The 287,099-nt window shown below is 49.7% G+C and overlaps 1 protein-coding gene, 1 long non-coding RNA gene and 1 other non-coding gene across 3 annotated transcripts; 2 read left to right on the top strand and 1 right to left on the bottom strand.

The window, feature by feature from the left end:
• Positions 1-67,123: 67,123 nt before the first annotated feature.
• LRFN2 (leucine rich repeat and fibronectin type III domain containing 2) lies at positions 67,124-239,676 on the top strand. The gene is made up of 3 exons (XM_046005772.1): positions 67,124-67,558; positions 201,271-202,695; positions 237,953-239,676. The coding sequence occupies exons 1-3, from the start codon at positions 67,197-67,199 to the stop codon at positions 238,929-238,931; spliced, it is 2,766 nt and encodes a 921-aa protein (XP_045861728.1). The 5' UTR covers positions 67,124-67,196; the 3' UTR covers positions 238,932-239,676.
• A 10,073-nt stretch (positions 239,677-249,749) lies between these two features.
• LOC123942477 lies at positions 249,750-251,243 on the bottom strand. The gene is made up of 2 exons (XR_006818428.1): positions 251,095-251,243; positions 249,750-250,421 (listed from the first exon to the last, which is right to left on the bottom strand). It is a non-coding gene; the product is annotated as an uncharacterized LOC123942477 (long non-coding RNA).
• A 6,708-nt stretch (positions 251,244-257,951) lies between these two features.
• Positions 257,952-258,055, top strand: LOC123942853. The gene has a single exon (XR_006818490.1). It is a non-coding gene; the product is annotated as a U6 spliceosomal RNA (small nuclear RNA).
• Positions 258,056-287,099: the final 29,044 nt, after the last annotated feature.

The following is a 287,099-nucleotide window of genomic DNA, read 5'->3' as shown; positions in this document are numbered from 1 at the left end:
GCGATTCAGGTAAAAAAAAAATCAGGATCTCTTAACTGAATCATGAGAGATATGGAAGCAGCTACTAGAAGAAAGGGTGGCATTTCTTTTCTTGTGGTGATGAGGCTCTGAGAGTGACCCAGCTGGAATTAAGTCTGGCATCCATTTGGCAAACATGTACTGTGCACTGACCATGTGCTGCTTACCAGTCTCAGCACAGAGCGCAGGGTGTGGAGGAAATACCAAAAGGAAAAAGACAATGAGCATATCCTTGGGGTCTCACCAAGATAACTGGAACTGGAATGAAAGAAAAAGACTCTCAAAACTACTCTGGCTGGGTATCAATCATCACCATAAAGAATCCTCATCATTCCTTACATCGTTACCACCATTATCATCACCATCACCACCATCATCATCCTTACCATTATCAACACTATCATCACTATCATCATCATTACCATCGCTATCATTACCATTATCATCATTGTCATCACCATCACCCTCGTCATCACCATCATCACCATCACCACCATCATCAGCATCACCATCGCTATCATCATCATCATCATCACCATCATCATCACCATCACCATCATCACCATCATCAGCAGCATCACCATCGCTATCATCGTCATCATCATCCTCACCATCACAATCACCATTACCTTTATTACATCACCATCACCATCATGACCATCATTATCACCATCATCATCACCATCACCATCATCACCATCAGCAGCAGCATCACCATCGCTATCATCATCATCATTATCACCATCATCATCACCATCACCATCGCTATCATCATCATCACCATCATCATCACCATCACCATCGCTATCATCATCATCATCCTCACCATCACAATCACCATTACCTTTATTACATCACCATCACCATCATGACCATCATTATCACCATCATCATCACCATCACCACCATCATCAGCATCACCATCGCTATCATCATCATCATCATCACCATCATCATTACCATCATCATCACTATCATCATCAGCCCCACTATCAACACCATCATCACCAGCAGCAGCAGGATTGCTATGGAAACTAACCTTCCTCACTGCTGAAACCACTCCTTATGTCATGACTATTGTCATCACTATTACCCCCCAAAATTGCATATGTAGTTTTGAAAGGGGTTAGAGTAACCAACCTCTACCTATGGAAATGGGACAATTTGTCATATAATATAATCATATAATTATTAGATGATAACATGTAACATTTGTCAGGCATTTTCCACATGCCAGGAACCATTCTAACCACCCATATAATTAGCTCCTTTAACCCTCGAGCAATCCATAATGTAGCTACAGTTATTATCTTCATTTTACAAATGAGGAAACTGAGGCCCAGAGAGAACAGCATGGAATGAATGAGCATAGGGAAGACAAGTCAATTCTGAGACCACAGCATGTCCCTGGTGAGTATAATACTTTGTTTTCTGGTTGGGTGGATGGGAGGCAAAGGAGCAAGGACAGGTCTTCACTAACTGCTCTGGGTGACTTGGAGAGCTTTGCTGTTCTGACTCATCCTTAGGGCCCAGACTCTGCATGGAGGACCAAAGGACAGCCTCTTCTGTATAACGAGGAGTCCAACTCCACAGGTTTCCCAGCCCAGCATCCCTCTCAATCCCCACAGAGGAGGAGCTGGTCTTGTCCTTGGTCTTAGCAGATACAGGGGAGCACCTGATACTTCCTCAGGTCAGTGAGCCGAATTTTCCAGTTCCTCTTATCAGCGCCTCCTGGACCCATCTCTGAGTTCTTCTTCCAGGACACTTTGATTTCCTCTTCTGTATACTGAGAATATGAATGCTTCACTTGAAGGATCCTTAGGAAAGTTGTGACTTGAAAGCACATCTGTAAACTTGGTGGCACTCCTCTGTTCAGTCTCACTTTCTCCCCTTGACTGTGGACTGACCTCCATAAACTGCTTCTAGTGAAATGAAATGAATGTGGCAGGAGTATTGCCGACTTCCAAGGAGGAGGTCATAAAAAGCAATGCACCTTCCACTTGACTCTCTCTCTCTCTCTCTCTCTGCTTTCCCATCACTTGCTCATGGAACCTAAACACCATGCATGCTGTGGGGAAGCCAAAGCACATGAAAAGGCTATATATGGGTGTCCCCTCTGCAGCCTCAGTTCAGGTCTGATGACAGTGAACATTGAATTCCAGATGTGTGAGTGAGAAACCTCTGGGAGGACTCCTTTGGCTTTATCACTCACTGTGGACAAAACCCTGAGTAAGATCTTACTCCCCAGTTGATCCCCATCAAACCCCAGATTCATGAGAAAGGCAAATAACTGTAATGTTTCAGGTCACTGCTTCAGGGTGGTTTGTAGATATGGGAACAGTGTTAAATGAAGGTGCTTTATACCTGATGCCTCACAGAATGCCTGGCACAGTGTCAGTTTGCCATAAAGCATAGCTCTCCTGGTGCTTTATCTTATGCCCCGGGGTCAGGGCTGTGCACAGCAGGCTGGGGAGCACACCCTCGTGGGAACCCCTGACTGACGTCTGGTGTCTTGAAGATGCTGTGGGAGAAGATAGAGCGGAATCAAGATGGCTGGAGAATGAATCTGGGGGAAGCATCAAAGAAAACCCACATAGGAGCTAGCTTTGGCTGACAAGGCACAGGCATGGTGCTAGCCATTCTACAGCCCCATCCTCATAGCCAGGTTCTAAGCTGGGCTTTGCCCCATCCTGCAGATGAGAAACCCAAAGCTGGGAGATGTGCTTTGGGGTCCAGTCCAGGATCCCGGAGTCTATCAGCATAGGCGCCGGAGGGTGTGCCGGCTGCCTGTGCCCTCTCCTGCCCCCTTTCCTTTACATCCACCTCCTGGATGGATGCTTTCCTCTTACTCTCAGCCAATCAATAAACAAGTAATTACCTTGGCCCCCAAGGTGCTTATCAGCACTGTGGTGCCAGGAAGTGCTTCCCTGTGTCTCGCATCCGTCTGTACTGCTGAAACTTCCTTAGTTTGGAGACCAGCAATATGGGCTTGGTTTCCTGTCTTTAATAAATCTCTGGGAACCTCATAATTCTTACTAATTTCCATGCTGCTCCCCACTTGCACCCAGCTCCCATACCCCAACTCCTCCAATGGAAGAGCAGGCCCTCTGGCCTCCCCTGGGCGGGCTGGGGGCTTTCTCTCCTGGGACCCATCGATCAGATCAAGAATGCTTTGATGGAGCAATATTGTCCTCAGAGGAGCACAAACTGACTCTTCAGGGGCAGGGGGAGGAATCATCTCAGCTGTCACGATGCTGTGTGGCCCCCACAGATACAGGGTAAATCTGCAATGTTGATTAGAGATTTTCTGCCATATTGCTCCAGGACAATAATGAAGAAAAAGTTTGCAGAACAGTGATCTAGATCCCTCATCCCAGAAGCTCCCAGTGCTGTTGGTTCTTTCTTGAGTAAGGATGGCAGGAGTTGGGGTCTCCCTGCATGGGAGCGAAGGTCCCATGGCTCCTCTAATTGCCTGGTCCCACAGTGGTGTCGGGGGAAGAGGGGACCAAGCAGGGACCAGCTCAGAGGCAGGGGCTCACACATTTCCTTTTTCTGGAGTCCAGTTCCTAGCACTTGCTCCTTGTGTCAAAGTGCACAAAGAAGTGTTTTCTTTATAAAATCAATAATGATCGACTATTTATTCTGCTGGAAATAAATAGATCTGCCACCAGGGTCAGAGATTAACTGAGGCTGTGGGCTGCAGCTGGGAATTCAAGCATCTGTGTTTTAGATTCCTCCGTCTCTCAGGTTTCCACCCCACCTCTGGCGCCGGGGCCAGCACAAGTCAGGGGATGACAGAGCTTTCTCGACCAGAGGGACGGCCACCGCCCCACAGCTGCAGTCCACAAACTTCATGCAACAGGCAGAGATGACAGAAGGGTGCATCTCCCGGTCTCTGCGTGTGGAATGAGTGGGCCTAGTATGTGCTGTGAGCTCGCCTTCCATGTGCTAGGCGTGTGTTTGTTATCCGTGTGTGTGGTGTGCGCTGTGTCTGCTGGTACATGCGTATCTTGGTGTGCATTTTCTTATGGGTGTTGTGTGGCTGTGTGTCTGTCTGTGGAGCTCCTTCTTTTAGTTGTTACACCAATCTGACCGCAGTGAAATGCCAAGAAGGGCAATTTGCATGCCAAGCACGGGCTACGCTATTACCTGAGGAGAGAGGGTTGGTTTTTACGGGAGAAAATTAACTCTTTTTTAAAGGTGTTTAAAACACCTCAACTCTTTCAGATTCTCTAAATATTTAGGGCAGTGTGAAGCACAGGGCTGGGGGTTTAGGGTAAGGCAGCCTGTGAGGTTTGCAGGCTTGTTCCAGCACAGTGGGGGGACTTGAGGCAGTGGGACAGGGGCGGGCTGGAGGCTGAGGGCTTGAGGTTGAGGCATCAATAAGCACAGGCAGATAAAACGGAGAAGGGGTAGGTGGGACCAGGGAGAGAGACAAAGGATTGAGAGGAAGGCATGGTTGGGGTTGGAATCCCAGCTTTGCAGGTGACATCGGTCCTGGAGTGGGGGAGTCATAGCTGTTTTCAGTGCCTGGAAGAGCACAGGAGAGGACACTAGATAGTGGTCAAGACAGTGGCTGGACCATGGGAGGACCTCCAGGGAGATGGTGCTAGATTGATAAATGGTCGAGCCTCCAGGTCTCAAAAGCAGACACTGCCTTGGGTCTAAGATCAGGTATTTGTCCTTCCTGAGCCCTGGTTATGAGAGATGCCCGGACCCCTACCTGTGTGAAGGCCCGTGTAGCCAACATACCCAGCCCTTCAGTGCCACTACGGCAGTGACAATCCAACCACAGCTGGCTATACACTTGAGCTCAAGTGTGCTGCTGTTCCAGGAGCACTTCTCTGGAAAATGGGTCGAGCCAGGGACCCTGCCTGCATGATGTGTAGACAGCTCTTAGCACAATTCATGGCCTATTCTGGGCATTAAGCCAATACTTATGACCATCATTCCTGTTCTACAGATGACCAAATCAGGGAACAGAAGAACCAGCAAGTTGTCCAAGGGCACACAGGGCAGTACAGAGCAGCCCCAGGATCTGGCCCTGGACCTCTGGCTCTCTTGCCTGCATCCTTCCTTCTATCAGCATTTGCCTTGCTCTTGCTAGGATCTGGCCAATGACCAGAAACCTACTCTTTTACTCCTGCCGGTGGGCTGAGCTTTATCCTTGCCGGTATGGCTGTCAGGCCCCCTGATACCGATTGTCAGCTCACCTGGTCACCAAGATTCCCAGGTCATATATGTACCCTGGTCCCCCCGTCGCCACTCTCTTCCCACCTACCGACCTCGTCATCCTTCCTGGAGGAATTCCTGCCTGATTGCCTTATTCCTACCATGGGGACGCCAACCCAGAAACCCCTGAGATTATTACCTCTACTTCAGTTGTCCCCCAGATTGCTGTGACCTGAGAAAGCAAGGGCTAAGAGCTAAAGTTAAGGGCAACAAACTGCCAGGGGTCTGAGGGCCCCTCTTGTCAGGCACTGGTTACCAAGGCTTGACTGCTGGGCAACATTGGTCAGTGCCTGTGTTTCTGTCTTGTCTGATTCATTGTTTAATTTCCTTTCGTTTCTCTTTGTTCATTCTTTGGCTTCAAGTTTGCTGGTTCTTTAAACTTGCTGAGGAGGAAGTTTGCTATTGTGGGGAAGATGACCAAATGCCATCCTCTGAGTTTTCTTTTGGCTTTGTCCTCTTGCCTAAATACCAATTATCGTCTTAGATCCTTTCCCAGAAGTGCAGACAGTGTGCACGCTCTGTTTCATGTTTCAGACCCTTTGTCTTTTCTTCGTGATTCAGTGATCTGTTGTTCCATTTTCACTGAGGGGCCGTGGGTGCAGGAAGTATCCCTTCTCCAGCCACAAGTACCAGCTCTCATGCCCTCCCTGACTGGGGAGGTACACTGTGCATAGATGATATGCTCGGCTGCACATAGATATATTCGTGCATGGTATATTTTCACCAACAAATGTTTACTGATTGAACATTGAGGTCAGGCACTATTGTAGGTGTTGGGGAGCATTGGCCAAAAAGACAGACGAGGACATTGCTCCTTTGAATCTCTCTCTCTCTCTCTCTGTCTCTCTCTCTCACACATACACACACACACACACACACACATCACACAGACACAGATGCACACATACAGCCATGTATACTCCTACCCTCCCCCGCCCCACACACCACCCTTTTTGTCTACTCTTTCCCCGGGATAGCGCTTTTGGATGCCTTGACCACAGTCTGACCTTGTTAATGTGGATGCCACTGCCCCTGGACAAAGTGTCTCCCCAGCCATGTAGACCTTGGAAGTTCTCCACTCTGCCTTGCAGAAATGACTGGATACATATTTACCCAACCAGTCCCCTCCTGCCTATGTCCCTGAGCTCTGTCTCCTGAGCTCGGAGGCTCACTGCAGCTCTGTCTGCAACAGGAACGACTGGAGAAGACCCAACTGTCCAGCTACATAACCGGAGAAAATGATAGAACAAGAACTGCATGGATCAGCACGAATAAATCTCAAGCACGTAATGTTTCATAAAGAAAAGCAAGTCTTAGAAGGATCCTGTTATTATGCCGTTTGTATAAATCATGAGAACGTATAAGTCAGTGCTATGTGTTGTTTATGGATACGTGACTGAGGAGCACAGAATCCCACACAAGGGGAGTGGGCATGAGAGACGCCAGATTCAGCAGTGTGGTGGCCCTGAGCCAGGCTCAAGGGTCAAGTCTGGGTCAAGTTCATGAGGGCTTCCACTAAAGCTATAATGTTTAACTTCATAAATCAGTTGCTGGCTTCCTGATGTTCACTGTGCTATTATAAGTTTTATGTCCAAACTATTTCATTTGACAAGATAGGAGATCAGAAGAGAGCCTAAAGTGTGTGCTTATCCAGGATTCCTCTGCAGTCAGAGTTAGAATCCTACTGGAGGCTTTATTTCTTCACTTGATTTGTCTTCAAGTTGCAGGTAAGTTTTTTTCTTTTCTTTTCTTTTCTTTCTTTCTTTCTTTCTTTTTTTTTTTCAGATAAGAATCTTCCATTTAGAGAAAATGACTGGAGTTTCTTGCGAGAGATGGTCATGATTGTCTGTGAGGCGTCTAGAGCCTTTCACTCCTGTTTGGTTTTCGGTTCGCTTTTCGGCTAACCGGCGCGAGCACTACCAGTACGGATCTCCCTGCCCAGCCGACGTGTGTGGATGCATGGAGTAGGGGGCGTGTGGTGTGGGAGAAACCTGTCCCTGTGGCTTCTTGGCTGGCAAGGAAGGTGGGGCCAATCCTCTTCAAAACCGAGCCTGTAAAGTTCTTCCATGTCTGGGAGCCTCACTCCATCACACAGAGTGTGAAAGCCTGCAACCTGACCTGCCCCAGGGGCACCACTCCATGTGCCTCCCTCCTCAGAGCTCACTGGTCCAGTGTCGCAGCCCATCAGTGTCCTGCTATCTGTCAAGCCACCTGGTGGACAGACCCTACTTAAGGATCTTTGGGAGGACAGCTTCTGAAAGTGTGGCCTTGAAGGGACCATAACAGACTGTGGTGTGGGCATCGTCTTGCCTCCTCCGCCAGGGTGGCCCCCAAGTTGAGGGCTGCATTTACCCTGTCGGCTGGGGTGACAGACAGGTTGGGTGTGAGCAGGGAGGGGGTGGTGGGGCGAGGCACATTGAGAGGGGCCTTGGTTACTAGGGAGCCCTTTCTGTTGCCCCCAGGCCTGGTGCTCACCCACCCCTTCTCGCCTGGCTACCAGTAGTGGTAATCCATCTTCTGCGGCCCCTTGTGTTTTTGTTATCAGGGAGAATCAAATCTGGCAAAATAACAGGGAAAGTGCTTGCATGGGGCTTTTCGGCAAAACTCAATTAAAGTGGGAATTGGACTTGAAAATGAGCCACTTTGCTCACTCCCCTACTCAGAACATTTCCTTCCTTCCCACGTGTGCTGGGCACTTGCACAGGGTCACCCAGGCCTGGGATGCAAACAGCAGTCAGTGAAAGACGCTTTGGCAACTGCACCCAGTCCCACACCCTCCTGTGATGGAGGGGCTGTGGGTTCCAGCTTTCTTCTTTTATTATTGTTTTCTCTGAGTTCCATCTTTCAGTGGGGAAACTGTGGCATTTCCCCACTAAGTACATTGCCCAAGGCAGCTCAGCTGGTCAAGGGCAGAGTAGACATAAAAATCTTAATATCTTTGGCTTCCCGGCACAACCTGCCATGCCGTGCTGCCTTGAGACATTTCCGTCCTAATCTTCTGGGATCCCAAGCCCACAGAAAGCTTAACTTCCTCTTGCCATCTGAGCAAGACAGGGGTAGGCTCAGCTGCACTCCAGTCTGCCCCCCACAAGAACAGAGGGGTTCTCTCAGTGGGCAGTGCCATTTAGAACTGCCAGTGCTCAGCTGGAATGCCTCCGTGGACAGAGCCACCCCCTCCTTTCAAGCTGTCCCAGGCGGCCGCTGTCTCCCTGCTGGGGAGTTCTGCTGCAGGAGCTCACCTTCCCTGAAGCCTGGACAGTACCAAGCACTAGCAGTAGCTGCGACTTCCCTATCTTCTTCTCCAAGCTTCCACGTCACAGCAAATCCAGGTGGTATCACTGTTCCCATTTTACCGTTGAATGTGCTGAAGCGGGAGGCCACACAGCGAATGCCAATCAGGAATTCAGAACCCATGCTGTCGGTCTGGGAAGCCCTTAAGAGCGCTCCACTCTGTTCTGTCAGGCCTTTGCAGACTGCCCCCTTCCCAGGGAGGAATTAGCTTTTATTCTATGCAGCTTCTCTTGTCCTTGTCAAGGCAGCCTCCTGGGTATAAAATTCTGTCCCTTCTACACATCCCAACACCTCCCAGGGCCCTACAGACCAAGTTTCTTAAAGTTCCATCTGTTATCATCCCCACTTAAAACTAGAGAAAAGAAAGCAAGTGTCAACCTGTCTATGGGGGAGTTTTCTATAGGATATTATTAGAATTTTGTCTCCCTGGAAAAGGAGAAGTCATGTGATTATATTTAGGGTTAAATAGTGAATATACTTTGATTTGAAATGAGTCATAGTTAATTGTGTGTTGGTCATTGAGACCTGGCCCAAAGAATGCTTTTAATCCTTGGGTATTACCAAAGTGGTCTTCCTCAGTGTGAGAACATGTTTACTTCAGTGACGATTGGATCTCCTGCCTTACTGGGTCTTAGGAAGAAATAGGCAGTGAGAACTGATTTTGGTGAATTCTTTAGACAGCAAGTAATAAAATATCTGAATAAAGTGGTTTCACTTATAGGGGTTTATTCAAGTCACATAACCAAATGTCCACATGAGATTTGGGGCAGCTCAATGATATTATCAAAGCCCAGGCTTTTCCTGTCTGTCCACCTGCTGGCCCTTAATATGGCAAGATGGCTGCCCAGCTCCAGCAGCCAGAGGGGGAGGAGTATGCCTCCTTAGGAGGAAAACATTTCCCAGTGCTCCACCCCTGGCAGACTTCTTCATGGTCTCATTGGCCAGAGCAGGACTATATGCCCAGTCCTAAGCCAATCACTGGCAAGAGGGGGTGGGATTATCACAATTGAGTTAGACCAAAGAGATTTCATCCCCTGGGGCTTGACACAGTCCCATCCAAAATGGAAGGGAGGAGAAGGCAACAGCTGCTGGGTAGCTGTGAACAGCAGGGTGTACCTCAAGAAGTCAGCATGCTTCTGAGGTAGCCTGCAGAGATGGTCTTGAAATGATAGACGGGCAGCTGCGAGTGGGGCTGGAGACCAGGGGGTGGGGGTAGAAAGGAGTCTGATGCCTTTGACATGTTATAGCCACCTTTCCAAATGATGCTTTGGGCTCCAACCCTATTCCTGAATCTCCGCAAGATAGGAGACATGGGGACCCTCACAGAGGAGCCAGATTCCAGGCAGGTACAATGTCACATGTCACACACATGTGGTGTGCTGTTGTGTTGAAGGGCATGGGCTGTGGAGCCATGTGGATTGGATTTGAGTGGGCTGTGTAATCCTGGGCAGGGGACTTAATTTCTCGATGTTTCAGTTTTTCTCATCTGGAAGTGGGAAAAAGAGAATCTACCTTTTGCAGACCTGGGAGGACAGCACCCTGGTTTAAAAGTTCTGCGTCTCATTGCAGAGCCTGTGGCATTTGGTGTCACTTTGCAGAACCCCTCAGCAAACAGATTTCCCAGAGTGAGTCATCTCTTCTCAGAGTGCTGTAAGATGAGTTCATGCAACCTTCCTCTTGCATGAAGCCTTCCTGGATTGCTTCAGGTGGTGGGCCTGATACACCCTGATGATCTAGACGTGGTCCCCATAGCTCACTTCCCTTTCTTCCCCAACTCTGAGTGCTGTCTCTGTCATTGATCCCTGAGAAAAGCTCATGTTTGCAGAGTCATGCACAGTTTTCGTAAATGTGTTCATGTGTATTATTATGTTGAATCCCCAAAACAGCTTTATGACATAGGAATATGTTTATGCAAGAAACCGAAGTCTCAAGAAACTAAGCACCTGGTTCAAGGGGTGGACATGGAATCAGGTGGAAATCAAACCCAAGCCATGTAAAAATAATAAATCACACTTAACATACTATTCCTATATGCCAAGCACTGTTCTGGTATCTCGTTACATCTTCACCCCTAATCTAAGAGGTAGATTGCTATTATTAGTCCCATTTTACAGCTAAGAAAACTGAGGCACAGAGAGGTTAAGTGAGCTCCCCAGGTTATCACAGCTTGTTGGTTCTGGAGCCAGGATTCAAACCCAAGCCATATGATGCCAAAGATCATGGGCAGGACCACCACACTACACTCCAAGCCTTGTGTACCCACCATTCCAGCGTATGGGGGACTCTGTTTCTCTATTATCCACTCTATTAATCTCTAATGCCAGGAACAAAGTTGTCCCTCCCCTAGGCTGCTGTGTGTTGTGAGTTATTCACCGGTCAGATCACATTCTAGGCCTCTCGGGACTTATCTCTCAACCTCTAGTCCACTTCTGTTTGGATCTTTGATGCATTCAGTGATACATTCTTGTACAAAAGACATGGACAAGAATGTAATAGATCTGACCCAGATGTCAGCATGCCATGCTACTGAGAAACCCATTCCTGAAGTTCAGCATTACCCCAACTCAGATTGGGGACAGTCAGAGCATCACCATCATTAGAAACACTTAGGAGCTCCCTACCACACTTGACTTGGTCCAGGGGCAAGCCCATGGCCTCATCCTTGACGTCAGCTGCAGGAGCCTCCAGATAGCTTCAGCCCTGCCACAATGGCTTTGACCAATGATCTCTTCTGCTTACCCAGGCCTAGGAGTGGGGTGTATTGAGGCTGTGCCCAGTCTTCCTAGCAGGGCAGGGACACCCCTGCCTACCCACCTGGAGAACCGGCGTGACAGAGACCTTAAAGAAGATCTGGTCACAGCAGGGGTTGATGTCTTTGGTATGTTATTGCCACCCCGTTCAGATAATGCTCTGAGGTCCAACTGTTCTTCCCCAGATTGGAGAGGTGGGAACACTTGCAGAGGACATCCAGGGAGGGGAGGCAGTTGTGAGGCCAGCTAACACCTCCCTCTGCCTTTGCCTAGACCTGGACCTGCTCCAGATCACCTCTCCTGGAGCACGTTTTCCCTTTCTACCTGCTCTCAGAGCTGGACACATACAGGAAATCCGAGCCAGTGTCCATTCTTCAAGGTCAGCCTGAAAGGCAAGTTGAGCTGGAGGAGGATGACGGGGTCTCTCCCAGCATCCCTCCCCCTTCAACTTCTTCCTGAGCTGCCTGGTTTGGGCTGGCACCTTCCCTCACCGGCCTTTCAGCTTGTTGAGAAGAATGAGCCGCTTGAAGGACACTTTACAACTCCATAAATAATCAGGATGTTGAGCACATAGGATGGGAGTCACACCCTCGGAGTGGGTGGAGGGAGCTGGGCACTGGCTGGGGTTCTCATCCCAGGGCCCATTGTCCCAGCACCATTTCCTCCAAGGAGCTGCCTGTTAGCTCACTGGGGGTGTCTGCCCCTCCTCCCATCCCTGGCTGATCTTCCTCCTGGAGGGGTGGAAGCCAGTGAGCAGCAGAGCCCTTGCTGCCCAATGAGAGCCAGAGGTCCAGACTGAGTGGGGAAGCAGCCACTTCACAGAGTTTTTCTGCAGACGCAGAGATGGATGCCCAGGAATCGATCCCTTCTGAAGATGAATCACATAGAGATGCACAAAGAAAACCCCTTTGGTCTGAACAGGCAGATAATGTTCCTGACAGGGCCTCCACTCTGTGTCAATTTGTTGTGATTGGTGGGAGGCAACAGGGGAGGAGGAGAGGGAGCTCCAGAGAGCTGGACTGCGATAGGGCTGCGGGCTCCCAAAGATATATGCGGATGGAGAGATGTTGAAGCAGTGATGCTGAGACAGGGAGAGGAGAAACAGAAACACAGAGAAAATGCAAGAGCTATGAGGAGATTCAGAATGGAGGGCAGAGGTGTTTTCTTAGATTTTTGGTGGTAGGAGGGAGTATGTTGGGGGCTGGGAGACTCTCAGTCATTAACCAGGTGTTCAGGTCATATTAGGCTTGTGCTCATTGCTAATGATTAATTAAAATGATCGGTCAGCTCTCAATTACCAGTGAATTGTTCCAGCATGTAGCTTCTCCGTGGGTCCATGGGGGTCTCCCTTCTATTACAGATGTTTATGTGGGTGGGGGAGAGGCAGGTATAGACAGAGAAAGAGACTCATGTTGCGTGTGAGGGCCAGCCAGATTCAGTTTGATTCATTTTTTTCCTTTGGAATTAGCAATGCTTGCCCAAACTGTTCAGGTAATTAAGAGGTAACTGTGGGGGAATTCATAGCATGCTCTGCCTATCCTTGATGCACGACAAGATCAGGCTTTTTCTAATTATAATCTTAGAGCTGGAGAATCTCAGAATGTGGTTCATCAGAGATGGGCAGAAACCCAAGATGTCTTCCCGTTTAGCCCCTTCTGTGGCATAGGTGGAAGGGCAGAGGCGCGGAGAGCCACAGGGGCCCTCTGCTTCTACCTGCACAGGTGAGAGATGGAAGTGTCCATGTCCTTCCAGAGGGCAGAGGCAGAGCGCCCGCATGGCAAGCCTTTTTCAGTTCAGAATCCTCCCCTCTGCACTGCCTCTCGAGGAACCAGTGCTAGAGCCTTTTATTTCTAGCCCTGACCAGACTCTGCAGGGTGTCTGAGAGGAGTGGACCCCAGAGACAGATGAAGAAAAACGCCCATCTTTGATGTTTATACAAATTGTCTCCTGCTTGGTGCTTTTGGAAGTATATCCTTAGACCCAGGGAAAGGGTGGAGGATATGCATTCAGGCCATCTTGTTGGGCAGGTCCTCAGGAGACCCAGGACTGTAGAGTGGCTATTTCTGTAAACTCATTTCAGGAAGTGAACGGCTCCTATAGCAGCGTTTCTCAACCATGGGCAATTTTGGTGACGCTTGGAGACATTTCTTGTTGTCACACTGGGGAGTTCTATGGGTGTCTGGTGGGGAGGAGCAGGTGATGCTGTTGAATACCCCACAATGCAGGAGCAACCCCCACAACAAAGATTTTTTTCTACCCTAAATATCCTCTCCATCCCACTCTCCTCATCGGACAGGGTGACCTTTCCAAAAAGAGGAGACTCATTTTTATTTTTTTATTTTTTTCCTTTTTTTTTTCATTTTATTTATTTTTTCAGCGTAACAGTATTCATTCTTTTTGCACAACACCCAGTGCTCCATGCAAAACGTGCCCTCCCCATTACCCACCACCTGTTCCCCCAACCTCCCACCCCTGACCCTTCAAAACCCTCAGGGGGAGGGGAGGCGAACCATAAGAGACTATGGAGGAGACTCATTTTTCAGTGGCACTCCAGAAGTTGACTTGCCTGCTAGAACCCCAGACTAGTTCTCCAGGGTTGTCTGTAGGAGACATGTTCACCAACTGGGGTGGCTCTCAGTGAGGACTGCCCTTTTCTATCTGAGATCAGGAGGGAAGTAGACAGAGGTCAGCCTAGACACTCTTTCCTTCTTTTCTCTTCATTCTTCCCATTTCCAGTCTTTACTCTCAACTTCTTTCTTATCCATGTACTTCTATACCAGCTCCTTCTTGTCTACGTCCTTGCCAAGTGTCATCTGATTTTCTTGATGCTTTTCTCCTGCCCAAAGCTGAATATTGTAGACAAGAAAGCAAAGGTTTTCCTCCTTTCTCCTTAGAACTTAGACCCCACATAGACAATTGCCACCAACCCCACTCCCTACAGTCTGATGTATTGTGTCAAGGTGTTGAGATCGTACAGAAATTGGCTAACAGTGAGGCCTCTAGCACATCCCTCACACTCCAGAGCATAGCCCCAGGGTGACTCCAGGGTGCTGACCTTTCCCCTGACCACTCCACCTGTTGACAAGAAAGGGACTCAAAGAACTGCTTAAGGATGATAATAGAACAGAGGCCATAAACATGAGATATGTGGATCGAAGGTTGTACTATTTACTGGCGTGAGTGACTGGGGTGGCAAGAACATGAGCATTTGTCACATGGAGTGGCAAAGGGCTGGCTAGATGGGAACATGTTTTTCTCCATCTTTGTGACTACAAAGCCGTCTTCCACCGAAGGTGAGCTTGGGTAGAGAAACTGAAAGAATTGGGATTCGCAGAGCTTAGACCCAGACACTCATTCTTGCTCTTTTTTTTTTTTTTTCTGGTCAGGGTTATAGGATTCTAGAGAGGTGGCATGCAGAAGTGAAAAGTGCACCAAGAGGAGGTAAGTGGGGAGGAGGCACTTCCCAGGAGCCTTTTCATACAACCAGACAATAATGAGTATCTTCCAACTAATAATGGATATTCAGGTGAGAAAACCCACAGACAGCATCAGAGAACCTCCCAGCCTTTCCTTCCCCTCTCTCTTCCAACCACCCTTCCTTCATCCCTGTGGGGTACACCACCCTTTCCTATCACCTATCTTCGTCCAAGTCCCACTTTGGAGCCTCAACTCAGTGTATGCACGTGAGTGTGCGTGTGCATGAATGTGTGTGTACAAAAGCAGGGGCCCCCCTGGGAGATAAATGAACTTTCTCTCCAAGACATGCCTGTGTGTGCAAACCTTACCATTTCCACAAGGGCTTTGAGGGGATAATAAAATTAAATTAAATAGAGCACAATGTAGCTACATTAAATCATGCAAATGTCATATCAGCTTACACATTGCTTTCACATTTAATCACCAGAACATCCTGTGAAGTAGCCTTGTTAGCTCTGAATTACAAATGAGGAAACTGAGGTTCCCATAAGATAAGCCAATTGCCTAAAGATTCACCACCAGCAAATGAGAGAGGTTGGCCTGGAGGCCACTTCTTGGGACTGCCAAGAAGCTCTTTCTACCACACCAAGAGTTGGCAAGAGCAGAGGATTAGGTGTGTCCAAACATCCAGGACAAGAGAACCTCTGTGAGTGAACCAGGAATAAGCTTCCATTCAGAGAGTCCAGGCCAATGGCTAGAGAAGGGAGGGAGAGGGCAGGAGAGTTTCTGAGGGTAGATGGGTAGGGGTAGTTGTGGGGAGCAAGCATGAGGAGCATAGGGGCTTCAGGGACAGAAGGGTGCAGGCCCAAGGGGGCTGTGGGATAGAGCATCCTGTAGGGGTGATGAGGGACAGAGAGATACCTCCATCAGCTCCCTCTGAGGTCCTGTTTCCTTCTGTCCCTGCCCCCTTTACTTGGCATTTGTCCCTTCCAGAGCTTGTCCTTGGCACTTCCCAACCCCCATGCACATAATCTAGAGGATTTCTGGGGGTGCTGGGAAGATCACAGGAGGCCTGAAAACACCTGGTCCAAGACTCTGGCTCAGAGCTTAGTCTCTTCCATCGCTCATTCCTGCTTCTTTACTCTCCCTGCCCTTGGACACCAGCCTCCCATGGTGTGGCCACAGGGACCCTCATCTGCAAGGACTGCAGAATGATATGTGTCATCTGGTCAACCCTCAGGACGCAGCAGAGGAAACAGAGAGAGGGGGTGGGGCTTGCCTGAGGACACATACTGATGAAAAGGTGGGAGAAGGGGACATGCTGGCATACTGGTCTCCTGAGCCAAGCCAGATTCTTCCCCCATTGCAAAGGCAGGAGCTGGGGATGGCCCTGAGGCACTCCCAATGGCACTGGCACCCCCGAAGCAGCAGGACCACAGCCTGAAGCGCAGCATCTCCCAGAACTGGTCCCAGCCACTCCATCTTCCCTTGTTTACTGTTTAATGTTTCTAAAGCACATGTCAGTTCAGTGCTTTTGCTACAGTAAATATCTAATAATCGTTTCAGACTGTATTACTTGACTCACAAAATAGTGCCTGGAAATGGTGCTTATTTAATTTTGTGCTGAGAGAGAAAGACTCAGAAAAGGCCTGCAAAACACCTGTCTCATCTCAAGTGAGGCTGCCTATTTGTGGTCCAGAGAGGAGGGGTGGCCCTCAGACCAGCACCTGGGGCTGATGCTCTTAAGGATATCTGTGCTTTTATTAACCAGATAAAGCCAGCCTTGCCTTTCAGAGAAGCTGCTGAGATAATGTGTGAGAGAAAGAGACAGAGACAGACAGAGGCACAGACAAAGAAGAACTTAACATTCACAATTACAGCAAATCTCTGAGTATAAATATAAAAGTGTATATGCCACAAGTTACTTTGTTGGTATGTGTATGTGTGCATATACATATGTATGCATATACAAAATTGTGTCCATGTTTTTCCTTTTCACAACCAGCTGGTAGTCCCAAAAATGGTTCCTGCAAAGGAGAGCACAGCTGGAATGAGTGGTCATATCCATCACAGTTGACTTTACAATTTGCTCTCATATTCTCTGTCTCTGTTCATCCAACATGGATATTTTCATGCCCATTTTACAGATGAGTATCCTGGGGCTCAGAGAGCTCGGAGCATAGACTGAAGTTCCAAACACTGCTAAGTATCAGAACTTGAGTTCCTGACTTTGTGGGACATATGGGACACCAGATTCAGAAATATTAGCAGTGGTGTAAGATTTGAATCCTTCAGGACATGGGGGGAGACAACAATCTTTCCTGATTCACGATTTTCTCATCTGCCAAATGGAGATTGTAGCATCATCTGCCTATGTTTTGGCGGTTGTGAAGGATGAATGGTCGGTGCGAGAATTATGCAAGGTGACAGGTGTAAATGCTCTCCATTGTGCCACCCCGCTGCAGACACCTGGGCATGTTTGCCTTTATTTTTACCAGTGGATCAAGTTTCCATCCCCTGTCTGCAATCCCGTGGGGCTCACGTTATCAGCAGTCCCAAAACCCTTTGATCGCTCCCCTTTGCCCTGTTGCATGCTATTGAGGACTCCAAAGAGCTCTGATTTTTGTGTTACTTCTATTTTTATCGACTGAGAAATATAGCAAATACCTGTTATTTTTAAATAGCATTAACAAGCCCATCACTAGTTACTATAAATCGTATTTTATGAAAGATAACTGTATCCTACAAAATAAATTTGTAAAAAAAAGTGACTGACTTTTACATTTTTTGGAAATCTCTTTAATGTCTGACTTATTTTGAAGACAGCTGGATTCTCCTGTTTCTGCATGCAGTGTGTTGTGAGATCTCATGTCATGCAACCTTTGGAACACACTGCTGCACATTCATGAGAGAATGAGAGTGGAAAAGGCAAATCACATCTTAGTTTGATTATAAAAATAATTTGGACCTCATGGTTGCCCCAGAGGTCCCAGAGCACGCTTTGAGAACCCCTGTACGAGCTGAATGTTGAGCTCCCTCCCTGCTCAGTCAGGCTGTGCTTCTCTACATTTCTGTGATGAGCCCTAAACAATTAAGATTGACTAAGACAAAAGCAAGCAGTTGCTTCCTCAGTTTTCTTTCCAGCAACAAATCATGGCCCAAAATTGATAGCTAAGGTCTGGTGACTTCTAAGCTGAGCCACCAATTGTTGCCAACTTCTCTGATGGGAACCACCATTGGCCTCAGACTGAGGTTGTTGACTGATTGATTGATAGGATACACTGTGTCTTGGACAACACACTTCAGTGTAAGGAAGAGAATACCAAGCTCAATGTGATTGCAATCATAAGTGAATTGATTATCTCACATAGTAAGAAGCCCCAACGTTAGGAAGTTGTAAGGCTGCTTATTTCAGAGGTTTTATCTTATTCACCAATGCCCCGGCTCCATTCCATCCTCTTTCACCGTAGGCTGATTATATCAGCCTCATGTCTCATGTTCACAAGAGGGCTGCAGCACTCCCCACCTTCACAGGCAGACACAGCAAGATCATCACCAGAAAAATCATTCATGGGGTGCCTGGGTGGCTCAGTTGGTTAAGTCTCTGCTTTTGGTTCAGCTCATGATTGAACTGAACCGATGTGGGGACTGTACCCCCTCTGCACATCCCTGCTCAGCAGGGCACCTGTTTCTCCTTCTCCCTCTATTGCTCCCCTGCTTGTGATAACTCTCTCTCTCTCTCTCTCTGCCAAGTAAATAAATAAAATCTTTAAAAAAAAATCATTCGTTCCTTTGGGATTCTTTCTATCAGTGGGAAACTTTTCCCACAGCCAACTTTCCCTTTAATGTTATTGGCCTAAATGGGATCCGATGCTGTGTCAGTTTCTTAGGGCTGCTGTACCAAACTACCACAATCTCCAGGGCTTAGAAATGTATTGCCTCACAGTTCTGGAGGCCAGAAGTCCAAAATCAAGGTTCCAGCAAAGCCACACTCCCTCTGAATCCTGGAGGGGAAAGATCCTACCTTACTTTCCCAGCTTCTGTGGCCCTAGTCCTTCCTGTGCTTGTGTAGCATCCCTCCAATCTTCACGTGGCCCTCTCCCTGTCACACACATTGTCTTCCCTCTCTGCATGCTGTGTCTGTTTCCAAATTTCCCCCTTTTTATAAAGACACATCATGTTGGACCAGGACCCACATTAATGACCTCAACTTCATCATTTGCAAAGACACTATTTCCAGATAAAGTCACCTTCACAAGTACAGGGTGTTGGGATTTCAACATAGCTTTTGGGGGAGGTGTAATTCAACCCCAAACACCTGCCTTTTCTTAAATCACGGTAAGGAGAACGAAGTCATTGCCGTTGGTTGCCAGCAACCGTCAACCAAGAAGTAACAGCTTCATTCCGGGTGTTTGGACATGTGGGAGTGTTTTGAGAAGTCCTAACACTGGGGCCCCTCTGAACACACAGTCCCTGGCGGCAGAAACACAGCTCATTCTGTAACTGGATGCCAATAGTGCTCCACTGAGCTACACCGGGGTCTAATCCAGCGCATGGGGCCTCTGCCCTGTGCACAGGCCCCTGGGAGTCTGACAAAAATGGGACCAAAAAGCTCTGCAAGAGACACATAGAGGGGAATAGATTTGGGAAGGTCATTAACAAGGCCTGCTGACTGTTGCACGGACTTCATGGTGTGTCCTTCCAAAGACCTCTGACCCTGACCAGAGCATGCAGTAAAGCAACAGTTATCTTCCTCTCTTCCTCTTGATGAGGGTGAGGGAATAGGGTGGGAATGATTTTCTTATTTCTTTGAAATACCACTCTCTCCTTTCCCATCACGACCACACCCATCCTGTATCTTCAATGTTAGTAATGTGACTGATTTTAGCAGGGTTTGGGCGGGGGGGGGGGGGGGGGGGGGGTGGGGGCGGATAGAAAAAAAGAAAAAAAAGTCACACATAGCTTCAAAACACAGTCGTTATTACTTTTTTGTTTTATTTTATTTATTAGATGTTTCGCCATGTGTGTCTTGCTTACTAAAAATTGGAATCCTGCTTGTACTGAAAATCAGGCCCACTACCTTTAGGAGAACAGTGCCTATTGTTCTAATGATAAAACTGAAGGGATGCAGAGAAATATAAATCACAATTAGCCAGGCTTAATTCCCCAATGACAGCCTCTGTTATCCTGCTGGATCTGTTCTAGTCTTATTTTTCCTCCCCATGCATTCTAAAATAAAATATTTGAGATTATACTACTATATACGTAGATTTTTTTTTAAACCCTGGTTAATCAGTACATTTAGAAGTTCTACAAAGAGACAGTATAAAGAGTGGCTTGGTGGCATAAAAGATATGTCACTAGACTCTCAGTTTAAAAAGTATAATGATTCAGAACATTAGTGCTCAGGTTGCCGGAAGCGAAGGGGCCTCTTCTCCCAGGCAGCGTGGGCTGGATGAGAACACCATGGTCTGCTTGGCATCCTGTGCCCTCATGGGATTGTGGGGAAAGCCCCAAGCCCAGGTGGAGGCAGGTGCTTCCATCTCTGGGGTCTACTCTGACTACTGTTATAGGCCCCTCTAGTCCCCTCCTAGGAGGCCTCCGGGACAGAAGTGACGGATCTGGAGGGGGGTGTCCACCATGCCCTCACAAAGCACACTCTCATCCTGTCTCCTTGTGCCTCCACTTGCTTGAGCCCCTAACAGGGATAGAATGCTGCTGGTGCTGGGTGGGTGACTGACCTGGGAGTGCACCTTCCTGGCACTAGGTCATCTCCTCCAGTGGAGAAGGATGGAGGGACAGACCCCCTCTTTCATTTCACAGGTCCTCCACAGCTCTATCATCCCCGATCTCCTCCTATCTGCCCCCAGCTGAAGGCAGAGGGACCCCTGGCACCATCCCAGCTGATGGCGAGTGAGCACAGCAGAACCAGGCTTTAGGGCCTCCAGATGGGCTCTTGGACTGCGGATGGTCTAAGTACCCACCTACCCAGCCCTCTGGGAGATAGAGGGCCATGCCAAGCCCCAAGGAGATCACCAAGGGCCCTGCTAGCCCTGGGATCACATTCTGGTCACACCAGCTCCCTTGCCTTGCAAATATTTGCCCCTGTTCTGCAAAGCCTGCTCTCCAGACTCCCTCCACACCCACTGTGCTTACTCCTGCTGCCTCTGCTTCCCCCAAGACCTCCTTGCCCTCCCTGCCTGGCCCCTCCTCCTCCATCCTAGCCTGCACCCCCTTCCTTCCTGTGTGAAGGGAAAGGTTAAGTGGAGACACGCTCACCCTGTCGGTTGCGATAGAGACGCAGCAACTTTCTCCCCTAATCAATCTGTCAGGCACGATTAGGCTGCTGTGAGTCTCTGGCCACTCAGTGCAGCCAGCCCAGCTGGCTGATCGCTTCTGGCACACCTGCACACATTTTTGTGTGCATTTACACACACTTGCACACACAGACATGCGTACACACATGTGTACACACACTTGTGCACGCACTGAATCTGAGACCTCACTTTGTGACCAGGGAAACCTATTTAAGCAGAGAAGCCCACCCCTCGGGTGACAACCCACCACACAATTCACCCACCACACAATTCACCCCATAAGCATGCATGGAGTGGCTCCCACGTGACAGGTCTTCCTCCAGGAGCTGGGAAGTTGTCTGCCCTCAGGGAGCCTGCAGGCTAGTAGGGAACGCAGACAACCACCAGAAAACTTAAGAAACATGTGAAGATTGTGGCGTGGCCAAAGATGCTCAGGGCTTGGAGGAAGGAAAGGTGATAGCGGTCGGGCAGGGAAGGTGACAGCAGTCAGGGGAGGGAAGGTGACAACCGTCAGGAGAGGAAAGGGGCTGGCAGGTGACTGGGGGACTCTAAATCCCCTGTTACGACCAATAACAGACGGCCTGGGGGCAAGTTTCCTCGGTCACTGACCGTAGTGTGATCTTGGGCCAGTCACTTCATTTCCCTGCTCCTCAGCTTCAGCGTCTGTAAAATGGGGTTATGACCACGATAAGGTGGTTCTGAGTTAATATTTGTGAACTGCTCAGGACAGGGCCTGGTGGAGGGTTAAGTGCTCACTGGGCTTCCCTGGGATTGAGCCAATCAAGGAATTGTGCTCACCAGCAGGTGGTCATCTGGAGGACTCAGCATGAGCTCAGCACTAAGAAGAGGTAGCACAGACTGACAGAACAGGGCGCTGAGGTTGGGGGACACAGAGCGTGGAGAAGAGGCAGGTCATACTCTGCAGTGGAGAGCCTAGAGAGGTAAGGCCTGTAGCCAAATCATGTCTTACCCACTTCTGATTTGGGCCAGGCTAGGCCTTCAGGCAGAATTGAATTTTATCCTCCCAAAATATATCCTATACCCAAACCTTCTTTATAAAAACATCATGTGAAGTGGCACAGTTTGGCCCATATAGCTCTTGTGGGAGCCCGGGAACTGGTGGGTCCAGGGCACATTTCTCTTAGCTTCTGTCCCGGAGAACCCCCTTTCCTTCTCTGCCCCACCCCTCTTACTCCCCGCCCCCGCCCCTGCCCCCACAGAGATCCCTAGATGCGGCAGAACCATTGCCAGTAACTCACTCTGTATGGATACCTATAAATAAGTCAAGTGGAAAGTTACACAAACAGAATTAGGACATCCTCAGTTAACACTTAGACTCTCTGCTCCCCATCAGCCCGGGTCAAGATCCCAAACTCTCAACTCCCCAGTTCCCAGAGCTGCTCAGATTTCCTGGATCTGACATGGGATTGCCCAACCTAAAGGTTTCTGCTTCAGCTGCCCATGCTCAGGACTCATATTGGGACTGCTGGGAGGGGGAGACACAGCCCTGTCCTCAGAGAGCCCCAGTTTGAGGGGGAGATTTTATTTTATTAATTTTTTTTAAAGATTTTTTATTTATTTATTTGACAGACAGAGATCACAAGTAGGCAGAGAGGCAGGCAGAGAGAGAGAGGAGGAAGCAGGCTCCCCACGGAGCAGAGAGCCCGATGTGGGGCTCGATCCCAGAACTCTGGGCTCATGACCTGAGCCAAAAGCAGAGGCTTTAACCCACTGAGCCACCCAGGTGCCCCTTTATTTTATTAATTTTTAAAAAAATTTATTTAGGGGCACCTGTGTGGCTCAGTCATTAAGCATCTATCTTTGGCTCAGGTCGTGTTCCTAGGGTCCTGGTATTGAGCCCCTCTTTGGGCTCCCTGCTCAGCGGGAAGCCTGCTTCTCCCTCTCCCATTGCCCCTGCTTGTGTTCACTCTCTCACTTTTCTCTCTCTCTCTCAAATAAATAAACAAAATCTTAAAGAAATACTTCAAAATTATTTACTTATCTATTTATTTGAGATAGAGAGAGAGAGCACAACGGCAGAGAGGGGCAGAGTGGGAGGGAGAGAGAGTCTGAAGCAGACTCTCTGCTGAGCTCAGAGCCTGACCTGGGGCTGGATCCCAGGACCCTGAGAAAATGACCTGAGCAGAAATCAAAGGTGGGACACTTAACCAACTGAGCCACCCAGGAGTCCACATAGGTGGGGGGAGATTTTAAACAAACAAATAAATAAACAGAAGACTAGGACATTAGAGAAGAGATGGAGCACTTCTGGAGAAGAACTTCCCAGGGCTGTTCACTCCAAAGTTGTTCCGGGAATGGGCAGCAGCAGGACCGGGGATCTCATGCCTCCTAGATGGAATCCCCATCCTGAGGGCTGGGAGCAGCTGCCTGGAGATCCGCACATTCTTCACCCTTCCTTTTCACACTGAGCTTCATTCTCCCCAAAGGCTTTTCATGCCCTCTGTGTTGTTGGAGCTCTATAACTCCTTTACAATAGTTCTACGGGGTCTCTGAGGAAGGCAGACAGAGGGCATCATCCCATGGTTAAGGGAGGGGAAACTGAGGCTCTAGCCTGATATCGTGAGCAGCCTGGTCCAAAGTTGGGCCTGGATTCCTGGATCTTGGCCAGAGGTCTTCTGTGCCCATTTCCCCTATAGTGACTCTAATGCCTCCTCCTCGTGGTGGAAGTAGTTGCAATCCTTAGCCATTGTAGAGACTGATGCATAATGAAAGTCAAGCGATTCAAGAGGGGCCTGGCGCATGCGGAGCTCTCACGGTGCTGGGACTGCTACTACTGGTTATTTTGTTTATTCAGTGCTCTCCCCAAAGCAGACTTTGGGACAAGGATTTGGATGCCCTTAGTTTATTCAGGAGGCAAGCCCCAGAAACTACAGCAGCGGAAGTGGGGAACTGGAGACAGAGGTGGGGAGGGAGCCAGTTTTGGGTGTCAGTGAGCAGCTACCACGGCGGAGAAGTGGTTCTCCCTTCCACTGAGGACCTCTTGGCTCTCTGTGTAGGAAAGGCCACCATCGTGCCCCGTGCCTAGCACATTGCTCAGCGCAAACCAGGAGCTCAAGAAATATCTTTTGGAATATGAAGATGCCCATGATAACATTGTATGGCACATCTTCACTTTTGCCCACGCCTCTCCATGCCACGTGCACACCCCTCTAGGGCAGGCCCAGGACTGTGTGCCCTTGAACCTGGCGTGGTGCCAGGTACATGGCCGGTAGGTAAGACTCAGGTGTTGACTGAACAGAGGGGATTCCTGGAATCCAGGGCATAATAGAGCTCCATCTTGGGTGAGGAATAGAAACCCAAGTCCAGACCACTTCTGCGCCCAGGCTGGAGTGGGAGGCAGGCAAGCCGCGAGGAGAGCTATCGGAGAAAGCTGATGGATGAAAGATTACAAGCGTCAGAGCCACCTGGAGAAAAAGCAGGAGCTAATGTGCCCTTGCCTCACCAAATTGGCTGGCCTGTGGGACTTCCAGCGGAGCTGGCCTCTGGCTTGGGAAGGCAGGTGTGGAGCCCATGTCATACAAAGAGAGAAAAAATAGGAATTTTTAAGAAAGGAAGGTCTGCAGAGGAGGCTTTGTGAGCAACAAATGAGGAGGCCCTACCAGAGAGTGTGCAGCTTTGGCAGCAAGAAGGAGTCTGAAAATAGCAGATCGGGAGAAGGGCTGCCGCAGCAGGAAGGCGGGTGGATCCTGAGGGGCAGCGGGGCTTCTGTGGACATCTTCGGTCTAGTGGGTGATTGAGAGGGGAAAGACCATGGGAGGTGGGGAAGGCAGCGACCACGGGAGCAGGGAGGCCTCTTCGAATCGCCTTTCTGCAGTTCCCTTTCCTCCAGCCGAGGTCAGCCTTGCAACAATGGCTGACTCCCCGCAGGATACAGTTTGAAAGGACTATCAGTAGGTCATTGTCACATGATGCTGTACGAAAAGACCACCTTGAAATTCACTTGTGTAAAACAATATGTATTTGCTTCCTTATTTATTTATTTATTTATTTTTGCTTCTCAAATTTGTGCACACTGGTCCCCCCAAGATGTGGGGTCTGTGTCTTCTCCCCTTGAATCTGAGCTCAGCTCAGGGACTGCCCGTAGTCACCTCAGAAATGGCCTATCTCTAATTTTTGTTATGCAAATAATAAATGTTGGTTTAACTAGATATTCCCGCTGAAAGCACCTTAACAGATGCCAAGGTATTTCAAGTCACATCCAAAACCAGGGAGAGAATTTTAGCCTGGGGGTCTTTCCCCCAGGGCCCCCAGAGACTAGCCTCCATTGGCCAAGCTGTAGATCCAGGAGAAATAGCTCTTCTCTCTTATTATCTGTCCTTAAGTGGCTCTGCCCCACTCCATCTACTCTATCTCCATCTCCAACCATCTACTCTACCTCTGTCTCCAACTAGAAGAGTCTCATGTTCTCTCTCACCATGGCTCCCATGTCTAGCCCCACACTTAGGACCCGTAGTTCCACCAGTGTCCCCTCTCCCAATCCCAGCAGTGTTGTCTGATTCAGGGATTTAGGGAAGATCATCGTTCTGCACTCCAGCCCCAGGGAACCAACCACCGACCAGTTGGCCCTACTGTTCTGATCTCCCTCCCCCATGTGGGCTTGGAGCCATGTGCCTCAGCTCTTACAGTAAGAAGCTTCAGCCCCAGTCAAGTGGGTTTACATGCAAAATTCACGGGGATTTGGAGAATTACTCATCACATCCCAGCATAGCTTCCAGGACAGGGGTCTGAGCAAGGAAGAAGGGAAGCACAAGGCTCTGGACCAGTGGGTTCTGCAAAGGATGCAGCCAGGGGACCCGAGTGCTGGAGAAGAAGAAACCCAAACAGGTGTCATCTGTTTCCCTGTGGGGTTAATGACCCTGCTGTCCTTCCCTGTGCATTTATAACTTACTCTGTGGGAACAGGATGCTGTTGCTCCCTCTCTGCTTCAAGGTGCCTTCTTTCTTTGTCTCCACTTCTTATTAGGCGTGTGTGTGTGTGTGTGTGTGTGTGTGTGAGTCATTGTCACCTGTGTGTTGTTCTTTCTGTACCTGGTCCCTATTAGCCTCTTTTCCAGCCAGGTATTTCCTGACTTTCTGGGAGTCCATGTTTGTCTCTACTGGGTCTTCATAAAGGCCTTCAGTTTTGGGGGTGTCTGAGTGGCTCAGCAGTGAAGCATCTGCCTTTGGCTCAGGTCATGGTCCCAGAATCCTGGGATGAAGTCCCACATGGGATTCCTGGCTCTGGGAGTCTGCTTCTCCCTCTCCCTCTGCCTCTCCTCCCTGCTTGTGCTCTATCTCTCTCAGTAATATAAATAAAAATCTTTAATTTAAAAAAAAAGGCCTTCAGTTTTTAAACTTGGAAACTGCTTAGGTCTAGAGGTGATACACAACAGCACATGGCATTGAAAGGCGGATGACATTTTCTTCTCACAGCTGCTAAGTCCTTCTGATCTTCCGTCCATGGTGGGACACAGGTTCCCTTCTCTCTCATAGCCATGCTTTTCAGCTGAAATTGTGCAATGCGATTTTCCTTAACTTTGACAAATGGAATATATTTGCTTGTGGGCTGCATGAAGACTCGAGGAAAATTACGTATTGCAGGTCACTAAAGGGAACAACCAGACGTTGACCCCAGATTCTCCCCAGTGCCAGGGGCCAGGCCTAGGGCAGTTTTAAGGTCTCTAGCCACCATCCATGCTTCCTCCAGAGAAGGTAAATGAGGAAGGGCTCACCTCATCAGACATCTGCTCTATTGGCTGATTGGCAGTCATCCCCCACAACCGTTTGCCCCCACTCCCCTATCTGGGAGCCGAGCTGTCATATTCTTAACCATTCTGATGACTAATGTTGGAACAAAATCCTCAGCGAACTCAGAGGGGGCAGGAAACTTTTGAGCTTGGCCCCCTGCCCCATTCCGTGCTAGGGGGGTGGCATTTTCTCCAGGCAGAATAACTCTGCAACATCTGCATCCTGGCTTTCCTTGGCAACCTTCCTGCTTGCTTAATGGAGCTAGAATGTTCCAGTTAAACCTGTGGGGTTCCAGGCTCTCTACCTGGGTACAGTCCCTGACACCTGGACGTGGGTGGGGAACTGAAGAAGGCATGTGTCCCCTTGCTGGCAGAGCAAATCCAGAACTGGAGGAGGTCTTTGGGGTTTGGCTTGGGGTGCTAAGAAGTTAGGAATGTCAAGGGCTGAGAGAAAGATCCCTGGGCACAAGGGATAGCTGGCACACCATGCACCCCCCCTTGTTCTTTACCCCACCCCTTTTCCCATGAGGGAGGACTGGAAAAGGACTGGTGAGGAAGCCTGGCTTATAAAATCGATGTGTGCTCCCTTCTCCTACTTGACCTTCAGCAGAGGCACCGTTTGACTCCATGGAGCCCAGAGATTTCCAGGTCTCAGGGACCTCTCTGGGGTCATCCGCCGAAATGACTATGTCTTGACATACAGTACTCCTGGACACGGGGTGGGGATGGGGGATGAAGCTGTGGCTGTAACAGGTTCTAGAGCTCCAAATTGGTGCCTGCTGAATGTCAGAGCAAGAAAGGGCATTGGCTCTTTTGTCTGACTCGCTCATGTTACCCTGGGGGAAACAGAGGCCTAAAGAAAAAAGCAGCAACACCACCACAGATCCAGACAGACTCCATAACTCACACAAGCATGTTTATGGAGGAATGAGTCTTCTGAGCTGACTGCCTCTGACTCCAAACCCCCACCCTCAAAATCCAGGATTCTCTGGCCTGGCTGCGTGTTCAAACTTCAAAACACCCATGCCAGGGCTGAAGCCCAGACTAACTGAATCAGAATCTCTGAAGGCAGAGTCAGGGTATTGGTACTTTTTTTACAGATTCTACTTGTTTATTTGGTGGTGGGGTGGAGAGCATGGGTGGGGGAAGGGGCAGAGGGAGAAGCAGACTCCCCGCTGAGGGCAGAGCCCAACGAAGGGGGCCAATCCCAGAGCCCCGAATCATGACCGGAGCCGAAGTCAGACCCTTAACTGACTGAACCACTCGGGCACTCCTAGTGATTTTTTTTAAAAGTCTATTTATTGAATAACATCCTTCTAGAAAAGTCTATAGATCCTAAATTACACATTTAATGAACATTCACAAACTGAAGACATTCATGCAACTGGCACCCGACTTAAGAAACAGAACATCACCCACCACTAGGAACCCTTTGTGCCCCCTCTCGGTCTCCCCCTAAGGTTGACCAATATGCCCACTTCTGACGTCCGAGATCGGTTTTGCCCTTTTGCGAATGTCACACAAATGGAATAAAAAAATACGTATTTTCTTGCACGTGTGGCCTCATTCATGAGCATTTTGTTTGTGGGAGGCATCCCAGCGATTGCCTGTCATTATATTTGTTCATCCCATTGTGCTCCAGAATCTCATTGTGTGAACGAGCCACCTCTGTCGGTTCTCTGACTGATGAGCTCATGAATCATTTCTGGGTGGCTCACTGTGACCAAGGGTGCTATGAACACTTTTGTGTGTGTGTTTGGAGGGTATGTGCCTGCCTTTCTGTGGGTACACACCTAGGAAGTGCTGGGTCAGGAGGCACATGGACGTTTAGTTGCGATAGTGCCAAGTAGTTTTCTGGTGTGACTGTACCATTTATACTCCCACCAGCAGTGTCTGGGAATTCTGGTGTCTCTACACCCAGCTGGGACTTGGTATCATCGGTTCTTTTTCACTTTCGGCAGCCTGTGGGGTGTGCAGGGGAATCCCGCTGTGGTTTATTCTGCATCTCCCTGATGGCTAGTGAAGCTGAGTACCTGGACGTGTTTATTGTCCACTTAGGTAACCTTCTTTTATAAAGTGCTTGGTAAAAGTTTTTCTCCAGACATCTGTATTTTTTTAAAGCTCCCCTGGTGATACTAATACATAACTGGGGTTGAGAATTTCTGTGTCTTAGCCACTAGGCTAGGAAGTTTTGGCTTTGGGAGACAGAATTGGTGAACTGTGTGTGTGTGCGTGTGTGTGTGTGTGTGTGTGTGTGTGTGTGTGTAGGTGTAAAAAAGGTACCTATAAGGAGCCATAACTCTGGAGGCTGGGATGCCCTCTGGGAGCAGCTCAGCTGGACCCTTCCGGAAGGCACACTTGCCAAGAGAAGGTAAGAAACTCCCGCCCAAAGGAGAAGCAAAGACCACGTCACAAGCACAGAAACACGCTGTGACAGTGGCTGGAGCAGCAGGTGACCAGAGCCCCACAAAGCTGACCCCAGGAGCTGCTGGCTGTCCCAGATGGCTCCCACTGATTTAACACCCTCTGAATTAAAGGGCTTGCAGCAGGCTTGGCCCCGTTGGAGCCGTCTTTATTAGGAACAAAATAAAGGAAGGTCACCGAGCCACATAAACCAGAAAAAGTGACATCAGATATCGACTGTAAGAGAGGGGGATTAATGATGGTTTGTTGACAGGAAGGCAGGAACCGGCCCCAGCTGCCCCCCGCCCGCCAAGTAGGGACCTGGAGGCAAACATTTCATTTTGACGTCTGCCAGCATAGCCCAGATAATCAGATTTCTCTGGGAGGACAAGGCAAAAGCATCAATAAAAAAGGGCAGATTTATCCTCCCAGCCTCCCAAGCTTAGTAGGTATGGGCTGGGCTGGTTGTCCAATCAGAGCAGGACACTGTCACTGTCACCTTCACTGTTCCCGGTGTCCCCTCGGGTTGTTCAGCACAGTGGGTGGGGTGATATCTCATAGACCCCTGCCCTCCTTGGCTCCTATGGGAGCCTGATGATCCCACCCCAGCCAACAGCTCCTTGAGGCCATCTGTCTATGCCCTGGGCTCTCCATGGTCCATCACACCTGGACCTACTTGGGCTAGATTATCTAATGAGCTGTAACAAATATGCTCCACAGAGTGAGGACCCATCAAGCGACAAATTCCAGCCTAGGCAGCTGACAACTGACAGTTGTCAGTTCAAAATGAATCCCAGGACCCAATGTTGGAGGCATCTAAGGGCTCCCTGGCCCAGGACATCTCTCCTTAGACTTCCTAAATGATCTTCCCCGCTAGTTTTACTCTGTAACCAACCTGCAGAGAAATTCTGACATTCGTTTGACCATGTTGAAAGCAGTGGTTGGTTGTTTTTCTAGCTGGAAATGTTTCTAGAAGGATTATCTAGTCCTTCCCTCTCCCTGTACATCATCATCATGACGATCCTTTTTATGGAGAACTTGCTATGTGCCAGGCACCGCCCTAAGTGTGCTCCACACTTGAGTGTATTTTATCTCACAGCAATCCTATGACACAGGTGCTCTTGCCATGGCCCTTCTACAGATTAAAAAACCTGAAGCATAGAGAGGTGAGGTAATTTATCCATGGCCACACAGCCGCAGTATATAAAGAGATAAAGACTTAGAAAAGGACAATAATATTGCCCTCATAATTTACTGAGTGCATATGTTAATGTCAGAGGCTTTATGTATTTTATTTTTAAGTCTTATAAAACCTCTTTAGGTTGGTGTATTAATTTGCTAGGGCTGTCACAAGAAAGTATCAAAAACTGAGTGGCTTGAACAAGAGAAAGGTCTTGTGGTTCTTGGCGTCCAGATGTCCAAGACGAAGGTGTCAGCAGGGCCACACTTCCTCTGAAGGCACTAGGGAAGGGTTTGGTCTGGGACCCTCTCCCAGCTTCTGGTAGCTCCTGGGCTCATGGCAGCAAAACACAAATCTTCATATGACATTCTTTCTATGAATCACTGTGTTCAAATTCCCCCTTTTATAAGGACACTAGTTATATTGGATTAGAGATCCATCCTAATGACTTCATGTTAACTTGATTGCATCTTTAAAGACTTCAGTTCTAAATATGGTCAGATTCATAGTACCAGGGGCTAGGACTTCAACATTTTTCTGGAGCACCTCCATGCAATCATAGCAGGTGGGCATTCTCCTTTGTTGCCAACGAGGAAAAGAAGACTGAGAAGAGAAGTGGCTGGGTCCAGGTAGCAGAGCTGGTCTGGGGAGATGCCTACACCCACACCCACACCCAAGGCTTCGCATAAGGCTCACCTGGAAAGTTTTCAAAAGCACTGCTCCCTGCTCCACTTGAAGAGATTTGTTGATCCCCAGGCGAGTCTATGTGTGGCCAAGGTTGAGGTCATCAGAGTTCAAGCCTGGGCAGCCTACACCACTGGTGTTGCCTGTGTCTTGGGTTGAAGGGGGTCAGAGCTCCCCACATGGCAGCCTGCTGGCTCCACCACCACTGCCCTCCCCTGAGTGCCTTTCTGCATAATTCTTCCATTAGCCAGCTCCCTGGGGATACCTTTAGCTCATGTCCACCATCCTTAACTTCCCTTTGCTTTCCAGGTGGGTGCTTGATTCTGCGTTTTAAATGGAAACTCAGCACCTTTCCTGCTTTTTCCGGGAGCTGAGGCATTGCTTCCTTACTCATTTCAATGATTTCTTAAGACTTATCAGGATATAAGGACAGAAACACAGGATTAGTGTAGAGAGACAGTTGTGTAGCAAAGATGCCAAGTAGGCAGCATCACACCAACAAGGGGATGCCCATTGCTGGCAGAATGGTGGCTTCCATCTCACAAGAATGCAGGGAGTTATTTGCCCTCCTGAAGATTGTCATTAAGGAGGCAACAAGTTTAGAGTCCAGACCTGTCTGGACCATAGCACAAACTAGAGCTGTAAAGAGCTTTACCTGTGCAGAGCCCTCCAACATTCATCCCTTTGTATGGAAGATCTATAAAGCAAATCTTGCAAACCTTTCTCTTTAGATAGATGGTTTAGAGATTTTACATGACTTACTTTTATCAGAGGTGGTATTTGTGGAGAAAGGGCAAGACCTGGGATTCCTTCTCCAGTGTTCTTTCTGGTTATCTCTCATGCAAAATACCAGGTTTCAAAAATATGTGTATGTATATAGACATACCTAGACCTACACACACACACACACACACACACATATATATATATGCCACCTTGTTCCATAAGAGAATCTGGAAGGCCTTACAAAAACACATATACTATAAGAGGATAAAATACATTAGGAAGCACAAATAAGAGGAAAAAGGGGTAAAGGAGGCAAAACCAGGGAGGAAGGTTTTGGCTTAAAGATATCTTCTCAGGCCTGGCTCCCCATGGAGCAGAGTCTGAGGATGTTAACATCAAGAAGTTAATTAGCGGTACCCTTGGGACCTACACTTGTGGCAGGGAAGGACAAGCGGCAGGACTGGGCGGGAGTAGAAGCTGGGCCATGATTCGATCACTATAACAGGAAGTGGAATGAAAATGAAAATGGAATTGGGGCCAAGCCAAGCCATTCCACTCCCACCTGGATCAGTCTTTGGATGTGGGCTACTAAGGGGAGTGGTGTGACCTTGGGTAAGGTAGCTCTCTTCAGCCAAGGGCAGAATTGTCAAAATTGAGCAAATAAATATAGGAGATGCCCAGTGAAATTCACATTTCAGATTACCAATAAATCCTGTTTAGTGTAAGTATGTCCCAAATATCACATGGAATATACTTATACTTTTTTTTTTTCTTTGAAAGGATATGTTGTTCATCTGAAATTCTAATTTAACCGAGTGTCCTAAATTTTCTTTAGACACCCTAGGGAAGAATTCATTTGTGAGCAGCCAGTCAGCAACACTAAGCAGCTGGAGGAATGGGTACCTGAGTCCTGAGGGAGGGATCTATTCAGCACAACATTGCATTTACTATGGGTGCTATACATTTACAATGATAGAGTCCAAGGTCAAGTCTCAGTTTCCCGACAGCCAAAGAACAATACATTTTAACTTTAGCAGTGGCCTAACATTTTCTAAATCTTGGAAAATTTTGCTTAAGAGAAATGCAGATTGCTTTGGTCATGAAACTTCAAGAAATTTCTCCTTGGGCTTTGTCAGAGTGGGAATAAGGTGATGTACTGGACGGTTATTCTTACTCCAAGAGGTGGTGGTCTGGCTAATGTCCCATCTTGTGAAGGACAAGGCTTTATTTATGCACATATTTGTTCAGTACATATTTATGAAGCCCCTGCTGAGACCCAGCACTGAGCTGGAGGCCAGATATTTGGTGGTGAACAAGGCAAATATTACTCCTGGCCTCACAGAGATGACAGTCTATCCACCTGGGATCTAACGCCTCAATCAGGATGGCAACTAGGTCTCAGCTGAAATACTAATTTTTTGGTAGAGGCTGTCTGTACCTCTGAGTTGGGAAAGTTTCACTATCAGTCAGAATTCAGGTTAGAACACTATAACAAAGAGGCCCTAAAATATAGTGGCTTAAATAAGACAGAAAGTATATTTTACAGTGGGTCATCTGGGGCAGGTGAGACGGCATTGTGTCCCTCATTCCCAAGGCTGCCAAGGATTCAAACTTCTATGTCAGTGCTCCAAGATGATAGTGCACCAATACCCTGTCTGCATTCCAGCCAGAGGAGGGCAAGGGGGGGGACCTCTATGCCTCTTCACCATAGAAGCATAACAAGAAAGTTGCACACATCCTTTTTCTTCCCTTTCATTGGGCTGATGTTAGTTACACAGCCCCACCTTCCTGTGGAAGAGGTTGGGAATCGATGTCCTTGTCTCAGAAGCCATCTGTCCAGCTAAAGAGTAGGAAATCTATTTTAATAACATATTAGTAAAAGGAGGAGGAGAGAGTGGCTACTGGGGACCACTAGCAGTCTTGCCCACAGATTCTGAGAGGAAGGGAGTGCTGGGACCACATGATGTCTGTCATGGATACAGGATATGGAATTAAGGCACTTGTGGCACCTGCAACTCACAGTGCTGAGGCTTTCTGGCTCCAGATTCTTGACAAATCCTCTGATATTCTACCCAAGTACTTTCTAAGACAGCCTGAAGATAAGTGAGGAGCATAGGTCAGATTCTGATGACTGAGGTGAGGAAGAAAGGGTCAGAAAGAGTGTACCTCCATTTTTGGAGCTCTGACTATTCATTAGATTCACTTTGGCTGGTCATCAGACCTCAAGATGAGGCTGGCATAGGGGACAGAGGCCACACAAGAGAAAGGGAACTGGCATTTAAAAAAAGATTGCATGTACCAAGCAAGTGCTTTTTATACTTTTACATAGTTACATAATATTCACAGCAGCTCAAATTTTGTTTTTGTTTTCAATCCCACGGTCTAGGCAAGGAAACCAGGAGTAAAAATCAGAGTCAAATTTGAAATAGCAACTACCTTGACTTAATTGATATTAATAGAATACTACCTCCAACAACTGTAGAATGCACATTCTTTTCGAGGGTACCTGGTATGCTGCATGGGATGGAAATGTTCTGGTCCATAAAACAAGTCTCAATAAATTTAAAAGGATGGGACATATAAAGGGTATGCTTTCTGGCCACTATAAAACCAAATTAGGAATCAATAACAATGAAATATACACATAACTACAAAGATTTAGAAATTGAGCATTTTTCTAAAGGATCATAAATTAAAGAAGAAATCACAGAGGAATTACAAAATACTTCTAAATGAGTGATAATAAAAAATATACCACATTAAAATCTGTGGGAGATAGCTAAAGCAGTGCTTAGAGAGTAATTTATGGCTTTAAACATCTACATTATAAAAAAAGACATGTCTGAAATCAATTATTTAAGGTTCCACCTAAGAAGCTAGAAAACAGGGGCACTTGGGTGATGCAGTTGGTTGAATGTCTGACCTTGGTTTCAGCTCAGGTCTGACCTCAGGGTGGTAAGATTGAGCCCAGCATCATCTCCAAGCTCAGTGCAGAGTCTGCTTGGGTTTTCTCTCTCCCTCTTCCTCTGTTCCTCCCTTCCTCTCTCTCTAAAATAAATAAAATCATTTTAAAAAGAAGCTGGAAAACAGAGCAAAGCAAACCGGGGTAAATAGAAAGAAAAGAATAAAGATAAAAGCAGAAGTCAGTGAGGTAAAAAACAGATGACAACAACAAAAAAATCATCTGCCAAAAGCTACAACAAAACTTCTGGCTAGATTCATTAAGAAAAAAAAGAAAATGAAAAAATAAAAAAAATAACTAATCTCAGGAATGAAGTGAGAACATCACTGTAGATCTTAAAATATTAAAAAGATAATAAGGAAATATGAGTAACTTTGTCCCAAGAAACGTACTAATTTAAATTAAGTGGAACAATTTCATAAAAGAATCAAATTGCACAACTGATTCAAGAACAAATAGAAAAATGTTAATTGTTCTATATCTAAGAAATCTAAAGAAATTGAATTTGTAATTAAAACTTTCACAAAAAGAAAATTTCAGACTCAGGTGATTTCACTGGTAAATTCTATCAGGCATTTAAGAATGAAGTAATACCAATTCTACTCAAACTCTTCATATTTAATTAATTAATTTATTTTTTTCAGCGTAACAGTATGCATTGTTTTTGCACAACACCCAGTGCTCCCTGCAATACGTGCCCTCCCTATTACCCACCACCTGGTTCCCCCAACCTCCCACACCGCCCCTTCAAAACCCTCAGGTTGTTTTTCAGAGTCCATAGTCTCTTGTGGTTAGCCTCCCCTTCCAATTTCCCTCAACTTCCTTCTCCTCTCCCTCTCCCAATGTCCTCCATGTCATTTGTTATGCTCCACAAATAAGTGAAACCATATGATATTTGACTCTCTCTGCTTACTCAAACTCTTCAAAGGACTGTATTGTACCCCCCCACGCCCCCCCTTCCCCTGATCCATATGTCGAAACCCTAATCTCTAATACTGGTATTTGGTATTTGGGGTGGGACCTTTGGAGGTAATTAGATTTAGATGAGGTCATGAGGGTGGAGTCCCATGATGGGATTAGTGTCCTTATAATAAGAGAAATAGATCCTCCCTCTCTCTTTCTTTCTCTCTCCCTTTCTCTCTCTCTCTTTTTCTCTCTCTGCCATAGGAAGACACAGGGGAGAGGTAACCATCTACAAGCCAGGAAGAAAGTTCGTATCAGAACCTGACCATGCTGGCACCTTGATTTTGGACTTCCAGTCTTCAGAAGTGTGAGAAAATGAATTTCTGTTATTTGAGTCACCCAGTCTATGATGTTTTGTTATAGTAGACTGAGCTGATTAATATAAACTTTTCCATAAAGCAAAGAAGGTAAGAAAACTTTCTAACGCATTTTATGAGGTCACCATTACCTAATACCAAAACCAGAAAAAGGCAATATGAAAAAAAAAGTGTAATGGACCAATATCCCTCATGAATCTAGATTTCTTACCCCCCAACCAAAAAAAAGTCTTTAACAAAATATTACAAAATAGTAAAGCAATGCATACATATTTATGTGACATCATGACTAAGTAAGGTTTATTCCAGTAATGCCAGATTGGTTTAACATTCAAAAATCAATCAATGTAATTCTCTATATAAGCAGAATAAAGGAGAAAAAAAAAATGACCACATCAGCAGATGCAGACAAAGCATTTGACATAAATGCAACACCCAATTACATTAAAAACTCTTAGCAAATTGAAAATAGAGGAGAACTTCCTCAATTTGATTAAAAATGTCTACAAAAATCTTGTAGCAAACATTATACTTAATAGTTAAAGATTTAATGCTTTCTCTCTTGTCAAGAAATATGAAGAATCTGAATTTTACTCTACTTGCAAGCTAACAAGTTAGCCTAACACAGTCTTATGGATATTGTATTAGTTGGCTGTGGCTGCCATTAACTAAATACCACCAGATGTGGCTTAAACAGCAGAAATTTTATTTTTTCCCAGTTCTGGTGGCTAAAATTCCAAGGTCAGGTTTCAATCAACGCTAGCTTCCAGGTGAAAGCTCCCTTACGGGCTTCTGACCATACTTGGACCTCAAGTATGTGGCATAGAGAGAGTGTGGCAGAGAGAGAGAGAATGAGAAAGAGAGAGAGAGAATGAGATGGGGGAAGGGAGAGAGGAAGGGAGAATGAGAGAAAGAATGAGAGAGGGTTGGGGGGAGAGAGAGAAACAAGCTCTCTGGTGTCTCTTCTTATGAAGACACTAATCTTAGAGGGTCAAGGCCCCATCCTTATGATCTCACTTAACCCTAGTCATCTCTTTATAGGTCCTATTTCTAAATGTATTGGGGTTAGTTGCATTGAGGCTTAGGGCTTCAACATATGAATTTGGGGGGATTCCATTCAATCCACAGCAGACGCTGACAGCTGACATGAGACTTCTGGGTCAGAAACAAAGAGCTTAATTGCTCACTGCACAGCAGGTAGCATAAGTCTCATGTTCTTAACATTGTCCTCCCAGGTTCTATTGGGCCTAAATGAATACTTTGCACAAACTAGTTTGTGTCACAGATGAGGGATGCTAAGCTTAGGGAACTCTGATCTTTTGTAAGGGGTTGCATGCAAACCCTCCCAGCCTTTGCCCTGGAAGGATTATCCTAGACAGCTAACAAATCATTCTTCTTTTTGCAGAGAGAGACACTATCTCTGTATTCCTAGGTTGTTCACTTACAAATACTCCTGAAAAAATAGACTAGAGGGGTGCCTGGGTGGCTCAATGGGTTAAAGCCTCTGCCTTCAGCTCAGGTCATGATCTCAGGGTCCTGGGATCGAGCCCCGAATCGAATCGGGCTCTCTGCTCAGCGGGAAGCTGCTTCCTCCCCTCTCTCTGCCTGCCTCTCTGCCTACTTGTGCTGTCTGTCAAATAAATAAATAAAATCTTAAAAAATAATTAACAAAAAAGAAAAAAATAGACTAAAATAAAAAATAGTCCAGACACTCATGTCTCTTCTTTTTTTTTTTTTAAAGATTTTATTTATTTATTTGACAGACAGAGATCACAAGTAGGGAGAGAGGCAGGCAGAGAGAGAGAGAGAGAGAGAGGAGGAAGCAGGCTCCCTGCCAAGCAGAGAGCCCGACGCGGGACTCGATCCCAGGACCCTGAGATCACGACCCGAGCCGAAGGCAGCAGCCTAAACCACTGAGCCACCCAGGCGCCCCACAGAAGAGAAATCTCTTGCACAAATGCGTGCGATCCATGGAGAATTATTGCCCAACAATCCTAACATAGCGAACACAGGAAAGACAACCATCTTGCCACTTTAATTCAATGACATACTAGACATGATGGCCAGTGAGGATTCTAAGAAAGGCATAGAGATTGAAAAGAAAGAAAAAAAACTGTATTTGTAGATGATCTGGCTGTTTACACAGAAAATGCTCAAGATTTAGGATTTATACTACAAAACAACTACTAGAATTATTAAGTCACTTTAGAAAGATCACAAGATACAAGGTCAAATACTAAAGACAATTAGATTTCTATACACCAATAAAAAATTCTTAAACTCCTACTTAAATAGCAAATGAATCATAAAGCATTTAGGAACACATTTGAGAAAATAAATGCAAAGCTGAAAGAAACGAAACACACTGAGAAGAAGTAAAGAAGATCTAAATAACTAGAATGATATTCCATGTTCATGAATTGGAAGACTTAAAATTGGTGTAATGTCAAGTCTCCCCAAATTAGATTTTCCCCCTTAGATTCAATGCAATCCCAATCATAATCCCAACAGATTTTTTTTTAAAAGGTATGGACACGCTAATTTTAAATTTTATATTGAAATGCAAAGGATTTAGAATATATAAGGCAATCCTTTTAAAAAGAACAAAGTTGGAGGGCTTATGCTGTTTGTCTGCAAGACTTATTACAAAAGCTACATTAATCCAAACAGTATAGATTGACATAAAGATCAGCTAATAGGTCGATGGGATAACATAGAGGGCCTCAAAATGGACCCATATACATATAAATATTTGATTTTCACCAAAGGCACCAAATCAATGTAGAAAAGGAAAAAAAGGAGAAAAGGAAAGTCTTTTTGACAAATAGCCCTGAAAGAACTGGATATTAACATGGAAAAAATTAATCTCAGCCCTTGCTTTACACACCACAAAAATTAATTTGATATGGATCATAAACTATAAAGCTGCCAGAAGAAACTAGGAAAATATCTTTGTGACTTAGGGATAGATAGCCAGGGTTTCCTAGATAGGATTAAGAAAGACAATAACCATAAAAGAATATGTTGTCAAGTCAGACTTCATAAAAATTAAAAACTTCTGCTCATCAAAAAACACTATTGAGGAAGAACCAAGAAAGCCACAGATCAGGGGAAATGTTTGCAAAACATATATCTAACAAAGAACTAGTGTCCGAAATGTATACATCATTCCAGTAATTTAATAATAAAAAGACAAACAACCCAAAAGAAATAGGCAAAGATTTGAACAGACACTTCACAAAGAAAGATAAATGAATGGCCAATAATCACATAAAAATGCTCAATATCGTTAGTCATCAGGAAAGTGTAAATTAAAACTACACTAATATACTGCTGCATACCCATTTGAATGCCCTTAGTTAAAATGACTGACAGCACCATTGTTGGTAAGATGTGGAAAGGAACTGGAGTTCACATATATTGCTGATGGGAGTGTAAAATGGTACAATTACTGTGGAGCATTTTGGCAGGTGTTTTGCTTTAATAAAACTAAACATACGTCTAACCTGTGACCCAGTTAATTTCATTCCTAGATATTTACCCTTATGAAATGGGATCATATGTCCACAGGAAGTGTTGTTCATATCAGCTTTATTCATAATTGCTCAGAACTGAAAGCAGCCTAGGTGTCCATCAGCAGGAGAATGGGTAATCAAACTGTGATATATTCATTCAATGAGCTACTACTCAGCCATCAAAAGGAATGATTTACTGATTCACCCAGCATGGAGAATGCTCAGAAGCTAAGTGAAAGCGCCCTTATGCAGAAGAGTATGTACTATATGCTTATGCTTCCATTTACATAAAATCTGGCAAACGATGCTATGGTGAAAAAAATCAGAACAGTGCCTGTGTTGCAGAATTGACTGGAAGAGATGGGAGGGGACTTTCTGGAGCTTTGGCAGGGTTCTACGGCTTTGGGTCACACAAGCACGTGTATTTGTCCAAACTCATCAAATGATATATTTAAGGCTGATTAATTCACTGTATGTAAATTTCACCTAAAAAAGAAACTGTAAAACAAGCATCAAACTCTAGTTAATGACATGTATACTGAAGTATTTAAAGATGAATTACCCTAATGTCTGTAATATGTTTTGAAATGCATCAAAAATAAGAATTATTAATGGATAGATAATAGATGACAAAGCAAATGTTCAAAAATGTTGATTATAGAATATAAGTGATAAATATATGGTGTTCATTGAAAAATTCTTTTCCCTTCTCAGTATATTTGATGCTTTTCATTAAAAAAATGTGGGGAGGGGGTGCCTGGGTGACTCAGTTGGTCAAGCATCTGCCTTCAGCTCAGGTCATGATCCCCAGGTCCTGGGATCGAGCCCTACACCATCACGGGCTCAGGGGGGAGTCTGCTTCTTCTTCTCCCTCTGCCCCTCCCCCCTGCTTGTGCGTTCACACACACACTCTCTCTTTCTGTCTGAAATAAACTAAAAATTGGGAGGAATATGAACAAAATATTATTGAAAAGCATTTGCATACACCCCCAAATTTATGGGGATTAAAATTTTTTCTTATAATGATATACGCTAGGATGCTTAGCTTTTAAGCAACAGATTTGCAGCAAAAGGCTGCCCCAAAGAACAGAGATGACATGCATTAATTAAGGAACTTTCATATAAACGTATGACCTCAAGGCTAATCTTTTCGGTTTTTAGTATGGTATTCTGCCTTCATCAAAGTCATTAGCGGGAATGAGAATGTGATTATGTCTCCACACATCTGTTTGCATTTCACAGCTGCTAGTGAGGCTCAGTCAACACTCTCACGTGCTAATAATTGTAATCAACCCATTTGTTCATTTAAGACAAACAGACGATTACTCTGTGAGGAAGAAATACCTTGAGTCCTAATTTGTTAATTATTAGTTCTTATGAACATTATCTGGTTATACTGTTTCTCTCCCCAAACATATAGAACCTTGAAGCTACTATTTTTTTTCCTTCCTTGAGGATTGATCTGGGGAGTTTTTTCTACTCCCCATCTAGTTTGTAAATACCCAATTAAAAGAAATATGCAGTTCCTCTCTCCCTGCCTGCCTCTCTGCCTACTTGTGATCTCTCTCTCTCTGTCAAATAAATAAATAAAATCTTTAAAAAAAAAAAAAGGGGGCACCTGGGTGGCTCAGTGGATTAAGCCGCTGTCTTCGGCTCAGGTCATGATCTCGGGGTCCCCGGATCGAGCCCCGCATCGGGCTCTCTGCTCTGCAGGGAGCCTGCTTCCTCCTCTCTCTCTGCCTGCCTCCTCCTCTCTCTCTGCTTGCCTTTCTGCCTACTTGTGATCTCTCTCTCTCTGTCAAATAAATAAATAAAATCTTTAAAAAAAAAGAAATATGCAGTGATTATTCTACACACATGTGCATACACACACATACATGATAATGGAAGAGGTGGAGGAATTTCATTTTGGTATAAATATTATATTTATATTATAATAAAAGTCACAATATGCGTGCTAGAGCCATGCCAGGTGGTGAAAAGGATGCTCAATCACATTTGAAGACTGATGCACCCATTCTGCTGTTTATAGGCCCTGTCTGCAGGAGCTCTGTTCATCTGTGTGAAAGGTCCTGTTTAGGAGATACATATCCTTCCCAACTTGGAAACTGGAATGGGACCCCTTATTCAAAGATGTACATGCGTCTCACCTGAAAGTGAAATAAAGACTAATGGAAGCTCATTGAAACTCCTCCTTTTGGCAGACTTCATGGAAGAGGAGGTGAAATAAAGACTAATGGAAACTCATTGAAGCTCCTCCTTTTGGTAGACTTCATGGAAGAGGAGAGCTCCAAGATCAGCTGAGAATGACAAGAAAACATAAAAACCAACAAAGAGAGGAAGAGGTTACTCCGGGAGGCTATGTGTGAATAAGAGTGCAAGTAAAGGACATACAGAGACTGACTGCCATGCACATGGGGAGAGATGGCTCACCTTCCCACACACCAGCTCACTGAAAACTCCCAATCCCATGACATCCTTCATCATAGTTGGGTCCCCACTTTGAGGTCCTCTGGGATGAACAGTGGGCAACCTTCATAAAGCTGTAAGTCATTGTCACAGGTTCCAGCCTCCTGGTCAGAGCACCTCCTTCCCTAGAAGATAGTCAACCTCCTCTTGTTTCCAACACACCTCTCATGGGTGCTGTACAAGCCATCATTGCTTGGTTTCAGCCTTTGTAGACTGTGGCCATGGGGACGTTATCTACTCATTGATTTCTCTAGCATGCCCCCTTTAACCTCTATGCTAAGACAATGCTAAAGAGGAAACTTCTCCTCCAGAGGATGCTTAAAGAATAAGAAGGAGGAGTGTCTGTTCATATCTTCTGCCCATTTTTTGATATGATTATCTATTTTGTGTGTGTTGAGTTTGAGAAGTTCTTTATAGATCCTGGATATCAACCTTTTGTCTGTACTGTCATTTGCAAATATCTTCTCCCATTCCGTGACTCTGAAAAACAACCAGAGGGTTATGAAGGGGCGGCAGGGGGGTGGGGGGGTGGGAGGTTGAGGAACCAGGTGGTGGGTAATAGGGAGGGCACATACTGCATGGAGCACTGGGTGTGATGCCAAAACAATGAACACTGTTATGCTGTAAATAAACAAATAAAAATAAAAAAAAATTGTCAAAAAAAAAAAAAGAATAAGAAGGAGGATGGGAACCAGGAGACAGGGGCCCATAACAGGTGAGACAAGGCTATTCTCCACAGTAACTGACTCATCCTATTTTTATCTGGGACTTTGCCAGTTTTAGCCCTGGAAATCCCACATCCAGGGAACCTCCCTCCCCAACCTTTGTCCTGGGCAAAATGGGATAGTTGGTCACCCATAGGTCTCCTGTGCCCTCCAGAAGCTAGGTGGGACGTTACTGATCTCCTACCAACCTGGGAGATCCCAGAGAAAGCAGGGGTGGTAGAGCTGAAGTTTTACCCAGGAGAACCAGAGCCCTGTCTCTAGCTTAGGTCTTACTTCTTCCCCTTCCCTCTGTCTGTTCTCACCCCAAGTCTGTTCTGGAGACTGAGGAAGGGATGGTAATAAGCATTGCCTTCTCTCTGCCAACCCTGCAGTGGAGGGATCTGAGAAGTCACAGAGCCACCTGAGTTTGGGTCATTCTGCATTCTGGGCAATTGTTCAGAGAAGGGGATCTTCCATTCTGGCCATCCTCAAAGATCAGCCCTAACTGCTTCACAGCCAGTCTCACAGCTCCTCAGGGTCCCTGGCAGGAGTGTGACAGTCATGTTAGCCTCGCGTCAGGCCTGCCTCTCTGGCTTCTACTCTGACCACTGCAGCAGTCTGGATAAGTGCTGCAAGGCACCATGGATCTGGCAGCGGGCATGCAGGAGCAGGGCATGACACTCGTTGAGATGCCCCCTGCCCTTTATTTCATGGCTTCTATAACTTCTTCCACCCACCTCCAGACACTCAGCATCTTTCCTGGTATGAGGCAGTGGGTGACATTGACCCAGTGTCCCAGGTTTTCCCTGTGCCAGAAACACCATCTGGAAAATGGATTGTAACCTAATAATAGTGGGCTCAAGAAATGAGCTCACTGATAGGAAATTTGGGCTGTAGGAGTTGGGATGTTAAGCTGTGTAAGTGGCCCAGAGCCACTGTCTTTGCTGATCGTTACGGGCAGGTTTACAAATCACATTTTATTACAGGTGTTCATCCAACTGACCTCCCAGTAATGGGGCACCCAAAATGTGCAACCAATCTGAGCCAAGCAAGAGAATCACAGAGAAGTAGAATTTGTCTTTGGCAACCAAAAGTTCCTGGAAAGGAGAGTGGATTTAAACCCAAGAAGCAGAGATTGAGGTTTGGTTAAGGAACTGGTACAGTACATGCATGGCATGAAGCAGGGCCTCTGTAAGAAGGCACAATTATTGTTGCTCTAGAGAGAGTCCGAGAGGCAGAGACTGACAGGAGAGTCATGGAGGGGGGTGGAAAAAGGAAAGGGGAAAATGGTTACGAGAGGCATACATTCCAGAGTCCTTCCAAAGGCATGCTCGAAGGAGTGACAGTCAAAGCCTTCCATGGTGCCTCCCTGGGCTGCAGATTGCTAGGAAAAGCCCCAGTTCATAGATGAATATGCCGACTGAGACTCGAGTTGGGATTTATAGGCAGGACCCTTAGCTCCAAAGACCGTTCGCCTTCGCTCTCGGTTGTGTAACCCCGCAGTGTGCTTCAAGAACTGGGTGAGGGAGTGGCTCACCCGGCAACACCTTGATGGGAGAGGTTGTGTTGGTTCCATCAGACTAGAAGCTCTTTGAGAGTGTGAATGGTAAAGACTGGCTCCCCAGTCAAACTGGGGAACCCCTGAGGTCACAATCTGAGTCTTCCTCTCACATTGGAAATTCTGAGCTCATGGCAGCTTGTTGCAAGAGGATGTAGAAGGCAGGGCTGGTCTGGCCTGGCCATGAAAGCCACCCCTGAGCTGGGCTCAGGAGATTTGAATCCTCTTTGTGCAGGGATGATGGAGACTGTCCTAGGTCCTGGGCAAGTGGTGGGACTCAGTCACACCCCAAAAGGAGGGGACAAGTGTGACAGGGAACAAAGTATTAGGCCACAGCTCTGTCACAGCCTGCTGCTTCCACGCCCCTCAGGGCTATTTTCTGAGTCTTTTACCTCATGCTCAGTGCTCTGAGAGCAGGCCCTGCATGTGGGAGGAGTTGGCCCCACAGAGCTCCAAGAGGACTACAAATAAGCGTGTTGTACTCCCTGCTAATGCCTGAGTTATTGCTTTCCCTTCTTCTCAAATGAAGGAAGCATTTTATTGGCTTGGGTTTAGAAACAAAGCATAAAAATGGCTTGTTTTTCTTTTTTTAATTTTTTAATTTTTAATTTTTTATTTATTTAATTGACAGAGAGAGATCATAAGTAGGCAGAGAGGCAGACAGAGAGAGAGGAAGGGAAGCAGGCTCCCTGCTGAGCAGAGAGCCCGATGCGGGACTTGATCCCAGGACCCTGAGATCATGACCTGAGCTGAAGGCAGTGGCCTAACCCACTGAGCCACCCAGGCGCCCCAAAATGGCTTGTTTTTCTTCTCTGACATCATGAAGCTCAGGCTGGAGAGAGAGGTGTTAGGGAAGAATGAGGAAAGTTGAAGGAGAGAAGTGGGAAGGAAAGCAGGGAAAGATGGGAAAGGACCAGGAAGAAGAGGAGGAAATGATGGGGTGGAGGGCAGGAGAATTCTGCCGGGGTGTGACTTGCTGTAGAGAAGGAGGAGAGAGGAGGAAGGAACGCTGCACTGTGGGACATGCATCCATCTCCCTTTCCAGTGGGAAGGCACTAAGAGCCAAAAGTAACAGAGTCAGTTTCAGTTGAAAAGGCTTACACTCCTGGAGACACTGTCCAGCTCAGGCACGAGGGTTGCAGAGAATGGCTTGGACGCCAAGGGAGGGAAAAGGGTTTTCTAGGCTTCTTCTGGTCCCAGGCCACCACCCACAGGGTTTTGCACGTTTGCTTGTGTTTGTTTCTGTTTTTGATCCCTGAACTGGAATTTAAGGTCTCCCAGGGATAGGGCTGGATGCTTCTCTTATTTTGTGTAGTAGGAATGAGAGTTTCCTAATTTGGGGTGCCTTAAACCAGCTCTTCTCCCTTGGTGTGCTAATAGTGCTACATAACTCGAATGGAGATGGTGTGCTGCAGAGGTGGAGTGGGGGCAAGACTCCCCCTGCACCCACTGTTGCTTCCCAATCCAGTGTGCTCTCTCAATTCCCCCTGTCGTTCCCACAGTGCTCCTCTTGCCGAATGCCATCTCATGCCTCAGTGCCCTGTCACTTGATGGTCATCCTTTATATTTTGACTCAAACTTTATTTCCTTTCTCGAGTTTTTCATGCCACCCCAGGATATGTTCCTACTTTGCCCTCTGTTTATCTTTGTCATTGTGTCATGCTGTATGTATTTTGGTTATCAGTAATGTTTTCAGTTAAGCATTACCTGGGAGGTCTTTGAGAGCAAGAACTGAATCTTATTTACTTTTGTCTGCTTAGCGCAGGGTCAGAAACATGGTAAGCATTTGACTCATATTCAAGGAAAGAGGGAAGGCAGGAGCTGCAAGAAGGCTACAATGTCACTGGTGATACGTAAACTTTGGGTTGAGACAGTCATAGATGAATATCTTTCCTCTGTAACTTATAAGCTATGTGGCCTTGAGAGATTATTTTTCAAGGTTGCCCTGAAGACTAGAAGTAATACATTCTTAAGACACAACCTGGCACATAGTAGGTGCTCAGTAAATAGTAGGGACTGTACGCCAATCCTCTCAAGTGCTAGAGTCCATCCTTAGATGCATCTCTACACCCCCCTTATCCTACCATCTGATGGGATCCTTCCACAGAATCTCTGGACCATTTTTTCCAGGAGGCAGACATGGATTTTTTTTTTCCCATGGGAAGAAATAGTCTTCCTGCATCTTTGCCAGCGTTGACAGCGTGTCTGCCATAGGACTGTTGATAGGAGGTGCAAATGTATTTCCTAATTTGAGATGGTGGTGTTTGGAATGCCTGGAACTGGGCTTTATTTAGCTCTGAATTCCCCAAATAGCAACATGGAGGAAAGAGCCTCCCATCCAAACATCCCATCCAGCTGGAAAATACAATAATCATATGATTATTTTTATTATTGCTATTATTTATTGACTAAATGAATTAATGGGACTTGGATATCCACTGGCATCAAGAATAATGGGGTTTTATTTTTAATTTTTATTCTTTTAAGGTTATTTATTTATTTAGTAATCTCTATACCCAACATGGGGCTTGAACTCCTAGCCCCAAGATCAAGAGTCACTTTCTCCCCCAACTGAGCCAAACCCACTAGAATAATGGGGTTTTTAAATACTGATTTGTATTTCAGAAGTCTCAAAAGATCTCAAATTCCATATAATCAAATACAGATGCTCTACAAATAAAGAAGTTGAGGCTGAAAGAGATCATGTGATTTGTACACGCAGCATCAGAGCCCAGACTAGACCAAAGTCCAGATATTTAGACTCAATTTAATAGTCTTTGTTCTTATGTTTTAAGGCACTAAAACATAAGAAAGGGCATTGAGCTGGCTTTGACCAAGAAATTAGTCATTCTCTGGTACATCCCTATGTCTGCCTCTGCCTTTAAAGGCTTTCTCTCAGCGCGATAAAGGCCACATGGAACACTGGACAGGGAGTCAAAAGACTTAATTTTTAGTCTCAAATCTGCCCAGAACTAATTGTGTGACCTTGGGTAGGTTATTGAACTTCTCAGGGTTTCTGCTTCTTTATTCACTGCCCATTGTCTTTCCATCCATCCACCATCCATCCATCCAACAAGTGTGCATAGAAAACCCATTAGCTCAACTAGAGATGCTTGGGATCCAAGGAAGGTACTAGCATGATCCCTGCCTTCCAAACCTACATATAGTCCACCAGTAGGTGGTAGATAACTACCTGACATGCTCACAAAGGAGAGTAATGAAGAGCTGGCCACATTAAGGAAGGGCAAAAGAGGCATGGAGAACCCAAGGTAATAAACATCTTACAGACCCTTTCTTTCTGGTATTGAAAGGAATTGAGAGAGGGCCAGTGGACTCCTACTTGCCCAGTGTGCTTGCGTCAACATACACACGCATACACACATTCCTGCCTGTCCATAGCTGCCCTCAATGAACTCCCCAGAAATGGACTTGGGAAGTTAGGAATGGAAGGGCCAGAGTTGCAACTAACCTAGGGGAGGCATGCTGCTGGTCACAGAAAATCAAGTCTGCTGGGAGGGGTGTGCTCATTTTCATTCAGAGGTGCACAGGGACTATATATCTCAACACTCCTCCAACACTCTAAGGACATCAGGCATGGGGCACATCAATATGCATCAATGATTTATTGAATACTATTAGGTGACCTTGCAAACGCCTATTTCCTTCTTGGGCCTCAAGTTCTATGTCAGGAAAATGAAGAAGGGGTTTTAGACCAGATGCCACTTGAGTTCATTCCCAACTTTAAGAATCTGCAGTTTCATGAATGAATAACCTTAAAAAAAACCCTTCCCCTTTGACTCTTAAACTGATTTTTTAAAAATATTTTATCCTGAGGTTCCAAAATTTGATGTCCCAATCCTCTGACCCTTCATCCCTGCTCCTCCATCATCCCTCCATTATTGTCTCTCTCCCAATCCCCTAACCCCTTAATTCTGCTAACTCTAGTCCCCATCTAATCTCCTGGAAGATGTTAGTCAAACTAGAACTCTTTAGCTATGGTTGGTGTGGTGCAGTGTCCGTTCTCTCTCTGCTATGTGCACACATACACCTAAACCATCTGTGAAATGCAATGAGCAAGGGTCCCAAGAGGAATTCCAGCCCTTGTCTGAGTTAATAGGAGAGGGGATGAGAAGAGAGGGACTGAATTTCAATCACAATGTGATTATTGGCCTTTTTGAAGTTTTTCTGAGTTTTTTTTTCACCTGGATGGCTCGATATCACTAACCAAATGCTTGTCTCACAAATCGGCTTTGGACGCAGTTCAAATTTAATTACATTCCAGCTAAGTAAATGCAAGAAAGCAAGAGAGAGAGAGAGAAGTGGGGGGGGGGTGGCTTATGTGTATAGACCAGACAACTCTATCCTAAATCTTCAAATCTTCCCAAGTGCAACAGTCAATGTGAGCCAGACACAGATGGGTCAGCTCTGAGATAGATGTGAAACAATAACAAGCTTCTTGTAATTTGAAGCTAGTGAAATTACAATGCCAAGGCTGAGAGAAAATTGAGAAATTGGCAGAGTTTGGTTCAAGTGTGCCAGCTGCCTGGTTCTGTCGCTAGGACTGCCTCTTTGTTCTCTATTTAGCCACTACTGTCTAAGGCACTCAGGCTTTTACCCTGTGTCCCTTATCAAATTCTCCTGTCAGTAAACTTATTCACACTAAAGTGTAAATGACTGAAGATAAATTGCTTTTTCTCTGCCTAAAATTGTGTTTTACTAAGAATAAAACAAGGACAGATAGACTAACACACATGCCAGCACCTAAGAATCAAATTAACAACAAATAAATATGGGCGTGTTGAGTGGCCATGAGAGTAGATACTGAGTGACTACAGACATATACCCTATGGAGTATTAGTAAATGTAGGCATGAGAAAGGGTGACTCAAGTTCTTTGCTATAGAAAATAAGAGAAGAAAGCCACTTGTGGGGGGAAAGGTGATGATTTCTGTGGAGGACAGGGTGAATTTGAGGTGCTTATGGGCATCCAGTGGGGGTGTTCATAGGCCTTTGTATATTCTTGTTTGGTTTAGAGGAGAGGGCTGCACTGAGTCATGTGTTTGGGAGCAATTAACTCAGGAGAGAATCCCAGAGCATAAGTAGGTTTACCCAAGGAGAATTCATAGAGTGAGAAGGGAGGGTAATCAAAGGCAGGAAGGATTTGGGGACCATTAAAAATTTTAAGGAGTGCTCAAGAGATTAAGAAGGTGTGATCCAAAAAAAAAAAAAAAAAAAAAAAAGAAGGTGTGATCCAAGAGGCAGGGAAATAACCATTGTGGTCACAAATAATCGAGGAAAAGAATGATTTTTAAAGTACTCAAAAATGTGAAGCATTGAAAAGAAACTAAGTAAGAAAATGTTTGTGGAGAATGGGCCACACAGAACAGTGTAATTATGAGGTCCTTGGTGTCCTAAACAAAGGTGGTTTTGGTGGAATGATTTGGCTGTAGGCCACATGTTGTGGGTTGAGGGATGAATGGGGTGAGTGGAGGTGTGCATATGGAACATAGGTTACTCTTTAAGAAAATGTGGCTTTTAAAGAAGGTAAGAAGGGAGATGAAAAGCTAGAAGTAGTCTTAATAAAATGGAAGAAATTTTGACCTGCTTCTGCAGTGAAAGAAAAGTCAGTAGGAAGGAGAGTTTGATGAGGAGAAGGTGAATTACTGATGGGACAGGGTCCTTACAAAGATAGAAGGAGAATGGCTCTACATCATGGATGGAAGGGTTTCCCTTGGGCAGAGGAAGGAACACTTGCTCCTTCATGAGAGAAGGAAAGAAGGGATGTATAATTGTGAGAGCAGATGGATTTTTAATGGCATTGAGGGAATCCATCTCTGGTGGTCTGATTCTTCATTGTTAACAGGGATGCCCTATCACTTACTGAGAGGAAGTTTGGGAAGTTTAAAGGTATTCAGAAAAGTTGAGGAAGGTTAGCACAGCTGTTGCAGAGAATCAGAAAAGGAGATTACTCAAGCCCAAGTTTCAAGGAGGAATAAGGGACCAGATTGAGGCATGAGATCCAAACTCTGGTCCCAGTTCAGTATGCACATTTTCTCCCAGGGCTCAGCAGCAGAGGTATAGGGAAAGATGGTTAAATGGACCAAATTTGAAGGATTTAAGAATGCATTTGTCAGACTGACAAGGAGATGATGATGGTGGAGATTCTGGAAAAATGTGGCAAATATAATGTTTTTTTTTGGACCTAGATATTAAAACCTTGCTGTGTGTGTGTGTGTGTGTGTGTGTGTGTGTGTGTGTGTGTGTGAGAATGTGTGCATGCACACACATGTATGTATATATGTTGGGCAATATTGTGAAGATTGGTGAAAAAATACATTTGTATTAGTGGAATACTGTAGTTTACCCCCATATAGACTTTCTACAGGGCATCCTTAATCTTAGGCTAGCTACCTCCTGACTTTTCTCCATAGCTTCTCCATCTTTCTCTCTTGCTTTATTTAAGCAGGGCTCAACATGATTACAAAGGTACACCTGCAACCCCTTCCCTTCCTTTAAAATGCCTTCTAATTCAGTGTGCACTCAAAATAGAAATTATTTTTGTATTATGTACTATTTGGAATTCTATGAGTTTCCCCTTTCCTTCCATTGACACAGGCAATCAAAGCCAGGTTACATTTGATCTTCTTAAATAGCAGGTATAATCATGCCAATGGAACACTCCCATGGCCCCTCTGGGTCTCACATCTCCCACCTGCACTATAAGATAACTGAAATAGTGACTCCAAAGTTCCTGTCCATCTCAAATGGTATTCTGAGCCTCTAACCCCTAGCAGCCTATACTAGCACAACCCAGTCCAGCCCACTTAGCTAGATCAGCCCGAGTTTCAGCATGAGGACCAGTGCTCAGTAGCATCAGTGGCTGCTTGAAAATGGCATACAGCAGCCAGGACATAGATGCAAAGCTTCTTTTAACCTTTCTGGCCCCAAAGTCTCAGGGGAACTGTGTAATCAACCGGGGTCAGGGCTGCAGATATGCAAAACGATGAGAAATTGTTGACAGACAATTTATAGGAGTGAATCATAAAGAGATTGATGGGTTTGTCTATTTATATTTATATTTATTTTTATTTTTTTGCACTCATTCACTTGACCCTTTCCATCCTAACTCCACTCCCTAACCAGTTCCACCAGTTCCTGGTGGTGCATTCCCAGTGATATGTGGCTGCCAGGGTCACAGGATCCCAAGATAGAATGGGAACTGGACTAAGAGTTGGAGACATCTGTGACTCCACCCCAGCTCTGCCAAGTATGACCCTGGACAGGTCACCTCCCTCTCTGGGACTTAATTTAGTCATGAGATGGTTGAGCCAGATGTCTTTTAAGATTCCAAGCAGATTGTCTTAGTCTAGCTTTCCTCAGAAGCAGACACAGAGTCTAGGATTCAAGTGCAAGCAGTTTATTTGGGACATGAGCCCAGGAAGCACCAGTAGCAGAATAAGGAAGTAAGACAGGGAAATAAGCCAACCCAAGTCTGTAAATGAGCAGTTTATCACTGTGGACAACTGAGGTTCAATCTCAATGGGAACTTTTGGGAGGTGGTGTAGGACACAAGTTTGAGAGTTCTCCCTCATGAGAGGTGACGAGGTAATTAATCACCAAATTCCTACTTGTCATTCATTGGGTGCTTCTCTCAGGGTGCTAAGTCTCTAGCATTTACAGCCTTTTCTGGGGTGAGGGAGGGGGAAGCATGATCTCACTGCTAGAGAAAGCCCTCAGGCAGGGAGATGCAGGTGCTTGCAATAAGAGACTCTCAGCAGGCACAGAACTAGTGAGTGCTAAGGGGATATGAGTAGGACACTGACAGCATTTGCCATGAATGTTTAATGCCCTCAGAATTCTATGACTTCCTTTGACCAAACAAAGAGTGAGAAGAACCATCCATCTTGAAAGGACTAGTCGGCAAATGGTTCTTTTTCTTTGAATGTCTGACCCTCCCTTCTTCTAAAGCTTAAAACTCACATATTCTGAGAATCTTTCCTACATTAAGAAGGCTAATAGCCTGTGTGATAGTCTCAAACCTACTAGTTTCTATGGGAAAATTAGTCAACCTCTGTGAGTTTCAACGTCTATACCTGTGAAGAAGGAACACTAATCCTTACCTTGAAGAACTGTCATTATAATTAAACATAATAAGTAAGTGGGCAAAAGAGGAGCAGGGTTAGGCTGGGGCTGGGGTAACTGAGGAGAATACATCTATTTTTTCCCAGTAGAATGTCCAATGGTCCATGTTACAACATAGTAAGAGGACTGGGGAACAGGAGCTGGATCTGAACTAGCTTCTATATCCAAGGAGGCAATCAGTGTAATGGTGGGACACAACAGTGGGACTTAGAGATAAAAGAATTACACTAAGTTCTGTGAGACATATATTTTTGGCTCTAGATAAGACTTCTTCTTTGAAGCATCAGACATAAAACCAGATGAGCTGGTAAGGGAAACAGAGCTTAGACACAGGGAGAAGGAATCAACAAAGTTAGGAAAGATGTTCCAGGGCAGTCCCAGAAGAAAAATAAAATATGACTCATGATATGGGGCAAAACTGGGGGAACCCTGATGTTCGTTTGTAGGGCTTACATCAGAAATTTCACTTAGAACTTCCACAGAAATATTCATTCTAGAACTTACTTAATGGAGGCAAAAGATGTATCACAAAAAAACATGGCCATCATTGGTGAAAATTGACCACTCAGGAATCAGGTTTATGTAGAGGAGTAACACAATCATTTTGTTTGATTAAAAAGTTGTAAGAGTAGGGATAAGGGATTCTTGAGCCTTCTAACACATACATGGACTTGTATGGACCCTGAAGAATTGGTAGCTTGTATGGAAGGACCTAGAAAAGGCTGTTCAACAGAATGACCTACTGGATAAAAGGGAAGTGTTTGGGTATTCAGAAGTGTACAAAATGAGGATGGATGTCAAAAGCATCAGATTCATGAAAACAGAAAAAAAAGAGCAATAATGGGATACCAACTGATGGATGGACAAAGAAGAGAAGGCAAGACAAATAGGGGTGGAGGAGGGAAAGATTCAGTATTCACCAAGGAATGAAGGAGTCTTGTGTGTAGACCTCTGGGCAAGAGAGAACTATGACCAGTGCTGAGCCAGTTTGGTTGCAGTTGCTGTTAGGGACTTTGATTTTTACCTGAGACCTGCTTTGCCAATCCTACCACCTCAGCACCAAGCTAGCCCAAGTGTCACTGTGCTGAAGTCAAATGTCATCCCATCTTCACCATGTGTTGCGATACTCCATCTCTTCCAGGAGCTCCCTCACTTGCTGCAGCTATAAACCACCCTCAGCCTAAATGACATCTGGCAGCTAGGGACAAGAAATGGAGTTAGGAGGGAAAGAGACTCTCTGTTGGGGGTGGAGAGTCACAAAAGTGGAGACAAGTGGCTAGGGAGGGAGAGAGAAAGAGCTCTGGAAAGGGAAGAAGGTAAAGAGGAGAAGGGGATAAACAGAACCATTTTGGTGCAGAGGACTAGGTGGAGGGAGCTCTTTCAGCAAGTAAGGGGTCCCCTGAGAGTCCATGATGAATGAGCAGAGCAATTACCACTCTACTTGGTGGCATGCTAGGTACCACACAGATGGAGAGCTGTCCATGATACCGAGGTAACTGTGCATGAAAAACCCTCGTGCAGCAGGCCCATGAGAGTGACACCCTGCCCAAGAGTGACAGCCATCTGCCCCATTGTATGAGCACACAGCATGAGCCTACACATCTGTGTTTTGGCAGCGCTCAGCCACATACACTTACTGGGGCCCTTATCGCTCTGTATTACAGTTAGCTGTCTGCCTGTCTGTGAGAGTAAGACCTCTCTGAGAGCAACTGCCTTCTCTTATAGATTGCTTATCTTGGAGAAAACGAAGGTCTCCCTGGAATGTAATGAATGCTTTGAAAATTGGGGGAATAAATAAGTCATTTGTGCACAGGGATGCTGGTGGCTGGTGTATGTGTCTGTGTGCGTGTGTTGCCCAGATATGAGGGCAGAGCATGTGAGGGCAAATAAAAAAATCAGAGAGGGGTTCCACTACAATATTTCTCAAACTCCTCTGACTAGTTGGGGAGAGTCGACCAGGATGCATACTAAGAATACACACTCCTCTAGTGCTGTCCCTGAATAGAACTCCACAGTTGGGCCTGAGAATATGCATCGTCTCTCCCTCCACAGGTGGTACTGACGGCCAGCCAGGCCCGAGAACTGCTGCTCTACAGGCATTTATCTATTGCATTTAGGAGCAACTGATTCCTAGGAGACGAGTAACTGAGGGTCTTTTGACGGCATCCGGAACAAATCCACACCTTACAAATGAAAAAAAGTTGAGGCCCCGTGAGTAGATTGGCCTTACCCAACTCCACGCTGCCACCTGGTACTTCTGCTGGGGAAATGTCACACAGATTTCCCCCTTCGCCCCCGCCGCCATCTACGCGGTCCAGGTGGGCAGGTGGGGCGATTCCTCAGAGACATCCGAACGCGGTCTGCAGCACGCAGCACGCTGTCCAGCACCGCGTGCTCCTGAAGCACGCCGGCCTGCAGCTGGGCGAACTCTCGCGTCTGGCAGGGCGGTGAGTTACACGACTGGTGGGAGGCCCTGCAGTGCGGACTGCAGCAGTGCCAGCCCGCAGTGCCCCCCTGCCCCGCCCCCTGCCCCCCCCCCCCCCCCCCCCCCCCCCCCCCCCCCCCCCCCGGCAGCGCGCGGAGCCCGCCACAGCCGCAGCGCAGAGCTCCTCTCGCCAAGCGTTTTCCAAATTCAGGACGGTTATAAATGGCTACAGCGTGGAGATGGTGACCCGGGCCCTGGCACATAAGCTAGCTACTGGTTGATCGATTCCCCTGTTAAGGGACCGCACAAGCAGAGGAAGTAGATTAAAATATAATGTATTGCATTGAAATTTAACACAACGCTATACATAATATTCAGCCTGATTTGCATATTCACGTTTTCCCCCCCCAATTTCTCCTGGAGAGTCCCATTGGCCCTTTCTTGTTAAGCTTCTGTCACTGCTGGACAAAGAAATTTAATGACTTGAGGGGCTAGAAGGGCCTTCAAAATGTCATCTACCCAGCTCTCTGTGTCTGGCCCAGGAATATTGAAATCCTGAACTCTGCCCTTAAACTTGGTGAAGACAGAAGAAGGAAGGCTGAAATGGACCCGTAGGGTGGTTTCCATTTCACCTTTGACCCACTCCATTGTGTCTCCTTCTGTCTGGGCCTTTCATCCTCAAACCTTTTCTTTTGAATTAGGAGAAACCAGCTGGACTTTCTTTGCTGTCCTCTAACACCCCCCCCCCCCCATTTCCTGGCCTCAGGAACAAGCCCACCCTTCTATTTTCATTAGCATCCTTCTCACTTGATTGGGAGCTCAGTTTATAGGGAATAATGTTAGATAAATGCCGAGTCTCCAGAGGCTTCAAATGGTGGTAGGACAAGTACCTGAGAAAAGAACTCAGTGTGTTGAAAAGAATGACAGCCAAAGAATCCCATTTAATTTGATGGCGCGATGAATATTTAAAGTTTTATAAAGAAATACAGGAAAGCAATCAGGCTTATTCAGGCGTGTGCTCCGGGGAACAGCATACCGCTCCCCATGTGTTGGCAATATGGGGATGGGAGATGAGGATAAGGGTGGGGGTGGGGGACATACACATAAATAGTCCATATTCTCCCCATTCTTTGTATTGAGGTGAAAAAAGAGCTTACCAGTGCAGTTCAAGAACAAGCGGGGGGGGGGGGGTAGGAAATCCTCCCAGATAATTATCATAACGTGCTGACACCCTAAACAGTTCCTTTTTAAAATTGAATTTCTAATATCACCGCTTTGGAGATTATAATATTGAGACATGAATCCCTTGGCAAATGATTCAGGAACCATACACGCTGTGATAAAGGCACCTGCCACAAGAACAGGAGGGGACATAAATCTCCTACCATGTGTGTGGAATGCCTAATGGTGGCATCCTTTTTACAGGGAGGGGGGTCATCAGAAACCTCCAAAGTGCCTTTCCAAGGGCAGTTAATTCATTATAAATGTGTACCAGATATTTTCATTTTGTATCAGCCATTACATCAAATCTGGTTATCAGGGTATTAGCATGTGGTATAATTCCTGCCTTCAGAAAGCTCCCAGTCTTCTTGGAGAGACAGGTTTTTGTGTACAGGACACTGCAAAGCTAGTTCAGCACAGAGCAAAGAGGACAAGCTAAGGGCTGATGAGACAGAGAGTGGGCAATCTGTCAATGCTGATTGTGGGGATAGGGGAAGGTTTCCTATTACTCACTGTGTCAGTCACCATCACTGCCCTGCTCCTATCACTTGAACATTCACCTTTACACAACTAAGTTGCTACTATGAACATCTGAGACTTTATGTCTGAAGGTTTTTTTTCTGGCCAAGGGAGTTAGTTGTACTGGAGACTTAATGTCCCTGAAAGCCCTCGGCCAATGATAAATGGCAAGCAGGTGGCTAAATACTCCACTTCCTCAGCCCTGGAAGGGACAATTCAGAGTGTGCTTCCTATGGTAGCCCACAGATTCCCAGGAGAATGAGTTCCAACTGAAAATACTTGCTTGATGATGCACCCTTTATTGGGTTCTTTTCCCTTTCTTCACTCTTGACTCGCCTACTGACATTTTCTGGGTCACCTCCCAAATCAAATACTTGTCCTCAAACCCCTATCTAAAAGTCTGTTTCTGGAGGAACCCAAACCAGTACAATACCAACAGCTACCTTGCATGAAAATTCAACCCTAGCAGGCACTGTGCTGGCTTTTACAGGGTTTCTAATCCTTACAATAATCCAGAAAGGCAGAAATTATTTTTTCCATTTTACAGATGAAAAACCAAGGCCCAGAGAGTACAAGTGACTTTTTTCAAGGTCACGAAAAATGTTAGCAACCTTAAACCAATGAAGTTCCTAAGACTCATGGGTGACTGTTATTTCCCTCTCGCTAGGACCACACCCAAGGTGAAGGGAACAAGGATACTTTTGAAAGTGTGATAGACAAAATAGCCTCTCTCAAGGCAAAAATGACCATGCGCATCTACATGTGAAATTGGCTATCCAGTTTCAGGTGGGTCCTAGTTCTCCTTAGAATCACCCATGGTCTTCAGATTTAAAAAAATACTCCTAAGAAGGAACAAAACTGTCAAAAAACCTGGGGGCAAAATACATTCCTGGGAATTTGTGTAGGTGGGGAAACTAGGAAGGGAACCTAGTTTGGGAGGGAGAGTGGATGACAAACATATCACAGTTTGATGCATTGGTGGACCCCATGGGAATACAGAGGAGGAAAGTAACTTGGGGAGCTGGGTGGAAAGAGAGTGCTCTTCGGTTGAGAGAAAGCTGGGAAGGCATGTTGGAGGAATCTCCTAATATCCCAATAAAATCCAGAGCCTGGAGGAAGGTGTGAGAGTTCCTCCCTAGCCTCAATTACAGATTCTTATTCTGAGCCTTAACTTCCCTGACATCTAAGTTATTTGACCTCTGTACTCCCCATCTCAAGGCCTTCATCTCCTTCATCTCTTCACTTCATTCATCCACAAGTCATATTACAACCTGGGCTTTCTAGCAGGTAAAACCATGTCATCTGGAAAACAGAAATCATCCTAGGTATTTCAAACAGAGGGGGGTTTGATACAGGGCGTGTGTAGCAAAGGTGTTGGTTGGATTTTAAAAAGAAAAAAAAAATATTGATAGCTTCGAGAAGCCATTACTGCTCACAGAGCTGAAAGAATAAAAAGGGGAAAGTGTCATGCTCCAGATGCCAGGGTCCTGCATTCTCTGACATGGCGGTGACATAGCAGAACCACAACTAACACTGGGCAGAATCCCTGAGCCCACGTCCCTGACAGTGCTGCCACGAGAAGCAGAAATAGCTTCCACCTTCTTCGTGTCTTCTAAGCTCACTGAAGTGCATCCCATCAGTAGACCCTATGCAGAATCCAGCTAGAAAGGGAGTCTTGGGAATGAGTTTTGTGTGTCCAGACCCCTGTGGTACAAGGGGGAGTAGGAAAGAGCGGGTATGGTTACTTGCCAACAGGCAGCATTCAGCACAATCTTAAAAACCTGGAAGTCCGTATTCTCCTTTGCTCTGGCCCCAGGCAGTTATTCTTTTATCTGTCCCTCCAAGTCTGTTGAACCCCAGTTTCCTCTTCAAAGCAAACCTACCCCACGCCCCACCCTGTCCTCACTAGTCTGCTTACCCAGGACCCCACAATCCACCTTTCACAAGGACTCCAAGTGTACTGCATTGTCAATACATCTCCCTCCTGACTATCCCAAATCCTAGAGCACATATGTGCTGGTTCTTTCCGTTGTTTCTAGGCTAATAAATTGCAGAGCAAAGTCCCATGCCCTCCTTGAGTTTCTCACCATAGCAAAGTAAAAACAATGGGCTTCACTTCTGCCTGAAATACCCATATTCATCCTCTGGCAGACTGCCAGTTTCATCCCCAAGGGGCTGCTCCAACCACCTTCTCCCCTTAAGTCCCACTTCCTCTCTCTGTACCATGCAACTTAACAAGATCAAGACCACATATCACTTCTCTCCACCTCAAAATCTCCTCCTTTTCCTTTGTTTATCTCCTCTGGTCTCTGCAGAAGGACCCCTTTCTCTTTCTAGGGTTCATGCCTGAACCCTTCCTGCCCCTCCCTTCCCCCAGGAAGATCTCTTCTTGCTTTCTCTCTACACCGGCTGTTTCACTCTGGCTTGCACCCAAGTGTTTCCCACCCCCAAGAAAGTCTTTCCTCCATTCTGATTTCTCCTGAGCTTCCATCCCACCTTCCACCCTCCTTTCACAGCTAAACTTCTCGAAAAAGTATTATATGCTCACCGCCTCTACTTCCTCACCTCCCACTCAGTCCCAACCACTAGCAATCTGGTTTCCATACCCATAACACTGTAGAAATTGCTCTCTTAAAGGCCACCAATGACCCCTGAATCGCCAAATATGAGCTCTTCTTTACTAGTTACCATCTTCGTAGACCTAATCCTTTGCCAGGTCAAATACACCATGTAACCAAATTCTGAGCCAGTGGTCCTAGCTGGTGCGTCATAGCACATGGGTGTGCTGGATATTGGTCACAGTCAGGCCTGCGATGCACCATTCAACCAGATGGGTGATTAAAATATGGAAATAGTTCTGAGCCACTGCCAGAGTCCCCTTTCCCCTACCTAGCTGCCAAAGCCCCTAGTCTAGGATCCCAGGACAGACCTCACCATTATGTAACAATGAGGCAGAACTATATCTGGTATGGCTGGGGGCTTCTGCTCTTCTTCGTTGGTACTTGTATGCACCAGTTGTTAGAAATTTTCAGTATCACCATGCTTTCTGCTGTACTGAGCTATTGATTACTACGGTACTGTGAATAGACACATGCAGGACCAGGTGGGGATCGGAGGGCAAAACACTGCCCCCACCTCTGCCCCAAAGAATGGCTTCTCTGTTTACCCTCCATGTGGCATACAAATATCATTTTCTATGTGAGCCTTGGCATGGTGACATTCAGAAGCAAAACTCTCAGTCCCTCCCCCTCCTTGATTCCCATGATAGTAATATGTTCTTCTATCCCTTTGTGAGCTGCTTTTCTATTTCTTTGCCTGGCTTCTCTAACAGGGTGATCTTGGACAAGCTACTTAATCTAGTTGAGTTTCAGACTCCTCATCCATAAAATGGGACTAACACTTCTTTGCAAAGAGGATCATGGGTAATATGTGTAAAATGGGTAGTGCAGGACGTCACACGGAGTAAAGCTGAGTAAGTGTATGTTCCTAACCCCCACCTCCCTCTCACTCTATACTTTCTTCCCTGGGGATTTGCTCCACTCCCCATGACCTTCAATTCTATTCTACCTTTGACTATTTCTTCCAAACCCATTTATCAAATTTATCCCAGGCAAGAGGCCCTAGGTTCCCCAAGATCCCAAACACCAAACATCCAGTATGGAACCCATCATTCCCCACCTCCCACTTTCTCCCATCTTCCTAGTATCTCTCAAGGACACCAACCACTCTCCCGGTTGAGTAGGCTTCATAACATGAAGCGGGCTTTAACTGCGATCCTCCTTCCCCTCAGACCCCACAATTTGTCCCTTCTGGGGTCTGGTCCATTCTACTTCTCACATTCAACCTCTTTTATTGTCATTTAAGATATCCTTCGATGTGACTCTTTTCCCTCCTCCTGGACTATTTTGATACATGCATAAATGCGTTTCTATTGTTCAGATCCTTCCCCCTTCAGTTCAACCACCAAACATTTACATGGATCTGTTCAAAACACTACAGTGTCCAGTTGTCTGCATAAAGGAACCCAGACCCATTACCTTCATGTTCAAGCACTGGTAGCCCAGTCTGCTCCTCCTCCTGCTATCCTTTTATAAAATAATTATGGTAATAACAACAACCAACACTTCTTAAAATTTTTGTATGTGCTGTTCTAATATTCCAAAGTCATTTATGTCATTTAATCCTCTCATCCAGCTTATGACATTGTCATTGTTAATTAATCTCACTTTACTGTTGAAGAAATGGAACCACAGAGAAGCTCAGCAACTAGGCTAAAGTAACTTCCCCTACAGGTTGGGGATTTGAATTTAAATCAAGAGTCTATATCCAGAATCCACATTTCTTACCACCTTGCCTTCTTCTGCCGTCGCTTTGGACACACCAGAAAACTCCCCATACTCACTTTACTGCCCTTCCACCCTGCCTTCACCTTTACTGTTACCCCCCGCCTAGACTGCCAGTTTCTCTCATCTCTTTAACCCACCAAAAAAATGCCATCCATCCTTCAAGTGTTATTCAAATGTCAATGTCTCCTTGAAGTCTTATCTGATTTCCTTGCTTGTAAGTGATCTCTTTATTCTGGCAATTGAGAATTTTCCCAAACTTTTTACTTTTACCTCATTCTTTTATAGCCGTTTGAAGACAGAGATGGTCGGCTCTATCATAATGTAGGATGGGACCACAGCTGTTCTTTCCCTTCATCGTTTCATGTACTTTTCACATGAAACCTACAAAGGCAGTGTTATTAGAGGAAGTTGAGTTGTTGTCCTGCTTGGGACCAGGAATGGGTCGGTTTCTGCTCCACTTTCCAAGTCCCTTTGAAAGAAAATCCAAGGTCTTGATTAAGGAATGGAAAGAATTTTGTAGTCAGTCAATTCCTGCTGCGATAAGATAAATCTCTTGGGTGAAGGATGCTAAGTCAGGGACATAAATGACAATAGCTATGCTTCTACAGTTGAATGGATTATAAAAAGAACCTCATACTTATGAGCATATGCTCCAAACAATACAAAAGAAAGCAGGGAGAGGGACTAACCTCTGGTGTGAAAGCAGGAGGTCTGCCCTGTCCATTGGGAAGCTTGGGATGGCAATTTTTCCTTACCCTGATTCTTTTGAAACAAGTTTTTACCTTATAACCAGTCACTTCTAGCATAAGCTCTGGAGTCCCAGTGTCACAGTTAGGATGCTGGCACCCCCCACACCATCCCCCACCAACTCTCTGACCTAGAAAGTTACTCAGCCTCTCTGTGCCATGGTTTCCCTATCTGTACAACGGGGATAATAACAGTACATGCCCCATGGGATTTTGTGAGACTTATATAAAATAACCACTGTCCAGGGCAAAGAGGAGTGCCTGGCACATAAAGTGCCATACGTGCCGCCTGCTGTCCTGATGGCAAGAGAGGAGATGGGGCTGGGAATGCAAGGTGGTCTGCGGAAGGCTGGGGCAAGTGCCTAGGTGGAGCTAAGAGTCCTGATCCTTCCCAGGTCCCCTTGGGCACTTGCCACAGCCCACAGTTTCTGCTTCAATACCACCCTTAGGATTTGGGGGTTGCTGGCAGGAGGCAAAACCAGGGAAGTCAATAGCATCGGTCTATTGTCAACTGTCCATTGAGTCAAGGCACCTCAAGTTCCACTCTGGATGACTATTTAATTTTTTGTTCTTCACTGGATCCTAGAGATCATTTAGCCCCAACTCTCCCATTTTAGAGATGGAGAAGCTGAGACCCAGAGAAAGGAAGAGCTGAACAAGATCGCACTAAAGAACCAGAATCCAGTTCCACTCTCTTCCCACTGGTGCTCTTTCTCCCACTCTGTCCCACAAGCCCAGGGTCTCTTAACTCTGCATTTGCCAGGGTGGTTCTCCCTGGCTGCAGAATCCACACTGAGCTGGTCCTGGTTGCCTTAGCCTTCCTTCCTTTTGCTGCACATTGGGCTGTACCAGAAAACATGCCACTCTGGAGTAGCACCCAGGCCAGTCTCAGAGAGGCCACTCTGTATACAGGAAAGTGTCAGGGACGTGGAAGCAGATGATTTGGTCTGAAATCCAGGGTCATCCATTCAGAGCTTCAAATTCTTGGAGCCATCATGTTATCTATATTGGACTTAGTGTCTTTGTTGGTAAAATGGGGATGATGATGTATTTCATGCGATTGTTGTGAGGAACAAGTGAGGTAGCATTTGGGAACACTCTTTATAGACTGCGAGGCACCCTGCCAGGGTTGGTTTGTGTCCTTTCTCTCCGGGAAGAGACTGCCTTCTCCTTCCCTCCCTTCTCCCTACATACAGTATTTAGGGGAGGGTTGGGTGGTGCATAGAGATCCTCAGAGAGACATTTCTGTCTCTGTTGATTGAATACAGTGTCTCAGGATCCTCTGACCTGTTGATGCATCAGGCACCCAGCCCCAGATCTGCTGTTGGGGCAAGAGGGTGAGGCTGTGAAGGGAGCTCATGGGACCTGGGGAAGGGGAGGAGTAAACAGAGGGCTTGCTGATGAAAAGTAAACTGGATTTAGAAAACATACTCTAGCTAATGGCTGTAGGTGGTGTTAGTCATGCTGTTAAGGAATTTGGGAATACATATGCATACTAATAGGGATTTATTTGGGCTGCTTCTTACTCCAGCACTTGGGAAAGGAGGAGGGGTAGAGGGTACTGCAGGATTAAAAGACACTGGACCTTCCTCTCCAGAAAGTACACTCCTGGGTAGGGATTGGGCCTCAGGTTCTGAAGATGCGTTTGTCCTAGTTCCACAAGGGCAGTGGGATAAGCTGGGGTCAGGCTGGCTGTTGGTCCTGGGGGAGGCAGAGTGAATAGGGTGGTAAGAATTTAGGAGTGGTTCCCCACGTCCAGCCCTTATAGTAGACTCAGTGAAGGGAGATCCCAAGGCTTTATGAGTCTGTGCCCCAGTATCTGTCTTATTTTCCTGGGCCACAAAGTCACTCTTTAGGCCACAACATGCCATGGGAGACTCTGAGAAGCATCTGGTGCATTCTTGGGATTACAGACCACACCTCTTTTATAGAGCAAGCTCCACAGTCCCTCCCTGTGACTCCCTAGGCTCAGGCAACTGCCTCTGTCCTACCATCTAATCTGAATCCCTCACTGCTACTTATACCTGTTTCTTTTCTTTTTCACACTTGGTGGATAGAGAAAAGATAGGCTCCCTATAGTTCTTTGCACAGGAGTCCTTCCATGGGTTAGGGAGGGCCAGGCCAACTTGGTCTTCTCTTCCTCATACTGGAGGTCTCCCCACCCCAGACCCTCCTGAGACATCTTCTGAGTGGAAGCTGTGATCCTACCCAGCTAGGGGGTATTGGGAGCCACCCATGTGCCTAGAAAGGTGCTGGGGGTGTGTGTGTGGGATTGGTGCCTAAAGTCCAACTAGAAAGCCAAGGGATGCAGACAATAAGGGGAGGCTGGGCACAAGTGCCCAGGAGAGCAAGGGAAGATGAGTCATGGCTGGGGGCAGGGGGACCGTGGGTTAAATTCAGGTTGGAGTATCAAAGCTATATCCAAGGGTGCAGCATGGCCCGGGTATATGGTGTGAGGCTCAAGGCACAGTCACCCTCTGCTACATAGAGACATGGAGAAAGGGTGTGTGAAAATATCCTTAAGTACCTGCTGAGTGCTCTCTGAGAAATCATTTGTCTGCCCTGCACTTTGGGGCCTCAACTCCCAAACTGAAATAAAGAAGTATGGACCAGGAGCCTGAGATATACATGTCCTTTGGCACAGTAGTTCTACTTCCAGGAATCTAGTGCAAGCAGAGACACAAGAATGTGGGTGGTGAGTTAAGCTCAAAGATGTCCATTACAGGGTTATTTAGAAGGGTGAAAATGTGACATTTCGAAGTATCCAAATGCCCACCATTAGAATGGCTTGTGTAGCAGCTTGCTCTCCTCCTTGTTCCTTCACCCCTACCCAGGCCATATGCACCCCTTTGGGAAGCACAGGCTCTCCTCTGTGGTCAGCAGTTCATAAAAGCACCCAGTAGTTGGCACAGCAGTACCCCTCTGCAGCCCTAGTGGGTTTGCTTAAGCAATCAAAAAATCCACCATCATTCAGCTTTCCATTATTGAATTTCGGGTTATCTTCTGGGGGTTTTCCACTGTGAATGGTGATGGTAGATTGGCTTTCTCATGGCATCCCAAGGTACATCTTGGTCCCCACCCTGATTCAAATGCCAAGATCACTGGGGGTGGAGGTTCCTAGAGCTGGGCGGGCCCTCAGAGAGAACACAGTCCAACCCCTCCAGCGGGAAGGGATTGTAACATTGCTTCTTAGTACAAAGCCATCCTGAGCATCTAGGCCACTTGACTCCTAGCCCCATGCTCAGTGGCTAGGTGAGGATTCGAAAAATAAGCCAGTTGTCCTCAGAATTACCCAAAGTGCAAGAAATGAACCGTTCATTTAAATAAATCTCATGCATATGCATTTTTTTTTTAAAAAGAAAAGAAATGATCCAGGTCCTGGCTCTTCATGGTATATCCATTTCCCTCTCTGAGCTGGGAAAACTTTTTGATGAGGCATTGGGCTCACTTTGGAGCAGGGATTGGGGCATCCATCCCCCATCCCTGGGTGCCTGGCCCCTCCACGTCATCCTAATGCTTTTTTGGTTTCCCAGAGCAGCTCCATCTTGCTCTGGTGCCGGCTTGGTCCTATCCCTGCCACTAGATTTTGTTCTCTCATGGGTGACTGTAGGGTAAGGAGATAACCTAGTCTTCTGCCCCTTCTCTTGGGGGGAATTCAGAGCCTTGAGCCTGAGGTATAGTTCCTCCTTCCACTCCTAACCCCCTCCCCAGAAACTCCCACCTATGGTATGCAAAACCACAGGTAAGCAAGGAAAACAAACACTGGCCATGCTGATCTCACCCTTTCCCAGCCTCCTCGCTTCACTTCTCCTTTCTATCCCCTACCTCCTTCTAAGTACCTCCTCCTTCAGCTCCTTCTCCTTTCTTTTGTCCTCCTGTATCTCCACCCCCAGTTCCTGACTTTCTTGTTTTTAAGCCAGCACACTCTGATATACCTTGACTTTGATCCTGGTCATGCACCCCTCCTCCCTCCCCCCAAGCTTTCCAGAATCCCGGGCGGGAAGGGCCTGTTTTTTAGGATTTGCAGTAGGCTGACCTGGCAGTTTCCCTGGATGCCCGTGGAGAGGGTGCCCAGAACATGGGGTCTAGATGCCTGGGCTTCTGTCAGTATGCACTCACCTGTGAGCATAGACAGGTAGGAGGCAGGGTCTTCTATTATAAATTTATCCAGCTGAGCCAATCCTGGACTGCAGAGACACATCCGCAGGCCACATGTGCCTCCCCGTGGGTATTTGGGACGGTGCTGGGGAGGTGCTAACCATTAGGAAATAAGAGATAGATTGAGACATTTCCCCTGCCTCTGGATTTACCAGCTAGAGTACCAGCAGGAATCTCAAATTTTCATTTCCTTCAGTGGGACAGGTAGAAGTCCCTCTTGGGAAGCCCAGTAAAGGAGAGCCCAGTCCAGCCTTCCCAGGAACTGGTTGCTGATTCTAGTGCGCAAAGAGGAAAGCCAAAGGAAGATGACACCCTGGCCAGACCCAGACCTTCTGATGCTAAGCCCACGGTCGGCTTCGAGTAGGGACTACCTGCCACGTGCCTTGGACAAGTCGCTTTACTCTTCCGGCCCTCAGTTCCCTCCTGTGTCTGATGAGGGTTGCTGGGAGGATCAGGCAAGGAAAGAGTTGCAAAGGTGCTGTGCGAACAGCCGGCGCCACTGCACACCTCACGGATCCCCGTGATACTCACGGAAAGTCTAAGTCTGTGTGTGCGTGTTCCTGGCGCTCATTTTTCATGGGTCCCTCGCCAGGATGCGGGACTCGGGGCTGGGCCCTGGGTTGGGTGGGCGCGATCCTCCCAGCCCCCACCCACCAGCGCGGGGTCGGCGCGGCGGGTTTTCGTCCTGCAGGCGGCGGGCTGAAGGCTGCACGGCGCGCTCCGCACGTGAGGCGGCAGCACCCGCCCCGGCCGCAGCGGCGCAGCTCCGGCGGCCCGGCTCGTCTTGCGCAGGGGCTGCCCGCGCGGCTGGGTCGCCGAGCCCGCCCTCCTGGCTTCCGCGGCTCGAGGCCCGCCCGCCGCCCCTCCGGCCCTCTGCGCGGGGCCCGCTGGCCGGCTCTTGCCGTCTCCGCGCCACCCCCGAGGGGACCGCGAATCCCTCCGGTTTCGGCGGCGGTGTAGGTCGGCGCTGAAGGGGGTGCGCTGGGCGGCGGACCCGGCTCCTGCAGCTCCGCCGGCCGCCACTGGGGGCTGCCGCGCCGGCGAGCTCGGCTGGGACCGTGCGCACTGCCCGGGGTTCCCGGGCGCCTCCGGCCGCTGGGCTTTCTCCACCGCCGGCCGCGCGCTGCCTCCGCAGCCAGCCCGGCTCCCTCCCGGATCTGTGCGTGTGATCGTTGTGCTTGTGTGTGTCCGGGTGCGCGCGTGTGCGCGCGCGCGGGGGGCGGTGTGCACGCGGGGAGTGCGGGGGAGTGTGTTTGTGTGTGTGCGTGTGGGTGTGAGTGCCTGGCTCGCTCTCGCTGAGACACACACACACTCACACACGCACAACCCGGCTGGCTCGTCTGAACTTGAAGACACCCCACATTCCAAGATGCCCGAGGTCCCTGGGAATGCCCAGGGTTCTTCAATCTGGAGAATCCTACCTACGTCTTCCTAGGGGGGATTATCGTTTTTGTTTTTGTTTTTTTTGTTGTTGTTGTTTTTTGTTTTTTAATCTGGAAGAGAAGAGAACAAGTTGTGCTTTTTCCTCCCTTCTTTTCGCTAAATGCCATGGATATAATAGAATAAGCCGCTCAGGGCTCTACAGCGTGGACGTCCGAAGCCACCATCTGCCTGTGTTCGCCGGAGCCGGAGAGCTTAGCTCGAGCCTGTCTCGGGCGGGGAAGGATGCGTGGCCGAGCCGGGGAGCCCGGGCGCCCCGCGGAGCCGGCCTCGGAGCCTCCCAGCCGGGGATAGATGCTGCCTCGCCCAGGTGAGTGGTCGCCGCCGCCGCGTCTCTGTGATCTGTGTGTTTGCGGGAGCTTAGCGCGGGGCTGAACGCGCCGGGGGGGAACAGGGAACTTTGCATCCCTTTCTTTTTCACTGGAGCACTCCCTCACCCGGGCACTCGTGCGAGCACCTTCTTTTCCCCCCATCCTTATCGCGGGAGGTTTCCTTTCCTTTCTTTTTTCCCCTGGAGTGGGGGTGAAACTCTGGCGAGGAACGAGAAGAGTGGGTCCGTGTGAGGCCGGCAAACAGGAGGGAGAGACGGGAGCCTCAGGTGTACCGCAACGTTGAAAGCAGCAGGAGAACTTTGCCGCCAGACCACTCTGTTGCATCTCCCCACATGCAAGGCCTGGCTTGAGCTATTGCTGGGGGCCAGGGCTCCCTGCGCTCTGTGGGCTGGGTGGGGTGGGGTAGTGCAGGGTGCGGAGGGGTTGATTCAGCGCTGATGGAGGGAAGGCAGGCATCATTGCAGTTTGGGGAGGCAGGTAGGGCAGGCTCAGGGCCCTGTCCTGGCCTCAGGCAGAAGGCAGGGAGATCAGGGGGATTGTGTGTGTGCAGCTTGGGGCATCCGAATGGCATGATGAAGCAATATGGAAACTGGCATTAGCCATGCCTGGTTGGTAAGTCTGTCTCCCACCTAGCCCTGCCCTGCTTCCAAAAGGTTGGTCTGGGCAGGGAGGATGAAGAGGGATGGACTGATCTGAGGTCCGGGATGTTGTGCTCTGCACAGACCCCGAGGCAATGACAGGGAGGTGTCCTGATCCTCTTCTTGTCACCCCAGTACAAAGGACATAGGCAGCAAGTTCGAGGGAGACCAAGCCCCTGAAAGCCAGAGCCTGAGAAAGAATGAGGAGTGAGCCTGAGCAGAGACTGCAGAGGGACTGAACCAGGCCGACTCAAAGTGCACGCTGAGAATCACAGACACCACAGTCAGATAGACAGACAGACAGACAGACACTTGGTGGGGGGAGGGAGCTGGAGTCCTAGGCATGGCTATAGATGCTGACCCCCTGGCTTGCCACAATGGGGTGTGTGTGTGTGTGTGTGTGTGTGTGTGTATGGGGGGGCGCTGTGGCTGCAATGGGCTGATTGGTCTTGGGCTGGGGGAGGGCGCTGGCTGCTTCAGGAAACCGACCCCCACGGATGGGGAGGAGCAAGGCTAGGGAGGATACTGCCAGGCTCTGAGCTGTGAAGTTGCAGGGACCAGGGCGGAAGGTTCTGGGTGGGCTGCTGTCTGTGCAGTGGGGGTGCAGTTTGGAACTAGTGATGGGGAGGCCGATGTGGGGGACTCGAGGTGGGGGAGACTGGGAATGTGGGTCCCTAGTCCTGGGGTTGCGCCCTTGGCTTCATACAGCCACACACAGGGGAGCCCAGCCAGCGTGGGACTTGGTGTGGGGGTACTTTGGAGGCTGAAGGGTGTCAGGATCGCTCAGGGAAGACTCGGAAGGAAGCTCTCATGAGGGCCTCCTCTTGGAGCTGTCAGCCTCCGCGGACCACACCAGCTGCCCTGGCCCCTTCTGCTGACGCTGGGATGTCGTCTTTCTCTTCTGACTCTGGCTGGGATGCAGAGTTCTGTCCGTCCCTCTCCTCCCATTCCTCACATGTATCTACTCAGGCCCCCTGCCCAGCCCTCAATTTAGAGCTTCTGGTCTAATTCCTGTTCAGGAATATTGTTACTTATCTTCCTGCCCTTGCCCTGGGGAATACAAACAGCCAACTTGGCATTTCAATCTCAGCCTCTGGCGTGGCTCCTCCGGGAGGTCGGCTCCCTCTGCAGCTCCTGGTCGCCTGGACAGGGTGCCCGCGGGGCGGCTGCTGGGGCTCAGGCTCCCTGCTTCTCTGCTGTGCCACTTCCTTGCCCAGGCCCTGGTCTGAGAAGCTGGGGAGTGCGGCCTCAGAGAAAGTGAGCACGGAGCTTCCCGGGAGGCTAGACTGAGGAGGAGATGGGGTGGGAAATGCAGATGAGGTAGGTGGCGCCACTGGGGAAACTTGACAGGTTTTTGGCCACCCAAGCTCTGGTATGACTAGAGTGTTAATCCGCTTTCTTGTCTCAGTGGCGCAACCAAGGATCCAGGGTTTCCCGCCCCCAAGTGTCAGAGTCCTGGAGTCTCTCCAGCCAGGTGGGTGAGGAGGGCCTCTCCTCCTTTCAGAAAGTTCCCTGGCCAGGGTGGAGAGAAGTGCCGTCATTGGCATCTGGGGCATTCCCATTCTGATGGGGAGGCCTCCAGACTGAAAGCAGAGATGATAGCAGAGTACCCATCAGAGACAGCCAAGCAGAAATGGACTCTCCAACTAAAGCAACAATTTGGGTGCTTTGTGATTTTTCTTAACACCATTGGTGTTTTAGGGTCCAGCTTATTTGAAGGGTTAGAGTCAGCATATTCTGGAATGGGACCTATACTTGGAGGGCCTGGGTTCAAATTCTGACTCTGCCACATTTTTGTTGGTTGACCCCTGGAGCCTCTGTGTTCTCCTTGGACGAAAGGAAATAATAGCACATGCCGCACAGATGTTTTATAATCTCCTATTTGTCTCATTGCTCCCCAAATCCCTGCTCAGATCTGGAGGAGTGTTTTGTTGGGGGGGGGGGGAGGCCCCTCAGAGACAGGAGGGTAACACCTCTAGCTTTCCCCACCCACTTAGCTCTCAGGAGGGTTTGATGCCCTCACGGGTAAACTGATCATTGAAAGCCTTCAGGAAACCCTCCAGAAAACTTTGGGAATTGATATTCGGAAAGCAAATTTCACCTCTGGAGTTGTGGCACCTGCCTCCCTCCCTTTCTTGTTTGCTGCAGACTTTTACAGCCATGCACATTTGCTCAGGAAGCACAGCCTCTGTGGTTTACAAGTGTCATCCGTCACCCTTCCCAGTCTGAGGCTTGAGTGTGAAATTTCTCCCAGAACCTGGCCATTGCCTTCTCTTCTCTGCCTCTGCCTCTTGCTGCCCAAGAGTGGCCTCAACAGGATGGTATAGGGTCCAGACCCATTGAATGGGCATGACTCCTGCTGGGGTCTGTGCAGGACCCAAGATTGGACCTGGGTCCCATCTGTGGAGTTAGGGGGCACACCGAGCTGGGGAGAGAGGTTCAGACCTAGTATGTATTTAGCAGGGTCTGACTAATGAACCAATTGGAATAGGAGTGGAGGAGGAGCTCTCACCATAATGTCTAAGAAGAGATATTTTCAGGGAGCAAGCCTTCAGATATGAAGATGCGGACCAGGGAAAGTAGTCATGTCCAGCCTGCTCAGAGTGAGGGCAATCAGGAGGGCTCCTTGGAGGGGGTAAGGATTTCAGGAAGAGCAAAAGCCCATAGAAGTCCATAGAAGACGCATTTTGTTTTCTCTTAAATTCTTAGAGGTTACTGGGGATTTGGGAGGTTTCAAGGGTGGGGTACTAAACAAGCAGAATGGATATTCTGAGAAATTCCTGAGGCTGGTCAGGCCCAGCTCCCTGGAACAATTTCTTGGTTGCTTATTATATGCCAGGCATATTGCTAAGCCCTTCACATTATGATCTCATTGAATTCTCCCAGTTCTATGAATTTGCCCTTATTGCTACCCTACCTTCCAGATGAGAACACTGGGATTCAGGGAAGTTGGGACCCACCGGGTCCCTAATACAGGACAGAACAGTCACTCGATTCTCATGTCTGTGTGATTTCAAAGCTAAATCACACACTTAAGTCCTCTGGGATGCCTTGTCCTGCAGATGAGGAACAGGGGGCCCCATGGGCCCATGCCCCTCCAAATTCTGCCAGCCTCCTGGGGAGGCTGACTTCAGAGCCCCATTGCAGACCCTGGGAGCCCAGCCTTGCCTGTGCACATGTCTGTCCGCCCTGCCCGCTCACTCCCACCAGTTTATAATCTCCCTTCAACTAGGCAACACCATCCTTCTGGGTAGGACAAAAGATGGGACAGTGGAGTGAGCACCAGACAGAGGGTCTGGGAACCCAGGTCTGCTGTGTGTATGACTTGAATGAGGAGCAAATCTCTACTCCCTGGGGCCTCATTTTCTTACTGATGAGTCAGGAAGCTAATGCTTACGGCACGTTTGAAAGCACTTTATACAGCGAATAATACGGTTAGTGCTCAGGGTTATGTTTGTGACCCCTTCCTTATTGAAACCAAGTAAATAAAATGTTAAATGTACCACTTCTTAGGGATGAGGGTGTGGAAGGTAGCCCCTAAAGTATCAGTTTCATGTGGGACTAGGGTTAACCAATAAGGCCACAGGCCAGCCAGGTGGGGGCTATGCCTTTTGGGAAAAGGGAGGATTCAGAACCTGCAGAAGAAGGCCATGTGGGCCAGACGTTTGGGTGGTATTGGTGGCAAGCAGCTAGGAAGGGACACTGTGACATAGACATTATTTACTTTTGTAATCAGGCAGGCATCAGTGAAGGTTGGCACTGAAGTAGGAAGGAGGCATTTTCCTTAGGCCGATGTTTCTAGACCTTCTTTTCACTGCGACTCTCTCCAAGGAGACTTCTTAGACAGTATCTGCACCTAATTGCACCCCAGGATGGATTTTAATACCATAGGTATAGTGCATATCTGTTTATGTACTGAAGGTGTCTCTGCCTCATACACCAAAAGTAAGATTTTTTTTTCACCCCTCCCAAGAACAAACTTTTGCCCCCTTGGGGGCGCTGTTGTCCCCAATGAGAATGCATGCTTCAGGGCTAACAGACCAGAATTAGAAAAAAAAAAGTGGATTATAACGAAGCTGGGAGAATCCAGGAGATGGTGAGGAGGACAGATTCAATGTGACGGGTCACTTCCCCATGGGTGGTCCATGGGCCAGCAGCATCAGCATCTCTGGGGAGCAGGCTAGCAACGTAAACCCCATCCCATTCTGGACCTCCTGAATAGGCATCTTCATTTTATCAAGAAGGGAAGTGGAGGCAGGGTTGGATGCACTGCCCCCAAACCCAGAGGGCTGAAGGATAAGAGGTAAGAAGGCAAAGAGCAGAGACAGCCATGTGCTGGGTCACTGGTTTGTTAAACCATTGAGTTCAAATGCAGCAAGCAATTTTAAGGAGTGACATTGCCTCTACTTGTCCTCATCTATCAGTCTTTACTTTTTTCCAAGTGATTTCCTTGTATTGTCGTTGCAGGATGTTTAGAGGGTTGGCGGTCCTGCAGAGGAGATATGACACTATATATAGCCTGGTTTCTGAGCAACTCAGGGCCAGGCCACCCTGGGTGTGAACAGACCTGGGACTTCTTTCTTGAATACCCCTAAGGGTGAGGCTAATGGGGACCAGACCAGCCTGAGGGACAGACTGAGACCGGAGAGACGAGACAGGTTTTAAACCGTGTCAAGCCGGATTAAGTAACTAAACTGAGCTCTTGTAATTTATCAACCTACATGGGATTGTCTGCCATAGACGCTGGAATTCTTGAAGCAGTCCTGTGTTAACAGGGCAGCGCTGGAACACGAGAGACTGCAAAATCCCAAAGTTGGGCTCTTTAGAGTTCAATGCATTTATTATGGGCATGTCCAGTATTTGTCCCCCCACTGGCAGGAACTGAGTACCAGTCAGTCTGCTCAGCCACAATCACGGTGAGAAGCAGGACACCGAGTCTCTCTTAAGCCCCCTTCCTCTGGGTCAGATGCCCAACCCATCCCTTCACCTGCCCCACTTGGACCTAGGCCAGCACTGAGTGGTCTTCCTTCTTGTCCAAACTCAGGGCCCTAATATCAGTTTGGTCCTCCCATCTTCCCTTCCTGAAAACTCACTTCCTATTCCCTTCCCCAAAGCTAGCGGGATCCTTCACACCTGCGATTCCTCATCTGGTTCGCTATTAAGGCAGCTTGAGTCAAATAAAACCGGGGTAGGGGATTCACTTGGGTCCCCAGCTGAGGAGGCTCTTACTTTTGACAATAGACCCTTGAACAATATGGACTTGAACGGTATAGGTCCACTTGCATGTGGATTTTTTTTTTGGAATACGGTATAGTACTGAAAACGTATTTTCTCTTATGATTTTCTTAGTTACATTTTCCTTTCTTTAGCTTTAATGCAAGAATACAGTATATAATGCAGATAACACACAAATACATGTTCACCGGCCATGATATCAGTAAGGCTCTGGTCAACAGCAGGCTATTTGTAATTGCGTTTTTGAGGCAGTCAGAAGCTATACATTGATTTCCAACTGGGTGGAGCTTCGGGGCCGTTAGTTCCAGGGCCAACTGTAGCTGTAAACTAGGTCTCTTGCTATTAGATTTAACCCTTCCTGGTCCCCCAAATGTGTGACATATGGTCACTCAGCCTGTAGGACTTGGAGGAGCTTGGGGAGTGAGCTCAGCTCAGGCTCCAGCTTGGGTCTCAGAGTCCGACAAGAGAGAGATGTGGGAGCCCCCGGAATGATGGCAATGAGGGTAAAGGCATGTTTGGCTCTCTGAGCTCCTGGAAACCCCTGGAAATTCCTAACAAGGGCTGTGAGATGAGGTTCTGCCATTCTAAAAAGGTATTGAAGATTTTGGGGTGGGCAAAGTTGCTACCTTGATTCAGTGCCCCCCCCCCTTAATGAAACCATTGTTACATCCACATAGGTCCTGCTGGGGCAGAAAAGCAGGAGGGTGGCAGGTGACCTGGGGTCATGAGGTTAAAGATTAGAGGTCCTCTTACAGTACAAGGCCCCAGGGCTGGTAGTGGCAGACTCCCTGCTGTGCAGGGGAGCCTCGAATGAGTTTTCTCCATTCAGCTCTTCCATGATCTCGCTCAGTGACTTGGGTAGCCCATCTCCCTTTCTGTCCTCGCCTGTGCAGTGGGGCCAAAGGCTCCTCAAGTCCCTTCAGTTCAGGTGTTTGATCCTTTGATTTATAAGTCCCTGAATCTACCTGAGGAAAGGTACCTTGGCTGAGCCCCCCAGACCCCAGAAGTGACTTGTCCTTCAGCGTCCTTCTCATTCTGCCCCCCCCCCCAGGCAGTGCTGACCCGATGTTTCCTTCAGCTTGATGACCTCTAACTGCTGCAAACCTGCCCCAAATCCCGTTACTAGGTTATTGAGTTCAGTTTTGAATAACCAGGATCCCAGGGCTACAATGTGAATGCCAGTGTCTCCTTCCTCCCTCACTCCAGCCCGTGCACGCATCTGTGCGTGCACACACACCCTCCTGCATACTCACATGTGCAGTTACACACGTGCACACACACCCACAAGCAGACTTGCATATAGGCACACTCTCACATACTCACACATCTGCACACCCTCACATTCACACACATACACACACTCCCCCCACACACATGTGTAAACACGTGCACGCACACATACACACTCTCATACTTACATCGTCATACACATGGGCACATACCACACCCCTGCACAGGCACACATTCATACAGGCTCACATACATTCACATACTCTTACCCATGTATACACACACACACACACACACACACACTAGCACATGCTCCCTTTGCTGCTGTCAGTTCTCCTTCAAAGACATGGACGCATGCCATCCAGCCCTTGCAGAGCACTGGCCACCTGACAAAGAACATTTTTGTGCCTGGTCTCCTGTAGTTCTTATGCGACTCTGAGCTGGGCATCGCCTGTTTTGCCCTCCTCTGCATTTGGACGAGGAACTACACTCAGATGAGGAAGACCACAGCTGTATGAGAAGCCAGACTTCAGATAACATGCAAAAGTTCACAATCACAACAGAACTGCGATGGTGGGCTCCCACAGGTCGCTGGGCGTGCTGTAGAACATCCCTGGGAAACAGGAGGCTCTCTCTGTCCCTGAGGGAACCATGGGAAACTGGGTTCCAGGAAATGCATGCACGGGGTGATGGAACTGGCACTGGGACGAGTATGCACCCACATGGCTGTTTTGTGATCCTTCCTTCCTGCCTATCGGTCACTCTTAGAAGCTTTCGTTCAGCAATGGAATATGCTGCCCTCAATCAGCCCCATGGGCTCCCCAACCCCAATCCACCTCCTTTCCATGGAGATGGATAGAGCACAGGAGACGACTGGGAGTGGTCATCACCAGGTCCCCAATTTGCTTTCATTTTTGTGCTCCTGAGGCTGCAGGTTCTGGAATTTGTGGCCTGCCCTGGGAGCAAGGCTTCCTTTTGCTTGTTCCAGCATGCCCCCTCTAACCCCTGCGAGCCCTCAGGTCAGGAGAGCCTGGTAGTTTAACATCTGGTGAATCAGCCCTTGCTCCATCACCCAGCCCTGTCGTGGCTGGCTGGTTGGCAGGCCTCGCAGATTTCAGTGCAGTTCTGCAAGCAGCTACTGAACGCCTACTGTGTGCCGCCCGGCAGGCCAGGTGCTGCAGAGATGAGTCACATCTCCAGCCCGCATGCACACGCAGCCCCCTCACGTCCACCACCTGTACATTTTCCAGCTCTGCCTGTGACCTCCAGGACTTGGTAGAGGCGGGGGAGCGGGGGCCCAATCTGGCTTCTTTCTCGTGCCTTCCCTCACCTGCATTCCCATGCCTGCCTTCCCACACCTGCATTCCCAACACCTATGTGTGCGTGTGTCTTGATGCAGGACTTGGCTGAAGGTCACACGTGATCTACACACCTGCAGACCATGGCGGTGGTAATGATGGTGGTGGGGATGAAGACCACTTAAGAAATGTTCTCACACTGAAAAAAAGAAAAGAAAAGATAAAACAGGTTGTCTCATGCTGCTTTCCCAGATCCCTCCTCCGCCCCATTACTAAGCTGACATCTTACCGTCTCACCCAAATGCAAACTGACTGGATGAGGAGATTTAGGGGTTGTGGTCCCCACTTAGGGGCAGCTGTCCCTGGAGGAACCAAGTAATCTTCCTCCTGGCCTGGTTATCTGCATCACCGGGGCTGAGCTGGCGAGAAGGGGAAGTGAGGAGAGACCTTAGAATAGACATAAATCCCAGGCCCTCTGTCCAATCATGGCTTCTAAGCACATGACAGGTGCGGACCATTACACTGCGGGGAGGATGGTGGCCCAGCCTTCGAAGGGCAAGAACCTGGGCGTTGCCTGCTGGCAGGGAGGAGCACGCGGGGGTTCCAAGTAAGCTGGGCAGGTTCCTGACCCTTGAGAAGCCTTCTCTAATGGGGAAAGGCCTGCTACTTGTCCTGGGGCAGCTTTCGTCAAAGAGGAAGATGCGGCAGGTAAGCATGGCGCATTATGTGGGGACACTCAGACACTAAGCCATGGGGACGCAGCAGTCTTCTTATGTAGGGACTATGTGTGCGCTTGGGCCCCCCATTCCTAGGGTTTACGCTCTGTCCTGTTTTCCTCATTGTGTGAACTCAAGTTGGTTCTTCTCTCTGTCCCTCGGTTTCCTCATCTGCAAAATAGGGATAATAATAGTACCCATCACATGGGGTTGTTAGGAAAATGTAATGGATTACTATATGTAGAGTGCTTGGAGCAGTGCCCAGCACACAGTGAACACTGTGTAAGCATGAGATGTGGTTATTCATAGTGGGTATAATAATGGCATTTTCCTAGGTGCAGAGAAGAACACTGTAGATCAACTTAATTGATACTGTTTTCAAATAAGCACCCCTTAAATTCTGTGGCAACTTGGGGAATTTCATAATACTCTCACATATTTCATTGGACCCTCCTGACAATCCTACCAGGCAGGCAAGACTGATGTTATGATTATACCCATATTACATGAGGGGAAACTGAGGCACAGAGGTTACCAGAGTGGTTGCTGGTCCAGCTGGGGTTTCCATTCTACTTCACAGCCACACTGTATTCAGCTGAGCAGTTAGGGGAATTTGGTTTGGAGGGTTTGGGTAAAGATGACAGATGGGCTCAGAACTGGACCTCCTGCCTGGTCCCTTTGGTTCTGGGATCAGATTGTTGGGAAGGGAGGCACAATGTGTGTGGGGGGGGGGCGGGGGGCTAGTTTCTGTTGTGTTCCAGGTCTCCGTGCCCAGACTGGGTCTACACAGCATGGCACAGGGGAAGGCGGGTTGCATCTATACAACACAGTACATCAGGGGATGGGAGTTAGTGGCAGGGTCACGGGGTGTACTTCTTTGGACCTTTTTGAAACTGTTATGAATGCCCTGGGATGGGGATGGAGGTGGACTGTGCTTGGGGTTCTAAGAGGGCTGTGGAACCGGGACAGGGGGAATGTCTGTCAAGAAGGAGACCCTTCATTCAGCCTGGTCTGTATGCGAGTAGAAGGCCAGAAAGAGTCATCTCCCTGGGCCACGATTGCTGCCCCCCAGCCTCCAACACCCATGTCCTAGGGCCCATCCCAGTAGTGGGAAGAGGGACCTCCTGGATCCTTTGGTTTGATGGAGCTGGGAAAGCATCTGGGGCAGGAAAATGAGCCTTGAGCCAGGACACAGAAGAGGGAATGAAGACTTCCAGTGGGGAGAAACCAGGCCCAGAGGAATGCTTATGAGCTGGGGTTTCGGGAGCGCTGGGAGAGTTGGGGTACGGGAATAGATGATGGGATCAGTGTCTAGTGTGGGACATGGGATGGCGGTTGAGAGTAGGCGTGTGGTCATGAGGAGGGGACAAGAATCAGGGAGGCAGTGAAGGCCAAAAGAGGCTAAGAGCCCCGGGGGGCGGGGGAGAGCAGGAGTTGGAGGCCATCTGTGGCCCGGGCCTCAGTTGGCTTCTCCTGCCACAAAACCTGGCTGCCTGGAACCAAAGCTCCACCCCAGACCCCCTCTTTCCAGCGGACAAGCCCAGGCCCCAGCCTCATTTCCAGGTCTGTGGGATCCGCTGGGGCCATAAATCTTGTGCCATGTAAATATGGCTCATAATTGGGAGGCAGGAACTGACAGCTCCAGGATAAAATCTGAGCAGGGAGGGAGTGGCGGATCCTGAGTTACAGGGGAGGCTGGCGGGAGCTGGTGACTGGCCCAGCTTGGGGTGTGAGTAATCTCAGGCCGGCCACCCTGCCACGCAGCTGCTCCGTGGTGCTGGGCTGCTATTTACTGTATATTGGTTTTTAAATTACAGTACAACATTGATTCCCTGCTCTTCAAGCTCAGGCTTCACTCACCATCCCTGTCTCGCTCGGGCTCTCTCTGCCTCTCCTCCTCTTCCTCCATCTGTCTTGTCTCTCTCTCTCTACTCGGTTTTTAATGCAGAGTATTATCTTACATTGTATCATAACCTGCTAGTATTATGTTTATATTACCTGATATTTCTGAGAGTATATATTCTGTTCATCCCTTCCCCATAGACAACAGCCCTTGATAGTTGTTCAAGCTCGGCTTGCAGCCATGTTTATCTACTTTGGACCCCAGGACGGTGAGGAAGTAGGGGAAGCAGAACTATCAGCACCTAATGGTGGGGAGATTGGGCTCAGAGAGGCTAATGGAATGACCAGGTCACGTTGGATCGAATGATATGATATCATACCATCAGGATAAGGGCTTCTGGGTACTGAATGCTTATGGTGGGCCTAACATTATTCTAATGTAAGCTTTGTGGACCTGTTTTATCCCCACGTTAATTCTTTGGGGTGGGCACTGCTCTATGTTCATTTTAGAGGTGAGGAAACAGGCCCAGAGAAGTCAAATATCTTGGCCAAGGTCATGCAGGTAAGAAGTAGGCAGAACTTAGATTTGAGACCCAGTGGCACGACTCTTGAGCCCACACTCTTGTCTGCGATTCGGGCTGTCACATGCTGTGATCCCTGGGCTGGAGTGGGCTGAGAGGGTGGGGGGGATGGGGGGAGGGGGGTGAGCTGTCTTCCCCATGTTGCTAGAGACATTCTTGGCCTCACATACCTCCAATCTCTGTATTCGTTTCACTGCACCTAAGGGAAAGACAAGGTCCATTGTGCCAGCTGGAAATGCCCCCAGAGTGGGGGCCATGGACCAGACTGGGCCCCCAATATCTGTAATTTGGGCTGTGAGGCCAGGGCAAGAGGGCGGGCACAGGGGAGGAGTGGTGGACATCCCAGCTGGGTGGCTCGCTGGCCGTCTGCCTCCTTCTTTCCTGTGTCCCTGCAAGCATGTTGCTGTCCTGATCTCCATGAGGTCCGATGGACTGTCTTCGTGCACTTACCCTCTTTGGGTTTCTGCACCAATTACTGGCAAAGCTGCTTGGGGTCCAGGCCCATCTCCAAGCCGGACCTGGCTCCCAGGGACACAGCAGGCCAGTGGGCATCAGGGGAGTTGCTGAGAGTGCCTGGATGTTCGGCAGCATCCAGCCGCGTCCCTGACTGGGGGGCTCCTCCTGGACATTGCCCTCTGTGGCCTGAGACTCCTGTCTGAGCAGAAGTTTAGAAGGCATCCCAGCTTTACTCTGGACTACAGCCACGGGCCCTTCCTTTCCAGACTCCTCCCAGTCCCTGCCTCCTGCCTCCATCCTGAGCAGATGCTGCCATTGCTTGAGTCTGGGTCATGTAACACAGCTCATCTCACTGTCCCCACTCTCTTTCCCACGGGGGAGAGGAGGCAGGCCTTTTGGGACAAGCAGGAATCCCCTGCTCCATCTGCCTCTGCACGGCCCCTACTAGGGGCTGGGAGGAGAGTGAGTAGCGGGGCCTGAGCCTGAGGATGTTGCTGTCGCCTGACTTCCTGGAAGTAAGCTCTCCCGGGGTGGGGGGGGGGGGTGGTGCAGCCTGTATATCTGGGCTCCCACGGACCTGCTGCAAAGTGGGGCTTCAGGTGCCCGGGCTCCCTTGCCAGGCTCCGTACCATCTGCCCAGGTGAGGGGTTCTCAACCAAGGAAAATGTCAAGTATACGGTAAAGAGACCCTTCACTTCCCTCCCATGAGTTCAAAATCATTAACTCCCACCCCTTGCAGAACCCAAGCTGGGAATGTCATTTAGGGGGGTGATGCATTTTTTATTTTTCTTATTAATTGGTACTATTCAGGGGCGCCTGGGTGGCTCAGTGGGTTAAAGCCTCTGCCTTTGGCTCGGTCATGATCCCAGGGTGCTGGGATCGAGCCCCACATCGGGCTCTCTGCTCAGCAGGGAGCCTGCTTCCTCCTCTCTCTCTCTCTCTCTGCCTGCCTCTCTGCCTACTTGTGATCTCTATCTGTCAAATAAATAAATCTTAAAAAAAATTTAATTGGTACTATTCAATAAACAGTACTTTGTTATATACTTTGTTATGCCCTTGTTATGTGAGAGGAAGTCCAGCATGGTGAGACCCAGGAACCAGACAGCCTGGGTTCAAATCTTTTATTGCACCTATGAGCTATGAGGCCTCGGGCATGCCACTCCCCTCTGAGCCCAATTTCCACCACCGTAGAATGGGACTCACAGCAGCACCCAATCCCCAGGGTTGTGGTGAGTATGAAATGAGTGAATGTCTACAAAGCACTCCAGTGTCTGGCCCTGGGTGTGTATTGTCTGCTGGAGCTGTGATCAACACATTTTCTCTCAATTAGTTCCCTCTCTGCCTTTGCAAATAGGTATTACTACTCTCTGCGTAGATGTGGAAATTGAGGCTCAGAAGAACAAAGGGGTTGTTTGCTTGGGACTGAGGGGGTTCCTGGGATGCAGGACTTTCAGTTTTAAAACCAGGGAAGTTCCAGGCCACTGGGATGAATCCCAGGTCCCACAGAAACTGCATGGTCGAGCCAGGATTTAAACCCAATTGTTTCTGATTTCCACTGCCCTTAACCACCACGCTAGCCTCCCTTGGGGCCAGCCTCTCTTAGCTGCTCACATTTGCTAAGCTCCGGCAGGCAGTCTTCTATTTCATCCTCACAAAACCCTGTGAATTAGATAATCTTATCCAAAGCGTACTCAAGAGACAACTGAGACAGGCTCAGAGATGTAAAGTAACTTGCTCAGGGTCACTCAGCCAGGAAGTGGCTGAGCTGGGATTTGAGCCCAAGCTCTCTGGAACCCATGCCCTACGCTCCTGCTCACTCTGCTACACCTCCCTTTGTATCTTTTCCTTGTTGCCTCCATGGTACATGGTCTCATTTCTTTATCCCAGTGGCCTGTGGAATAGACAGTAGCTCTGTTTACAGCTCTGAACACAGAAGTTCAGAGAGGTTAAGTAACTTAGCTAACGTCACAAAGCTTGTAAGGGACAGAAGCAGGATGAGGTTTTATCAGAGGTTCTCGGTTGGCACTTCTTGTTGTGGTTTCCTTGTTCGATAAGTGGGAGGAGGCCCCCAGCTGAGCCCAGTCCCGTTCAGGTTCCTAGAAGGCAGGAGGTCTCAGTCATCACTGGGTCCCATGTGCAGAGGGCTGGTTCCCATGTTCGGGCTCTGGGGTGTCATCGGATCCCCCTGACAGGTGGAGGAGGCAGCCTGTTGCAGAGTGGACAGGCTGCCAGCCCCACAGCACCTCCCTCCCCCCAGGCTTCCACTGGCTGGGGACTGACAATAGCATGGGCTGTGTTTTCCTGGAAGGGCAGCAAAAGCGCTATTAACCCCAGGCTTGCTTCTGAAGCAACTAAATAAAAGAATTGAGAAAGACAGTGACAAGAGTCTATAAATTCTGAGTGATGTTCAGGAAAGTGGCCTGGGCCTTAGCGCCTATAAAAGCCAGGCAGCCTGCTGTTGGGGGTGATTTATGGAGCCCTTCTTCTGCCTGGGGGTCACCTGGCCATCAAGCTTCCCACTTGTGAGGTATATATTTTTTAATTCTAAGCTCTTTTCATAGTTGTTGAAATTTTGTGGTTGTCTTCGAGCCGCTCATATGGACAAATTACTTCCCTCTTTAACAGATGGAGAAACTGAGGCATGGATGGATTGGCGAATAGCCTAGGCACATATAGTGACCGAGGTCCCTTGACTCTGTCCTAGGAAATTCTTACTAACACTTATACTGATTAGTCCTTACTACCTGCCACGAATGTTCTAAGGACTCTATGCTTATTAACTCTTAACCCCCTTCAACCACCCTAGAACATAGGACTATTGTCACTGGGGTTTCTAGAGGGGGAACTGAGGCAGAGTTTAAATGACTAGCCAAGGACCACACAGCGGGAACATTGGAGAGCCAGGATTTGGATCCACACCCTTGACCATCGTGCTGTTAGCAAAGAGACAGAATGGCCTGTGGGGGTTAGGAGGGGGTCCCTACCATTTCTGCAGGACCTGGCTTCCTCTGCCCAGGAGACAGTACTGTGTGCCCTGGGCAGCTTCAGCACTGCTGCATAAGGACATTCCTGAAGAGGCAATGAGGGCAGGCAGGTGGGAAATTGCCATGGACCAAACCCTGAGCCGGGAGTCTGGGAGCCTGGATGCCTGGCCTCAGCTCTGCCACCTGCTGGCCATGGCACCTGGGAGACCCATTTGAGCCTTCCCGTCCCTTTGCTTCTGCCCTGCTCTGATCTGGACAGAGGTGGGGCATCACATGGTTTTTTGGGGGGCTCCCCTGGCAGTGGTGATAGCAGCAGAAGGAGGAACACAGAAGGTCCAAGGCCAGACCTGGCCCTACTATCACTGTGGAAACTCAGAGCAGCAGTTGGTGCCCAAACTGCAGCTAGATACCTGGGCTATTTAAAGTGTCTGGCACCGCCTGGAACTTGGAGGTTCTGCTGTTTTAGGAGGGGTCTGAACTGGGGCTGCCTCCTTCCCCATCGCCCTGCCTAATGGGAATTTGATCAAGTTCACAGGGAAGGATCAGGCTTGGCCAGCCTTGCCCGTTACTTAGGATGCTAACACTGCTTCCCCATCAGGTGTTCATCCATGAGGGTGGGGAGAGAGGCTATGCTGGGAGCAGTGGGAGAGCAGCATCCTCTCTTCTGGCCAAGGTCTGAGAAACCCCAGATCTATGGAGGAGAAAGTGGCACAGGGACCTCCTCTGGTGCCTTCTCTTCTTTGACATTCTTTGGCACACTGTCAGCCTGGCATGCCTCCATTCATCTCACTTGCCGATGACAGGTGTCTCCGAACATCTAGCATTGGCCAGCTGCTGGGTTACACAGGTCAGCCAGACCTGGTCCCTGCCCTCAGCGTGCTCCCCATCCGGCAGGGAGGCTGAGAGGTAAACAGGCAGTTATAATGCACTCTCATAGATCTCGACTGGAAGCGAGGAACAGGGAGAGCTTCTAGGAGAAGTTTCTTCTCTCTGGCTCCACTCTGGTCACCTTTCTCTAAATGGCTGCTATGGCCTCCTGAGGACCCTGCCTCCCCAGGACCCTGCCTCCCCAGGCTCCCCTAGCCCACCCTCAGACAGTGTACATGCCTTGCTGAAGACTCATTGTCCTCAGGATAAAATCCTAATTCATTAGATGGCCGGCGAAGCACTGGTCCCATCAGCTTCTTTCCCCTGGGTGTGCCCATCCCCGCCCCCCTACTGGACCTCCCCAGTTCCCAGACTGCTTCATGCTCTTTCCCACCTCTGGGCCTTCCGGTTCACTGGGTCCTCTGCCTGGAACACCGGTTCCCCACATCCAGCTTGGCTGGATCCTTCTCCTTCAGGTGTCTGCTGAAGTGTTCCCAGGGGATGGCCTGACATCCCCCCACCCCCAGGCTAAAGTTGGTCCCTTGCTGCTTTCATTCAGGACGGCTTTTGTTTTTTTCCCATATCCTTTTCCCTACTTGGTATTTGTTTGTTTATTTGTTGCTTCTCTTTTGCAGCTTGTGAACAACGCGAGAGCCACAGCCCGGTGATTAAACTGGTCCTGCAGCAGGTGCTCACTGGCTGTGTGACCCTGGGGAAGTCACTTTCCCTCTCTGTGTCCCCATTTCCCTGTGTGTAGACGGGGAAAATAATAGGACCTACGCCACAGAGGCATTGTGCTGGTTTCATGAGTTAATATATGTAAAGCTCTTAGAGCAGTGTCTGGCACGTGGCAAGCACTCAATAAATATTAGCTATCATCATTATTTTTATAGCCAGTACTTAGAATAGTGCCCAGCTCACTGAATATTTAATGATTAGATGAGACACCTGGGCAGAATCTTCAAGGGAGTAGGTCGGGTTTGGTTAAAGAGAGAACAGTGGATGTCAGCCCTGGCTGTGCACTGAAGTCACCTGGGGGCCTTGACCACACTCCCAAGAGAGTTTGATTTCATTGTTCTGGGTGTGGCCTGGCCACTGGAGTTTTCAAGCTCTCCTGTGACTCAGATTCCAGGGTTGCGAACATTGGAGATGGGGAGGGGCAGGCATTCAGGGCAACAAGAGCATCCTGTAGCCAGGGACACCTTGCAGGGAGCAGACCTTGAAGAGGGGTATAGAGAGAGACCAGGGGCAGGGAGTTGACTGTAGCCCAGGAAGGCTGGACAAGTCCGGGACAGCCCCGCATGCCATACTCAGGAGCTCAGGTTAGGCTTTGTGGGGAAGCCAGTAAGGAGCCTGGGAGGCTTTTCAGCTGGGAATGATATGGTCTGATTTGCCTGTAAGGAAATTGGCCTGAGTGGATGTGTGGAGGATGGATTACCGGGAGTGACATTGAAGGCACGCAGATCAGAGCGCTGAAGGCCTTCTGCTACTGTAAGAGCGGTTCGGGGCCTGGCTTGTACAGGGAAGGCGGACATGCTTGTCCCTCTTTAATGACTTAGTCCTCCTTGGTGTGTCTGCACAGTGAAATCCCATCAGCGCAGGACTCCTGCCTGCCCCTTTGCCCCAGGTACAGCCACAAGCCACGTGGATGTAACCTAGGCTGGTGTCCATAAACCCCATCTCCTCCTGACCACCGAGCAGCTCTTCTGTCTGGGTTCTAAGGCAGACTCCCAGGTTGTGGTGAAAAGTCTCTATTCCATAGCCCCGGGGCACCCAAGCTGGTTGTTCTCACTGGGAAGCCCCTCCCAAGCCCACCTCCTGGTCCATGATACCCTCCCAGTCTGCGATCTGAATGGACCTGTTTCTGCTCAGGTTCCAGGCTGGTTCCTCGCCCCCAGTCCCCACCCCCACCCCAAGCACCAGACTCCCATCCTCCCATCCTTCCCTGCTTTGTAGGCAGAGGTCCCGCTTCCTGACTGCTAGCTCCCTGGCCACCAAGCTGTTCCCATCTACTTCTTCAGCTGTTCTCCTGCACATGGATGTGGGTCCCAGGGCTGCCTTTGGATGGTAGGGCTCTCTATAAAGTGACCCACCTCCCACCCAGAGTACCACGCTGCGTCCCACATACTGTCACTGGGTACTCCAATCTGGCTCTGCCCCCAGGCTCTGTGATCTTGGGCAAGTCATTTGGCCTCCCTGTGCCTCAGTTTCCTTCTCTATAAAATGGGGTGAGAACTCACAAACATTTAGTTAGTTCAGGGCCACCGGGCATGATCATGGGTTCAGACCGGCCATCCAGTTCAGAGGACATAGGCTGTACTTACCACCATATTTCTTAGTATTAGGGAAGGATTCGGGACAGGACGGGCTATAAGGCGTCTTCATTTTCACCTTGTGGGAGGCCCTACCGCTGCCCGTGTGAACAACTTTTTTAACCCCACACCTACATGGGGCATGTCAGCTGCTGTGGCTAATGGCTGAGATGCATGTGAGTCTCCTTGCGACAGAGAACCTGCTGCCTCAGTTTCTCCCCATCTCTATACTATCTTAGAGATCCCAGGCCCAGCTGCCGGCTTACTGTTCCCAGGGCTGGTGGATTGGGGGTTTGGCAGTACATGGACAAACATCGCAGCCCGGGTGCACCTTTCCTGTGCTGTGGAAGGACAGCCCGGGCCATTTTCCCAGGGAGGTGTAGGCCAGGCCAGGCTGCCGGCAAGCCTCTATCTGCACCTACCATTTCTCATAGGACGGGGCAGCCGGGAGACTGCTGTCAACTATAAAAGCAAGAACTGGATTGATAAGAGAGAGAGAGGAGAGAGGGGAGAAACTGCAGACCACCTGGGAAGAGTGAATCTTGTTTTCACATTGAGGGGGTAGACTGATCAGCGGGTGTTTGGCAGAATGGTTAGTCTCGGCATTTCTGTTCCCCAGCGGCTGTCTAGGGGCGTCAAAGAACACGGTGGCGATTGTTAGGGATTTTCCAGAAGAACCCCAGAACTTCACCTGGGGAGGCAGGGTCTCTGGGGAATGCCTGCCAGGGCCCCCTCACCAGCACCTCCATCTTAGCAGGCCAGTTTGCACTGTCCCCGCTGTAGGCCACCGTGGGGTTAAGTGGGTCAAGGCACACAAAGTCCTCAAAGCAGTAAGCAATCAGTGTTCACGTGGAAATGAATGCACGATCCATGTTTAGTAAGTTCTACCTACTATCCTTCTTTCTCTCCCTGGCTCCCATCTCTTTAGCCTCTCCAGCTGCTGTTGCCTGATGTCGCATATCTATTCTGGAACTGAGATTGGAAGGGGAGAGGAGGAAGATGGGGACCCAGTGAGGAAGCCAAGAACTCAGACAGCTTTGGAATAGTTGGTTTTAAGCAATAAAGTAGTCAGGTTCCTCCCCTGGGAGCCCTTTAGGGCCTTGAGTTGAGGAGAATTTCTTTAGTCTCCTTTTGGCCAAGGCAGCCTCAACCAGAGTCTCCCCCCATCTCCCATGATTTCATGCCATTGGCCAATGCAGGCCGTGTCCATCATTTTGTTTTTCCTCTCAACATGGAGGATAGCTAGAAGCCCAGAACCCAGAGAAAGAGTGTCCTGCTCTCTTCTAGGTGGGACATGGGGATGAGGACGGTGGTAGCAGGAGGCTGTTCTCTTCCTGAGTGTCTTCCCTCTGTGCTTCTTTTTCTCTAGGAAGCCCGGTGGGCTAAGGGATGGGAGTCTCAGAGACTGTGGAGCCTGGCTATCCTAGGGACTTGCAGTATGACCGTGATCACGAGGGTCTCCTCATGACCCTCTTCTGTTTCCTTATCCTTAAAGCTGGGACATGGAAGAGCCATGCACATCATAAGAACTCAAAGGAAATGGGCCTACCTCTTTCTACTTTAAGTGTACTCTTCATGTTTTTCTTTAGGGCCACTCTCAAAGGTCATTATCCCAAGGTTTGGCTGGAATGTAAGTGTTAGGGAGTCCCATAGTGATTTGTCTTAGGGTCCAAATCCCCTCTCAGATGGTCCTGACTGTTACACACCCTGCCTTGGTTCAGGAAGAGCAGTCCTCCCTTTGACTACACATTGGGAGCTTTTCTTAGAGATGTGGGAAGGCTAGAAACTCCAGATCCTTCTTAAGCATTGTACTTGAACAGAGAGGTGCAATGATGATGCATTTCTGAGTCCATGTCTCAAATGTTTAGAGCTTTGACGGCGGGGCTATCTGTTTCCGTCACTGCACCCAGCACCTGGTGTGGCCACACACGTGGAGGGGCTGCTTTACCAAGACTTATGCTTCTGTGATGGCGAGGATTGCAGTGACGGCAGAGGGAGGGGGACGGTAGTGGAGGACACTGGGATGATCGTGGGATGGACGTTATGATCACAAGGATGGTGGAGATGGTTGTTGTGGTCAAGGCATAGGGAAAGACTGGGAAGATAAGTAGGGCATCAGAGGCAGTTAAGAAGTATTTTTGCTAGGAGCAATGGAAAAGAGCATTGAAGGCTTATAATTGAAGGGAAGGGGGACCAAAGTTATATTTTGGTGAAAAGCTCACTGTAATTGCTTGGTGGAAAGCTGCTCGGAGGATGGTGGGATGGGTGCATGTAGACCAGTGAGGAGGCCATTAGGATAGTCCAGGAGAGGGAGAATGGTGGCTTGGACTGGGGGGTTGAGGTGGCATGCAAGGAAGTCGGCAGATTGGAACTGCTTACGTGGTGAAATCAACAGGGTGTGGTGACGGTCACACAATACCTTGATCAGACTGGGCATGCTATGCATGGGAGGGACACATCAGAGATGCACCTTAGATCTGTGGCTTGGGCAACTGGATAGGTCATAGATTAATAAGCTCCAAGGGTCCAGGAACTTTGTTCCTGTCTACCTGTATCCCCAGGTCCTCAGGCAGCAGCTCACTTAAGGTAGGACCTCAGTAAATGTTGGCTGGGTAACTATTGCTGTTGACCCTAGGTCATGACCATGATTGAAAGTGTCTATTGTAATTTTTGGTTCCAGTGTTCTCCACTGGACACCAGACACTTTTGGAGCTGGCTCATGGATGGTTAACAGACATCAGCCTGGACCTCAGAATCACATACATCTGGGTTTGAATCCTAAGAACTTCCTTTACTGGCTGTGTGATTTGGGGAAAGTTACTTAACTTCCCTGGGCCTCCATAAATTCACCTAACACATGGCGATACAAGGAGGTCTTACCTCACAGAGTTACACTGATGGGCACAGAGTGTGGGGTGATGGGGAGGAAGTGACTGAGGGCGGGGGGAGCCATTGAACTTCGGGGACAGAGCTGGACATACCACAGGAGACTGGTGCTGCTTCTGCAGGCTTCTTGCTTCCACCCTGATTTCTATTCCTGTTTCTCGGCTGTCCAAGAGATGAGACTGTTTGTGACACGGCCTCCGGGGCTCATGGCAGGCCCTCCGTGCCGATGGGAAGGCAGACTGTCTGGGGACTCAGTTGCTTCCATATCTACCTCTGCCTCGGCTTAATCCCAGCTTAGTCACAAAGAAATTTGTTTTAAAAATAGCTACAGGTGCTGTTCATACAGATGGAACCCCGCTAAAAACTACTGCTCCCTAATGGTCTTTGCACCATGATAAATGAGTGTGGATTGACAGGGAGCCCCTGGCAGCTGCGGCTCCCTGCGCTCTTCTTCCCTTTGATGAAGAAGCCAGGAGTCTGCAAGTCTGAGGACCCTTGAGAACCCCCCAAAGGAGGAGGCAGTAGGAGTTCACTGGCCCCGGGGCTGGCCCTGCTGCTCTCTTCCTTATGTATCTGGGCTAGAGGGGGAGGGAGATAGGATTACAGACACTGAGCAATAGACCGGACGCAGAGAGGTAGATATTGCAAGAGCAGGACCAAGAGAGACCCCATCCGCACCCGAGTCATCTGTGGGTACCATGCAGGTGTACAGGGAGGGATCTCTACAGAGTCAGCCCTCAGGAAGAGACAGGTGGGGCCAAGAGCCCGCTGGTGGGTCAACAGCACTTGGTCAAAATCTAGACATAGGCTGTAGGACTATGATCCACACTCCTACACACAGAGACCCGCATACCAACCCTCACACCCTCCATGGCCAGTCCCTCCAGGACTTGCTTGCAGTCCCTTGGTGGATGCAGCCAGGGGCAAGCTCTATATTGGGCCTAATGGGGGGTGTGTATGTGTGTGTGTGTGCGCGTGTGCTGCATGTGTGCCGGTGCCTTTGCACGTACAATGGAGGCTCAATAGGCAATTTCTGGAAAAGTCTTCAGCTCCAAGAGGTGACAGAAATAGACTGGGCTTTTTCTCAGAGCTTTCTCTGGCTAATGAAGAGCTGTGTGTCAGTAGGACTGGGAAGCCTCTCCCCTCTGCTTGTCCAGTGGCTGAGAACCTTCAAGTCTCAGGGGCAGTAGAGGGAGACTCTATTGAACTCTGCCTCTGGCTGGAATACCAGGGTTCTGGCAGAACCACACCCTCTCCAAGTGGTCCCTGTTTCCCTGGGGGGCCGTGAAATTGGAAGATGTGCATCTTCTCCTTTTCCTCCCCACCATACCCTCCCTGATGGCCTAGCGCAGTTCCTAGTTACCACTCTCCCAGCACCCTTCATGTCTCTGTATTTCCCTAATCCGTGCACTGTGCTGTGGCGCCTCCTTCTGCCCTTCCCCTAACCTCCACCTCTGGGAAGTCTTCTTTGATTACTCCAGTCCAGCCTTGCCTTCAGCTCCAAGCTCATTCTTCATCTATGTCCTTTAGCAGTCTCTCATCATATGTTCACTTTTAAGTGATTTTCCTCTTTTTCTCTGCCGTCATGCCCAAGCTGGACTGTCATCTATCTTGAGTCTCTGCTCTGTTCATTTATTCACTCACTCACTCTTCAGATACATCTTGAACTTCCTTTCTGATAGGAGTCAGACACTGGGCTGGGCCCTGGGGCTACAGAGGTGAGCAAGACTTTTTTCCTGCCTAGGGGCTCCTGGACTCCAGCTCAGCAGGTGGAGGGGAGATGCCCTGGGCTCCCTGCAGCCTGAAGTTAGAGAAGGGGATAGAGAGGGGAGGCCTACTGGGGAGAAGGGTACACCTGGAGCCTCAGAAAAGCGAGCAGCTGGGGTGGGCCCTCCAGGCCTGCTGCAACCCTCCCTTCCTTCCTCCAACCCCTCAGCCCAGCCCCGCTTGTCCTCATTGGCATTTCCTCTCCATCCTGACTCTCCTGCTAGGGCTCAATGCGGGGAAAGCCAGGGCTCTTGTTTATCTTGTGTCTGAAAGAGCTGTGCTTCCCTTTCCCTCATTTCAGCCCTTCCATACTGAGCAACCTCCTCCAAACCTTCTAGCTCTGTGGCTTCCCCCAGAAAGTGCGAGAAGAGAAGAACCCATGAATCCAGCGGCTCCCTAGACCCACTGAGCTGGCAGGGACTTCGGTAGCCAGCTCAGACCCCCAGCAGGGAGAGGGTGCTGCCATATGGCCCGTCTGTTGTCCAGTGTGCCAGCCCCTCAGGTCTGGGCAGCAGTGGGAGCAGGGCTCGTGGGGAGGTGTTAGGAGAGATGGCTGCCTCTCCCAGGTCAGTCCCCAAGCCAGCCATTGGGCCCCCCTCTGTGGGGCTTCAGGTTCCCCATCTACAAAAGGAGGGTTGCTATAGGAGCTGCCTGGGAGTCCTTTCCAGCCCCAAGGCCGCGAGGGATGGCCAGCTTTCCTGCAGCCAACACAATGCCCCGCTTTCCTTCCCGTTCCCTGGAAAGCAGAGGAGGAGTTCCCATGGCCAACTGTAGAGGGCATCAGAGGGGCTCGGGGCTCCTCCCAGCTGCCCTCTGCCTGGGGCCTGAGCTCCTGGCACCACTTCCTGGCCCTGAGGGCTGAATGTCCTGAGGCCCCCTTGAATGTGCCTGCCTGCTGAACAGTCTGCTGATGACACTGGGGTGGGGGACCGCTCCAACAGCTCAGATGCTCCACGCAGTTGCCCAATGACACTTCAGAAAGGGAGCCCACGTCTGTTAGGGTCGGGTAGATCTGGGGGTCCTCCGGATCATCTATGCTAGTGGCTTTCAAACTTTATCAACTGGAATGCACAGTAAGAAATGTCTTTTTATTTTATTTCTTTTTTTAAAAAGATTTTATTTATTTATTTGACAGAGAGAGATACAGTGAGAGAGGGAACACAAGCAGGGGGAGTGGGAGAGGGAGAAGCCCGCTTCCCACCAAGCAGGGAGCCTAATGATGGGCTTGATTCCAGGACGCTGGGATCATGACCTGAGCCGAAGGCAGAAGCTTAACGACTGAGCCACCTCGTGTCACAAACCTTGTATTTACATTTGATGCATACAAATACTTAAGTGTATAATGGACACAAAGTATAAAACAGCATTCTTACTAAGTACCTGCCCTATTCTATCCACCCCCCCCCCCTTCTTATCTGTTAGGCCTGCTGGGTATGCACTACTGCATCGATCACGTGACCCACCAACGGCCCACAGACTACAATTTGATAAACACTGATCAGAGTGAGCGGGCAGATCTGGCGTGATGGGAGCTGGGTGCGTCTGTCTGTTCCAAGGTGTGTTAGTGAGAGCAGTTTGGCTCCTGGGGCATCCTCAGGCTGGCTGATCCAGACGGAGCACATCACACTTAGCAGAGTGCCCCTACCTGAGATCCTTTGCCCACAGGAGTCAGGCACCCCTCCTCCTGCCTTCTCTGCCCCTAGAACTTCCTGATGCTCCCAGGTAGCTCTGTACCGGTGACGGTCCCTGGACTTACAGGGGCTACCCCCCCAGGGATGGTGTGTCTCACGTCTTGCAGCATCCTGGTCTGGTCCCAGGGAGAGCCTGTAGGCCTAAAGCACATGGCCTTTGAAAGGGTGGGGGTTGGGGGCCCCTGTTGCCGGCTGGAGTGTTGTCTCAGTCGGAGAGGGCCTCCCAGACTGGACTTCTTTCAGCCCACAAACACTGATTTAGCTCCTCCCCTGTTTCCCACACTACGGTACATTCAGGCTGCAAGAAGGAATAGTTCTCATCACCCAATGTGGACTGAGCTTACTCTGAGCGCTGGGCCCAGGGCTAAGGGGGACAACCCAGAGATGGACATCCCATCCTGTTCTCTGAGAGCTGGCGATCTGGGGCTGGAGGGGTGGGGGCTTGTGCGCACAGATGGCGAAACTGTCCTTGGCGTGGGGAGGGCCACTTGTCAGTCCCTGACAAGTCAGGACTGTGTCTGGGAAATGGAAGAGGGAAGGAGTCTGGCCTTTGTGCCCCAGATGCTCTCACGTGGGTGGGACTGGGAAGAATGGCAGAGAGGGAGAAACGAGGATTCCTGAGGCTTTCTGAACAGGACTCAGGGAGCCTGCCCAAGATGGGGAGGTGGGGGTCTGGGGGGTCGGAGGGGCAGAATCAATGCTGTTCAGTTTGGGGAGGTGCTGGGGGCAAGGACAGGACAGACCTGGGGTGAGGGGCAGTCTTGAGTCCCAGCCCACCTAGCCCCTCTGGGATCTCTGCCTCTCCACCCCCTGCCTTGGATCTCAGAGGCTGATACTTCTCAGGGTCAAAATTCTGGGCATTATAGGAGGGGCTAAGTACCACCTGCGCCCCCTGCACTTCTTCCCTCCCCCTCCTTCGACTCCACTCCAGGCCTGGCCAGGCTGGGACAGGCTGTCAGAGCTCTAGCCCGAGATGGTCCCAGCCAGGCCAAGAATTCCCAGGGTGAGGGGTTCTTGCATGCACAGCCCCTGTCTGCTGTAGTCGGGATTTACAGTGGCGAGAGTCATAAACTAAATTCGAGTAACGGCTCGAACAGAGGCATCGGGCAATAGACTGAGCACTGGAGGCACGGTAATGGGTTTACTTAGGAGCCCTGATTTACAGTGTCATCAGGAAGCCTCCCAGCCCTGCTCTCTGCAGGAGCGTTTAGAGGCTGATCCCTCCCTTGCTGCCAGCTCCCATTCTACACTTGACAAATGCAAGAGACACAGAGGAGCCCTCCCTCACCCCCACCCACCTGCCATCCACCCCACCCCCACCATAATCAGTGGCTTCATCTCTCACCATCTTGACATGCTTTCCTGCTTGGATCTGCACCCCAACATATGCTCCTTTCCTTGTCCCCATTAATCCTTATTGTCTTCCAAAGTCACTCCCACGGGCCGCCTTCCCAGCCAGCCTCCCGCCATCCTTCACCCTAATGCTGGTACCCATGGTGGGGCGGGTGTGTGTGTGTGTGTGTGTGTGTGTGTGTGTGTGTGTGTGTTGCTGGTGTGCTCTGTTTTCCTGCGCCGTGCAGGGTCATGGTGCACAGTGCCGGGTTACTGTATAGCCTGGCTGGTGGACCCTGAGTGTCCCTGACTGCTGCAGACTTTGGGCAGGTTACGTAACTTCTCCATGCCTGGTTCTCATCTGCAAAATCAAGGTGCTAATGGCATTCCCCACCTCACAGTGGGTTTTATGGGGATTGAAAGACAGGATGCAAGTGTTTAGAATAACAGAGTAGGAGCTCTGTAGTAATAGGAATAGGAGCCATTACTAATAATACTAATAAATTTAATGATTCTAATATCAGCATAGTTCTTGCCTTCCTCTGCTAGACCCCAAACTCTACAAAATCAGGGACCCTCTTCCCCATCAGACTCTCTCCACCTCACCCTCCTGTGACCTGCTTGCCTCCTAAGCTCAGCTCACTGACCACCTGAACTCCACATGAGCCAAGCAGCCACACCCACGGCCCACCCTATTGCAGACCCTCTTGTAGCCCCTGGCCAGGGTCGGACTGGAGAAGGGAGGGGCAGAGCCTTAGCAGAGGACAGTGACCCAGGCCTTCAACAGCCCAGCAGAAGGAAGTCCAGGCTGTTCCTCCACTGGCCGTGAACTGGCCAGACCAGAAAAGAATCAGTGCACTGTCCATTTGGGAGGGCTGAAGGTGTGAACTAATTTCCTCTAGTTCCCAGGGCTCGGCCCAGCTGCTCCTGTAAGGATCCCTAGGGGCTGAAGGAGGTGTGCTATTGGAGGGTCCCTCGGGGTGATCAGAACAGCTTTCCTGGGGAACCTCAGCTTACTCAGGCCCGGAAACCCTAGAAATCCCCATCTGCTGGAAGGCACCTCTTCTCCACTTCTTCATGTGGGGTGTCAGGAGGCACGTGGCACGTCATCAGGGGTCTCCACTACTCACCGCAGGAATCTGTTACTGCTTTCAGGTAAATGGGCAAATGGATCTTTGCCCAAAATATAGAAAAGCCTTCTGTGCAATGAACCAGCATTGTTGTCTTTGATATCAATGATAGTCATCTCTCACATCGCCTTGACTGTGTGCCAAGCGCTCTTGTAAATTCTTTGTAAATATTAACTCACCAAAACCTCACAAGGATCTTATGAAGTAGGTGCTGTTTTCATTCTCCTTTTATGGATAAGGCCCAGGAAGACTAAGTCACTTGTCCAGGGTCACCCAGCAGAGCCAGGATCTGCAGACTCCATCATGGTGTGTGAGAGCATCCCTGATGTGATGGCTTGGGTCCCAGCCATCTCACCTCGGCTGCTCCAGTTTCGTTCACTGGGCACGCCACACCCTCATCTTTGTTTATAGAGGTCCAACTGGGCCCTCGAGGCCAAGGCCTGTCCCTGAACCCAAGGCCTCCTCGGAACCTTGCCTGTGGATCTTATCTCTTTGTGGCTCTCCTGGGGTAAACGTCCATAGAGGCAGCCATCATCCTTGGCCTGTCTCTGAACCCCCACACCTCTGCTTCTTTCCCTTTTCCGCTTTGTCTCTGTCACTTCTTTGAGAGAGCCAAGATATCACTTCTTCTTTGAGGGCAGGCTTGTGCCCTCTGCTTCTCAGAGCCCTCCAAAGATCAGCCGTGTGCTGGACCCTTGAGGGCCTCGCCCCAGAGGGAAGGAAGCTCTGATGAATGGTATGATGCCCTCAGTCACGAGCTTCCAGCCGTCCTACCCCAGACTACCGGCGTGCAGGCTGGGCTCCAGCATGGAGGGCAACGGGCTGTGAGACACAGGGATGGAGGGTGGGGCGCCCGGGGAGGCACCTGACCACTGCGCACTGACTGGGATCCTACTGATTATTACGTCTGTTGTGTAAGGAGCTCTCAGTTTGGGGTGACATAGGTTAGACACATGGAAACCTACCTTGGGCAAGATCTGGACTGGAATTATATCTTCAGAATAAAGCCTTGATGGCTGTGGCCTCAGGATTTCTGGGCATGGGCCAGATTTGGGGTCACTCGGGAGGACACGAATCCCAAGAAATCACCCATTCAGAAGAAGTCCCTGCACATGAGTAGGGGTGTGTGTGTATGTATGTGTAAGAGAGAGACTGGGTTCTAGTTCCCTCTCTGCTGCCAACCAGCTGTGTGACCTGGTGCCCACCACCTGCTCTCCCTTCTGGAAACACCTGGCATCCTAAGGACAAGAGTGTGGCCTCTCAATGACTGTAATGGTGTGAAGTCCTGCACAATCGGGGCATGGGTGACAGCGTCCTGTGAGAATGGTCACCCCGTCCCCCTGCTCCCACCCTTTCAGGAGAGCACATGGGCTTCATATCCTCTCCTCGCTGCTCTGCATCTTTGGCATAACCTCACAGGGGCCCATCAGAGAGTCAGGGCCCAGACAAGGGCCTGAATTCATACAGGACTGGGTCTCATCTGTCACAGAAGTGCTGGACAGGAAAACTGGCCATGTAGCCTGGGCCCACATTGAGGAGGGCCCTCCTTCTGGTGCCCATGGCTCCTCCCGTGCTCCCCGACTCCCAAGTTGGGCCAATACTAGACCCTCCAGCTGGTGGGACCCTTTCCAGGTGGTTCGGGTGGGCAGGGTGGGTGGAGCTCTAGGACGGCGTGTCCGATGACAGAGTCAGGTACCCAGGACATGCCACAGAGGCTGGAACAGTCCATTCTCAGTGTATTATTATTGTTAGGGTTATCCCGACTTTGAGTACGCCTCTTGTCCTTAGGGAGCTCTCAGGTGAGATGACATGGAAGTCAGCAGGGAAGAAAGATGTACAGATGTAGCACAGGAAAGCAGTCCAGGCCAGGTGAGAAGCTATGTGGACGGAACACATGTCAGAGATATGTGTCGTTGGGGTGGGTGCTCGGTGGCAGGGATCCAAGGCACCGTAGAGTGGGCTGGAGCAGAATCACTGCTGACTGCCCTCTATTCAGGGCAAGGAGCCTTCCTGTCAGGAAGGAGGTTTCTGAGGCCCTCAGGAAGATGGGAGAGAAATGGGCTGGGGGTGTGGATAGGGGACCGAGAATACGGGATTGCTCTCACGATGCCCGTTGCCCTTCCTTGCCCCCTTTGGAGGGGTAGCCTGTGAGGAGGGGGCTCTGAGTGGTGACTGCAGCTGGCTCTTACCTCCCGGAAGGGGTCCAGACAGCCCATCAGTGGCTGCCACCCATCCCTCTGTAATCAATACTCTGAGAAAGGTTTCCTGCATCCTGCCAGCTCATTTTCATGTGTGTGGGGGAGAGAAGGAGTAGGGGCCCCTGACCTCCTTACCGGTGGGTGAGCTCATCTCCGGCCCAGCCTCCCCACCCAACCCCCAATGAGGAGGAGCTAGCAGGAGAGCACCCTCCACCCCCCACCCACTCCCACCGCCACCCTGCAGACTGCATTTACTGTTCTGGCCTTTCTGAAGTTGGCAAAGACAATGCCTTAACTTCCCAGGGAGAAGAGAATGGGGGGAATTATTTAATCAACTGTAAAGAAGGATGGAGTTCTGTTAGATGTCAAGAAGAACTTTCCACCAGCATGCAAGGCAAAAGCCTTTTTTATACATTTATAATTAATTATACATTATTGAAAGTGGGTTTGTTAGAAACAGAATGTCGGCCTCACCTCCCGCTTTTGCTGCGGAAACCACTGTGCTCGTAGGCTGACTTACTGTGGGGTGACTTTTAACCAAGAAGCTGGCTGGGGCAGAGATAAAAGATAGCTGAAAGATATGTAGGTGAAAGTCAGGACAAGAGGGGTTTTTCAGGGAGAAGAAGGGGGGTGGAGTGAGGGAGGCAGAGACAGAGAAACAGAGATTAAAAAACAAAAGCTTAAAAAAAACCCAGCATTTGAGACTTCGGGCCTATCAGCTTGGGCCTCAGTTTGCTCATCTGTAAAAGGGCGCCTCATTTTAGCTAAAGCAGCCAGTGGTTTATAAAGCTGTGATTATGATTGGACAACCCGATTACAAAGCGATGGTCTGGAAGGTTGAGCAATTGTTAGGTCCTCTTTACTTTGAATTAATGGTTGTTCTTGGGAAACAGGCAAAGAAAGGAGTAAAAATAGTCAACTGTTTCCTTGGGGCCTTTCTGCTTCCTGTCAGTGTGTCCTTTCAGGCTGGTTCCTATCATCGTTTTCTAACTGCCTATGCATTTATGTATCTCCATCCATTCACACTGCCCCCCACTCCATTCATCGCCCGCTCACTCATCTATCCATGCGTCCCTCTGTCCGTGCACTCATCCCTCCATGCACCTTGGACTCTAGCTTATTCCTGGGTGGCACCGAGGTAGGGAACCCGTGGCTCTGAAAGGCCCAAGGAGGGAAGAGCCTTGGGAGGGTATGAGGTTGGCCCATTGGACAGAAACCTCCAGAACTGAGGTGATCTCATCTCTGGTACCCTGGGTCCACTTACATCCTCCTACCCAGATCTCTGGACCTCTTGTCCTTTGACACACTCCCTTTTGCTTTTGCATACCCCACAGACCTCTTGGGAGGGGAGTAGGCAAAAGGGGCAGAGGCTTATGCTCAGTAAGAAAGCCCTGATTCCCAGAGGTGGGAATGGAGGGCCCACAGGAGTTAGGTGGGTTGGGGAGAGAGGGCTGTGGAGGGTAACTTACGTTTTTGAAGACTGTGAAAAGTCAGCCAAGACAGGAGAGGCCTGTCTGAAGCCACGGGAGAGGCAAAGGCTTCTGCGGGTCCCTGAGCAACAGTATCCAGGCCAGAGCGATGTCTATGACCAGAGTGATATCTGCCCAGATGACCTGAGAGGGAGAAGCACAGCCCAGGTCATCGTCTGCCTCTGCCCACCACTGCCTGACAGAAAGAAGCACTGCCGGGTCCTATCCTATGGTTCACCGAGCACCCACACTCCCCACCTGAGGCCACTTATGGAGCTCACATACAAGTAACCAGCTTGTCTTCATCACTTGATGGCACACAGTTCTCTCCTGGCCACTCCGATGTCCACTCACATATTCCGTGTGCTCACCTCTCCACTCTCGCAGGCTCCTGGTCCAGGACACTATTGGGAAAGTGCTTTCCTGGTTAGGGACAGAGAGTCTCCAGGTCTTGAACTTACCCATTCTTCCGCTCTCCCAGATGTCTCGTGTGTGTGTGTGTGTGTGTGTGTGTGTGTGTGTGTGTGTGTGTGTGTTTTGCCTCCCTGACTTGGACCACATCAGGTTTTCCTTCCATGTCACTCTGTTTCCAGTGCTGCTTGAAGACCAATCAACGAATGTAATCATATATTGGGTTTATTGCCCTCTGTGTAGATTTTGCTGATTATAAAAAAAATTATAATAATAGGTTGTCTTGAACTCCTAATTGCTTTGTTTATTCGATCTACATTGGTTGATGTTTACTTTAGCCCGTATCCCTGCAGTCAGGTGGCAGAGATGGGTTTCTTTCTCAAAGGTGAGTCAGGAACTAGAAGTGGTGGAGGAACTGAAGAGGCAGAGGCAGGTGAATGAGAAGGGAGGTGGACGGTTGCTAGAAGAAAAGACAGAGCTGAGGGCACACGCCTGCCCTGAGAACCAGGAAAACATCAGTGCAAATTTAAGATAGTGTAGCTCTAGCTAACTGTTGACCGGCTGAGTATGTTAATGAAGTGATTCAGTGCGGGTTTTTACTGATTAAGATTAAATGGGGCTAGAATTAGAGCACTCCCATACAAAATTGTTCTAGTCGAGAATATCCCGGAGTACACGATAGGACCTGCTTTTAGTTATTATTATTATTATTATTTTAAGGATACTTATGAGCCTAGATTGGGAGGATTATGCAAATATAAAAAAAATAGTTGCTGAGCCAGGGTGATTGGAGTATGAGTGTTTTTCTTCCTTTCCTTTTCTGAAAATCTTTTAATGATATTTTATAATGAAAAAAATTTTTTTTCAGCGAGAAAGAGAAGTAAAGTTTGAGACCTAGGTTTTATTTCTGCATGAGCTAATGATTTAGCTATAAATATACCTCCTTTTTCATGGTGTGGTGTTTTTCTGGGACTTTACTTTTTCGAGCCCCATAAGATTGTGTCTGCTCAGCTCCCTGTGTGAGAAGTTGCAGTGTCCGCAGGTGTGTGGGGAGCAGAGGAATGGTGATGTTTTAGTCTACAGTTCATTGCCCTTTGAACAGTGGGCTGGGGCCAGCAGCCTTGGCATTGCCTGGGAACTAGTTAGAAATGAAGATTCTTGGGCCCTACCCCAGACCTATGAAATTTGAATTGGCAGTTTAACAAGAGCCCCTGGAAACTTGTGGGCACATTAAGATTTGAACACCACCGTTCTAGAAGTGTGGTTCTTCGGGTTGAGAATTCATCAGGATCACCTGGAGGGCTAAGTGAAACAGGGATTGCTGGGCCCACTTTGGTTTCTGATCTCCTCAAGAGAATTTGCATTTCTAACAGGTTCCCCAGTGAGGCTGAGTGGCAGGTTAGAGACCACACTTTGGGAAGCATTGTTCTTAAAGAAGGAACAAAGAGCCTGGGCCCCCAGTGTGGGAACAGTGTGGGAATGGTGCACCTCTCACTCTTCTGAATGGACTTGGGGATCTTGTCTTTTGTCTTTAGTTTCCCATCAGTCAAGTGCGTGGCTTGGATTTGATGAACTAGATCCTTCTCCTTCCATGTCTGATCTTTGCTTAATTGATTCTGTCATATTTGCATGTGAGAGCTAATCAGAGAAACTTTTATAAAACATTCCACGGTTCTTCCTGAGAATGCTGTGTTAATTCCGCCACCACCCTCCATTGCTAGCCTTATGACACGTGTCTAGTCTTAGCGTGGTGTCCTCTCCAGCTCTGTGATGGAATCAGTCCTCAGCAGCCATGTCTGCTCACATGTTTTGTGGTTGTCTAGACTTGTTTATTCATCCAACACACATTACCAGTCACAGTCTATGCTCCTCATGGTGGGTTAGGTGCTATGATGGGACCCAAAGAAATGGCCTGAGCTTGAGATTTCTGCACAGCATATCTTTTTTTTTTTTAAAGACACTCTTTTTTTTTTTTTAAAGATTTTATTTATTTATTTGACAGACAGAGATCACAAGCAAGTAGGCAGAGGGGCAGGCAGAGAGAGAGGAGGAAACAGGCTCCCCGCTGACCAGGGAGCCCGATGCGGGGCTCGATCCTGGGATCATGACCTGAGCCGAAGGCAGAGGCTTTAACCCACTGAGCCACCCAGGTGCCCCCACAGCATATCTTTTAAATACAAAGAATGGAAAACTAAGTAAAACAATGGAGGGTGCTTATCGGTTCACATGTTTGGAAACCTGGGCAGTAATGTGGACTTCAGGAGCAGCTCAAACAAGCCTCAGTCTCCATTTCTCATGAGCTCTTGGTGTCCTGTCCTCTGTGTGCTGGCATTGTCCTCCTCTACTGACTTCCTCCTTGGCCTCACCTCTGCATACTGGGCTTTCTTGAAGAATGTGGATTTTTGGAGGCAAGAACCATGTCTCTTTCATTTTCTACAGGACCCACAATTGCCTAGAACTATGTGCCTGGCACAGAGTTGAACTCTGTAATTATCTCTTACTGGGGCCTTTGTCCCCAGGAATCACTTTTAATAGACTGACTTGGATCACAAGTTCCTTGAGAACTGGTCTTTGTGACTTGGGTCATGAACCATCACTAACTTGCCAGGTGTCACACACAGGGAGCTGGAGATGGGATCAGCTTCTTTAGCCCCACAGGAGATCCTACACAGACATTGGGAGTGTTTATCATGGACTCTGGAAGGTCATGCTAATGTCCACCACAGTCCCACCTCTTTGGCTGCCAACAATGCCTTGTTTCAAAAACACCCCCACACAAACAGGGTGCTCACTTCCCACCTAGATGTAGCTTACGGCCCCCTATCTAGCATCTCTAGTGCTGCATGCCCTCTTCATCCCATCCAGATAAGACTCCTGATGTTTCAGGCTCTGATCTGTTAAATGGGAAGCTATCTACACCTCAACACACCCAATATGCATCAGTGGAAAGAGACTATGAGAATTGCAAAAATTAAAAAAAAAAATGCAAACAAAAACATACCCCTTCTGATTGGAAAGAGAAAAATGGAAAGCTATGTTGTGGTCACTGGTCTGTGGTCTACAGCATACACTTCTGGCAGTGTGTGCCTTCCTTGGTTGGCCAGTGGAGGGTGGGGTGGAAGGCTTCCTTGTCCATTCCCCTCTCCGGACCCCTGTGAGATGGTCACTATGGAACACTTCTTCTCTCTACCTGGTTTAGCAGTTGCTTCCTGTTAGATAAGGCTGAGAATTTGGGCACTGCCTTAAGGTTTGAGCAATCAAAAGCCATTACGAGCCAGACTTGACAATGTTACTCTCTCTCTGAAGACCTTAGATTTCCAGCCTGTTTACTTCTCAGTCAATACCATGTGCCAATAACAGCAACCAAAAGATATTGCTGAGTCAGTCTTAAGACTGAGAATTGTCTCCTATTGACCTCCTTGCTCTGCTCAGTCCCTGGCCCTTAATGTCCTAGCTTCTGCCTCTATGCTATGCCTCCCAGGGGCCTCCTTCTCAGGATAGGGACACACCACCCATCTGCCCTTTGCTCACTGGATACTCCTCAGCTACACTCTTACAACAAAAAAGGGCTGTCTTCATGCCAAGAAGGGCTGTTGGTGTGTGGTCAGGTAGTTCAGACTTCCTAGTGATACCAATTTTATGTTCCATTATACTTCGCTACTACTTACCTTTGCTCCCCCCGCCGACAGCATCATTTTTTTCCCCCTGCCAAGCTCCAGATTACCATCATCTCAGGAAATCTGGATTACAAACCAAAGGTGGAAGCCTCTCTTAGCAAAGCCATATATATTTTTTGCTCTCTGTTCTCAGTGGGCCACCTTGAACCGAAGGTTGTCTTTGTATTGTAGAACCTTATGTTTTATTGACGGCACAAGAAGTAGTCAGTGTGGTCCAACATCCTACATTCATCTTACCTGCCAGAGCTCATCAGGCACCAGGACTGCAACCTGAGGAGAGGGGCACCGTTTAACCCTATCCTTGCTGTCGGGTCTGCCACGTTCCCTGTCGGCCACATGGGGAGTGACAACCCCGCTGCTGGCACAGTTGACATCTTTGTGCCAGTTAGAAAGAGCCTCTCGCTTCTCAAGTCACGTGACTGTCATTTTGCTGGAAAGTTGACTTGTAAAGATACAAATCTGTACTAGCCGTGAATGTCAGTGGTGCCCCCGGGGGTGTGTGCAAGCCGCAGACCATGGTGGCCTTCCCCGGGTGGCCACTCTTGATTGTTTTCCAGCATGTCTCTTTGGCCTGATGCGTACGCCCTGCCTGACATTGTCGGGTAAGTTACATCAGCATCCCACTCCAGATGCAAAGTCTCAATCCCTTGAATGCAATTGATTGCAAGTAGACAAAAACCTAATTTGATCTGACTTTTAAAAAAATGAACGTTATTAGCTTGAGTCACAAGAAAGTGGGGTGGACTCCAGGCATGTATTCACCAGAGTTTGGCTTTCCCTTTAGGCTGGGCTTCCTCATGGTAGCAAGATGGCTGTTTGTCCACAGACCAGGCCATCCAGAAGGAGAGAGAACACATTCACCCAACACTCTTGGAAGGAGTTCTGAGTCATACTCTGATCAGACCTCCTTGGGTCTTGTGTTTCTGTGGTAAAATCACTGGGGCCTTTAGAATTAAATACACCCTTTGGAATGGTGTGGGTTGGGGTGAGGGGATGGAGTCAGCTTTCTAGAAATTCATGGCTTCCCCCAAACTAAAGTCAGAGGCTTTGGGGAAGATAGCCATACATGCTCCTGATACAAATATAATGCTAATAATGCTGATGGCTATCATTTATGGGATCCTGCTATGTATATTGGATCAAAATAACCTGTAAGGTAGGGGCTATTTTTACCCCTAATTTTACTCCCATGTAAAAATAGATGAGAAAATGGAAGTTCTTACCTAAGTCACACGACTGGTAAATATTAGAATGAGATTTGACTCAAAGTCTGCCAGACTTCAGTGCAAATGGTGCTTTCTGGCTTTCTAGTGGAAGTTGTCTATTGGTCAGGGTACCATCAGGCAACAGAAGGCACATTCAAATGGGTTATTTAAAAATGAACTATTGGGGGCACCTGGGTGGCGCAGTGGATTTAGCCTCTGCCTCCGGCTCAGGTCATGATCTCAGGGTCCTGGGATCGAGCCCCACATCGGGCTCTCTGCTCAGAGGGGAGCCCGCCTCCTCCTCTCTCTCTGCCTGCCTCTCTGCCTACTTGTGATCTCTCTCTGTCTGTCAAATAAATAAATAAAATCTTAAAAAAAATGAACTATTGGGAAAGTTGGGCATGTGACATGGGGACGCTGTAGGGATCCTGCAGGAGTACCATGGGACTAGTGACAGTGGGCAGCTATTGCTGTCCTTAAGCTTGAAGGGGTGAAGGGACGGAGTAACCCTGAGACCCAGAGAGCGTGTGAGTTCCAGAAGGTTGCCCGACAGGAGATGTCACCTCTGCTTAAAAGTCACAACCGGAGTCACAGGGAAGGAGCTGTGTGTGTTGGGGGTGGGAGAGGGTGATAAGTAATCTGAACACACTCTCCCACCTCCTTCTCACCTCCTTCTGGCCTTTGCTGCTGACCTGGCAGTAAGGGAACCAGAAGGCAGTCAGCATGGTGGCCACTGATGGGGGGCACAGGGGCCAGTCTCCTGGGTGGTGGGTCTGGAGGGGAAACGAAAGTGACAAAGACATAATAAGCTAAATAGCACAATAGATAGAGAAAGTGTTATAAGGCAGGAACATCATCATGGTTTGGGGCCCCTTACTAGGGTTAATCACGACTTGCTTTATTGCCATTTTTACCATAGACATACACTCTTCAGTCCGTAACATAGAGTAGATGCAGTTTATGGAATTCCCACTGCACCAAGCACTTAGCATATGTTATTTCAAATGCTCAGTAACTCTCGGAAGAAGAAACTATTATGAACCTCATTTGAGAAAGGGGGAACCCAAGGCTCAGGGAGGTCAATTAAACCAGTGATGGAGCAGGGTGCCTGGCTGGCTCAGCCAGTAGAGCCTCTGACTCTTGACCTTGGGGTTGTGAGTTCGAGCCCCCCATTGGGTGTAGTGATCACTTTAAGAAAATGTATATGAGTAAGTGATGTAGAAGTTAAGAGCCAGGGATGCACGGGCCGACTGCCCGAGTTCAAAGTACCAAAGTACCACTTACTCTTGACTCTTTCCCTGTTGGCATCACCTCCCTGTGCCTCAGTTTCCTTCTTTGAAAAGTGGGATAACAGTGGTGCCTGCCAATTGGGTAGTGAACCTAGATACAAAACACTTGGAACAGTCCCTGAAGGAGAGCAAACAATAACTGACACCAGTTCTTACTATGCACCGGGTGGCTTGGGTGGTGTGATTTAGGAGCTGCAGAAGTGGGGTTTGAATCCGGCTTCAAAGCTGGTGGGCGCCACCCTCTCGTCTGGTCTGTATGATAAGAATTGGCCAAGTCAATGGAGGCATGTCTTCAGGGGTTCCGCTGAGCTCCGCACTAGTATTGGCCAGGAGATGGCTTATGAATTTGGGCCTGGCTACTCACCTGGCTCCTTAATGAACTGGAGTCTAGCTGTCAGGGGTAGGGAGATGTGCAGACGCTGCGGGAAGGCTTGGGGTCAGTATCAGCAGGTCATTGGGGTTAATAGCTCTGCTGTCTTTCCCAGGAAGGATGAGTTATGATGTACCTGGTTTGGCACAAACCCTCTGAAATGTGCCATACCCTTAGGACCCAGTAGACACATCAAGAGCCACACCCTCAGCTAAGGTCTTGGCCCTGCTTCTGTGCTGCCCTCCCTTGCTGCCTGCCAGCACAACCACCCATCCCCTATGGACTCTGGACTGTTTTGTTGAAATCTCTCTACCTCCCTTCTTTCAGCCCTTCTCTCCTTCAGCAGCCAAGCTATGATCCTCAAACTCAGTCATTAAGATTCCCTGGAGTTTCCCCACATTGCCCCCAAGTGCAGGGCACAGCCCACAGGAGCCGTCAGGCTATAACGTGCTAGTGATTCTCTGCAGGGAAATATTCTCATTCAACAGGTAGTTACTGAATGGGCTCCTGGGCAGGTGCAATTCTAGGACCTGAAGATACAAAGCCGAAAGAGAAGAAAAGGAAAAAGAAACAGTAACGCAGAGTCCCTGCCTTCTCAGTGGTTACATTTTAAAATAGCTCTCACTTGCAGGCAGGAGGATGTTTGCAGAACTTTTGAATGATGCCTAGAATTAGAATATCAACTCAAGAACCAGGTTTTGGGTCACACTTCCTCCCCGCTGGCCCCCTGCTCCTCCCTGACCATCCTCTTACTTTCTCCTATTTTACTTCTCTCTCTTCTCTCCCACCTTCCTTCCTTCCACCTCCCCCCACCTCGCCCCCCCGGAACTCTCCTACATGTCTCCTTCTCTCCTTTCCCTTCTGTCCCCACAGCCTCCCTGCCATGGAGATAACCCACTTAGCATGCTCTGCGGGTTGCCCCATTGCTACGGTTTGGAAGATGGGGGAATACAAATAATTCAGTCAATTTGTTCTCAATAAAGGTGCTCTCCCCTTTGCCCAGAACACATTGTTGCAGGGCAGTGAGGGTGGGGTCGCTGGGCTCTGGATTACCCAGGGGCCAGCTGTCTTGCAGGTTGCTACAGTCCCTGAGTGTCCTGCCCTGTCCAGGCACCCCATCTTCATGGTGCTCCCCAAGCCCCCCACTGCTTAGTTCTTTAGAATTAAAGGACTAGGCTCCTTACTATCTGGTCAATTTCCAATAGAATAAAAAATAATACCATTCATTCAGTCCTCATTCCGTGACAGGCACTGAGCCAAGCTCTGTTCATGAATTAGTTCATTTGGGGCCACAACCATCGCACAAAGGGGGTGCTTTGCTTGCCCCCAGTTTATATACTGAAGCTCTGGCTTGGAGATGAAAACTGACTTACCCTGGACCATCTGCTAGTAAATGGGGAAGCAGGATCTGAATTCAGGACCCGGTGCTTCTCCCCACCCCCCCGCCATTACCTGCCCTTGGTGACAGCTCTTGTCCAGTTAACATATCTGAACTCCTCACAGCTGCAAAGACCCTGTCACCTATTTGCTCTCTCCGCTCATAAAGATTCAGGTTTGGGGTCCAAAGAGGGAAGGTGGCTTGCTTGAGGTCACCTTGGAGCTAGCACAGAGCTGAGATGTCCTCTCTGGCCAGTCCCTCCTTCTCTGCTATGAAAATGCAGCTTACCCTCAGTTCTGCTGGAAAGGGGGAGATGGGCCATCCCTTTAAGCCAGCTGGCTGCTTTTTGAAGGAAGATAGGGGGCAGGCAAGAGCTTGGACCAGTTTTCTTTCTCCTACTCTGTCACCAGCGAGATGACTTCCTAGTTCTCTCCCGCTCCAAGGTCTGAAGCTGGGACTTGGGAGGGGGAGATGTGGGCCCAGAGACCTTTGGGGGCAAGAGTGCATGGTCCTCTGGGGAAACACAGGATTATACGTGGCTGTTTACTCAAATCCAAACTGAAATGCTCAGCCACAGGAATGCCAGGCCTGGGGCTTTCATTCCCGTCCCAAGTTGACTCAGACTCTTGTTTTAAATAATAAAACAAGAACAGGTCTCAACGAGTCAGCCTCGGGTGGGACTTTGAGATCTGGCCTTAGAGAGGATGAATGAGACGCTCTGTAGACTTCCCTGGGTCAGGCAGGTCTGACTAGGGAAGGAGGGCATGAGCTCTGACTGAGGAAGGTTCTAGTTTCTCTCCCCTTCCCTTTCTCTCTTCTTTCTCAAAGCTTGCCTGATTGGATAGGTGCTTCCAGGCTTTGGTGGCACTGGCTGGTTGCACCCTCCAGCAAGAGACAGTGGATGGCCCCCGCAATTCAGGGTGGGAGTGGTCAGGGGTGGAGGTTGTCCTTGCCAGCCCCTGGAAGGAAGGTGGGGGCCAGCAGGGTACTTCTCCTGGATGAGGCTGCCCATCCCAGGTCTCTCTGGGCCTGAGCTGAGCATTGACAACCTGGCTGCAGGCATTTGCCACACCATGGACAAGGACAGGAGAGCCTCAGTAGAGTGAGGGGGAGGGGGAGGAGGGGAAGATGGAGGGGAAGACAGGGAGCACCAAAAGAGGCAAAAACCCGGGTCGAGTCCCTTTTCATCATGCTTCTTGGATGCCTGGCTCTTTGCCGATACAAAAGACGCCCAAGCAGGGGAAGCCCCCAACGCCTGCAGCTGCTTTCCACTCAGGGCTTGACCCATAATTATAACCCCCTTCCTTTGATTTTCTCTGCGAAAACAGCAACATTCCAGCCAGCCTTTGAGCTGGGAAAAAAGCACTGTGCAGAGCTTAAGAGATCATAAACACGATGAAAAATCACAGTCTTGTTTTCCCACAGCTTGTTTCCCTAGGTGAGTAGAGGGAGGAGGAGAGAGAGGACAGAGGAGCTAGGATGGGGGGAGTCAGGAATAGGGGTGGGGAGGATACAGATGTGCAAGACACCTGGGTGTGCATGGACCAGAAGCTGAATGGAAGCCAAGAATATGACTCAGCTGCCAAAAACCTAGCTAATCATTTCTGGCGGCAATGAGAGAGGTACGTACACATAGATGTGTATGCATAATACGCAGGTGCCCCGTGCTTCATCCAGAAAGGATTTATGGGACTAGTATAAGCAGGGAAACCAGAAGAGGAGGGATGGTGGTCTCTGTGGAGTCTCTGCTGACTGGCGGGGACTGAATAAGCCAGGGAGATGTCCATGCATCAGAGAGGGAACAGATGTGTGGTCTTTTCAATGTGCCTGATAATGTCTGAAAATGCGCCATTCAAAATTAATCCAGAATATCCCAGCTTTTAAAGCTGATAGGGGCTCTAGAAGTCATCAGACCCCCTCACTTGTTTGCAAAGTGTTTGCTGCCCATTTTGCAGTGGGTCACCTAAGTGGCAGGATGAGGAGAATGAGGATTAGCACCCTGATCCCTAGAAATCACTCACTTTGCAACTCTGCCTTCATCTAGAAGGTGCTTTGGCATTAGACGCCCTTTGGGGAAATGTGGATATGCTGGCTCTGGGGAGTATAGCACCTCTGCCCCCCAGGCAGAGAGAGTAGCTGCGCTCAAGCTAGATGTCTGAGGGACCTGCTTTCTGGGTGGAACTGTGAAGGGGTGTCAGGGACAGCTTCACCTGTTGAAAGAGGCAAGGCATGGTCAGATTTGGGGACAGGGCTGGCTGCAAGGAGGGTGAGTAGGACTTTTTAGCATATTCTGCCCAGCTCAGAGGTCACGTCGTGCAGGGTATCTGCCGTGGCCTGGATGGTAGTCACTCTCCTGGGAGGGGAGTGATTAAGGAAGGCCCCACCCAGAGCCCTGAGAAAGCAGTGGCAGCAGGGGGTCCTTAAGCATGCAGCCCAGGTAGTGCAGGCCAAGGAGGAGGAAAGGCCCGGGATCTGGGTTCTGCAGATGGTACAGAGCCAGCTGAGTGTCTGTGTTTCGCTGCAGTGCCTCCTGCCCACCCACCCATGTGCTGCCCCCCAGTCCTTTCCTCCTCCTTGGCCTGCACTACCTGGGCTGCATGCTTAAGGACCCCCTGCTGCCACTGCTTTCTCAGGGCTCTGGGTTCCTAAGTGGGAAATTCACAGGCTGCATCTCTTGGAAAGGTGACCGGGGGCATAGGAGGCTCCCTGCAGAGTGTAGAGCTTCCTCCTGACATGGTCCTCTTTCTTCACCTGTTAAAGTGGACAGGAGTGTGCTGACAGCAAGCATCCGTGCCAAAGCAGCAGCCTGCCTGGAAATGGGGCGCATGTGTGTGGGCATGTGTGCGTGCTTCCTTGTGACTGAATGGCCAGTCTCTGGACTCGGGTCTGCATGAGTGCAGGTCTGTGTGATGGAGTCCCTGTCAGGACCTGCTAGGGCGGAGATGCCTGCTGGGCGTGGCAGCATGTACTTGCACGTGGCAAGGCCCCGTGTGTTCGCGTGGGGGGAGCATTCTCAGCTGCATGTTTGTGTGTCCAGAAGGATCTGTATGCCTCTCTGGGGTGAGTCTGGGTGCCTTTCTGATGCTGCACATTGCTGCGGTGTCTGGAGGGTGCGTGGGTTTGCGTGACATGGTAAGAACCTCTGGGGACAGGCGGCCGAATATTGGGCATGTTTCTATGGGGGTGGGTGCCGCAGGACCTGGAGCAGGGGGATGTGGCTGCCCCTGCTGAGGCCCGTGTTTCAGCAGAGCCATGTTTCCCAGCATCCTCTGCAGGTGAGACCATCCCCACTGGTGGCAGCCAAGACCTGTCGTCTGCACCTGTGGTTGGCATGTCTGGGATCTGGCCAGTGAGCTTTGTGTCTCCCTGGGCTTTGCCTCATATTTGAGACTTCTCTCCACCATCTTCACTCTCCAGGGGAACAGAGAAGGTTCCCTGGGTTCCCCTGTGTCATCAGCTCCCCTGTGTCTAGCTGTCCTCCCCCCAACCCCACCACATTCTGTCTGGGGTCTCAGGAATACTGCCCCCCACAGGGACCCTATCACTTCTTGACACCTCAGTGGAACTGGGACCCCAAAGAGTTCTCAGTTGTCTCCAGGGGACACACTTTGCTGGGCTCAGCTATTGGCTTGTGGGGGCAGGGTGTGGCATATTTAATTCCTCTTGGAAACACAAGGCAAGTGAATGAATGGACAGATGTGCCCCACAGCCTCATGGATGCTCAGGGAGGTGTCACCCCGCACAGGAGGTGGGGGAGGGATGTATTTGGGGGGTCAGTCTGTGCAGCAGCATTACTGCTGGGCAGAACCATCACGGGCTGAAGTGGGTATTCATTGCAGGGAGGCTGGCTTTTGCTGCTGGCTGGCTTGGGAAGAGGGCCCAGATGTGCTGGTTCTACCAGCAATGCAGGACATTGGTGACAGAGTTAGAGCATATCTTTGTCTGTGCCAGTCCTGGGCATGTAAGTTCTAGCTGCTAGAGAACCAGGGAAAGGGTGGGCAACCAGGGCATAGTGTAGACCCAGGACTCACTGTACCCTTCCTCCTTTCCTGGGGAGAATCCTCATTTCCTCCTGATCCCAGTGGCTTCCTGTCCCCTCAGACAGCTCCCTTCTGGCCCGAAGAGGTTGCTGGGGAAGGACTTTAATTTGCAGTGCCCTGTTCCATCACTGAGAGGTTGGACCAACCTCTGCAGACCCCCGCTATGCTCCTGAGGCCCCCGGGGCAGTGGTATAGGTGTGTCCCCAGGACAGCATGCTCCCTCCACCACTGGGGTGAGCTGCCCTCCCTCCAGGAGGGAAGGGAGCACAGTGCTCTGCAGAAGGCACTGCCTCGCTCTGCATTTCCCTTTGCATAATGAAAATGCCATTATGTTTTCTGCTCTCAATAATACCACAGCAGAGGCAGCTGGCAGCCCCTTGAGGCGACATCCTCTTTTCCCACACTGCCAATCACAGCAGATCCACAGAGAAAACCACATCATCTCTAACCTCTCTGGTTGTCTCCTCCTCCCCAGCCAGGGCACCTGGAATATAAGGATGTTCCAGGCCTCTGTGCTGAGGGGGAGGGATTGGGCAGATCCTGAGAGTCTGGTGCTGGGGGCCAAAGGGAAGAGGCCCCGGAACTTTACAAAAGCTCGGGATCCGAAAGGGAACTTAGGTTCAAACTGCTCCCTATACAGATGGAACCCCAGAACCCTAGAGGAGGAATGGACTCACCTAGGGTCACTGGCAAACTCATAATCATCAGTTTATGAAGAGCCCTGGGCTGTTCTGAATCTTTTATTTATAGTAACATTTTCAGGTATGGAGTAGCATTTTCTCTGCACACCCAATGAGGAAACTGAGGTACAGATTATTTTAAGCTAGGCAGTGGTAGAGCTGGTATTGTGACCACAGTCAAAGTCAGCATCTGTTCTTCCAATTGCTGTACTCCAAAGTCGGTGGCTATGCCAGGAACATGACCCTGACTCGGCCTGGTGCTCTTTATACATTGAGGGAGGTTTGCCAAATTTCAAGCATCCCAGCATCTGTCCTCTCCTGGTAGCTCACCGCTTCCCAGAGAAGTGATGGAGAAGGGAGGGGAGGAGGGAGGATTATCCTTTCCTGGTCCCAGTGGGGAAACTGAGTCAGAAACCGCTGCACCCACAGTGAACAGGTCAAGGTCTACAGTCAAACTAAGACCCTGGCTTCCCACACCCATCTAAAACCTCTCTACCGTACACAGAAGTTTAGATCTCTACTTAGTCTCTGCTCCAGACACAAAGACATGCCAGGCAATCATCCTGAGCTCCCCAGTGCCAAGGGCCCTGAATCATGTGCTAAGGAGCTATTGAGAGAGGTGGGGTCGGGGGGTGGGGAAGGAAATCTGTGCTGCGGGACTGTGCCTCCCCATCCGAACCCTGAGGGCAGGGATTCTGCTTGGTTCCCCTCCATGTCCCCAGCTCCTAGAAAAACACCAGGCATATCGTGGGTGCTCAAGAGGTCTTCACTGAATAAATGCATGAAATGAAACTGGAAGCTTCCCAAGGCTGTTGAGAGTGGCTGTTTCCTCCATCACTGAGAACTCTCTGTCTTTATTTATTCCTCGTTCTCCACACAGTTAGTATTGGCTCACACTGAACCCCTGTCAGAGGCTGTCAGGGAAGAAACATCAAGATGATTAAAGTTGGGAAAATAGTACCTCTGGGGCGGTGTTGACAGGATGGGGGTCAGTGACCCCCGAAAAGAGAAGACAACCTCAGAGCTCTGTTTAAGAAGGCTTGAGATATCTGTGGCTAACAGCTGTTCATCAGCCTCTGTCCCCTGAAGCCTGGCCTGGGCAGGTGGGGCAGGTGGGCAGTGGGCAGGTGGGGTAGGGGAGAGAGGAGGAGCTCACTCTACAGGAGGAGTGGGTCATGTGGGGCTGGGACTGGTAGGGGGTGGAGAGAGGATCTGGCTGTCACCGGATCAGGCTGTGTCCTTAAAGAGGGAGGAGTCTGGAGGGAGTCCCAGACCCCCAATTGCAGGGAGGGTGTTCAGGGCAAGAGGAGGATGAGGTGTCTATTTTGGGTGCAAATTTTGAGGGGGTGCTACAGGTAATTGAAACAAATAATCTGGGCGGCCGGAATAGCTCAGTTGGGAGAGCGTCAGACTGAAACAAATAATCTTTTAAGGCAATATTTCTAAAAAAAATTAATGCAAAAATTTGTGCTGAACAAGAAAAGACAAGATCTAATACTTAAGCTTGCATGGCTTACCTCGCGCCCTCTTGCTGGCCTAGTCCTGGGTCTGACACAGAAGGGAGTCAGAGGATGGGGGTCCCACGGGGGGCAGGCAGGGTTGTCGAGAGAAGAACTCTGAGTTTGAGGGGGTTGCAGGTGGGGATGAGTGGGAGGTGTGATTGGGGGAGGAGAGGACTGGGGTCTGTGGTGAGTGGGATGTAAGACTGCGAGGCATGAACAGTGGGAGGATAGAGAGGCCTAGAGAGATGAGGGCCTCTCTTCCCCAGCCAGGCAGTCTCTCCACCCAATTAGAGAGCACGCATTGTGCCTATGATCATTCACACTGGGGTGCAGGAATCCTGAGCCCGGGAGGGGGCGCTCTCTCCTCTGGACAGAGCAGTCCTAGGGAAGGTGTTGGGTGGCTGGGAGCCATGCGGGACTCCAGTGGAGTGCAGGGTACAGGGCCTGGGAGAAAGGGAGCCTGTTCCCAGGGGCTTGCCATCACTGCCACCAGCACCAACCCCGTTTCGTCTGTCAGCCCCAGAATTGTAACCCCTCACCTCCTGCCCCTCCCCAGATCACTGAATGCTCAGACTTGAATACTTGTTTCTGTAGTTTCACCTTCTCAGAATAGCTAAGAAAGAACTGGAAGAGGCAGCCCCTCCCCTTGGCACCCAGGCTCAGAGTAGAAAGGGTATGTGTGGGGGGGCGGGTTCGGGTCCCAGGGGGTTTCTTCCATCCATAGTCCTCAGGCCTGAGCAGGGTGACCCTGGAGCCACAGGGAAGACGATAGAGCACAGGAAAGTGGCTCCATGGGCCTGCATGCCCCCATCAATCTCTGGGGGTCCTAGGGTCTCATATTTGCAGCTGGAGGGTGGAAGGATTTGGTGAGGGTAGTGTGCCTCCGTCTCCCCTCTCCCATGACTTCTGATGTCCCTCCACCTTCAACACTGAGGAAGTATCCCTTGTTCCTAATGCTATGCCACGACTTTGAGAGCTGAGCAGCAGCATGGAGCTGGGTCTCTGTCCCGCACTGGGCCTGTGGTCAAGTGGAGAGGTGGACCAGCCCCGGAAACAGGAACCATCCCCATCAGGTGTGGCTCAGGAGCAGGAGAGAGGTGAAGACAGTGGGAATCTAATGGGGGTTAGAGGGGTCAGGGATGCTTCCTGGGGGAGGGGGCTCTCAACTCTGATAGTAGCCCCCTTAGTTCCCATGGCACTTTCTCCTTGAGAATTAGTAATTGCCTTGTTTGAGTTTCTAAGCTTGAGGTTCTTTCAAACCACATTTGGTTGTGACAGGTGCCTAGATCCCGCTGGCGATGTTTTGGCTGTGGCCAACGATTGAGGGGATGTGTATCTAGGAAATGATCCTACCACATGAACATTCATTCCACAGGATTCCTAAAGACCTTTGTGCCAAACACTGTTCTCTGTGTTCTGGTCACTACCTTCATGGACCCTGATTATCCAGGGTGATATGCCCCCTACTACCTGCTTCAGATGATGCTAGAAGGTACTTTGGCAAAAGCAGTCTCTTAAGGTAGTGAGCTCCTAGACCTTGGAAGCAATTAAACAAAGACTAGCTCACTACCACATCAGATCTTGTGGGTCTAAATTCCAGCTTGGTATGTACTAACGTTCTACTCTTTGACAATTTTTTAAACTCTCTGTGCGTTAGATTCCTCCTCTAGCTAATAGGAATAGTAATAATACCTTCCTCATCTCATTGTTGTGAGGTTTTAGTTTATACACAAAATGTCATGAACCAGTGCCTGGTACAGAGTAGGTAGTCAATAAATGATGCCTGAATACTAACAGTAGTACGTGTCTGATTATCCCCCGGAGTTTCTGTTGGCCTAGGGCTAAGGTGGGGTTCTTAGCCTCCCTCTGTCTGGCCGGGTTTTTCCTGGGATGCCTCCCTCTGCTTCTGGCTCCTCAGTGGGAGCTGCAGCAGGACAGAGCCTCTCCAGACCAAGGAGGGCCTCTCCTGCCACCTGGGACAGGTCTCGAGTTTCCCAGCTATTACCTACGTCTCAGGGGTTCCCAGCTAAGAACAAGCCCTTCCCATCCTCCCATTCCTCCCTGTTTCCACTACAGACCCAGCTCTCTGTCTCCTCACTTGGGGCCTGTCCTTTCATTTACATAACTCAGTGGAGCTGGGGAAAAATCCATCCACTCCTTAGTTCTCATTCTGTTTAGTTCTGAACACATAGAAGGTCACACACTGACCTTGGGTCATACAGACCCAAGGGACATACAGAGTGAGCCTGTATGTAATATGAGTCCTGGGTTTCTCTTTGGGGAAGGCAGTGACTTTGACTCCTCTCTCTGACTGTAGGCTCCATGAAAGTAGAGGCTATTTCTCCCCACTCAGACTGGGGTTCCCCGAGGGCAGGGCTGTGTCTCAAGTTCTTCAAGAACCTGACTTTGTAGACTTTTACCCAGGTTCCTCCCCTCCTCCTGGTGAGCCTTCCCAGGTCTCTTGTCTGCTTTGCTTCTGCCTGAAGAGAAGCCTCCCGTGACTGGTCACATGCAGCTGGCTCCTGACCTCAGACTCCTTTATTTCTCTCTCCTCACCTGACTCCTCCATCCTGAGCCCACACAGTGTACTGCTAACCTCCCTGATTGGGCCAGACCCATCTGCTTCCACATCGCTGAGCCAGCTGCAAAACCAGGTCACCCTCCTCCTTGTCTTTCTTGTCCTCTTTCCCTAATCGAATTATTTTTCCTCTGCATTGTGCATGAAGTTTCGACAGACGTGGGTTCTCTGCCCTCGCTGGGAACACGAGTCTAGCAATGAGTGGGGCATAAGAGTCTCGCTGCCGAGTCAGCACCCTCCCCTGCTCGCTCCCCCTTGCTGGCCTGCGCATCTAGCCTCCGGGCTGTGGGGCCCAGCACTCAGGAGCAGAGCTCAGAGTGGGTCTGGAAGAGCGCAGGAGGGCACCATGCTCCCACTCCTGACACCGGCTGGGGGGGTGCAGTGGGGGAGGACAGGTCCAGGTGATTCCTGGAGCCATGTATATCAGAGCCCAGGTCTGACGGGCCGCGGTGGGGTGTTTCCTGACCTTGGGCCATTCCTGTCCATCCTGGGACTCCAGGGCAGTGGCTGGGATGGCCGAGTCCCTGTTTCTCTCTCCTCTTGGGAACTTCAGGTCCAGGTTGGTTTTCAGGCTGCCCTCTCATCTGGTCCCAAGCAGTCAGGATACATCTGCCCGCCTGTTACTCTGGGTGGACAGTCATAAAATTCATGACAATGGTAATGATATTGATCATGCAGCCTCGTTGTAAATGCTCCAAAGGCTTCCCAAAGGGCATTCCCTTCCATCATCTCACTGGACAGGCAGGCAGGGGGGCCAAGACTCAGAGACCTCAAGAGGTTTGTTTATGACTGCAGAGCAAGGCAGGAACACCGAGGCCTCCCTTCCTTCGGCCCCCTCTTGCTTTCTGGGGAGACTCTGAGCCCCAAGTCCTGACCCGGGGCTCCCTGAGGGACTAGAGTGGTAATGAGAAACCTGGGCTTTGGAGTCAGACAGACCTTGGTCCAAACCCCAGCCTGGCTGTTCTCTGTCGTGGGTCTTTGGCAATTTACTTCATTGGCCTGAGCCTCAGGATCCCCGTCCATGAAATGAATGATAGGACCTCTAACCCAGGGCGTTTAGAAGGTGTGTGCAAGACACTTGACTCTTAGTATTCAGTGAGTGTCACCTGTCTTGTTCCTGCCTGAGAGTAGAATTGCCCCTTCCTTTTCCTCCTCCTCAGGCTGACCCAGCAAGGTGGCCCTACCCTGTGCCCAGCGCCCCCAGGGGAGTAACCACATTGTGGGGTCCGGACAACAGTAATTCCCAATGTGTATTATTAGGCTCTTACTCAGGGCAGGCACTGTCCTAAGCTCTTTACATGTACTTTTGCAGTAAATTCTCATAAAATCTTTATGAAGTACCCACAATTATGAAACTCGCTTTCCAGGAAGGGAAACTGAGGCACGGGGAAGTTATACAGTTGGCTTCAGAGCACGCCCATCTCCCCAGGACTTACCCAGGGCCCACAGGAACAGGCGACAGAGCTAACACGGCCTCGGGGCTGCCAGCACCCTCGAGGGCTCTGCAGTTCAGACTCCTTGGCCCACAGTTTACCAACTGTATAATCATGGGCAAGGTCCTTAGGCCCTCTGTGCCCCCATTTTCTTATCTGGAAAATGGGGATAATAGTTGTAAGAAGACTTCTGACATGAGGATTCAATGAGCTAGTCCGTATGAAGAACGTAAGACCACGCCTGATAAATTCCAAGTGCCCGGTAAATGTGGGTATCTGTCGTATTCATGGATGATCTTAGTATAGTTATGCCCTGCAGCTCCCTTCCTCTTCTTCCTAATCCAGGCCTTGCTGAGGGCCACACCCCAGCTTCCAATAACCCCATTCCTCCTTATGATTCAGCAACCCACTTTTTTTTTGCAGGTGCAGTAAGCTTGTTCACCAAGTCTCCTCTCTCGGGATAGCAGATCCCCACATCTAGGGGCCTTGTCTGCCCTTGATATTTTTTTGTCCAAAGAAGGGATGTTCTGTGAAGTGCTCCTCGGCCTTTGGTGTGGGCTGGCTGACCAGCCAGAGGCCAGGAAGTCATGCCCAGCTCTGCTGGGGGTGAGGGATGGGAGCTAAACGGGTGAGTATCAGAAAAATTATTTGAGGATCCTTGAAGGAAAAGGAAATCTGATCTCCCTCCCTCTGCGTGTGTGTGTGTGTGTGTGTGTGTTTCAAGCAAGAGAGCAGTAAAGTAGAAAACATCCCACTCATATACTTTTTAGAGCAGGGAACAGATAAAAAAAATTCAGTTGGTACAACAAGTAATAGAAAATGTATTTTGGTTCTGGATTTTGTATTTTGTCCAGTTAAAGGGACGAGTTAAAAAGGATAAGGAGATGGAGAAAAGGCAAGAAAGAGAAGGAGCAGAGGGTTGGGAGGGGCGGAGAGGAGACAGAACAAAACTAAACAGATAGTCACAGGATGAGCCTAGCCGATGGTCTCTAGGACATCTCCAGAAGGCCCAGGAACATCCTCAGCCAGAGGCAGTTTAGGACTCTGGCCCTGAAGACCTTTAAACATTCTGTTGCATTTTTACAACCACAGGCAGCCTGTCCTCTTGTTGTCCCTGACCTGCAGGCCAGGTGAAGTAAGCCAAGATCTGGATGAAGCCTACAGACAGGAGGCCTTCATCACTCTTGCTGTTGCTATTCCTGTGTTGTGCTCAACACCCACCTGCCTGGGGCTCAAGGTACAGAATTGACAGGGTTCCGCCCTTAATGAGCTCCCAGCCCAGTTGGAGAGGCAGACATGTAAATAATGATTATAATAAAAGTCAGGCTGCTATAATTACTAGAATAAAAGTTCAGATGAAGTGCACGGAGGAGAAATTAATTAATTCTGACTGGGAAATCCGGAACTGCTTTGTAGGGAATAATGAGGCATCTTGGAGGAGGTGCAGGATTTCCGTAGGCAGAGCGGGTGGAGGCAGTGGGGGTAGGATAGGTTTTTCATCAGACAACTTCGATTTCATCTCTGACTGTGCCACTTCCCAGCTGTGTGCCTTTGGGCAGGTGACTTACCCTCTCTGAGTGTGTTCTTCATCTATGAAATCAGAAGAACCATCCCTCTCTTATAGGGTTATCACATTAAACCATAAAACCTGTGCTGCTGGCATGTAAGACATAGACTGCCAACAGATGTAAAGAGATAGCATTGGAGTCCATGGCTTCCATAGGGGGACTCTGACCACCAGAGCCATCACCATAATGCAAGGATACAAGCCTGACAGCTCCATGGAGCTGAACGCTTGGCAGCAAAGCTGAAGACCAGCTTTTCTGGGCCTCGAGCAGACAGGAGCCTATGAGTCCATCTGAACAGAGTGAGGATTCTCCGTGGAAAAGCCATCACTGACCCCTCAGGGGTAGACGGGGCTCTTTATGTACCTGTGGCCACTTGGATGTTTTGGGAGGTGTGGGTCAGCTTCCATCATGCGGCATCTGGACACAAACTAAAAGTCTGTCATCTCAGGGTGAATGTGCCTTACTCCGGCAGTGGTCCTGTCCATCCCTCCCAACCACTTGGGAGTGAATACAAGGCCATCTTATTGCATTCTTGAGTGAATGCGGTGAGCTGCCAGGAACTGGGGATCCATTCCTGCTATCTCTGGGATCTGGGGGCCCCACGTAGTATTAGACCACCCCCTGTCTAAAACTGTCCCGCAGTGGGGAAAGAATTGCAGGCAGAGGAGAAGGCAGCTCCCAGATGCCTGGTACACACTAATGTTTGAGCAACTCCACAGATGCACCCTGGGTTGCTGTCCACCAGCCTGGGTTCCTGAGGGAAGCTTCAGGTGATGGGATCAGAAAGGTAGGTGGGGCCAGAATGAGAACTGGATCATCGCCGATGTATTAGAACGGGCTACGTGCCAGGAGCCTTGTGGGTGCTGTTCAGAGAGATAGGTTCCTGCCCACAGTGTGTTCACAGATCCATGCTTGGTGACTTTGCTTTAGGTCCTGAGGCCTGGGAGTGGGGGTCTGGAGCAGGAAGTGGCCCTGATGGGTGTGTGTGAGACATCAGTGGGGAGGGGTTGGAGGGATCAAGACCTGGTCCAGAAGAAGCCTATAATAGGTGATGCCTCCGGAGAGGACAAGGGGCACACAGGAGTGAGGCCAAGGCAGTGTGGCTGAAGGGGGAGGAGGGATTAAAAACCTATTGCACGGGTAGAAGCAGCAGGACCAGAAATGCAAGAGAAGCAGTCCCCTGAACAAAAAACTAGTACATAGTTGAGACCGCTGTCAAAGCTCCTTGGGGAGGAGACAGGAGGGAGGAGTCAAGCCCAGCTCCAAGGGCTCCAAGAACTGCAGTTCTCCCCTGCAGCTGAAGGAAGGATTTGCTGGGATAGACACTCAGAAAACTCTTGGAAGAACGGACCGCAGCTGTCTGTCTGCCTCCTCGGTGCCCTGGGCACTCCCACCTCAATGTGCATGCAGCAGAAGGGCACCCAAAGGGTGTGTCCTTGGGTGTTCACTCGCAGGACCCAGTGTCCCCAAGCGGATACTACCCAAATACTGGCCAGCAGTGGGTAGGAGAGAGGACTCAAGGGGCACCGCCCAGCAAAGCAGGGGCAGTCTGAAGTTACATCGCACCTGGTGCGGGGATCTCACCAACGAAACCTCCTGACACGGAAAAAGCCGGGCAGGAAAGAATACAATCTGCAGGATTCCGCTTATGTAAATTACAAGAACAGGAGCGGGATCACTGGTGACAGAGGTCCAAGCCGCAGTTACCCTCGTGGGAGGGGCTTCAGTGGGTGGGGGCAGGTTTGTTCTGTTTCTTGATCTGAGTGCAGGTTCCGCGTGTTTTTCTTTAGGGCAAATTCATTGAAGTTGTAGTATATGTGCTGCCGAAGCGAGCGCTTCATTGAAGTTGTAATAGGTTGGCTTTCCTCTCCGTGTCTTGCATTTCAATTAACAACTTTTTTTTTTCAATTAACAACTTTTAAAAAATATTTTATTTATTCATCTGAGAGTGAGAGTGAGGAGGAGAGAGAGAATCTCGAGCAGACTCCCAGCAGAGCACAGAGCCCAACACGAGCTCGATCCCATGATACTGAGATCATGACTGGAACCGAAACCAAGAGTTGGGTCCTTAGCAGATGGAGCCACCCAGGTGCCCCTCCACAAACCACTCTTGAGAAACCTTCCCCTTCTTTGAGTGTTCCTGCCAATGCCCCTGAGTAAGGAGTGAGGTTTGGAGCAATCTGGCAAACAGTAATGACAGTAACCCAGGCTGGGAAGGCGAAGGAAGCAGCAGGGGAGGAAGCAGAAGGGAATTATGGGTGGGTTTGGGGTGCTGTGGGCAGTCAGGAGCGGACGTGAATGGGGTGCTGGGAGCAGACACGGGGGCTTAGCCAGGTGAACAGATGGAGGGCTGTTAGTCTGGCTGGCATGGGAAAGTAGCCCTGGGTTACCAGGTCAGGTACAGACAGTAAGGAGAACCACTTGCAGAGGGTAGGGTCCTGGGGAGCCCCAGGGTTCAAGGGCGAGCAGGGGTTAGTCAGAAGAAGAAGATAAAACTTCAGAGGAGGTGATTTCACAGAGACAGTGACCAGGGTCCCATGTTCAGAAAGGCCAAGCATCCTTGCTGTGACCGTCCCCATCACAACACTGTCCTGGTTTCCTCCAGTCGGGTTGCCTTCTCCCAGGACTTGGCTCTCCTGCAGAGCTACCATCCAGTCACCCTCCCTATTCCAAACCTCACTGCCCAGTCCCACCCACCAGGTTAACCTGGGGACCCTTGTCATTTCTGGAACTGCTCCCGAGCCAGGGCTTCCCTGTCCTCTTCCTGCATAATTGATTGTTCCACACCCAATGTAGAAGTTCACATCCATCCCTGTTAGACTCCATGTCTGTGGAGAAAGGCGACATTGCCCTGCACAGGCGTGTGTGTTTATGTGCAGGTGGCCCAGAGCCCAGGGTCCAGGTGGAGCAGGCAGCAGGCACCCCAAACAGAGAGACCATCTCTGCTTCAGTTCCTTCTGTACTGACTACCCCTGGGCCAGCTTGTCATGTTAAAACATGGGTGTCGCCTGTCACATTCACCCATAGAGACCACACAGAACTTCTAACCAGGGAAATAAAGGAAGATTTGCAAGCAAATGAAGATCTGTGCTTCTATTTGGTTATCTGTGATATGAAATTAGGGAGTTCAAAACAGTAAGAATCCTTCAAATTCGAGTAGAAGTAAGAGTTATCCTTTATTGTAACTTAACTGTGTGCCAGGCACTGGATCGAGCACGCACACAGGTTGATATGATTGAGTAATCACATCTATCCTGTGGGCTCCGTGCCACTATTACTCCCACGTTATGGCTGGGGAAACCAAGGCACAGAGAGGCTCATCTTGCCCACCCTCAGCTAGTAAGTGGCAGAGCTGGGATTGGAGCCCAGAGAGCTCAAACTCTCTACCAGCTTTTGTGAAGTGTCATTAGTGAGGTGAACATGGGGAGCTGTGGCAGAAACTATGCATAATCTAAATCCATAGACGATCCTCAGGCCCTTTATTTTGGGTTTAAAATGCACAACTTGATGGCTTGGCAGCAGATTTATTTCCTTTCTATATTCCATTTGGTTTAAGCAAATATGAAAATGAGTTACATTTCCCTTAAGCCCACATTGACCAATGATGGGGAAAAAAATGTGGAGAGCGTGGAAGGCAACCGAGTCCACAAATTTAGGTGAGCGATAAATATCACATTTTATTTTATTTCCACTGCCATAAATCTGACCTGGAGCCCCCACCTTACACTGGTGTGGTGGGAATTTCTGTTTATCTTATGATTGGGACTTTCTATTCTTATTCTGCTCCAGATTATGCAAAGATCCTGGGGTCCTTTTGAAGTGCCAGCTGACTTTGCACCTCTTCTCAGTGCCTTCAGAGCAGCTCTGCTCTGCCTTACTCCCTTTAGGACACTGCAAATAATTTTATCCCTAATTCTCCGCCTTTTTCCTTTTTTTTCCTAAAAAAGACAAAAAGGTCAAATGACCTTGGCATTTATTTATTTATTTATTTATTTTCCTTCCTAAGAACATCCCTGAGGCCTGGAAAAAAGACAAAGGAAAGAGGGGGAATCAAGACAAATTAGTACCAGTATGTCCACGGGGAGCTCCTGCTTATTTGGGGAGCCAGAGCCATCCATACACTGCCTTCCCCAGATGCACAAATGAACTGAGCCCAGAATATGTCCTGGGAGTGGTGGGAATGGGGGTAGGGGTACAACTGGCCTGGGTGACCCCTCTAGCATGCTTCCTGGAGAGTCCACGGGTGAGAATTCCTGGAGAGAGCATCAGGTAGCCTGGACGAGTCTGCCTTCCTCAGAGAAGGGAGACTTGTTAGACTGAGCCCTGGGCCCTCAGCCTCTGGAGTGAGCTGTGTCTCCTGACTTTGAGGGTTTTCCCCCTGCCTCCCCAGCAGCAGCAGCAGAGTACACTGGAGGCATCTCTTTGCTTCCAGAGGGGTTCCCAGACAAAGTAAGGAAGGCAGAGGCATGGGCTCCCAGGATCTGAGCACGAGAGGGCTTTGGAGTCAGCAAGTCCAGCTTCCTCCTCACATCTGTCCTGGAAGGGAAAGGGGCACTTTCCTGTCAGGTGCCTTGGCTGGGCCTATGTGCCCCCAGGGCACCTAGAGTGCCTGAGTCCAGGCCTTCCTGCCTGATCACCTGCTCTGCCTGACATAACCGTATGGCTCTACCTCAGCAAGATGGGTCTGGAACTGGGACCAAGAATCTTCTTCATCACATTAGAGTGATTGGCACTCGAGGGTTGGCAATAGGAAATTAAATGTTTCCTTTAAGATACTGATTAAAGAAATAAGTTAGGATACTGTAAGGATAGACCTTACACCAGTTAGAATGACCAAAATTAGCAAGACAGGAGACAACGTGTGTTGGAGAGGATGTGGAGAAAGGGGAACCCTCTTACACTGTTGGTGGGAATGCAAGTTGGTGCAGCCACTTTGGAGAACAGTGTGGAGATTCCTCAAGAAATTAAAAATAGAGCTTCCCTATGACCCTGCAATTGCACTGCTGGGTATTTACCCCAAAGATACAGATGTAGTGAAAAGAAGGGCCATATGTGCCCCAATGTTCATAGCAGCAATGACCACGGTCGCCAAACTGTGGAAAGAACCAAGATGCCCTTCAACGGACGAATGGATAAGGAAGATGTGGTCCATATACACGATGGAGTATTATGCCTCCATCAGAAAGGATGAATACCCAACTTTTGTAGCAACATGGGCGGGACTGGAAGAGATTATGCTGAGTGAAATAAGTCAAGCAGAGAGAGTCAAGTATCATATAGTTTCATTTATTTGTGGAGCATAACAAATAACATGGAGGACATGGGGAGATGGAGAGGAGAAGGGAGTTGAGGGAAATTGGAAGGGGAGATGAACCATGAGAGACTATGGACTCTGAAAAACAACCTGAGGGTTTTGAAGGTGCGGGGGGTGGGAGGTTGGGGAACCAGGTGGTGGGTAATAGGAAGGGCACGTATTGCATGGAGCACTGGGTGTGGTGCAAAAACAATGAATACTGTTACGCTGAAAAGAAATTTTAAAAAAAGTGAAAAAAAAATAAAAGGATACTGTGTAGAGGTTCCTTGAGATCTGGCCCCAGAGATAACTGGATTTATATCCCATCTCTTACCCTAGCCATCTGTGTGACCTTGGGCTGGGCAGGTACAGCTCTGAGACTTCCATTTTCTTCTCTATGGTTAGGAATAGTAGTCACTTAATAGGATTATGAGCTCTTGTGTTGAAAGCACTTGCAGTTGGGAACCACATATGGTAGCTATTCTAGTTATGACGACCATTCTGCCCAGTGGCAGGGGGCTCCTCACTCTCCTTTATAGGACCCAAGCTACAAACTGGACTTGGCCCAAAATCTAGACTCTAACTACATAGTTTCAAATGCCTTACGGTGTTTTCGTTTTAATTATTTCAAAAATAGCACCATTAAGCAATCATTAATGGGTAGAATAATGTATATCGTAAGATTTTCAAACTCTTCTCAAGTACAATATGGTATCTTTCTCTTTAATCATTTACATATTCAGTGCATCTTCAGCTTGGTGCGTATTCTTTCTTTTTCCAAAGGATCTGGAATCTAGCTTCCTATTCTTAGTTCAGATTGGTCCATCATCTGAAGTGGCTCAAACGTTTTCTTTCCATAACTGGAGGCTTGGGGTACTGGAAAGTGTCCAACTTTGTGGTCAGAAAGATCTGATTTCAAATTCTGATTCTGCTGTTTGCCTGCTGTGTGGCTTCAGATAAATCTCTTAACCTCTCTGAGACTCTCTACCTCACTGTGGTTAACAGTCTATTACACCATAGATGATGTGGCCAATCAAATAAGATGAAATCTGCAGACCTCTGGCTTAGAATAATCTTACATCCATGGATGAAAGTGTCTTTTTTTTTTTTTCAATTTTTCTCCCATCTCCATACCTTTGACTGTTCTGGAATATTATATGGTTGGACAAGGGACTGGAAAAGAAACTTTAGCCTGACTGCAGTTCTAGACCCTTCCTTCAGGCAGCTTCTGTAGAACTGCTCTCCAGTGCAGAGGAGGCCAACTTTCATTTTACTTTTAAGGGCGAGTGAAATGCCCATCTTCCAAAGGAATTCCTAACACTGCCGCAGACTGGGTGTGCAGCTGGGCCCTCATTCACAGGTAGTTCCCTTAGCCAGCTCTGGTGTTTCATCCTTGTCTCACAGAGCTCCCACTGACAACTCCATGTCTGTGCCCTCAGTGGAACCTCTTAATACAAAACATTGAATGAAAGTTTGGGGTTTTTCTCTTAGTAGACATATAGGGCCTTCATCAAAACTCTGCTCGCTTTCCCCTCCGGCAGCCCCTCCTTGCCAGCAACACATTACTCAATGCTGGTGTTGACAGAACAGGGGTCTGGACTGCATCCTTGTCTTTGGTTACTGCTTTGGGACTTTGTGGGCTCTCAGAGATCATTCTGTGGGAAAGGAATCCCAAATCTTTAATGGTGGGCTCTAAGGCAGTGAGGATGATGGATAGGGGACGTATGGGCAGGTATCCTTCTCAGTCCTTAAAGGTCATCCAGCCTGGGTCTCGACGGATCCTATCTAAAGATGGACCCGATGCCAGACAGACCTGGATTTCACGTGATGCTGTGAAAGCTGCTTCACCTCCTGCATGTTAATCTTCCAAACCGTAGTGCAGAATAAACATCAATGGATGCTAGTCCCACTCGTGTCCCCATCTGTCATATCATATCAATTTCATCTGTAAAACATGGGCTGAGCGTGGTTCCTGAAGCCTGGGGTTGAGGATGCGGTGAGGGCAGGAGTGGCAGGGCCTTGAGTGGGTCGGGGGTCTTCTGGTCCAGTCATTCGACAAGTCTTCGGAGTGGTGGGGGATCTGGGGGCTGCTGAGGCTACGGGAGGAGTTAGCCCTGCCTTGACCTCACAGTGGACAGTGGAGGCCAGACACGGAGAAGCGTAAATGCTGTGGTGGGGGGGACTCTGGGAGCTCCGGAGCCGCGGAGAGCCCCAGCCATGTGAAGAACAGGCGTGCTAAGGAAGAGTTGGCTCTAGACCCACTCACGATGCCTTCCTGGGAGTGCGGGCTGGAGAAGGCTGTCATATTTGGTCTTTGCTAAGGGTTGTTTTGTGGCCCCTTCGAGTGTTATAAAGGGTTTTAATGTGGCCTTCGTGCCTTGGAATGACCTTTCCTGCTCTATGGGAAAAGGCCTTGCTGTGGTTTTGAGACTCACTCTGGACCACGCTACCCGGATTCAAGGCCCCGTTCTGCCATTTCGCACCTGTGTGCTAAATAAACTCTCTGAAGAAGGCTTGCTCCCCTCCTCTGTACCTCCCTCCCTGCAGAGGCTGTCCCATACACTGCTCAGAACAACACCCCCCTACAGCGATGGAAACATTGCCACTGGGAACATCTTGGTGGTCAGGACAGGTGGAGCCTGTGTCAGGGGTGGGCTCAGGGACAAAGTTCCAGGACCAGAGACGGGCAAGATTGTGTAGGAGGTAACAGTGAGAGCCTCTGTGTGGAGGTCTGGCAGTGTAGGGAGCCTTGGAAGTGCAGGTGGGCTTCCTGGAGGAGGTGACAGGGTTCAGCTGGCCTGAGGGAAAAGTGAGAGGAAGTTGCGACACCAAAAGAGCCAAGGGGCAAAGGGTGGGTACAGAGTTTGTTTAAATCTCAGTTCCTTCTGCTCATAAACTTCTGCAGATGCATTTTTCTGTCAGTTTTATATTAACATTTACATAACAAGTAGATTGAGAGATTGCATTATTTACATATATATGGAGGTCGGCTGGAACTGGGGATCCTCGTGCCTGTACGTGACGTTTTATTGATTAATAAATTAGACACTTACAGATCAGGCACAAATCAAATGCCTCCATTTTAGACACCCATCAGGTGCAAATGAATGTAAATTGGCGGCCTCATTTGCATACGGAAAACACAGTATTCAGTCATCATTTGTCATAGGCCCCTCGGAAGGCTGTAATTTGCCTTGTGGAGCCAGCCCTCGGCAGGGCCACCCCTGGGCTCCGGGTGCTTTCTGAGACTGGAGAGAAGAGCCCCCTCCCCAGTCACCAGCATGGTCCCAGAGAAGGGCGCTGAAGCAGAATCAGCATCCAGGTGGCCTGAACTGGAAGAAGTCTTGAAGTCCATCCAGACTTTTATTTTACAGACGATGAACTGAAGGCCAGAGAGGGGCAGTGACTTGCCTAAAGTCACACAGCTAAGTGGGCGCTGTGTCAGGACTAGAGCCTAGTTCTGACCCCAAGGGCTGTGCTTTAGCTATGATGCCATTATGGTTTTTCTTAACATGACAGAGAGGAAGAGTCTGCAGCCTCAGGAACCACTGGCTCCTGATTCCATTTTCTGGAGCTGCCGTCAGGAGTGGGGAGTTTGGGATAAGGATGATCCCTGCTCTCAGGATGCACTTGATCACAAGTCTCTGCCAAGTCCCCATTTCGGGGTGTCTGGAGGCCTCTTGCCCCTGACAGTATCTCCCCCACTGTGCTCCGACTCCCCAAATTCTTTCACGGATAAAGAAGGTGTTTCATAGATAAGAAAAGGCGGTTTAAAGAGTGGGAAGGACCAGCTTGGAGCTCCGTTTTTATCTAATCTGTTCTGTGACCTGGGGCCAGGCAACTCACGGTTCCATGCTCTCTGTGGTGACAGAAGGTCCTAGAATTTATTCAGGGGATTTGCATTCCTGCCCTGATGTGGGAGGGGCTTGGCCCAGTCATGTGATTGTCTGTGGCCTTGGGGGTCTTACTTAATTTAATGCCTCTGGCATGCTCACAGTCAGTGCTTTGTGGACCGAACCATTATTCAGTGTCTCTGGTAAAAGAAAATCTTTTTATGCTCACTCCTGAGGGCTGTTGATAGTAAAGCACCCAGAAACGCTTCAGTGTCTTCCTTCAAGCAGTAAAAACAGGGAGGGTGGCAGGAGGCGGGTTCAATGACTCAGTGTGATTCTCCTTCTCCACCTGGAGCCCAGAGGCCGGGAGTTAGGGCCCTGCCCGAGCATTTGTGCAACGCACTCTCGGTGAGCTCAGTGGGTGATGCCATCAAGGGGCTGTCTGAAGGTCAGAGGTCAGAGTTCTTAGTGGCCCTTCAGACGGAGGATAGGGAAGGTTCGTATTCTCCAGATGCTGAGCACTTACTGAGCGCCTACTGTGTGCTACGTCCACAGGTGTTGTCACATTTGTTCACCCTGGCCTTCAAAAGGCCCCTCGAGCCTCAAGCTTATACCTGGGAGACTCGCTGGGTCCTCGTGCCCTTTGACAGGCTTGGTTTTCCTGATGTCACTCAGAGGGCAGCCCAGGCCTGTGCCTGTTCACCCCTGGCACAGGTCGTTTCCAGACCCTGCTGCCACATTCGGTGGGGCTCCACAGCGGACGCTTCCAGCCCGTTGCACAAAGCTGAGAGAAGCAAACACTGAGGCAGGGTGCAGGGAAAACCTCGTTGGCTGTCATCCCTGATTCTGCTTCCTTTAAACCCTGTGGGTTCCCTTGTAGATGCTGCTACCTTGCTAAGCCACTGGTTTCCAAACTGTAATGCTCCTAAGATTCCTGGGCCCTCTGCCACAAGAAATCTGAAGTGGTGAAGGCCGGGGCCCAGAAATTCTGAGGCAGGTAGACAGCGACCTTCACACAGTCCCCTTGCCGGTCTGCTTGCTCGGCTTCCATGCCAGCTCCCAGCAGGGAAGCGGGTCACCTGCAGCTTCAGCTGGAGAGGAGGGCAGGTGGGGAGGGCAGTTGTTTTCTGAGGGCTCCATGCACCCGGGACCCTCCCTGTGTCACCTCCGCTCTGCATCGAGGCGCACACTCACACAGCTCTCTTCTGGCTTCCCGGCAAGCCCATGCTTCAGGTGATGGGCTGCGGCCCTTGGCTTTTTCTTCCTGCAGAGCTGGCTGGACTCAGCCTTCTGGCTGCGCCTCCTTCCTCTGCGAGGACCAGATTCCCTTGGTCATTGCCCATACTCCTCAGCCAGCCCATTTCACAGATGAAAAACCTAGGCTTAGGGAGAAAGGAACACACCCTTTGTCTCCCAGTGGGATCCTGCTTGGAGAGCCATGGAGCTCTGCTAGAGGTCCTCTTGCGAGCTGTGCCCCAGCTTGCCCCCGCCTGGGGTCCCTAGAGCTCTCCATCAGGGTCTTTGATCTGTTCCATCCCTGATGCAAAGGATCGAAAGGAGGCAGGTCAAGGTGAAAGGGCCCCTGAATCTGCACACAGCTCAATCTTACTGTCTGGACACCTCTCTGCACGCTGCACCCCCCGCTCCTGCCACGATACCCTGGCCTCCAAGTCCCTCAAGGGCAGAGCCCCAGAGCATCTTGTCGCTGTTTTGTGAATCTCAAATGATAATTATGTGTATAAAATTCGACTGCTTAAACCGTTCAGGATTAATGGGCACCAACACACAGAAATGCGCCTTGCCTGTAATTAGCGATTCCCTGGCAAATGCATTTTGCAAAATAGCACTTGATTTTAATAACAGGCTGTTAGTATTAGAACACTGTGCCCATTTTATTTCAAATTGTCAAAGCAGCCCCCTCTCTCTGGTCGCCCCAGCCTCTACCCGCAGGTGCCTTGGGCTCTGAGATCCTGGTTGGGGGCCTGGCGCCCCCTGGGAAAGGTGTCTTGGTGGTGTCATGGGTCCTGACCCATGCAAACAGCTCTCCGCTGAGAAGGGGTGCACCAGACCCAGCTGCTGCATGTTGGAGGGAGAGTCTCAGCCTTCGTCTGGGAGATTCTCCCCCTCCCCCTCTCCTCCATGAGCGGGGCACTTGCGTCCCCACCTCCTCTCTCTCTCTCTCCTCTCTTGCTGACTCCAAGGTCCCCTCTGATCAAGCGCTGTCTTTCTTCAGGGACAGTGGCTCCACGTCCTCGAAGGCTTCCTTGTGGGCTCCCTACCTGCTGCCCTCCTCTCCTCACTGCCTCTCTAATTCCTCCTCCCTTCTTATCTCTGTTTGCTTCCATACCTTGGGCAGAACTGGAGAAGATGCTCCCCCGGCCCCTGGTGCCCGAGCACTGCCCCTGAGGATGCTCTATGCTCGGAGGGAGTGGGGTCTCAGGCCGGCATTTCCCCCTACCCCTCGCAGATGCACGACGGAGCATCTGCCATGAAGACATGGTTGGGCAGGCCGGCGTTGGGCAGGGGGGCAACTTAGCTGTGGCTGCTGCCTGCTCCTCCCCCACCGCTGCCACACCCAGAGGTCCCTGTCCTTGCTGGCATCACTGTGTCACCCAAAGCCAGCCATGACCAATAGATGTACCTTCTTATTGGGGAAGAGGCTAAAAGGACAGGAAGACCAAGGTGTCTCTAGGTAGGTCACATGGATGGCTGGGCAGTGGGGCGGGCCCCAAGGCTGCAAGGAAGGGAACTCCCCCGCCGCTGCAGTGAGAGCATGATCCCAGATTTTCTCCTCTTCCCCACACCCACCCACAGAACTGACCCTCCTCCCATCTTCCCACAACCACCCGCCCTGTTGCCCAGGCTGGAGACCAGGACATGATCCTTGCCCCTCCTCATTAGTCCATACCCAAAGCTCCCCATTCCCCCTCTGCACTCCCTTCTCCACCCCCTCACCATGGCCGTCAGTCAGAAATACAGCAGCATCTCCTGTTGGCTGACCTTCCTTCCTTTTGCTAATCAGTCTTCATGGTGGTCAGAGGGTTCTGGCTAAAACCAGAGCCAGGTCTCATTGCCACAGTACACAAAACCCTCAGGGGATTTCTGTCACCTCAGCATAAGGCTCCTCCACCTGGCCGGCCTGCCCTTGTGGCCTCATCTCTTCTCCTGTCCCTTTCTACTGCAGGTACGCCATCCTTTCCCCAGGACCACTGTGTCTTTGCAGATGCTATTCCCTCTGCCTAAACTGCCCTTCTCTGTCCCTTCTCCTCCGAGAAATCCCAGTGCCCAGAACAGTGCCTGGCACACAACGTGTGCTCAGTTAGCATTTTCTGAATGAACAGTAGACCTCCCCCTCATGTAGCCCCAGTTCAAAAGTCCCATCCTCTGGGAAGCATTTCCTCCTGCCCTCGGTTTACCTGCATCCCCTGTACATTAGTTGGACACCTTAGATGTGCCGCTTTTCCTACCTGAAATGAAAACAGACCTGCTGTATTTGTTGGCTATTGCCAAGTAACAAATATTCAAAGCCAAGGAGGCAGAGAGCAGCGATGTGGAGCTGGGCTGGATAGAGTGGCTCGGCTGGGTATCTCTGCTCCCTGTCTCCCTGTGTTGGGGAGCTGGGGGCTAGCCTAGACAGAGTCTCCTCCTGGCAGCGGCAGAGGCTCAGGAAGGCGGGAGGAACTGTCAGTAAGGCCTCTTAATGCCCAGGCTCGGGGCTGATGCAACATTGTTCTACCTTATTCTCTTGGCCAAAGCAAGTCTTGCGGCCAGATTCAAGGCCACGCAATAGACTTACCCTTTATGGGAAGCACTTGAAAGTCTTACAGCAAAGAACATGGATACGGGGGCCAGGCAGGCAGATTTGGGCCCACACCAGTGCTTGAATCCCCATTTACCCGCTTATCGGTATAGAGAGGCACGTCACCTCTCAGAGTGGTTGTTTCCTTATTTTTCAAGAGTTGTTATGAACATTAGAATAATGTATTCATTCACTTGGTGCATATTTATTGAGCACCTACTATGTGTCAGGCACTGTTTTAAGTACTGAATAATCTATGTAGAATGCTAATTCTGGCCCACATAGTGACCCCCCCAACCCTTCCCACAGAGGCAGCAGCAGCCCCCTAATTGGCGCCCTGATTGGTTCCCCAGGGTCAGGCCTCATCCCCATCTCCACCTGCATCCTGCCACTGTTCCTCTGATACTGCTCAGGACAGCCACCCCGAAGGATCTGTATCCCACTCCTCCTGCACTGTCCACTCCATTCCCTCTGCCCGTAATGCCCTCACGCCATTTACCTGATCCTGCTGTTCCCCGGCCCCAGCTCAGACACGGCTCCTGTGGGGGGATGCTCACCACACCGTGTTGTCATATGGCGGACCGTCTGGGGCAGCCCTGCCCCTCTTCAGGTCCACAGAGTCCAGAATCCAGTAGGCGCCCAGTGCTAGTCCCAGGGGAGGGTGAGACCAAAGGGGTGGATGGGTTTATCTGGATTGTCTCATCTGTAGAGGCTCGCAGGGGTGTCTGGAGGAGCCATCAGGAAAGGCATTAGAGAAGGAGGCCAGCTGCCCTTCCTAAAGCATTTACTAAGTCACCTTACACTGTGCTCAGGAGTGTGCTGGACCCGGGCACTGCCCCCATGGGACATGCATGCCCACTAATTATTGAGGGAGGGTGAGTGAGGATGCCAGTGGAGAATCAGCCCGCCCAGATTCAGATTCAGCTTCCTTCCTTGCTGTGTGTCAGCGTCTCCCTCTGGAAAGTGGGATAATAACAACACTTGCTTCAGATGGGTGTCAGAAGAATTCACAGAACAAAAAATTTATTGGCCACCAACTCTGTGCCAGGGACTAGAGAGAGAAGAGCAGAGAAAAGAATAGAATCTTAGCACCAGGCCAAGTTCATAGTACACACTCAGCCAATGTTCACCATCATTTCTCTGTCATCTGTTCCAGTCCTGACATTTGACAGATGAAGAAACTGAGGCCCAGAGAGGGTGAGGTGTTAACCCAAGGTCACACAGCAAATTAGGGATGGGACTGGTACTAGAAACTGAGTTGCCTGACACCGGAGCAACGCTCTGTGTACTTCCCTGCTGGCTTTTCCTTGGAAAGGGGACTGCTGGGAGATGAGCAGTTTGTAAAAGGGGGCTGGGAAGCAGGAGGAAGACTGGCCCAATTGCCTTTGCTCCCTCCTAGCACTTGTGGACCTTGATTGAGTGATTCAGTTTCTCTTGTCATCCCCCAATTGTCCGCATTAATGGAGCAGAGATAATCTTAGAGTGCCGCTAATCCCATAACCTGTTCTTCCCGACTCTGTTGCACGTACACCGTGCCATCATGTGCATGCTGCTGACCGGTGTGTGCGTGCGACGGGAGCTGGCGCATTGACTCCCTACTTAGGCTTTGCACAAATTGATATTGTAATGAGTCTGCTTCCTGCGAGTGCATCTGCTCAGCTGGTAGGGAGACATTCTGGGCAGAAGGTTCTGGTTGGGATGAAGGTACCTGGAGTTGAGCAGAGAAATCCACATGCTCAGTTGCCTTGACAGATAGAAGGGATTTCAAGAAGCTCCTCTTCACTTGTCCAGCGTCTGGGTCAGAGACCAGGGCCTGATGCCCCGCCCAGAGTGACACACAAGTGAAGCAGAGCAATTTTTAAAAAAAGATTTTATTTATCCATTTGAGAGAGAGACAGAGAGAACACAAGTAGGGGTACAGGCAGAGGGAGAAGCAGACTCCCCACTGAGCCAGGAATTGGACAAGGGGCTTAACCATCTGAGCCACCCAGGTGTCCCTAAGCAGTGTGACTTTTGTCTTAAGCATCTGAGATTGGATTCTTGGGGACGTGTGCATTTTAGAAGCCCAGCCTGAGCTTTCTGTCTTGTAGATCTGGATCCTTCCCTCAAACCACACCTCCATTCCCTTCTGCATCACAGGGCAGTGTGGACATGGCTCTCACTCCCTGATAACACAACTTTCACTTGACACGAGGTCTTTTGGAGACTGTGTGTCAATTCAGTGGAATGGATTTAGGTGGGGATTTGGGACACCTGTGATCTGGTGGTGGGGAGTGTGTGGGCAGTATCACAGCTGGGAATGATAGGAGCGGGGCTGGTCCTATCATCTGAATACCTGGTTGAGAGTCCTTTTGTCACAGGCAGAGCTGTCCTTTCTGGCTAGTGCTGATTTTTAGGTCTAGAACGGAAGCTCTGCGCGAGCAGGGACTCTTCCGCTTTATACCCTGGTGTATATCCCAAGCACCCAGAAGGGGGCCTGCTACAAAGCCGCTGCACAATGACACCACTTGGGGCAGAAGTGAAGACCCCAGCACAGAAGACAGTATGCCTAGCCCAAGGGTCTTTACCTGCCCTTTTCTTAGATGAGGTTACGCCAGAGACCTGGAGGTATCTTCCCCACATGACCTGGCACATGACACTCATCCCTGGCCGCTCAGTGGGGACGGTGCCTGTTCTGGCCACCCCATAATCTTGCAGGACCCTAGACACTTGAGGGGAAACAGGCCAGGACCAGGGTGTAGGGTGCGTGAGTGGCAACTCTAGGTAAGAGAGGTCAGAAAGCCCCCCAGCAGATGATAGGGGGAGAAACCCTTTGGCGGATTATTGCCCTAATAAGGAGACCAGGTGGCAAGATTCCTATGGTTCCTACCAATTGACTCCCTTCTGGGTGTCCCACAGTTCTGTGTATGTGCGCATGCATGTGTGTGTTTGCACACGTGCGTGTACAGAACTTCCTTGGCTGCCTCCTGTGGCTGAAATGCACATCCTTTCTCTTAGCCATCATCTTGGGTCCTGTTTCTTTGTGGCTCTTTGGGTCCCTGGGAAGTCAGCTAGCTGACCCTCCCAGGCCTGACCTGGAATACATGATTTTGGTGCAGACACTGACCAGAGGTTTACTCGGCCCCTGCGGGAACCTCTGTACGCCTACTAACCCGCAGAAAAACCATGTGGAGCAGACTCATGTGCCTTCTCTCCAGCCTGGAAGACAGAGCCTCGGATCTTGCTGAGTCCTTGTTCCCAGCTCACCGAGCCAGGAGGTGCTCCCACTGGGTTTCTGGGTTTGGGTCCCTGCAGAAGAAGACCTGGAGACAAGGATTGGAGTGGAAGTCCTTTATCTGGAAGGTGGGCTCAGGGCCCCCTGACAGGTGGTGAGGGAGGGAGGGTGGTAAGGCAGGGCAGGGAAGATAGCCAATAAAGGCTGGGTTTTCAAGTCACTTACCCCTCGTAGTGACTGGAGCTTAATCCCACGGGGGCTCCCTGGGATTCAGTGTAGACGCAAGCCTCCAAGTTGTGCCACCTGAGGGGGTGAGTGGACTGGGGTATGTATACCCTACTTTTGTGGACATTGATGAAGACTTGTTGTGCAGGGGAGTGCTAACTCCCAGGCACTTTGGGCCCATCATGTGGGCAGGCAAAGTGGCTTTGGTACAGAGAAGCCATCAGCTGGAAAGACGCAGGGGCTGGCAGCTGGGAGTCGGGCACATCATGGACATGCCAAGGGTTATGGGCAGAGCAGCCCCAACACCTGTTACACGGAGCTTCGCACCTCAGCGAGTGGGACCCTCAGGCTCATGCTTTTTTCATCGAATCTCACTGAATCACATATTCTGCTCATTTTTCTTCTGGGGCTCCTGTTTTCAGGGACCAGATCAGCACACGGTTTCCAATCTGGAGGGCTTTCCAACATGCAGTTGAGGAAGGAGACACTAGCCACAGTTTGTACGAAATTCCCCAGCCGGCTTCCCCAGGCATCTCCCTGGGTCCCCTTCCCCCTCTTCACTCAGCATGTTTCGAAAAAGCGAGCTCTTTTTAGTGTGTGGTGAGTGAGGCCAAATTAGGAAGGTAAGGCTGAAGTAAAAATAAGCTCACTTAAGCGTGCCCAAAATAAATGGCTTTCGGATTATCTGCTGCTTTGATCATGCCATCCGCTCGGAGAATGACCAGGACTGCTGCGTTCACCTGCTGCAGGCCGGGGCTGCCTGGTGGCTAGGCAGAGCGGGCTGCTGCTGGGGAGTTCTAGAGATGGGGCCTCGAGCCAGAGACAGGATGGGGGCGGGGGCTACATATGGGAAAAGAGCGGGGCTTGGGAAATGGGGACTGACTGGCAGCATTTCCCTCAATCTGCTGCTTCTCCAGCAAGTTCATGGGTTTTATGAGGGTGTGGGGAGAGAAAGAAATGAAAGAGCCCTATGGTCAAGTTAGGCTGAAAGAAGCTGGAATTGACAAAGCGAAAAGTTTACTTACTGCAGGACTTCTCAGGTCCTTTACCAGGCAAATCAGCGTTGTGATTTTCCAAACAAGGAATAAGAGTCTGCAGGTATGCATGTATGTACATGCATGTGTGTGTGTGCATATATATTTTGTTTCTCCCAAAACTGTTCGTTTGGATCATGGAAGGCTTTCCTTCACATACAGTTCTTGGGACTTGTATGAATGCCCTGTGGAAAGTTCTTTGGAATGCCATTTGGCACTTTTCCAGAGCTCTGTCATATCCAGTTCACACTGGATCCTATTAAAAGCAGAAAGCAGAAGTTCATAATTTCTCAGCTTTGGATTCTCAAGATTCCCCAGGCCTGACAATGCTCTGATTCCTTAAGCCAGGTGTACCAGCCCCCCATGACTTGGGTGGTCCCCCTTCTCCTGGAGGCTCCCCTGGGAGCCCTGAGCTTCCAGACCCTTGGACTTTAGCATACCTGCCCTTTCTTGGGAAGGTCCTCCCTCGAACCCCTTCTGCTTGGCGAGCTCCTATTCGTGCTTCAAAAACTCAGCTCAGACATCACTCTGGGGGAAATTTTCCTTGATCTTGCTGCCATCTAATGAGCCTTCCTGACAACTCTTAGAGTTTCAGTCCCTGACCCCAGAGCTCTCTGTTCCCTTCCCCGATTTATTTCTCCCCTTGACACTTGGCAGCTTTGCATGGATTATATCATTACCCTCTTTGTTTTGTTTATCATTTGTGGTCTGTCTCTTGCCTCCAGAATGTTGGCTCCACAAGGGGTAGGGGTCACTGTTCATGCTGTTTTCTGTTTGCAGGACCCAACACACAGTAGGTGCTCCAAAATGTTTGTTAAATAGGAGGTTATGGTAAACACTTCCTCAGCTGTCCTCCTTCAGGATCTGAAATGCACAGTTGTATCGGACACTTGGGCCTAGAACTAAATGCTCGTTGCAGTGTCTTACCTCCCAGGCACACTGGCTTCCCCAGGGCACCCGCTCCGGGCCTCACCTCTGTGCCCCATCAGTTAACAAGTCCCTGCCACTAAGGATGCACTAAACAAAGGCCCCTTTACAAGCACCAGTCACCATGTTTATAAACAGAGAAATCAGCTCGCCTTCCAGCTAAGGTGGGGGACCTTGCATCTTGCAGACCCCAACCCCATCCAGCCCGGTGGCCTCTCTTTTGATTTCTCTCTCATCTCCCAGCTGACAGTTGTTCCACCACATGGGGATGTTGGCTGGAGTTTATTTCTTCCTACGCAGGAAAGTGGCGAGTATTTCTCTCCTCATTTTTTCTTTGGCATTAAGAGCAGAGCCCTGGCCTCCTCCCAGTGGGTCTGTCTCGTCCCAAGGTGGCTCAGAAAGTGGGTCCAGAGAGCTGTGGGGCCGAGGCAGGGTCTCAGGAGGAAAGCAGGTTCTGTTGTGTTCATTTTCCATGTGGCTGAGTCCGTACGGGTGGAGGGACAGAACCCAGCGGAGCTGAATGCGGCCAGGAGCGCTCTCAGGCAGGAGTCCAACAAACTAGGAGGGTGGGGCCTGGCCGGGGGGGGCAGACAGATGGTCTCCGCTACCAGGGTCTGTCTGAGCTGCTGAAGGGGATACTACAGTATTTCATTGCATCGAAGGCTCCTTTGATTAAAAGATGGCCTATTATTTTAAGAAAGAAACATTGCTGCTGATTCCACTTGGACATGACATTAATGATAAGGTGCATTCCAATTTCAGAGATGTTATATGAAATCTTAGGATTAACAGAACATGGCCGTGTCCTCTGCAAGGAAGTGGGGGCAGTGGGAAGTTAAGTACCCCCCTGCGCACATGACACAGGGCAACAGAGATTTGTCCTCTCTGCCCATAAGTAAAGTGTGCGGAGAGTCAGATCTCTCAGTGGGCGCTTGGAGACGCGGGTCAGCATGCACAGGGAGTGCAGGGAACCCAGCCAGGAATCCTCTGCCCTAATGATCTGGGTCCTAAGATCCACAAGTCTGACTGTAGCCAGAGTTCTTTTGACTTAGGGGTTCCGAAATGCTTCTTCTGGCTGCTCATTCTCCCACTTTGCCCACGTCTGCGTGTAGCTTCCTTCCTTGTCCCCCTTCCCCTTCTTGCCTCCTCTTTCCTTTCCTCTTTGTCTCCACCTGTCCTCCCTTCTTGTCAGTGACAGTTATAATTATGGAAACCTATACCCCTTGCATTTCTTCTTTAAGAAGATCCTGCCTAGAGGCACCTGGGTGGCTCAATTGGTTAAGTGTCTGACTCTTGATTTCAGCTCAAGTCATGATATCAGGGTCATGAGAAGGAGCCCCGAGTTGGACTCTATGCTGGGCAGGAAGCCTCTTTAAGGTTCTCTCTCTCCCTCTCCCTCTGCCCCCACCCCTCTCTTAAAAAAAGAAGAAGAAGAAGAAGAAGAAGAAGACGACGACGACGACGACGACCATGCCTATTGCTGGACACCCTGCCTATTTTAACACAATTGTGTTAAGACCTTGGATCATGGTCTAAGTCCTTTCTTCTCCCTCGTCCCCCTTGTCATCGGCCTGGACTGACTGCCACATCACCACCCCATGCCTGGCTCAGTCACCCTCTCAGTGGCTCTTCTCCCTCTCCTGCTTGTCCCATGTGCTTCCTGAAACACCTGCCACACCTCCTCTCAGAAACTTGCTGCGCCTTTCTCTGCCCTGGCACCTCACGGACAGGCTGGCGGGGGACATAACGCTTGCCCCAGCAACACATGGCGTGGGTTCGAAGCCCCCCCCCACTACCAGCTGCATGTCTTGGGGTGAGTTACAAACCCTCCCGCTGCCCTGGCTCCCTGTGGATAACAAGGATTCGGGTCCCATCCATTCTATGATCTTTGACGTCTCTGAAACCAGAACGCCTCCTGCAATCTATGACTTGTCAAAGTTTAATTAGCAGCGACATGTCTTTCTTGAGGATATCAAAACAATCTATCTTCTAATCTAAAGAGCCTGAGAGTTGATGAAACGTTGCAGTATCTGTTCAAGGGTTGCGAGGATGACATTAGCTAACATGAAAAATTCTTAGCACGGTCGCTGGCACACAGCAACTGGCTCCTAACTATTGTTAGTGCTGTTAGTACAAGAGTAAATTCCATCTTTCCTTCCTGTCTCAAAGTCTCTCCTCATGGACCCCACTAGTAGGCACGATGACTGCTCTCTGCAGCCCCTGCCCCACACTCCCTGTGGCCTTTTTCCTTCTGGTCTTGCCCCTCCTCCTCCAGGGGACCACCACCTGGCCCCCTGTTTACCCATGGTTCTCTACCTTTCCTTCTTATCAGAAGGAGTGTCTGGTCACACTCCTGCTTGCCCTTTCCCATCTGTAGTTAGCTCCACCCTCTCCCGCGTTGACCTTTTCCATTTGTACAGCTTTCCTCTACTTCTGCTGTGGAAGTCTCACCTTCCTGATGCTCCTGGGAACAGAGAGCCCTGTCATTGTCATGTGCTAACTCCTGGTACTCTGCCAGCCAATGGGCTGGCCGGGAAAAGGCTGTCAAAGTGGCCACCCAGTCTGAAAGAGCACCCCTACCTGCCCTTGACCCTGCTTTCTTTGCCTTTGGCATGTTACCCAGCCTGTTGTTCTGGGCGTGTATCTGGAGGTTTATTGTTGGCTTCACTTGCTGGAATGTAAGCTCCCTGGGGCCGCAGACTGATCGTCTCCCTCATCCCTGTCCCCCCATGATGAACCCAAGCCAAGGACTGGTGTGATGTAGGTGCTCAACTAAAGTTCATGAAATTAATATGCATGTTCTTATTCACCGACTGGTTTGTTGACCAGTGGAAGGCAGAGGGTTGTGGGTGGGGGAGAGGGGTGGCTCAGATTTTCACAGACTCAATGATCAGGAGAGAGATGGGGGCTCCAGATATCCAGGGGAGTCACCAGCTGGAGTTTCTAGCTTTGCCAGACTTGATGCTGTTCTCCTTGTGTCTTCACAAAATCCCTTCATGCTACATGAAACTGAGTTTAGGAAGTCAAATTATGTGCTCCAAGGGTGTGGCTGAAGCTTCTTTGACCATGTTCCACAGTGATGCATGCCATTCACAGCACACACCCACATGTGAGCCCTCACCCCATACCCTGAGCAGAACACTTTTATGCTCTGTGTCCTTCTATTCCACTCTCCGCTCTTTCATTTTGTTTTATTGCCAGACATGACCCACTGCATTGAGTTTATAACCCATACATGGGCATCCCAGTGTTCCCGAGTGTGGAAGGTGACCGTCACCTCAAGCCTGCTGGATGCGAAGCCCGTGTTCTTTCCAATGAGCAATCTTGCTGGGGAAAATAGGTACAGAAACTCACATGTATTAAGAGAACAGGCTTATTCTGGGAAAATAAGTGGGAGGTTCTATCAGAGCTCAGGAAGGAAGTTCTGTGGGTGTGTCATCCCTGGCTGGGTCATTCAGGAAGAGAGAGCCCACCTTGCCTGTGGTAGGCACTCCAGAAGGTTCTTTGACTAAATGAGGGAGCCAGTGTGTAGCTAAATGAATAACTTCCCCATCCCCTTCCCTAGCACCAACCCAGTTGGAGGGAAATGATGCCACACTGGTCGTCATGGTCCTGAGAGGGAAAGGATGTCAGAGTCATGGCATGGAAGGGGCCAGGGAGATCATCTTGTTCACCTGTCATTGCACAGATGTGAGCACTGAGGTCCAGGGAGGAGACATGCTGTGGTCACTAGGGGATCCGGGCTGGGACCTGCCATGTTTTGGGTCCCAGGCCGGGGCTGAGATGGTGTGATGAACACAGAGTCCAGGCCTTGGGGTCCAGAACACAGTGCTCCTGCCATGAGTGTTACTAGTACTTAGAGCAGCGTCTTTGAGAATTTACAGAGCACTAAGTTCACCACAAGCATGGTTTTAAGGGGCTTACATGTGTGAAGTCATTTATTCCTAATGCAAACCCTATAAAGCAGGTGCCCATATCACCCCCCCCCCTTCTGGAGAGGAAACTGAGGCACAGGGGATGGTCCACTCATTTGTGGTAGAGCAGGGATTTGAATCTCAATGTGCTCTGAGCTGTGCTGCTGGGGGCTTGGTCGGGGGGAAACAGAGCCTCTCTGGGCACAGGCAAAGTAGCTAGGTCCTCTCCGGGGTATGGCACTTCCCCACGGCGGATTGGGCCCTTTGGGAAACCTCCATACCTACCGCATGGCTGATGGCGCAGCTGGCAAGAGGGGGCTGTGTGGTGAGGATAGGCAGAGAGGGGCCCTCCAGTAGGGCAGGCTGGTGTGGCCGGGCAGGAGGCTAGAGGAGGCTCTGCCTTGTCCCTGTGGCATGTCCTCAGGCAGGAGAAACATTTGCCATTAAAAATCATAGAATGGGACCAGGTGTCAGCACTGTGCATGGATTTTCAGATCTAAGCCTAGGAGGAAGTGGGGGCCCAGAGGGGAGGTGATTAGCCCCAGGTGACAGCTGGGGACCAGAGCTAGGTGTAGGTGTCAACCACCCTTCTCCAACTCCCGAGCCTCTGCTCTCACCCCCGTGCTGTAGTGCAGGCTATGGCCCGCTCTGTTCCCCACATTTCCTGGGGAAAGAGAGGCTCCCACTTCAACTGTTCTGATAGCTGTCAGGTTTCTGGCTCCTAAAAGGCACACATGTTTGTTAGCTATTATTCATCTCACTGTCATCGTGGCATCAGAGTCAGAACGCCTGGCTCGGAGTTGTGGCTTGAGGCTTAATCAGATGCAGAGAGAATCTGAAAATTTTCAGGGCCAAGGGCCTGAGCATTTTGTGAGGAGCTCATTCAGAATCCACTAAAGGCACGACAAAAAGACAAGTCAAAACAAAACAAGACGTCACCGGCATCTCTTGGCATTTGCAATGTGCCAGGCATGGGGCCGGGCATCTTCTTTATGTCCTCATTTCCCATCCAAGCAGTAAGGGAGGCGCGCCTGGGGGGCTCCGTCGGTGAAACGCCCAGATCTGCTCGGATCATGATCCTGGAGTCCTGGGATCCAGCCCCGCGTTGGGCTCCCTGCTCAGTGGAGGGTCCGCTTCTCTCTCTCCCTCTGCCCCTCCCCTTACTCATACTCTCTCTTTCTCATGAATAGAGTAAAGAAAAAAAAAAGCAGTAGGGGAGAAACATCACTCTATCCAGTTTTCAGATGAAAAAAAAAAAAAAAACAAGGTTCGGAGGGTCTCAAGAAACTGCTTCAGCCTCCTGGGGAGCTGTTTGGCATTGAGGCCAAGAGCAGGGACTCTCCGAGGACCCCGCCCTCAGTCAGCCATGGGGTTTACCCTTCTGAGCCTCAGTTCCTGAAGCCCTCAGGATTAAATGAGGTACTGTGTGTTCGGGATTTAGTGCATGTCTGACACAGGCTAAGCACTCAATAAGCGGTAGTCATTGAAGTGCCATCTGTGTTTTGTTAGGGTACAGAGGACGGGGGAAGAAATCCCACTTTATATCATGAACCAGGCCAGGGCGATATTGGTCTGGATCAGGGACTAGGAAATGCATCAGTGAGCGTTTATGAAGAGCCTGCTGTGGGCAGGATGAGTGTGGGATCTGTCGGTCCTGACGAGATGCTGTGTGGAGCCATGTAGGCATCGAACCCCAGACAGTGGCCCCAAGCCCAGAGCTCAGGGCTCCTCCGCACAGGGAGCCCCCACAAAATCAGTACCAGTTAGGCATCCTCACTTAGCTCATCAGTACAATGCTTTCTAAGTTAATAGGGTCCTTGATCTTTTCAGTATTTTCTAATTCGTGAACGCTGTTCCCCTCTAACGTATAAGACTTAGACATTCCGCGGTCTTTTCCTTCAGCTTTACATCCCTGCCAGGCAAATTAGGGACAGATAGTCCCATCTGGCATCTGTGACAAAGCTGAGGCTCGGAGAGTGGAAGTGAATCTCCCAAATTCTCCAGACTGTGGGGGCTGGGACTCCAATCCTCCTGAGTGAAGAATTCTCTCTGCCCCATCCTGGGATCTTTCTCAGAAGGAGGCATGTCTGACCCCGGCTTTGGGGACAGTGAAATCTCTGCAGAAGGGCTGGGACAGTATGGCTCAACAGCTGGGGGCACCCTGTCCAATTTGCAAGGCATCTAGGACCACGTGTGGTGAGCCTCCAGTGGGCTGGCGTGTTCCCAGAGACGAGACACAGTCTTACTTGGAATCCCAAACACCAACTGAACGAAATACCGGTTAAGCTCGGAGAAGAGTTCTGGGCTGTACTCCTGCCCTAGCTACATAATTTTAGAATATTCGGGATGCAGGTTTGGCTCTAGTGCACACAATGTTTCTGGGGGTATTTTTCTTAATAGTTCCATTCATGCTTCAGAGAGCCAGCAGATTCATTCGGGTCAGGGCTCTGCCTTCAGTTCAAGTTCCTGTGCACATCTCTGCGTGATCAGAGAACGAAAATGCCCCAGGATGGTTTTTATTCTAGTGGGCCCTTGTCTGGATGAAACCAGGCTGGACTACCAGATTGAGAGGAAGATATTCTCTGAGAGAGGAGGCTGGGTGTCCACACCCATTCTGCTGTCCTTTACTGGAATGGTCTTGAATCAGGCATCTTGCCTTCATCCCGCATCTGCTCAGTGAGGGCGCTGGACCTTAGGATGCCCTTTGGCCCCATTATAAGCAGTGCCCAGGCCCCTGGAAAGATTTGGCCCCTCACTGGGGCGTTTGAGGCCAAGCCTTCAGGATTCTGGATATTGAGACGGAAAACAGCTTGCGCCCCTTGCTCCAGTGGGCCTTTGGTTCCAGACCCTCTTATACATCTATGCGTCTTGGGGCCCCCACCTGACCAGCCAGCGAGGAGGCCCGTCCTGGAGACTCACAGCAGCAACCCCCAATCCCGGTTAGATGGCATGAAATTAAGATGGGAGTTGGGGCTGGGGCGCCTGGGTGGCTCAGTGTGTTAAGCCTCTGCCTTCTGCTCAGGTCATGATCTCAGGGTCCTGGGATTGAGCCCCACATCAGGCTCTCTGCTCAGTGGGGAGCCTGCTTTCCCCTCTCTCTCTGCCTGCCTCTCTCTCTACTTGTGATCTCTCTCTCTCTGTCAAATAAATAAATAAAATCTTAAAAAAAAAAAAGATAGGAGTTGGGGAGATAAGTCATCCCTATGTGGGCTGAAATCCCAAAACCACCTCCACTGAGTGCCCTGGAGGCCACCAGCATAGACCTGTCCAGGGGTCCCCAAACAGCGCTCTGCCATTCAAGCCCCCCACCTCCCAGAGGTGCGAGCTTCCCTTCCCTCTTCCCACCCAGCAAGGGGAGGCTTTTGTGTGGCAACTTCCTGATTTTACATTTTAATTTTCAAAAAGGAAATAAATTCTCTCCAGCCAGTAGCTGTAATTGACTTTGGAGTTTTGACTTTATCATGCAAATGGTTATTTGTGGACTTTTAGAAACCTGCGTCACGGAGTGAAATTGTATACTTAGAGACTTCCTAAGCCATGGATTGCGGTCCCAACAGATCCTAATGATTCTCTGGGTGCCATTAGGGTGTAACATGGAAATGCATATTTAGAGGATGATTAAAAAGCAAACGAGCACACACGGTGAAATTCCTTGTGGAAAGTGGTGATTAGACCCACCGGGAGACTATTTGCTCATGTTAGGGATCTCACTGACCAGCCCCCCCACCCCACCCCTTGCCCAACAAAGCCCCGAAAGCCCTGATGCTGGGTTGTAAACAATCATGCACAGAGGCCTGAAGGGAGAGAAGGAGGACAAGAAGGCGGAGGAGGAGGAGGAGAAGGAGGAGGAGACCCGCCAACCTGTCCCCTCACAGGGGGAAAGCTGGCTGCTTTGCTGAAATCACCAAAGGATCTGGGACTGCCCTCTCCAAAGACCTAGGGGCATTTTCTGCACCCCGCCCCCCCCCCAACCCAGACCACCATCACGTCACATACTCTGGAAACAGTTCAATAGGAAAGCGCTTTAGCAAAAAGTGAGGGGCTCTCTGTCCCAAGTAGGGAGGGCAATTTATAGGGACAGGAGCTTTAGTGTTGGGTGAGGTTTGAGACCCTGGTTTCAGACTCCGTGCTGACACGCTCAAGTGTGGTCAGCATGCCTTTGGTCACTGCAACCCACACACACGGGAAGGAGATCCTAATATCAGATGTGATTCTGTACTTAAAAGAGTTTAAATATCATGAAGGGGTGGAGGGTGAGATTGTCATAACTCCCTCCACTTCTGTTTCTTGGTTTTGGTGAAAGCAGGAGCTTTCTGCCTGGGCTCCAGGTTCAACTCCTGCCAGGTGGCAGTCCATTACTTTCTGACCTGTGTCCTTCCTCACTTCACTGGCCTTAGCTCAAGTGGGTTCCCATGGGAAGGAGGCTTTCAGTTGCCCAGAGCTCCCTAATGTGCCTCTTACCTCATTCCTATTCCCACTCTCATAAGGGTTTGCCCCATCCTGATTGCCTCAGAACCCCACCCTTCACCTATGACAGTGAATTGGTTAGAGACACTTTTCCTGAGCTCTTAGTATGTGCCAGGCACTGTGCTAAGCACATGCTAAGTCTCTCATCTCATTTCATGGTTATAGTCGCCCCATGATTATTCCAATCTACAGGTTAAGGAACTAAAGTCCAGAGAAGTTAAGTTACTTGCCTAAGGTCACACAGCTAAGTGACCAAATCCAGGACTGATCTCAAAATGCCAGCGTTTAACCTTCCAAGTTATAGCCTTCTCACTTGGATCAGATGCGACAGCGAGCTATGGAGGGTGGTTCTCTGCAGGCTTTTCTTGCAATGTGCATCCAGTCTTTCCTGGGAGAGGCCTTTACTCCAGCCTCCAACACATTCATCCTGGGGCCTGAACTAGATCTTCCCTCCCTAATCCCACATTCCCTTGAACAATTTTCTCTACCTCTCTCCACCTCTGTGTACACATCTTAGAGTGGGCTCTCTTTTCTGCCTCTTTCTCTTGACTCCTTCACCTGTTTTGAATTACCTTTCACTCTATTTTCCAACATAATGGTTCTTTCTACCATCACAAGTGGACTCTGTGTCTCTATATCCAATGGGCTGGCTTCTGAGAAGCATTGACTTGAGTTCCCACTCCATCCTTCCCAGCAAACTTTCTTCCCTAACCTCCAGTGATAGGCCCTGTCTGGATTTCCTCCTGAATCTTCTGGCTATGTCTCTATAGACTCATTGGTGTTGGAGCTTTGCAAGGCCAGGTCCAATACCATCTCCCTTGGAGATCTCATCATGCGTGGTCTTCGTGTTCTATCTGGACTTTCTTCATGGACTATCTACAGATATGAATCCCTGTGAAGGCATCTTTTGAGCCGCACAGCTACATATTCAGCTGCCTGTTCAACATCTCCTCTTGGATGTCTCAAAGCTACCCCAGACTCTCCCTGTCCCCAGCAAAACTTGTGACCTGCTCCAACAATGGTGGTCTTCATCCAGTGCTCTTTCCTAGCTGGTGGCATCACTGTCCCTGCTGCTGCACGAGGAAAAAGCTAAGGGTCACTGTTGGCAATTCCCTCCCTCCACTCCTGCTGATAGTCAGTCCATCATGGAGAGTGGTCAAGTCCATTCCACTTGCAATTAGCTGTTGGATTCATGCGTCTCTGTCCTGTTTCTCTGTTTGGATCCTCGGACTGGCCAATCCGCGTCCCATGTCACAACTCAAATCCTGTCACCCACACCTCACTGAAACACCCTGGTTTTTCTATTGCTTTTGAGATCATTTCCTCAATCTGACATGGCCCTGAAGGCCTACATGGCTGGCCATGTCCACCCTCCAGACTTATTTCTCATCTTCTTTGTCCTCTTGCTCCCTGGGCTCACATGGTCCATGGCCAGGCAGTTCCTGGAGCTCACTGTGCTCCCTCCCTGTGTAGTCTTGGATGATGTGAACACCATGCTTTCTCTGTGTAGAACATTTTCTCACTGCTTGTGTGCTCACCAATCCCATCCCCCACCACCACTGTCAAGTCTTGGCTCTTTTGTTCTTTTCTCTGATAGGACCACGGGCCTGCCTTCAGGGCACTTCCTTGTTCTGTAAGCCTCACCCATTAGTGTGTACGCTGACTGTTTCTGTCATGCTTGCTGGCCTCTCAGCCCCACAGGATCAGATAGGACGTCTGGTGCTCCTTCACTAACCTGGTACCAGGCACCCTGCATTCAGTCCCTTCCTCAGTCCACGTGTACTTCCTGAGGACGATCATGTTCCAGCACTTTTCTGGGCTCTGAGGAACACGAAGGTGAACACAACAGAGCACTCGGTAGATGTGAGTGAATGTCCACCTTTTTGTGCCTCACGTTCAAGTTCCCTCCCCACTCTCTTCCAGGAAGGACAGAAGTCAGAGCCTCCAGACAGAGGATGGGAAGGACCAGTGCCTGCTTCCTCCTATAGACATAGGTCCATATTTTTCCAGGGCTTGTAACTGCAGCCGTTCTTCTCTGCCTCATTCTGACAGCCCAGCAGGCTCCCAGTCAGCCTCTGAAAATCCTCCCCTCCTTCTAGTTCTCTCTGAGCCATTGGGCATGACCCACACCCCATGGCTCTCCATGCTGATGCTTCATAGTGTCTTGTATTTCAGGCTGGTCCAGAGTGACCCTTGGAGCTCTCTGGGCTGCAGCTTCCTCGCAGGAAGATGGGGCTGATGATGTTCACCCAGAGAGTTCCTGTGGGGATTAACTGAAGTCACATGGGTGAGGGTGTTCTGAGCCCATAAGGCCCTAGACAGATGGAAGTGTTGTTATTTTAACCGTATTGTCGCTTAACGCTACAGGGCCATTTCTCTTTGCAGGGGGTATATCCTGTCTCCTGAGCAATCACACCTGCTCTGGATCTCCACTGGGCTCAGCAAAGGACAAGTCATAGGGAGTCAAGATGTGCCGGGTGAAACTGAGGGTAAAACATGCTTAAATGAGGCAGAAATTTCAGACTCTTCGAGGCCTTCCTATTTCTCTCTAGCCCCACACCACTTGGATAACTGGCCTCATCTTGCCATGGTCCCAGTGGAGGGGACCCCCAAGCCAGAGTATTGGGGACAGAAGGAGGCACATTAGCATAGGTCTGAGTCCACACCCTGGAATAGTTTGGCCTAAAGTGTCCTAGACTCTCCCAATTAAGAAATGCAATTTGATTATTTGAAAATCAATGTTATAAAAAATTTAGAAAATGCTGTTAAATGTAAATAATTGTCTAGCACCCCATCATCCCAGATAACCTCTCTTAACATTCTTCCTTTCAGTCTGTTTAAATGAAACCTTAGATATAATAGTCAGTCATATTTAGGCTATGTTGGACATTTATGTGTGTGTGTGTGTGTGAGTGTGTGTGTGTGTGTGTGTGTGTATGCTTAACACTATGTATGGAGAGAGTGAGGGATTTTGCTTTTTTTCACTCAATCTTTTATGGTGTTTGTTTTTCTATGACATAAACTTTTGGGGAAAGAAACATAGTTTTTAATAGTTGTACCTGTACTATCAAAGCTTCTAATCAAAAAGAGTAATTTTTGCTTAGAGCAGAGAATGTAGGGGAGAAAAGCAGCACAGATATGTACAGAGGGATAAAATAACAGCTATCTATAAATCACATATTCAAGGATAACGGTTGACATTTTGGGGGAGGTCCTTCCTGTACACTCTCTTTCTAAACCTGTACATAGTGCTCGCTTCGGCAGCACATATACTAAAAAACCTGTACATATTATTTTTGATGGTTTCAGAGTGTCCGTAGTCTTTGAGGCATGCTGTTCTTCTTGGAGGTGTGTAATGAATATCCTCCAGTATTGGTGCACATTCTTCCACTCGTCGTTGTTCTTTTTTTTTTCTTTTTTTAAAATTTATTTATTTTTTTCAGCGTAACAGTATTCATTGTTTTTGCACAACACCCAGTGCTCCATGTGATACGTGCCCTCCCTATTACCCACCTTTTTTTTTTTTTTTTAAGATTTTACTTATGTATTTGAGAGAGAGAGGGCATGGGTGGAAAGAAGGGCAGAGAGAGAGGGAGAAGCAGACTCTGCTGAGCAGGGAGCCTGATGTTGGGCTCGATCCCAGGTCCCTGGAATCGTGACCTGAGCCAAAGGCAGATACTTAACCCACTGAGCCACCCAGGTGGCCCTGTCATTGTTCTTAATAGCTGCAGCCCAGTATCCACCCAATGCCTGATGGTTGGAGCTGTAGATTTCTTCCACTTCTTGTCATTATAAACAACACTGTGGCGAACATCTTTGCATGAAAGCCTTTATGATTATTTCCTTGTCCCTTGCTGCTTTTACTCTCCTCCAGAATATTTAAGGGAGGGGTTGTTTACAAAGGTGGGGGCACAGTTGACCAAATCAGCAAGGATGTTGATGCCCCCAATGATAGGCTGTGCTGGGAAGCCATGAGCTACTTACTCCTGTCCCAAAGTGATCAGGCAAGGAAGAAGAAGGTAGGTACCAAAGCCAGAGGGAATATCCAATTTCACTGTCCTCCTGCCTTCTGACCTTCTGTGGGTACATCCCAATGGCTAAATCCAACTGGAAGTGGCGAAGCAAGGGACTGGGAGATGCCATCTGCAGAGGCCAGGCTCCTGGAGCACAGAGCGGCGGGGAGCTGGAGGGGCAGGGGGAAGAGTCAGCACAGCCACATCCACTAGTACCCTAGGCTGGGGACAGGCAGGGCGAGGGGCCCTCATCCTCCATTCACCTCATAAGCAGCTGGTGGCCACCTTTCTGGAGATAAGGGATGCAGAAAAGGATGGGGGGGCTGACCAGAGCCAACATGCTCTGAGTATTTGTCAGAGTGCCCCCGGGGGGGATCTATACACTAGTCTAGTACCGAATACATAGACATATTTAATCTTTACAAAAGCCTGAGGGACATTCTATTTTCCCCCATTTTACAGATGAAGAAACTGAGGCATAGAGAGTTTTAAAGACTGCTGCTCCCACAGCTAGTAGGAGGCAGAGTGAACCTGGACCACCATACCCGCCGCCCCATGGGGTCAGCCGGTCACTGGGCTCACGCAGGGACGGGCTCGCAGCCCGGCATTCTGATTTCTGCTCTGCCCACTCTCTCCAGCAGGAGGAAAAAAGCAAAACCACAGGCAACCTGAAGAGGAGCCCCACAAAGCCCCTAAACCCACTCCAATTGTATTTTCTTTCTATTCCTTGGAAAATAAAAATTGCTGAGCGCCCGCTATTTTCCCCGAAACTCTGTAGCAGAAATCTTCTCCTGGGCTCTGACCCTGGGAGTCAGCTTTCCGCCCAAAGCACATTTTTACAGCCAAGTTATTTCTGATTCTTTAAAAGCAAAAGCAAAAAAAAAAAAAAGTGTCTGGAAGGAACAGGCTCTGTTGTAATGTAATGTCTCAGCAAAAATCCCTGGCCGCTGGGCGCACGCTTGGCTCCTGTCCTGACCACAGGAGGCTGGGAGGCGTCTTAGGCAGCATGGGGCGAGTGCAAGGCCTCAGGCAGCCCTTGGCGCTTTAATTACTGCAACGACAGGATAGTGAGGAGTAGAGATGATGCGGTGTTGAAAGGAGAGGAACGCACAGTCAGGGAAAGGAATGGATAGTTTACAGATCTGACTTTGAACTTGGAGGGCCGCACTCCTCATTCTAAGTGAACTGCTTCCTGGGGCATCATCAAAATGCTTTGACTTTGGGGTTGTATTTAAAAGAATTAAGAGCCGTGTATGTGTGTGTGTGTGTGTGCGCGCGCGCTCGCATGCCCACGTGTGGCTTGAAGTTGTTTGGCCTGTTTGTGAATGTGCCTTTATGGGTCATCATACCCATGTTGGTCTCACTTACTTGTATCTCTCCAGCACCAAGCATGCTTCCCAAAATGAAGCAGGTGCTCAATAAATGTTTGTTCAGAGTCTCTTTGAGCACCTGCACGTGTGTGAATGAGTCTGCGTGTAGAGGTCGGAGGGGACTTGTCTGTGCATTTCTGTGGACATAGCAGCAGAAGGCCATCTCCCGAGGGCAGCGATCTTGGTGGGCTCCTTTCCCTGGTGGATCCCAGGGGCCGAACTCAGTGCTGGGGTGCGGCTGCAAGCCCATGGTGGGGGTGGGGGGCTCTCAGAGCCAGCCTGGGCATGAGCGTGAGCTTATGCAGTGTGTGAGAGATCACGTGTGAGAACCGGAGCCTTTGGAGAGCGTGGTGCCTGGGAATATCCAGGCTGGAAGTACCTGCATTTGGGAGCAAGCGTACATGCTTGTTTGTTAAAAAAAAAATGGGGAAAGATGTATGTGTAGACAGCGACAGGGTTGTGACTAGAAGTAGAAACAACAGAGAAATTTCTAGAAATATCTTCATAAATATGTGAGGATTCACTCCTGCAGGCTCTGGCTTCTCTGCCCATGGCCCTGACATGTTTGGATTGGGGTCTTTATTATAGACCCTTCAACCACGAAGGCAGCTTAGATTCAATTATGAGGAAGGGCCTGAAGGCAGGAGACTGGACTTTTTGGCACACACAATTATTACTCACCTGTATCTCTGAAGAGCCTTCGGCCGCCTTCCATCTCCCTTTTCCATGCAATGCCATTTTTCCTTCCACTTAGTCTCTCCAGGTTTCCCTGCCAGGGATGGAGTGTTCAGCGTGGACACAGGTCTGTAGGCACACCATTTTCCAATCTGCATCCCCTCTGGATGGTCTGGATCTTGTCCCCCTTGCCTTGCTCCCTCAGTCTCTACCCCACCTCCCATGGCTCTGGTTCCTCTGCACACCAGCAGCCATCCCCAGAAGTGATTCTTTCCTTCCTCAAGGTCAGCTCTGTCTCAGGACTGCTCCCCAACAGTAAGGATGATAAATGGCTGTTGTGGTCCGAGACTGGGGAGGTAACATTTCTCTAGCCTTCCAAGAATCCCCTGTGTGCCTGCAGTTGTTGTCCTGATCTGGGTTTTTTGATCATCCTCGCTTCCTGGGGAGCCCAGGGCCCTCTCTGCAAAGGCCATGCATCAATCCTGGGGAAGACAGGAAGGCGGGGAGTTGTTAGGGAAAATCTAGGGCATCTGCTCTGCAGAGCCTCCTCCATGCAGCTGTGGAAACTGAGGCACTGTCTGGCACTCAGCTTCCTCTCCTCGCCCCATCCTTGTTGTGTTGTAAGTGCCTGTTTTCCTGTCTCCCAGAGACATGATCTCACCATGCGTTCTGTGTGGCACAGGGACTTATTAGATGTTAATGTAAGACGAGGGCTCCCAGAAAAGGAGAAAAGAGTGCTTAGCCATCTTCCACCAGAAAACAAAACCACAGGACAGGCTTGGAAGCAGGTGTCTACGGTGGGGGAGCAAAGTGTGGGGGGAAGCTGGACTAAGGGTGGGGCAGAAAAGACAAGGAGGGTCCTTAGGACAAACAGAGACTGATAGGGCAATGGGCTGGGCCTTGCCGGCTTGGAGGAGACACTGGAAGAGATGGGTGCTGGGGTGCTTGAGGGTGAGAGCCGGGAGGGGTCTGCTGGTCAGGGTCAGGGTTAGGAACACCCGGAAGAATGGAGAGGGGGCTTTCTGAGGTTGGGACAGGGAACAAAGGCAAGGGTATAAAGGAAGGGGAAGAGAATTTGGAGCTGGACAGGCAGGTGGGGATGGGACCAGAAGGGTCCCTTTAGGGTGCCATAAAGTCTCTCCTTTTCTGCAGAGTCAGGTAGGGACCAGAGCCTTTGCACCCTGCTTTACATATAGCAAAGATCTATCGCATCCAATAACCTCGTACCAGTCCTGGAGGTCCATAGATATCAGAGCTCTTATGTTATAGATCCAGGAGCACAGAGGGATTAACTGGCTTTTCAGGGTCCATCAGCAAGGAACTGGAGGACTGGGACAATTAGTCAGGTCTATTTGATAAGCACCTGCTATGTACCAGGAGCTTTTTAGGTGCTGGGCTCAAAGATCTTGTATTCTTGTGGGAGGAGGCAGAGAATGGCACGTAAATGTGTCGGTAAGACACTTTTCAGTACCTACGGAGAAGATAAAATAGATTATGGAAGGTGGTGGCAGATGGTGGGGTGCCTCTCAGGGGAGATGACCCATAAAGTGAGATCTGAATGATGAGGGTGGCATGTGAAGATGGGGAAGGGAGGAAGAAGGGCGAGAGGTGATGGATGGCTTGGACCAGGCAGTAACTATGGAGGTGAGGAGAAGAGGTTGGATCCCAGCTAGATTCTGGAGGTAGAGCCAAGAAGATTCAGGGATGGATGGGATATTTGGTGTGAGGGGAAACAAGGAGGAGTCAAGAGCAGCTGGATGGGTGCCTGGTAGTGCGTTTTGGAGACAGGAGCTGCTCTCCGGAAGGCAGATGTGGAATGGGAAGAGGGAACTTACTGTTCTCTTTTGGTTCAAGTTGCCCAGCAGTCATCCAAGTAGAGACAGCAAGTTAGTAGCCGACTGTGTAATTCTGACCAAGTCTAGGGGAAAGGTCTGGGCTGGAGATGGAATTTTAAGAGTCTTTACCCAGTACAAGGATACCACTGGGTAAGATCAGCTGTGAACAGAATATAGACTTGGGAGCAGAGGGCTGAAGGACAGAGTGAGGGACAATGCGGCATTAGAGGTCTGGGAGCTGGCAGGAGAGGCTGAGAAGGAGCAACATGTGAGGCCCGGGGCAAACCAAGGGACAGCGAGGCCAAAACAGCGTTTCAGAAAGAAGATAGGGTCAACTCAGTCAGAAGCCGTGGGGAGACTGGTCAGGACAGGACAGAGAATTGGCATTTGACTCTGAGATGTCAGCAAGTCCTCCGTGATCTTGATCAACAGCTTTGCCATGGAGAGGTGGGGAGGAAGCCACAGAGATGGGGCGAACCACTAAATCTTTTGCTGGGGGTGAAGGTGGGCCAAGGAAATAGAGGGGCTGGAAGATAATGTGGGGTCAAGGGAAAGAGGTTTTGCTTTTATGATGTGAAACACCAAGACATGTCTGTCAAGGGGAATGGCCCAAAGAGAAGGGGACAGTGGAGATGCGGGGGGACAGAGGGAATCACTGCAGGAGAATAGTCCCTGAGACTGGACAGAATCCTATTCACAAATTCAGGGCTTGGTCTTAGAAAGCAACAGGGACCTCCCCCCTCCACCTCCGTTTCAACAGAAAAGAAGGCAGAAAAGGTGAGAACAGATGCAGGTAGGTGGGTGAACTAGGGGTGGGAAGAAGAGATGGGCTTCTGATTTCATGGATTTCTCTGTGAAGTGTGCATCAAAGCTGTCCTCCGGTGAGGGGGGCAAGGAGAGACAATGATGATTTGAGGAATGCAGGAGATTGTTGAAGTATTTTTTGTGGAGGGTTAGAAAACAAATTTACTAGGCAAGTACAGAAGCATTACCTGGCAGCAAAAGATGTGCCTTGTCGTATATGTGACAAGTGCACAGGGCAGTGTGATGCTCATGCAGGGTCCTGGATAGCAGTGGGCTGATGGGGGTGCAGGTGCGATTAAGTGGAGGGCTGAGTTTCACCAGGGTTGTGGTTTTTCCAAGTGATTGCTAAAGGAAGGAGCATGGGCCAAGGGCATCCAGGGTGCTAGGAAGAGGATGGTTGGTGGGGAGGGGGTGTTGGTCTGTGAAATCTGGGCTGAGTAATGAAGGAAAATAAGAACAGAGTTTGGTTGGTGGTAAGCAAGGTGATCGTGGATGAGGGGGTCCCAGGAGTGGCAGAATTGTTAGCGCAGGAGCAGGAACACTATAGGGGATGGAAGAGTCAGACAACGGCGTCCTTGAAGTCGAGGATTTAGAGGACGGGTAGTTACAGGTGAGGATGAGGTCTAGGGTGTGGCCATGTGTGGGGAAGGTTAAGGAAAGGAAAAGATCTTTGGCACTGGGGGGAGAGGTCAGTGGTCTGAGGGGACACGGCATGGAACAGATCATCTGCAGGGGCACTGAAGATGTTGAGAATGATGGTCAGAATAGTGGTTGGGGAGAGGAGAGAGAGAGAGAGTGCACATATCAAGGGCTGAGGTCGTCAGCTGGGGACTAATCTTTAATTCTCGGAATTTCGAAGTTACCTAGTAACGTGTTTTTAAAAGGATTTGGAAGACTCACGTCTTGTTTTCAGGATGCCTTTTGAGGCAGTTGGACAAACAGGTGGAGCACAACTATGGCTGCTGTTTGGAAATAGGGTGAGGGGAAACTGAACCCCTTACTCTCACCTCCACCCTGGGCGGGAGATTGGGGCGGGGAGGCTTTGGAAAAGCTCCATGGAGCCTTCTGTGACACACAAAAAACCACTGATTGGATCCAGCGGCCCTTGTTTTACATACGAGGAACAAGGTCACCCCGGTCATGGGGAGCAGAGCCAAGAACAGAGCCGGGCATCCTGCTTCCCACTGGACCTGGGCTCCATCACCCCCACAAACCTGTTTTCCCACTCTGTGCTGCTTTTCCCTGAGCATTCTAACACTGCTTGCAAACACAGGAGTGACCACACAGTGTTAGCAGGAAGCTCCGCTCCAGCCCATCCCCAGGCTAGTCCCTTTCATTCTGGCGGGCCTTTCCCGGACTGCAGGATAATGCTGCGCCATCATCACATGGGGCTAGGCTCAGCGGGAAGCTGTGCAGCGATGGCTGAGGGACACCCAGCTACAGGGTCTGCCCTTGGGGGACAAGATCTGGGGCCATAGATGAACCGCAACCAGGGACTTGGCCATCACCGGGCTCTTAAAGCTTGAGCTGGACATGGGTGAGGTGGGATGGACCCACAGGCTGGAGGCCAGAGTCCAGGGGCAAGGCCAGCACCCAGCTAAGTGGACTGCCCAAGAAAGACATCATTATGGCCAAGAGACAGAAGCCCTCTGCAAGGCGGTGGGACAGAAATCAGATTGCAGGAGAGTAGAGGGTCAGGAGGGGGTAGCGAGACAGAGTTGGAGGGTTTCCAGAGGTGCTGTAGAGCATGGGTGCTTTTTAATAGGTCCCACTGGGCCTCACCTATGGTAAGGAAGGTGCTAGATAGGACTCTGTATGGGGGCGCATATCCAGACCAGCAGGTCAAGCCTAGTAACAGGTGACACGGAAGCAGAGGGTAATGTTCAAAGCCAGCAGGGTATCCCTTCCTGATTCTGAGCCATCTGCCCATGGACCGTGGAACCCCACCCAACCTGGTAAGTGGGAGACAATATCTGTACCCCTGGGAAGAGGCTGGTAAGTGTTAAACAGATCCCCCTTCTCAGCCAAATGATCCAGAGTATAAATCAGGACCCACTCACTATAGCAACATACTGGCAGGGAACTGCAGTTCCAGGCAGGGAAACTGAGGCAGAAGGCCAGGATGGGTGAATAGGGGCAGGGGGCTCACTTCCCATGCCTGACCCCACCTCTATTGTGGCCCCAGTGCACAGAGGACTCCAGGATGTCCCCTGTGCCTCGAAGCCCTTCCCCCCACCGCCTCTGTTCCCCCGTGTCAGCAAAGCTATCGCTCCTATGTCCCCTCTGTCCCCTCCTTGGAGAGACCTTTCCTGACTGGTCTGTCTCAAGAGCTCCTGTGCCTCATCCTTCGTTCCCCTCCAAGCCCTTAACCTGCTTTCTGTTACCTCCAGCGCATGTTGTTTTACTACCTGACATCTTAGGATGGGCACACTGACTCGGTACTGTCCACCTCCCACATTAGCTCTAGACTGGAAGCTTCCCCAAGGCAAGGAGTTTGGTTTCCCTATGCTTTCAGATCTGCTGGGTGGGGCCCCCAGCAGAGGAGGGGGCCCTGGCTGCTGGGGCTGCCTGCTGCCCGGCTAACCCCCTCCCCGAGAACTGGGCTGTTGTGGGCCCCAGGGCTGGGGAGCAGAGCTGGGCCCCGGGTAACCCCAGGCCGCTCGTATCAAGGCCGATAAGCTTCAGTAAGTGGCTCTAAAGATAATCAATTGTTTTCATTCTGAGCGAAACAACCAGCTCCAAGGAACCTCTATTTAAAAACCACACACATACGCCAGATCTATCTTTTGTTAAATTGTTGCACACGCTGATCTGATTTGACCTGGCAGGTTTAATGCGCTTCCTGCTTGGTGCCAGAGAGGGGGCTGGGAGGGGAGCTGCGGGGTGGGCGGGGCAGTCGAGCAGGAAGGGGAGGAGGATCTGGATCTGACAAGGAGGCGGGGATCTCACCTTCTAGCTAGACCCCGCCTTAGCCTTCCCAACTCAGGGGAGGGCCCCCCTGCCCTGTGGGAAATCCTGCCCTTGCCCTCTTCTTCCTCCTCCTGCTTCTCCTCCTGCTCCACTGAGCCGAGAGAATGAGTGGCCTACCTGGAAAGGAACTTAGACCACAGGGTGCAAACCCTTGGTGTTCCAGGGAGGAAAACAGACTCAGAGTGGGTAAGCTGCTTTCCCAAAGTCACACAGCAACATAGTGACAAGGGGGAGCTGGGGCCTGGGACACTAGAGGTGTCCCAGTCTGGTACTCCGTAGGAGCTGCTGGGGAGGGACTCCTATCTCTTCTGCAAGGTGGAGGCCTTGACAAGGGCAAGGGCACATCTTTCTCCTTCCCTGCCTGCCAGGCACAGTCCGAGATAGGCACCCAGTGAACTTTGTTCAATGGATGGAGGGAGGGGTCCAAAGGGTCCCAAGGAGGGGAATGAGATCTGATGGAACAGCTTGGGCAGATCAGGCTCCAGAGAACACGGGAGCAGCAAGCTTTGAAAATATTGCCCTTTCTCTGCTCCAGACCCTGCACTGGCAGCCACTTTGCTCAGAATAAATGCCAAAGTCCTAATGATGGCCTGCAAAGCCCTGTGGGACCCCTCCCTGCCCTCACTGTTAGTCCTCTCCCTACTCATCTCCCTGCAGCCATACTGGTTCCCTTGTTGTCCCTCCTGCATGCCATGCAGGCTCCTGGATTTTACAGGTGGGCCCCACAGGCTCTGAAGGAATCAAGGACGTGAGGCGTCCCTGGAGGCTCAGCGAGGTGGCAGCCGGGGAGGCTGGGAGGCAGGGAGGATGGCAGGACAGGCAGGTAATAGAGGCTGGGGAAAGCAAGAGACTGCTTTCACCCAGCCCAGTGGGCAGCAGAGGGAGTCTGATGCCCACCGTCTGAGCCTAGGAGCAAGTGTCCGGCGGCGGCTTCTCACTTGCTCCTGTCCTGCCAGGTCTAGGCATCATGGGTGACTGCTCAGGGACCGCACGGCAGCAGCCCTGGTGTGCTCCAAGAAGAGGTCAGGGAGCAGGCAAATAGTGGAGAAGCTCGGGGCTGAGGAGGACCCCAATGGCAATTCCTTCATGTGACAGTGGGAGTGCCTTGAGACTGAGTTCCAGGGAGGAGCATGTCTACAGAAGAGCTGCAGGTGACCTGGAGGCCTGGGAGCCCTGAGGCCAGGGCTGCCAGTCAGGTGGCCCTTTCTTCTCTCCCAGGGGCCGCTGTCCCTGCCGCTCTGCCCCTCCTCTCTCTCTACACCTGTGCTGGCCTGAGGCATGGCCATGGCCATAAATAATAGTAATAAAGAGAGAGTCTGTGCCAAGTGAGATGATTTTATGAAATTACATTTTTGAAAAGGTTAATTCTTTCATCTCCCCACTTGGACTCCAATCTGGAGAGGCAAATGTGGATTAATTGGTCCCACTTCCTTCCCGGCCTCCATGGGACACGGACAAGGTGTTTGCTTCCACCGGGGTCTGCCTTGTCCCTGCAGGCTTGCAAGAAACAGCTGGCCTGGGCCCTCCTCCCCCCTGGAGTTGGTTGACCTTCCCCCGTCTTGATTCCTTTCGGGCTCGGGGCCAGCTGGGGCCCTCCCCGTGCTGCCCATGCTGTCCCAAGCCAGACAGTGGCACAGAGTCCATGAATGGCTTTGCAGCTTGCCTGGGGAATCTCTGGCAGACGGTGGGACAGACCGAAGGGGAGGGAGAAAGAGGGCCCCCAGAGAGATTCCGGGAAGTGGCCGTGGAGGGCAGCATTCGGGAGGAGCAGATGTGGGTGAGGTGGTCCAAGTGGGGGACTCTGAAGCTGGAGGCCCCCAGACACACGCACGGAGTGGGCAGGATGGGTGAGTCAGAGAGGGGAAGGGAATGGAGACAGATGGACTGACAGACGTGAGGGGGGAGCAAGGCGCCAGTGGGTAGACCTTCTTCCTGGTCTCTACTGTCCACCTTTTCATTGTTATTTTTCCCCAAATCAGGCAGAGGAAGTTGGGGGAAGAGAGCCCCTGAGGGAAAGCATTTATCCCAACAGGAGGCAAGGAGAATGGGAAAGGAGTGTTTCCTTGGGGCTCAGAGGTGACCCCTGTCCTGTCTTACTTTTTTTCTTTTCTTTTTTTTTTTTTTCTTTTTCTGTCTTACTTTTCCTTTCCTTCCCCAGGTGGCACTCCCCTGTGTCCCCAGCCCCAGCTCTCCTCTCCTCCCCTTCCTCCCTCTCGTGGATTCCTGGCCTCCTCCACCAGGCAAAGCTGGGGTGTTTTCTGCAGCTCTACCTTGTGTCCCCAGCTGCCACCCATACTGTGCTGCTTCAGACAGGCCCTGCCCTGCTCTGGGTCTCAGTTTCCTCATCTGTAAAACAAAGAGGTTGGACGAGCTTGTTTGAAGTTCCTGAGGGCACTGAGAAGTGGAGAGCATTGAGTGCTTAGAGGAAAGGGGTGCTCTGGTGTTTAGCACGTGAGAATTTTATTTTGGTGGGAGATCATCACTGGTTTTCAAGTATAGTAAAGTGGACCAGCAGGGACAGAGAGAAGGCAACGAGATGGAGGCAGGCTGTGCCTGGGTGTCTGTCTGTCTGTCTTTGGGGTGCTGTGAGGTGTGCGTGCCTCTCTGTGTTGCGAGGTGCAGAGAGGGATGTGCTGGCAGGTGCTCCTTGTGTGGCTGGGTCCGTCCTCTTCTTGGGTTTGCTCCTAGCATTCACACTCCCCAGGGTGAGCCTGCCTCCCAGTCGTGACCGAGTCCCCCACCCTAAAGCTTCAGGGGATACAGAAGTGGACCTACTCTCAAGGAGACAGAGGAGGTGAGACTCCATCCTAGGAGTGTTTCACCTTCAGACCAGACCAGAGAGCTTGTGCCATAACCGAGATTACCCCTAATCCGCAATTGTGTAAGAAGGAAGCATTTGGTCCACCAGAAGAGGACTGAAGGGATCAAGGAGGATTTCCTGGAGGAGGAGACATTAACACATAGATTGATTACATGCTGTGAGCCACAGGAGGCTGGACAAATGGCTCAGTCCAGGAACAGAGCAGCAGGCAGGTGCTCAGGGGCTGGAGGGAGAGGTAGAGAGTTAATCTGTCAGAGGACTATGCCTCAGCCTGATACGAGAAGAGAGAGGCATAGAAGGGCTACTCACCGGAAGTGAGGCTGAGAAAGGGTGGCTTTATTTCCATGGAACAGAGGCAGAGGGGGATGTCAGATGGAGTAGGGCAGAGGGAATGGCAGATGGGGCATGGATGGGGAGGGGAAAGGCAGGTGGCCGGTGGGTGGGGCCCCTGCTCCCTGGTGGTCCCAGAGAAGGAAGGGGTGGGCTGGAGAGAAGCTTCAGCCTTCCTGGCACCCTTTCCCGGTGGCTCCTGATGGGGCCAAGTCACCTATTTCCTGGCATGGGTCTCGTCCTGACAGGCGTTCTCCCTGTTTATTCCTGTTCAAAGAGCGGGGAAGACCTATTTCCCTCCCGAGAGCCTATTTATTCTGCTTTCTCATTTTCCAATCCAGTGACTTTACAGCTTTTTTTTGTCGGGCTTCATCTTCCCAACAAGAGGAACTATTCCCTCTCCTTTTCAAGCCCCAGCTGAGGAAGGACTGGGGCCGCTGCTCTGGCTGGGGGGCCTGGGGCCTGCTGAGTGTCAGCCAGGTGGGTCTGGGGGCCTCACACTCTGTCCTGGGCTCTACGAGGCTGGGATTTTAGCTTCTACCAGAGCCACTTACCCTCTCACTATCCTGCCACCCCAGGGCCATCAAGAAGCAGAGTTTGGATGAGACAGGGAGGGGACCTGAGGTGGAGAGGAGTGGGGAGCCAAGGAGGGGGGTGGGACTCCCAGTATGGCAATGGCTGGTGGGCCTGGGGCCCCTCTGCTTTGCTCCTATCATCTGTCTTTCCCCCTAATCTTAGGGTGACCCCCTAATCTTCGCCATGCCCTGATCCCACCAGCCTTGGATTTGCTGATGAAACCCACTGATTGCCCTCCGCCTAGTCACGGTTCCTTTGATTTCTGACCATCCCTTCTCACCCTTATCTTTCCAAAAGTAGCCAGTCCCACACTTCACACCTCTCCACCCACCTCCCCTCTCTTCCATTGACCTTCTCAGGACACATTCATCTTGCAGAGGTGGAAGGAGAGACCCTGTGGGGCTGTCATTTCCAGGCATGAGGAAGACTTCAGAAGCAGAGGCTCCTGGGGGACAGTAAGGGCTTGTTTATGGCCCTGTTAGGTCTGGAGATGTCCTGAGAGTCCAACTGTGAGTCTGGAGCTCAGGGTGGGGCTGCGGCCGGGGACATGGACTTGGCATTCATTCACATTCGATGGTATTTCCCCGAGGGAAAGGGAATAGATAAAGAAGAAAAGAGCGGACCCAGAAGGGCCTGGAACACAAAAAATTTTTTGCTGAAAGAACCAACAAAAGAGACGGAGCAGGGCAGGCCATAGAGGAAAGGGCAACTAGGAGCCGGTGTCCTCTGTTTCCAGTGTCTTCCCCCATGTGGCTGGTCCCTGGTGGTCTTCGGGTCACTTCACATATGGGGCTCCTATCCTCAGGGAACAGACCAGACAGAACACAGACTGAATCAGAATCCTAGCGCCCCCTCCAGCTATGTGGCCTCGAGCAACTGGCTTTGCCCCGCTGAGCCACACTTCCTCATTGTGCGTGCAGAAGATTCAACCAAACCCATGGAACACCTGGCACCTAGTAGCCCCTCCATAAATGTCAGTCCTCCTTCCCCTCCTTACTCTTCTTAAAATAAACCACCGTGGTATGCATCATCTCAGAAGGAAGTCCTGTAGAGTTTGAGATATTTGTCTTTAAATACACTATCTTACACTTGCCCACACCGAATCTCATCTGTCACTTTTCTGCCCACTCACACACACCCTTGTGGGATTCTGTAGTGTGTATCCCTATTGGCTTGACATTTCACTTCCCCCAAAAAACTTAGTGCCATTTGCAGATTTCCAGCTCTCGCTGTGTACTCCGTCTTCCAGATGATTTATTAAAATTTCAATCAAGATGCTCTGTCCTAAACGCGGGACACCTCTGTTGGCTGTTCTCCACCCAGAGAAGTACCTGGCATGTCTCCAACATTCTGCTCATTTTAACCCAGGAACAGTTCCACTGAGATACCCACCACCATCCCGGAGGCCCTCTGAAAGCCTGAATGAATATTCCCAGGAGGGCTGATACCTGCCAAGTTCCCCCAAAAGTCATATCTTCAGGGCTTGGGGGTCCTACCCTCTCCAGAGACCCAGCCGTTCTTCTTGTGGGGTCAGAAACTGAAACTCATTAGGCCATGGGTCACAAGTCTCCTCTAAGATTACTCTTGTGGGGATTGTCATCTTACTGGGTCCCACTTATTTACCGCCTTGACCCTGCCCTTCCAGTTCACACCTGCTCCCACCACCTCCCCCTGCATCTTTGGCTCAAGGGCCTTCTCTGGCCACAGGCGCATGCTCTGCCCAGGCAGGGATGCAGGCCAGAAGTGCTGAGGAATTTCACTGTGAGAACAGTCTCCAACACTGACTTTTGGACCCTGCAATCCTAGCACCCCCACCCCTCCACAGGGAGAGCACTGAGGAGGTCCCAGTGGGGCTGAGCTCCAGTTGCCCACCATTGTAACAAGCTTGAGAACACATCTTGATGAGCTGCCTTCTCTGCCCCACCTCACTTCCCCTATACCCTTTCTGTGTCTTCAGGACCACCTCCCCAGTAAACGATGTGCCCTTGAATCCTTGTCTCTGGGTCTTCTTCTGGGAGAACTTAATCCAAGACACTCTGGTTGGGCCACGATATCCAAGGGTCCTTGAGCTGCAGCTTGCCTGATTCACCCCCTGTTCTTTCCAGGGCTTCGAGTCCAGTGCCTGGGCACACTCCACACCCAGAGTTCTCCCCAGTTCTGGTCCACAGACTGCCCTTGCGGGGGCCTGGACCAGACTTCCCCTCCAGGTCAAGGCATTTCCAAGTGTTGCTGTTGATGTTGGAAGGGTTTATCTCGTCACTGGCTGCATTGTCTGCTGATTTATCTCTATCCAGGGGAGAGGGGCCCAGCTGCAGACAGCAAACATATTGAGTAAATTCCTAATGAACTGATTACTCAGCTTAGCATTTTAACTGCGGCATTAAGCACCCTCTCACCCTCATAAACATGTTGAACTACTGAAGGGATTATGGCTTCCAGGCTGGCCACTCTGTCACTGGGAAAAATTAATCTCAAGGTTTAATCAAAGCCAAGACCACAGACTGCAGTAGGGACGGGACTTTTTCTTTCCATGATGCCCAGGAATTGGTAGCGAATTCACAGATTCCTCTGACTTGCGAGTGACCTTGAGATGTCCTCTGGTCCATCCTCCTATATCTGTTTTGCACAGATCCTCTTGGCCTGATGGTTCAAACCTTTTCTAGACATGATCCAGCTGAGAAATACCCTTTTGTAGATAGGAGGGGAAACCCAAGAGGAAGTAAGTTGATGACCTTTCCTACCCAAGGCTGGAATGCAGTGCAGAAGCAAATGCAGGATTCTTGCCTATTCTTGGCCTCTTCTGTTAGGGATTCACTGTGACCCTCAGATCCTCATCTGAGGGCTGTCAGAGTAGCCAGGACTACATTTGGACACTCAAGGCATCTTCCCCGAGCTTCCCCATCTCTCCGGACCTCTGTCAGCTGCTGTGTGATCAGGCTGAGGAGTGAGTATGGATGGCAGAGCCCCTCTGTGCGGCTTTCACCTGTGCACACTTGTCAGTGTGTAAGGCCAGAGGGCTGTGTGAGGACCGTGTCCCCCAAGGAAGGGACCAGATGTTGGATTCTGTGGCTGGAAGCTTGTGGTCTTAGTCCAAACATGCTCTGGTAGGACAGAGGAACTGGTAGGACAGAGGAACTGGTACAAAGCAACTGAGAACAATTGTCTGGTGTGTAGTTCTTGAAGGAAAGGAAGGCCTGGGGGGTGGGATGGCATGTGTGGTTCCAGATAGTCCGAGGCCATAAACCCTCCACATAGGGTTCTTGGGGGCAGTCGTGGTTCATCTCGGCTCTCACTCTCTGCAAGTAGTATCCAGACAACTAAGAATGCAGCGTTTGCATCCTCCCCAAGGCCTCCTGGAGCAGGACCTTTTCTCTGGAGTCCCAGGTGGCTCCTGTGCACATCTAAGCCTCAGCTGCTGGGAGGGGGGTGCTAGCCATCTAGAGAGGCTGCTCTGAACTTAGCAGGTTGTGGTGGAGCCAGCCAAGGGCCTCCCTCCTCAATAAGGGAATCAGAGGGGCCCCACAGCCAGGGACCATGAACTATGGATGAGTGGTACCTGGGCAGAGGCCTCTGGAGATGAGAGCTCTGTCCCTCGACCTGTCACCACACTCTGTCCCTGTCAGGCCGGCTGTCTGCCCACCAATAAATCCTTGCTCCTGGAATATGATCCTGTCCTTGGCTGTGGGGAGGCCCTTGGTGCAGCCTCTCTGCTTGAGAAGGGGAGGTGAGACAAGGAGCCAGGCTGCCAGCTCCTGGAGCTGGCACCGGCATCAGGAAGCCTCTCCCTGAAACCCCTGGTCCAGGTTGTGCCAAAGGAGACAGGGAGTTGTGTCCAAGGCACACGCTGAGACAGTGTGGGGCCAAGACAGCCATCCTCGCTGAGGCAGGCACCCCGATAGACTTGGGAGGAAGGGGGTGGGAGAGACTCAGTGGGTGACCTTGTTTTTGGACCAGGAATGCTAGCAGGGAGTCAGGTGCTCCCCATGAGTGTTTGGGATATAATGGCAGAAGCTGTCTCAAAGCTAACCAATACCCAAGAACGGAAGGGAACCTCACACCTCTGAGCTGCCAGGCCTCATCTCCCCCCTCCCCTTCTCTAGTCACTCGCACATCCTAGGATCACTTCCCCTCCTTTCCTGTCACTCCTTGGTGTTCGTAGCTACAAAATCAGGATGGTAATACTAAGCGTCCCATAGGGGTGACATGATGATTAAACGAGCTGATTTGTGGAAAGCTCCTCAAATAGAATATGGCACACCATAAGTGCTCAATAAATGCTCTTCCCTGCGTCACTCTTGTTCTTGTGTTCCCACTGGCTCCCCAGCAGAGGCCAAGGCTGTCCCTTCTGGAGATGGGACATCTCCCACCCCGCTTCCCCAAGAAGACCTGTGGCCCCGGGAAGAGTGGAGGCCGTGCGGTGCCACTGAGTCCGCTGACCACCTTAGCGGCAAAGCCTGGGGAGGCAGGAACGAAGATGAGAGAGGCCGGGAGGGCAGTGGAGGAGAAGAGAGGGAAGCCAGGTGGGTTCACAGGACAGAGGATGGCAGGAGAAAGGGGTGGCAACAATGGGAAACAGAGAGGAAGGAAGGAAGGTCCCTGTGGTATCTGTCATGTAGCAGGTTTTTCTACACCGCTCCCCACTGCAACCCTTAAGGTAAGTCTTAGTCACCCATTGTGTGGATGGGGACGTGAGGCTCTGAGAGGGGACATGACTTACCCAGGATCAGTCTGGCCGGTTTTCACAGATTCTTTCTTCTCAACCATCCTGGAGCCTCCTGGGCTTTGGGGGATGGAGAGAGTGCTCCAGAGGACAGAGGAGGCTGCAGCAGGGACAGGGGGCCAGCGGGGATGTGGGCGCAGCCCCTGGGGTAGCTCAGGCCTGTCTGGGAGCCCCCGGCAAGCCCATGCCACCCGGGAGCTCATGATGGTCACTTACCCCCCAGAGGGCTGGGTGGCTCTGATGTGCTTCTGCACTGGGGCCATCTCCCACTCCGGCCTCCCCGCCTAGAGGAACAGGAGGAAGGGAAAGGAAGGGAACCGTGGCTGGGCCCTGGCCCCTGTGAGGGCAGGAAGAGGTGGGGCGCTAAGATGGGCAGGGGTGGGAGGGGCACTGCCAAGGCCACTGGAGGGAGCTGAGGGCTGACTTCAGAGAAGCTGCCAGGTGTCGCTATGGCAACCACAGCCAGTGACATCTTTGAAAACGAAAAAGGACAACAAGTTTGAAGATTTTATTTGCTGTTTTTGCACTTTGCCAGGAGGAGAAGGCTGAGTAGACAGGTGGGGTGGGGTGTCAGACGTAGGCTCCCCCTGAGGGGGGGATGTGGTTTAACCCCTGAGGAAGGCAGTGGAAGTTTCTCCACATAGGCTTATGGACTCCCCAGGCCATGGCATCCTCTCCTGAGACTGGGCCATCTACATTGTTGAGATCAGGGAACTCCTATGTTGAGAACACCACGGGGCTTCTCAGCCGGGTCTGGTTCTATGCCGAGTAACCCACAGAGAAACGGCTTCAGACTTAGAACTACCGGGGTTGGGGGGGTGGATTTCAGAGGTCAAGAAGAGTTTCCGTGTCCCATCCTCCCTACCCCTGCCTGAAAGTACCCTGTCTGTCTACATGGCATTTCATATGCATCCAGGAAGCACAGGGAACAAAAGTTCAGACTCCAGAGTCACACTGCCAGGCTCCACAGCCCCACTTGTCTCTTCTAGCTATGTGGGGAAGCAGGTTAACAACGGTGCCTCAGTTTCTCCACAGGGGAACAGGGTCAATAATAATAATATCTACTTCCCTGGGTCGTTGGAAGGAGCAAATGAGTCTGTGTAAGTAAAATACTTCAGTCAGTCTGACCAGGTGCTGCACAGCTTCCACAGTCTCAGCGCTGGAGCCGTGGAGCTGAGGCTCTGGATGGCCGCACTGTGGGCCCGAGTTCCCCACCATCCCTCCTTTCCTGCCCCAGGCACAGGGACCTCTTACACTGGGCACCGCCATCTTGATCTCTCTTGCCCAAAGAGCCTCCAGCACACTCACCGGGTATCTGGAAGGGAGAGGAGAGTGCCCTGTGCTTATGTCGGCCTTTCCAGGCTCCCCTGGGCCCGCACACACACCTAGAGCTGCCGAGCCTCAGGTTCTTCAAGCCGCCTTCCATCCCTGGCATTTCAAAGATTCTGAGCAAGGAGAATAAGCAAAAAACAGAACACTGATTTCAGTCCTCAGAGGAGGGCATGTCTGCAGTGATGAGAGTGTGAGCTTTCCCTAAGTAGTTTCCTTCCTCCCAGACCCGAGCCCTCAGAAGACCTGTCTTCCTGAACTGACCCTGACACGTGTCAGGGACCCACTTGCGACTGGCAACTCATTCGAATTAGCGTGGCAGTTTCAGATAACGTGTAAGTGCTCTAGAAAGGTTCTCTATGGATGTTTCCCCCAGAATGGCTTTAACTTTCCTTCTCTATGTACGGGTGATACTGTTTCAGGAGCCGTCCTAATTTTTGTGAATTTCAGTGTAATTAGGTTTTGCAGGCGGTGCCCACTCAGCAGCATGTTATTCCTAAATCCAAATAAGAGCTCCACTTAGAGGCTCAGCTGGTGAAGCGACTGCCTTCAGCTCAGGTCATGATCTCGGGGTCCCAGGATCGAGTCCTGTATCGGACTTCCTGCTCAGTGGGGAGTCTGCTTCTCCCTCTTCCACTCTCCCTCCTTGTGCTCTCTGTCAAATAATTAAATAAAATCTTAAAAAAAAAAAAAAAAAAGAACTCCACTTAGCAAGTTCTTCTATGTCCCGTCAGGCCCCATCGGATTGGGGGTCTATGTTATCCATAATTCCTATTCACAGCTCTGCAGGATAGACTGTCTTATCCTTATTTCCAGGGGAGGAAGGTGGGGCCAGGGGTCATGGACTCACTCAAGTTCACACAGAGAGCCAACTGAAGAGTCAAGCTGCAAATCTAAGACAGGCCAGCTCTCGACGTGCTCCCTGACTCACAGGGCAGCCTACACGGTGATTAAGAGCCCGCACTCCTGACCGGTCAAGTAGGGCCACATTCCAGCTTGACCAGCATCAAGCAGTAGGGAACCAACTTCCGGGCCTCCATTTCTTCATCTGAAAATCTACAATAAAACTTCTAACCTGGTGCTGTTCAAAAAAGAACATGAGGGGCCCTGGGTGGCTCAGTCGGTGAAGTGTCTGCTTTCAGCTCAGGTGGCGATCCCAGGATCATGGGATTGAGCCCCGCATTGGGCTTCCTGCTCAGCAGGGAGTCTGCTTCTCCTTCTGTCCCCTCCCCTCACTTTCTCTCTCTGTCTCTCTGTGTCTCATAAATGGATAGAACTTTAAGAAAAAATAAAAGTAAATGAGTGAGTATATACAGAGTTCTTAGAACAAAGCCTGGTATACAGCAAGCGCTGAATCAGTGTGTGATGTCATCCTTCCAACTAGGCCATGGCTCTAGAGAAGGGGAGTAGATACATGTTTCTCCCCAAACATTGATTCTCAAGAGTCCTCGAAATTTTCCTAGAAGTAGGCCTTAAAAAAAAAAAATCATAGGTTTTAAGCCAAAACAATTTTCCCAAACTTATTTCTCAGCAGCACAGATTTGGGCTGGCAGGGCCTCACATGGTAAAGAGAAGAATACATTGTACAGCCAGATGGACCCGCAGTAGAACTTGGGCTCCACCCTTCACACAGGCATGACCCCAGCATGCCCTTCACCCTGCCAGGATCCCTGGGTCGGCTCTGGGACGAAGGCAGAGCCAGCAGCCCCCAGCCCAGGCTAGTCTTCCCATGAACGTGCTAAGCTCTCGCTCTGGGTCTCAGCTTACCTTACCTACACACCAAAGAGCTTATCCCACACGGTGCTAGCAATCCAGGCTTAGGTTTCCAACCGCACCCCATCCCAAAGCGTTCCCAACTCAGAGCACCCCTCTGAGTCCTGGGGGACAGCACCAGATGCTCAAGCCCTGAAGGAGAGGGGAGAGAGACTCCAAGCAATTCTAGGAAGTGAGAGCTAGAGGAGGTCCTAGAAGGTTATGTGGTGCACTCCCCATTTTATAGATGAGAAAGCTGAGACCACAGTCAGGGGTGGGGGGTTCCCCATCCAACATTAGAGCTGGGACTAGAATCCCTGTGTTCTGCCTTACAGTCCCAGTGCCCTCGACACTGTATCAGCTCGAGAGTGTGAAGTCTGACACCCCTCCTCTGGGTTTTTACCACTTGTCAGCTTGAGCAAAGCGAATCAGCCCCAGTGTGTTTCAGCACAAAGACTGAGAGACACACGTCTTATTCACTGTAATGCTGGTGCTGCTGCTGACAATAGCTCTAATTATTGAGTGCTGTGTGCCAGACATTGTTCTAAGTGCTTTATACTCATTTACTCCGGGGAGGTGGGGACCGTACTCATTTCTCGTTACAATGAGAAAACTGAGGCACAGAGAAGTTAAGCAACTGGCCCAGGGGTTCCCAGCTGCTAAGTGCAGGAACTTGGTCTTGAGCCAGACAAAATTCTAAAGCCTGCCCTTCAACTGTGTGTCTATACTGACTCCTTAGAGTGTAATTATTCTGTGTTTCCAGTCTGTGGAAGCCCAAGGAAGGGAATTGTGCTGGCTTCAATTCAGCTTAACTCCATTAGCGTAATTGTCAAGACCTACTATATGATCAGCTGGATAGCCAAAAGCAGTGACTGCCTCTAGATGAAATGTATCGGTATAAATAGGTTTCTGGATTGACCTTAGACACAAATGTGTGTGTGTGTGTGCACATGCACAAACATACACAGACACAAATACATGTAAAAAGAGAGAGAGAGAAAATGCCAAGGGCAAGGTCAAAGAGTAGAATGAATTCAGAGAACCAGAGCACCCAGCTCCAGTCCCAGCCCTGCTGCTGTCCAGCCAGAGGCTGCTAGGTGGGTTAATTTGCCTGCCCTGTGAGGGATGGGGCCACGTCTACACCATTTGTCCCCAAATTTCCATGTGTTTTCACTCAGCAAATAATGGATTATTTCCTCACCTCTGCTTTCTAGCTGTGTGACTTTGGGCAAGTTATTCAATCTCTCTGTTCCTCAGTTTCTCCCATCTATAAAGTAAAGATAATAATTTGACTTACTCCCTGGGACTGTTGCAGGATTAAATGAATCGACATGTGTAGGGGACTTCAAGCTTCGCACAGAGTAAATATGCACCAATGTTAACCATACCAGTGGTAATAACCGTGATAATCTGCTTACTGTAAAATGGGCCAGTAATAGCACTTACCTCCTAGGGTTATTCCGAGGATGAAATAAGATAACAGTGCAGAGAATGGGCTCAGCCTCCAACTCATACCAGAGGTCAGCGACAGAAGAAAGAAGAAGAAGAAAGAAGGGGGTGCAGAATACCAGGACACCTTGTCACTCTATCTATGAGGTGGCAGGGTGTGCCCTGGCCCTGGAATCTGTCGAGGCAGCAGACGAGACATTTCTTATCCCTGTGACTTGCCACCCCAAAGCTGCCACTTTGCACGTGTGACCCAAACTGTCTCTTTAATTATCACACGGAGGAGGAGAAGCCATAAACAGGTTTATGATATTCACGGTTTGCTGCATTGTGTTACATCCCGCATGCATGTAAACAACATCTTGTGGCATTGTCTGATAAATGAAACATCTGTCCTGCCTGGGCTTGGAGAGGAGCATCGGGTTCCCAAAGAGGGGCACGGGTGACTCAGAGCCTCAGCCGCTGCAGAGTTTGCTTGGAGCTCCTAGAACTAAAAGCTCGGGAAGGGACAGGGAGTGGAGAATGCCTGCCCCAGCGAATGGCCTGGTTCCTAGGACGGGGCAACAGGATGTGCCCAAAGCCCTCACCGAAGCACCTAGAGCAGGCTGGGGGTTGTTACCGAGGACGAACACCTCTGCAACCTTGGGTGCTGGGAAAATATGCTCTCTGCACCACACCACTCCCAAGACTGTTCGCTCTCTAGACCAGCCCCTATGGCCCAGCCCACCACCAAGTCATTTGTTCAAAGAACTTGATTTCCCAGCTCAGCTCTGCCATCCAAGGCCTGGGTGACCTATTGACAGACTCTCCACCTCTCTGGGTCTTCTCTTCCTCCTGGGCCCACAGACCATGGTCTTCACAGACCATGAAGGCAACCTTGTCAAAGGCAGGCAGCTGGATCACACTGTCCCTTGAGCTGTCCCAGCAGCTGTAAGAGCCACCAGCCTCCTCCCAGTCAGCCTCCAAGGAGATCCCTTGGACTCCAAAAATGAACCAACAAAGACTTCATGAGAACAAAAGGGATGGGAAACCCATCACCTAGATGACTTCTTTTCCATCTTAGGGAGAGTTAGAAATCACCCAAAAGTCTTTTTAAAGTTACTCAAAATACTGACCCCTGTGCCGTTCCCAGCATTTCTGATGCAATTTTTCAGCAGGAAGCTCAGGCTTTGGTATTTTGTAAAAGCTTCCCATAAGCCTAATGTGCAGCCAGAGTGGGGAACCACTGACCTAAATCATCCATTCCCCGTTAATTAAGAATCAAAGGTAATTTTAATTAATTAAGAAGATGGGAAGAGATTCTGGGGAACCAGACGTCTAGGAGTTTTGGCAGCCTGACCTGAGCTGTTCCTGGGACTCCAGCCCAGACAGGCTGGAAAAAGGACACGGCTCCTGACTCTTCTTCCCACTGAGTGTGGGCTGGGGCCGGAATGGGCCATGTCCGTGAACCACCAGCGACTCCTAGACCGGGGCAGGTAACTGGGCAGAGCAGTCCAGGGAAGAGATGCGTTCTGCCTGGAAAGGTAAAGGAGGCCTTCTGGAGGTGGAAGACTGGAGCTGGGGCTTTGAGGGAGGTCTATAAATTGGCCAGGTGAGAAGGAGGAGGAGATAGCCAGACCCCCAAGCAGGGAAAGGAAAACATCAAGTATTTCAGTGCAGGTGGTCTAGGAGTGTTCCTGCCAACTTGACACTCACGGGGTTCCCTGTGTGGCCAACCTCTTACCAGGCTTTGCTCCTGTGGGTGGGATGCCAGCCCACAGGGGAGCTTGGATCCTTCCCTTCAGACTTACAGTGAGGCCAGAGATGCAAAGTTCAAAGGGAATTTCAGGATGGTTGGTAGAAAGGGAATTCCTAGTGAGGGTTCTTAGTTGGCCTGCATTGTAAGGAAGGTTGCTTGGACGAGGTGATCTGGAGAAAAGCACCTGCAGACAGGAGGTGGTGATGGCTCGGGGCCATATAAGTCTGGGGAGGGAAAGCCATGCTTATCTGATGATCCAGTCCCTGCCTTGGCCTGGGCTGTGGGCAGGGCAGCCCATTGGCTGAGGTACAGGGAAGGAGATAGTCTGAGCAGAGCAGCTCCAGGCCAAGCTGGAGCAGAGCAGGAAGGGCCCCCAAAGCCACAATGGGCTAGCTTGACCCATTCTATATTTGGGGGTTAAAGAAAGCAGTCTGGATTATATTCATCTTTTTTTTTTAACCAATACAATCGTAAAATATAATTTTTAATATCTTCTTATGGAGGAGGGAGCCCACGAAGGCAAACATGCCTAGGGCCAAGGAAAATCATGTCACCTTGAAGCATCCAGTTGGCTGGGATTCCAAATCCCTGGGTGTCCCTCTGAGCTCACCTTCTGTTAGCTGGGTATTTGGGGGCAAGTCACCAAGCCTCCTAGAACCTCAGTTTCCCTTTCTACAGCCTCAGGAGCAATAAACCCATCTCAGAGGCAGCACCCTCCAGGGGGCGCTGTCCACCTGGGTTACATGGAGGACTGTGCCCATGGAATGTGCAACAGGGCTGAAGGGCCCACCAGAGTGAGGAACCCGCAAAATAAGAGCCGCAAAAAACACATTTTCAAAAGCAGCGCCAAGGAGAACAGGTCTTAGCACTTTGGAAGGGATCAGGGCTCTTCCCTCAGCCTTACTGTCCATCCCTGTACCTCCATCTAATCTTCCCACTGAAACCCAGAGAATCTCTGGTTCGCCTGTGCTGGGGAAACCCTCTGTGGGCGCAGCCTGCAGAGCTCTCTGTGCACCTCACCTGTGCACACCCCTGGCTCCTCCAAGACACCCACCAGCCCCCGAGGTCTTGGACCCTGATTTGTCCATCACCCACCGGCCCAAGCAACACAACTCAGCTTCCTGCAGCAGTGGGCACCGTCAGAGTGCAGGCCGTGCTTGCCCGTGGTCCTGAGCCCCATCCCCAAGCTCCTCCTTCTCCACCTGCCGCCAGGGACCCCACTGGGCTCACCTCCGGGTCTCTGTCTCCTGGGACGTTCTCAGCCCAGCTGTCTTCTCCCAGCAGAACAGTGACAGCAGCCAGTCCCCATTGTGCTTGGGTCAGACAAATGCTCTTGGCGCCGGTGCTGGGATCTCCAGCTCAGCTCAGGCCACATGCTGGCTTTGTACACGCTCTGCGAGCCACGCCGACCTCTTGTGATTCCTCTTGCACTGGGCTGTTCCTTCTTGAAGCTCCAGTCCCCAGCAACCGTGAGAGCTAGGGCAGTTCAGGTGCGATGGATCTCAAGATGAAATTATCCTGTATTATATTTAACGTGGGCCTTGACCCCAAGATGGGTGTCCTCTTAAGAGACAAAAAGGGAAAAGATACCATGAAGCACAAAGACAGCTGTGTTAAGACCAAGGCAGAGACTGGAGTGACGCAGCCTCAAGTTAAGGGATCCCAAGTTGCAAGGAGCCACCAAAAGCCCGATGAGATGAGGGAGGATTCTTCCCTAAAGCCTTCTGTAGGAGCCCGACCTGGATTTCAGACTTCTGGCCCCCACACTGTGTGAGGAGCCATTTCTCTTGTTTCAGGCCACTGGGTTTGTGGCAATTTGTTACACCAGCTCCAGGAAGCGAAGGCACAAGAGGCATGATTTCCCAGAAAGTGCTCTTAATTTTCCAGCTTGATAGTTTTCCTCATTGCATCCATTCCATACATCAGCCTGCCTGAAGACCCCATGTGTAAATTACCAACAATAGTAAGACCATCCTATATTTATTGAGTGCCTGCTGCATGCCAGGGACTGGGTATTTGCAACCCAGTGGTCATGCAGGGTAAGCGTGAGAAGGGGCGTGTGATGGTGATTCAGGACTAGGCTAGTCTAGGTGGCCATTTTCCAGTTCTTTCTCCCTGGGCAGTGATTCCATTGCTCAGGGCCTCCCCATCCTCATCAGTCAAAGCAGGATGATCACGGCAACACCCACCTGCCAGCTAGTCGTGAGGATTCTGTGGATTAACATCTATGACACCCTCAGAAGCCCACGTGGTTCTCTGCAGGTGTTGGCCACTGTCATTTTCCCCCTGGATCAGGTGAGGTTTGGAAGCCCCAGGTGGAATGTGTCACTTTCCCAGCACAGCTAACAGATGGCTGGGCTGGAGTTTCATCCCAAGTTTTTCTGACTTTAAAGCAGAAACTCGTTCTAGTCTGACACACACTGTCTCCTTTCCAGGAGCTTCCCAGAGACTTGACATTTAAGCTGAGAGGAGGCATGATGTTACCCGAGATGCTTAGACAGGGCTTCTCGCCCAGGGGTGGCAGCTGGGGGCTGCTTGTAAGTCACAGCCACCACTCCTGGCCACCAGCTGCCAGGGAGCAGAATCTAGGAGCTGGGCTGAGGCCCCCGGGATCACCTTTCTTAAGGAGAAAGGAGGCAGGTGAGGAGACTCAGAGGCATGGCACTGGGCAAATGAGGTGTGAGCTGGCCTGAGGGAAGCAAAGAGGGAGCTAGACACAGAGGGGTAGGGATGGCATGGTGTGTTATGTGTGTCCTCCGTCTCAGCATCTCACCCAGGAAAACCCATTTCTGTAGCAGCCTGAGAAACAGGTAAGTAGCTGCGGAAGGGCACAGCCTGGAGGGAACAAGGGTGTGAACACCAGAGTGGAAAGAGACCAGAGACTGCAGGTCAAGGAGAACCGCAGTCCTGGAGAGTTGGAAGCCAGTGAAAATGAGGTTTGGGAAATGACATGGTTCTTGGCTGTCAGCCTGCCAAGGTGCCTGAAGGTGGGGGCTGCAGCCACAGGTGGGAGGGAGGCCGAGGGGAAAGCCCGATACCATTGTGTCAAACGATGCACAGAGTCATGACCCACCTGGGGCTCCCCATTGGGTCTCCCTGGCATCACAGGATGCAGTTTCCTCCGTGATTTGTAACAGCACCGCGTGGGAGGAGGGAAGTGTCTCTATGCCTGGAAGGAAGTGCGTATGTATGTGCTGGGTAGGCTTTTGTAGGATGGAGGCTGTGGGTTCACAGCAGGGAAATCTGGAAACTGTATGGGGAAAGTGGGGGCACTTCGCAGACCATTCCCAAAGGGCATTTGGCAGGCCCTCCGGGAATCCTTAGTAAGCTAAAGATGACCACATTGGCCCCTCTACTCCCTATAGTCCTCCCTCTCCTGTTGAGTCAGGGTGACGGCCAACAACGGGGGTCTTCAATTCTTCAGTGGCCATCTCAGCCAGCAGAGAAGTGAAAAGTTCAGGCAGATGATGTGTGGTTGTCACATGACGAGAAGAAATCCCCAGATTCCTGGTGTTCACCAAGACACGCCTGCTAGATTCCTGAGTTGGTGGAATTGACCAGTTATTTTGACTTAAAGATACCCATCCAGCCCCGGGGAGGAAAGGGGGAGGGTATGGAGGGAGGGCAGAGGGAAGATGGGAAGCAGACAGGAATGGGGCATTACATTACAACAACCTGAATTTCTTTCTCCTTTGGGCACACACACACACACACACAAGGAAGCTCATCTTCAAGCCCCTGTTTGTGGAGTGGGGCATCTCTTTGTCTGAGTGATTGAGTGTATGACCACATCCAGAAGCATGCGGGATACCTGGCGGTACCACAGTCACTAAGTGTGAATACACAGGCTTCACTCTTTCTGGGCAGACGGGTACCCTCCTAAGGGGCTTGCCTTGCAGGGATGGGGTCCCCCCATTCACCTTCTTCCTTCAGGCAAGTGTATCCTGACTGCGGGTGCTGGGCAAGTCCTCTTGCAGAGCCCTTCTCTTTTAGCATCGTCAGTAATGAAACCCTCTCTGGTTGGTCGGGAGAATGGCTCCCCCCGTCTGGGTGGCCATTCTGCTTGTGCTCTGAGAAACAGCAAGTCTGAATAGTAAGGATGATAGCAAGCACTTATCCTACTACTTGCATTATTGACTCATTCCACAACTGCAGCAGCCCTAGGAAGGGGGTACTGTTTTTCCCCCTCCCCCCATTTTATAGCGGTGTGGGGGGCACTTTTGTGAGCTGTTCCAGGCCCCACTGCTCATCAATAACAGAGCAGGGATTTGAACCAGGGCCAGTTGGGTCTAGTCTATGCTCTCGAGTTTACATCATAGCACCTCTCAGAGGGCAGCTCGGATGTATTAAGGAGACGTTTTCATAGTCAGAGTAACACATCCTTTACAGATCATTCTGTGAAAGCATCCCTGAATCGCTATGGTCCAGCCTTCACTTGAATACACCCAGTGATGGGTGGCTCATTACTTTTCCAGGGGGCCCAGATCCATTTTTCAACAGCTTGAATTTTTTTTTCCTTTTTTCCCTCTTACCCTCTTTTAACAGCTTGAATTTTTATAGAAGTCATTTGGACTCTGAGCCCCAAACTTGCCTCCCTGTGCCCCAAAGCCCTGGCTCCATTTCTGGGGCCAACGAAGAAAAATCCATTCCTTCTGCCTGATACCCCTCAGATATTTGCAGCCCAGCCCTATACCCCATGACTGCAGACTTGGATCGCACAAGCTTGGGGTCCCCTAAGACCCCAGTCCTCTCTCCTTCTTTGCCATAAATGCCCACAGCCCTTGCCTGTCAGGCCCAGACCTGCTGGACACACTCTTGTTTGCCAACATCCTTCTCAGCCTGCTATCCTTAGGCCTGGAGGCATAATGGTGTGACCCTGCCACTCCTGGTCTTTGGCCTCCTCTGTAGGGCGAGGGCTCATCAGGAGGCTGGGCATTCTGGGTGGTCCCGGCCCATCTCTGTCCTGCCCTGTCTCTCATGCTGCACTCCCGTCCTGGTGTGGGCCACAGACCTGTCAGAGCTGAACAGAGAATGGCAACACCTGATACAGGAGCCAAGGCAAAGGAGGGCATAGGGACTGGGATGAGGGAGCTGGGATAGGGTGGGAGAGTCACAGGCACAGAGGGGCTGGCTGCGTGACCTTCTGAATCTCTCTCTTTCTCCTTCCTTCCCTAGCTCAGGAAATTCTAAGCAAGACAGGAAACAGCCTCTTAAGTTGTTATTAAATGGAAAACACTTGGCACCATTTCACGGCTGGTTTCTACTTCAGGGAAGACGGGGAGGGAGGGCATTGCATTTCCTTAGATGTAGTGGAATAAACATGCACAAACCACCACCCAACACCAGCTTGACTGTCAGCTACATGTGAGTTCAATCCCATCCCATCCCATCCCATCCCACACCTCTGACCCCCATACCTGGACCTGCCCTTCCCGACCTCTCTTCCACCCCATCCAGCCCAGCCTATGCCTTTGGACCACTTCTGGGCTTCCCCTCAGCTCTGGGAGTGGGAGCCTATCCCTTGAACCTCCAGATTGCTATTAATTTGATCATGTGGGGAACTTAATTGCCCCAAAGATCCTGAAACTGTCAGGTCGAATCATAGGTGGGTCAGGATGGCCTGGATCCTTTCCGTCAGATATCTCTCTATTCCCTCCAACTAATTAATATCTTATGTGGGGCATCTCCAGAAGAAAACCGAAGCGAGGACTTGAGGCAGGTACTTTATTTGGGGGTGACCTTAGGAGACACCAGTAGGGAGGCAGAGAAGTGAGGATAGGAAGTGCAGGAAGCCAATATAGGGCCGGTTAATGAGATTACTGATCTGAACGACTAGGAATCATCCCCCTGGACCTGCAGGAGGGCATGTTAGTTTCCTCCTGCTACAGTGTAATGAATGACCACAAACTTTACTGCTTGCAACAAAATACTTATGGTTTTACCATTCTGTAGGACAGAAGTCCAAAATGGGTCTCACTGGGCTGAAATCAGCCTTTCCGGAGGCTCTAGGGCAGAATCCCCATCCTTAAGGTCTCCAGTGTCTAGAATCTGCCACACTCCTTGGCTCGTGGCCCCCTCCTTGCAGCGGGCATAGCTGTGCTGCACTCAGAGCTCCTCTTCGGCTTCCCTCTTCCACATCTGAGGACCCTCTTGATGACATTGGGTCTACCACGATAATCCCGGATAATCTCTGTCTCAAGGTCAGCTGACCAGCAACCTTAATTCCACCTGCAAACTGAATATCCCCTTTGCCGTGTCACCTAACATATTCACAGAGGCTTAGGATAAGCTGGGATAAGCTGGGATCCCTATCCACCGGCTCCCATCCAAGATTCGTTGCCGGGGGTGGGGGGATAATTTCCCAGTGTTTCTGCTCTTGTTCACTAGAGCCCTGTGAGTTCCTATGCCCAGAGAAAGCCGGTAGCTAGAGTGGCAGATGCGTGGAGGAGGTAGCCATCAGTGTGCGTGGGGCTGCTGACCACCGAGGGAGTGGGCGGCTCACCAACAGGGACCGCGACAATTAATTAATCTATTTATTCATCAGAAATTGAATGTCTGGTTAGGCCGGGTCTTTACCGGGTCCTGGTGGGAGAATGATGAATCAGACAGTAGTCCTCGCTCTGAAGGCTTTCACAGTCTAGCGGAAGGGATGGGTGCGTCTGGGATAATGATAATGCAGTGTTGTAAGTGCAGCCCTGGAGACTTGAGCTGGGAGTTCACACAGTCTGGGGTGGAGATAAGGGGAGGACTCGAGAAGCAATCCTGCAGTGTAAAAACTGAGTTAACACTGAAGGACGTTTAGCAGTTGGCCAGACGACAGGGGCGGGCCCTTGTTGCAGACGGAGGCAATGGCACGAGCAAACAAACACACCTGGGCAGGGAACGGTATGATGCACACAGGGAGCATGAAGTGGACTGAGTAGCCTGGCTTAAGACACTGGGCAGGGAAGGGTACAGATCCCTCTGCAGGGCAAGGCAGGGGCTCAGGGACCCACAAGAAGCGGCCTCCGCTTCTGTTTTGGGGCCGAGTCAAGGTTAAGACTCATGGCTTGTGTGCCTCGGTCGTTAGGCCTCTGCCTTTGGCTCAGGTCATGATCCCAGAGTCCTGGGACTGAGTCTCTTATCAGGCTCCCTGCTCGGTGGGAAGTCTGCTTCTCCTTCTCCTCCCCCCCCCCACCCCCTGCTTGTGTTCCCTCTCTCACTGTGTCTCTCTCTGTCTGTCAAATAAATAAATAAAATCTTAAAAAAAAAAAAAAAGACCCATGACTTAGCCCCTGTTTTTCTCTTCATTGGCAAATGGAACCATTTCTTAGTTTTAGCCGAGGCGCCCTCCATTCTTTATAGTAATTATTGCTCGATCAGTAAATGGAAAGGTTTTAATTTCACAAGGGTATGAGCAAACGGCACGTTTTGCATTCACTCAGCCTTAATCAATACGGGAACAGGATTAAGAGGCCCCAGCAAATCTTGTGATTTTACCTAAGCTAATAAAAAATGAACCTACATAACTACAAATGAGACTTTAGCTAATGTACTTGTAGATAGCTGGTGACCACATTTTTCTGGCTTATATCAAATTTTCTCTAGTTCATTCGGGTATTGACGACAAGAATATGTTTTGTAGATGCAGGGGCGCTCTATCATTGCTACTACAGTTTAAGATTTCACGTCATCTTCTGTCAAGTCACCCAATTACATTAAATTTCCATCTCAAGCCTGATAATCAGCAATCTCCATCTGCTCTCCTGCTTTATTTTTCTCCTCGGCACTTACTACTTTCTCTTATACTCTGTGTTTTATTTGTGGATCTCATTTGCTCTCTACCTCTCCAAACTGGAATGTGGGCTCCATGAAGGCAGGGATTATTTTCTTGTTGTTTGTCTTGTTGCTTCACTGCTGCATTCCCAGAGCCTTGAACAGCACTCGGCGCTTGTCAGAAGCCCAGTAAATTATTTGCTATTTGAAGGAATGCAATCACCTGGTACAGTTGTGGTACACACAGTATGTGTAATTTCTAACGTCAGTTTTTGGCTCTAAAATTCTGTGTTCAAGCATATATTCTCTGCCCTCTCTCTCCAGCACACGGCCAATTTTTAAAATAGCATTTAATGGCCATCGCATGAAGATGTCACAGCATCAGCACTGGCTCAGAGCAGCTGGGAGACTGTGAAGCCCCCTTATTTTTCTGTGTCAATCCCTCCAAGGGACCACGGGGGTGGGGGGTGTTCCTGGCCAGGCTCACCTGCTTTATTTGTAACCCAACTCCCTGGATAGTGTATTCTGCTAAACACACCATCTCCCTTATCTGCCTCTCGTATGGTAATGCTCCTGCTACACAAGCCAGACAATTAGAGGTAATTGGGATAATCGGCATTTATTATGGCAATTTGCATTTCTACAGCAGGCAGCACAGAACTTACCACCCGGCTTGGGAATGTGCTTTTTGGATCGGGGCTGAATTCTGCTCTCTATTCTAAAGCAACATTTTAGAACCCACCGGATTTATCCCTTCTTCGCTTACAGGAGGGCCTGCTGTAGGTGTGAGTCTCACCAACCAATCAGAAGGGGGCATGCAAACGAGGGTCTGGCACTGAGGGCCACCTCCTTCTGTCACCTGGGGAAGAGTGTACCTCGGGGAGCACTGGGTCTGTAGCCAGACCCCTGGTGACTGATTTTTCGCTACATTGACCAGATGTTTGACTTAATTGACAGAATTGTTTCACTGTCTCAGCTGAGTGGCTCAAACCTCATGCCTGCTGTTGGCAGGAACCTCAGCAAAAGAGGCCCTGTGATGAAACAAAACCACACAGGAGCCCACACCGGGGCTCCTGCACAGGCCCTTGCTCCAGTCTGCGGCCACCTTCTCTTGCACCCATCTTGGACACTTCCCTTACGCCCAGCTTCACGGGCCCCTGCTTGTCCTGCTCATGAATGAAGACAGTGTTGTGCCGTGATTTTAACTGCAGCTTCCAACATTGGAATCTCTTCTCCAGCAGTTAGCTGGGTGACCGTGAGCAGGTTACTCAACCTCTCTGCGCTGTGGTTTCTCATCATCAAAGTGGAGAAGAGTCGTACCTGCCTCATTGTAGGGCTGATAGGAGAAGCAGGTGAGATCATGTATGTGAGTCCCCTTACAGAGTGCTGGAGACAAATATTGGATGCTCTCATTCAAAGCTTCTCTCTCCAACCACTCCAGCAAGCCTCGTTGTGCACCTTCACCAGCCCTTCTACATGTTACAAAGTGCAGAGGAGCCCAGATAAAAAGTGGGCAGGGGATTTGGAAAAGGGAGCAATTGACCTGGTCAAGGGGAGCATGCAGGGTTTTTGAGGGGAAGAGGTGGCATTTGTTCGGGGCCCTGAAGAACTGATCCGATGGAACCTCGGCAGAGATGAGGTGGAGGCCAGTAGGAAGCAGGAAAATGTGGGTAAGCGTGAAGAAAAGTTCATAGCAAAAGGCACAGGTTTGCATCTGACCTGAAATATCTCTATTTATGTGAAAAGGCTGTGTTTACAACGTAACTGCAGCTTATAGTGTTCTACATCACACACCGCCTCCCCAAGTCTCTTACTCTATCTCATCTCACCCAGGCAGGGAGACCAGGGGAGATGTCACCCCCCCACACACACAGTGGTAGCTCCTCTGGTCTAGGACTTCACTCCTGTGACAGCCCCATCAGAGACTTTGTCCACTTCATTGAGAATGTGGTGGCCAAGTTGGAGAGTCACTTTCCTTAGATTGCTGGGGAAACTGAGGATCATTAGATGGTGGGGCAGCACACACTGAGAGATCTTTTGGGCTCCCCCACTCCCACCTGTCTGCCTAGGCTCCTTCCAGCCAGGTTCATAGGCAAGAAAGATTGGTTTCATTGATGTTGGTCCCCTAGGTTCTTGGAAAGCATGTGTGAAATAAACTAAAACACTGGCAACAGCTTCTTTTTATCCGGTGTAATTGTTAGGCTATAGGTGAAGTTGCTGTGCCAAGGAATCCAGAAAGAATGAGGCTTAAGTAAGACAGAAGTGTATCTTACTTTCACACAGCGCTAGCTGGTTCAGCCTGGTAGGGCAGCCGTGATAGGCAAAGTCACTCAGACCCGTTTCCTTCTGTCTTATGCCTCATTCTCTCCTTGGGCAGGGTACTCCCCTGCGTGGCTGCAGCTGTGTGGCCGGAGCATTTGCTTTGAAATACATGAGGATTGGAAAGAGGAGCATGATTCCTTTTTCTTTAAAGCCAAGGATTAGAAGTGACTCTTGTCATTTCTGCACAACTCCCCTTTAGAGAATGCAAAGTCACATTGGCACGCCTAACCCTATGAAGGGCTGGAGGGCATAGTCTCTGGCTGGTGCTTTGTGCCCAGTGAAGCCTGTGGGAAGGATGGGGTCTGTTAACATAAGGAGCAGGGTGCCTAGTGTTTCTGTTGTGACGGTTGGGGGAATAGAAAAAGTCGGGAATTATTTCATGTTGCTCAGGACCATCACCTACCAGTGGAGCCAGGACTTATAAGCCAAGATGTAGATTGCAATGGACATCTCTGGGCTCAGTACTAAAGAGAACATGGGTTTTTGATCCCTTTGAGCTTTTGCTGCTCTTTAATAGTACTGGATTTCATGAGAATGTCCACTGCCCAGCCCTCCTTGCCCCTCATGCACTAGGGCCATCCCTGCTTGCCTGTAGAAATAGCACCAAGTAGCAAACAGAGTTTCTGTGCTGGTGCAGCCCCTGCCCATTCTCTGATCATTTCATCCATTCCTCATCTGTACCCTAGGAGGAAGGCTGGACAGCTTTCCCCCATGTGTTAAAGAAGAGAAGACTAGCTTGGAGTAGGTAAGGGATTTACTGGTTAGAACAAACTAGTTACACTTTAGTAACAAATGGCCCCCATTTCAGTACATAACAAAGGTTTACTTTTTGTCCTCACAAAATGCACGAGGGGGCCTGAGTGACTCTTCAGGTCAACCACCCTCCATGTTGTCCACAAAGATCCAGGCCTCTAATGGCTCTGTTTTCTTGTAGTTTTACCGTCTGACACACACAGCCTCCTTGGGACTCATGGCCAGGCAAGAGAGAGACTGGATAGTCCTGTCTAACAATGACACACATTGTCTGCTCATATTCCAGAGTTCACTCCTTAGAGAGTGATATCATAATCTTGACTAGTGATACCATTGACTACCATGGCTTTGATTGAGGAAGTAGCTTATTCTGGATCATTGTTAGCATGGGATGTCAACAGATTATGGGAACAAATCAATGGCATGGTTGACCCTACTTTGGACCTCTGGTGTTGACCAGCTGTGACTCTGGCCTTGAGAACAGCTGCCACCATAAATGTTAAGCAGGCTGACCTAGAAACACATGTAATGTCACATGTCATTGTGATTCTGGTCTGCCTTCTGCTCCCAGAGGACTTTTCACCAGAGATTAGACACTTTGGAAGTCCTCTCAGAGTTTCTACTAATGGGTCCAGCCTTTTTCCTGTGGCTCTCTTTCTCCTCATGTAGGAAGGAAAATAATGGTGATATGGGTTGTCCATGATATTATTTTCACTGAGAGGGGTACCCTTGGAAGTGACAAAATGAAGGAATGATTGTTCCTGGAAAGTTGTCCACTGGCAGTCTGGGGAGTTACTCATTTTTATTTTTATTTATATATATTTAGTTAGTTAGTTAGTTGTTTTAAGATTTTTAAAATTTACTTATTTGTCAGAGAGAGACAGTACAAGTTGGGGGAGGGACAGAGGGAGAGGGAGAAGCAGGCTTGCTGCTGAGCAGAGAGCCCTACGCAAGAGTTGATCCCAGGACCCTGGGATCATGACCTGAGCCAAAGGCAGATTCCTTACTGACTGAGCCAACCAGGTGTCCTATTACTCATTTTTTAAAAGATTTTATTTATTTGTTTGACAGACAGACTTGTTTGACAAGTAGGCAGAGAGGCAGGCAGAGAGAGAAGACGAAGTAGTCTCCCTGCTGAGTAGAAAGCCAGATGTGGAGCTTGATCCCAGGACCCTGAGATCATGACCATAGCCAAAGGAAGAGGCTTTAATCCACTGAGCCACTCAGGCGCCCCCTATACTCATTTTTTTAATATGAAAAGGAGCAGTGATGTGTGGCACAGTCCCAAGGGCACATCCCAACAAGGCCTTCCTCTTGTACTTTGGGATCTCCTACAAAGGGCCTCTTGCCTCCCCTGGTCACATAAGAACTACACGTGTGACTGGGGAATAGAAAAGAGCCTGTATGTTTTGAACAAGGGGAAACTCACACAAGCATGCTACTTGGCACTCTGGCTCCTTCTCATAATTGTCAGGAAACCAGTATCGTACCACTGAATTCTGGTAATGAAATGTCTGCTTTCCCCACCACAGGCCCCGTGGCCTGTCCAGAGAGATACTCATTAAGTGAAAAGGCTGATAATTCATTCACTGCAGGGCCAGACATCAGCAGAGGATGCTTCTTCCCTGGGGAATAGCATGCCTTGCTTTTTTCCCCAATTCTCTACCTCCTGTCAACCCCCACCCCAAGCTGGGGCTGGTAACTCTCCCAGATAAAGCACATTATGCAGGTCTCAGGAATTAGAACTTGTGTAGGAAGAGCCATACCCAGAGATTTCCAACCTCCCTTCCTGAAGTAGATATGGTCAGACAAGTAAACGTCTGAGACCCAGTGAGGCCTTCATTCTCACCAGCTTCTAGGATAGGGATTCAACTTAGGGGGAAATCACCTCCACTTTGGAGAATCTGATGAAAGCTGTGGACATTCTTTCCAGAAAAATAAATGCACAGTCACACAAAATTCAGCGCATACTTTCAGTAAGTTCACAGCCCCAGAAATCCTTCCTGTGCTAGATTATGTTCCATATATCTGGCTTTCTTGGAGATACTTCTCTTCTGTTTGTAGGGAGCAATGATAGTAAAGATAAGAGTAACATGGGTGGACATGCCTCGATGCTTTCTTGGACATGAACAGCACCTTCAACTCACATGCACCTTCAACTCTATACCCATATAAATGTTCATCCTTCAGGCCTCATGCAAAAGTCCCTAAAATTCATTTCTGGTCCTCCTTTCCCCTCTACTATCCGAGAACCTAAAGAACACTGCACCTCCAATGATAATGGTCATTTCCTTCTTACGTTAGATGTTCATTCACCTCCTATGTTCTCTAAAGACCATTCCCATCCATTCCCTAAAGACCAGCTGTATATGTTTCATTGCTGGTTGTCCCATAGTACCCATTATGGTCTTTTATACATAATGAGTGCTTAGTAAATGCTCCCTTGATGAATGGATGGATGATGAATGAGTGTCCTTGCTTGGGGACTGTCTGGTCTGCCTACAGCAGATACAGCTGGACATTGACAAACACCACCCACTTGGCCTTCCTTGCAGGCCTCAGCACAGTTGCATCTCCCAAACACACCTACTCAGGGACACAGATGAGTCTGTCCCCACAAGGAAATTCTCCTCCCTCCCTTGCAATATGCTCAGGGGCCTTTGACATTTAACTCCAGCGCAATTTGTTTGTTTTCTCCCGAGTTGAAAATACCAACAAATGTCACCTGCCTTCGCTCCTCTCTCTTGACATGTGACTTTGATGGGCCAGGAGCTTGTAACGCTAATTAGCATCTTGGGTGTCCATGAACTAAAAGGGAGATGCAGAGCTCTGGGTAGGGAAGATGTGGGTGTGGAGATGGTTCCTGCAGGAGAAGGGTGAGCCCAGAGTTAGGAATGGAGGTGAAGATGCCTGCAGAGATGGGTGGTGAAGCAAGGAGGTGGGAGAGGACAGTCCTTCTACCAGCACCATCAAAGGGAAAGATGGCTTGATGGCCTGATGCCTCTCGCTGTCCAAAAAGACTTCTCCCCATGGCCCATTGCATCCAGGCCAGCTCGACTTCTGCCTACCACCTACATTTCTCAGGATAGGGCTGGGAGGCTACCTTATTATACTTTTTTGAAATTGTATCAGTTAGAAATAGATTTCATGGTGAATGATAAAACAAAACAGGATAGAACAAATAAAAGTGGCCTAAATGGAAAGGACTTTTATTTTTCTCTTGTGTAAAAGTGCAGAGGAAGTTCTATATTTGAGTGAATAGCCTTGCACCAGTGTTGATTTCCTGTTTTGACTATGCACTATGGGTAAGTAAGATGGGGAAAGGGAGGTGAACAGTCTATGGGAATTCTTACCATTTTTTAAAACTTCTTATGTATCTTAAAGTATTTCAAAAAAAAAATATAATTAAAACAAAACAAAACAAAACTACAGGGAGTCCAGGGCTATGTGGTAGTACCACGGTACCCAGGCTTCTTCTATTTTGTTGTTTTCTATCCTCAACACATGACTACCAATTAGTGGACCACGATACATACTCAAGCTCTACTTTCTGGCTCTTAGTAAAGAGAAAAGGACAAAGAAGAGTGTGTTTTTTCTTTTAAGGAAATCTCCAGGGTATCCCCTTCTAGTGGCTTACTCACAACCTATTGGGTAGAACTTGGTCATATGATCATACCTGGGTACAAAGGAGTCTGGGAAGTGTAGTCTTTATTCTGCATGGCCTTTAGGGCAAATAACACCTGGGGATTCTTACTGGGAAAGAAGAGAATGGATATGAGAGGACAACCAGGAGTCTCTGTACTTGGAGGAAGAGCACAGCGCTGAGTGTTAAGGAAGACATGATTGATTTGATTGCCTTCCCAACTGTCCAACCTGACTTCCCCATTACCTCTCCCAATTACACCAAGAGGTTTCCCTCGTTTCTTCCCTTTAACAAGATAGACTCACTTCCTCTTCCTTGTTCTACTGAAACAGCACCCCATCTCCTCGGCAATTCTTGGGACCTTAAGCCAGAGGCATTCATCTTCCCTGGCTCTACTGTCTGTCGGATGGCAGGAGGCACTTAGGTAATGTGAATTAGGAGAAATGATTAGACTCTCACAGCCTCACAGTATCTCCAAATACCACCCCCATGAGTCAGAGGATAGTGCCTAAAATTTCATTAGGGACTTCGTTCCTTGGTTGAGGCAGTACAGAATTCTTGTTTCACTTAATCAGACGTTAATATTTTAACCACTGATTTATTTGATCTTTTTGAGTGTTGCGGCAAAATAAAAACTCCATAAAGGTTAGAGCTGGAAGAGAATTCAGAGATCTCATTGCCCCCAAACACCCTTCCCTTTTTACATTTGAGGGAGTTGAGGGTAGTAGGAGACTGTGGACAGATGTAGTCACACCCAGTCAGGAGCAGCTCCCTTTTGCTTTCAAATTCCTTCTGTTCTGATTACCATAATAACTTTTTCACCGTACCCTGGGCTGGAGGCTCCCTGAGGTGGGGTATGGAGGGGAACACTTTCTTGCTGAGTTCACCAAAGCCCAGGAGTTGCTGGAGAAACACAACCCTCACTGCCTCAACAAATCCCTGAACCTCTTTCTCCCAGTGATAGCAGAAAGTGTGATACCCTATTCCAAATCAGCAAGCCGCCTGAATCCTGAGGGCCGTGATATTGTGAATAAGAGGAGGCATTCACACCCTTCCACACTGGGATCCCTGGGAAGGACATTGCTCAGGGGCACCCCCCTCATCCCTCACCTGCTTGTTCTTTAATACTGGGAGCATCTGATCTTTGACATGTCAGGTAGGGCTGCCCCACTCTGAAACTCTGGGGTGAGCTCCCTCTCTCCCTCTAAAATAAATAAGTAAATAAATAAAATATTTAAATTTAAAATAAGATAAAATAAAATGAAATGAAATAAAGTAAAATAAATAAAATATTCTCTAACCCCAGGTCCCCATTTAGTTTAGGTAGAAGACATCACCAGTGACAGTGTGTTTGTCTATGGTGTTCAAAAGGTAGCCATGTTTGGGGGAAGAAGAGAGACTGGGATGAGGCTTACTTCTGAGTCTCCCTCCACATCCTAACATCACTGCAACTTTATTTATTTTTTAATTTTTTAAAGATTTATTTATTTTAGAGAGAGAGAGAGAGCAAGCAGGTGTGCAAGCGGAGAGGGCCAGGAACTTTAATCAGAGTCCCCGGATGAGCATGGAGCCCAAAGTGGGGCAGGATCTCAGGAACCTGATTTCATGACCTGAACTCAAACGAAGAGTCAACGCTCAACCAAATGAGCACCCAGGTGCCCCAACATCACTGCATTGATAAAGCTAATTAGTGCCCCTATTAGTTTCCTAGGGGAAACTGAGACACAAGGTGGAAATGTGCTTAGCCTGAGGTTAATGAGAAGTTCCGTGGGGGTATTTACCCCTTACAAAGAGGAAGTATAAATAGTGTTCCTGAAGAATTACTCTCATGGTGAAGAAAAGGAAGACTTTGTTACCAAGGAATCCTAGTCTGAGGGGTCACACAGCCCTGCGGTCAAGGATCCCCAGTCTGAGTGGGGAGACAGAGCCTTGCCCTTAGGGACCCCAGTCTGAGGGGAGACAAAGTCCTGCCCTCAGGAAGCCCTAGTCTGAGGGGGGGAGACACAGCCCTGCCCTAAGGGAGCCCCAGTTTGAGAGGAAACAGTCCTGCCTCAAGGAGCCCCTAAACAAGCGGACACAACTCTGCTTCTTTGTGAGTTTGGTTTGAGGAGGGAGGCAGAGTGGATTTTGTTTCTGACTTCAGACTCATTCCCCCCACCCCTCTCCCTCTTCCCTCAGTGCTGGGTCTCTCTGTCTGGCCTTTCATAGATTGCAGCCTCCTAGAGAACAGAGAGGAGTTATTTACTCAGACTGTGTATGGAGCCCAGCACAGCAGGTGCTCAATAAATATTTATAGCTGCTAAGGATTTAGCACAATAAATACACATAACCTCAGTAACAGAAGTGTAATGAGCGTGGCACACAGCAGCTGTGCTGGCGGCCATTGGTGGTAAGGAGCAGGGAGCGAAGGAGTTACTAATGAACCAGAAGTGATCAGAGAGGAGGCGTGGAGGACCCTTCTTTTCTGTGGTCCCCACGGCGGTGGGTGAGCGGAAAGCACTCCAGAACCCCGAGCAGGTTTTCATCATGATTTTCTGGGTCTTAGGCCCTTTGGCCTTTGAAGGCTCCTTCACTAAAGAAAAAAAAAAAAAAAAAATCTCTGCTTTTTTCTTGGGCCTGGAGGCATCCTATCCCCAAACTACCCCCGGCCTAACACTGGAAGGGGAGCAGCCGGACTGGAGGAAGATTCAAGGGTTGCTTCCTGACCCCAGCTTTACTTGCGTTCACCTCTACCCACGTGACCTACCACAACAGAATTTCTTCCGCTACTGACAGAGATCCCCAGGGGTGCTGAATTCTGGAATACGTTTTACGTTTTCGCTTTTTATTTCAGTGGCAATCTCAGATCCATTCTTTACCAAAGATTCTTTTGAGAACAGCCGGTGGTGACTTAAAGACAGTCACAGACTAAGAATTATAATGGGTGACGCTGTTGGGCGATTTCACTACGTGCTCAGCTCTGCCTAAGTGTTTTACGTGGAGTGACCTAGTTAATCTTCACAACTCTATGAAATTATCCAGTTTCACAGGCAAGGAAACCCAGGCACTGAGAGGTCAAGCAGCTTGCCCATGATCACACACTAGTAACAGCCAGGATTCGAGTACGTGTGGTGGCTGGACTCCACAGTCTGTGTGCTTCCCACTAGACCCCTTCTCTCAAAGTCAGGCTTCTTAGAACAGCACTTCTCCAACTGGGACTTCTGAAAGGGTCTTCCTTTGAAAGGTTTCTATAATTACTCAGCTTTGTTAAATACTGCTTTGACTCCCATAATACCTTGCTTGAATCTTTGTCTTTCTAGAATGTTCTCAGTAAGCTCACCAACCCTAGATGCTGAAACCCTATCACCTACCATTTAAGGCCACGATTAGTGCTACCCCCTTCAAGAAGTGTTCCGTTGCTCTAGTTAGGTGGAATGTGTTCTGAAGACTCCCCATAGCATTTTGCCATCCCTCTCTCTACCTTCAGTTTCCCCACTTCTAAAATGGGCAAATAGTATTACACTATCAAATGGTGTAAGTGAGATAACATGCAAAAGGGGCCAGACACACTGTGGACACTACCCCCACTCCTGCTGGATTATAGTTAGTCAGGTATGTGTAAGCTCCTCCCGAGAAGAGGGGGGATGTCCTGTCTAGTTCTCTCCATCCCCATGTCTGCATGCCCATGAGCAGTGTGTGCTCAGCAGAAGCCCAACTAAGTCCTGGCTGCTCAGTTTGGCAGGTCCTGTGTCTGGGGGTGGTGGAGGCTGTGGGAGTTAGTATGGAGGGTCGTAGGAGGGAGGAACTGGCTGCAGTGTTCCAGACAGTCTCCAGGGCAGAGGACAAAGGAGCAAAGAAGGAGAAGACAAAGAAGATAGGCAGAGGCAGAGGGAGACGGGGAAGGGTGGAAGATTATGGGAAGAAAGGGGACAGGAGGGAAAGGGAGATAAAGGGGAGAGATGAGTCTGTAAACTGTAAAAAAAAAAAAAAAAAAAAAAGGGAAAAAGAGAAACCCTGTGAGGTTTTCATACTTGAAGACAGAGACATTCCCCACACTTGAGGGGCTAGGGTGAGAGTGGACTAGAGTGCTCATGGGGCCCGAGTCTCCATGCCCCCCCAATCTCATTCAATGGGCTGGAAATAGACCTGAATAGATGACTGTCCCCCCCAACCGCACACAGAACCTAATTGCCCAGATTGGAAACTGAGGCACAAAGAAGACAAGTGGCTTGCTGAGGACCAGGACAGGGCCAGGAGGGGGACCCAGGGCCCAGAAGGCTCGCACATGCTCTTCCTGCTCTGCTAGTCTGTGCCTGTGAGTCAGGACGCGCACATTCCAACATGAAGAAAGACAATATTAGAGATGCAGAGAGCAAATCCCAGGGTAATGGAGCCTGGTGTTTGCAATAAAAATTTAAATGTGCCGTCCTGGTGGTGACAGTGACTTTTATCTGATCAGCCTGTCAGCGCTTAAGAAGGCCAGCTCTGTAAATGGCAAAACTAAATTGAATTCATATTTACTGCCCTTGAGTCTGTGGGGTTTACTGCTTTCAATGGATTAATCTCTCCCTTCTCTTTCTCCTCTTCCTCCTTTCCGCTCCCCCCTCCCTCTTCCTCCTTGTTTTTCTTGCACTTCCAAGTGGCTTTATTATCTGCCAACTCCTTGGGAAAGTTGACAGCAGTGAAGGGCGTTCTCTCCGAGTGCAGACTCTTTTCCAAGTAAACTCTCCACAGCCCTGCCCTGTGGCCCAGGAAGCCGACCTCTGTGGATAGTGTCATGCAGGCCCCCTTGCCCTCTGGCTTCCTGGGTTTGGCTGCTAGAAGGTCCCAGCGGGAGGAGAGAGGGCAGTCTGAGAGAGAGGTGCTTACTTCCTTGGCCGGCTCCCTTCCAGAGGGCAGTTGGTCCACTGATGTGGCCTCTACTCAGGGTCACAACTCCTGTTGGGCCACTCTGCTCCCGTAGCTGTGACAGGCCCGGGTTCCTGAAACTGCCCTCTGCCTTGGCCCCTCCAGGCCTGGGAGCAAAAGGGTAAAGACCTCTCCTCTGTTGCCAGTTCCCAGGCGCTAGAACTCCCCACCCCTGCCCATATCCATGTACATTGTCCCCTCACTGAACTTCCTTCAGGCAACCCTTCCACTCTGTCACCTGTTTCCTCCGAGGACCCCGAGTGATAATGCGTCTCCATCCCCTGGTCCCCAGAACTGGGAGGACACGGGAGAGCGACACAGCGAGGGAACAGACAGGAGGGCCTTGTTCCGTTTGCTTATTACAAAGTGGGAGGAAGACTTTTTTTTCTTTTATGGCTTTTTCTTATGCCTTATGTCTGCTAGGGAATCTGTGAGGGTTATCAAACAGCAAACGTGGCCCTGACTGATTAGTCCTCTTGCTTTTGTATGTCACCTTGTAAGTCTAGGTTGGCCATTAGCTGAGGATTCTGTTCCAGGGCCAAGGAAGGACCAGACAGACCTTGGAGGTGCAACACAGGATTCTTTATGCCCACGTCCCGCCTTGCGGTGAGCAGCCCCGGGCCCACCACCACAAACAGGCGAGATGACACAGGCAAAAATAACTCCCATCAAGAAGCCAATTTGATTATCTAAGTTCTTTCTGTTTTAATAATCAGAGGTGTTATTAGAAGCCCGAGATTAAATATGCCATGCTTGATGTCCTAGCAAACACATAACAGCAGGGCAGGATAATAATTGCAGGCCTTTGTAATGAGACCTCCTCCTTCCCAGAGCAGCCTGGGAACTTTAATGATATCCCAGCCCGGGCTGCTTAGCTGAAGCCCTCTGCCTACCTGCTGGACGGGCCGCTTCTGGGAGGACCGGCCCTCATGGGGACCCTAAGAGTGGGGTGAGGAGAGGGAGCAGAAGGACACTGGTAACGCTAGCTCCCAGTTCCAGAGGGAGTACTGTGGGCAGATGCCGGCCATATAGGGATTAGACACTGTCCACATGGAGCCCTGCTTTTTTTTTTTTAAGATTTTTATTTATTTATTTGACAGACAGAGATCACAACTAGACAGAGAAGTAGGCAGAGAGAGAGAGGAGGAAGCAGGCTCCCTGCTTGAGCAGAGAGCCTGATACGGGGCTCGATCCCAGGACCCTGAGATCTGAGCTGAAGGCAGAGGCTTTAACCCACTGAGCCACCCAGGCGCCCCCACATGGAGCCCTGCTTTGAGAGGGGAGATACAGCCCTGCCCTTAGAGATCTCCAGTCTGAGGGGAGACACAGCCCTGCCTCAGGGAACCCCATTCTGAGGAAAGACACAGCCCTACCCTCAGGGAGCCCCAGTCTGAAGGGAAGACATAGCCCTGTCCTCAGAGAGCCCCAGTTTGAGGGGGAGACATAGCCCTGTCCTCAGGGAGCCCCAGTCTGAGGGGGAGACATAGCCCTGTCCTCAGGGAGCCCCAGTTTGAGGGGGAGACATAGCCCTGTCCTCAGGGAGCCCCAGTCTGAGGGGGAGACATAGCCCTGTCCTCAGGGAGCCCCAGTTTGAGGGAGACACAGCTTTACCCTCAGGGATCCCCAGTTTGGGGGGAGACACAGCCCTGCCCTCAGGGAGCCCCAGTCTGAGGAGAGAGATTTAACTCCTATCTCCAGTGACCTTCAAGACTGATATCCTAGTGAGATATCTACCCTATATTATGTTCTCCAGCTGGAGTGAACTTTAATGCTCTCTAGTCATTGCCTACCCTGTAGCCTGGATGGCTTGAAGAAGAAAAGCCAATTTTAATTTTAGCCTGAGCCAAACATAATGAGGAGAGTAAATCATACTGTGAACCTTCCCTAGCCAAATGGAAATGAGTTTTGGATTATCTGCCGTTTTGAATTATCCACCCCACTGCTCCTTTCATTAGCCAAGTCCCAGAGAGGACCACACACTGAGGTTGCCCCCTGAACGTGGGGCCCAAGGAAAAGTCAGGGTGCTTGGGGGCAGGGTGCTTGTGAGTCAGTGAACCCAGGGGTGCTCTGTGATTTCAAGCAGGGAAGGGTTAAGATGGCAAGAACTGGTTCTTCGACATGAATCTGTTGTGGGGGATGGGGGAGACTTTGGGCAAGGGAGAAGGGACCGGAGAATGGACTGGAGATGTCCTAGTGACTGGAAATGCCTCCCTATGTATCCATACCCTCCACATTCTCCCTCTGAAGTACAAATGGAGTGGTCCACCTGGATTCTGGAGCAGGATGCTTGCTTGAGGCTCCAGGTGAGAGCATCCAAAAGGTGCTCGAAATGGGGGCAGGGGGGCATTTTAGAGAAGGAATCTTGAAAGTTGTGACTAAATCAAAGCAAAGATCTCTCTGTGTGAAACCAGAGCTCCCACACACTCACCTAAAGGCTGGAATAGAGGCTGACAGACAGGGACAGGGAGGAAGGTCAAGGCTTAAACTGATGCTGAGAGCTGCCAGCCCCGTGGGCTGTCTGTGTCCCCTAAGCAGGGACGGATCACAGGCAACCATGGAGATTAATGCATCTGTAGTTGACAACACGGCAGCAAAACAGCATTTGTTTCCATCAAAGCCGAACAAACAAGCTTGCTCCCTCTCCCCTCCTCACACACCATCGGCTCACGGGCAGCCTCATTCACATCCAGGCCTCCATTCCTAAAACCAGGCCCCCCTTCTCCCTCACAGCCCTCCATTCAGGCTGACAGAACCCGTTCACTCACTCACTTGCTCACTCACCTCCATTCACAAAACACCCCCTCACTCACACAGTAGGCGCCTCCAGGCGCGAGCTCAGTCAGACGTGCCTGCTTCTTCACACACACACACCTTTCCATTCACTTTGCAACCCTGGTATCGGCACTCCACGTGCGTGTGCCCATGGGCCTCCCTCAGTCACACTCACTCACACACTGGCTCACAGCTGTCTTGAGACAAGAGGGGGAGAGCTCCACGGCCCTGGTGGTGAATACATTGGGTGGAAAACAATTGCCATTCAACTCTTGCGACCAATCCTTTGTGTGGGAATTCAGGTTTCCTTCCTTCCCAGAGCTACTAGGTTTTGTTTTGTTTTTGTCACTGACGAGAATGTGTGTGATTTTCATGTCATTTTTTTAATTTCCACATGTGGGGCCTTTCCACAGTGGCCCAACCTCGGTTGGCCCCTCACACAAATGAAAGTTATAATGGAGAAGTGGGCCTTGAGCTGGATTCCCCAGAAGTGGGCTTGAAACAAGGATCTGAGTGGAAGTGGTTTATTTGGCGGGTGATTGCAGGTCACGCACGAAGAGGAGTGAGGGCGGGGAAGGGAAGACAGCCAAGCCAATATGGGATGTGAGGAGCAGAGGACTGCAAAGGGCATTGAGCTCACTGTCACCAGAGACCTCCAGGAGACCGAAGACCGTGCCTCAGAGTCATCTCACCAGTTGGGGGAGGGAGTTGAAGTACTTATCCTCCTTCCCCTCTCATGGGGAAGCATGGTTGGGCCGGCTGTCTAGGGCACTGCTTCTCCAGCATGCCTGGCCTGCCCCAGACAAGGGGGAGCGTGTTCCTGCTACAAGCCAGCATGCACAAGGTGGCAAAGGTGCCAAGGGCTACAACTGGTCACGCGAGAGCACTCATTTTCTGTCAGTCGCTCATTCGTTCTCTCATCAGACATGTCCCCGATGCCTCCTCAGTGCCAGGTACTGAGCTTGCTACTGGGGATTCAGAGCTGAACAAAATACAATCCCTGCCAAGAAGGGGTTCCCAGGTGAATGGGGTAGGAGAGAGCAAAACACATAATTACATTGCAACACAATAAAACCTATCATGGATGCATTAACACGGAGGCCTAATGCTGTCAATGAGAACAGAGAGGAAACTGCTTTGAGCTTAATAACTTACTTACTATAACAACTGCTTATCTTGCACAATAGAAGTTTAAACAGAGCGTAAATGCGCTCACTCTGCCCTTTTGATGTTTTCGGCATTATTCCTCCCCCCCCCCTTTTTTTTACCTGTTGCCCACGCTGTCTTAGACCCCTGTTTTAAACAAGTTTATGCCAAAGTTTAGGGATTCAGGATGTGGCCTCTGCATCCACGGTTTTGTTCTGTGCTAGCACAGAGAATGTTCTTGCTTGCTCTGTGTGACTGTCTTCTGTAGCCAAGAAGGGGCTCCCTTGGGGATTCAGCTTCCCCTCTCTCTCTCCTCCCTCTCTCCTGCTACCCCCTTCAAAGGAGAAGCTGTGACTCCAACATCAACATAGGAGATGCTTGAGGTCAAAAGGCTGGGCCTCTCCCATCAGACTGGGAACACTGAGGTCTCAGGCTCTCTCTCTCTCCAGCGCAGACTCATGAGACTTGCTCCCTACCCTCTTTCTGAAGGTTCTAGAAGGATCTGACTACAGGGCAGCACCTGACAGGGAGCTGGAGAAATCAGCTCTCTTGTGTTAATTCATTTTCTTATCCCTGAAAGGAGCCCCAGTCTGTTACACCCTGAAGGGCCCTGGGTGATGGAGGTGCTGGAGATGGGGCTGAAAGGGCCAGAAGCCTCACCCTGGAGCCAAACACGGGGCTGGTGGCAGGGCCCCTACCTGCCAACTCCAAGACTGGAAAAGCAGCCCCTTCAGTTCTTGTCTGGAAGTTTCCTTTCCCTATCCTCTGGCCCCAGAACCCGTCCCTCCAGGGCTCGCCTTGAGTGGTCTGACTTATGGGGAGCAGCAAGGGCTCCAGGAGGACAAGTCTGGAAAGAAGGCGCAGGCAGCTGCCTCTCCAGACAGATCCGAACCCCTCCCACTTTTATTAATTCACACTTTCCTGGCTGGGAGCACCCTGGAGGGGCCATTTCTTTTTACCTGAAGCCGAGACAGGCATCTTACTTGATTTACAGGCTCTAGGGGCGGGTGGATCCTTGGCTGGTTGCTAAGGTATCTTTTAAATGGAAATCAGGGTGGAGAGATATCACATATATCGTGCCAGCCATCTGCTGAATGTTGCCTCTTCTGTCTGGAACAGCTCGAGGTGCTTCTGACAGGGAGGCAGGGCCCAGGGCCTGGAGGGAGTGGGGAGGAAAGTCTGTGGTCTCACCATGGAGGCAACGAACAGGAAGGAACTTTCCTTTTCTGCCGCCATGTCCATTAGTTTTCAGCTTTCCGTCCTTGCCTTTCTTTTTCCCCTTTGTTTTAAATATAAAATCCCATCTGGAAACTCTGATTACAAACCATCAGCCCTAGTTCCACACGCTATATTTATTGCCAGTATATTTAAGTGTGTGCGTGCATGCGTGTGTGTGTGCACGTGTGCTTGTGTGTGTTTGTGTGTGTGTGTGTGTGGATCACCACCATGAGGCCTGACAGGTGGGTCTTTCTGAGCCAGTTAGGCTCCTGCTTCTGAGAACAACATCCCTAAGCAGGAAATGCAAGTGCCCAAATTTAGTCAAACAGCTTGGCCGTCACAGGTTATGAAGAATCCCACGGTGGCGGCAGCCACTTCCTCCCTGTGCACCACGCACATGGAAGCCTCTGGGCTGTGGGGTTGGGTTGGGGGGGAGGGGTGTCTGCTTTCCTCCAAGGACAGCCTAGAGCCAGAGAGTCATCAGTTCTCTGGGTAGCTGGGAGACCTTGGGCTGGCCCAAACCTCTTTGAACCTCATTTCCTAGTGGTTGAAATGGGGATAGCAATACTCAAGGCCACAAGGTATGGGAGGGTAGGTTGTTAACTGTGCAAGGCTGTCCAAAAAAGGGGCCCTACAAGTGCCCTGCAGGAGCACCTGTTCCTAACTGCACACGAGTACCTTATGGACCAGTGGCAGTTCTCACCTCGCAGAGTGTCTGGGAAATTGCCTGAAGAAACCCAGGGAGGGAAGAGACACTGTTCCTGCTTAGAGATGCCCGGGTTCTTGGGAGCACTGCAGATCCAGGGAAAAGTGTTTCCCCTCCTCTCCGGGGTCGTCTGTCTGCCTCTCCAGGCAGCCCTCTCCCTTCCCTTCCCCTAGCCCAGGCTCATAGACATTCTGAGCAGATGAGCTCTTGCTCCTCTGCAGATGGATTCCTTTGCATGAAGGCTGATGTTGACATTTGATACCAGCATCCATTTCACAGCCTCGCTTCTGATCCCCATGCTCCTCTCTCAGCTTTGCTCACAAATAATCCTGGAGTTCCTCCTGCCTGCTTTCATCCACTCCTTTGTTCCTGAGACTGGACCTCTACCCCTAATCTCCACCTCTCCTTGCTCCCCTCTGCCACCTCCCCCATCAGACATATTTAGGAGAACCGAGTTGCCCCTTCCAGCTCAACTCCCTGCTCAGGAGAGGGAGCCCCCACTCTGGGCATGCACTAATTGTGCGCACCTACATGTTCCCCTTACCTCCCTCCCAACCTGGGCTTTAAGCTGCTTTTTGTTTGGTTGTGAGAGTCATATATTAAGTGACAGTTCTCAGAATACAATTTTAATTAAGATTCAATAGTCACTTCTGTCAGTAATCTTCCACGCTGATGACTTAAAATATATTTACCCAGTTCTATTATGTCACTGCTTTGAATTCATTAGACTTCTGTTAATCCTTAACAAACTTTTAAAAAGCAATTTCCAAGGACAAAATTATTTGAAACAATGAGCCCTACGCAGGGTGCGCACCCTGGAGTGTCCCAGGCTTCCCTGCTTGCTGTCGCTCCTGCCCTCTGGCAGAGGGCAGGTGAGGGGACTGAGGACAGCCAGCCCCAGAGGACGCTGTAGGATGGGGCAGTCTGCCCACGGTGCGCTGATGCAGCCCAGATGGCTAGCATTCCCAGGGAGAGGGGCCAGGGGAGGATCTGGAGGGACAAACCACAGAGAGCTCGCACGGGCCATGAGCAAGCTTGGCCCTGGGCTCCTATGAACTTGATAGGCCCTCCCATTTCCTTGCGCAGCATGATGCGAAAATGCTGGACGTGCCTCTTGGCCTTTGGTCACTTCAGTGTTTAGGCGAGAGCTGTAAGGAGGATGACTGTCTCTCGGGGGCCCTAGGCTTTCAGCATAGTACCCCTTCCCCCGACACACACACACCACACACACAAATGCACACACACGGCTGCATCCCACTTAACCCCTGGATCCCCAGTGGGTAGAGGGAACACCGTTCACTTCTACTTAAGAAGACACAGTAGCCAGAGGAACAGGAACTCCCAAACTGGGGGACCAGAGTGAGTCATGCTGGGAAGGGCAGCTGATGCTTGACAGAAGATGCTTCTGACGTTTTTGCTGTGACCACACCTCTCCATAAAGTGGTTTTCTCAGCTGATCAACGGAATGAACCCTGAACAGGGTTAATACAGACCTCAGAACCCCAGTGACAATGCCAGAAACTCCCTTGGCTCAGTTCCTACTTCATTTTCATTTAATTGATATTTATTGGGCACTTGCTAGGAATTGGGTGTGGTGCCAGGCCCCGGGGATACAGTGAGGAGTGGACAAGGTAGCTAAATTCTCTGCCTTTTGGCGTTTACAGTCTAGGAAGGCAGATAGATAAGGAAGGAAGGCATTATAATTAAAAGTGCAGTGAGCACTCTGTTTGACAAGTATAGAATAAGGGACACACAGCAGCAGAGCTGAATTTGGTCCAGGTTGTGTGGAGGCTTCCTGGAGTAGGTGATGTGGAAGCCCTCAAGATGTGGAGAGAGAATAGGAACTTGGCCAGGCAGGAGTGGAGGGAGGGAGCGAGGCCAGCAAGAGACCAGAGTGTGTTGGCAGTCTTGGAGGAAGATCGAGCATTGCATTTATAAGTGAGAGATGCTGAGCCTTGCTGGGACATGAAAAGCAATGGAATGGAGAGTGGTAAGAGATAAATAAACCTGGGTAGTGGTCATGGCCAGCCCCTTGCGAAAATGTGTCCTTGTGCTAAAAAAAATAAGAAGAGGGTCAATGCCGATGGAGAAGATTCCTGTTTGTTTTATCAGGGTCCCAGCTAAGTAAGGACCTGAAAGACCCGAGCACCTTTGAGCACAGAGACAGTGGCAGGCAGAAAGCTTCCACACGTGGACACCTCTGGGTTGGATATTCCTGGTAGGACCTAGGTCAGGGTGGCCAGGACCCCTTAGGTCTGTGAGAGCAAGGATTGGCAGGGTGGGTTGTGGCTCAGAAGAGCCCAGAGAAGAACTGTGTAGAATTAGGCATATTGGCAAGGGCTTTTAATGATGGTGATCGTAAGGAAGAAGATAAAGAGGGAAAAAAAAATCCACCGCAACAGAAGTTAGCAAACTTTTTCCAGAAAAAGCAAGACAGTAAATAATTTTGGCTTCGCCAGTTACATGGTATCTGCTGTAACTACTCCCTTTTGCCACTGTAGCACGTGCACACACACACACACACACACACACACACACATACACGCCATATCTGTAGACAATATGCAAATAAATGAGCACGGCCGTGTTCTAATAAAACTTTATTTCCAAAAACAGGTGGCAGGCTGGACTTGGCCCTCAGCTATAGTTAGCGACCACCTGCTCCAACAATGCTGTCCAGTATGGTACCCGATGGCCACATATGACCAAGGAGCACTGGAAATGCTCTCAGTATTAAAGACACACCCAATTTTGAAGACTTAGTATGAATCAAAGAATGTTAAATATCTCATTGATAATTGTATGTATTGCTTACATGTGAAAGAATATTTTGAATATAGTGGTTTAAATAAAATCTGTTAAAATTTATTTCACTTCTTTCCCTTTTTATATGCCCATGAGAAAGTTTCAAGTTACATTTAATAGCTAGTAATCATCTTTCTATCGGACGGGGCTGATCAGAAACAACACTCTCTCCAGATGCAATACAGATTAAGTCTCTGACCCTAAGGGGTCTTAGGTGGGGGATTTACCCTGAAAAACGCAATAATGGAATTCATATCTTCACCGTAACATCGTGTCTGATTGGAATAAGTTTTTAAATTTGCTTTATATTCTTTTAAATCTGCCAGGCGTTTTTTTTCTGCACTTGTGCTTCTCAAAGTGGGAGCTCTGGAGCCCGACTTCCTCCAGATATTAATGATGGTTGCTTCCAAAAAGGAATATCTTTAGCTTAAAAAGAGGGAAGCAATGCAGAATTAAACACTAATCCACTTTCTTTACTGCAGCAGAATTCCTCAGCCCTTCTGTACTTGCTAATGCATACAGAGCTTTTGCAACAGCAAGAAAAAGCAGGCAGTGCGTCCCCAACTCCGTGGCCTCAGAAGGCCTTCCTCGGCAGCACGTTGTTCTTAGAGAAGCCACCCAACCGGTGTGCAGGATTCTCAAACGTCCAACCCCATTGATGTTTTTAGAACCACATAAATAGAACCAAGTTAGTACAACATGGAATAGTGAGAAAACTGTAAGATTCGGAGGCACAAAGACCTGAGCCAGAGTCCATTCCTTCCTTCCCTAGATATCCATTCATGCAAAAGCACCAACTAGGTACCAGCCAGAGCCTCATGCCCTGAGTATGTGGTGGTGAATAAAAACAAGTCCCCACATCCTGGAGCTTTGTTGCCAGTACAGAAGACAAGCAATACAAGACAGGTAGATGAAATAAATATGCAGTAAGGTAGATCACGATGAGCTCCCAGAAGAGAACACAAAGCAGGAAAGAGGGACATACACCATCGGGGTGGGGCCTCAGGGAGAAGGTGACTTTTGAGTGAACACTGGAAAGAGGTGATTCAGGGTGGACGAGTCCTCATCTATATACACAGAAAAGCCCTTCCTTGTGAAAGCTGTTCCCAAAGCCCAAATGAGATGATGTGTATGGAGGTCTGGGCAGAGGACCCAGCACATGCCAAGGTGCTCAGAAGAAGTTCATGCCTTCGCTTCCAGCCTCACCCCCTTCTCCATTTCCCTGAACTCCCAAAGCTTTATCCACCATGTAGATTCTCCATGGGGAAACTTACCTACTTCCCCAATAACCCTGGCATCTCTGGGGGCCAACTCTCTCCTTGTCCATATCCTTGTTCCTTATGAATTTTGGTCCAATTTGATTTCAGGCCAAGTCAAAGTGCTTCAAAATACATTCAGAACACACTTTTCAAATCTGATGATTATCAGATGAACCACTGGTATGGAATCATCCCTCCATTCGTTCAACACATTTATGGAGCATCTACTGTGTTCTGGGCACCAAGCTAGATGTGTGTGATACAGCAATTAACAAAACAGGCAAAAGAACCTTCCGTTGTAGAGCTGACATTCCAGTGGGAGAGATAGGAAATATTCCATAAACATAGTTAATAAGCAAATTACATAGTCTGTTAGAAGGTGACAAGAGCTAAGGCAAAAAAAAAAAAAAAATAGAACTATATTAGCGGGATCGATTGGCAGAAGAGATTAGACCTTACAGGAGCATAGGCCATTCTCTGCTTCTCCAAAAGGCAAGGGTTAGGGTGACAGGTGAAGCCCGGATGGGGCATTAGGAAGTTGCCTCTTGACCCTGACCTTGTGTCCCTCCCTTCCAGGCACCGCAGCCTGAGTGACCAGACCATGGAGACTCTGCTTGGTGGCCTGCTGGCGTTTGGCATGGCGTTTGCCGTGGTCGACGCCTGCCCCAAGTATTGTGTCTGCCAGAACCTGTCTGAGTCACTGGGGACCCTCTGCCCTTCCAAGGGGCTGCTCTTCGTGCCTCCTGACATTGACCGGCGGACGGTGGAGCTGCGTCTGGGTGGCAACTTCATCATCCACATTGGCCGCCAGGACTTTGCCAACATGACAGGGCTGGTGGACCTGACCCTGTCAAGGAACACCATCAGCCACATCCAGCCCTTCTCCTTCCTGGACCTTGAGAGCCTCCGTTCCCTGCACCTCGACAGCAACCGGCTGCCCAGCCTTGGGGAGGACACCCTGCGGGGCCTGGTCAACCTGCAGCACCTCATCGTGAACAACAACCAGCTGGGTGGCATTGCCGATGAGGCCTTCGAGGACTTCCTGCTCACCCTGGAAGACCTGGACCTCTCCTACAACAACCTCCATGGCCTGCCCTGGGGCTCTGTGCGGCGCATGGTCAACCTCCACCAGCTGAGCCTAGATCACAACCTGCTGGACCACATCGCCGAGGGCACCTTTGCTGACCTGCAGAAGCTGGCTCGCCTTGACCTCACCTCCAACCGGCTGCAGAAGCTGCCCCCAGACCCCATCTTTGCCCGCTCCCAGGCCTCCGCCTTGACCGCCACGCCCTTTGCTCCACCCTTGTCCTTCAGTTTTGGGGGGAACCCGCTGCACTGCAATTGTGAGCTGCTCTGGCTGCGGAGGCTGGAACGGGATGACGACCTGGAGACCTGCGGCTCCCCCGGGGGCCTCAAGGGCCGCTACTTCTGGCATGTGCGCGAGGAGGAGTTTGTGTGCGAGCCGCCTCTCATCACCCAACACACACACAAGCTGCTGGTTCTGGAGGGCCAAGCGGCCACGCTCAAGTGCAAGGCCATTGGGGACCCCAGCCCCCTAATCCACTGGGTTGCCCCTGATGACCGCCTGGTGGGGAACTCCTCAAGGACCGCCGTGTATGACAACGGCACCCTGGACATCTTTATCACCACGTCTCAGGACAGCGGCGCCTTCACCTGCATTGCAGCCAACGCTGCCGGGGAGGCCACAGCCATGGTAGAGGTCTCCATTGTCCAGCTGCCACACCTCAGCAACAGCACCAGCCGTACCGCTCCCCCCAAGTCCCGCCTCTCGGACATCACGGGCTCCAGCAAGACCAGCCGGGGAGGTGGAGGCAGTGGGGGTGGGGAGCCTCCCAAAAGCCCCCCGGAACGTGCTGTGCTTGTGTCCGATGTGACGACCACCTCGGCCCTGGTCAAGTGGTCAGTCAGCAAGTCAGCTCCCCGCGTGAAGATGTACCAGCTCCAGTACAATTGCTCCGACGATGAGGTACTGATCTACAGGTGAGCCGGGGCGGCAGTGGGGCAGGGAACTCTCTGGCTAGGGAAGAAGGAGGCACTGGGGAGGGTTTTGAACTGTTCCCACCCATGCCCCTTCTCCCAGAGGTGCCTGGGGGAGTCGTGGGGCAAACTGTGCCCTCAGTGCAGGTAAGAGGACACGGAAAGCACATCGACTCAATTGTAGGAAGAAAGGAACCCCGTGGGCAGCCCCAACAGATGTTTATATAGGAGGACCAGGCCCCCCCAGGGTGTGACTCTGGCAGGTGGGCATGTGGCTATGAGCCTCTGAAGAGTGGATCCGGCCTTCACCCAGACATGCACATAGTCATGCTTCAAGCTTAAGGTCAGGAAGAGTAGAATTCGGATCACAGCCCCGCCACTTGATAGTCATTTAATTCTCCCGGCCTACCTGTTTGTCCCCATCTGTAAAATGGGGACAATCTGTACCTTAATCTGGACACTTAATCAAGTAATGCAGGTAATGGAACCCAATCCAAACTGGCTGAAGAAAGAGGTAGGGTGTTGGCTCATGTAATATTAAAGTCAGGAAGATGCTCCAGGCTCAGCCAGGTCAAAGGCCTTCCCACAACATCCTGTGTTCTCAGACTTTCTTACCTTCCCTAAGCTCTGCTTTCTTCTGGTTGGCCTCACCCCCCACACCACCTCTTCCGTCTGAGCCCTCAAGGGAGGAGAGCGTCCTTTTGTCCCACTCCCAGCTGGTCCCACAGGAGCCCTGGATGAGCTCTGATTGGCAAAAGCAGATCACAGGAGCCTGGATATTACAGGCGGGGTCATCATTTCCAACCCCCCCAACCCTGTGCTGGCATCTCTGGGCACCAGTCTTCTTTATCTGGAAACAGAGACAGTGATGTTGACCTTGTAAATTTATGGTGAGGACCAAGGGGTCATTTCCTGGGCCTGTTAGAGAGGGAGGTTAAGACTAAAAAGCTGCCCCAGAATCACCTCCATCGTTCGGAGGGAGGAGTTCACAGAGTGATAGCTCCAGGCCCCAGGGTCCAGGCTCCCACCGTGGATGAGTTCCCATCTCAGCCAGCTTCAGTTTGCTTTAGAAAACATGAAGCACATGGCCAAGAATCTCACTGTTCAAGAAATGCCTGTTTCTTTGGAAATCCTGTTTTCTTTTATGCTTTTATTTATTTTATTATTATTATTATTTTTTTTTTTTTTTGAGAGAGAGAGAGAGAGTACTGGAGAGTAAGTTGGGTCCAGAGAGAGGGATAGAGAGAATCTTAGGCCAGCTCCATGCAGGGTCTGATGCATGGTTCGAGCTAATGATCCTGAGATCATGACCTGAGCTGAAATCCAGAGTCAGACGCTTAGCCAATTGAGCACCCAAGTGCTCCTCTTTCATGCACTCAAAATGATTATTCTGAGAAGAGATCCCATAGGCTTCATAGACACACAAAGTGTCCCTGGTGCAGGAGCGGTCAAGAGCATTGAGAGTTCTTCTGGCTCTGATCTCAGCTGATGAGTCTCTGGGCGGGAATGTGTGAGGGAGAAGAGCTCATAAGGAAGGCATTCATTCCACAAGTGGAGTCCCTGAGGCTGGGGTGCATCAGGGAAACCGGTGGAAACCAGGGCACTTCCCTGGCCTGGCATACACTTGGTTTGTCTGGAGAGCAGCTTCGCTTTTCCAGATGTACAGAATGCAGCGTTAGAACCTAAATTAAATGTTTGCACACACACATATAAAGAGATCTATAGATACATCATTAAGCCTAAATATACATGTATGTATTTTTCTAATTATAAAAGCAATAGTCATTGTAGAAAATTTGGAAAGTAAAGAAAATGACAAAGAGAGGGGCATCTAGGTGGCTCAGTTTGTTAAGAGTCCAGCTCTTGGTATTGGCTCAGGTCATGATTTCAGGGCCATGAGATCGAGCCCTGTGTCCAGCTCTGTGCTCAGAGTGAAGTCTGTTTGGGATTCTCTCTCCTTCTCCCTCTGCCCTCGCCAACAAATAAATAAATCTTAAAAAAAAAAAAAAAGAAAAGAAAATGACAAAGAGAGAAATAAGAATTATCTGTAACCCCACCAAAGTTAATCAGAGGCATTTGGCTTCTCAGTTTTATTTCAATTCGGAACAATATTTATGGTCAGTCTAGTTTGTATTTCTTAATTCTTTGCACACCACATTATAGCTTGCTTAGTTCCCATGGTAGTAAAATGTTTTTCACTTCTCTGCACCACAATTTCTGTTCGAATCTTCTACTGTTGAACATTTAGGCTGTTTCTCATTTTGAACATTGGAAGTAGCGCCTCGGTGGATCATTGTACCTAAATATATCTGTGCAAGTTCAGTGATTTCCTTAGCTGATTTTTCTAAGGGTTGAATTACTGGTTTAATGAGTAAATTATAATCTTTATACATTGCATGTAAATATTTACTGACCCCCCCACACCGGTGGAAGGCGACAGTGCCCATTTCGACCACACCTTCGCCAATGACTGAATATATAATCACATTCATCTCTGCCAATTTTATAGGTGAGAAATGGAACTTGTTTTAATTTGCATTTCTCTGATAACTTGTGAGGTTGACCTTTGGGAAATAAGTATATTTCTTCACGTGTGAATTTATTATATGGTCTTGACTTTGATAAAAAGTGTAAAAGTGAAATGCTACCTGCTCTGAGGCTTGCACAGGCAAAGGGCGGAGGGAAGACAGTGCAGTGAGTGATGGGGGAGGCGGGGCTGTTGGTGTTCAGACAGCAGCATGCCCAAATGGTGCCCCTCACTGGGGATCCCAGAAACCCAGGCAGGGGCATAGGAGGGGCTGGGGTTTTTGGTTCCTGATGTCTCTCAAGACAGAATTCGAGCGTCTTACATTCGGTGGCTCAGAACCTGGAGACACTAGGTTCATGAAAGTAAATGAAATGAGAGAATCAGAAAACTTGGAATTAAAAAAATAATAATAATAATTAAAAAACAAAAACAAACCCTGCTGACTTCCTCTGAGGGCGGTCACAGGGTCCAGAGGAGACAGAGCTCAGAAGGCTCTCCAAATAGTGTGAGCGCACAGCTCGTGTTGGAGGTACACGCATCATTATCATTATTATTAGTAAAAGTAATAGTGATGGTGAGAGGAAGACCATTATCTTACCTGCTGAGCTTGGGGGAGGAAACGGAAGAGGAAGGTTAAATACACAATTCAGTCTGAGTTCCAAAATCTTAGAGAAAACGTTCAGAGTGAGACTAGACAGATGACAGGAACGGTGATGGCGGGTCACCGTCTTTGCCGGCTTACTGCGTCTGACCCGTCGCCCAAGCGCAGAGTCTGAAGTAGAAATGGTCCAGAGAATCAGAAAGCTCTCCCCGGCTCAAGCGGCCAGAGAGAAACAAGCGGGATTTGAACCCAGGCCTTCTGGAGTCCGCGCCTAGAAGCGCCCCCGCAGCGACTCTGGCTCTAGAGAAATAGGGCACCGAAATAGGCAACGGAACTTGTGGAAAATGAACTGGGGCTGCACAGTGGCTTCTGACATGCGCAGAGTTGAGCAGGAAAGTGTACACAAGAAGGGAAGAAAGGCCCAGAGCGGAAGAGGAGGAGGCGTGTGCGCTGTGCAGAGTGAGCCAAAGGCAGTCCAACGGGGCTTTTTAATCCGTGTTGGTAGCAAAAAGGAAAAATGACAACAGCCTGCTGGATGGGAAGGAGTTTGCAATGAGACTAGACGGGAGCCAACAGGCCAGCCTGGCCATTTCGGATGGGCCTCCGCCCTCGGGGCTAGGAGCGCAGGGACAGCAGGAAGGGCTCGAATTTGCGCTCAGCGCTTCCTCGAGCCGGGCACTATTATAGCAAGGGCTTTATGCGGACCAACTCATTTAGTGTTTACTATGCCCGAGAGGGGAGAGCTATGATTAGTCCACTTGCCATTTAAGAAACTTGTCCAGGGTGTGATACAGGGGCAAGGAGCAGAGACAGAGGATCCAAGCAATCCAGGAAGGGCAAGACCTATACTACTGAGAAGGAATAGAAGAATGTGTGTGGCCCAGGGTCCAGTCCCAGAGTAAAGGAAGGGGTAGATGAGGTTCCGAGCTGTGGGCGTGGTCCTGAGGCAGCATGGACAGAAAGAGAAGCGCCTCAGATGGGAAAAGGGCGGATATTCTGCTTTTCCAAGAATAGACTGAGTAAAGCATAGGATGCTAGGCTGGGCATGGAGTCCCTGCCAAATTCTAGAAAGGATTTCACAACAGATGGCGGTAAGCCCTCAAAAAAGAATGCTGATTGCCAGGGCCCAGCATGGGTTCACAAGGAGAAAATCCTGCTTCCTTGCTGATCTATCTTCAGGAGACACTGTGGACCCGCAACTCTGATGGGCATGCCTCCCAATCATTCGGGAGGGCGGCATCTCTCTGTGGGCATCCTCCTCCTACAGCGAGTCTCCACTGGATCCCACTCCCATGCATCCCCACGGGGAAGTGGATCCGAATCTCGGGGGATGCTAAGTACCCTTGGAAAATGTCCTAGGAGTTTCCACTGGCTGTGACTCACTACCATAAACAGAGCTTATTACAATTTTACAGGACATTTGACAAAATCTCACTTTGTGTTTGGGACAAAATGGAGAAATGCGTGTTGGTGAAATGCACTTGAAACTGGTCATGTAACCAGATGTGAAAGCGCAAGGAAGCCTCTGCCTTGTGCCTCCTCTGCTTCTGTCCCCGTGTCTGTTCTGCTCAATTCATTTTCCTATTGTCGTGGATAATGACACAGAAAATGTGTCTTCCCTTTTCTCTGGTTCAAGGACTCAACTGAACAAGCACAAGGTGGGGGAAATCTGGCTTGACTGGAGTTTTGTATGGCCTAGGCTCTGAGTTTTCATTGATCTCAAGGCCATTACACCTACAAAGTGATGGAGCTGCTGAGACTCTGATGGTTTTTGGTTGTGTTAACAGGAGGAAAATGCTCAGCTCGTGTGAGATTCTGATTCTAATCACTGAATCATTCAAGCCAGTTGGAGCAGAGCCGTGGAATGTTTGATACAGGACGGCATGGTCTTAAGAATCATTTTACTAACTGCAGTGTGTCCAGAAATCAACTGATGAGAATGGGATTCTGGAAGCTCATGGGAGATGGAGGAAGCTTACCTTGGAGATGAGGCGACTCAGAAAAGAAGACCTACCTCCCTTAACTTATTCAAAAAGTTTAGGAGCAGAAGAGCAGAAAACACATGAGCACATGCTCGTGCACATATGAAAGTGGGCATCAGCTCATTTCAAGGGAAAAGTCCAACAGCAACAGCCTTACGTACCTCTGTCATTACTCTCTATGTGACCATGAAATTTGGTTTGGTATCTTTCTTTCTCTCCAGCACGTGCTTTCTATGAGGACTCATCTTTGTACTCCCAGCTCCTAGTAAGTCCTGGCCCACAACAGCTACTGGGTCAACGCTTGATGTACTTAACAGAATGGAAATGAGCATCAGGGCTGCCCAACAGCAGAGTAGTAAGAGCTGCCACAAAGTAGTGAGTTGCCCATGCCGGAAGGGTTCAAGCAGAACTTGGTTGACCAGGGATACTGAGTGGGCAGACTGACTTTAGGCAGGTATGGAAACATGTGGCTTACATGATTCCAGCCCCGATGGTCTCTTATTCTGTGCAAGACCTTTATAATCCCATGACTGAGGCAATACAGTTATTACTCTTGCTAAATCCACCTGCTTTTACCAGCTGGGTCTGATAATCTAACATCTTACCTCCAAGAGTGAGGGTGCCCTCTGTCATAGAGGTTTGAGCCCCAGGGCCCTAAGGTCACAGACAGGGACTTTGGAAGGGGCTCAGATTGTCCAACCAGAACAAGACATGAATCATCAAGAGGTCATCATTGATCCACATCTGGGGCCCACAGAAGCCATGGGGAGCTGTGAGAAGTTTCTGAAAACATAAGGTTCTATTTCACATACCAGGAAGGGGGAAGCAGCCATAGGAAATCCCAAATCATGGATAACTCAGGATTTGAATTTGACTATGAAATAGGGTCTTGCTCTTTTATCAGATAATTAACTCCTAATTATCTAATGGTTCTTGCTGACCTCCAAGGCAGTTGTCCTCCCTACGTATACATGGCTGAGCCCCGCAGTGGCCTGACATGTTTCCCATGTGACTGGTGAGGGCCAACTCTTCCATCTCTCTGCCCCAGAGCCTGTCCTTTCAGGAAGTGACCAGCATTAATGAGGACAGTGTCAGAGCAAGGAGGAGTCACAAGGGGAAGAGGGAAGGTGGCAGGAGAGGAGTCAGAAAAAGGGGGGCCTCCCTCCCGCCTGGAGAAGACAGCAACTCGTCCCAGCTCAGGCTCATCCCTGGTGTGACATGGAAAGTTAAGTGCCCCGCATGTCATTATCAGCCCAAGTGACATTCACAAACACTTGTCTCCAAGAGTCATCAAGAACATCTGTCACCAGGCGTGATGTTGGAACCGTCCCCACGAGGGCTAGGGGAACAGCAAGCATGCTTTTAAAGCACAGTGTGGAATTAGCCAGGATGCAGTCTTGCCTTTCCCTTGCTTATTATGCTGTGGTCATCCATAAGTAGGGCAAGTGATGGATTATGAGGAGACACACTGAAGTTGGGGGATGATAGCAGCCATTCCATGTCCCACTCCTGCTCTGTCTGCAGGCTCCCCCTTTCCATGTTGTCTTCTTCATGAATGTCAGACATTACAGCATCCCCCATCCTGGGGAGACCGGACCACCCCACTGAATTTTGCAGTGCTGGGGAGGGGGCATCTTGTGCTGTTGCTCTGCCTTCCATCTAAGGAAAGGATAAGAGGGACAATTTGGTCAGGTCCCCATCAGGATCTTATCAGTCAACACTTAAGTGGAGATCTATCTCTTGTCATGAAAAGACAGCCATCTCCACCATGGGATGGAGGGGAATTTACTAATGAACCTGAGACTTCATGGATATGGAGAGAAATTGGTAGAGACAATTGTTTCCTAGAGGGAGGAGGAGCCCAGGTACAGGACCTGCTGTCCTGGGGACGCTTCCCCAGACACTCCAGCTTCTACTGAAAGTGTTAATTGAGCTCCCACAGATAAAGGGAGAAAAAGATGTAAAGGAGGAAACGGGTGGATGGGTCAAGGGAAGCTTCCCCAGCAGCTTGCTGGTTAGAGCCAAAATCAAAATTAGCCTGCCTTGGATTTTATGTTTCTAAATTTCTTTCACACTATTAAATTACTGAAACCTGACATCCACAAGGGAGGGATGGACAGGACAAATATAAGGCTCATTTTATAGATGATGAAACTAATTATCCCACGAATTGAGTAGATTTCCCAGGATTCAAAAAAATACAGAGGTCTCCTATGTTCAGTGCCAGGTACCATGCTGTGGCGCACATCTCACTAATGGCACATGGTTTTTTGGTTAAGGCTATAGACTTGGGCCAAGGAGCACCAACTGTAGCTTCTCCTTCTGAGAAGGGTGGGGTAAATCACTGGGAGTCTGCTGGATTGTTTCTCGAAGCTTTAGTTGTTTGCCGCAGTTCTAGGGCTTAGCAGAGTTGAGGGAGAGTGTAACAGGAGGGCCAGTGAGAACCTTGGATCCCACTCAGAAATAGCCTCCTCGGACCAGCTAGCCAAAAATCAAGGCAAGATGAGGATTTCTGTGTGGTACCAGGTAAGCCATTGTGAAATAACTTAGTTGTTAGAGGCATCCCAGAGGAAAACAAGTCTGGAATAAGAAGTCCAGAGTGGCAATTAGGATGAACAGAAAACTGAATGACTTTAATCTCATTAAATGTTTATACATTTAATTTCACATATTTATACATCTCTCATGTGAAAGAAGTACAGTGGACGAGAGTTTAGGTCTGGTTTTCTGAACAGCATGGCCACCAGGGGCCTAGCTCCTTCTAGCTTGCTGCCCTGCCATCCTCAGCACAGTTTCTGTCCTTAAGGTCACCTAATGGTGCAAAATGGCTGCTGAAGCTCTAGCTATCGCATCTCCCTTCTATACACAACAGGAAAGATGAAAAGTAGAGACCAAGAGGGCAAAAGGAGGTTCCTAGAAGCCCCGACCAATAACATCTGCGCACATCTCACTGACCATACCTTTCTCTAAGGGAGGCTGGGAAATGTGTATTTGTTTGTTTGTTTTTAAGATTTTTTATTTATTTGACACAGAGAGAGAGATCACAAGTAGGCAGAGAGGCAGGCAGTGAGAGAGGGGGAAGCAGGCTCCCCGCAGAGCAGAGAGCCTGATGTGGGGCTTGATCCCAGGACCCTGGGATCTTGACCTGAGCTGAAGGCAGAGGCTTAACCCACTGAGCCACTCAGGTGTCCCTATTTGTTTGTTTTTTAAAGCTAGGCACAATGTACACCCATTAATATAGAAAAGGTAGGGAAGAAGCTAGCACTTCCAGAACCTCAGTTTACACTCCACCTCTACCATGTGCTAGTCCTGGGACCATGAGCAAATCATTTCATTGCTCTTGGTCTCCATGTTCTCCTCTGTAAATGGGAACAGAGATTCCTCTCTGCATATTTTCTGGGATTGTGGTGCAGACTAAATGAGGTCATGTATTTGAAAACACATCTTTCATAGTCAAGTGTGCAATGTTGAACACATATAAGTACTTACTGTTATTAGGAGCCTGCCTGCTTTCCCTTCTTGCCCCTCTTCTTGGCCCTCTTCTTCAAACTGCCTCTTATGGCTCCAGTCTTCAAAGCCATATTCCAAGAGAGCTATAAACTTGGAAAATGATCTAATAGGGTTTTAAGAGATCAAGGCACAAGATGCAAACCCTTTCAGAAATTTTTACAGTTCAATTGGGAAGACCCAAAAGAATTAATCTCTAATGATGGAATTTCAAATCCCACAACACACTTCTGCATGGGGAAGACATTTTTCAGGGGTGCCCTCCAAGAGCATTTCAAATCATATCACTACCTTTCTCATCCTTCCTTTCCTGCTCTGCACAAGAAGATGACACTGCTCAAATTCAAAAACCTCCAGGGCATCTGCTCAGAGGTGACTAATTTCTCTACTTGTCATTCCTTCTTCATTTTCAAAAAGCTCTGGCTGGAGACATCTCCGAAGATAGAAATAATTAGCAGGAGTAAAGGGATTATAGTGTATATCTGGTCTGCCTTGCTTCTGAAATGTGACTCTTCCCCCCGCTGGTATGGAAGAACTGAGAACCAGCCCCTTGTTAATTTTATTATACTTTTGGTTAGTCCGTGGGTGGAAGTAGGGATATCATTTATTTCACACCAGGAAAACACCAAAGAAGGTTCCGAGAGGGAGGGCCTCAGCTTGGAGGAATGTATGGTGCTGGGGTCAGTGCAGGTGGGGACAGTCATCATAATGCCATCAAACCCTTATCTGACAACTTGCCCAGGTTGGTTCACAGCAGCCACCTCCTTTCAAGAAGCACCAGGGGTGTGGAAGGTGTGACGTCCAGGCACCCTGACCCCAAGCCCCAGGTTTCCTCCTCCCCAGTGTTCCCCGATCCTGGCTACACGCTGGAATCTTTTGGGGAGTTGTATCTTCCCTCCGAGGCATTCTGAGTCAGCTTGGGGTGGCGCCCAACCATCAGTGTTTTTAAAGCTCCCCCAGCGACTCTGACGTGCATTCAGCATCATGCCACATGCCAGTGAAATCAGATGTGTGGGCGGCCCTAGTGGGCCGAGCCGCTGTGCATCCCACAGCAGCAGGGGCGCGGGCTGGTCTCTGAACTTCCGGTACGGGGAGAAGCCAGACCTGCTCATCTCACCTCTTGGAGACTTTGCTTCCACCTTAATGTTGAAATAAAAATCCCTTAGAATGGGGTTATCTCCCAAAAGATAAAGTACACACAGGCAAGTAAAGCACCTTGCACACTGCAGTTGCTGGAGTCATTTGTTCTTGCCCCTTGTTTGAGCCTGAGTGATGAATAGAAGGATGGACTCAGGGACCCCAGACATGGGCTCTTGTCTTTCCTGCTCTGAGGCTCAGGCTTCCTCTCTGCAGAATGGGGATAGTAAGGGTCCTACCTACCTTACTAGGTGGCAGCGAAATGGAAGGAGATATCAGATGTGACGAAGAGCATCTTCATAGAACGCCAAGTGATTCTAGTGGCAGAGATCGGATTATAGTGCATTCATCAAATTTAGAGGGTTGTTTTTGTTTTGTTTTTCTGTCATGTAGCAGAATCCCAGCTGGATGTAGTTCAAGGCTGGTATGGGAGTTTCATGGCCTTCAAGGACTGAGGCTCCTTCTGAAGGTCAATGGCAAAATCCTTACCACATGGCTCGTGTCTTCTATTCTCACTGACGCTTCTGCCTGGGAACTCTCCAGCAGCACAGGTGGACGCGCAAGGGACCTGCCATCCCCAGGAGCCGCACCAAGCCTCCGAAACTGGGAGTTGGAGGATTCATACCCCAGTTTCCTCTTCCTTGGATGATGGGGGAGAAGGATAACTGAGACGTGTTCTGTGCTGCCTCCAAGAGGGTCTAAGTGGGATTGAGCCCCTATTGCCCACAGTGGAACCTGCTTAGTGGACCCCTTGTAAGGACTTCCTTCCCCATCTCCTGACCGGACAGTCCTGGGCCCACCTCCCAGATAAACTACTGGTATTCGAATCCTTGTTTCTCGCTCTGCTTCTGGGGAAATGGAACGTCATTAGGCACCACCTCCTGGATGGGTTAGCTCCCAGAAGTCTCACCCCATGACTCTGCCAGAGACTGACAAAGGTAGTCATCTGTTAGGCATATCACTGCCCCAAACAAAACCAGGGCTCTGCGGGGAAGAGGCGAGGAAGACAGGGAGGCACACAGCCACTGCAGAGCTGTACGGGGGAAAGCTTTGGTGTCATTAACCCTTCTTGGCACCTGCCCACAATCCCAGAAACCAGTAGCCAACATGGAGCTGAGGCCAGCCTGGGAAAGATGATCCAGGCTGTTTTTCTGCCTCTCTCTGAGTGCTCTTTTCTCATCTCTGGAGACAGTGAGACAGAGAAAAGCAAAGAGGGATATCTTAGTTCTTGCCAATTAGGGCTATGGTCTGCCATGTGCATGTTTGATGGAAGTGGGCACCCTGTGGGGGACAGAAGGGTTCAGGACATAGAGTCAAATTAATGCCCATCATCTTCTAAGTCGCTGAGGTGTGGAGGCAGAGAGGGAGCGGGCAGAACCACGCAAACCACAAACTGCAGTGTGCCAGCCCAGGGTGAAGACAGGGCCATGGAGACGTGTAATATGGATGAACAGCTCATTAACTATTTACAAAGGGGAGCTATTTCTAGCTGGGGTGGGCTCCAAAGATGGGCTCCAACTCATTCTGTGGCTGCGGGGCTGAGGCTATGGGTGGAAGTCCTGATCCAGATGTGGGAACTGACTTGTATTGCGTTGTAAAAGAGATAAGTGTTTGGAAATTAAACGTCATGGGGAGCTATGAAACACTTAACCTTGTAACATGGTAATTAGTTAGTGATGGTACTAAGTTTAGGGGCCTTTCGGTGTGGTAATTAGCCACCTAAAAGGTTAAACTCTAAATGAATTGCTTGGTGAGCTTTATCCACTTGAGCTTTTTCATGAGCTAACTGAAGTGAATTCACACACCTGGGCTTGGGGGGTGTTCTAGGAGGTGGGGCTTCTGGAAATGGGTGGAGTGGAGTGTAAGGTGTATCCTGGGGAATAGGTAGGATTTGGAGGGAAGAGGGGAAGGTGCAGCTGCTTTAGGTGGAACTGGTAAAGACAGAGGCAGAGGCAAGAATGCTCAGTCCTGGTCAAGGACTTATAAGGGCTGCTGGTATTAATCAGCTGCTGCCACAGTAACGCTGCGTGACAAGCAACTTTAAAATCTAGGTGGCTTACAACCACTAATGTTCCATTTTCTTATTTGTGGATCTGCAGGTTTGCTGGAGTTCAACTGGTTTTGGGTAGCCTGGGCTGGACTGGACTGGGCAGGGCTGGGCAGGACAGAGCGGGCTGGCCTATGGCTTAGGTCCCCCCTACATATCTCATTCTGGAGCCCAACTAGGGGCGATGGCTGTTCAGAGTGTGTTCGTCTCACAGTGAGAGCAGAAATGTGGGAGAGCAAGCCCAACAGAAGAACCAAATGCCAAGCTTGTGGTGGCATCACATGTACTCAATCCCATTGGCCAAAGCAAGTTAGATGGCCAAGCCCAAAGTCAGAGGGCAAGGCATGCACTTCACCCACCATCAGTCCGTGGCAAGGCTGTGGAGGAATTTTCTTTTGGGAAAGTGAAGAAACAGGACAAACAACTCAATCTGACACACAGGGCCTACCTAACCAAGGAACTGTCTCTAGGGCAGGTTCTCAGACTTAAGCATGAATCCGAGTCGTCTGGCATAGTTGTTAGCCCACAGATGCAGGACCCTACTGAGTTTCTGACTCAGTTGGTCTGGAACAGAGTCTGACAACCCGCTGTTCTAATACATTCTCCCAGGGATACTGATACTATCGCTTTGGGGACAACATTTCAAGACGCTCTGGTCTAGGAAAATAATAGTTTTGTTTAAAGAGGATGGGAGGGGGTCAGCCTGTTGGTGTCCTTGAAGGTCACACAAAAGGGCTGTATTTACTGAATCCTTACTACCTTCAGTTACCTCCAGTTAACTGTCCTAAAAACATTCTGTGTGTTTTTTTTTTCATTGGTTTATGAACCCTGGAGGTGTGGCATTGCCATTTGACAGACAAGGACTATAGAGCCATAGCAGGTCATGTGACTTATGAACACCCCTACCCCCAGCTTGGAGGGGGTGGAGCTGGAGCTTGTAGCCAGTGCTCTGTCCTGTCCTCAAAGTCAAGTTTCCTCCTTTTGACAGTGGGGAGCCAGGTCAAGTTCTCTGGAAAGGAATGACCTGTGGTAGAGAAAGCTCTGGATTTGGAACTGGATGGTCTAGGCACAAACCATGACTTGACTTGCAGTAACTAGATTTTGGGGTAGCTAGATCTGTTCTGGAGTAGACTGTCAAGGACCTAGGGTTAGAACAAGGTAGATAAATTCCTTACATTCTTATGAAAGAGATGGAGAAAAAATTAACATGTGCATTTGGAAGAAAAAGAATTAGTATAAGGGAACACAGAATGAGGGGTTACTGCTTTATATGGGTAGTCAGGGATGGTCCCATTAAGCAGTGACCTTGGAAGAGAAACCTGAATGGAATTAGAAAAAGAGCTCAGCCAGGGGAAATAGCATGTGCAAAGGCCCTGGGATAGGAACGAATTTGTCTTGTTGGAGAAGCAGAAAGGACTCCAATGTATCTGGAGCAAGAGTGACAGTAAATGAGATTACAAGACTGAACAGGGCTGGATCATGTAGGGCTCCCAAGGCCATGGTGAGGCCTTGGATTTTATGTTGAAAGAGATGAGAGCCACTGGTGGGGAGGTCGGGGGGTGAATACAGAAGAGTGGCGTCATGTGATTAAGAAAGGAGATTCTGGCTGTTAGGTAAAGAATAGACCTCAGGGGGGCAGGGGAGGAAGCAGGGAGATCAATTACAAGATGGTCTCAGGGGTCTTAGCTATGTCTTAAGACTCCCCCTGCTCCTTAAGGTTCACATCCATAAAGTAGGTGTCCTCAGTGTCCTTCGATGGGGGAAGGAGACCAGAGTGTGGGCAAGTGAGTGAGCAGGGAATACTCCGGTAGGGAACAAAGCAGCCCTCTGTCATGGTTCTTCTGGCAGAATTCATAGGCTTGCCTCTGCTGGGCTGGGGAGGCTCGTGGAGGCCCAGCAGCAGCCTGGAGAGGAGAGGAGTCCCCATCTGCCCCACCGCAGAGCAGACATCTCCAGCATCACTGTCCCAGCTCCACAGTCAGCGTCCCCCACCCTCTCCACCCCCAGCCCTCTCACTCTGATAGGGAGTAATTATTTATGTTCTTGTTTAATTAGCTCATTAGGCATGTGCTGCAGTATTTCTGATAATAAATCTCCTCCTCTAGTGGCTCTTCAGCGCGTTTTTGCTGGAGCCAGGCCGCAGTGACAGAGGCGGCTGTTGCAGATGTGAGGCTGGCTGGTGGTTGGGGCTCGGTGACCCGGGTTCTGTCCCCTGCGGGGCATGTGGCCAGGTGGGGAGGCTGCGGAGGCCCTGGGCAAGGAGACAGGATCTTGGAAGCTGAGGCGGTGGCAGCAGCCGGCACTGAACACCAGAGAGATATTTTTACCACCCGTCAAAATGCCACCGTGTGTGAGCCGGTGCCAAGGGCTGCTTCCCAAGGCTGCTTTGCACTCCTCCCCCAGCCTTTGATTGTCGCTCAAAAGAAGGTCTGAGTGAAACAGCAAGACTTTGAAAATTCCCGGGTCGGTTAGGCTGTGCCCAGCAGTCCTTTCCCTCTGGCAGGGGCTGGAAGAAAGCTGCTCTACTCTAACAAAAGTGAGTGGGTGGGAGTTGCCAGGAAAGCACATGTGCCAAGATTTAGACCCAAAGCACCCTCCCCCCCCACACACACATTCTGTCTAAGACGGGCCTACGAATAGGACCCCACCCCAAAATATTCCTTCGTAGAAGATCAAAGGGCCTGAAATTCCACCATTAGAAATGCACTTCTTTGCACTTATCATAGGCAAAACCTAGGTGATGTTGCAGTGGTTTCCTCCAGGACTGGTCAACAGAGGATATGGACCAGAGACTGGGGCACAGTGGAGGTCCCAGCAGCAGGAGGTGGGAGGGGGTCAGGGAGAGGTCATAAGGTGACCTCAAAGCCCAGTTCCCCTGTATGGACATATCGCCAAGGACTTGAGAGAGCTCAGGGAAAAGGAGGGAAAGCCAAGGTCTTGGGACTCGTCCAGCTATTTATTCGGCACAACTCTCTTGGATTCTGTTCTTCTGTCTTTAAATGGGCCTAGTTCTTGCTACTTACAAGACTGAAGAAGGTCCAGAGTTAGAAAGGGACAGTTCAAGGTCATCCAGGCCAGTTCTCTCCTTTCTTTGTGAATCCTTATGATGCCCACCACTTCTCCCATCTATCACCCCACCTCTCCTCCCCTCCACATCCTTAGGATGTTAACTGGCCCCATATGGGAATAGCTTGCATACACAAGAAACTATCCCCTCCTTTTCCCCCCCAAGAGCCCCAATTACCATTGGATGCTCTAGCTGCGAAGATTTTCCTTATTACAAGCCCCCCAACTCCATCTGCCTCTACTTCCTGCCCTTCCATTCTGCCTTCATCCTCATCAGAAGTAAAATGTATTCTGGTTTCAAAATAGGTCCATTTAATGTTTGCAGGTAATTCTCATGGCTTGCTGAATGCTATTTTTTTTTCCAGCTTCAATAACCTCCTTCCCTGCCTTCTTCCCTTCTTGCCTCTCACCTTTAGTCATTGAAGCAGTCTTTATTTTATGCAGCTAATGTCAAGTCTGGGCCACTCACAGAGGAAATGGCCACTCACCAGGACACACCTGCCCTCCTGCAGCTCTCATTTCCCAGGGAGGTGGACCTAAAGGACTCGGTACTTAAGGAATACCTGACTCAGTTACTATGACTAGAATAAGTGCTGTGCAAGCAACAGGCAGGTCCTGGAAAGGTCAGGGAGGTCTTTTTGAAGGAGGTGACCCAGAAGGTCAAATAAGAGCTCGGTCAGTGAAGAGACACAGGAGGCATTTCAGGTACAGGGTGGTGGTCTGGTTGTCTCCGGAGCAGAAAGGGAGTGGCGGGTACATTCTCTGGTAGTGCCTCCGGCTGTGCCCTCCCTCTGCATGGGTGGGGTCCAGTGGGCAGTATGCTGGATGTCGTCTGGCCATCCCCAAGTGGACTGCAGCACTCCTCCTGGGCTGGGGGTACCCCTCATCTAGAGTACAATCAGCCCTTTCTGCTCCTGTGGTCCCAGGTCCACCCAGACTGGATGCCCCCAAGAAAGTTGTTCCTCTTACTTTGTTCTGAGGCCATCACACACACCCCATGCTCTTCCCAGGATAGAATGACCCAGGGCTGCCCAGCGGATCTGTAGGCATGCCTTACTTACCTGGCATAACCAACCATCCTGGGGTCCAGGGCCTCTAGCTCAAACCTCCTTGCTGATCTCTAATCTGCCATAGAATAGTTATTTTTTTTTTAATGTACTTGTCTCCTATGTTTTCATGTGGCAAATCATCTTATGTCTTTGGTTAGAAGTAAGTGGATTATAAATCACAAAACCAACTGATGGAAATTAGGTCAAAAGTGCCAAGTAAATGCAGATTTTTTTTTTCTCCAATAATGATGATGATAATAAGAACCAGCCTTTTGGATAAATTATGACATGCCAGATACTATTCTAGGGGTTTCCATTTGTTAGCTTATTCAGTTCTTCCAACATCTCAATGATGAAGGTCCTGTTATTATCCTGCTTTTACGAATGAGAAAACTGAGGCTTAAAGAGGTTGAGTAGCTTCTCTGGGGTGTTCTGCCAGGGCTTTGAACCCAGGCAGGTGGGCTCAAGGGTCTATAGGCCTCGCTGCCTTAGTAATATGCAGCTACCATCTGAAAGCATACTCTGTGTGCCCCCGTTGCACTGGGCATTCGCACAACGACCTGAGAGGTAGCTGTTACTATTAAGCCCATTTTATAGGGTAGGAATCTCTAGGATCAGAGAGGGTAGGTAAGTTGCACCACGTCTCTCAGCTTCAACGTGGCAGAGACAGCATTTAAATTCAGGTCTGCCATGCTCCAGGTAGTTCCTGAGCACTCTTCTTCTTCCCAGGCTGTGACTTAGGGTAGAGAGGGGTGAGAGGGATGTCTTGGGGTCACTGGTAGTATATTCAATCTGTGGCTGGTACAGTGAGCGGAGCATGTGATTCTTGATCTCAGTGTCGTGAGTTCAAGCCCCAGGTTGGGTGTAGAGCTTAGAGAAAGGAAAGAAAAGGAAAGAAAAGAAGAGAAAAAAGAAAAGAAAGTAAAGATAAGCGACCCCATTTCCCTTCTAGATCATCCCCTACCCAGCCACCCAATCTTTTCACAAACCCAGAACCGTCAGCCTGCTGTCACTCAGAACCACCATGAGGAGAAAGGGGAAACATGAACACATCCCTCTCACCCCCACGAAAGGAAGGAAACAAGGGGAAACAGGTGGGTGTTATAGGGAGGGATCTCCACCAGAGTGGAAGAATGTCCGGGAAGTGCTGGTGATGTCTAACAACAACAACAACAAAAAACCCCTTTGCTTCTTTGGAAGCAGAAGGAGGGCCTGGCTGCATAAAGGGCCTGGAAGTTTCTATGGGAGGCCAGCAAGCTGATGCACGCCTTTTGCCCCTTCTGTACACTGAGGAAAGTGATGGCCGGGCTCTGGGGCATTCTCATTTATAACTTGCCATTTGAACCATGGCTGTTTGGCCTCTGCATTGCTGCCTCCTCCCAGGACCTAAAAGAAACACGGGTCATGGATTCAACCCTAGTGATGGGGTGTACTCAGGAGAGAGAGAGAAGATTTATGGCTTGGTCTCTGCCCTTAATGAGTCATCATCCCCCAGAGCCACCGTGGCCACTGCCTTGTTGGCCAGGTGAAGCCCAGAACCAGTGCTGAGGGGCAGGAGGTTGTGCAGGGCTGGAGGATGGTGCCATGAATCTCTGACAGCCACGGGGCTCCCTGGCTCGTGGACGTCCGGCACAGGGAGACGCCCATGGATCACAGCTGGGCTGTTGACCTTGAGTCTTAAGCAAAGTGAGGAAAAAAGGTCATATTTATTCCATCAGAGCCACAGGAGCTATAAAATATCCGAGTGTGGATAAAGAAAGTGGTGAATCACTCATCACTCTTGGGAACTTGGCTGGTCTGTCTTTTGGCCCCATCATCCACTGGCAAGCTGAGGATCAGTGTGCTCGGAGACAGGGGATGCCAGGGGGCCCCAAATGGTGCTTCTCTGGAACACAGAAGCGCCAAGAATCGCTGAGATTCATAGGTTCCTGGAACGTGAACGTAAGATGTCCCTCGTTGCAAATGTGACCTTCTCAAGGAAGTTTCCCTGGCCCCTCCCACTTATTGATGAACCCGCCTTCCCTCTACCAACACTTCTACCTCCTTTTTTTTTTCTTTTACCTCCTTTTAACCTGCTATACTTTTCCTTTTTTTCCCATAGCAAGTTCCATTTTATGACATATTCACTCATTTACCAACTATGTTTATTCTTTACTTTCTGCCTGCCCCCTGCCCCCAATGCTGAGAATGTCAACTCCACAAGGCAGGGACTTGTGTCTAGTGCTCACTATCATTCCCCAGTGCCTGGGGATATGCACGGGCCTATAACAGGTGCTCTGGGAACATTTCTCGGATGAATGGACCAGCCTGGAAAGACCTCAGAAATGATCTAATCCCAACCCTTCCCTGTGCCCAAGAAGAGCAGAGATACAGACAGGAGGCACGGGACTTGTCTGGGGTCCTAAAGCCTGTCGTGAGTCTCCGGGCTGGGAGACGAACCAAGGCATCCAACTCCTGGACCAGAGCTGGGGTCCTAGTGGTGTGACCGGCAACCACAGCCATCGAAGATGTGCGGATGTGCTTGCTGGTCACATTCTGCTAACCACCTATAGGATCTGTTAACAGATCCGCTAACCACCTATAGGATCCGGAGCTGGCAGCCCGCGGTAGGCAGGCTGGGGCTTCCTGGCTTCCTGTCTTGATTAAAAAAAAAAAAAAAAAAAGTAACGAACAGATTGATAACGAACTCCCTAAGCCAAAGGGGGTAAAATAATATGGGTTCCAGGACTGTGGGAGGTCAGGGAATTTTTATAAGGTGGGTGAGAGGGCGGTGAGCCCCTCCCCCTCTGCCGGCCCCTTCACAGGGATCACTCATCTCCGTCTGACTCCCGGCTGTGATGGAGCATAATAATAATAGCCAACATTTATTGAACTATGTGCCAAGCCCTGTTCTCAGTGCTTTTAGGTATTCATTCATTTAATCTGCCCGACAACTCTATGAAGTGGAGAGCTTCTATTATCGTCCCCATGTTACAAATGAGAAACCGGAGGCAAATATGCCAGCATATAAATGCTTCCATTCTGGGTGCTTGGGATGCATCGGTGAATAAAACAACGAAGGATCCTCATCCTCATGGGGGAAGCAGGCAACAAGCACAATAAATGGGTAAATTATCTGGGTGTGGGGAGGCAGTGAGTGCAATGCAGGGGAGAGCGGAGCAGGGTAAGGGGTTCGGGGCTGTGGCGAGGTGCAGGCTTACATGGGGCAGCCGGCGTGGGCCTCCCAGAGAAGGTGAGGCCTGGTAGAGTCTTGAAGGAGGCGAGCCAAGCTGAGGTCTGCAGGAAGGACATTCTTGGCAGAGGGAACAGCCAGGGCCAGGCCCCAGGACCTAAGTAGGTCTGAGGAGCAGTGAGGGGCCTGGGTAACTATAGTGGAAGAGCGAGAGGCAGAGTCTAGGAGATGGGGCAGGGAGGGAGAGGGGTCAGATCCTGGGAACCTTGCAGCCCCCCCTCAAGGACATCTTCTTAAATGCTCTGATTCATTCAAACACTCACATGAGCTCACAGCCTCAAACCAACAACCTCATCTCTGCTCACACTCTTAGGATGCTTCCCTACCACCTGATAGACCCACTCTCATGCACATACTGGCCAGGGACACACACACACACACACACCAGCCAGTGGACACACACTCAACATGCTCACACTGGCCAATGAACGTACACACTGTAGAGGAAAGCAAGCCAATTCCAGGGGCTTCAGACCCATACACCCAAATAACAGTGCTGTAGAGACGCCCAGAAAATTATAGACCCAAGTCTGTGATGTACTCACACGGGATTTACTCACATGATTACTCCCATGTAAGAAGATCACAGACCCACATGGCCATCCTCCGGGGACACCAAAGTACATTTAGTGGCTCTCTTTGGTGCTCATTGTCCCCACAGACTCTGCTGCCCAGGCGTGGGGAGGGCTCGGGAGGGAGAGGATGGTAATCCTGCTGCTTTAAGATATTCTCAAGTAGAACCAGGACAGGGCACCTCCAGACCAGGCTGGCCTCACCTGAGAGCTCCCAGATAATGAAAAAGTCTCACAGGAAGGTTCATCTTCTCAGCACTGAGTCCCTGACTCCCCAGATGACCTACCAGTGCCCCCAGACAGCTCACCTTCTGCTCTGCAAGACATCCTCCTGAGGAATGCACCGGTGGGATGGCGTTAGTGTTCTCTCTGAAAAAGAGAACAGTGCTGATGAAGATCAGTAGCCAGACAGACACACAGAGATAGATGGAGAGATAGAGAGACGATAGACGTGATAAAGCAGGTAAGCATTCAGCACATTCATACATGACCTATTGAGTATATACTGTATGCCAGTATTTTTGCATATATTATTTCTAATCCTCCTATGACCTTGCAATTTAGATTTGCAAACAGCTTTTACAAACAAGAAGAATGAAGTTGTGGGAAGTTAAGCAAAGGGGTAAAGATGAGGCAGCTAGTAAGTTGTGAGTCAAGATTTGAGCTCACAGCCCGGGTCACTCGGTGTCAGATCCTATCCACTGTCAGGGTTGGGAATCTGGCCCTTTGCTGGCCCTTTGCTGCCTCCCCCTGGCTCCTGTCACCCCTCTCCTGGTGATGTTCTTATAGAATTCTAGAATGTCAGAATTGGATGTTGAAGCACACAGAAGAGAAGTAACCTGCCCAAGTCCGCACAGCCAGTCCCTGACAAAGCCAGAGTTAGACCCTTGTCCATATAGCCTGAGCCTGAGGGTAATTGATGGGTGGGGACAGCTCTGTTCCTCCATCCACCTCCCACTTGGCTGAGCACAGTAGACTCCCCACTGTGGGGAGGTCTCCCTCCAGAGGTCATTCTTTCCTACCCCTGATTGATTCCTTCCCAGCCAGCCCGCTTGTGAGAGTCAGAGGTGTCCTGGGTAGGACCAGCAGGAACACAGCCCAGAGAAGTGCTGGGCAGGCTCCTCCGGCCCACTGGGTGGAAAGGGGGTCTCTCTGCTGGGGGAGAAGCAGCAGAGTGATGCTGCCACCTGGCCAGCTGGATGTCCAGCAGGCTACTCAGTCATGGGGGCCAGCCTCCAGCCATGCTGGAGGTCCTCAAGGACGCCCTGGGCAGTTTCTCTGTCACTGGTTTGCTCGCACGTGCTGAACAATCCCTCACATTTGTGATCACTTTACCACTTACGTGCTGCATCCCAGGAGACTCCCATCTTCCTAGGTTTGCCCAAGAGTCCTGTGGGGCAGGTAGCAGGATTAGCATTCTGTGGGACAGATGACAAAGCTGAGATTTAGACGAGCGAGAGCTCCTTGTTGGAGATTGCTCGGCTAGCCGGGGGCGGGGGGGGGGGTGGTCAGGAATGGACCCTGATCTTCAGACAGCGAACCCTGGCATCTTCATGGCTGCTTCTGACTGCACATACATGTTCTAAGCACGGAATCCAGTACTCAGCAAATACCATGTTTAATGTTCACGGAGATACCAGATGATCAATATTATGAACCCATTTTGCAGGCAAGAACACTGAGTAAGGCTCGGAGCTGTGATGTGAAGTGACTTACCTACATTACAGTCAATGAATTTTTTCCTCACAGCACAAATTCCACCTCGGGACTGAGCCAATTCCCTTCTTCAAGGAGCTTCTCATCTGACAGAGGGAGGGGATTGTAACAAGGGAGGGAAAGGCAGGACCCCCAAACTCAGCCATGAAATGACTGAACACTTCATTTCATCTTGATTTCTTCCATCAAGAGTCAGCGTTGACTTCCCCACCGTCGTCAAAACACAACCTCGTGTTCCCTGTTCAGGCCTCCTGCCAAGCGTTTCACATACTTTACTTCATTTCCTCCTGGTGGTGTTCCTACAAAGCAGGTGCTAGCATTGCTATTCAACTCAGGCAGAGAGGGTGATGTAATCCGCCTGGAGTCTCACAGTTAACCAGTGGCAGGGTGGCAGGGGACACCATGAACCACCATGCGGTTTTCTTCCCCAACCTCTTTGCACCCATTCGATTTACGCCACGTTCTGCTCTGGAGCTGCCCAGTTCTTCAGCCTTCAGGACAGATGAAGAGGCGCAGACACAAGGCCAGGAGCCACCCTGTTTCACCCAGGCCCCTCCCCACATGCTGTCTATCCCTGATCTGACAGGGCCAACCAAGCCCGGGACAACAGAGTCAGGAAGGCCCTGCTGGAGGGGACCGCCCCCCGAGTGTGCATCAGCCACACGGACGTGGCAAATCTGTTTCCAACAACCTCTCTTTGCCCCACCCTCTTGGCAGAATTTGCTTAGTGATGGCATTTTGCAGGGGGTGGGGGTGTATTGTGTGTGTGTGTGTGTGAGAGAGAGAGAGAGAGAGTATACAGAACGTGAAGCTGACCATTTTAGGCATTTCTGAGTGTGCAGTTCAGGGTCACAAAGTACTTTCACACAGTTGCACCCCCACCAACTTTCCATCGTCCCACACTCAGACTCCGCACGCGTCACACACCAGCTCCCCTTTCCCCGCCCCCCCCCCCAGCCCCTGGCAGCCACCCTTCTTTCTACCTGCCGTCTCTGTGAACCTGACCACTCTCAGTACTTGTGTAACTGGAATTGTGCCATCGTTGTCGTTTAGCATCTGGCTTTTGCACTTAGCGGAATGTCCTCGAGGTTCATCCATGTTGTAGCCTGTGTCAGAATTTCATAAAAGTATGCGATGCTCCATGAATTTTCATGTCATCGGTGTGCAAGGGCCATACTCATCTCTCTGTCATCCCAGTTTTCCTACGTGGGCCGCGGAAGCAAGCGCTGTGATAACATTTTTAAGGAGGTTGGTGCCACGGGTGACTTTGCCCCTGGGCGGCTCCCCCCATGAAATGATGGATCTACCAACTGGGGGACCTGTTGGATCAGGTGCTTCATTTGGTGGCACTGAGCCGAGGTCTGACAGTTGTCTGGGTGCATTTTGAACGCGGCTAGTAGGGAATCTTGATTTCGAACACTCCTGTGTTTACAATGAGGTATAATTGGTCTGACACCTTCTGTGTTTTTTTTTTTTTTTTTTCGTAAGTAATGAATTGTTAGTGAGCAGGCGTTTCTCAGCTCCTCAAGGAGATAAAAGACAACTATCATCCTCATCGTCCTCTTCGTCCTTTTCTTCGCTGGGGGTGCCAAGTGGCCCTGGGCAAGGAGTGGAAGGGGCAGAAGTGCTTATCCCCGCTGCCTTTAATTTTTTACATTCACAGAGGAGGCTGGTACTGCTGTCCCCATCTCACACAGGAGCAAAGAGGTTCAGAGACAGAAAATGATCCAGAGTCACACGGTTGGGGGTGGAACCGGCCTTCAAAGAGAGATTTCTGTCTGATTCCCAAACCCACACTTTTTCCTCTGAGACATGTCAACCTAGTCCTTGGGGACTGGGAGCTAAGGACAAGTAAATACAGAGAGAAGGTTCACATCTCTCAAGATTTGGATGAAGGGAGGCAGGAAGAAAGTTAAAGACACACAGAGAGAGAGAGGCTTGCTCTGGGCTGGGGAGCTTGCCTGGGTCAGCTGTAGTGGCAAAAAAATGAGGCAGCAATGGTAGAAATGCTGCTTTAGGGGAACAGAATGGGTACAGTGGGGCTTCATAACAACCCCGGGCTAATCACAGAGTGTTTCCACTGACCATGTGCGCAAGGGGAGCCACTGATGGGCTGCTGCTTCCAGAAAGTCCAATGCAGTCTTGGGCAAGAGTAGGGGAGGCTCAGGAGAAGTCCAACATCTAATGGGGTGGGGGGGGATGGTGGGGTCTGACCCCACTCTCTGTGTTCAGAATGTCCCAGAGAGGAGGGCTGACCCCAGACTGCCATGTGACCAGAGGTGAGCTGCCAAGAGGCAAGAGGAAGCTGGGGCCCGAGAAAATGTCGGAAGGAATGGGAATGTTAGTTCTGGAAAAGTGGAAACTCAAGGTGGGATGGGAGTCACTGCATGATTTGAAAGAAGCCCCCGTGTGTCCAAAAACAAGCAAATAAAACACTGCCTTGCTCTGCATGTCCCCATGGGGTTGGTTTGGTGTCCATGGGAGAAGCAGCAACTATCAGGACAGAGACATGAGCTGGGATTCCCTCTGCTTGAGGTTGTGCGGAGCTGGATGGACTTCCTGACCTGTCCCTGACCCGTGGGAGTGCAGTGCTGACAGCCAGAAGAGCCTGTTTCAGAGGGACTCATACCCATCTCAAGTGGCCTTCCTGAGGTCTGTGTTTGGAGATGGCAGGGGACGGGGGACAGACCAGCAGACATCTGGGAGTTGCCAGACAAGCACCTGGATTGGAGGGTAGACTGGGCCAGTGAGGGCACCAGGACAGATCACCAGGTCTCAGAGGGCTGCCCCTGCCTCCCTAATCGGAACTGAGTCTAACCTCACGGCTGCTGGGTTCATCGCTCTGCCTGCCTTGGGACCAGATGACACTCTCGATCACCAGCTAGCATATGTTGAGTGTTCACTAGGGACCCGGCACTGTTCACAAGACAGGTGCTGACTCATTTAGTCCTCCTCATGATCCTGTGAGGGAGGCCCTGTCTTCTGTCCCCCTTTCCAGGGAGGTTGAGTGACTTACCCAAGGTCACAAAGCCAGTAAGTGATGGTGCCGGTTTTGAACCCTGATGACCCAGGACCAGCACTCTAGCCCTGACCTCCTGGCTTGATCCTTTCTGTGAGGGAGCACAGTGGAGCAGAGCAAAACTCCCTCACTAGCACGGCAGTACTAGCCAAACACGGGGCCTGGCGATTTCCTGCCCCCTCGCTGGGCAGCTGGATGTGCCGTGCTTCCGGAGTCAGGGAGCAAAGGAACGGTCTCCCCGGGTCAGACCCTCACCTATTCCTGGGTAAGCCCTCACTCTGGGGAGGTGAATGCTGAGGTAGCCTGCAGGGGCTTGCCTCACTTTGGCCTGATTTCCAGACATCTCTGCAATCACTCAGCCAGGGTTTAACTAATGCAGTCACCACATGTCTTCTGAAAAAGACTCTTAGAGTCCCGTGGAGGCTGGCAGACACATGTCCCTGCAGTGAGTGTCCCAGGCACCAGGCTGGCCCAGCCAGGACCCAGGCACAGCCAGGTCTCCCACTCTCCAGCTGTTGTGAGGTTTGCCAGCCACAGATCCCGAGGCCTGCGTTTCCACCCTAAGAGATCTGTTTCTTTTGGTTCGGCATTGCCAGCTCCCTTACATAATAGCTACTCAGGAGGAGCTTATTCTGCGCCAGATACTGACCAGGTTCTTTGTGAATCATGACTCATGAAAACCTTGTAATAACCCTATAAGCCCCCATTCTACAAAAATCGGGTATTTTTAGGCCACTGAGGCACAGGCAGGTTAGGAGATTACCTGTGGTGTACTCTTACAGCTGGGAAGCGGTGAGGCCAGCATTTGAACCCCCAGACTGGCAGTGGGGTCTGTGCATCACCCTAGCACTCTGCTGCCTCTGCACCTTCTCTTTCTTTCTAGTGGAAGATATTCCTGGGAGGCATGATGTTTATCATGGGATTGGATTGATCAGGGATTTTTCTTAATAGAGACTTATGCAATGGAAGTGTAACTAATAGACGGGCAGTGGAAAAACAGGAATGAAGATTTAGAAACAGAGAACCAGAGGGCGGCCCAGAGCCTCCATTTGCCAAGGTAGACAGGGCACTCCAGGGGCATGTGAGCTTGAGCCAGGCCCAGGGGAACCCCAAAAAGACCCCGCTGAATCTGAAGTCCGAGGAGCCAGGAGAAGCTGGAAGGACTGAAACAAAGGGATAAAGTTGCCCAAAGTCACGAGAGACCTTGTGAGGATAAAGAGAACTCAGAGGCCTCATGGAAACCTCTAGAAGTGGTCGAGTTGGTTGGTGTTCCCTGACCTGGCCCCATCCGTTTGGGGTGCTGGGGCTCACACAGGAAAGGGCCTACCTCCTGCCTGAGTGCTTAGGATGCCCTAGGAGAGCACTGTCTGATGGAACTCTGGGATGGGTTGGGGGATGCTCGGCGGCCACACTATCCCGTGTGGTAGCCTCCAGCCACATGTGACTAGCGTGACTGGGGAGCTGAATGTTTAATTTGATTCCATTTTAATTAATTTGAAGTTAAATTTAAATAGCCACATGTAGCTACTGTGTTCGGTGGTGCAAATATAAAACATGCATTTCCTTCACCTGCCCAACAAATGTTTTTAAGGGCCTCCTTTATACCAAGTGTTGTTCTCAAGGCTGGGGAAATATCAGCGAACAAAACAGGCAAAAAACCCTGATCCCCAGACGGAGAATGGAGATTGACTCTCCTGCAAGGAGGGAAAGATCATTAATAGTAAGCATACTAAATAAGCAAATGATAGCATCTTTTAGGCAATAACCATGGAATGGGGGGAAAGTAGAGCAGAGTAAGGGGCATGGGAGAGTAAGAAGTAAGGAGCCAAGAGAGAGAGATGAGAGATGAGAGGAAGCCAACCATGTTGAAAAGGAGGTCAGAGGAAGAGACACCGGAACAGAATTGAAGAAGGTGAAGTAGTGAGCGTCGGGACATCTGGATGAAGAGCACGGAGGTAAGGACAACCACCAGCGAAAGGTCCTGAGGCAGAGGCACCCTTGGCAGGTTGAGAACTGGCAGGGAAGACAGGTGCTGGTGCAAAGTAATCTGGTAAGGAGGAAGAGAGGAAATAAGAGAGGTGAGGTATAGATCACATGGGACCTGTGGGCCATGTGAGGACTTTGACAAGTGAGACAGGCCTCGCTGGGGTCGTTGAGCAAAGGAAGGACCTGATCTGACTGGCTTTTTTTTTTTTTTTTTTTTATTTGACAGAGAGAGACCACAAGTAGACAGAGAGGCAGGCAGAGAGAGAGAGGGAAGTAGACTCGCCGCCGAGCAGAAAGCCCGATGCGGGACTCGATCCCGGGACCCTGAGATCATGACCTGAGCCGAAGGCAGAGGCTTAACCCACTGAGCCACCCAGGCGCCCCCTGACTGGCTTTTAACAAGTTCCTCTGGCTACTGGGGCAGGAGAGGCAGAGAGAAGGAGAGCAAGAGGGTTTACCCAGAGGCCAGTTCAACAAGGGCTCTGATTCCCACTGGCCTGCTCTCCTGAGGGCTGTGAAATGGAGAGTGAGGGGCTTTGCTTCAGAATCTCAACAATCTTGAATATGGCTTCTTTACTTGCTGATGGGGTGAAGTAACTATCAAGAAGACAGAGGACCTCCGGACACCCCAGGGAACTTGTGTTCTCAGGACGGGCAAAGGCAGAAAGGCAGCGACAGAGCCTGGTCCCTGGCCCCTGGCCCTGGTCAGAAGTTGATAGGAGGTTTCTGATTCTTCAAGCCCTCACTCAGTCATGCCAGCTCCATACTAATTCCATTCAAAAGAACAGCCGTGTGCCTTTCCCTATTATCACTCAGGGCCATATATTTAGGGAAGGCCAGCATCTGGCATGAGACATCAGAAGAGAGAGTCTCATGGCTTGTACTAGTAATTCCAGTATTTCTAACTATTCTCTGATCCCTAGACCAGAAAAATACAGGACACAGGTTCTTCCAGACCCATACCACTCTGTCCCACTGAATTTGAACACAACCTCAGAATCCTTCTCAACCCTGGTGCCCAGCAAATACTCTGAGTTGTAACCCAACATATTTACAAGCCTTCCAGAACCTGGCTCATGGCGACTACTTTGGTGACCTCATCTCCTACCATTCTTCCTTCTCATCACTCTATTTGACCATACCAGCTTCCTCACTCTTCCTGCCTCAGGGCCTTTGTACTGACAGTTCTGTCCGTGAGAAAACTGCCTGCAAATATCCACGTGGCTCCCTCATCATCTTCAGACCTCACTTGAGCTTCAGGAAGCAGCCAGACAACACTGATGGCTCACTGAAATCCCGTCTCTACCTCTAATTAGCTAGGCAACCTCAGGGTAATTCAGTTACTCCCTCTAAAATGGGAGCCTAATTATGAAAAGTACTTTTGAGGGTTATGGTGAGCATTGATGGAGATGTTGTGAGAGTGCTGGATTCAAATCTTGTCTAGGCACAAATGTTCTATGAGACGTTGGGCAAAACACTTCTCTGAGCTTCAATTTATTTATCAGTAAAATGAGGGTCATAATAGTATATCTCCCTCACAGGGTTGCCATTAGGATTAAATTAGTTTAATTCATGTAGTGTACTCAGAAGAGTGTTCAACATATGGTAAGTCTTCAGGATATATCAGCTGTCATTGTAGTAATACATGATTTTATTTATTTATTTATTTATTTATTTATTTATTTATTTATTTGGATTGCTGTCAGTTAGCCTGACTCTAAGACAGGCTTGCTGCTAAAATCTGACTCTGTTCAATTCCATTCCAGGTGATTCAGTAGAGGCCAGATCACGCTCAGGGTTCTGGCAGGCCTGGCTTACAACACCAGCTCAGCCACCATCCAGTCCCCTGCCCTTGAGCAGGTGACCCATCTACCTGAACCTCAGTCTCTACATCTATGGTGTGGGGATAATTATTCCCACTTACACAGGCAGTGCACAGAATCAAAGAGAGCATGCTGGTCCAGTGCCCAGCACACAGGAAGGACTCAATAATTTGTGTGCCAGAGAGAAGCAGCTTGTGCAGGGAAGCAAACAGGCCCCTCTGGGGGCTTGTGGGAGGAGAAAGAGGCTGGGGATCCAGGGCCACTCACTATGGTTTAACAAGGCTCTTTCCTGTGCCCCGAGATCTCGCAGCCATCCAGAGAGGTTGGCAGGCTGGTGGTTCTGAGAAGAGCTGGTAATGAGGAAGCAGAGCCAGGGAAGTGGAGTGGGGCAGCTTGACGTGGCTTCTCCAGACGAGTGCAGGGGCCCGGCCGGCAGCCATGGTGCACCATGGACGGGAGGCAGCAGAGGTGGGGTTAGTCAGGATGTCTTCTTTACCTAGAGACGCAGGCACCTCTGGCTTTTACCACCCCTCAGGCCTCGCTGTCACTTGCGTGGTTCAAACAGGACGCCATACCCCGTGTCTGGCTGCAGGAGGGAGGGAGAATGTGGGGCTGGCAGTGCCTCTCTTCTAAGGCCTGGCCCACGCATGGCCCACATTCCATTTGCCAGAACGTATCACCTATCTACAAGGGAGGTGGGGGAATGTAGTCGGGAGTGAGCCCAGGGAGGGGGAAGTGGACTCTGGTAGTCAGCTCCCAGGCTTTGCCCTGAGGCCCCGAGCAGAGACTCAGGATCTCTCCCGTTCCCATTCTCCGATGCCCCGATACCTTTAGTGGTAGCTATTAGGAAGGATCAGGCCTGGCCTGCAATTGTCTCTGGGACAGGGCACGTGGAAGTCTCCTCAGAAGAAGCAGGGGACACACAAGACGGTCTGGGAGGGTTGAGGCTTGGCAGAAGTGGAGCAGAGCAGTGACTAACACTGGGGGGACCCGGCTCCTCTGCACACCATCTGTGTGAAGCACTGCCAGCCCCTGCCCCCCGCCACCACACACACCCCTCCATGCCCACACTCACACGCCCCAGATATATATCTACCTGCACACTCATAAAGGTGGTCAGGAGGCCACGCGGTGAGCCTCAGGCATATAGAAAAATGCCTCTCCGGAAAGATCTCCTGGGGACCAGCCAGTGTCTGGGAGTCACCATTAGCCAGCCATCATATTTAAAGAAGATTCTCTCCCATTTGTATAGGCCTTAACATTTAACAAAGCACTCTTTCATTCACTCAGCCGTAAAGTAAATATTTACTCAGTGGTGACTCTGGGCCAGATACCATGATTGGCAGTGGAGCTCCAGAATGAGTAAGACAAGGCTGCTGTCCTCAAGGGAGTCCGTGGCAGCTCATGAACCGAGAAGGGCTCTAAGGCAGGCAGGCAGGCACGAGGGCGGGGACAGCTCCCTGTGGGGTCAGTGGAGTCAGACATGACCTTGGGGTTAGGCCCCAAAGGATGCAGTCACCCAGTGCAGAAAGAGATAGGAGGCTTCCAGGAAACAGGGGCTGCTGGAGGCAAAGGGGTTGGGTGGCTTATGCAGAACTGGGGAGAGACTCGGAGAAGGTGGCCAAGTGCTTCCTGATGCTGGAGTTCCATGAAGAAGGGCCAAGATGTACTGCTGCTGATGTGAAGCCAGGAGAGTCTTTTCCTGAAATGCCAGGGGGAAAATGAAAACAGGTAGAACATTCTCGTCCTGGGAAAACTACCTCCCACGTCACTCAGGACTCAGTCAGGAAACAAAAATCCACTCTAGATCTAAGAGGGAATTCAGTGCAGGGATTGGGCTACACAGGGGATGGAATCGCTGGGGCTTCAACCAGGGGTAGGGAGGCATCGCAGAGATGAGCGACAGCGGAAAGCCATAGCCCCCCACCCCACCCCACCCAGGGGTGGGGAGCACAGGAGATGACAGGACCAGAGCCAAAGATCCAAATCCATCTGGCAGGAACCAGAACCCCAGGAGCTGAGATCACAGAGGGGCCCCAGGAGCTGATAGAAAACCACCACAAGAAGCAGAAAAAGAGGAATAGCTGGCTTCTGCCCCACCTCTGGCCCTCCAGCCTTCTTCCGGGCCCCCATTGGCCGACTCTTCCTGGAAGCCCGAGGCTAAGGAGCCTGGGAACAGGCAAGGGAGCCTGGGAAATGTAGTTCCTTGGCACATGGAGTGGGGACAGGTGAAAGGGAAGGCAGACAAGTGAGCAAAACAGTCAGGTAACCAGTATGCTCCCGATTCCTTCCCAAACCTCCGGCATCAGCTGTAGACATCAGCTGTAGATTTGTCTGATAGGATTACGCTGAATGAACGAATGCCCAATGAATATTAATAGGGGAAAAAGAAAAACAACTCAGAGGCAGCCACTTACGTTTGTTTTGTTTTTCCTGGGTAAGTGCTTGGGGTTGCAGCTTTAAATTGTGCTTTAGAGCACGTGAGCTTAATTAAATTTAACATGTTGGAGCAACTGAACTTAAAATAGCAACTCATGTTTTCTGCTAGCGGAGATGTCGCCGTTGTATGTGATTGGAAGAAGCCTATCAGGATTTCAGGATGTCTTTCACGAGGAGGGCTGTGACTGATGCTTGTGTCAGATATGGCCTGTTGCCTCTCCAGATCCACTCCTCTGTGCTGCTGTGTGCCCTGGAAGGCTGACCAGTGTGCCCCCAGGAATCCCGGCTTTCAGTGGGGTTCAGCCATGGGGAGCAACAGCAGAAGATTGGGAAGAGGGAAGAGAGTGAGGTCAGGGTCTGCTGACCTCCCCTGGTATGCTCAGGGCTAGACTGGGGAACAACTTGGCTGCTACAACCCTGGGTCATGGCGTGTTCCCTCATGGCCCCCATTCCTGAATCTACCCCTTTGTAACAAGGTCCTTTGTAAGCAAAGGCTTTAATTACCCCCTGTCAGTACACCTTCTGCCACTAATGGGCCCAGCTGTTTCTGAAGTGTTTTCCTAAAGACTGTGGGCAAAGTCAGAGGGTGCATGGGTGGAGGGGCAAGAATGCGGTGGGCAACCTGGTTTAGGAGCTTGGACTGTCTCTTGTAGGTCACAGTCAGCCCTTGAGTGTTTCAGTGTGGCCAGGGGCGTGGCCCAAGTTGTTTCAGATGGTGCGCTCTGGGGTTGGTTGTGCTGAACTCAGATGTGAAGGGAGTACAGGAAGAGACAGGGAGGCCTGTTTGGAGGCCGCTGCACTCGTCTACACCAAAAACGGCAAGGCCTAAGCAAAATTGTGAGTATGGAGATGGAAGGCAGGGAGATGTCCAGAAGGTGGAACGTGGGACGTGGATAGGAGTGAAAAGGGGACCTGGGCTCTCCAGATCTAGCCTGGAGGGTCAGCAGTTGTTCTGGGGACCATGAATGGGTAGACAGGTCCATACAGGCCAAGTTGACTTTGGATGGAATCCATTTCACACTACTTTCTCGTGAAGATTGTCTTTTTGGTTGCCTGGTGAAGGAAGCAGCCTTGCTTATGGCTGGAAGTGTGGGCTCTGAATTCCCGAGGATCCAGATCTGGTCTCGGCTCCCCCCCTCCCGAGGGAAAGTGAAACTGCTTAGCTTCCTCCTTCCCTAAATGGGAATGATGTTAATGACTTCCTTCAGGGGGGGCCAAGGGGGTTAAGTGAGATAATGTACACAAACTTCCAGGCACAAGACGAGGGCTCGGTGAACGCTGGTTGTTACTGTTTTTGCCAAAGGTGGACTTGACTGCCAAGGCTGTTTGGAGCCAGCTGGCTCTGGCTCATGTAAGTACACACATACACACACATACACATCCAGGATCCCAGAGCTGCTTCCCTGCTCTTAATCCTGGGAAGCAGGCCCTTTCCTCTGGCCATGTTTCTGACGCACTGGTTACAGTGGGAAGCTTTCCCCAGCCTGCTCCTCTCACCCTGGTGCCAAGGATCAGCCTGCCCTATTGCGCCTTGTCGGCAGCACACCCGCTGTGGCTTGATTCTATTCTGAGCTGCCCTTACTTGGGAAGCAAGGGGGAGAGAGGCCAGGCAGAGTCCCACACAGAATCACCCTAAGGCCTCAAGAAAACAGGACAGTGTCTGAGAGGCAGGATGGCACTGTGGTCCCCTGAGGCCCCGACTGCCCAGTTCAGATCCCAGCTCTGCCGAGTACTAGCTGGGTGCTCCTGGGCAGCCAGCTTAACCTCTGTCTGCCTCTGGTTCTTGTCTGTAAAATGAAGATGACCATTGCTATTGGGAGTATTAATCCCCTTAAAGACCTCGGAAGGGTGCCTGGCCCACAGGAAACCCTCACTTGACCTTCACCCCTCTTCTATATTTTTAATTAGTGGTAGTGGTGATATGTGCTTTCCAGGAGAAGACAGCTAAACACAGATAGGAGTTCCGGGCTCATGATCCATTCCCCGTGTCCTAGGATTGGTGCAAAGGTTAAGCGCAACACGAGATGTGAAAACCCCATCACGTCACAGGTGTTCAATAAGCAAGCTGGCCCATCCCCTCCTCAAATGGGTGTGCTCTGACATTGCACATGCCCCAGCGAGGTGCTGGGAGGCAGAGGTTTGGGCTCAAATCCCAGCTGTGTATGTTTGTTTCTTTTTTTTTTTTTCCCATTTTATTTATTTTTTCAGCGTAACAGTATTCATTCTTTTTGCACAACACCCAGTGCTCCATGCAAAACGTGCCCTCCCCATTACCCACCACCTGTTCCCCCAACCTCCCACCCCTGACCCTTCAAAACCCTCTGTATGTTTGTTTCTTACCTCTGCCTCCCCACCTGCAGAGTAAGGATCATGGTAGGGGCTGCCTCAGAGAGTCACTGTAGGACCAAGTGAGCTGGCAGCCACAGGGCCCTGAAAAGGGGGCCTGGCACACAAGTGACCCTCAGGGTTTGCTCCTACTGTCGTCACTGTTTTGGGTGCAGATAGCTCCTGCCACTCCGACTTCTGGGGGAGTGAAGTGGGCTCTGCCCAGTGGATGGGCCTGCAGGCCAGAGAGCCTGCTGCTGGAGGCATATGAGCTGCGGTAGGCTCTGAGCCCTGCTCCAGGGAAGGGGCGGGTGACAGGCCTCAGGCTGGGACAAGCTTTTCAGTGAGATGAGGAAACATGCCCTGTGTTTGTCACATGTAAGGAGCAAACCCAGACAATGGACCTGGAAACCAGTGTTAAAGGCTAGTGGCCCCTCTTAGCAGTCCCAGCTGTGTGACTTCAGGCAAATCACTTAACCTCTCTGAATCTTGGCCATTCCTTTTGTGCTATGAGAGGACTAGTCCCTATCTTCTCAGGATTGCCACGACGCCCAGGCGAAAGAGATAGACCTAAGGGGCTGGCCCACAGGCACTTGCGGACCCCTCCCCACCCTGCACCGAACCCAGCCCCACCACCCCACCTCCCCACCTCTTGTAGCTGTGGGCTGGGGTTGGGGCTGGGGACCAAAGTTTCCTCCACTGTGGCTTCCCCATCCGCAGAGCAGGCAACCGCCTCTCGTGCTGCCCACTGACGGGATGTCAATAGATGCCTGTCAGCTCGATCCTGAGTGAGGAGTTCCTGGGTGGAAGTTTCCAGGCTCTGGTATTTCATATTTGAGATCTCAATTAAGCTGCCCATCTCTGGGTTTTTGGGGTTGATGGGTGGCGATAGAGCCCTTGAGTAGTAGGGGACTGGAGAATGGAGGGGCAGTGGGAAGGGCTCAGAGGGACGTGGCCCCTTCAGGACACGGTGATTATCTTTGCAGGAGTGTTTATGGGGTGACACGGCCATTGTCTCTGGAGATATCACAGGCAGGATACATGGACAGGGCCTTAGAGATCAGGGATTGTGCCCAGGCTTCCTGAGTGTCCCAGCAAGGGGGGCCCAGGACAGTAGACAGTCTCCAGTTTGGGAGACTGAGGCCCCACCATACCTTCCCCTAAGGTGTAGGTAGGGACCAGTTGATGCTGCCCCAAGCAGAGACTCTCTTTCCCCAGGCCTCTCTGGATGAGCTTGGCCTGCTATGCCCGCGAGGGAAGAATCATCACTTCCCTCTGGGAAGCAGAATCGTCCTCCTGTCTTCAACATTGCCCTGTCCCCCTCCCCTCCTCGCCTCCAGCTGTCTTCTGCTTAGAACCCGCCAACCTGGTTTGCAGCAGCAAACCTTTTCCTGACAGGCCTGAGAAAGTCATTTGCAGAGGAGGATGGCGTGGCCTCCGAGAGCAGGGCCTTGACTGTGACTCCCCAGGGCACAGGCCCAGGGAAGGGCTCAGGCGATATCCACAAATCTCTAGGACACAACAGGGTGGACGGGGTCTGGGGTATCTGGAGTGGGGGCCCTGGCAGGCCCGGCTCCCACCACCTCCCAGAGTCTGAGGGAGATAGTGCGGGACTCAGGCTGGGGGTCCCTTTGTTCAGACTGGGCTTCTGCAGGCTTTAACCTCTCTGCCTCTCCGTGTCTCTCCCTCTGCCCCTCCTGTGGCCCTCTCCCGTCTCTGCCTGAGGCCCTCCCTTCTTCTCTGTACCTCCTTCTTCTTACCTGCTCTTCACTCCCCCCTCCTCATTCCCTTCATCTTCACACTCCTGGCATCTGTATTTCTGCCTCTTCTGGGCCCTTGGGCACCTGGTCTGCGTGTGCAACTCTCCCTGACGCTTCCACCCCTGAATCTGTCTCTTGCTGCCCTTTTTACCCCCGCCCTGTCCTTCTCTGACTTCTTACCTGGGCCCCTCTCCTCCTTCCTCTGGGACAACTTCACCTCCTCCCATACCTTGTTCCTATCCCCTGCCATCCCTTCGTGCCTTTGCTTCCTCCTCCTATCTCCCCTCCCCTCCCATCTCCTTGGCTCCTTTTCCTGTCTCTTGGCTCATCCCTCTCTCTCCTGCTCCACCTCATCTCCTCTGTGTCCCTGTGTCTGTCTCCCTACCGCCAACCCCTCCTGTCTCTGTCACTTTCTCTCTTTCTGTCTCTGCCGATCCTCCCTGTGTTTCCCCTGTGCGTCCACCCACTCCAGGATGATCCCAGCCTCCAACAAGGCCTTCGTGGTCAACAACCTGGTGTCAGGAACCGGCTACGACCTGTGTGTGCTGGCCATGTGGGACGACACAGCCACGACCCTCACGGCCACCAACATCGTGGGCTGCGCCCAGTTCTTCACCAAGGCTGACTACCCACAGTGCCAGTCGGTGCACAGCCAGATCCTGGGCGGTACAATGATCCTGGTCATCGGTGGCATCATTGTGGCTACACTACTGGTCTTCATCGTTATCCTCATGGTGCGGTACAAGGTCTGCAACCAGGAGGCCCCCGGCAAGCTGGCAGCCGCTGCTGTCAGCAATGTGCACTCACAAACCAACGGAGCCCCGCCACCTGCTCTGGCTGGTGCACCCGGCGGGGCCCCGACGCAGGGTCCACCCAAGGTGGTGGTACGCAATGAACTTGTGCAGTTCAGTGCCAGCCTGGCCCGGGGCAGCGACTCCTCTTCCTCCAGCTCCCTGGGCAGCGGGGAAGCTGCAGGGCTGGGACGGGGCCCCTGGAGGCTCCCACCCCCTGCCCCCCGCCCCAAGCCTAACCTTGACCGCCTGATGGGGGCTTTTGCCTCCCTGGACCTCAAGAGTCAGAGAAAGGAGGAGCTGCTGGACTCCAGGACTCCAGGCGGGAGAGGGTCTGGGACATCGGCCAGGGGCTACCACTCGGACCGAGAGCCACTGCTGGGGCCGCCTGCGGCCCGGGCCAGGAGCCTGCTCCCCTTGCCCCTGGAGGGCAAGGCAAAGCGCAGCCATTCCTTTGACATGGGGGACTTTGCTGCTGCAGCTGCGGCAGCTGGAGGGGTCGCCCCCGGTGGCTACAGCCCGCCTCGGAGGGTCTCGAACATCTGGACAAAGCGCAGCCTCTCTGTCAATGGCATGCTTTTGCCCTTTGAGGAGAGTGACCTGGTGGGGGCCCGGGGGACTTTTGGCAGCTCCGAGTGGGTGATGGAGAGCACGGTGTAGGCCTGGGGGGGCCTCCTCCCGCTCACCCTTGCAGAGTGGATGAAGGGGAAAGAATCTGTACTAGCAAGTCTTTGTGGAGTTTCCATGGTGATGTTTACATCTAGGGACAGTTTCGTCTCCCTGTCAACACCCCCTCCCCCACCCCACCACCAACCCACACCACCTTCTAAGCCTGTCCCCCACCACCCAGCTGGGGTGTGCTCAGGGAAAGCGGATTCGATCGCTAAAATGTCGGACTGAGCCCTGAGTGTTTGGAAAGGCAGACTCCCTCCTTTCTGATCACGAATGTAGTGTGTAAGCAAGTGGCTTTGGATTGCTTATGGTTTTTATTTCTTAATTTATTTTTCCCACTTCCCAGACTCCTCCTCTTCATTCACACAGATCATGGAGAATTTATTCTTCATATGGGGGTGCATTCCCAGCAGCCCTGGTAGTGGGAGATTATTGTCCTTTGACAAGAGAAGGGAAAGAGTCTGACTGCACACTTGTTTGGAGGGAAGACTGTGGCATCTTCTGCCCAGACTCCTTATTCCCAACTGTCCGCATGCTTGGGGGAGATGGACAACCACCCCCACATTTGATCCAGCTCCCTCCGCTCAGATATCGTGACCCACACCCATGACAGCAGGCTAAGCCAGAAGGGTAACTTCCAGAACTTCTTATGTGTGGGAAAGAGAGAAGGGTTTTATGAGCCATAAGGGTATAAAGGATATAAACTTCTGGAGTTTCTGTAAGATTTTTACCTCTTTTGTGGGGAAGCTGGGACCAAAATTCCCCATGAGCTTATGGCGGGCCAAGAGGGCTTCTCTTGAGGAAAGTAGAGTGGAGTGGCAAAAGGAGCACTGGACTTGGAGTCCAAAGCTCTCAGTATGGGTTCCAGAGCCACCACTGAATAACCAGCTGAGCACCTTGGGCAAGACCCTTTTCTTTTCGGACCTCAGTCTCTTAACTCCCAAACTACTGGATTGTACCCAGTCTTTGATTCCCCTCAAGTTCTAAGAACTAATTAAATCTTCCGTGACTCTAGATGTAATGGCTTCCAGATCAGTAGCACGAGCAGCACAAGCTGGCAGAGCATCCCTATTTTTCCTCCTTGACACACAGGGAGAATTCTAGAGGTTTGGGAGGGGGAAAATGAAATCTGTTTATAATGGTAGAGTTTTGAAGTTTGAAGAGGTGTTTGTAATCATCTCATCCTTACCCTCTCTCCCTCCCCCACCCACCTCAGAGCATACAGGACTTGCCCAAGGTCACACAGTGAGTTAGTGACTAAGTCAATGCAGGTGCCAAGGCCACCCCCTAGGATGCTGTTTGGAATTCATTATACTGTCTTCACCCCGGCTCAGGCATTTCTGTGTCTAAAGTCCATCCCTTGTTTGTTCCTGAGGAAGGTGGCCCAGGGTGGGACATAGGGGATGACTTTCCTGGATGCCAGCTTTGAGGAAGATCCATCCATCCATGGAAATGACAGAGGGTGATGGGCAGGTGCACCTAGGTTCCTTTCTACCATGGGATGAACCCCCACACCCCAGACCATGTCAAGAGGGGGCAGAGGACCTGTAGCCAGGGAGAAACTATTCTAGAAGCATCTGGAGGACCTTCCCCTGCATCTCTGTCTCTCCTGGTCTCCGTCTCTTCCAGATCTCTCCTCACTGCCAACATACTACCTCTCCCTCGGTCTCCCCAAACCATTCTTTGCTCTTCTGAGTCTCTGCCATTGATCTAACTTCTCTCCTGTTCTTCTCCCTTCTTCCACTTGCCAATCACACTACATACAATGTCTAGGTGAGTCTACTTCTGCTGAAGGGTTCTGATGGGCTCAGACCTGGTGCTGAGCTGGCAGCCTCCAGTCCCACTTAAAACACACAAGAAACTAGTGGGGAACTGTCTATGCAGATTGCCTTCTGGCTTCAGGCCAGGAGCCTCCAAATCCCTTGTCTTTGTCCTTCTCCCTTCTACCCCTCCTGCCTCCTCTCACCTTCCCTCCACTCTCCTGTCTTCATTCTTTTTCTTTCTGTTGACCCTCTGCCTTCCCCAGTCCCTTTCTGGTCCGGATGGTCATTAGTAGCCCAGGACAGTCTCTTCCTGAGACACGTTAATTTTCTAGGCCAGTCCTGGGGCCAGAACATAGGACTTCCCCAGTCATGGTGGCAACCACGGAATTGGGTGACTTGAACAGAAATCTCTCTCTCCCTCCCTCTTTCCCTGCCCAAGTTTCTCTTCTCCCGTTTTCCTCCCTGAGCTTTTTCTTGTTCAGTATTTCTAAAGGTAGCCATTGAGGAAGTGACCCGGAATACCACCTTTCTTTTTGCTTTTGGGTTCGGACACCCAGAAGGTAATGGTGGACACCGGAAGGGCAGGAACCAACCATGTGTTTCAGTCAGTGGCCCCGAGCTCAGTCATGACATGATATGTACTTGCACTCGTGTTTGTCATGTTTCTGACTCGGAGTTTTGGAAAGCAGCATCCATGTGGTCAGAATATAAATGCCAACTTTCTTTGCTAAAAAAGAAATGTACAGTAAAATGTACAGTTTAAAAAACAAAACCAACCACACTCCTTGGGAGAGAGAAAAAAAGAACATTCTCCTATCTGTGAATGTCTGCTGTTCATTTCTCTAGAAACTGCGGTTTTCTGAAGGTGGCTTTGAAGTGGCATTTTCTCTTGCACCTGTGTTTGTTACTGCCCCGTGGGAGCCTGCTTCCTGCCAAGTTCATATATAAGATGGGAGCCGTCTGAAATAAGAGAGAATGGGGTCGTCCTTCTGAAATAAAAAACAGTAGAGGGATCTGGAGGGAAGCTCCAGGCAAAGAAGGAATGGTCCATTCTCAGCGGCCCTGCCTGTCCCACTTGGTATCTCAGACCTGCCCTGCCTCCTTTTTCCTGTACTGTGGCCACCACCACACTTAACCACTAGGGGCGCACGGACACCTCCCACCCATCTTGGTTGAACCTTGGAGGACAGTTTTTCAAAAAGGTTATTTCACAGGGAAACTTGGGACAACAAACCAAAGCATAAACCCAAGGTATAGAAACGAATAAATTTCTCTGGAAACAGCTTCCCAACCCTAGCTACATCTAGTGGCTAGATTAGCACTGTCCAACTGGAATAAAGTGCGACCCACATGGTCATTTTAAATTTTCCAGTGGCTGCATTAAATCAAGTATGAAGAAACAGGTGGAATTCATTTTAATAATATATTTTATCTAATCCAATATATCCAAAAGAGTATTATTTTAATGTGTGATCACTGTAAAAGTGTTAATAAGACCTTTAAGTTTGGGGTAGGGAGGAGGAGTTTTATTGCCCCCAAAGTTTTGAAAATCGAGTGTGTGCTCTCAATCCAGACTAGCCACATTGAAAGTGCTTGAGAGCCACATGTGGCCATTACTGGTCACTGTATGGGACAGAGCAACTCTAGACAGAGAGTGATTGACTTGCCAGCACACCCTGTGGAAGGGGAAGGAGGCTAACAGTTATTGAGCACCTACAGTTTCCAGGTCCTGCGCTGCTACTAACCAGACATTTCTCACTGAAGCCTCTCAGTGTAGATATTCTCATGCTGATTTCACAGATGAAGGGCCTGAGGCCCAAGAGAGGTTAAGTAAGTTGCACAAAGTCTGGCCACAGAGCCTCAGCTCTTTCCATAACATCACCCCCTATTCTTTCTTCCTCCCTTCACCCCAAGGATTGTATTTTAGACTGGTGGAAGTCCTCAGATTTATAGCCTAATCTGGAAGCTCTTGGTTTGGCGTCAAGGTCTGGTAAAATTCTCAAGTGTTGACTCCAGGTAAGGGCCCCTTGGTTAAGTGGTTTCCTCTGACCTCACACCGGCCTTTCTGGCCCTTCTTGGCCTATGTAACACATTCCCTCCCCTGACAGGAAAGACTCCCCCAGGCTTCAGAAGGTCCTGTTCAGACCACCCTTGTGATCAGCCCTTCTCCTGGCCTGGAGACTTCTAGAAGATCCCTTGCTTAATAGTCTTCCACCCCCAGCCTCATCTGGTCCCCCATGCCCTGAAAGCCTGCGAGTTCATCCCTGTAAGATAGAAAGCCTCATGCCAGCTCCCTCCAATGACCAACCCCATCTTCCCACCACTTCCTGTCCCTAAACTCTCGTCCCTATCAGGAGAAGCATTCGCCCACCCAGATCCTCTTTCCGGATTGAGAGAAGCTTCCGTTCTCTGCTCTTTTGCAGAGAAGAGGTAGCTGATACACTCTGAGCCCATCCGAATTATTAAGCTTTCTGACAAATACTCCAACGCCCTTTTCCCAAATTCTTGATAATGACATTCCTAGTTTCCCCTCAAAGGAGAAACTTTTCATTTTGCCATCATTAACACTGCTGAAAGTCGAAAAGAATTTATGCACATTTTTTAAGGAATATGATTTCCAGCTGGTTAAAAGGAAGGTCATTGTCTCAGGCTTCCCCCTCCCAAGACAAGTAGTACCTCTTTCTCCCCAGGTCTCTAGGTACTGATTTTTCTGAAGCACAGCCTGGGTATTTGTGTGTCTTCTATTTTCTGTTCTCTGTGTGTCTGCAGTGAGGGTTTCAGGGCTTGAGCCAGCGAGGCGGGACTTCCTCTGTTCTTACAGCCACTGCCGTCTCTGCAAACTGCTGCTGCTGAAATCGACACACTTACTCAAAAGACAAGATTTGGCAGACAGCAGTCAAATCCCTACCACGCGGCTTTAAATAGCACACCTAGATTCTCAAACCCAGCCGCTCCCGTGATGCAGTTGGCAGCAGGAAACTTGTTGTGACAAGGCTTCTCCCAGGTAAATACCTTAGGTTTCTACCTTTGCAGAATAGAATCGGACCCACCCAGGTTGCTCTCCCAACATTTACATGGAACACTGCTGCCTTTACAGTTTAAAGAAAGTTTTTTTTTCTTTTCTTTTTTTTTCTTTTTCTTTTTTTTTTTTCTTTTGCTTTCAGGCTTTAAACCTAAGATCTTCGTTTCTGATCTTTCATGATCTCATTTAAAGTCTCCCACATCACAGCCAGTCAGTGTTTACTACAGGGCTCAGGATTTCCCTTCCCTACAGTCTCTAGCAGAGGGAATTGCTATGCTCTCCAATAGACCAAAGAGGGGAGCTGGCCTTTGCATCTCAAGCTATCCTGTGATGCCCATCATAGCCACATAGCATCTTCTGACGGACCCAGCCATCTTGCCGGGTGTCCTCGTTTTGGATTCTTGGCATCTTTCTTCAGCTCACTGACTCCAAGCAAATGGGTCCATATTGCAGGCTCTTGCCTGGTTGTTTTCCTCTTCTTGTTGGGGTCCTTGAGCTTCTAGTTCCTTTAGCCAACAGCAGAATGTGCTCCTGGTGAATGAGAACCACTATTCTCCCCCAGCATCTTGCGCTGGTGTCTGGGGGACTAGGGCAAGGGAGATCTCATTATCTCATCCCTTTCTGAGATGTCAGTGCATCCTGCAGACACCCGCTTGGTTTCTTAGTGATGAGGGGGTGAAACTGGAATTGCACCCATCTCCATGGGATCCCCAAACCATCTGGTCTGCAGCCAATCAGCCCACTGACCAGCCTCCCACGGCCTCAGGTCGCTCTGTCCAGCTGCCCATCTGCTTAAGTGATGATGAGCACACCCCCTCTTCTTTCACCACCTCCTCTGTACCATGTGTTCATTGGTGCTCCCTGGCCACCCAGCAGCGACTTGACCAGGGGTGAGTTCGCTTTCCCTTGACACCTCCTGTGCTGTATTTGAGGTGTCTCCTGTTCTCCAAACTGTACTTACCTCTGTTAGCTGAACTTCCTGACACTGTTCCCACTTTCTCACAAAGAAAAAACCACAGAGCCTCACGCCCCCATCACCGACTCGGCACATCCTGACAAGAGGCAGGTATCTCGTTCTCTGTTCCAAAAGGAATGTTATGAAGAAGAAGAGAGTGAAGACTTGGGTTATACCTACTAATTCTGAATGTTTCCCTCCTGGGTTCCCTATCACATTCCACCCATTCCTCTGGGGATCTCTCGAGGATACGATTCTGCCTGTCTACCCAGGATGGGTTAGTTGCCTTATTTACCCAGACCAACACGGGGAAAGTTTTATCCCTTCATTAGGTTGACATAAAATTAACATTTTCCAAGTGGACGTTGAACGGCAAAATTAAATTGCTAATAATAGCTGACATTATTGAGATGTTTCCTATGTGCCACGCGCTGTTCTAAGAGCTTGGTGTAATCTCACTTTATTATCAAAAACAACACAATGGAGTAGGTATTATTAACATTCCCATTGGGGAAGCTGAGGTAGAGAGGGGTTAAATAACTTGCCCCACATCACACAGTGAGTGAGTGGCAGAGTTGGATAAACATTCAATAAATGGATTTGCACTGAGTTACCTGCAGAGCTGCAAAGGCGAATAGAAATGCAGTTTTCTGGGTTTCATGTCAAAGGCCTGAATCCTGGTGTGTGAACCTTGAATTTGAGAAGACCCAGCCCAGTAGAAAAAGTGAGAGAGGTGGAGAAATCAACGCTGTAGGCATTCAACATGCATTTGCTGACCTGCTGTGTGCCCCACACTGTGCCTGGTTTTAAAAAGAAATCAAAATAAAAGTGAAGGACACTGTGCATGCCCTTGAGGGCCTTCCATGTTTCCCGGGCCAGGGACATGAGCTAGTTTCTATATCTCTGATTTTGCAAAAATGGGTTCGTTTTTTATTTCAAGATAATGTATAGCTCTGGGGAACCTACTATCCCGGAGGAGATGACTGAATGGATGGATTGGTCAGGGCCACAAGCCCCAGGTGGCACCTCTGGCTGGAAGAATTCACTAGATATTAAGTTCCAAAGGAACCTGGCATGGGAAGTGATGAGGTTTGTGCCAAACAGGAACCAGGTCAGGATTGGAATCCTGCACCTGGGCAAGCAGGTGCGGATGGCGGCAACTAGATGTCCCAGGAGTTTTTGAGGAGGAGTGGTGGGAAGTAGGATGGAGAGAGCCAAGGTGTCCTGGAAGAGGGGCAGTTGCAGAGAACTTGGTGGGGGGGGGGGAAGGTCCCTAGTAACCCAAGGCAAATACAATTGTTCGCGTGGGTGAGGGGCCCTTTAGTGGGAAGAGCTGGGTTCAGAGCCATTTCTTGGCCCTGGTTTCTTTCCTGGTAAAGTATCAAGGGTAAGTATCAACCTTGGTAAGTATGCCTGAGAAGTACCATGTAGTTCAATAGATCACACATCAGACTGGAAAAAGCAGAGTGATAACAGTCATTATTATTAATGATATGCATCGTTGAAAACATTATTATAAATTACAGGGAATTAGTGACAATAGTAGGTATCTCAGACTCAGAGAATCTTAGGGCTGCCAGAGCTATCAGGGGCCATCCCCTCTAGCCTCCCTCAATGGGGATTAGAATCTTCTGTTCAATATCCATGAAAACCATCATTAATCTTATTACAAGCAAGATTATGCATGATGAATTTCAGAGTTCATCCCAGGCAAGAAGTGGCTCCCCGTACTCCAATCAGATCAAGGCCTGATGGTTATGACACCATATTCCTGGTGGGCCCATGTGGAGCCATCATTCCTGCCTTCACATTCCTGTGACACATTCCTGTCTTTTGCTAGACAAAAAGCAGCTCTCAGAGTGCTGTGGCCAAAATCATGATGGGAAACTAGGTACAGAGCCAGGACCTTGGCTGAGAAAATCTCCCTGGGGGAGGACGGTGCTCCCTTGCCAAATCACTGTTGGTCTCCATGACACTGAGAAAAGGAAGGAGGCCAGAAATGGGCACAAAGCACATGGTAGCCTTCGCAGTCCCTGATGCTCCTTCGTGCTGCGAGATCTACAGTCCCAGTAGCGCCAAGGAGGACCTGGAAAATCCCCGAGTGCACCCCTGGGCTCCCTCGCTTATCACCGTCCATGATCCCTGCTCACCCTTTATCCTCATTCCAGGTCTGGCATAATAACCAAAATCTAACAATGGGGCTCTGGAATGACCTAAATGCTGCCACCAATAAGAAGGCAAGTTGTTTTTTCCAATTTCTTATAGAGTTTATGGAGCAGAAGACGGTCTCAAATGAAATCTTCAGACCCCAGAACATGTGTTCCCATCACTTCCAATCCCCACCCCCCCTCTGCCCCCAGCCACTACAGTGATGGCTGTACTGCTACAGCAAAATACAAGTAAGGCCCAGAAGGCAACCAGAAGAAGGAAAGAAAATATCCACATGGCGGAAGGACAATCAAGCCTGGAAGAGGTGAAAAAGGATATGGGGCCCTGGATAGCTGCAGCATAGGGCTGAAAAGGGTTACTCTTCCAGGAATTCCCCATGGGCATGAGGCTCTCTCAGCCCTTCAGTGCCAGGTCAGCTAGAACAGGGTCAGAGACCATGGTCTACTGTTGGTTAAGAAGGGGGGAGGTGAGAGAGATCAGGCAAGCATGAGTGGGGAAGAGGTAAGGGACAGAATCAGAGGAACAATTGGGAAGAGATAGCTGTGTGAATCCAGGGTATAGGTCTAGCCCATCTGCCATCTACATCCAGAAGAGGGCAAGAGAGCAGAGGCCCGCGATGGGGCTCCATCTGGAGCATCCTTGTGGGCCCTCTACATAGTGAAGCCAGGAGACAAGAGGGTCCACCAAGAAACCAAGGTTGTTTTCAGGATTTGAGTGTTTGTACTATATATGTCTTGAGGCTCTTTTTCTTCCCTGTGGGAATGCAAAGACTCCTGACCCCATGTAAGAAGAGACGCTCATTGGGAAATCATGGCTGTGTCTCTACCTGCATCAAGGTTTAGTAAAGGAAGAAAGGGCTGGCTTCTCCATGAATACTGGAGGCTCTAGAGCATGGCACATGGCCCCACCATTAAATCCACTTGTCTCTTCTAGGTCTCCATGAAGGCATGACTGGACACCACATGAGTGGAGAGTGACTGAGGGTGATGAGCCCCTGGCCTTCCAGATTATTCCAGGGTAATTTATTGAGGGAGAGCTGTTGCACAGAAGAGTAGATGTCTTTCAGGAAGTTTTATGGACTCTGAGTTGGCCATAAAGCAGCTAAGGAAGGGGAGACTCAGGACTCTCCTCTCTTGGTTGTGAGGCACCATGAATAGTAAAGCTCTTTGTTGAAGAGTCCGTTATACATGTGCCATTACTCATAATCCTACAAGGATTATGACACAAGGGTTAGAGCACCCATTTTACCACTGAGAAAACTGAGACACGGAAAGGATACACAACTTGCTGCAGGTCATATAATTACCCACGGAAGAGCTGGGTAATTAGTCACCTGATAATTGGAGTTGCCCCAAGTTTACCTAAGAACAGTGAAGGACTCTCCGTGAATCAACTGGAAGGAATCATATGAGCGATGAGAGTTAAAAAAGAAAATATAACATTAAAATTTGGAAGACATGGAGAGATCTATTGAACAAATGTTTAATGACTTTTCTGTGCCTGTCCTAATAATGCCTGTGAGAAAGAGAAGACTGCCCCAAAGGCCTTAAACATCCTGAAAAACTGAGGATTAAACAAGCCCCAAGTCCCTATTTGCTTTTTTGCTTTTGTATTCTAAAATGTGGGGGTAGGCAGAATAAGCCAGGAGGCCCAATAGGTCAAGTGCACTGCAAACCCTCTCCTTCAAGGGAGCTGAATCTTTTTCCTGTTTTCAGTATACTCATCTGTAAAATGGCCATGGTATCTCTCTACTTCCAAGGAACCCCTGGTTTGTAAATCACAGAGCTCTTCAAAGCTACACAAATAACCCATAACATTTGAGAAGTCACCAATTCATGATGATTAATGACCTGGATCAATGATAACACTGTTATAAATTACAGAACACTAATGATTATTATATGGGTATTAAGCGCAGAGTCTCAGGGCTGGAAAGATCAGAGATCTCCAAATAAACTCTCCTCTGCTCATCAATATCTCTGTCAGGTGGTATTATTCTGATTACAATGGATTCTATACTTTTAATTTGTAAGTCCCCAAGGTAGAGAACACATTTACTCATTCCCTAGGCTCCAATGAGCTCCATGCTTGAAGACTGTGGCTCCAGTTTTGTACTATTCCTGCTCCTTAGGAGACCCCAGAGTCATTACAGAAAACTCCCAGAATATTCTGTGGTCCTCATTGGATTGGAAAAACACAGAGCAAGGGCCCCCAAGGTGGGGAGTCTTAGGGAGATCTGTTCTCTTGCCAAATCAGCTCTGGTCTTCATGGCACATGGGCAAAACAAGAAAGGAAGAGGGGGGCAGGGCACTGAGCCACCTCTGAAGCCCCAGTGAGTGAATGCTGTTTTCTGCGAGGACTTTCATTACCAACCGGAAAGTTGCCCACCACCTGCCAGGTGCACAGCACAGGCCCATTGATGGGGTACCTGTACTCTTTGATCAACAACCTGTCCCACCAGGAATTGCTTCCTTATTAATTCTCCCTTTATCCTTAATCAAGGACTAGGAGAACTAAGTTACAAAAATAGTAACTAATAAAATTCCAGGACCTCAGTATGAATCACTATTTACCCCCTTTTACATCCTTCCTAGTGACCTGACATTCCAATGGAGAAATTTGTTCCTTTGGTTCTTGCCTTATCACAAGGTAGATGCTCAAAGAAAACCCTGCCAGGTGTCTAGCAAACCAACTGGTGCCTGGTCTCTCTGAGATAGTGACAAGCATTGTTTAAAGAGGGAGGTGGGGAGAGTCAGGGATACCCCTTATTAACAGCCCTCCCTGCCTTCCCTCACTGGCCGCTTCTCTGTGGCACGAACACTGTCCACTGGTTTTGGATGGAAAGAAAAGGACTATTCACTCTTCTGATTCAGGACACCAATCACAAGTCCCAGCAGTCAAGGACACAAAGCTTTTATTAAGTTGGTCTACCCAACCAACTGAGGTCTCAGGGGCTCAGTCACCTCTGGTTGTCTAGCCAGGCCCCTTGACTCTACAGGTCTCCTTCATGGAAGGGCAGTTTTGAGGAACAAGATAATGCACAAAAGAGGGAGAATATACCCAAGTGAAGAGCCAGGTTTCCATGTTGATGGTAAATGGAAGAGTCTTTGGGTCTGCGCGGAGTTCTAATGAGGGAAAGATGAGGGGAAGGGACCCACCCTCTGCACTGATACCAAAGTCTATAGTGGGCCTCCTGCTCACACCCAGCCCTCTCTACTGAGTCGTCCTGTGAGCCCTGACCTTTGAAGGAACCCTGACCCGTGAGAGCTAGGTCTTCTCCTCCTGCCTGAACGAAGCTCAAACCTCCTTCCTGAAGGGAGAATACTGGATATCTTGAGGGGGAAGGGGGCGTGTGGCACAGGGAACAAAAGCCCCAGGTCCCGCTAGCAGATCCTTTTCCAGAGAGCTAACACTCCAGTAAAGTCTGCAAAAGGAGGAGCCGGGCATGGTCCTGCTGTGAGGGGTCTCCTGAAGGGTGGCTTCCTAGTTCCTAGAAGATGACCACGTGCACGAACAGCCGCCATGCTCTTGGTTATGGCTTGCCTGACGATCATGGGCAGTGCCCGGTCCTGTGAAAGTAAAAGGACATCAGGAGAAACTCGATACACGGAAAGGCCGCAGTGGGGGCAAAGCCCACACCGTGAAAACCACAAGTTAAAACCACAAGCAATCTGTAGTCCACTTGTTTTCAAAAGACATTCCCTTCACTCCTCTTCTTACCGAGACTCTGACCTCGGCGGTGTTTCCATCCTGTCATGCTTCAGGTGAGAGGGCACATTGGCAAAGGGGTGGTGTTTTTCCCACGCCACCGCCCCCCGCCCCCAGCGTAGGAGGGAGACCCTGGCCTTGCAAAGATCTCCTGGCCTCAGGTCTGCACTTCCGTCCAACCCACGCCCTCTCCCCTCGCGGCGGGAAGGGAGGGGAGACGGAAAGCAGGAGGAGGAACGTCCCGCAAACCCCCACACCCCAGCAGCAGCCTCCGCCAGGCTCCTCTGGCTTCTCCGAGTCCTGAGCTCTCCCCCCACCTGCAGGCGGCGACCCCTCGGGAAGGGGGGGACGGCATCCTTCCACGGGAGACACAATACACAGGTAAAGGGAAATGCGAGGGGGAGCCCGCGGCAAGGGGAGGGGCTCAGCACGACTTCGAGGGGACCCCGGCCGGCAGCAGGCAGCGCGGGGCCGCGTCCCGAGGAGGACAGAGAGGTGGCCTTGGGGACAAAGGCTCTAACGTCTGCAACCAACCTGGGGTATGCGAGGGGGATCCCAGTTCCCCACAACCTGGGCCTCGGGGAGTTTCCTGCATCCTTAAAGGAGTTCTGATCTTCCTTGTGGGTGGAGGGGTGCTCCTAAACCGGTCTGTCAGCTACGAAGTCAACTCAGAGCCATCTCGAAGATACTAAGCGGGGCGCTGCCGAAAATTAACCGCCAACGGCTCACGCTCCTGCCGTTGGCCACGCCCGTCGCCCCGCCCCCGCGTCCCTCTTCCAATCAGAGGCCGCGCTCCTCCCCCGGCGCGCCCCCGCCGACCGTCGTGGGTCATGTTCGCCGACGCGGGAGGGGTGTGCTGGCTTCCGAGGAACCCTGCTCTCGTGAAGGTGGTGACCAGGTGGGAGGGGACGGAGCCCCAGGCTCGCCGGAACGGGGGTCCGCCCCGGTCTCGTCTCCGAGGGCAGGTCCTTTGCTTTATATTTACCAGGCCGTGGAATCGTAGGCTGTGTGCTCCCAGAGTCCTCGCTGCCGTTCATCCTGCCTCGGAGGAAAGCACCATCCAGAAGGCACTTGGCCTGACGTCTCACGAGAGTCAGGGGCAGAGCTGCAATTCCCACCCTCCTAACGTCCGTTTCAGGCATTTTCCAACCAACCTCTTATTAAAGAGAAATGCTTGACCAGCCTTATCCAGCTCCTGGGGCCCCAGACCCCTAAAGAAAGCTTGACCATTATCCCCTGCTTCCTTCTCCCCTGCTTCAGGGCCTGGGGAACCGGGTTCTCACTCAGACCCTTAGCATCAAGTCCAGCTAAGGGGAGGGGTTTGCTGAGCTGATGAGCATGCCCCTGACCGATGAGAGGAGGACAATGACTTAGAGGCTAGTTGGAGGAGGCTCAGGTGTTAATATTTACAGGGCACTTATTTTGAAAGATTCCCTCCTGGAAAATTCAGAATACATCATCATATCTGAGTATCCCACATGCCTTTTTCAAAAGTGCATATAACGTAAAGTTCACCATCGTAACCACTTTAAAGTGTACAATTCAATGGCTTTTACTACGTTCATGACCTTGTGCAACCATTACCACTGCTGGATTCCAGAATATTTTGTCACCCTCCCCCCCAAAGAAGTCCCATACGTACTAAACCGTCACTATCCATTCTTTTCTTTAGCCTAGAGCAACCCACTAATCTGTTTTCCATTTTGATGGATTTGTCTATTCTGGACAGTCCGTGTAAATGAGACACAACACGTGGTTTTTTGTGTCTGGCTTCTTTTACCTAACAGTGTTTTCAGGGTTTCTCCATCCTGGAGCATGTATCAGTGCTTCATTCTTTTTAAGGCCAAATAACATTCCATTGCATACATGTACCTTATTTTGTTTATCCATTCACATTGGTGGACATTTAGGTTGTTTCTACTTTTCGGTTATTATGAATAATTCCACTGTCAACATTTGTGGGCACATTTTTGTTTGAATTTTTGTTTCTAACTTTTTGGGGGTATATACCTAGGAATGGAATTGTTGGGTCATGTGGCAATTCTGTGTTTAACTTTTTGAGGAACTGCCAAAATGCTTTCCACAGTGGCTATACCATTTTACATTCCTACCAACAACATATGAAGGTTCTGGTTTCTCCTTATCAATGCTTGTTATTTTCATCTTTTGAAAAAGGTTATAGCCATTCTAGTAGGTGTGATGTGGTATCGCATTGTGGTTTTGATTTTCCTTGTTGTTGTTATTTCCTTGTTGTTGTTATTTCATTACTTTTTCGGCTGGTTTTGTATAGTTTGTATCCTTCATAATGTGTGATCATTAAAGTCTGTTCTGTTAGATTTATGGTCAGCTAGTGATTTCACAGAAATTTCCTTAGATACTTGGAACTAAAACAGAAACAAAAACAAAAAACAAAAAAAAAAACCCTCCTAGTTTTACTGGGTGGTGTATGTGTGTGTGTGTGTGTGTGTGTGTGTGTGTGTGTGTGCGCATTGGGACATGCATTCAACACTCAGCCAGACATTTTACAACTTTACCTTAGCCTTCACGTCCCGCTTGTGCAGAGCCCAAAGATCAGCCAGGGACAAGAACTTAAGGTCTCCTCAAGTGTTTTCTGAGCATGTTCCCAGCCCTGGGTATGTATATTGCCTTCTAGAGTCCCAGAGGTATTTGGCAGCATTCCAAAATCCTTATTCTTAAAAGAATTTCTATTTCTTTCTTTAAAGAATCTCATTTTCCACCCTTTCCTTCCCAGGCTTTTTAGGTTAGACTATTGTTTCCTCTAGCTATTAGTCCTTGCCTGAGGAAGCAGCGCGAACACACTTGATTTTAAGTATTTTTGACAAATTCTCCCTGGGTAGCTGCTTCAACCCTGGGATAGTTCTGAGTTAGCTGAAATAGAACAAGCTTTTTGAGACACTTCTTCAAGAAGCCACCAGACAGGTCAAAACAAAAATTGGGTCTGTTCTGTTCCCTTTGGTGCCAGGTACGTACTGGAAATACCAGCAGCTGTCGTCAGGCCACTGCCAAGCTGGGGAGTGGGAGATAATACCAGGTAGGTTAAAATGTCACATTTCATTGAGCCTCATATGTGTTTTTCTCAGTTGATCATTCCTGTGCTTGTTGTATGATATTGATTAGATTCCAGAGTCCTGTAAATGTTGATTCTCACAGTTTTTTTGTTTGTTTGTTTGTTTGTTTTGGTCAGTTTATTCGTTGCTCTTGCGGAGGAACAGACATTTGGAGTTTCATACTCCACCATTTTTGCTGATTTCACACTCTGTATTTCTCTTATAGGTAACTACTTGTTAGGAGCTAAGTTTCTGAGAAGCTTAGTTACTTGCCCATGTTGTATCCAGTAACACTAAGAATGAGGATTTAGACACAGATCATCTGACTCTAGAACCTGTTTTATCCAATTATTTATTGGATATTTATTCTCTCATTCAAGTAAATTAATTCTGACATCTACTAAGTGCTAGGTATAGTTCTAGAAATACAGGATTATCTCACTGTACAAAATAGCAGATTTCTGTTCCTGAGAGCTTGTATTTTTTTGGAGGCAGATTCATAATAAACTTTAATAAATATTTCATATTAGAACTTAAGAAGTGCTTTGAAATAAAGACATTGGGATGCTTATTTTGAATAGGGACTACTATGGGAGTGATGTGAATATAATTTTTTAACATTTATTTTGTGTTGGTTGCAAATTTTATAGAAAAGTTGTAATAATAGTACATGATTTTCTAAGTATGCCTAAGTGATCTATTTATGGTTAACGTTTTGTTATATTGCTTTATCTCTCTCTCATTTGATAGTAAGTTGTATAAAATTGTTCCTGTTTACTTCTTCATAATTAGCTATTTTCGAAGGATAAGGAAATTCTCTTATATAAGCATGGAATAGTTATCAGTTAGGAAAGTTAACATCTATACAATACTATTACCTAATCAACAGCTTATATTCTGATTCTAAATTATGCTACAGCCTCTCAATTGATTGATTATCATTTGAAATTACATTCTTTATCCCTGGCAATAGTCTTTGTTCTGAAATCTACTTAGTTTCATATTGGTATAGCCACTCCAGCTTTCTTTTGATTAGTCATAGCAGTTTAGCTTTTCCCATTTCTTTGTCTTAAACTATTTGTGTCTGTATATTTAAAGTGAAATTTGTGTAGGCAATGACAGTAGGGATTCTTTCTTTTTAATCCATTTTAACAATCCCTGTCTTTTTATTGGGTGTTTAGACCATTTACATTAATGAGATTATTGATATGGTTAGATATAAGTATACCACCTTACAGATTGATTTGTATTCATCCCATATGTTCTTGACTTTTCTTTCCTCTTCATCTTGCTTTGTTTTAAATTAATTGAACATTTTTCCCCGTTTTCTCTCTTTTATTGGCTTATGAACTATAATTCTTTGTTTTGCCATTTTGGTGTTTGTTTCAGGACTTATAGTATACATCACTAAATTATCACAATTTACTTTCAAGTGATTTTATACTACATCATTATATTTACAGGAAGCAATCTCTCCATAGTATATTTCATTTAATTCCTAGTAGCCTTTATACTATTTCTGCCATACATTTCACTTCCACGTATATTATAAACTACATAGCAAAGTTTTTCTCTTAAATATAACTATTTTTAAAGAGATTTAAATAATAAGAATAAAATCCTACATGTTTGTCCATATAGCTACCATTTTCAGTGCTCTTTATTCCTTTGTGAAATTTTATATTTCCATCTGGTATCATTTTCCTCTGCCTGAAAGACTTCTTCAATAAACCTTGTAGTGTGGCTCTGCAGGCATGAATTCTTCTAGCTTTTGAATGTCTAAACAAATTATTTGTTTGCATTCGTTTTTGAAAGATACTTTCACTGGATATTGAATTCTAGGTTGACAGTTTATTTTTTTCAGTACTTTAAAGATATTGCTTCACCATCTTCTTGCTTGCATTGTTTCTGACTAGAAATCTGCTAGTGCCCTAGTCTTTTTTTTTTTTCTTTTTCTTTATGTAAGGTGTCTTTTCCATTGGTTGCTTTTATGGTTTTCTCTTTATCACTCGTTTTGAGTAATTTTATTATTTGGCTTAGAGTGGTTTTCTTTGTATTTCTTGTGCCTGGGGTTTGTTAATCTGTTTGAGTCTGTGAACTAATAGCTTTTATCATGTTTCAAGTATTTTAAGCCAATATTTCTTCAGATTTTTTAAAATATCTCCCTTTTCTATCCTCTCTTCTGGAGACTCCAATTATAGGTATAATAGGCAGCATGAAGTTGTCCTGCTGCTCACTGATGCTCTTTTCATTTTCTTTTTTATTATTTTTTCCTGTATATTTCACTTTGGTTAATCTCTATTGCTGTGTCTTAAATTCACTAATCTTTTCTTCTCCAATGCTAATCTGAGTTCTTAGTCCCATCGAGTGTGTCTTTCACATCAAGCATTGTAGTTTTCCTCTCTAGGTATTCAATTTGGTTCTTTTTTGCATCTTCTTTGTCAATGTGGGTACAGTTGTAATAACTGTCTTAATGTCTCCACTAAGTCTAACATTTGTGTCCAGTTCTGGTTGGTTTTAATTAATTGACTTTCCTCCTCATTATAGGTTACATTTTCCTGCTTTTTTACATGCCAGGTAATTTTTTATTGGATGCCAGACATTATGAATTTAAATGCGTATTTGTCCCTGGGCTTTGTTCTGAGATGCAGTTAGGTTACTTGGAAAGAGTTCAGTCTTTTCAGGTTTTACATTAAAGATTTGTCAGATAGAGCCAAGGCAGTGTTTAGTCTAGGTCTAATTATCCCCCACCTTTGAGGCAAGATCCTTATGAGTACTCTACACAATTCTTCATGAAGTATGAGCTTTTCTAGTTCAGCTGCTTGGAGCAGGCATTAATCTTGGCCCTGTGAGATTACCCAGCAGTGTTTCTGCTGATCCTTTCAGGAGGTTCTCTTTGTGGTTTTGGGTAGTGCTATGGTCTGAATGTGTGTTTCACTCCCAAAATTCATATTTTGAAATCCTAGCCCCCGAAGATGATGGATTATTAGGTAGGGCCTTTGGGGAGTGCTTAAGTCATGAGCATGGAACTCTCATGAGTGGAATTAGTTAGCCTTATAAAAGAGGCTTCAGAGAGCTTTCGGCTCAGGTCATGATCCCAGGGTCCTGGGATCAAGCCCCGCATCGGGCCCTCTGCTCTGCAGGGAGCCTGCTTCCCCTTCTCTCTCTGCTGCCTCTCTGCCTAGTTGTGATTTCTCTCTGTCAAAAAAAAAAAAAAAAAAGAAGTCTCCCACCAGAAGAGGGCCCTCACCCAACCATGTCAGCACCTGATCCCAGACTTCCAGCCTCCAGAACCGTGATAAATGGATTTCTGTTGTTTATAAGCTGCCAGGTAATGGTATTTTATTATAGCAGCCCGAATGGACTGAGACAGGGGGTTTCCTCACACATATGTACTGACCAGCATTCTATTGAATACCTGAGAGGGACCCTCTGCAGCTCACCTCTCTCTCATACTCTGTCCTGTGAACTGCAGTTCCCTTGATCCCCTCAGACTCTCAGCTTCTCAAGTCAGGCAGCAGTCCACTGGGCTCCCTGCACTGGGCCTGAAACCCTTTCCAGGCACTAACCTGAGAAAATTGTAGAACTCATCTCATTTGTTCCCAAGTCTTCAGGATCACTGTCCTTCATGGTTTGGTCCTGGTATTGTTTCATATATTTTGTTCAGACTTTTTGTGATTGTTTTAGGAAGGAGAATGAAGTCGGTCCATTTTTCTCCATCTTTGGAAGGGCTTTTTCAATGTTGGCTTTTTATTTCTACTTTTACTGCATTGTGATCAGAGAATTCAGTTTGTAATTGTCCTACTATGGAACCTACTTATGTTTCCCTTGTGATATAATATGTGATCAATTTTTATGAATATTTCATGTCTGCTTGAGACGAAAGCATATTCTTTATTGAAGGGTACAGCATTTAATACATATTTATGAAATCTAATTTATCGTTAATGTTGGTTAAGTCTTCTCTATTCATACTTATTTTTTGTTCACATGCCCTTCTTGGCCTGAGAATGGTGTGTAAAACTGTCTTATCATTATTATTTCTATTTTTCCTCACATTGCTATCATTTCCATTTCATGGAGAAGTGGTTTCTGTGTAATCTGGTACATAAATATTAATAACTGATATATTTATTGTAGTTTATGGCTTTTTGCATTATAATATATTTTTATTTGTCTCATTTCATGCTTTTTGGCCTAAATTCTGCACTAATATTAAGTTTGCTACTCATCTTTTGAATTGCCCTATTTAGCTAGTGTGACTTTTCCTATTCTTTTTTATCTTTTAGCCTTTGAATAACTTTGTTTTAAATGTTTCTTCTAGTGCTCGCTTTGGCAGCACATATAATAAAATTGGGATGATACAGAGATTAGCATGGCCCCTACGCAAGGATGACACACAAATTCATGAAGCATTCCATATTTTTAAAAAATAAATAAATATAACAAATAAACAAACAAATAAATATTTCTTCTATATGTAGAAGAAACTGGTATTTTGCTCTGTAAGATATTTTGAAAATCTATTTCTTTTACTGAACAAGTTAATCTTCAAATTTATTGATATGACTATATTGGTATCAATTTTATGTTATATTTACTTTGTTTCTATGTCTCCTTTGCTTTTTTTTTTATAAAAATTGCTTTGATATTTACGGAAGTGTACATATTTGCTCTAATAGTAATCTTTGTATTGATATCATTTAAAATATCCTGATTTACCTTTTTTATCACTTAACTATGAACTATCTGAACTGTCTAGATTGCTGATTCTAAATGGTATCATTTGATTCCTATCTGTTTCTATGGAGCAATGACCTTATTCTAGTTTGGTCTTTGTCTGTCTTCCTTCCTGGCTCAAGTTTTAAGTTATATTCTTTCTACTTGGTCAGAACATAAGCCATTTACAAGTTATTTCCCACCTTTGCCCCTGATCCTTGTTTAACTTTTAGATCTACATGCTCTAAATATACTTTAAATACACCACCTACTTGCCATTATTCTTGCCAGAAGTGTCCCCCACTAGTCACCTCTTAATCAGATAGAATCCATCCTCTAGCAGGTTATCTAAGAAGGGCTCGCGTGTACAGATTTCTCTCACTCCTTGTATATATAACTTTTCAATAGCCTTGATACTTGAATGGTAGCTATGCAGCATGTAAAGTCCTTGGCTCACAACTTACTTCCTTTCTTTTGATTATCTGAAAATAATGCTCCATTCTTGCCTTGCTTTGCATGTTGCTCTGGAATAGCCTGATGCCAATACAATTTGCATACTCTTTTAGGTATTGTGGCTACTGTGTCTGGAAGCCTTGAGTATGAGTATTAGACTCATACTTTAAGTATGACTTAAGACTTTGCCTTTAAAGTCTAATAATTGGGTAGGCTTTGTCTGTGAGTTGATCATTCTCAATTTTCCCAGGCACATCCTTGACCTTTACATAAATTTAAGTTTTCTCCTATTTCTATAAGGGTTCTTGAATTCTGCTTTTTTTTTTTTTTAAAGATTTTATTTATTTCACAGAGAGAGGGAATACAAGCAGGCAGAGGGAGAAGCAGGCTTCCCACTGAGCAGGGAGCCCAATGCGGGGCTTGATCCCAGGACCCTGGGATCATGACCTGAGCTGAAGTCAGATGCTTAATGATTGAGCCACCCAGGTGCCCCTGAATTCTGCTTTTAATATATTAGTTCCACTCCATCGTTACCTCCAATTTTCAGGGACTCCAATGTTCTTGAACATGGGGGAAAAGTTGGGATATAGTAGAAAAGTGGAGGAACTAGTTTGAGGTAGGAACACAGCTAGCTCATTACTACAATGGTCAAGAAAAGAGAGTGTGGAAATGGATGCTGATAGGTGGTCTAAGGAAGCACACTTTTAGTTGCTTTGGTTTTCTCAGTGATAAGGAAGCAAGATTAAAGCTAACTCTCTAATTCTCCCCACCTAGAAAAAAGGATGGTGGAGCCCATTTGTCAAATTTAGATTTGTGGCCTGAATATGAATCATTTACCAAAATTTGTGAATTATGTTCCCCGAAGGAGCTCTACCTGGTAGAACACCCAGAGCTGCTTCCTCCTGGGATTTGTTCACGTCCAGAGGGACCGAAATACAGCACTAATGGGGAATATGAACGGAGGGAGAGGCCAGGCACACCTCTGCCAGGAATCTGGAGGATTGTCTGTGGGAGGTATGAGGACCTGCCTTGTAGTGCTTCGGAAGCAGTAAGAGAAATATACAGGGACATGGCTTTGAGTGAGTATAAGAAAGTATAAGGGGCTGGGTAAGGCTGTTGTGTGAGGTAGTGAATCCTCTCTCCCACTGAGTCTTCCTTAAGTGGCTGAACATCATGATGTCGGGGGTGTTGGCTTAGAGATCTCTGGGTCAGCAGGGTGATTGCCTAATGGTCTCCACAGCAACTCCAAGTTGACTATTCACTTTCTCTCTCCATCCAACCCCCCCTGTCAACAGCTCTTGTCCACTCTACCTTCAACATATATTCAGAATGCAACCATTTCTAGCTTTCTCCATCAGACTCCCCCTGGACCAATAAATACATGGGTTTTGTCACTCCTGAATTATTTCAATAGTGTTCTAGACGGTTTTTCTGCTTTCTTCTTGGCCCCCATTCCCTTAACCCCAGTCTATTCTCAGAACAGCAGTCAGACTGATGCATTAAACTATAAGTCAGATAAAGCCACTCCTCTGTGTCAAATTCCACACCACCCATAGTCCTAACAATGGCCTTCACAGTCACATGTGATCTCTCCCATGGCCTCCCCGCCCAGCCAACTAACAGCATGCCTCCCTGCCCTGCGCTTCCTGCTCACTTACATCGGCCTCTTGCTATTCCTCAGACATACCAGACATGCTCTGTCTGCCCTCAGAGGGTCTTGACAACTTCTTCTTCCTGGAATACTTCTGCCTCAGATATTTAGAGAGCTCACTTTTTTTCTACTTTCTCCTTAGATTCCATTACCTGTTCAGAGAAGCTCTGCCTGTCCACCCTTTATAAAGAAGCACTCCCATTCTTTTGTGTTCCTTTATTTTGCACAATAGTATTTGTCGCCTACCTATTATATATTTAATTATTTGTTTATATTCTGACTGCTTTGTCTGGCAGTGGCTTTGTCTGGTTTTCATTGCTAAATTCTCAGTGTCTAGAAGGGGCCTGCTATAGACAGAACCGGTGCTCAAGAAATATTTGTTAAGAGGATGGATACGTGAATTGGTGTGATTGTGTTTTCAGGAGGATGCAGGACAATCTGACAATCATCCAGGACTTGTCTCCTTCCTTTTGGAGGCAGGAGAAGGACCAAGGCTTTTATAACTCAATAAGTCTTTAAAATCTTATTATGTTCCAGTTCCAGGTAGGATGAAGTAAACACAAGGCTGTCTCTCTCCCTCCCTGGGTATAAAACCTGGACAGAGTACATGTTGCAGCTATCTGAAGTCTCTGAACAGTAAGTACCAGCAAGTGGACTGGGGGCTGGGGGAACCAGGAGTCCAAGGACCACCAAACTGGTCATGAACGGGACATATTTTGTACTTGGGTCTCTGCTGAGCAGAACTTAGCATAGCCGAACACCTCAAGTCAGTGCTTGGTGAGAGATACAGAAGAAATACAGAAGCAACCCTCTGGTTCTGGTCAGAGCAGTGAAACTGGGAACTCCTACAATGCAGAGCATAGGTGCAGGGGTGGGGAGCTCTGATTTTTCCTTTTGCTTTTCTCCACTCTTGCGTCCCAGCCATCAAGGCATGGTGGGGAGGTCCATGGCAGGAGTGGAAGTGGTGGCGAACGTGGCTGTAAAAAGGCAAGGGCTGGGACTCTGAGGAAGGGGAACCTGTATTCTGAACTCAGAGTGCTCTTTCTTCCCACTTTCAGGGCTGTATTCCACCCAGCGGCACCTCAGGACTCTTGATACTTGTCACTCTTACCTGTCACTTTTTTTTAAAGATTTTATTTATTTATTTGACAGACAGAGATCACAAGTAGGCAGAGAGGCAGGCAGAGAGAGAGAGGAAGGGAAGCAGGCTCCCTGCTGAGCAGAGAGCCCGATGTGGGGCTCGATCCCAGAACCCTAGGATCATGACCTGAGCCGAAGGCAGAGGCTTTAACACACTGAGCCACCCAGGCGCTGCCTTACCTGTCACTTTTTAACCCAGACCTGTGGGGTTGGGGGTACAACATGCTCTTGAGGACACAGCAGCTTTCATGTTTGGGACCAGTCAAAAAGTCTGGCCCCAGGCCCCCTACACCCCAAAGATACCCCATGTCCAGGACCTGCTCATCACCCCATCCAGGCCCTGGTCTCTTCAGAGGAGGAGCTGGACTGGCCAGTTGGATCAGAATGTAGAGCCTCCAACCTTCTAATAACTGTCTTGGTCTCTGGGTCAGCCGTGAGTGCCTGAATATAGGGAATGAGTAAAGCTGGAGCCCAGGGGAAGGGACAGAGCAGGAGCTCTGAGACCTGACCTTACAGAATGTTTCAAGGGCACTGGATGGGCCCTTTCATCTGCGATGAAAGATGGGTGCCTGAGAGATAACCTCACTTGATTGCTCAGAGGCTGCATGAAGAGGAGGAGGAAGGCTCTTAGCAGTGTACAAGGGGGGCGAGGGGCAGGGAGGAGCTTGTGTTTCTTTACTTCTAAGAACTTTATATGCACTATGCCAGTTAATCCTCACTAAACCTGTGACATGGGGTAGGTCACCTATTTTCCAGAGGGGTAAATTGAGGCACAGAGCAGTTAAACCTCTATGCCGAAGGTCATGGTCCTGGCAAGTGATAGGGCTGAGTAAGCCTTCAATGAACACATTTGTCTCCATTGGAATTGGTATGAACAAAACTCAGAAAATTCTTTGATTCCTAGACTTTTGAATCCCAGCCCGTGGGCCATGAACTTTAGAAGGCAGAAACCAGCAGCCATGTGAGGGAGATGTAGAAATCACAACAGTTCACATTTAGTGGTTTGCTGAATACAAGACATTCTGCCCCATGTCATGAGAAATGAAAGAACACCGGCTATGCCCATGGGACCTACACAGGTCTTCCTGAGGAATTTATCGCTGACTGACAAAGACTGCTGTGTTTTCCACACATCTCCCCTGGTTGCCTTGTCTCTGAAGAATGCACTGCCAGGCAAGGATGGACTGGCCCGAGTTCCTCGTGGGCCATGGGGGCCCTCTCAGCTGAGAGAACTCATGGCCCACTCTGAGGTTCCCTGAAGACCTCACTTATCCCAGGAAGAGACTAAGGGAGTCCAAGTAGGAGTCAGTCAAGACAGACTGCTGTTTCTGAGGAGGAGGAAGCCTGAGGAATAAACCCCAGCTTTTGGGTTGAGGGGTGCTATGGTCCCGTGGGCTTGCAAGGGAGAGTGTGCCTTGGGCAGTGGGCTGGGGGCAGCAGGAGTTTCTTTTGAAGGCTCAAATCAAGAGGGCTGCTTGTCCCTTCCTGAGTGAGGGGCTTTAGTTTGGACCTCAGTTTTTTAATTGGTAAGTGACAATGAAAGAGATCTAGCTCAGGGAAATGTGTCTTTACAAGCTGAGATGTACAGAGTAATTAAATACATAACACATAGAACTGGGGAAAGAGAAGTGCTAACAGCCTCCCTTCTATTAATTATGGGTGCTATTGAGCACATTGTCATCATTTACTTCATATTCATGATAATAGTATGTTGTGTTCTAGAAACACGAGGCTGGCATGGTCAGAACCTCGGAGGCCATCCAGCTTAGTCTCCCTTATCTGATATTAGAACTCTCGAGCTACTGTTCATGCCAAGCAACACAGATTTTATCTTGAGTAGTAATGAGCACTCAGGAATGAGCAGAATTCATTTGGGAATGGAGGAGGGGTTCTCATGCCCCTCCCCCTCCAGGCAGCCAGAGCTATCCCATCCAATCTTGCCCTCTTGGATCCCTGAGTGCAGGTAGAGCCAGCATTCAGCCTGGTCCGTGGTCACCATCTGAAGAGGAAAAGCAGATCTGGATGAAGACATGGACTGGGAAAATTTCTGAGGCATCTGTTATCCTCTCAGCCCAGTGCTGAGGGAAGAAGGAAGGGCAGAGAGGCCCAAGGGGGTGAGGGTGGGGGGGCGGCCCAATTCCCCAGGCCCAGAAGGCCCCAAAGGAAATGAGCCCAACTGTTCCAGCTATCAACCAAAAGGCCCAGAAGAGCTGTTGGTATCCCCGCAGAGCTACATGTGACAAATATGGCGGGGGACACCAATTCCCTGTGAATCCAAGCCCCCCGCCATGATGAGGATCACCCCCCTGCCATAGGCTTCCTGTTACCTAGGAGCCATGCTTTCCCACAGTTGTAATCACTAAGAAGCCACACCAGGGAGGAATGCTGCCCCACCAGCCCCGGGGCTTGACCGGTACCTGAGAATGGTCGGAGGTCCCATTCCCTCATGTTGACAGAACCCCCTCCACAAAATGTGAGGATGCCCAGGAAGGTGATCCCACTCCTTCGAAGGGCTGTTGTTCTGCTTTGGGGACATTGAGGCCACAGCAGGTGGTCACTGCTGGAAGGGGAAATAGAGGCAGCCATGGACCAGGCTCCCTTCCCTTTGATTCTTACCTCTCCTCTCTCCCAAGCCCAGCCTGCCTGGGTGGGTGGAAGGTAAACAGACTCTTGTTTCAGCTGAAGCAGGAAGGAGTAAGATAGAAAAACTCCCTTAAAGAAACCTTGTCCACCCCAGCCTGCTGCAAGACAGGCTCTGTGGGAGCCTGGATGTCCCCCGGCCCCCCAGCCACGGGGGAAGCAGAAGTTCTGGGCTCAGCCACAAGGCAGGCCACAGGTACGCCAGGACACTTGGCCAGGGTGCAGGAGCTCGTCCACTCCAAGAGCTTGACTTCACATGGTTGTAAATAGAGGGGTGGAGCTGACCTGCAGGGCTCAGAGGGGAAGAAGGGGAGCAGGAATGGTGGGAAGGGACCCACTTTCTTCTTGTACCAGGACCCCAGGGCACACCTCAGACTCTCCCTTCTGAGCAGCCCTGAGGTCCTTCACTGGAGAAAGGAGGAGAAAGGAGGAGAAAGGAGGAGGAGGGCTCTTCTCTGGCTGTCTCTGCTCTCCCTTCTCGCTCAAGTGGGATGTGGAGGGGCCCAGGTCCTATGGGCAGGTCCTTTCCCAGGAAACCAGAGCTCAGAAGTGCAGGGAGGGAAAGAGCCTGGGAAGGGCTGGGTGGGGCTCTCTACAACTGGGAACAGTGGCTTTTCCACATTCATCTCTTTGTATGAGGCGGGTGGTCTCTTGCTCTGTGTTCTGCTTGACTGCTACTGTGGGCTTTGATTCCTGTAAAAGAGAATGATGAGGGCGCCTGGGTGGCTCAGTGGGTTGAAGCCTCTGCCTTCGGCTCAGGTCATGATCCCAGGGTTCTGGGATCGAGCCCCGCATCGGGCTCTCTGCTCTGCAGACAGCCTGCTTCCTCCTCTCTCTCTCTGCCTGCCTCTCTGCCTGCTTGTGATCTCTGTCTGTCAAATAAATAAATAAAAAATCTTAAAAAAAAAAAAAGAGAGTGATGATAGGAGATACCTGGAAGGCAGGTGGGAGAGACACGGAGGCAGTCTCCAAGTCAGGCCCAGCCTGTGTCCCTGTCCCCCAGCCAGGTGGTCACCCAGATTAGGTTTCTCCCCTGAAATACAGGGGGAGGAGGTCGGGGTGGGGAGAGGCCATCTTTAGATCATCTTAAAGGAGAGGAAATGGCAGACCAGAGAGGTCTGGGTGTTTGGTTCAGGTTCCCCACAGAGCATAGAAGGGAGCCCCTGGCCTTGCAGAGGAGCTCTCCTGCCCCCAGTTGGGCAGTTCTGTCCTGTTCAGCTCAAGCCCCCACCTGCCACAGTGGGAAGGGAGGTGAGAAAAGGAAGTGTGAAGGAAGCCACTGAAAAACATCCCACAAACCCCGGGGGGAATCAGCCTCTGGCTCAGGCTGGGGCTGGCATGGCAGCTCCTCCAGGCTTGCCCTGCTCCTGGAAGTCCTGCACTCTCCTGCCACCTGCAGGGTCATCCCCTCTGGAAGGGAGGATGGCATCCTTCCACGGGAGATAAAATACACAGATAATAGGGTGGTGGACATTAAGGAGGGCGTGTGATAATGGGCCTGTGTGTTATGTAAGACTGAGGAATCATTGACCTCTACTTCTGAAACTAATAATGCACTATATATTAATAAACTGACTGATAGAGGACAAGGACGTGGGGCATGTTGGCTGTTGTGACAGGAAGGATTTCAGAGACATGCACCCAGGTCTTCCAAAATGTCTCAGGGCAGGATTCTCCTGCCCTCTGCTCTGGAGAGCTTTGCCCAGCCCTTTCCATTCTGTGTGCTGCTCTGGGCCGGGCGGAGGGTCCTTCACATGGAAGCAGGGGCTTAGGGGACCTGCCAGGCCAATGAGGACCAGTCCTGTCCCTCGCCATCTCTGAGGTAGTATCCCACTTACGTCTCCACTTTCTGCTCCGGGAAGAGATCTTATTGAACTTCTTGGTCTTTAACCATGAAGGGGGTTGGGTATTCTGCTCCTCTGATTCTATGAATGACCACACACACACACACACACACACACACACGTACTTGGAACATCCTTGAAATTAGTCAGGCCTGAGTGCCAGGGAACAAGGGTCATATCCATTAGAGTTTCACTGTACCTCGACCACCACAGACCACCCGTGCTACATGATCCTGCATTTCCCACATACCTCCCGTTGGGATGCGATGCCCAAGCTCGGAGGAGGCACGAGGTCAGAACAACCAGAAGCTCAGGTCCTTGCAGCCCCCCTCTTCCTCCATCTTCTTGTCTGGGCAGAGGTGACATCCCCTCCCCCCAGATGGGTCCTGGCCTACAAGTGATAAGGTGGGGGCCAGGGAGCCTGGGTGAAAGGGGAGCCCCCTCTATCCTGTCTGATCTCAGACCTGCCTCGCCAGTGCCCCACGTCTGGCTATATTTAGCAAGCTCAACTCTCTTAACTAGAGCGACTGGGTCACCCCAGCCCTACCTCCCTTCCCGAGGACTCTGCAGGGGCCAGCTTCTCACACCTTTAAATCAGGTCTTCCATTTCTCCAGGCAACCCACACGAAAGGCCTGGGCCGGGTGGTGAGGATGCTCTGGCTCCTACACGGAGGCTCTATTTTCTGTTCTGCCTTCTTCCAGGCTGGGTAATTCTGGATCTGTCCTCAGAGACGTTCTGTTTCTGAGCATGGGCTGTTAGAAAGCCCATCCACGTTAAGCGGGTCTCGCCACTTCTGTCTGGTGTTACACGGCAGAGTACTATATCACAGACACACAGCTGCCTTTGCCCGTGTAAACGCGGTTGAGTGCACGCTCCGGCATGTGGGCAGTGTCGGTGCATGCATGTGTGTGTGTGTGTGTTGGCACGTGAGCAGTGTGCTCATTGATCAGCCAATATTTGCCAAGTGCCCACTACATGCCAGGCCAAGGTGCTCTGGGTGCAAGGCGCACCATCGTGAGGGGCTGGGGAAAGACAGCTGCGTCCCTGGTTTACATTTTAGTGACAGAAACAGTAAACCCCAAAGTCAGATCAATGCTAAAGAATGAAAGGTGCAGTGGGCTAGCTAGGGGTGTCTACTTTGGATAGGGTCATCAAGCTCTGGAGAGACTTGAAGGCCTGGAGGCCAAGCATTCCAGGCAGAGGGAATAGCAAAGACAGAAGCCCTAGAAAGGGATGAGTGTGGTGTTTGCAGCTGGAGAGCGGTAACGTGGTTGGGGGAGGTGGGGCAGCAGCTGGTAGGATTTGAAGTCAGGGATGAGAGCAGGGGCCAGGTCCTAAAAGGCTTCAAGGAGTCAGACCTTGGACTCTGCAGTTTCCTATGGGCCCAGTTTCCTATGGTGCCACTCATTAGCTGTGTGACCTTGAACAAGTTACTTAACCTCTCTGGGTCTCTGGGAGGGGGGTGGTGGGAGAGGCATGACAGCACCTCCTTTAAAGAGTTGTGATGATCCAATGAGTTAACAGAAGTAAATGGTTTAGTATACCACCTGTCTCAGAGTACATAGCCGTTCTTTTTAATAAGTATTTGCTATTATGAGCAGCCTTACTATTAGTACAAAAAAGGAGCTAAGGTTTCAAGAGATAGACGTTTCTCTGCTGGGACCAGTTCTGGTCTGGAAATTAGGGGAGACCTGAGCCTTACTCCTTGTCTGCCTACAAGTTCCTGGGTGTGCCTTCCTCTAAGTGAGTTCCAGTCTTATGGGACCCCAGTAAGCAGTTGTCACAACAGTAACCCCTGAGGTTTTAATAAGATAAGATTGTTGCCAGAAAGGGAGTTCAAATCTCATCAAGAGAGTGTCATAGGCAAGGTAAAGGTCAAAGGACACACCTGTCACCTGAAGCAGGGAGGGGAGACAAAGCAAAGAGATGAGAGGGGGCGGGCTGGAGGGGATTGGAAAGCAAGGCTGGTTTCCCATAAGGCATCAGTGTTGATCTGGGCCTCACCATGCCCTCACTATGGGGATGGCTGGGATGAAGGCCCAAGGTCAGATAGGCACTGGGCTTTTCATCATTCAGATGAGGGAGTTGGTTGAGATGATTAATAAACTCTTTTAAGGCACTCCTCTCAAAACATCATGGGAGGCCGAACTACTGGCGGGGATAGAGGGGTACAAGGAAAGCATTCTTTGAGAATAATGAGCCCCAGGTCTGTGGTAGTCTTGGGATACGGTGTTTGGTTTCCTTTTTCTAGCTGGAGGTGGAGAAAGAGCTAAGGTTAATAGTCCTGGCTAGGGTCCCACTCTGTGATCAGACCTCTTAGGTGTGTAGCCAGCCAGTTCTGGGGAGGACTGCCATTAGAAATACTGGCCCTTCTCCCCAACCAGATGAGAAAAAAGCACTGACAAGTTCTGCACATTTACAGACACACATTCATACCTCATACCATGGACAGGCTTCTGAAAATGTTTAGGTAAATCAAATTTTTGTAACTCAAATTTTGTGTTAAGTGTACTTTGGCTGCTTCCTGTTTAAAGAAGCCCAATTGCAAGTTCTTTTGTGAAGCAAATATCTCCCCTCCTATAAATATCAATGTTCATATTTAGGCTTTCAAAGTATGGAAGCCCCTGTCTGTTTTTTTTTTTTTCCATTTTATTTATTTTTTCAGCGTAACAGTATTCATTCTTTTTGCACAACACCCAGTGTTCCATGCAAAACGTGCCCTCCCCATTACCCACCACCTGTTCCCCCAACCTCCCACCCTTGACCCTTCAAAACCCTCAGGTTGCCCCAACCTCCCACCCCTGACCCTTCAAAACCCTCAGGTTGTTTTTCAGAGTCCATAGTCTCTTATGGTTCGCCTCCCCTCCCCAATGTCCATAGCCCGCTCCCCCTCTCCCAATCCCACCTCCCCCCAGCAACCCCCAGTTTGTTTTGTGAGATTAAGAGTCATTTATGGTTTGTCTCCCTCCCAATCCCATCTTGTTTCATTTATTCTTCTCCTATCCCCCTACCCCCCCATGTTGCTTCTCCATGTCCTCATATCAGGGAGATCATATGATAGTTGTCTTTCTCCGATTGACTTATTTCACTAAGCATGATATGATCTAGTTCCATCCACGTCGTCGCAAATGGCAAGATTTCATTTCTTTTGATGGCTGCATAGTATTCCATTGTGTATATATACCACATCTTCTTTATCCATTCATCTGTTGATGGACATCTAGGTTCTTTCCATAGTCTGGCTATTGTAGACATTGCTGCTATAAACATTCGGGTACACGTGCCCCTTCGGATCACTATGTTTGTATCTTTAGGGTAAATACCCAGTAGTGCAATTGCTGGGTCATAGGGTAGTTCTATTTTCAACATTTTGAGGAACCTCCATGCTGTTTTCCAGAGTGGTTGCACCAGCTTGCATTCCCACCAACAGTGGAGGAGGGTTCCCCTTTCTCCACATCCTCTCCAGCATCTGTCATTTCCTGACTTGTTAATTTTAGCCATTCTGACTGGTGTGAGGTGATATCTCATTGTGGTTTTGATTTGTATTTCCCTGATGCCGAGTGACGTGGAGCACTTTTTCATGTGTCTGTTGGCCATCTGGATGTCTTCTTTGCAGAAATGTCTGTTCATGTCCTCTGCCCATTTCTTGATTGGATTGTTTGTTCTTTGGGTGTTGAGTTTGCTAAGTTCCTTATAGATTTTGGATACTAGCCCTTTATCTGATATGTCGTTTGCAAATATCTTCTCCCATTCTGTCAGTTGTCTTTTGGTTTTGTTAACTGTTTCCTTTGCTGTGCAAAAGCTTTTGATCTTGATGAAATCCCAATAGTTCAATTTTGCCCTTGCTTCCCTTGCCTTTGCCGTTGTTCCTAGGAAGATGTTGCTACGGCTGAGGTCGAAGAGGTTGCTGCCTGCGTTCTCCTCAAGGATTTGGATGGATTCCTTTCTCACATTGAGGTCCTTCATCCATTTGGAATCTATTTTCATGTGTGGTGTAAGGAAGTGGTCCAATTTCATTTTTCTGCATGTGGCTGTCCAATTTTCCCAGCACCATTTATTGAAGAGGCTGTCTTTTTTCCATTGGACATTCTTTCCTGCTTTGTCAAAGATTAGTTGACCATAGAGTTGAGGGTCAATTTCTGGGCTCTCTATTCTGTTCCACTGATCTATGTGTCTGTTTTTGTGCCAGTACCATGCTGTCTTGATGATGACAGCTTTGTAATAGAGCTTGAAGTCCGGAATTGTGATGCCTTCTTCAATATTCCTTTGGCTATTCGAGGTCTTTTCTGGTTCCATATAAATTTTAGGATTATTTGTTCCATTTCTTTGGAAAAAAAATGGATGGCATTTTGATAGGGATTGCATTAAATGTGTAGATTGCTTTAGGTAGCATAGACATTTTCACAATATTTATTCTTCCAATCCAGGAGCATGGAACATTTTTCCATTTTTTTGTGTCTTCCTCAATTTCTTTCATGAGTACTTTATAATTTTCTGTGTATAGATTCTTAGTCTCTTTGGTTAGGTTTATTCCTAGGTATCTTATAGTTTTGGGTACAATTGTAAATGGGATTGACTCCTTAATTTCTCTTTCTTCAGTCTTGTTGTTGGTGTACAGAAATGCAACTGATTTCTGTGCATTGATTTTATATCCTGACACTTTACTGAATTCCTGTACAAGTTCTAGCAGTTTTGGAGTGGAGTCTTTTGGGTTTTCCACATATAGTATCATATCATCTGCGAAGAGTGATAGTTTGACTTCTTCTTTACCAATTTGGATGCCTTTAATTTCTTTTTGTTGTCTGATTGCTGAGGCTAGGACTTCTAATACTATGTTGAATAGCAGTGGTGATAATGGACATCCCTGCCGTGTTCCTGACCTTAACGGAAAAGCTTTCAGTTTTTCTCCATTGAGAATGATATTTGCGGTGGGTTTTTCATAGATGGCTTTGATAATATTGAGGTATGGGCCCTCTATCCCTACACTTTGAAGAGTTTTGATCAGGAAGGGATGCTGTACTTTGTCAAATGCTTTTTCAGCATCTATTGAGAGTATCATATGGTTCTTGTTCTTTCTCTTATTAATGTGTTCTATCACATTGATTGATTTGCGGATGTTGAACCAACCCTGCAGCCCTGGAATAAATCCCACTTGATCGTGGTGAATAATCCTTTTAATGTACTGTTGAATCCTATTGGCTAGTATTTTGGCGAGAATTTTTGTGTCTGTGTTCATCAAGGATATTGGTCTGTAGTTCTCTTTTTTGGTGGGATCCTTGTCTGGTTTTGGGATCAAGGTGATGCTGGCCTCATAAAATGAGTTTGGAAGTTTTCCTTCCATTCCTATTTTTTGGAACAGTTTCAGGAGAATAGGAATGAGTTCTTCTTTAAATGTTTGGTAGAATTCCCCTGGGAAGCTGTCTGGCCCTGGGCTTTTGTTCGTTTGGAGATTTTTGATGACTGTTTCAATCTCCTTACTGGTTATGGGCCTGTTCAGGTTTTCTATTTCTTCCTGGTTCAGTTGTGGTAGTTTATATGCCTCTAGGAATGCATCCATTTCTTCCAGATTGTCCAATTTGTTGGCGTAGAGTTGCTCATAGTATGTTCTTATAATTGTCTGTATTTCCTTGGTGTTAGTTGTGATCTCTCCTCTTTCATTCATGATTTTATTGATTTGAGTCCTTTCTCTTTTCTTTTTGATGAGTCTGGCCAGGGGTTTATCAATCTTATTGATTCTTTCAAAGAACCAGCTCCTAGTTTCATTGATTTTTTCTATTGTTTTTTTGGTTTCTATTTCATTGATTTCTGCTCTGATCGTTATGATTTCTCTTCTCCTGCTGGGTTTAGGGTTTCTTTCTTGTTCTTTCTCCAGCTCCTTTACGTGTAGGGTTAGGTTGTGTACTTGAGACCTTTCTTGTTTCTTGAGAAAGGCTTGTACTGCTATATATTTTCCTCTCAGGACTGCCTTTGCTGTGTCCCACAGATTTTGAACTGTTGTGTTTTCATTATCATTTGTTTCCATGACTTTTTTCAATTCTTCTTTAATTTCCTGGTTAACCCATTCATTCTTTAGAAGGATGCTGTTTAGTCTCCATGTATTTGGGTTCTTTCCAGCTTTCCTCTTGTGATTGAGTTCTAGCTTCAGAGCATTGTGGTCTGAAAATATGCAGGGAATAATCCTAATCTTTTGATACCGGTTGAGACCTGATTTGTGACCCAGGATGTGATCTATTCTGGAGAAGGTTCCATGTGCACTAGAGAAGAATGTGTATTCTGTTGCTTTGGGATGAAATGTTCTGAATATATCTGTGATGTCCATCTGGTCCAGTGTGTCATTTAAGGTCTTTATTTCCTTGTTGATCTTTTGCTTGGATGATCTGTCCATTTCAGTGAGGGGAGTGTTAAAGTCCCCTACTATTATTGTATTATTATTGATGTGTTTCTTTGATTTTGTTATTAATTGGTTGATATAGTTGGCTGCTCCCACGTTAGGGGCATAGATATTTAAAACTGTTAGATCTTCTTGTTGGACAGACCCTTTGAGTAGGATATAGTGTCCTTCCTCACCTCTTATTATAGTCTTTGGCTTAAAATCTAATTGATCTGATATAAGGATTGCCACCCCAGCTTTCTTCTGATGCCCATTAGCATGGTAAATTGTTTTCCACCCCCTCACTTTAAATCTGGAGGTGTCTTCGCGTCTAAAATGAGTTTCTTGTAGGCAACATACTGATGGGTTTTGTTTTTTTATCCATTCTGATACCCTGTGTCTTTTGATTGGGGCATTTAGCCCATTAACATTCAGGGTAACTATTGAGAGATATGAATTTAGTGCCATTATTAGCCTGTAAGGTGACTGTTACTGTATATTGTCTCTGTACCTTTCTGATCTACTACTTTTAGGTTCTCTCTTTGCTTAGAGGACCCCTTTCAATATTTCCTGTAGAGCTGGTTTGGTGTTTGCAAATTCTTTCAGTTTTTGTTTGTCCTCGAAGCTTTTGATCTCTCCTTCTATTTTCAAAGATAGCCTAGCTGGATAGAGTATTCTTGGCTGCATGTTTTTCTCGTTTAGTGCTCTGAATATATCATGCCAGCTCTTTCTGGCCTGCCAGGTCTCTGTGGATAAGTCTGCCACCAATCTAATATTTTTACCATTGTATGTTACAGACTTCTTTTCTCGGGCTGCTTTCAGGATTTTCTCTTTGTCACTAAGACTTGTAAATTTTACTATTAGGTGACGGGGTGTGGACCTATTCTTGTTGACTTTGAGGGGGGTTCTCTGCATCTCCTGGATTTTGATGCTTGTTCCCTTTGCCATATTAGGGAAATTCTCTCCAATGATTCTCTCCAATAGACCTTCTGCTCCCCTCTCTGTTTCTTCTTCTTCTGGAATCCCAATTATTCTAATGTTGTTTCATCTTATGGTGTCACTTATCTCTCGAATTCTCCCCTCATGGTCCAGTAGCTGTTTGTCCCTCTTTTGCTCGGCTTCCTTATTCTCTGTCATTTGGTCTTCGATATCACTAATTCTTTCTTCTGCCTCATTTATCCTAGCAGTGAGAGCCTCCATTTTTGATTGCACCTCATTAATAGCTTTTTTGATTTCAACTTGGTTAGATTTTAGTTCTTTAATTTCTCCAGAAAGGGCTTTAATATCTCCAGAGAGGGTTTCTCTAATATCTTCCATGCCTTTTTCGAGCCCGGCTAGAATGTTCAGAATCGTCATTCTGAACTCTTGATCTGACATATTACCAATGTCTGTGTTGATAAGGTCCCTAGCCTTCGGTACTGTCTCTTGTTCTTTTGTTTGTGGTGATTTTTTCTGCCTTGTCATTTTGTCCAGATAAGAGGGTATGAAGGAGCAAATAAACTACTAAAAGTGTGGCAAAGACCCCGGAAAAATGCGCTGTAACCAAATCAGAAGAGATGCCAAATTGTGGGGGGGGAGAAAGGGGATAAAAACAGGTTCTGGAAAAAAAAAAAAAAGAAAGAAAAAAATTTAAAAAATAAAACAAATAAAAAAATATAAAAAAGAAAGAAAAAATATATATATTTAGATGAACTAGTCAAAAAACGTTAAAAAAGAAAAGGGTAAAAGTTTTAAAAAAATTTAGCAGAAGAAGAAAAAAGAAAAAAGAAAAAAAATTGAAAAAAGAAAAAAAAATTGAAAAAAGAAAAAAAAAATTGAAAAAAGAAAAAAAAAATTGAAGTAGCCGCAAGACTAAAGAATCATGGGGAGAAAGCCATAAGTTCCGTGCTTTGCTTTCTCCTCCTCTGGAATTGCTCTGCTGTCTTAGGAATTGAATCTGCTTTCTCCTTGATAGATGAACTTCGTCATGGCTGGATATTTTGTTGATCTTCTGGGGGAGGGGCCTGTTGTAGTGACTCTCAAGTGTCTTTGCCCGAGGCGGGATTGCACCGCCCTTACCGGCGGCCGGACTAAGTAATCGGCTCGGGTTCGCTTTTGGGAGCTTCTGTTCCCTGAACGCTTTCCGTAGAGTTCCGGAGGACGGGAATGAAAATGGCGGCCTCCTAGTCTCCGGCCCGGAGGAGCCGAGAGCCTGGGGCCCCACTCCTCAGTGCGCCCCCAGAGGACAGCACCCAATCACTCCCGTAGCCCCAGCCTCTAGCCGCGCTCGGAGCTCACCCAGCCCGCGACCAGTTCAAGGTAACCCCGAGCTGAGAGTTCAGTCCTCGGCTCTGTCTCTGCAGCCGGCTTCTCCGTTCTAATACCTGCGAGCTCTCCGACACTCCGACACCCCCGATCCTTCTGTGACCCTGCGGGGCCTGGGGCCATGCTGGCCCTGCGTGGGGAAGCCCCTGTCTGTTAAGGTGCGTGTGTGTGTGTGTGTGTGTGTGTGTGTGTGTGCATTTGTATTCATTCTGGCACATAAAAGGATCCATGAATAAAAAAAATGTTTTCCTTCTCTCTCAGGCTTTGTTGTGATATGTTGCTGGAAAAAAAGACACACTGTTCAAGCAAAGGGCAGACCCTGAGCGGCTCAGATCTCTATCTGAGTGTACTTCCCATCCTTCCTGCGTCTGATTGCTGCTCCCCAGGGTAGACCCCATGGGCCCACCTCAGGGCAAGGCACAGAGGGAACTTCATAACTTGGGGAAAATGCAAAATCTGTCTGCTGCCTGGAAAGGGGTGGGGCAGGGGAGGCAGATGTGGGGGACATAGAAGGGGTAAATGGGGAATTCTCCTGGAATTCATTCACAAGATTGCATGCTACCATCAGTTGTTCAGGAAACATCCCAGGGCCCACCATTATGTACTTTCTGCTTGTCTGAGGGACCAGGGCGGCAGCCCTAACTGTTGTGTATTTCACTGCTCCTAAGTGTGGCTTGATTTCCCCTGGTGAATTCATGGCACCTTCCTGGGCTTTAAGTCTCATCTCCCCACCCCACACTTCTGCCTTCTGCCTGGGGAAGGGTCCCCCTCCCCATACTTCTGCAGGCTGGCATGGGGACTGGCTTGGGAGCCTCTGGAAAGACTCTTCTCCATCATTTATTAATGGTCCCTGGCCTCTTCCCTGAAATAATTAGGGTTGGGATCTTTTCATATCATGCCGTTAATTGCCATCTGCACTGCTTAACAAGTGAGGGCACTGGGTAGTAATCTGGAGGCCCACCGAGGATGGGACATGAGTCAGGGTGTTGGCTGCCACAGCCTCAGGGCGAAGGAAGGGAGGGCGGGAGCTGGCACTGGGATGTGGGAGGTGCTGGACTCACAGTTCACAGGGAAAGTGCTAAGAACCAGGCTTCTCCTTCAGGAGCAGGAGCGGGAGATGAGATCCTGGCAGAAAGCTGGGTTCTCACCACAACAGACACCCACAGGATGTCCCAGGAGCTGCCTCAAAAGCACACAGATTTGGGATCAGAAGCCCTGTGTTCTAGCCCTCTGTTCCCTGAAGCAGGGTCTGAGCTGGGGATTCCTCTGTGTGTGCGTGATTTGTTGAGGGAGCAAGAGAAGACAGGAAAAGAAGAATCTAGGCCAAGATGCCACTTCAGGCAAGGGCTTGCCTGAGTCTGATCCCTTGGGGAATTCTGGAACCTGAATGGGCCCCTTGGAGTTTGTCCCACCTGAAAACAAGGGGCCAGCTTTGATATTTAGACATCAGTGTTATTACTAGTCAAGGGCTATGGGAGGGGGAGTTATGTGACAGAGGGTCTCATCTCCTGGGTGTATCCCAGGAAAATGGCTTCTATCCTGCCAAGTAAGGACCACCCATTGGAGAAGGCAGAGTTGTGAGCCATCAGGAACCAAGAGCCCAGCAGCTTGGGGATGGAGATCTGGTGGGGTCTCTGACGCAGCCTTCCGGGCTAAGAGACAGCAGACATCTGGACTCTTTGAGCGTCCGCAGAGAGGACCCACAGCCTTCTAGGGCTGTCTTGAGGCACAGAGGGTGGTGCGGAGGCCATCTTGCCACCGCCATGTGCCCTGGAAATACCCACAGGTACCACCACACGAACCCCAGCTGCTCAGGGAAGGAGCGCCCGGATCCAGCCCCGTACGCGGCTGGGGCCACAGACTGGTGCTTGGCTGGATTTACAAGCCTTCCCTCACCGCACTCTGGCCGGGCCTGGGCGTCCCCCATTAGACAAATGTTTCTCTGGGAAGGTATTATCCTTGGGGATATTTTATAGAGACGGACTGATTTTCAGTTCTCAGTCATGAACTCCAGGATCCCGCCCAGGCCGTGTTAGACTAGAGTCGGGGAGAGGGATGAGGGCCAAGCACATGGCCACTGAGGGGACTGTGGGAGGGGCCTCTTCCTGCACTTGTTCATTCAGGTGCGCTGACTGGGAGACTAGGAAGGACTGAGCAATCAGGCTAGTGACAGCGGGGGGATGGTGAGTACAAAGGAAGTCCTCCTCCCTGCCCCACTGAGCCCCCTCTTTCCTTACACCTTGCCCCAGCTCAAAGGAAAAGGGGCCCCTGCCAAAGGTGGCTTCTGTACCACAAGCCAGAGGAGAGGTGATTCCTGGGGGAGGCAGTGCAGGAGGGGAGAAGAAAGCCCTCCCTCCCTTGTGGCTACTGGGGAGGCAGGCAACACTGGGAGCCTAGCAGGTCTGTAGGCTAGAGTGGGGAGGGGGGACATTGTCAGAAGAGCCCTCTGCTGAGCCTGGGGCTCTGCGCGGCATGGAGGACAACTCCTCTTGATAGCGCTAAGGTCAGAAAGGTTGACCCGCTATCTATCCGAAGTTTCTGAGAGAGAAAAAAGAAATGACGCTCTGGCACTTTCCACCTCAAGAAATGGCCCGGAGTCCTTTAGCAAACCATCACCTCCCCTTCCCCTGTGCGGTACCTCCGTGCCCCCGCAGGATGGTGCCAGCCTGGCCTTTCCTGGAGGAGGTGGATTCTACTCCCAGGACACCCTGCCCCAGTTCTGACACCCGGCTTCCTGGGTGCATCCTGTTCCCTGGGAGGCAGCGGTGAGCATGCTGGCCTGTTCTTCTGCTGGACTGAAAAATCCAGAAAATGGGAAACATGCATTTTAGTAGTCATTAATGGGAATGTGAAATTATTTCTTGGGGGGAAACAGCGTCTGTGTGTGTGTGTGTGTGTGTGTGTGTGTGTGTGTGTCGGGGGCCAGGTCACACTGTCCCCCCTCCCAGGAATATAGACGCCTGCTTGAGGAGGGGGTCAAGACTCAGCAAGGACAGACCTGACTAAGGAAAGCTCTGGCCACTGCCATTCACACAGCATGAGGTTAGGCCCTGTGTCCCTGAGGTGAGTGAGGACCTGCTTCAAGGTCCAGAGACTTCGATTTCCTCGGGGGGATCCCGATGGGGTCAGACCCAGGGGACTGGAGAAGGGAGGTCGTGTAGAGTCCACCGAAAGGGTCAGGGTAGGCTGCATGGGGGAGGTGGGGCTGGACAGAAGTGTGGCATTTCGGTAGGGATGGAAGAGGAGGAAAGAGGGATTGCATCGGGAGAGCCACTCTGCTAGCCAAGCGTGGAGGCGGGAAGCAGAAAGGGAGGCCTGGCTGGAAGAGAGCCTTGCAGGAATAGTTAGGTATCATCGACACTAATGATGTCAACACTAACTGAACAGCTCCCATGTGCCAGGCGCCATGCTTAGAGTTTCACAGTTAACGTCTTTCATCCTCACGATAACCCCATGGGAGAGGGACTACTATTCCCATTTTAGGGAGGAAGACACTGAGTCCCAGAGGTTAAGTAACTGGCACAAGGTCACACAACCAGTGAGTGGTGGGATCAGGATTTGAACCCAGATGTCCCAGCTCCGGGGCCTCTATCCCTAATCAAGAAACCTTTGTGGACAGGCCAGCACATACTGAGTGCTTCTTGTGTGCCAACACCACTCTCAGCCTTTGATTCATGGAGTCCCTGTGGTTAAGCCCTTTACAGAGGAGAAAACTGAGACCCAGCAAGTTTCACACAAAATTACTCAAGGTCACCCAGAGAGCAGGGGAGCTCTGCTGGCCCCCAGGCAGTCAAAGTCTAGTGACTCCCCATGGTGTGGGTGGGGAGACAGAGTGGGGCCCGGGATGTGGAACTGGGAGGTATGGACTTGCTCCCAGGCCCTGAGAGCTTCTGTGCGGGTTGATCACCAAGAGGGAGGAAGGATGTGGGCAAGATGCACGCAGCTGGGGCTGTGCCAAGGGGCCACTCATGACTGGACAGGAGACAGAGCCAGCTGATCGGCACGTGAAGCCCTTTCTGGAAACCCCGCTCACCCAGCGGCGGGGCAGTCTTCCCAGCTGGGGCAGAGAGGCTTTCTCTTCTGTCCCTTACTCCTCCTGCTCCCAGGGAGTCTTCAGAGGCTGGGGCAGCGGCCAGGGTCTGCCTCCTCTGTGGTTCCCGCGGCCTAGTTTCCAGGCGGCTGGCAGGTACTGGGCCCCGGCAGACAGGTTATAAATATCCCCAAGTGACAGCAAGGCCTTCACTGACGTTGATGCGGATTAAGCTGGATATGCAGCCTCAAGGTCACTGGCATGGCGGTGGCTTCCACCACTCTCAGAGGGTGGGGGTGGGGGGGTGCCAATGAGGCCAGAGCAGGGGAGCATGGGCCCGAGTTCTGGGGCCCAGCCCAGCTCAGGCTCTTCTCCCGTATGGTCCAAGTCCTTCACTCCAGCTCTTACCTGCTCAGTTCCTCTCCAACCTCCCCGTACCCCCAGCCTCTTCTGCCTGCCCTGGAGCCTGCCCTGAGCAGGTTTTCTTGGCCCATCGGGACCCCAAGGCCCTTAGGACACAAGGCCTTGGTGGGGGGATGGGTTGGTGGCCAGGTAGGAAACAGGTTGTCGGGTGGGGGAATGGGTTGCTAGGTGGGAGAATAGATTGTTAGGAGGCGGGGTGGGTTGTCAGGTGGGGACCTGGAGTGTTGGATGTGGGGATGGATTGTCAGGATGGGTTGTTATGTGGGGGGATGGGTTGTTAGGTTGGGGATGAGTTGTCAGGTGGAAGGAATGGATTGTCAGGTGGGGGATGGGTTGTCAAGTGGGGGCACTTCCTGGCCTGTTCCACCTTCCGCTCTGGCCTCACCTCCTCCCCCAGCACCATATTTCCTCCACTCTTTCTGAATGGAGCTGGGCAGGAACTCTTGGCTGTGCCAGCAAAGCCGTCCCCCGCTCCCTGGGGATGTCATGGGTGCATGTGTGTGTAACCATGTCCGTCTGTTTATCAGATAAGATTCAGAAATCTCAGAGTGTCACCACGAGGTGGGACCTGAGGGACTACCTCCTCTGACGGAGGCTGAGAGGGCCCACATGGAGGACGTGGCTAGAGTCCAGGTCTTCTGAACTTTCTGACTGCCAACCCAGTGCTTCCTGATCCAGTTCAGTGCCAGGGAGCCCGAGGAAGGTCTTAGCAGGACCCTAGTTAAGGAGCTGATGCAGGTGAGGAACAGATGGGGTGGGGCTCCTCTGGCCTGGCTTCGGGGTGGATGGCTGCCGGGGCCAACCCAGCAGAGGCCGGGCTTAGGGCAGGAGATTGAGGGGCGCTCACAGGCTGGGGCCAAGCTAAAACCAGGCCAGGGCTATAAGGTAGCTGAAGTCCAGACGAGCACCGGGGGCGGGGGGTGGGGGTGGTGGTGGTGGTAACCGGACATTGTATATTGGTGCTTGGCACTGATGTCCACCCCCTTCTGTGGTTCCCTCTGTATGACAGCAGCTAGAAGGATTAAAGTGACATTTCCCAGAATCTCATATTGCTGGGATTCTGGCTGCGATTTAAATTTTGCCAACAAGAGGCATGCCTGTGGGATATGGAAGGTGGCAGGAGCCAGAGGCCATTCCTGCTGCAACGGTGTCGGAAGTTCAGTGGGCTCCAGCCAACAAGAACCTTTGCAGCACCTGGTGTATCTGTGGTCTTGCCACCGGCTGCCTGGTGGGGCCAGCTGTGGCAGCTTCGGTAGTCCCAGCAGTGGCAGTCGCTGTCTCCTGGTCTTCGGCTCACAGTTGTGTACAGGTGACCTTAAGCCAGAAGCCTAGCCGTTGTCCCTGACCTCCACTGGTCTGACCCATCTGACGGATCTGGAAGTTCCTATTTCCCTTATATGTTTGTTTCTTCTTCCTCCCTCCCTCCCTCCCAATTTCTCCTCTCCTTCTTCCTTCCTTTCTTTCCTCACCCCTTCCCTACTTCCTTTCTTTTCTCCCTCCCATCTCCCTCTCTCCCTCTCTCCCTTCTCCTCTCCTCTCCTCTCCTCTCCTCTCCTCTCCTCTCCTCTCCTTTCCTTTCCTCCTTATCTTCTTTCTTCTTTCCCCCAGGTGTTTGTCTTCCGCATGGATGGACACACGGGACAGAGCGGGAACAGGTGGATGCTGGGCTGAGTGGAGGACTTAGGCCTGATTCAGAGGCCGAGGTGGATGCTGAGCCTGGCGTCTGTGACAGGACACAATGTGGTGGGACAGAGCTGCAAACCGCAGGTGTCTGCAGAGCCAGGGTCAGAAGCTCTCAGGGCTTCCAGGCAGGAACGAGGAATTGGTCTGGACACTGGAGAAGAGATGGTAGACCTCCTAGCAGACCCCTTCAGAGATAACCTAGCACCCTGTTCAGGACCGAGGGTTCATCCCTCCTCCACAGAGCCAAGGGAAATGGGAAAGCAGATCCAGGCACAGTTGCCAAGAGCTGGGGACCGAGCTGGGTCAGGTTGCCGAGACAATTCTAGTTCATCCCGAGGAGGACGTCATGATGGATGAGCTGACCCTTTCAAGAATGCTGGCTGGAAAAATGCAAAGACTGTCAGGAGTGTTTCCTGGGGAACTTGCCCAGGCTTCCTTAGCCCCGCAGGGCTCATCTTGACCTCCTCACTGCCTCCAGGAAGGCCAGATGCAAATCAGTCTGGAAGGAGGAGGCCCTACGGTGGGAGGGGGAGGGCGCGCCCAGTCTTGGGTCCTGCTCTGCCTACCTGACTGAGACCTGTGGCGAAGGGGACAGCAAGGTGGAAGCTGCCAAAAGGGGCACATTCTCACCAGACCCACATCTGAGGGCCACATACTTCCCCTACAGAATTAAAAATAAGAGACTGTCAGAGGCCAAAATGACTGAGTAGTGAGCTGGGCATGAGCCATGCTGTTCCTGCCTCCCAGCTTCTGATGAATCGGATTGGTCCAGACGCTCTTGCCTCATATCCCTCCCTCCACACCAGACACAAGGACCCCCCCCCCCCCACCTGGTGAGCTGCCCAGCCCTGGGGGGTTCCCCATCCGTGAAGTAAGAGTAACAGTAGTACCCATGCTTGGGGGCGTCATGAGGGCTCAGGTTAGAGGTTAGAAGTTAAGAGATGAAAGCAGTACCAGCACGTGAGCGTCCCAGAAATGTGGGCTGTTGTCACTGCTACTGTCGCTAATGGAACCCATGAATCAGACGATTGTCCTAACGCTCCAGTACCCACGACCCGTAAAACTGTCCTACATAAACATTTTCTGGCTCTCTCTCAGGACGCCAAACCTCACACTGGAGAAGAAAAGCAAACGCTCCCCGTTCCCACCCTGTCCTGAGCTGCCGGTGTGTTCAGCCAGACACAGGTGGCCCCCACCGGGACTCTGCGGTGGGCAGCGTGGCAGGGGCAGACATCAAAGATACTGTTGGCTGAGTATCGCTGCCTGTTGAGTGACAAGCACAGCCCCGTTCCGTGCTGAGAGGAGTTACCACTCCAACATTACAGATGAAGAAGCAAGGCTCCAGAACCTTGAGGAAAGCTCCCAGGGTCCCAGAGCTAGCTGGCGGAGGAGTCGGAATTGGAACCCAGTCTGTCTAGTTGAGAGTCACGGGTGCAGTGTCCCATGGAGCCCCTCCTTATGAGCCCGTTAATGTCAATGCCACCTCTGCCCTTTCCTGGCCTCACCCCACCCCTGCAGCCTCCTGCCAGAGCCTTCTGACCCCGGGGTGCAGCTAAGGGTTGAATATGGAAGCGCAGGGCTTTGCTCCACTCTCCTGGCTTGCCTGGGTGGCTGCCAGGTGGTTTTTCCTTCTTTTAGTTTAAGCTCGTAGCTGCCATCCCACTCCAATATGGTCAACGGGGGTCCCAACTCCTTCTCTGTGCGGAAAGGACAGGACTGGCCTCAGCTGGTGGTGAGGGGAGATGGCCGCTGAGCTGCAGGCCTCCCTGGCAGCGTGAGGGGCACCGTCCCTGTGGGACCTGCTCCCGGGCTCCCTTTGAGAGGAACAGCAGGGAACCGGTTCCCTTTGCCAGTGTAGGAGACTCAGAGACACTCTGGAACGATCTGAAGCTTGGTTGGGTGCTCAGCCCTCAGCCTGCAGTCCTGCCATTCTCAGGGGCAGCAGACTGGGGACCCACAGCCAGATGTTTTGTTTGGCCAGCCCAGTGTTTCACAATTTTGAATTTGAGAGCCTGCATCCCTTTCTTATTCCTGGTCTCCATCCCTCCCTGTTGTCCTACTTACTACAAGTAGCATTTGTCTTCTTACTACCTTGTGAATCCCGCCATCCCTACACTCCTGGTAAATGCTGGTGGCCCCAGGAAAGGTGCAACCTCATCATCACTGTGAACTGGCCCTTGTGGGAGCAATATGCTCTCAGCCACCCTCCAGTAACCCCAGTCGGCTAGGGCTCTGGGGGCTTGGGAGCAGGCGGCATCACTGCGGAGCTTGGGGCACTGCCTTGGAGTTGTGCAAGGCTGCAGAAGGGACAAGTGCCCTGGTCAGGGAAGGGTGGGAGGTCCTTGGCCATCTTCACCATGTTTCCGGGGTGGGCCTCCATGGAAGGGTCCCGGCCACCATTTTTTTAAGGACCTGCCACGGGCCTAGGTCGGTGCTGGATGCTTCAGAGACATCATCTGAGTCAGGTTTCTGAGGTAAGGGTATTATCCACATCACAGATGGAAGAACTGAGGCTTGGAGAGGAGGAGCCCCTTGCCCAGGTCCTCACCATGGACAAGAGGCTGCAGAGGTCATGCCCATATCCAGAGCTCGTGCATCTGCCTGGCATCGCTGTGGCACATTCTCTTTACATGGCAGCATCTCTCTCTTCTTTAAACCATGTTATTTATTCATTTGAGAGAGAGCATGAGCAAGGGGAGCTGCAGAGGCAGAGGGAGAAGAAGGCTCCCTGCTGAGCAGAGACCCCGACATGGGGCTCGTTCCCAGGACCCTGGGATCATGACCCGAGCCCAAGGCAGACACTTAACCGACTGAGCCACCCAGATATCCCAGCAACATCTCTTCTATCAACTCAATGTTGATGGAACAACAACGTTCATGGAACGTCTCCTTCTTGCCAGGATCCAAGAGGGATGGCCCCTGACTACTTCCTGGGCTGATGGGGAACGAGATAAGCTTCTATCTCATAGAGACGGTGCTGGAATATTCCCACCACTGCCACCAACGAAACAACCACCAACATTTCCCGAGGGCTCACTGTATGCCAGGCTGGCCCCAGGCTTCGCAGGTATTAACTCTGTCAACAGCCTGAACGAGCAGGTCCTGGCACCATCTCCATTTTAGACAGGACATAACCACATCACAGAGAGGTTAAGTAATGTGCCCGAAGCCACACAGCTAGTAAGTGCAGGGCCAGCGTCTCTTAACCACGGCCTAGGCCAACAGAGCCACAGAAGGTGGAGCAAATACACAGACAGTCTCACCAGCTGCTTAAAACAGGCCCCCATGGGGACTTGGGGACACACCCGGGGGAGGTAATCGACCCGCCTGCCTGAGATCTTCAGCCCATAACTAGTATAGCTGGGTTTTCAACCCTGGTGGCCCATCCCCGATACTTCCTTGGTACCTTGACCCACACTGGCTGGCAGGACACATTAGCTGAAGGAGAGGAGGCGCCGTGAGTGCTACGGAAAGGGAGCGTCCTCAGACACCCTCAGCTCTGAGGTGGAAGGCCTCCGTGATTTAGTTTATGGCGTGCAGGCCTGCTGACCTGCGTCTGTCAGAAGGGACTTTGCCAGCAGCCTCCATCCCCTGCTTGAGATGTGCATCCCGCCTCTGACTGACGTCCGCTCAGCCTCGCAATCCCCGAGAGTGATTCCGTCTCATGGATGAGAGACTCCGACATCTGTACCTGTCGGGCGACAAATCCACACGCACGCTCCCTGTCTGGTTAGAGATGCACCCGGCCTGATTAGGCCTGTGAACCTGCTGGCTGCTTGTGAATCCCTTTAGCGGGAGGCCGCAAAGAGAAATGGAAATGGGGGCAATTCTCGCCAGGAAGTGTGTAGGGAAGGGCGTAGCGTAGAAGCAAGGGGGAGCAGGCAGAAGGACCCTCATGTGACGTGGGGATGGAGGAAATGGCCGACCAGCAAGTGCAAGGCAAAGGGGCCCTGTCCCTCCTCAGTGTTTTCAGTAAGGGCCACGCTGGCTGCGGCTGGACAAAGTCCCCTTGGCGGCCTCTTACTTAAGCCCCATCATTGCCATCCTGGGCTCTCCCAGCTCTGCCTCTCTCTGCCTGTGTTGCGCTCCTCCTCTTCCCTCTGCCCTGCCCCACCTCCACGGTCTCCCTTCTAGCCCTCTGACTTCCCTGCCCACTATGCCTGATTCTCTGAGCCACTTCTCTAACACCTACTTTTCCTCCACTTTTGCCCCCAAACCTGTCCCAGCCCCCCTCTCTCAGCACCCCCAGCCCGCCCACCTCTCACCCCTCTCCTGCCACGGAAGGCAGAGAAGGTCCACACAGCAGCCCTAGCAGCGTCCACAGCCCCCTGGCAGGCACCATCTTCAGTGCTCAGACTCTGCAGACCTCCCCTGCTCAGGGGACAGGGCAAGGCAAGGAAGGGAGGGCAGCCCTGGAGATGGGGAGACTCAGCTCAAGGACCTCTGAGATCCAGGAGACAGGGCTTCTCCCCTCTTAGAGCGAGCAGGGATTCCAGCACTAGGGCAGAGACAAGGGCAGAGGCGTCCCATGGGGGAACACCTCTCACTCCCGGCTCAGGATGTGTCTGCCTCCCTCTTTCCTTCCATCTCCCTGTTCTCTACTCGGTCTCTCTGTCTCTGAGTTTCTCTCACTTGGCCCCTTGGTCTTTGTATCTCCAGCTCCGTGCAGTGTAAAGGGGGAGTTGGAATAACTTCTCAGCATTAACCACCGCTCCTGTGCAGGGCAATATTATCTTAATTGAGTCTCAGCTTGTTCACAGCCACTCAGTTGCCATAAATAATGGATGTCCAAATGGACTGTAAACCAGGGTTGAACAATGCAGCACGTTGCGATTGCCACCAGCTCCAGCCTTCTGCGAGGAGCCCAGCCTCCCTCTTAATAATGTATGGTCCAAGCCCGCCACAGCCAGATGTCTAGAGGTTCCTGATGAGAAGCCCCAGTGTGGCTATGGAACAAAACGAAGCTATAGAGGAACTGGGAACTTGTCCACCCTCTGATCCTTTTAGTGTGAGGGCAGTGAGTGTCCCAAAGACTGCAGGTCTTCTGGGCAAACCCTCCTGTCCACGATGTCACTAAGATACTGAAACTGACCCACTTTCTCCTGTGTGCACTAGCAGATGGTCTCTTGGTCTATAGCTTTAATCTTGGGGTATGAATCCCGCGGCTGTCTGCTCACCATCCCTGAAGACGGCACCATCTTCTGTGCATGAAGCAAGCTGTTATTTAGAGAGTCTGAAGCTATTAAACATGCTCGGGCTGTTTGCAGAACCTCCCTGTTTGTAGAGCCTACCAACGATTGCAAAATGAGGGCTGTCTGCAGACTTGGATGCTGTGGGCTGCTTCTGGATTCTTCCCTGAATTCAGTCAACGCCTTTACTCATCCCCAAATCCCAGTTCCCACGTGCATTCTCCCTCCTCCTGGCTGCTCTTCTGGCCCAGGACCTTCAGCTCTGCCCCACGGACCACCCATGTCAAAGATACCCCCACCACTATCCCCCATGCTGCTGCTGTGCCCAGAAATAATCTGTGAGAATAGGGCCGAAAAATTTGTTTCAGATCTTGAGGTTTCTGGGGCGGGGCGATTGAGAGTGCTCTGGAAGGGTGCCCCGTGCTACTCAGCTGTGCCTGCCTGGTAGGTGAGGTTCTCAATGCCTTGAGGCTTGCTTTTAAAGCTCTGGGCAAACACGAGCTATTAATAAATCTCAGTGTCCGCTTTATTCTAACACATTCTTGTTGGTTTTGTTTTGGATGCCTGTGGGGTGGATGATGGGAAGCAAGCTGTGGTTGTTTAGTGGTTTTTAACTTTAATGGCTTTGGTAATGTAGCTAAAGCCTGTTCAGCTTCCATTGTTACTGGTCCCCAAATGCTTCAAGCACAGCCTCACCAGGTTTCTGGTTATCTCTGTAACAGGTCAGGCTGGAGGGGCACAGGTCACTGGGATAGGGGGTCCTCAGAGGAGCCGGGGGTGGTCCCTCTGTGACCAGAGTGGAAAGCAATCTCTTTCTGTCCAGTGCCGAGCCTCCCAGTGGGATGGCCTCTTCATTTCCCCTCCATGTCCTCGGACTCATTTTGTCATAGGTGGATTTTGAAATCACTGCTACAGGGATGACTGCTACTCCTAGTAACACTTCACGTTCCTATCACACTGGACAGCTAACCCAGGGTTTCACAAACATTCCTGCGTGAGTTGTTCACAAAACACATGAGGGAAA

This window comes from Meles meles, chromosome 5 (assembly GCF_922984935.1).
Source record: "Meles meles chromosome 5, mMelMel3.1 paternal haplotype, whole genome shotgun sequence".
In the NCBI taxonomy this organism is placed as follows: Eukaryota; Metazoa; Chordata; class Mammalia; order Carnivora; family Mustelidae; genus Meles; species Meles meles.
This window is presented reverse-complemented; position numbering and strand designations above follow the sequence as displayed.

Excerpts from the sequence above, each read along its gene's own strand:
- LRFN2 (XM_046005772.1), top strand. The coding sequence starts at position 67,197 with ATGCCCAGGGTTCTTCAATCTGGAGAATCCTACCTACGTCTTCCTAGG. Across the intron at positions 67,559-201,270 it reads ATAGATGCTGCCTCGCCCAG|GCACCGCAGCCTGAGTGACC; the intron begins GTGAGTGGTCGC and ends CCTCCCTTCCAG. Across the intron at positions 202,696-237,952 it reads GATGAGGTACTGATCTACAG|GATGATCCCAGCCTCCAACA; the intron begins GTGAGCCGGGGC and ends CACCCACTCCAG.